Source organism: Monodelphis domestica, chromosome 8 (genome assembly GCF_027887165.1).
Source record: "Monodelphis domestica isolate mMonDom1 chromosome 8, mMonDom1.pri, whole genome shotgun sequence".
NCBI classification, from domain to species: domain Eukaryota; kingdom Metazoa; phylum Chordata; class Mammalia; order Didelphimorphia; family Didelphidae; genus Monodelphis; species Monodelphis domestica.
In genome coordinates, this window is record NC_077234.1 from 137,980,221 (window position 1) to 138,268,578 (window position 288,358).

The window sequence follows — 288,358 nt, forward strand, 5'->3', positions numbered from 1 at the left end:
AGTTTGCAATTAAAAAGTTACCCAGTTTTCTGTTTTCCTTCTCATTAAGGTTATATTGGTTTTCTTTGTATAATAAAATAATTTAATGAAATCAAAATTATCCATTTTGTGTTTCATAATTTTCTCTATACCTTCTTTGATCTTAAATTTTTCACATCCATAAATCTAAGAGGCAAATTATCCCATGCAAATCTAATTTATTTAGGGTATCACTATTTATTTTTGAATAAATTATTCATTTTGATTTTATTTTGGTATGTATTGTGAGATTTTGTTCTGTTACTAGGTACTGCCCTAGGGTTTCCCAGTTTTCCAGCAGCTTTTTATTTTTTTATCCAATAGTGAGTTCTTACCCCAAAGCTTGGATCTTTGGCTAATTAAGTACTAGATTTTCATCATAATTCATTACTGAATATTATGTAATTAATCCCTTCAACTGATCCACCACTCTTTTTTTCCTTAGAGAGTACCAGATTATTTTAATCATTAACTCTTAGAAATATAGTTTGAGATTTGGTATGGTTAGGCAACATTCCTTGATTTTTTGTCATTGGTTTCCTTAAAATATTTGTTCTTTTGTTCCTCTAAATTATTTTTTCTAGTGTTTTAAAACAATTTTCCCTGAAAAAATCGATTGATTTATGTAGAACTGACATTTTTACTGTATTGGCTTGGCCTACCTTTGAGCAATCAATATTTTTCTCATTATTTATATCTGACTTGAGTAAAAAACATGTTGTAATTATGTTTAAATAGCTCTTGCAATTAAAAATCCCCAACTAAAAAGTAAATTGGAAATACTAAAAATCAAAGGTGAAAATAATAGCATTGAAAGTCAAAGAACTATTGAATTAATTAATAAGACTAGGAGCTGATATTTTGAAAAAAAACAAATAAGATAGACAAAGTATTGGTTAATCTAATAAAAAAGGAAAGAAGAAAATCAAATTAACAGTATAAAAGATGAAAAGGGTGACCTTACCTCTAATGAAGAGGAAATTAAGATAATTACTAAGAATTATTTTGCCCAAGTATATGACAACAAATACAGAAATCTAGAAGAAATAGATGAATATTTACAAAAGTATAAATTGCCTAGATTAACAGAAGAGGAAATAGAATACTTAAGTAGTCCCATATCAGAAAGAGAAATTGAACAAGCTATCAAAGAACTCCCTAAGGAAAAAAAAATCTCCAGGGCCAGATGGATTCACAGGTAAATTCTATCAAACATTTAAATAACCACTAACCCCAATACTAAACAAAATATTCAACAAAATAAGCAAAGGAGTACTACCAAATTCCTTTTACAACACAAATATGGCACTGATTCCAAAACCAGGCAGATTATAAAGAGAGAAATAAAACTACAGACCCATCTCGTTAATGAACATATATGCAGAAAGACTAGAGAAAGTGATCATGAGGATTATTCACTATGATCAGGTGGGGTTTATACTAGGAATGCAAGGATGGTTTAATATTGGGAAACCCATCCTTATAATCACATGATCAGCTCAATAGATGAAGAAAAAGCCTTTGAAAAAATACAACTCATTCCTATTGAAAACACTAGAAAGTATAGAAATAGATGGGTCTTTCCTTAAAATAATAAACAGTTTATATCTAAAACCATCACCAAGTATCATCTGCAATGGGGACGAGTAAAAAGCACTCCCCAAAAGATCAAAGTGAAGCAAGGACAGCCATTATCACTTCAATTATTTAACATTGTACTAGAAACTCTAGCAGTAGCAATTAGAGAAGAAAAAATTTCAAAATATTAAGCTAGGCAATGAGGAGAATAAGCTATCATTCATTGCAAATAATATAATGGTCTACTTAAAGAATCCTAGAGAATCAACTAAAAAGCTAGTAGAAATAATAAAAAAAAAACTTTAGAAAAGTTGTAGGATACAAAATAAACCCACATAAACCATCAGCATTTATATTTATTTCCAATATGTCCTGGCAGCAAGAGTAAGAAAGAGAAATTCCATTTAAAATTACCCTAGACAACATAAAATATTTAGGAATCTATTTGTCAAGACAAACACAAGAATTACTGAAAACAACTACAAAACACTTTTGACACAATTAAAACTAGATCACAATAATTATAAAAACATTAATTGCTCATGTGTAGGATGAGCTAACATAATAAAAATAACAATCCTACTCAAATTAATTTTCTGCAGATTTATATTATGTCAACTTTTGTTAAATTATGTGCTTAACTTCTTTCTTGTTTACTTTTTAGATTCATCTAGTTGTGCAAGAGAAAAAAGTTACATCCCCCACTAGTATAGCTCAACTATTTTATTCTTGAACACATTTACCTTTTTTAAAAAGATGGTGCTATGCCCTTTGTTGCATATGTTTCATATTGATATTATTGTCTATGGTATCATTTGACATGACAATTTCCTTATGTCTTTTACCTAATCCATTTTGACTTGAGCTTTCATTTTTTATTTTTTTTTTGTTTTTTTTTTTTAACTTTAGATGGTGTGTAATAAATTCTTCTCCAGATGCATACCTTTACTCTCTGTGTAATTTTGTGCTTCAAATGTGTTTCTTGAAAAAAAAGCCTATAGTTGGATTCTAATTTTAATGTTTTGTTCTACCTGCTTCTATTTTATATATGAGTTCATTCCATTCTCATGAACAGTATGATAATTATCTTTTCCTCCATCCTCGTCTTCTTCCTCCTCTTCCTTGTCTTCTTTTTCTTCTTGTTCTTGTTCTCTTCCTCCTCCTCCTCCTTTTCCTCTTCCTCCTCTTTGAGATTCTTCTTCTTCTTCTTCTTCTTCTTCTTCTTCTTCTTCTTCTTCTTCTTCTTCTTCTTCTTCTTCTTCTTCTTCTTCTTCTTCTTCTTCTTCTTCTTCTTCTTCTTCTTCTTCTTCTTCTTCTTCTTCTTCTTCTTCTTCTTCTTCTTCTTCTTCTTCTTCTTCTTCTTCTTCTTCTTCTTCTTCTTCTTCTTCTTCTTCTTCTTCTTCTTCTTCTTCTTCTTCTTCTTCTTCTTCTTCTTCTTCTTTTCCTGACTCTATCTCTCCTTTCAACCTCTCTCTTTCTCACATTTAACTTTTGATCACAATCTCTCCCAATTCATCTTTCCTTTAATCATGCTCTCCTCATCCTTTTTATTTTCTTAATGGGCATGATACATTTCTTAATCTAACTGAGTATGTACACCATCCCCTCTTTTAGCTAAATCTGATGAAAATAAAGTTCAAGAGTTTCCCACAACTCCTTTATGATCACCTACAATGCAATTACTTTTCACTCCTCTTTTATGTTTAATAATTCACACCATTCAATCTCTCCTTTCCCTCATCTTTTAAAAAAAGTCTTTCTCATATCATTTTAAAATATTATCCCATTTAATCAGTTTACACACACACTGTATCAAGGGAATTTGCAAGACTGACTGACAGTCTTCAAACCAAGATTCCACAGACCTGGCTGGGTCAGCATTCTAAGACAATTGGGCAACTGACAACTGTCTCTCTCAAGCTGGGTGGCAGAAACAGAGGCTGTGTGTCAAAGTGTCTCCCTGAAAAAACCAACTGTGGAACTGCCAAGGAATTGTATTATCTTTTCAAAGATTTAGTGAGTGTTCCTCTACACACTGGTGGACCATGTGAATAGGTGTGAATCTCCTCCCTTCCTGAACCTTATGAGGACCCTTCCTCTTGATTCTACATTTTGACCCAACCAAGAATTCTGGAGTTGTAAGAATCTGGCCCTGTGGGCATTACTAACCTCTTGTATCTTTTTTTAGTTTATTTAGTTAGGTTAATGTTTATTTAGAAAGTCTAAGAATTAATATCTTGGTGGGTTAATAGTAGTAAGTAATCTCCTGTTCCTCATTCATTCTCTTATACCTTTAGATAACAAACCTGTTTTATATAATTGGCTAGTGTGATCCTATCTGTTAACCTTCTCTTCCCTAAAACCTCCCCATTATCACACACACACACACACACACACACACACACACACACACACACACACACACATATACTGTCTATGCATTTTTGTTCTAATTGCCCTAATATTGATGACGTTCTTAAATGTTACAAGTATTTTATATATATATATATATATATATAATATAAAAAGGTTAACCTCATTGAACCTTTTATGCTTTCTCTTTCCTATATAACTTATGATTCACATAGATTTTTTTGTTTGAATATAAATTTTTCTTTGCATCTCTGGTCTTTTCTTTAGGAGTGCTTGAAAGTTCTCAATTTTAGTAAGTAATTTTCCTCAGAAATATTATACTAGCTTCACTGAGTAGGAGAATTGGTTATAATACTAGCTTTTTTTCATTCAGGAATAACATATTCCAAGTCCTCTGATACTTTGTTGTAGAAGCTGCTAAATCCTGTATAATCATGATTGTAGTTCCTTGATATTTGAATATTTTTTCTTTGTTTCTTTTATAATATTTTCTTCTTGTCCTAGGAGCTCTAGATTTTGCCTATAATATACCCAGAAGTTTTCATTTTGGGATTGCTTTCTGAAGGGTATGAGGGAATTTTCGCAACTACCATTTTACCCGTTAATTCAAGGATATCAGGATAGTTTTCCTTGGTAATTTCTTAAAATATGATGGCCAGGTTTATTTGCTCCAGTTTTCTAATAGTTCAGTAATTCTTAAATTATCTCTTCTTGATCAAGGGCAGTTGTTTTTCCCTTAAAAAATTTTCACATTTTCTTCTATGTTTTATTCTTTTAGTGTTTTATTGTTTCTTGCCCTTAAATTAAGCAGAAAAATGTAAATCTATACGATAGAAAAACTATGGCACCAATGGAGTAGTGATAAAATGCTTGAGTGGCTAATTGTATCAGAGAATCAATTAAAGCACTAGCTAAAGCAATTGACAACTTAATAAAACTCACAAAAATAAAATAAATTTAGAGAAATTACCAATATTTCTCTATAATGTTATAAAATGCAGGAGGAAGAAATAGAAATGAAAATTTCATTTAAAATCACTATTAAAAATATTAATACTTGGGTATATATTTGTCATGAGAAATTAAAGGGCCAGATGACCACAGCTACAAAATTAAGATAAAATAAAAGAGTTGAAGAAATGTTAATTGTTGGTGATTTAGCTGAGGCAATATAATAAAAAAACCTGATAATTCTAAGTTAGTTTATTTAATGTCATATAAATAAAACTACCAATGAATTACTTCATAGATAGATAGATAAAATAATAGCAAAATTCATCTGAAAGAAGAAAAGGTAGTAACTTTTTCACCATTTTCCAAAATTATTTAGATATAAAGTGATATTATAACTAAATTAGGGGAATGTGGAAAAAATATCTGCCACATCTATAAATAAAAAGAAAACAGTTTATTACAAAACAAGACACAGACTAGGTTATGAGAAGTAACATGGGTATTTTTTACATGAGATTATTAAGAATTGCAGCCAGACTCTGAAAGAAATCAGGGAACAGGGGTGGGAGGAGAATAGTGAAATTTCCCTAATAAAGTCCTCACTTCCCAAATATATTCAGAGGTAAATCAATTTATAAGTGAGTTACTCCCCAATTGACAAATGTTAAAAAAGTATAAAAAGACAGTTTTCAGTAGAATAATTCAGTCTCAATAGTCATATAAAAATGCTCTAATATATATTGACTAGAGAAATACAAGTTAAATGAAATGTGAGATACCCCCTCACAATCATCATGACAAGAAAAGAAAAGGATAAATGATAGAAGGGATGTGGAAAAACTGGAACACCATAGTACTCTTGGTAAGAGTTTTGTATGTGTTCAGTCATTCTGGAGAACGAAATGGAAATTATACCTAAAAAATTATAAAACTATAAAAGCCTTGACCCGGTTATACCGATTTCCCCTAAAAGATCAAACAGAATAGAAAGTGACCTATACATTATGAGAAATTATAAAAGCTCTTTTTTGTGATGGAAAAGATTTGGAAATTTAGGAAATGCTCATGGGGAATAACTGAACATGTGCCATATGTTCATTATGGAATACTATTATGTTACAAGAGATAATAAGCAGGGTGTTATGAAAAAGATCTAAGATATTTTTCATTAACTGATGTAAAGTGAAGTGAACAGAACTAGTAGTTCACAGTACAAAATGAAAACAATGTTGTGAGAATCATCATCCTTGGAAGGATTTGCTATTCTGACTAAGACAATGATCCAAAAGAATCACCAATGGACGCCCAATGATAAATTATCTACCTCTAAACAGAGACCTGATGTACTCTGAGTGCAAATTGATGAATACCTTTTTTCACTTTATTTTTCTGGTTTGCTTTTTTTTCCTCCACTGTGACTAATTTGGAAATCTGCTTTACATTATTTCCAATACAGCAGTAGGGTGTTATAATTAAAATTTAGGGGAAACTGAGGCAGATAAAATTAGTTTCTCTCTAGAAGTATATTTTTAGAGGTTTATTTAAGATAAGGAATTTAGCAAAATACAAGTAAGAAAGGCACATTCTAAGCCCAAAGAGCCTATTCACAACCACTCACATCTTGCCTGCTAGGTGGAGAGCCATGTGTGCTCCGAAGCAGAAGTAGGAGAAAGGCCCCAGTAGCTTTTACAGCCAGGTTAAATAGAAATTTTAACCTCGCCCAGGTGGAAATATCAATGAGATTAGAGAGCATTCTGGGAGCTAGCAAGGACTTCTGTATTGGAGTCAGGAGTTCAAGTCTTCATTTTTACATTTCTCCATGTGATCGTTTGGGAAAAAGGTTTTTCCCAAAGGATCATGAAAACATAATCAATTTAAAGATTACAATAATTTGAGGATAAGAGGAAAAAACAAAACAAAACCAACAATTGCTGGAAGCATTGACAAAAAGCCAGTTAGGGGGGAGTCCCCTTTGGCATGAAAGTATACATACAAATAAATGTTCAATCAACTACACCGAAAGTTCAATTTGTATTTTTTTTTTGTGCAGTTTGTGATCTGGAGGCATCTTCATGGTATCTTCTCCAACAGTTCAGTTTCTGGATTCAGAAAGGTAGCATCTTTTTTTAACATAAAATTCTTCTTAAAAGAAATTTAAACTTGGCAATTTAAATAATATTTTTTACATTTCCCCATGTTGTGGGTGATTGAAAAACACAGGATCACTTAGGGATGCATGGCTGAGTTATGAGATATATGAATCAATTGGTAAGAGAAATTAAAAAGACATCAGAAAAATCCAAATAAAAAAGAAAAATTTCTGGATGAAAGACTATCAAAGCCTTCCTTATGTGTAAAAATTCCACGTAAAGGAAAAATAAATCTATAACAGGTACTTGAATCAGGGCCCAATTAAAATGATTTAAGCAATGATACATTTACCCAGTCATTAGCCAAAACTACAGAAAGTTACCACACTATGAAAGACAGACAAAAAAAAGGACTAGATTGTAGGAGCCAAATTTAAGATACTTGGTAGAATGTGGAACAAAGAAGACTTGCCTTTAACACATGTTAAACAGCTGCAACCTTGAACCCCAAACACTCTCAAATCCTCTTTGTCTAGGTTCAAAATTACATCAATCCCACCAGGATTGGTTGGTCTTTTTGACCTTGTGCTCTATTGGCACTATGCAGTTTAGCTTTGTGCTTCTTTGGCACTGTGCAATGTTTTTTTTTGTTTGTTTGTTTTTTTTGTTTGTTTGTTTTGTATGCTCTTGTCCTGGAATCAGACAGAATCATTAAGCAAAGTCCCATAATTTTTTTTAATAATTAGTGGCATCATTTTTATAGTCTCAAGCTTTTGGGGCATGCATTAGCAAATGTATTTTAAACTTATAGTACTGCAAAATCAAAAAGTTAAAGAAAATCTAAATGCTGGTGACATGTGCTTCAAATATAAAAAGGAGAGAAAAAAACTGAAATAGTATGTTGCACATGCAAGAAAATGTAATAAAAGAGTTTAAAAAATTCAAAAATGTAACTTATAATCATTGACACGCTGTGTCAGCTAAGAAAATATAGAATTCAATGCTTTCTTACCAAAAATAAGATCCATTTCCTTTTCATATCTGGCCATGATCCACTGTGAGTGAAAGCAAATGAATTGAGCAAGGTAACATTTTTCATTTTTAAAGAACAGTAGTACAAATATGTAGTTATCAATATCCATAAATTCTCAATAGCCAAATTAAGCACAATAGCAAACAAAAACTATCACATTTCACATAAGTTGCTGTATAGCATTTTAAAAAACATATGAACTGATGGATATTTGTCACAAGTTTTTACAAATGTAGCAAATCTTTCAACCTTTGTAATAAACACTTTTAAACAAAGTAAAACTCATTTTTGTTTTAGAACATCATCAGGAATTCTAGATATCATTCTGGTGGAAGTAATGTAGTGAGCTGAAGAGTATAAATGAGGGGTGCTCCTTTTTTGGAGGCTTTTTACTGATACAAATGCCCTGAGATTAACTGCCAACTTCCATTCACATATTTAGAAATGCAGGAAGGTTGGGGGTTATAATTGTATTTCACTTCAGCTGCTAGAATGGGCCTTACACCTCATGTTAGGGGCAGGCAAAATAACCAGAGATTGTTAAAAAAAATTCTAAAAATCATGTATAGAAAACCCTTAAAATCAATTGAGATATTTAGCACATTAAATTTTCCAAAGGTTATTATACAATTGTAACCAGTTCTGATGGAGTCCATCTATCCTCTATGTGACAATTTACAAAGGCAAAAATAGAAAGGCTGTTTTTTCATATATAGGTTTAATTACAATGATATTTCTTCAGTAAGGCTACAGCAGAAAAGCAACAGAATTCAACAGTAGTTAAAACTCAGTACATTAAAATGATTCAGTGTAACAGAATAAAATCACAAAGTTAAATCTTAAACCAAAGCAAAAAGTAAAATGCAATAGAATACAGAGATTTGTATAAACCATTGGAGTCTGAAATGCATTAAAAATATAACCTCCAGTCTCTTTAAAGTTCCTTGGGTTTTTATCCATTTAGATGCCTATTGTCAGGAGGCAGAGTGTTAAGGGGTAGGCAATGGGGGTTAAGCAATCTGTCCAAGGCCACACTACCAGGAAGTGTCTCAGGCCAGATTCCAACCCAGGACCTCCCATCTCTAGGCCTGTCTCTCAGTCCACTGAGACACCCAGCTGCCTCCCCAAAGTTAGCTAAAGGTTTGTACAGAGCTGAATTTTTTCCCTAACATGCAGGTGAAGTCAATAAAAGGATCAATGCAATTAAAAGATATCCTTGTAAAATAGCCATTCTTTTAAGTTCCTGTTTGAAAAAGTAACTTTCTTCTTTCCCTCTACTTTCTCCCCTCCTACAAAACCCCCAGTCCACGTGGAGGCTTAATCTTAGCCTAAGGGAAAATTACCCCATGTTTACCAGCTGGTAATGAGTCCTGGGTGATGAGCAATCTGCTCCAAGGCTAGAGTTTGTTGGGCAGGCAGGTCACCAAGTGATTGTGATCTGGGTTAAACAGGGACCAGGTGAGCGAGAGAAAGACCAAGAGCAGCAGCTGGAGCAGGAGCAGGCAGCCGTGGTGGGTATGTGAGCTGCAATCTGGGTCAAACAGCAAACCAGTCTGGAGAGGAGGCCAATTTTTGCTGGACTGGGATGGACTGGGCCAGATGAGCTAGAGACCACTGGGGTGGTCAGGGCTGGGACAGGAATGCAGGAAAGCAGGGCTGGGAGCCGGAGCAGGGCAGAGATGAGTCAAAAGGCTTGATAAAAAGGCTTGGAGAAATGCGGCTTAGAAATCATTATCTAGGATATCATTCTTATAAAAAAAAAGAGAGAGAGAGTCTTTTATCCCTTCATGATTGCCAAACTGTTATAATTAAAATTTAGGGGAAACTGAGGGAGGTAAAAATTAGTTTCTCTCTAGAAGTATTATATTTTTAGAGGTTTATTTAAGATAAGGAATTTAGGAAAATACATATAAGAAAGGCACGTGCTAGGCCCAGAGAGCCTATTCATGACCACTCACATCTTGCGTGCTAGGTGGAGAACAGTGTGTGCTCTGAAGCAGAAGTAGGAAAATGGCCCCAGTAGCTTTTACAGCCAGGTTAAATAGAAATTTTAACCTCGCCCAGGTGGAAATATCAGTGAGATTAGAAAGCATTCTGGGAGCTAGCAAGGACTCCTGGGGATTGGAGTCCGGAGTTCAAGTCTCCATTTTTATAAGGGCAAGGAATGGAAGATAGGTAGAGGTAGAGAATTTGTAACTCAAAAATTGCTAAAAATGAGTATAAAATATAAATCAAATTGAGAAATATTTAATGACAAAAAATGCTTATAGTGTTTAAAAGTACATTTATTCCCTCTAGAAAGCAGACTGTTAAATCCTTACTAAGCAGTATAATCACTAAATAATCACATTAAGGTTAAAGTTTATTATAGAGAAATGGGAAACATAACAAAATTAGACATCTGAAGGGAACCATTAGCTACTTGTCATATAAGGAATGATAATGTAGATCAATAGTTATTTCTGGGATATGGGTTAAATGAATAAGAGACAGAATAATGAGGATAACTGGAGATATCACAAAACCTCTTGGCTAGGGCACTTTCCTTATTGCTGAACTTGGTTTTTTGGAACTGAATTAGCCTATGGGAGCATATGCAGGGAAAATTAACTCAAAAACAGGGGTTACAATAGAAAATATTTGAAATATTCCTGTCTTATTTATGTGTCATTATGTTGTTATATATTATCATATTGTTATATATGTTGTTTACTAGTAAATAACTACAATCTATTTTTAAAGGTGGTAACATTAAAAATTAGGAGATTAGAGATGATATAAAATAAATGATACATAAACTGACCTTTGAGAAACTGATAAAAATTCTAAGATTTGGGGATAAAAAAGGGTTGTAATTTAGATTATTCTTTACCTCAATCACTCAGAAACCTCTCTACTTAACATCATTACTCTTTGCTGCCTATCAAGATCTTTGTTGTATTCATCTACTGATGTTTAGGGTCTAAATAAATTTTCTCCTTCACTCCAGCTCTTCCCTCAAACTGTGAGACTTAGTAAATGCATACATGCTCTCACAAGCTTCTTCAGTTCATCAACATCTTTTATGATGGATATCTTCATTCCATCACCATCACCAATAAAGAAATAGAAAAAAAGAGAAAGGGATTCAGAGTGATAAAAAATTTAGAGTATGCCAGAGTGGATATTATATTAAGGAAATAGACATGTTTTACCTAGAGAACAGAAGATTTTGAGATGGCCATGATAGATTTTTCATGTATTTGATAGACTTATATTAGATTATGATTAGTTTACTTAATGGTTCCACAGAGGGAAAAAATGAATATAATGAATGAATGATGGAAAGAAGCATATTTAGGATTTATATAAGAAAACATTTTCTAGTTGATAAAACAACAGAAGAGTGAAATAGGCTCTCTGGAAAGAAGTAATATTTAATTAGTCACAGTGGGGGAAAAAAGCTAACCAGAAAATTAAAGTGAAAAAAGGTATTCATCAATTTGCACTCAGAGTACATCAGGTCTCTCTTTAGAGGTAGATAATTTATCATCGTGGGTCCATTGGTAATTTTTGTGGATCACTGTTGAGCATGTATGAAACAATGAAACAGCCCATGAAACTCACCTGACAAGATGAAACTCATTGCAGATGTTGCATACATTTTAGAATAGTGAGAAAAAAATTCAAATTCAAGTTAGAACAAAAATTTAAAATGCAAATAGTATATTATATGCCACTACAACTCCAGCTTTATTTGTCTGCATTAATAAAATAAGATATAAATCCCAATATATAGAAACATAGCATAATTGAAAAAATTAGTTCAATCACCATTTGTGGAAAAGATTGCCTGATATAAAACCATTCTTCAATAATAGCTAAAAGGGGCAACAGATATACTTGTTCTACTGTCTTGCTTTTGGGAGGAAGAGATTCTGATACAATTGTCTCTTCTCAATGGCTACTGCGATTTCATCCAACTTCATCACTGTTTTCTGTGCATAAAAGTAGGCACTGTATGTGTCTATGCTCATTGAAGATTATAAAGAAGTAAAATTTCGTTTCCAAAACCTTACAGAAAATCATGTAAAAAGAAAAATAGAATTATACACCAAATAGTGAAAGAAGTTTGGTAGGAAATACTTCTATAGAAAATTTCTTAGGAAATTCAGACGAATCAAATAAATCTGAAAGGACTCTTTGATAAAACCTAAGGTACAAAAAGAATAAACATAAAATGGAGCTGTTTGCCTGTTTTTGTTGTTGTTGTTGGTTTTGTTGTTGTTGTTGTTGTTGTTGTTGTTGTTGTTGTTGTTGTAGTTGTTGTTGTTACACTAGCCTAAAATTGAAACTTGGAAGGTAAGAGGATGAAAGAAGTCTCAGGAAAGATGCTCAGTTACAAGAATTAAAGGGGAAGCATATTTAAAGAGATTTGGAATGACATATTTAATCTTTATTTAAAGAAAAACGGTTTCAAATGTCTTCAGAACATTGTAGAAAAAGACTGTTCAGAATAAAATGGACATCAGCAGAATGGCAATGTAAATAAAAGAATTGGGAAATAGACCCTGATCATTATAAAGCAACATGGGTTAAAGCTTTGCTAACCTGAGAGTAAATAGCCACAAAAGTGAGATATTTGGGACTAGTGGTTGAGTGACTTTTGAGCAGTGAAGGGAGAGGAAACTGTACCAGAAAGTAATGCTGTGACTCAAATGATATAATTCCTATGTGCACTAGGGAAGATGTACTCAACAGCATATGCTCAGTAAGCGTTTCCCCCAAAGATTTTAACTGGCATGGTGTAAAACCAATAAATTACTTAGATAAATCAAAACATCCTTTATTGCTTTGGGACTCTGGCTTCTATAGTAATATATTTTAAGATCTCTTGAAAGTTTATCCTTGAACCATCCCTCCAAATGGACATTTTTTTCTATATTTATATGATCCAGTCATATAATCATTTCTCCTCTCTTCACCTTATTAAGTGCCCATTTTTATTTTTCATGTAGTATATTAAGTACTGAGTCAATAGACAGAATAAAATGGTATAGTTCAACTACTGTTATTAATGAGAATGAAGTTTAGTTTATTTTCTATTTCCTATTTATATGACTTTTAAAGAAGTTTTTAACATTAGCTATATAGTGAATAAATTGGGATAGAATATGTCATCCATTGCTAAAGGTTATGATATTATATTTTTTATAATTTAGTGATGATTTCAGTATGGTTTATTATGTTTATCAGCAGAAGAAATAGACAAACTAATAATTCTTCTTCTTAGTAATTTGTATTTCTCAATGTAAATACTAAATGACACTCCCTCATACCTAAGACTCATAAACACAGACTGCTTGTACGTCATACAATCTACCCTTGGCTTTACTTACCTACTGAACTTTCTAATTCCAATATAATTCCAAGACCTTTAAATTTGAGCGTTTATGAGTTGTATTTCTGTGACTTAACATCAAGTGTGTGTTTCTGGAAATCAATCTAAACTCTTCCTATGTGAACTACTTTTGATTTACTACTCTTGAGAATTTTTTGTTTTCCTGCTTCCTCTAACCTAGTCTTTCTAATAATAATCCACATATATATATATATATATATTATAATGATCCACATGTGAGGATTGGTAATTTATTTAATGTAAAGTAAACCCACGTCTTCAAACATATATAAAATAACATTTCTCCCTTTAGAAAAGAACTCATGCTTCACTAATTGGAAAGAAAAAATTCCTAAAGCTATGTCTGCAGCAAGTTAACTTATTGGATTTTAAATAAACAGCTACAGTTTGAAACTAAACTAGCTTATTCTGAAGGACAGCCAAAGAAGGTGATTAAGAAACTTTAGAGGATTCAATCTTCATGACTTACTTCATTAAACAGCCAAAGGCCTTTGTGCAAACAATCATAGTAAGCAAAAAGGATGTCTTACAATATTAGTCTGCCGTATCCTGAGATATGCAGATTTTCCCAGGGGTTATACAAGAACCCATTTCAAACTGGAGTAAGCTGCTAAAGTAAAAGCAGAAGACACTAGAAAAGTGGAAAAATAAGATTATTTTTCAGAAATGTGGCTTCTTAATTTGGTCTGAACTACATCAATACAGAATTACTTCATGTTTTTATATACTTCAATATAAATTAAGAGTTGAAAATTTGTAAGTTATCTCCATCAAAGGTGATAGAATATTTTTGAATATGTGCACAAGGGAGAATATACTAAAAAACATATGCTTCATAAGCTCTTTCTTAAGAGGATTTTCTTAATTTTCTTAAGAGGGATTCTATGCAACTGTCTCTCTGTCTCTCTCTCTCTCTCTGTCTCTCTCTTTATCTCTCTCTGTCTCTCTCTATCAACACACACACACACACACACACACACACTAGCAATTTTTATTTGTTTCATATATGTACATACACATACACATAAAGACAATTAAAGTAAAAAAATTATGTACTTTGGTGGGAGGAGGTCATGAATTTATTGGAAGAGCAAAACAACATATCATTTGATAGCAGCTTGAAAGAGGCAAAAAGAAAGGTCATAGAAGAAGAAAGCGACATTGGGAGAATATCTTCCTCTTAATTAATGTCTATAACAAAAGGGATTGAATAAGTTGGAAAGACATTTCAGGCAAAATAAGATGTTTTCCTTTCATACACTAAAACGACCTACAGATACTTCTAAAGTCTAAACTAAACTCTCCCTTCAAAGCGCACTGTCACTATCCACCTAGTATTAAGTTTGATAAAGAACTCTAAAAGATGATGCTATTAAAGCACCCCAATTAATATGCCAAAAAAATTGGAAAACAACAGTGGTGATTGAATTTACTGATTTTGGAAAGATCAGTTTATGTCCCACTCTTAAAGAAAGGTAACACCTAATACTGTTTAGATTACCAAAAAAAATTATCATTTCATACACTAGCAAGTTTATGCTTAAGGTAATGTAGATGATCATGGTAACCATTAAATTATAAGACATGCCTACTCCTTGGAATAAAAGTCAGAGGAAATGTAGACAATGTACTAAATGGTAGAGACATTATTTTGTCAGAAAGGTTCTGCTTACTTAAAGCTATGTTTTATCCATGTTAGAGTATGAATGTAAGAGTTGAAAAGAAAAGAAATTCGATCACTGCTGAATTCAATACTTTCAAATTGTAGACCTGAAAAGGACTTTTGAGAATCCCTTAGATGATAAAGAGATAAAAGCAGTCAAATCTTAAAGAAATTAATTCAGACTATTCATTGAGATGACAAATATTGAAACTGAAATGTAAATACTTTGGTTACAAAATGAGAAGATTGAATTCTTTTTATTATACACTGATGTTGGGAAAGATTGAAAACAAAAGAAAGAGACAGCAGAAGATGCGTTATGGAAACAATGAACATGAATTAGACAGACTTCAAAAGATATTGAGAAATAGAAGGGCCTGATGAATTGTGGCCACAAAGACCCTGATGCTACTGAATAACTATGCCAATGGGCGCTGTTCTTGGTTTGCAGGAGGGCACTGTACCAAACTCCTTTTTTGTTGTTTTCAAAGTTAGCTTTGGAGTTCTGAAGATTTGGGATTCTTACAAGTTGTTATGAACCATGGCTGTTGCTGTCCTGTCCTATGCTTTGGCTTGTAAGCCTCCATGAGCAATTAGTGCCATCAAAAGGTTCTCTGTAATTTCCTTATATACACTTAAAAACTAGTCTTTGTGTGCTGAAAACTCCTGAAACTGTTTTCCTGTTGAAGCGGCTGCCTCTAAGGCACAGTTTATTCTGTATGCTCTGTGCTTCAGGGGCCCAGCAACATCCTGATTAAATAAACCTTTCCTTCTAGTCTCCTAAGTTGTATTGACCTAGAAAACGGTGTTATTCCAACTGTTTATTAGTTCCACCACTCCAGAATGTGATTTGAGGTGTTATTTTAAAATTGTTTGGATAGGAATTTAGGAGAGTTTAAGGGAGTTCCTCTTACTTTATCATCTTGCCTTTACTTACTTCTGTGCTTTGTACTTGACATGAAGTTTGTTTCCTATTTGTGATGCCATTAATATTGGTGTTTTTTTACTTTACAATCATATTTATTGGAGGTAGGTAGATCATTCAAGGGATAGAGAAATACACCTGTGATCGGGAGCACTTAAGTTCAAATTTGGTTTTACATGTGACCCTGGGATAGTAATTGAAGCATTCAGATTCAGTTTCCCTACCTGTAAAATTAGAAAAACAACAGGGTAGTTGTGTGATCAAATGAAACAATATTTGCAAATTTCTTTGAAAGATTTGAAATGCTACTTAATTGCTAAGCTATTGTTGGTATTTTGGCTCTGCTTTCTTTGCTTACTAACCCTTAATACAAGTTTTTCTATATTTTTATGAGTTCTTAATTTTTTTTCTTTTTTATGTCACCATAATAATCAATTTATGACAGTTTGTACTGTTATTTATTACCTTCAGATATTTTAACTTTTTATATTAAATAATGATGGCATTAATATTCTGTATGTAGAGATATTTTATGTAATTAGCTGAGGCCAAATGTTTTATATGATGGTTTACTAAAATGATTTACTGCAAAATAGATGAGGAATTGCCCACTTATATTATGTGATAGGAGAATTGAGTGTTATTTGAAGATTATGATCCCAAGAAATAAGTTTCAATGAATTTTTTATTTCAAGAATTGATTAGCTATAATATAGGCCTTTCAATAATATATCCTCTTCATATCATCAACAATAAATAGCTATGTAATCTCTGTAACCAAAGAAAATTCAGACTAGGGACATTTGTTAATGTGCATGTATTTATGATGAGAATGTAAGACAATTATTCATATTATTTGAGAATTTTAGATAAAACCAGGGAGAAAGATAAATATTAATATGTAGACATGACAAAAATAAGTAGAGAAAATATAAAAGCCTAACATGTGAAATTTAATTTAATTTTAACTTAAGAAGGAAGTTTAGGGATTAAAGGAAGAGAAATCTAAGGTAAATCGTTTTAATGAAATAGTTTGTGTACTTATTCAGCTGAAAAAAGTCAGAGTAATTAAAGGGGAAAATACAGTAGCTAAAGTTCACCTATGACTAAGGTCATAAGGTGAACAAAGTGAAATGTTTAAAATTGATTAATATAGGTAAGTGGATTCAGAATTATTTAGATGACCTGCTCCAAGAATTAATGACTAATGAATCAATTTTTACTTGAACATAGGTCAGAGGTGAAGGGCCACATGGCTCTATCATTTATTCATTCCAGTCAACATTTTAAGAACTGACTTAAACAAGGATATGAATTTTCTTTTTAAATTTGAAAGTGACACATTGACAGAAGGGCAGATATTATACACCTTAACTTGATCAGAATCAAAAGAGCTCAACAGATTGCAAAGATGGCCAAGTCTAATTAGATAAAATTTAGTTGGGATGCTGGTCAAATTCTACACGTAGTTTAAAAAACAACATATATATATATATATATATATATATATATATATATATAAAGCATAAGAAAAATAAACTTTTTATTTAGTGAATTTCACACTTTTTGAGTCAGCAAACTATTCAAACCCCAAAGGCTATGGAAGTCTTACATTTCATGGAGGGATTTTGTCCAAAATGCGATGTAAAGGTTTTATTTATGTATTGAAAAGAGCATACTATGAAAAGGGAGTAAATTTGTTCTTCTTGACCATAGAAATCAGAACCAAGATTGATGGTGAGCAGTTATATGGAGAAAGAGTCTGAGGGCTGTCACTTGACACACTGAGGGTACTTATTCAAGCAATATCAGGAAAGAAAATACATGAAAAGAACAAATATCACACCTTCACAGACATGTGGACAAGGGACAGAAGAACAATGTGTTTTTTCTACGTGTGGAAGTTCACACTAGTTTTTATTTCTTCCTCTTTCAAAGTCATCAATAGAATTTGCCAACCTAAATCTTTAATATAGTCAGTTCAAATTCAACCAATTAAAAGACTTTTTTTGTGGATTTCTACAAAGCTGACAGAAAACCTGTGACTGGAAATTCTGAGGTGATAGAAAGTGTTTATTATGTGTGCACAGATGCACCCTCATTAAGCCTTCAGGTAGGTTAAAACCAGACAGGACATATTATATATCATTTAAAGTCTGGGTCCTCATTAGCCAGTCTCCAGTCATGCAAATACTATATTAAGAGAATAATCACAGATGTCAGGTAATATTAAACTAATTTAGATGTGAGGCTTAAAAATAAAGTTAATATCAACATGATTCTGATATGAATAGCAGTTCTTGGAAGCAGTGTAGTTGGGGAAAAAAATGCCTAACATCAAAGACTGTTGTTTGTCTAAACATTTGAAAATGTGTGTATTATTCTATTGCCATCTCTCTAAATTGCTTAGCCTCAAAGGTGTAGAAAAAGTGACTTTGATTGTCTGTTGCTTCCTGGAAGAGGAATAAATTGAGTTCAGTCACTTGGCTTGCATACAAACAAAAACATCTGCAAGATTTTAACATCAAGGTTAGTATAATCTCTCATCCTTTTACCTGTTCCTTTAATTACCACACTATAAAAACATATTTTTAGCTTAGTCCCTTCTGGTACTGCTGGTAGATAATGGAATAAATAAAGAAAAGGAAAAACACCTTTTAAAAGAAAGTAATAAAAAATTTAAAAATAGAACAAAAAAATGTTGAAAAGTGGAGGTTAGAGAAGAGAGATACAGCAACTATGACCAGCCTTCCCTGGATTCACATACCTTCTCCTTCCACTCCCCAATGTAACTTTTAATGATGAATAAGACAATAGGTTATATAAAAAGTAGATGGGTAACTGTTCAGTTTGTTACTTTCTTCCTCCCACATCTCTTCTTCACTACTTTCTTCTTCCCACATCTCTTCTTCACTGGAAGATTTCCTGACCATCAAAACAGATGACTGAAGGAAAATATATTTTGATCATGCATAATTTATAGCTATAACAGATTATCAATCTGTACTTGAAACTGCATACTTATAGTTGATCGAATTGACATAATATATTTGTTCCCCAAAGGGAGGCATTGGCTGCAAGGGATGGTGATGGTGATACTTTACTAAAAATCTACTGAGTAGATGAGTCACTAGTTTCAAGATTTTTCCACATGATGTTCTTTTTCTTCATCAACAATTGAGTTTATTGTATTTTTTCTCACAAAAATGACATAATTGAAATATTTTTCTTGTTATGTGTAAATTATGTTTTTTTCTGCATTTGGGCTTACATTTCACTCACCCTACAAAGTATTTATCTTGAGAATATTTTACTCTGGATTCTACCCATTTAAGTTATTGCATTGCCGACTGGTAATATTTATATATAGAACATTTGGAGTAACTTTCAAAAAGTTACTCTCCAGTAAATAAACACATGTTCACTTGAGGCAATATTTTTTGTTCTTAACTGGGATGTAATCTCTGGTCACCACTTTTTTTAAGGTTGAAAGGCCTCATATTAATTTAATCCTTCCAACCAAAACTATCTAAGTTGTACTTGACAAGAACATAATAAATTTTGTTTCTTTATTATATGAGGAATGTTGATTGTAATTTCAAGTATCTATCTTTTCCCCTTTGTATGAACTATGTAGCTCAATACAGATATAAAAAATATGATTATCCAGTCAAATGAACAAAAATAGAAAAATTAAAAAAGTAGTAATAACTATAATGCAGCATACAATTCTTTATATCATTATTGTATTCTTCACTCCAGAATATAGACTATTGTTACCTCTACTATGTCTCATACCACATCCTATCTTTCCATAGGTAACACCCACATTCAGTTCAATTCAATAAGCATTTCTTAAGCACTTCTAAGTGTCAAGAAATTGACTAAGCACTGGGAACACAAAGGAGAAAAGGACGGAGCCTCCATATTCAAAGAGTTCAAAATCCAGTGGAGGAAGACAATACCATAAAGCATGCTGAAAGGTGGGGATGAAAGGCGAAATCATAGAGTATTAGGAATGGAGACCTGTTCCATGTTCCAAATGTGAGGTAGAACTGCTAATGGAAATTAGAGTTACAAGGAAGGTTGTAAACCTTCTATAAAAGAAGCTTTACCCCATGCCTGAGTTTATTAATTTCACTCTAACTATACCTTTTGGAAACTAACTTCTTTAAAATATAGTTTAGATTCCATTTTCTATCCATAAGACATTTCCTAATACTACTTAGCATTTAGCATTTCTCCCTTACTGAAACTTTTTTTTTATATTTTATATTTTATATACCTGTATTTACTTAGCAGTGTATTTCTTATATTCACCCAAATAATTAATAGATAACAAATTATTTGAGATTAGGGATTATTTTTCCTTTTGTTTCCACATCATGACACTTACCATAGTCCTTGATACCTAGTAGGTCCATAATAGATTCTTGTTTAATAGAACATAATAGTCCTAATTTATGTTACATAAACTTACTAGGTATCTAGGAATATATATATATGTATATATATATACATATATATATATATACACATATAATACAATAATCTCCAGGAAAAAGAGTTTTTCTTCATTTGGCACCTTGGAATTTTCACCCAGATCTTGACCCCAGGCTCCCATGTGACTCTCCATCACATGTCCTTGTCAATCACTTGGAAGTTCTTTGCAAAGTACTTTTGCAAACTTCCTCTTCCTATTACAAATTATTAATAGTATATATTATAATATTATGTATGTCTATATAATATATGAAAAGCTTTTCTTTCAGGCTGTCAAATGACTGTTTAGTAAAAGGATTTATTAAAAACAATTAAGATAGATTAATCTGTGATACTCTTAACAATAGAAAAAATGGAGATCATTAACTGTCAAATAAATTTATATCATTAGTATGCTCAAATAATTTTTACAATTAGTGTTCAGTTAATATTATTTTTCTTATTTATCATTTAATTTATCCTTGAAATTTCAAGGTATACACATCAATTACCTACCTAATGGTGACTATGGGAACAGCTCATTACCAAATATATCATGTGTATGTGAAACAGTAAGCAGTAAACGTTGATGCAAAACAATTATTTGGATACAAGAATTCCAAACTGGCAAAGATAAATATTTGAAGTTATTCATCCCTTAATTGGCCATGCTGGTACTTTGAACCTTGTCAAGCTATAAAGTAAATACCTTCTGTTTTGCATCAGAAAGCTAACCTCCCACTGTTCACATTTATACCTCATCTAAGAACAGGTGGAAGCAATCTGTATGCCAAGAAATCTCACAGGGAACCTGCAGCTTGAGTACCTGAACTGAGAAGAGATTTCTTGACTTGTAAACAGCTTTTTTTAAATATAGTTTAGCTTGAATTTGGCACTAAGTCACATAGGTATGTCATATCACATTAACTTAGGCAGCGTACTTTTAAAAAGAGGCTTTTCTAAGTACTATATCATTCAAGACTAAAAGATTCAATTATTTTCACAGTGGGATTGAAGTGTCCTCCATTGTTCCAAACCAATACCAATAATGTTTCACCAGAAAAAAGAACAGAGAATTGAAAGTAAATCGTGTATGTCATGGACTGAACAAGTAGCTATAGTTATGAAAGGAACTAGACAAATTTTATTTTAATACTGTTTCCAATGTACTTTAGCCTTGAATATGAAGGTCAAGGTATAGGAAGACTAGTTTACCTTCAAATATCTATTTTAGTTCATTTTTAGACTTTTATAGAAATGTTATTATGGAATGAAATTTTCCACTGAGTGAGTAAATGATCGCTAAGTCCTTCTTAGGATACCTTATAGCCAATGAACAGAGGTAAGAGAGAAGTTGTCTGGAAACCACTATTTCTATAGCATGTAATATGAGGCTTTGCCTTTAAAATCCCATGAGATGATCCTGTGCAGTGAGCGTTATTCTTTGGCAATGGACACATTATTTTACCAAGTAGTGTCTCTAAGAGTAGGGAATATTGTAGTAGTTAATGTGATTGAAATAAAATGTGAAAGATGTCCATATGTATAAAATCATGTCATATGGTAGTTTTGTAAATAAGTAAATTGTCCCTATCTCTCACACATACATTCTCATAAGTTGCACTTTATTTTTATGAAATTGCTCATCCCTTCTGAGTTTGTTCTTTCTACTTAGTTGAACCATATTTTACTTGGATCAAAATGTTGTGGAGGGCCCATTCTATGAGTTATTGTATCTTGTACCATTCCCTGGCATGATATTTCTTTGTATAAAAGAACAAGAATAACTGAGAATCTGACATCTAGAGCTAGGGAAAAAATGATTGAAAATATTCTCTTTCTTCCATAAAACAAACAGTCTGCTTTTCACTGAAGAGCTCAGCTTCTACTTTTCCTTTCAATGTCTTTGTGAGGTTTGGAGAATTTCTAAGAATCAGACTCACACCTGATTTGCCTAACTCTATCACTTACTGATCATATACATATCTACTCAGTACCTGTAGCTACTCATACATAAAAAAATGATTCATGATCCCCACCCCCCTTCTTTCTGCCCCGTCCTGGAGCTGACAAACTGTTTCATGAGGTTAAACAGGTATCATTGTCCAAAACCTAATTCTATGTTATTCATATTTGCAGTAGAGAAATCTTTTAGCATCAAAACCTTAATCATACCAATCCACATCAAACTACATGACTGATCATTGTTTGTCTTCTGCATTTCTGTTTCCACAGTTCTTTCTCTGGATGTGGTTAGCATCTTTCTCATAAGTTTCTCTGTATTGTCCTTGGGTCATTGCATTGCTGCTAGTAGAAAAGTCTATTACATTTGATTGTGCTATAATGTATTAGTCTCTGTGTATAATATTCTCCTGGTTCTTCTCCTTTCACTTTGCATCAATTCCTGGAGGTCATTCCTGTTCACATGGAATTCCTCTAGTTCATTATTCCTTTCAACACAATAGTGTTTCATAACCAAGAAATACCACAATTTGTTCAGTAACTGCCCAATGGATGGATATCCTCTCATTTAAAAAAAAATTTTACCACCATAAAGAGCACAACTATAAATATATTATATGTCATTTTTCTCATTATTTCATTGGGGTACAAACCCAGGAGTGATATGACTGGGTCAAAGGATAGTCATTCTTTTAAAGCCCTTTGTGCATAGTTGCAAATTGCCCTCCAAAATGGTTGGATCAATTCACAACTCCACCAGCAGTGTATTAGTATCTGAATTTTGCCACATCCTCTCCAACAATTATCACTTTCCTTTGCTGCCATATTGATCAGCCAGCTAGGTGTAAGGTGGTACCTCAGAGTTGTTTTAATTTCCATTTCTCTAATCAGGAGGAATTTAGAACACTTTTTCAAGTGCTTATTGAGAGTTTTGATGTCATTATATGAAAACTGCCTATTCATGTCCCTTGAGCATTTATTGATGGGTAATGGCATGGTTTTTTGTTTGTTTGTTTGTTTTTGTGTGTGTGTGTGTGTGTGTGTGTGTGTGTGTTTTTGTAAATTTGACTTAGTTCCTTATATATTTGGGAAATTAAAAATTTGGCAGAGAATTTTATTATAAAAATGTTCTCACACCGAGGAAAAGCAACTGCCTGAATACAGCAGTTGAGGGGACATGACAGAGGAGAGACTCTAAATGAACACTCTAATGCAAATATTATCAACAAAGCAATGGGTTCAAATCAAGAAAACATCTAATGCCCAGGGGACTTACGCGTCGGCTATGGGGGGTGGGGGAAAGGAAAAGAAAATGATCTATGTCTTTAACGAATAATGCTTGGAAATGATCAAATAAAATATATTTATAAAAATTTTCTCCCAGTTTTTTGGCTTTCCTTATAATTTTGGTTGCATTGGTTTGTACAAAACATTTGTAATTTGATATAATTAAAGTCATTCATTTTACATTTTGAAAAACTCTTTCTCTCTCTCTTGCTTGGTCTTACATTCCTTCCTTTCCCACAGATCTAACAGGTATAATATTCTATGTTCACCTAATTTATTTATTTATGATTTCACTGTTTATTATTTTGAGGAAGGGCCCAGCTATTCCTATACTTTCTACTGTTTTCAATAGGAATGGTCTTGGATTCTGTCAAAGGCTTTTTATGCATTTATTGAGTTAATCATTTTGGTTGGATTATTGATATGGTCAATTATGTTGATAGTTTTCCTAATATTAAACCATCCTTTCAATCCTGGTATAAATCCTACCTAGTTCTAGTGAATAATCCTTGTGATAACTTGCAGTAGTCATTTTGCCAGTTTTTTATTTAAGATTTTTGAATTTATGTTCATTAAAGAGACTGGTGTATAGTTTTCTTTATCTGTTTTTGGAATCTGTTGCCTTGGAATCAATACCATATTTGTGTCATAATTTTTTTTTTCTTAAAACTCCTTCTTTGCTTATTTTGTCAAATAATTTGTATAGTATTGGGATTAGTTGTTCTTTAACTTTTTTATTTCACCTGTGAATCCATCTGGTCCTGGAGATTTTTTCTTAGAAAAGTTCCTTGATGACTTGTTCATTTTTTTCCCCATGTTAAATATTCTCTTTCCTGTTTTGTTCATCTATGCAATTTATATTTTTTGTAAATATTCACCCATTTCACCTAGATTGTCGTTTATTGCAATATAATTGGGCAAAATAATTCTCAAAAATTACCTTAATTTCTTCTTCATTGGAGGTGAAATCACTCTCTAGAACACACTCCAGGTGACCTTAGAAGACCCTGCCCTTAAGAAGTGTGGCACCAACCTGACTCTAGTCTCCTGCAGGTCCCAACCTAGAGCCAAACATCAGTGAGGCTCCATCTCTAGGGGCTGACTAGAAGCAAAGCTCCACTCCCGTGGCTTAGCAGAATAACAAATCTTCACCCCTATGGGGCAGCCAACAGAAAGGCTCCACCCTTGCAATTATCCATTAGCCTCTCCTCCTTGAGTTGTCCAGTGTGAGGATATGCTTCACTAAAAATCCACAGTGAGTTCAATGTGGCATTGAAGTTCAACATCATCAGTGCAGGATAGCAGGGATATCCCTGACTGCTAAGAGTCAAAAGCTAGATCTCATAATCTGTTTCAAATCAGAAGCAAAGAAATGTGGAACAACACTCTCTCCAACTGAAAAAACAGTACTTGAACTTATTATACAGTAAAAGTAAAAAAAAAAGTAAACAGATAAAATATGAACAAAATCAACAAAAAGAATATCTGATTCCAGATAGTTAATGTTGTAATATGGAGGTTTAAAATTCAAACATAGAAGTGGATAGCAATGAAGAAAAAGCTAACTATGAAGTATGAAGGAAAAATATAAATTTGTCTCAGGACGACAAATGACCTAATGGAAGAGCTCAAAATGGATTTTAAAAATAAAATGAGAGAGTTAAAGGAAAATGAAAGTAATGCAGATTTATCATGAGAAAAGAGCCAACAACTTCATAAAGGAAACCTAAAAAGGAAAAAAAAAAGATATCCTAAAAGTTGCTGAGGAAAACAACTCCTTTAAAAATTAGAAGAGTCCAAATGGAAAAGGAGGTATTAAGAGTTCCTGAAGAAAACAAGTCTTTCAAAAAACACAATTTGTCAAATGGAAAAGGAGATACATAAGCTCACTGAAGATAATAATTTGTTAAAAAATAAAATGAGACAAGTGGAGAATAATGAGTCAATGAGACTTCAAGAAACAAATAAATGAAAAAGAATGATAAAATAGAAGAAAAATAGAGTTTTTAATTTGAAAAACAACTAACATGGAAAATCAATCAGATAAATAATTTGAGAATTATTGGATTGTCAAAAAAGAGCAAAAAAAAGAAGAGGGGCATAATGTAAGAGAAATAATAAAGGCAAAGTGCCTTGGCATCCTAGAATCCAAGGGTAAAATAGAAATTTAAAAATTGGCTAATCACGTTCTAAAAGAAATCCTAAAAGGAAAAAAATCCAAGAAATATTAGAGTTAAATTCCAGAGTTCCAAGACCAAAGAAAGAATGCTTTAGGCAACCAAAAATAATTCAAATACTCTGAGACCACAATTGGGATTACCCAGAATTTTTGAGGTTCTGTCTTAAAAATAACACAGTACTAGGGATGTAATAGTCCAAAAGGAAAAGGAACTAGGCCTACAAACTTAAATCACCTATCAAATGAAAAATGGAAATTTAATGGAATTTAGAACTTTCCAGAATTCCTAATGAGAAGACTAGAGTTTTATTTTTAAAAAAATTACCATTCAAAACGAAAACTCAGGAGAAAGATAAGGTAAATAAGAAAGAAAAAATATAAATACTCAATAAAGTTCCAATTTTAAACTGTGTATATTCTTATATGAGAAGATTTATCAAAATTAGCACAATTAGGAGGACACATTCTTAGATAAAGTTTTTGGATGTGAATTGTCTATGATGAGAAGATATATAAAAATTAAGGAAGGAGAAAGAAGAGTGCAGTGGGAGAAGAGTGAAGGGAGAGATAAAGTGAGATGAAATTTCTCACATAAAAGAAGCTGAAAAGAACTATTCCATAGAAATGGAAGTTGGGGGGAGGGTAACACTTGATCCTTACTTTCATTAGATGTGCCTTAAAGAGGGGGTAATGTGCATATTCAGTTATATATATATATATATATATATATATATATTTTTTTTTTTTTTTGAAAGGGAAGTAAAAAGGGATAGCCAAAAGTGGATTGAAAGCCAGGCATAGGGACAGAAGATACTGGGTTCAAATCTGGTCTCAGACATTTCCTAGCTAGGCAAGTCAGTTAAATCTCATTGTCTAATGAATACACAGTACTGATTCTAAGATGAAAGGTAAGGGCTTAAACAAACCTCTTGAAAACAATGGTATACATTTTTCCCCTCTAGATAAATAAGTATTATTTAACCATCAGCAAACATTGTCTCTAATGAAGATATATTAGAAGCTTTCCCAATAATATTAGGAGTAAAACAAAGTGGCCTATTATTTCCAATATAATATAATATTGTACTCGAAATGATAGAAATATTAATAATAGAAAAAAGAAATTGATTGAATCAGAATAGGCAAAATTATAATAAAACTATCTCTATTTACAGATATGATATGATAATATATAAATTACAAATTCTAAATATTCAACTAAATGAAATTTATTTAAACCACCAAAAAATTTTAGCAAAGTAGCAGGATAAAATAAAGCCTTATAAATAAAGCACAATTCTATATATCACTAGAAAAATTATGCAAGAAGAGAGAGTAAGAGATTAGCCATTTGTATTAACCATTAGTAGAATAAAATACTTAGGAATATCTCTTGTGGTATGTGATTGGAATAGAATACTATTGTGACAAAAGAAAGGACAGACAAAAATATTGCAAAATAACAAATCAAAAAGACTTATGTAAGGGGGAAAGGGGTTTATTTAAAGGTTGGACTGGATTATATTTAAAAATAGTTTCACCATGAAATTAATTTATTCCAAAAGAGATTTATTTACAGTTTATTTACAAATTGTAGAAAAAGTGAAGTAAGAAAATCAGAGAGAGAATATCTAGCCAAAGCACTAAGTTATTTAGTTGTTATTTAGTCCAGGTCCCTAGCTCAAACCAGGCAGGGAGAATTAGTCCTTAGGCATCAGCAAAGCTGAGGACCTGAGAAAGTCTTTCCTGAGGCTAGTCTCTTCAGAAAATCCAATATGGAAGGAGTCAGCCTTTCATTCACCACATCTCAGGTCCAATCAGCAGATTCTCCACCAGCTTCCACTTCAAAGAAAGAACTGTCAGTAGAACTGCACTCAGGAAGTTGTCACTCCCTTTTAAATACACTTTTTCTTGTGTCACTTCTGTGCCTTCCCCTAATTCTACATTTATCAATCACATTTGAAGTCCTGCTTTAGGATTGCCAAGGAGGCAGTCATTCAATTCTGAATTCACCACTATTGCACACGTGGGTCACAGACGTCCCCCACTCAATTGTGAATGGGGTGTTTATACCTTTGGTGATTAAGTCTAAAAATGAACCGATCATCCCACTCAACTTTAAGTAGGATATTCACACTTCTGGTGATAAAATCTAAAAAATTAGTCAGGGATTACAATTTAATCTTCACAATCAGGGGAGAACTAAATATTTTCATTTTCACAATCTTGGGAGAGTTAAATTTAATCTTCACAATCCCCCCTGATGATAATGGGTAGACTAGTCTCCCCACTGATTATTTAACATAATCATCTTGTACCCCTAAAAATTTCTAACTAAAGATGTATATAATATTTCACCTTCTAAGAGGAAACTACATTAGTTAGAGATAAAAGGGAAATGGAAGAGAGAGAGAGCAAAAACAATGTTTTGCTAGGTACATTGACAAAAAGCCAATTAGGGTGTAGTCCCCTTTGGCATAAAAGTGTACATTTGCAATAAATGTTCAACCTCCTTTAGTTCAGCCAATTACACCCAAAAGTTCATTTTGGATCTTCTTGATGCAATGTAGGTTTCTACAGGCAGCTTTCTCCAAACAGTTCATTCTCTGGATTAAAGGAGTTTGTAAGCTTCTTTTCCTCAATTTTTTCTCAAACAAAATGTTAAGTCTTGGATTTTTATGAAAATACAATACAATCCTCCCTGAAGAGGGTGTGTACCAACACCCAGATCAACTCAAAGTGGTTGAGCTATTGTGTTGTACGAGTCAATTATCAGAAGCAAAATCAATGGAAGAAAAATTAAAATTTGGGAGAAATAAAAAACTCAAAATCATAATCAAAATATCAAAACTATGTGTATAAAAATTCTGAATTAAACAAGAAGTTCATAATGCACCCTCATATTAGGGTTCAAATATAGTAAATTTCTGTACCAAAAATCTGTAGGGAAAACTGTACGAATATTTTATTTACCCATTATAAACCAGGGCTACATGAAGTTGCCTTACTATAAGAGAGAAAAGGACTAGATTTTTGTGTAAAAGGGAAGTGTCATTCCCTGATCTGATCTTTTATCGGTTCTCAGGGATAGGGGAGCCATAACAGCCAATTATTAGGTACTTTGATATTAAGTATTTTACAAGGAGTGTGGTTCAAGAAGTCCTGCATCTTAACGTATGTTAAACCCTGCCATCTTGAGTTTCACACTAGATTCAAGTCCTTTCATGTTGATGTAGCAGTAGTCTCTTGGTAACTGAGGATGATGATTGTCTTTGTGTGTTTTCATCTATGGTGTATAGATGAGTGTGCACAAAGACACTTGTGCATGAAGGAGATTTAAGTGGAAAAGTAGATGCACAGAGACAGTCCAGCTCTCTAGGCATTGGAAGCCTGGGTCCAGTGGCACGAAAAGTCGCTACACCTGGAGACTTCCTTAGCTGCATTGGGTGGCTGTGTTGTCTTTTGTGCTCCAACACACCTTGAGCACTCCACAGTGCTTTGCTGCGTCGCCCTCTCAGCCGTTGAACCTTCTTATTGGTTTCTTCCGCCTGTTCCGCCGAAGCAGTTTTCACATGCTGGGTGAGCAAAGCCCTGGTTCACCAGGGGTCAACGACCTGCTGGCTACCTTTACAAGGTTTAGCCGGCCTGTCAAAGCCATTGCCCGGGGTGTGGCCGCTGCCACATGCTAGCAGCTACTGGGAGCCACAAGTGAGAGCTGGGTGTCAGAGGCTGGAGAGCTGCCCTAGAAAGGCACGACAAGCCCTCCACACCAGAGATACTACCCCTCCCTGAGCACCCCATACACCCCTACATGTTGATGTAGAAGTTCATCAGCCCCACATGGATTGGTTTCTTTCTTTTTGACCTGTGTGCTCTTTTATGGCACTATTCAGGTTAAATCCATGCATCTGTGGCACTGTAGATATAAAGTCTGTGCTCCTTTTTGGATCCCATTTCTTAGAAGCAGACACAAACATTAATCACAGGTCCATAATATTTATCAACAAGTGGCAGGTTTCCATAGTCTAAACCTTTTGGGTATGCATGTATATGCTAGGCATTGGACATCTTAGCTTATTTTATTGAAAAATCAAAAATAGTTAAAATAAAATCTTCTCAATACTGGGGACATGTGCTTCAAATGCAAAAAAAAAAATGAGAGAAAAAATCAAATACTGTATGACACAAATAAAGTGCAACAAAATAGTACAGATACATCAATAGGGAAGTCTTATCATAATCAGTGATTAAATATAATCAGTACAAGTAATTATTCATTATCAACAGAGGGTGCTCTTTTTACATGGATACAATGAATCCATGAGTCCCTCTCCCCAATTTTAATAGTTAACAGTGTAGTTAATAAGACTTGGAATAGTACATCGTAAGCAGGCTCAACTGACCCAGTATGTTTGAAATTCTTTTTATACACACTATCACTGTGTGTATATCAATAATGAAGCAAGAAGTCTATGGAGCCTGCTTGAACAGCAGCTCCAGAATCATGGAGTTCTACCAATTTTGTTTGTAATTGTCTGACATATGCAGCAATGGTTGTGTCCACTCCTAACAATGAGGTATAGGCAGGGGTAAATGGTTGTGCCTGAATAAGTGGATGTACAAATAGTATCTCAAATGGTGAGATGTGTAAATCACCTCTGGGTCTGCTTCTGAGATAAAATAGGGTCAGAGGTAGAATTTCAGGCCATTTTAAATGAGTCTCCATGCACAATTTGCCAATCATGGTTTTAAGTTCTTTATTCATTTGTTCAACTTGACCGGACATATGGGGATGATATGGTGTATGGAATTTAGGAGTCATCCCCAAACATGAATTAATTTGAGATAAGACCAATCAGTAAAATTAGTTCCTTTATATGAATCAATATGTGCTGATAGGCCAAAATGAGGAATAATGTATTTCAAAAGGACCCTGGCAACAAAAGACACTGTTGCATGAGCAGTAGGGAACACTTCAATCCACCTGGTCAGCAGATTGACTATGACCAGACCAAATTTATACTATCCAGCTTTTGGCATGGAGAAAAATCAATTTTTAAATGTTCAAATGGTGTGTAATTGAGAGGATGTCCACCAAAGTCTTTGCCACAAAAGGTGTATTGATTGGCCTGGCAGGTAGGACAGGCTATACATACTTTAGAGGCTATAGTAGTTATACCAGAGTCTATCCATACTCTTTTAACAGAGTCCTTGATGCCCCGGGTGCCAGAGTGTCCATTTTTATGAATAGTTTGGCAAACTTGTTGAAAAAAAAAACTTTTAGGGAGTAGGGTTTTTCCTTTAGATGATACCTATACTACGTTAATCTGTTTTATGTTAAGATTTTGTTTCCCTTTTCCCACTTCCTTATCATTATAGGAAAGAGATAGATCCAAATCATCAGTGATTTTTAGTGGCAAAATTAATTTGGGTCCTTCTAAGGCTCCTAGTTTGGCTGTGATATCTGCTTGGTTATTTCCCCTGAAGAAAGGGTCATTGCCACCTGTGTGTGCAAAGCAGTGAATGACAGCTATGGCTTCCAGGAGCTGGAGGGCAGAATGAAGTTCAATAAAAAGGTTTGCATTACAATACATTTTCCAGCTAATGTTAAGAATCCCCTCTGAAGTCATAGCATACCAATGGCATGACATATGCCCAAAACTGGGAGTCTGTGTAAATTGCATCTCTTTTATCCTTTGCAATAATACTGGCATGTTTCAACCATTTGGGTTCTGCACTTTGTGCACTTATATTTGAGGGTAAGGAAGCTGACCATAGAGTATCAAATTCGGTAATACTGCAGCTCCTGTATAGCTCATGCCATCTCTCACAAATGAATAACCATCTGTAAATAATATTAAATCCAATTTATCTAATGAGGTGTCCAGTAAATCATTATGAGGTTTATCAGCAATGGACACTAAAGTTGTACAATCGTGTAAAGGTTCTCTGGAAGTTGGCAAATCAGGGAGCAAAGTTCAGCATCAAGGACTCGACAGTGTTTTAGTGTGATATGTTCATTGTTTAGTAGGATTGCCTCATACCTAGTAATCCTTTGGTCAGTAAATGCCTGTGTATTAATAGCAATGCCTCAACCTTGTGTGGGCACATTATGGTCAGAGGGCATCTCAATAGCAGATTGTCTGATCTGGTTACTAATAAAGCCATGTAAGCTATTCCTCTAAGGCTGTGGTTTTAGATTTACTCCACCCTGCTTAGTCTTTAGAATTCTAGCAACCAGGAATGTATACTCCCCACTTAAGGATTAACTGTGAGGAGGATGTCCTATGGTCAGCATGTGCTAGCAAGTGACAAATCAGAAACAACTGACTGACCTCCTGAGCTGTCGTAAACCAAGCTTAAGCTACCATTGGAACATGTGAGACACAGGAAGTGATGTAAAGAACTGCCAATATAATTTGCTTTACTTCCTGTGATCTCTCTCAGTGGCATTGGGAGCTCTGGGCAACAGTTTGACGTGCTTGTGGCATTTGGCTCTGTAGCATGGTTTATGTGAGGCATCTTCCCTGAGTGATTTTGGTGAGTAATAAGGCTGATTCCTCCTTTCATTGACCTCCTGAAAGGCACTATCCTCTGAGAAAGCCCCTCATCTTGGAGGAGACCTCTATACTAGAAGCCGAGCTAGATTTAATCTTCTGAGAAGACCCCTTGGCTGAGGCCTCTGAACTCCCTTTGACTTACTCCAGACTGGAGAAAATCTACACTTACACTCTTCTCCTTCTTCTTAATTTCTTTCTACCATTATAATTAAACCACCATAAAATCCCAAACTGACTTGAGTATTTTATTGGGATTGAATTTAAATCCCTGGCAACCACTAATATAATATTTTCAGTCAACACCCTAATTTTGCCCCTAATAAGATATGGTGGTGCTCTGGCAGCTACTGGGTCCACCTTGGTTGAATAATAAGATATTTGTTGTACATATAGGGTAAATGGTTTATCATAATTTGGAATGCTGAGAGCAGGGGCAGACAGGATAGCCTGTTTTAAATTTGAAAGAGCTGTTAGATGTTCTGTTTCTAATTTAACTGGTTCAGGAAGTGAGTATTTTGTAAGTGATATGAAAGGCTTAGTGATTTCCCAATAACAAGGGAACAACAAAATCCTATTGCTCCAAGATTTATCCTCAATTACTTTTTAGTGGTAAGAACACTTAGTTTTTGGATATTTTCAATGCTCTTAGGAGAAATTGTGTGGGCACCAGCAGTTAAAATAACTTCCAAGTATTCTACTTTTGGGAGGTACTACTGAACATTTTCCTTTGAGATCTTGGTACCCACTTTTATGTAGTTCTAGGAGGGGGTGCTTACTATGCTCTTGGCATACTTAAGCATTTGTTGAAGCCAAGAGTAGATCATCTATATATTTAATTAATTTAGTGTTTTAAAAATTTATGTTATCTGTGCCTTGGCTCAAAATTTGTCCAAAAAGGCCACGACTTTTCAAGTAACCTTGAGGCATACAAATCCATGTCCACTAAGAGCCCTTCCATGTGAAAGCAAAGATATGTCTGGAATTTTCATGTATAGATATAGAAAAGAATGCTGAGCACAAGTCCACTACTGTAAAGTATGTAGCTGTGCTAGGAATGGAAGAAATAATAGAATTTATGTTGTAAACTATAGGGTGTGAATGGGGTGTTTACACTTTTGGTGATTAAATCTAAAAATGGGCAGATCTTCTCACTCAACTTTAAGTAGGGTGTTTATATTTTTGGTGATTAAAACTAAAAATAGGCAAGCATTAAAATTTTATCTTCACAATCAGGGGAGAGCTAATTATTTTCATTTTCACAATCAGAAGAGAGTTAAATTTAATCTTCACACATACATGAAGTAATATAAAGTGAAGTGATCAGAACCAGGAAAAGGTTGTGCACAGTAAGAACAATAATTTATCCTGACAGCTGTAAATGACTGCATTATTTGCAACAAGGGTTCCAAATGCAGATGAAAACACACCATTCCTTGCTCTATTTCCTCCTGCAATTTTTCTTTAATACCAGAAATATGTCTCTTCTTTTACAAAATGATAAACACAGAAAAACACATCATCTTATAATATACATAAAGCCTATATAGTATTTCAGTCTTCTTGGGAATAGAGTAGAAGTCAGAGGGATGGAAAAAAAATAATGAGACAGACATTTGGACATATTTAATGTGACAATTTGTTTCTTTTTGGATAATCATATTTTTTTATAATTTATTATGGATTTATAACAAATAAAGGGATTCTACTTTCCTAAAGAATATATTAATAGAGTAGTAAGTGAAAATTTCTAGAGTGAGTAGTCTATAGCAAAAGAATTATTTATTTTGTTTTCTTATGATAAAAGACATTCATTAGCATTATAATTTCATCTGAAAGTATATTATTTCATGTTCAAATAATTTTATAATATAATTTCCCAATAAACAGTTATTTTTTAATAATGAAGAACAAAGGAGTCATTAATTCACATAAGTAGAGTAAGGTTAAATTTTTCAACATCTGTTTCCCTTCCTACTTCTCTCCAAATAAAATTGTGAAAATGTTTATTTAAAAAAATCCATAGGGGCATTTAGATGACTCACTGGATAGAGTCAGACCTGAAGACAGCAAGTCCTTCGTTCAAATCTGGCTTCAGACTCTTCTTAACTTTGTGACCTTGGGAAAGTCGCTTAAGACTAATTGTCTAGTTCTTACCATGTTTTTGCCTTGCAATTGATACTTAGTATGTGTATAGGCAAGAATGTAAGGGATTAGACTAGATTTATCAGAGTATGGTCCCCAGGAATTTAATCAATTCCAAAAGATTTTGTTAAGCAATTTATCTATAAAATAGAGGGATAGTGTAAAAGAAGAGAAATGAGAAAGAGGACAGAGTAAGAATCTAGCTTAATGAGCTAGACTATTGATCAAGCCCTGGATTTACTGCAGAAGGGCTACAGAAGCCCCAGTTGCAGGGCCTAAGCATCAATTAGCAAAGGTTTTAGCCAAGAGGCCTCCTCCCAGGTAAAGCACTTTGCAAACTTTATTGTGTAATTGAAATGTGAGCTAGTAAAATTATAAATTCCAGTTGTTCAGACCTGTTTAAATCCTTGTGATACCATTTGAAGTTTCATTGGCAAAGATACTGAAGTGGTTTGTCTTTTCCCTCTCCAGCTCATTTTACCAGTGAGTAAACTGAGACAAACAATTAATTAACCATGTAACCATGGAAAATATTCTAAATAACTAAATTATACAAATTAAAATTAATAATGCTATCATGTATATGAATTCTGTATAACGAATTATAGCAATGTATCTCTTTCATGGGTTGACACATTTAGGAAATAGAAAATGATAAGTTGAGTGAAACTACTTTGGAGACCTTTATTTTAGTCCATTTATTTAAGAAAATAGAACTTAGACTTTATGCTTCTCAAAAGTTTCACAGGGGGCTTGGAAATCTTGCTCTTTTCATCTTTCAAGGTATCCCTCTCAAAAAGCTTGAGATTCGACTTCTGGGTAAACATGGCGGCAGTCTAGATGTAGGACTCTTCTTCTCTACTCAGTACCTATTGATATAGACTACCTAAAAAAAGACCAAAAAAACTAAATTTATATAATCAAAGGGACTCTACAGTAGAGTGCAGCATTGAAAGTACATGGGATTTGGGCATTTCCACACTATAAGGGGGTGAAAAAGCTCCCACCAAAATGTGATCTGATCTACCCTACCCCAGGCCACCTACGGAACCAGAGACAGAGTCAGCACACACTAGAATCAGTGAGCGAGCTAGAGGCATATCTAGAGTGAGTAAGGGGCACCTCTAGGTCCTTGGCAGCTGACTAAGACCACCAAACACCTACCCCTGAATCCAGCTAGACATGAAACCCCAGCAGTCTGAAGAGCACAGACCTTGGGTGCTCATGAGGAGATAACACAGAGAAGGGCAGCATACAGCAGAAGCTGCAGAAATTCGAGAGCTGGCCTCAGGCAAAATCCTTGCTCCTTAGCTCCATACACAGAGAGCCTGCCCATCTCACTCATATTTCTGACTGGAAAGGGAAGGAAAAACCTCCACAGTGATGGCAAACATTGCTCAAGAACAACAACTTCCCAACACCAAGAAAAGTAAGAAGAGGGGGTTGACTGTGGATAATTTTTATGGAGGAAAAACCCAGGCTACAGAGGAACGAGAAGAGGAAATACAAATCAGTGCACCAAAACCTTCCCCCCAGAAACAAAAATTGTCTACAAGCTCTTGAAGAATTTAAATTGGAACTTATCAAAAAGATGGAAGCCCTCTGGCAAGAAAAGTGGGAAATAGTTCAAAAAGAAATAACAGTTTAAAGGACAAGAACTCCCAATTGGAGAAACAGCTGAATGCCACAAAAAGCAGGATAGACCAAATTGAAAAGGTAAAGCAAAATATTATATCTTTTTTATATAAAAGATTATATATTTTATATATTATATATATATATATGTATATGTATTATATATGGAAAAACCATCCTTAAAGACCTGAATTAGGACATTGGAAGCCAATGATCTTTCAAAACAGAAAGAATTAATAAAGCAAAGTCAAAAGATTGACAAAATAGAAAAAAACAAAAACAAAATATCTCACTGACAAGATGACAGACCAGGAAAACAGATCATGGAGAGACAATTTGAGAATCATTGGTCTACCTGAAACACAGAAAAAAACAGAAATCTTGACATCATACTACAAGAAATTATCCAAGAAAACTGCCCTGATGTTCTTGAACAAGGTGGGGAAATAGACATTGAAAGAGTTCATAGAACATCCTCTATACTAAATAATAAAAAGACAACTCTTAGGAATATAATTGCCAAATTCAAGAGCTTCCAAGCTATGGAGAAAATTTTAAAAGAAGCCAAAAAAAGACAATCCAGATATCAAGGGACACCAATCAGGATTACACAAGAACTGGCAGCTTCCACACTAAAGGATGGAAAGGCTTGGAATATGATATTCAGAAAGGCAAGAGAATTGGTTCTTTAATCAAGGATCATCTATCCATCAAAACTGACTTCATAAGTCCAGAGGACAGCATGGGCATTCACCACAATATAATATTTCCAAGTATTGTAAAGAAAAGACCAGACATAAGTAGAAAGTTTGATATCCAAACACAAAGATCAAGAGAAACATGAAAAGGTAAATAACAAAGAGAGGGAAAAGGGGGGTAAATGTTTTCTATTATTCAAACTTTCTTCTTTATGGGCTTCAATAAGATCAAATTATTTATGTTAATATATGGAGATTAGAAACTAAAATCCTACCATATGTTGTCTACAAGAAACACACTTGGAAGTGGATAGATACTAACATGGTTAGAATTAAAGTTTGGAACAAAACCTATTGGGAATCAACTAAGAGAAAGAAGGCAGGAGTTGCAATCATGATATCTGACAAAGCCAAAGTGAAAATAGATCTAATTCAAAGGGATAGGGAAGGTAACTACAGGCTGATAACAGGTAGTATAGACAAGGAGGAAATATCAGTAATCAACATGTATGCATCAAATTGTATAGCATCCAAATTTCTAAAGGAGAAACTAGTGGAGTTGAAGGAGGAAATAGATAGTAAAACTATACTAGTGAGAGACTTGAACTTACCACTATCAAATTTAGATAAATTAAATAAAAAAATAAATAAGGAATAAGATATGTGAATGAAATCCTAGAAAAAATTAGAATTAATAGATATATAGAGAAAAATAAATAAGGATAAAAATGAATACACCTTCTTTTCAACAGCACATAGTACATTCATTAAGATTGACCATGTACTAGGGCATAAAAACATGGCAGACAAATGCAGAAAAGCAGAAATAATGAATGCAACCTTTTCAGATCATAATGCAACAAAAATAATAATCAGTAAGGGCACATGGGGAGCCAAATCAAAAACTAATTGGAAATTGAATAATATGATTCTTCAAAATGGGTTAGTTAGAGAACAAATCATAGAAACAATTAATAACTTCATTCAAGAAAATGACAATGATGAGACGTCCTTTCAAAATCTATGGGATGCAGCCAAATCAGTACTCAGGGGAAAATTTATATCCTTGAGTTCATATATTAACAAATTAGGGAGGGCAGAGGTCAATGAATTGGACCTGCAAATCAAAAAACTTGAAAGCAATCAAATTAAAAATCCCCAGAAGAAAACTAAACTAGAAATCTTAAAAATTAAGGGAGGATTTAATAAAAAGCTTGAGATTCATACATATATGTATCATGGCCCTTTTAGAGCAACCTTGATGCTATTGGGAATTTTCTTCATCCTGGCTTCCCACAAGTGCCTCCCTGACACTTCCCTATATGTGTGTGGTACCAGAACTTTCAGTCATTGAAGTACTCTAACAACTTTCCAAGGTCATCCAAATGAAAACTATGATGCTAAAAAAAACCCTTAATAATGGGACCCCTATAAATTATACATGTAATACTAGTTTTGGAAAACCAGATTGAGCAATAAAACAGTTATAGTACAGTAATTTTCTTGCACCAGAGGACTTTGTTACTATGCAACACAGGGAAGATTTTTTTTAAAATTTTTGTTTATTTCCAGATTACATGCCATTTTACTTTTAATTATCATTTTATGATACTTCATGCTCCCTTTTTTCTTCCTTCCTCCTACCTCTCCCCTCCCAAAATGGCAAATAATAAATTGGTTGCACATGTATTTTTGTAAAATATATATTTCCATGTTCATCATATGGTAAAAAAAGACACATATAATCGGAAGAATTTCTAACTGAAAATTAGTCCACTGTTAATAACACTGAAAATATGCCAGACAGAGCATACTTTGAACCAGTTTAGTCGACTCATCAGTACTTGTCAGGATAATAGCACATAGTTTTCTGTGTCAGCAACATATAAAATAAAAATCATGCCCCGATCTTAAAATACCTATTCATGGCCAAGTCATAATGATATCTGATGCCCTGTTTGAGTCAAAGGTTGAATGTATTTGTGATGAGGCAACATTATAAAACTTAATATTACTAAGACTGAAATTTCTCCAAAGTCCAAAAAAAGGCCATTTTGTGAAAATTCTGATGGATATGATCTATTACTTGAATACAGGGGTATTATGAATAACAATACATATAATCTGTTCCCATGACCATTATCCTTTGTGAAGTTTTTTCTAGAAATGAAACATCTTGATAATAAAATTTTTAATGCCATCAAATTGTTCAGCCTCATAAACTTTCTTGAATGAAGATAACATAAAATAGGTACTTTACCACTATGCCTCAAGGACCATAGATTATTTCCATATCATTTGTAGCTAAAATCTATATATCTTTTCACTTCCTTTAGTATGTGAGTTCCTTGAGAGCTGGATATGTCTCAATCATCTATTTGTATCTCCAGCACTTAGCCCAGTGTTTTATACATAGTGAAAAGATGAAATTGTATTTATTACTTTTATATCATTTATAATAAAAATCAAATCATGCCATATAAACTTTTAGGCCATATCTTTAAGTAGGATGCTAGAAAGGGTAGATTTTGGAATATTAAGTACAGTTTGACTAAATCCTGATTTTTATATAAAGATAACAGAAGAGATCTTGAGTTAGTTGTAAAACTGGGTATTTATAACTAATATTTGCTTTTCTAAGAATTTATGTCAATAATAGAATTCTCAGATTATATGACTTAGAAAGATGACTTTATTTATTTTTATGCTTCCTTTTAAGCGCTATTGTCTGAGGTCATTAGTTATAAGATCAATAAAATACTTTGACCTTGTACTAAAATTTATCAACTATTAGCTAATAAACTTTTGAGTATATGGACTTTGTTAATCAATGATTTGTTTCAACTATCAAAAGTCTATAAAAACAAATGTGAACATCCACAAGATATCTTTCCTCACATACTGGGTATGATAAGACTACTGACTGTAGTCTTTTGTTATCTCAGAATTGTGGAGAGCCATCACACCCCTGCTGTCTGACAGAGTCACAGTCTGGGGAAATGCAGACTGCAAAGCAGCCCCCAGAAAATAAGGCATCCAAATTAATCCCATTCTGTGTGACTTCTCCCTCTAACTTCCCCTACTGATGGAATTGCTATAATTACTGTTCTCTCCCTAAACATATATCCCACTTTAATCCTCCCAGATTACCCCCAAAAGATTACAATCACAGAATTAAAACCTAAAGACCAATGCCGACTAACCCTCCCTTCTCTCTCAAGCAGAGACACACTTAAACACTCAACACCCATTTCAGGCAAAGCATGACAGGTAAATTAATCATTCCTTTGAAATAAAAGCTACTGGCACACTTCACTGGTTCATAACCAAGCAACCTTGCCAGGTGCCTGAATCAAGCACAAGAAATATACAACTTGGAAATGGAGGAAAAGTCCAATTCGGTTCTGTCTTAAATTACCCTCTAACCCTGTACCTAGCTATAAAATGTTTTGTTACCCATCTCTTAAGTAATTGTAATTGATTGCGAAAGCTGAACAAAGTAACAATGATTCCCTTAACTGGTCATTCCTTAGGTTAGGATGGACTAACCTCCAGATCACCCTATCCATGTCATTCATCTTTATCTCTTTTTATAGCAACAATGTTTCATTGACTATCTCCTTAGGCTTCTCATCTGTTGTTAGGATCTATGGATACATGTGTTGAAAAATGATTGTGTGAAAGAAAAGTATGTACTCACTACACCTATAAAATAAACCAACCTCTGTGCCATGGCAGAGCACTGTGTAATGCCTAACACAGGATTGAGCATACAGTGCCTCTCATCATTTATCTGACTGGACCATCACATCTAGACAGAAGGACCCTCTCCTCTGAGACACCGCTAACTTGGCTCTCAAAGATGAATTATGGCTTGTGTTTTTCTTTCATTGTAATATTAAACATTTAATACTTCTTTTAAATGACTTAATACATTATAAAAACTGCTAAGGGATGTTATTTTTATATCATCGTTATTTCTGGGAATTATTAACTTTTTTCATGAGTGAATCTTATCTTCTAACAAGCATAACTAATTAAAAATACCCATGAAAATGAACGCTTCTAAAAATATGCACTAATGTTGAGAGTATTTTTCCAATAGTAATCCCCTTCTCTATTTTTATGATGAACACTTGTTCTCTTATGTTTTCTAGAACCATCACTGAGTTGTTTAAATTAATAACTCAGAATTCAGTGACATTTTAGTGTCCATTTCATTTACACAATTATAATCAGAGTGTTTATTGTTTTCTTTTCTGTTTTGACCATTGCACTTTGACAAAAATATCTATCCATGCTTTTCTAAATTCTTCATATACATTTTCTCTTGAAGCAAAATAATATCTCATTATAATTATATACTAGTTTTCTTTGTTTTCTTGGGTTTTTTTCTTTAAAGCTTTCTTTTTTGCAATATTTTGTTTTTTTCTCTTCCTTTTATTAATAAGAATGTTTTTTAATTAACTGTTCTTAGTTATTTGAAAATATCCATGTCAAAGAAAAACTTAGTTTGAAAGCAAGACTTTAAATACATATATTCTAAAGTGTAATAAGTGCCTTTCCACAATAGTATACTAGATTTTCATATATATATATATATATATATATATATATAGTTCAAGAAAATTTCCTGAATTGTTTGAAACCCTGGATTAATCAAGATTTAAGTTAAGCAATTTTCTCAAATAGTTCATAGAGATTACATCATATATTTTAAAGGGGAACTAAGTTAATTTAGCTTTCTAAAATTTATTGCAGAGAAAACAAATTACTTAATTAAATGTGTAGATAAAATATATTGCTATTTGAAAATCAGTAGTTGATAGATGATGGCAGTGTTGGTGGTTTAAAGTAGATTTCACCCCAATTCAAAGGTGCAATGCTGAGTACATATGAAAGGGAAATAAAAGTCCTAAGGAAAAAATAACTCAGATATATAAAAATATTTATACTAACACTTAACACTTTTGCATTTTCAAAATAATGAAAACTAATATGCCCATTGACTAGAGGATGGCTAAGCAAATAATTTTGCATCAATTTAAAGTGATATTATTATGCAAAAGAAGAGAAATAATACCAATAAAAGAATGTGTTGGTTCCTTGTATGAACTGATGAGGAATGAAGTATAATCAGAAAAGTGCTAAAAAATTGTAAATAAAACAATGTCTAAAAGGCAATTATAATGTCTGAGCTTGATTTCATAGAAGAGATTATTAAAATTTGTGTTCTCTCCATTTAGCAATAATGATGAGTGAGAGTAGAATCTTTGCAAGTGGAACACTACATATGTTTTCAAACCCAATTGGTTTGCTGATTATTTGTACTAAGATGCTACCACCACCCCCCTTTCTTTTTTAATCCGTTCTAATGAGAGATTGCTATCTCAGTTGGGATAGGGAAGGAATATAATTCAAAATTAAGATGACAGAAAAATATCAAGGAAATTAATTTAAAAATAAAAAATGTCTAGTTTATTACAGTTTATTCAATTACCTGCCTGAGGGTGATTTATGTTATTTGTTTTCAATGATGATTGCACAAAATTTTAATTTCTTGTTGCCATCCATTATTTGTGGAGGTTGTCTTCCACCTGATATCATTTAGGCAATTTAGACATAAAATTGAAACTTTTATTATTAGCATGAGTAAAACATCATTAGGAAATTAATTATATGCATAAAGTCACAATGTTTTGAAAGCCAAATATAAATGATTTCTCTTATTTTTAGTTTGCATATTATCTGTACCTCTGTTCCTCTCCATTAGTACAGAAAATTAAGACATGATTTTTAAATTATCATAAACTCTGAAATATAGATTTTCTTTTAATTCTTCATAACTCAGAGCAGATTGAATAAGTTTTTTTTTACTATTGTTGGTTCCACTCATTCCCAAAAGCTCTTTCATATACCAAAATAAATAAATAAATAAAAGTTTGTACCAAACTACTACATATCAAGAGAAAATTATAAGAAAATACACACCCACACAGCTTGTATAAGATGAACTCTAGAGTGTATGGTATTCTAAATGGGCTAATTTGATTAAAAAATTTAGATATTCAAAGTGATCATCAAATGTATATATTTAGTCATATGATAAAATTGCAAAACAGTAATGTTGAGTCATACTTTTGATTCATACATTCTTCTACAAATTCACCATAAAGTGCTCATCCAACATAAAAGAACCTTTATTATATTTCTCTTGACATTACAAAGAGTGTAATAGCAAAGCATATCTTGTCCACCTTTTCTCTAGCTCTTATCATATGACTAGTCTATCTCCATTTCTGAGCATACTTTTCTTAATGACATTATATCAATATTTTTTCTAACACAAATTCATTCCCCTTGGTATAGCATTCTTCCAACTATTTTTGTCTATGAGGTTATATTTTATTATAAGTATGTAAGATCTCTTGGTAAATGGGTGTATGTATATATCTTTTTGGGTATAAGTGCCAGTATGTATATCTATATCTACATACATACTCATATCTCTATCTATTTATCTATATTTCTTTATCTCTTCTGTCAATAAGAACTTATTAGGTACCATCTATATTTTAAGCACTATTTTATGTCCTCTATTAATCAGTTTGGAAAATGAGGAAAAATCCATTGTAGGAGATGGCAGTCAAATTGAACTTGATAGGAAAATAAAAAGGTTAAATTAAGTAAAGAAAAAAGCTGAGAGACATCATGCACATAAGTCATTGAGGAAAGATATAATGACATTTGTGAGAAATAGTGAAATTTGGGATAATTCTTTTTCAATGCTTGTTTTAATGGGACCCATTGAGTCACTTCTCCTAAGGAACTTTATCAATGTAGACTGGACATTTCTTAGCAAATTGTATTGATTATGTAATCATCTGTGAATAACCCCACTCAATTTGTCTTCCCCCTTCCCACTACTCTATAATTTTAACTCTTTGCGTATTCGAATTTAAACTCTGAGAAGGCAAGGATTATATTAGAATCTCTAGCATTTAGTACATTTTTTGGCACATAGTATCTACAAATGTTTTCTTTTGTTTTTCATTCCTACACTCATTTTGTTGATCCTTTCAAAATATTAGTCCTTTTTAAATTATAGCCTTGGAAAGTTGCTTTTATAATGGAGACATAAGTGATTTTTGAGGGTCACACAGTCAGTATGCATCAGACCCAGGATTTGAATTTAGCTTTCTCTGCCTTCAAGGCTTGTGTACTGTGCATTTCCCAACCATATCTCTGGGAGAGGACAGGTAGAGAGGAAAGGACTGTTTTATAGTATTTGACTTTTAAGTATGTATTTCTTCACTTTTCTGATCTTCTGTTGTGCCTTCTATACAATATGACAACATAATCTTATTTCCTACTTTACTGGATTATTTGTAAGCAAATCATTTTGTATAGAGGTTTCTTACAGAATCAGAACTATTAATCTTCCTTTTTAAAGCCAAATGTGAATGATCAGAACTGTATTATTTCAAAGATTCTATTATTAGTAGAAAACAATAATTTACTGTTAGGTAAGCATCCTATTGGTTCCCAAAGACTGATTTTTAAAAAGAAATAAATAAGCATGTTTCTTGGCTTATATTTTTTTTTCCTGTGGCAAACACATAAACTGAATGCCAATCAAATGATTTAAGAAAATGTTGGGACAATCAAGCTGGCCATGTTTGCATATTATATTCTGTTAGTTATTGATTAAGTGATAGAAAAATAATCATATCTCATCTTCATCAGAAGTCCTTCATATTCCTTGTTTGGGTTATTCGTGCCAAAGTAGTATCTTTCACAAGTTGAAAAGATATACAGAGTACATATTCCTCTTCATAACTACTGTTTGGTATGTCTTTTCCACTAATATTAGTAGTATTGATATATCAAATTATTTTAATTTTGCCATGTAGTCCAAATGAAATGCTGAAATATTGTGTCCATTCCTTCAGGCTTAAATAATCTGGTATTTTGGGCACATGCATGGAATGTGGCTTGTTATAGAAAAGCTTTTATTCTACTGTTCTATTTGTTCTTATATTCTATAAATGTTAGGAAGTATGGAGTCATGTTCTCTGTATCTTTCCATTAATTCTGTGATAGTTATGATGTAAGATACTTTAAATGACCATATATCAAAGCTATTCTATTCCCTACTATCCTTACAAAGGACTTTGCATGTAATATATAATTAATAGGTCATATTTAATTTGATGGAAGTTACTTAATAGATGCAAACATCTGTAGAAACAAGTATGGAAACCTTATTCCTGAAATATTTTCAAAAATACAAAACCAAGAGTTATTTAATGATTCTGTTACTGTCAGACAAAGGAATTACATGCACTATCAATGCTAAGATGACAGAGAATATGAAAGAAAAAAAAAACGGTAATGTGTTCAGGTAAGTAAAATCTCCACCACCTCAACTATTGTTTCATCTCTGGCACCAGGACCCTGAAAACAAGATCTTTGAGAATATGTGCCCCATTTACTACTGAACAAGGATTCTTTCTTTTGCCCTCATCCTGAAGTCATCATTCATGAAGCAACTCCTCTGGAGAAATAGGTCATGATCTCTACTAACTGCCTACCATCACCTACAGCATTGGCAAGATAGTCAACTGAAACACAAGCCTGAGGGAGAGAAATGAGGTAACACATCACAGGCAAGTAAAACAACCATTACCACTTTGAGTACATCCTCCTCTAAGACTTTGATGGCAGCAATCTAGGAAGACTAAAGTCAAGAGCCTTAAGAATAGAAAAGCCTTTGAGAGGACATTTATTTTTCCACACTGTCCTCTTAATAAAAAGAATAATCATATTTGCTAAAAAGCTCATGTTTCTTATCACCACCATCCCCCACTTTTGAACTGTCACCTTTTCAGAAGAAAAGACCAAGACTCCTGGAAGGTGTAGGTCTCCTTTGATCTTGTTTCTGGCTGATGAAGTTCATTTTTAACTTTGGAACTATTATAATTAACTAGGAATCAATATTATTTATATATAAGATTAAGTTGTAACTATTAATTTCATAAGAGTTATTAGTTGATTGAATAACTTGTTTTGTCTTTTAAATATATAATCTGTAGCAGTAGTAAGGAGATCTTGTATAATCTTACAGATCTCTATCACTGCTTTTGTAATTGACACCTAATAGAGACTTGTTTTAAGGTATCTATGCAAAAAAAGATATTGGAGATTAATGTGACCACATATCATTGTCAAACCTTCCAATGAGGACACAGAAATCTCACCACCATCACCTTGAAGCTCCCCTACTTTGAGCCCTCTCAAAATAAGAGTACATAGTTTTTAGCCTTCAGAAAAAATAGGATCCATGTTATTGGAGAGGCCAATAAATATGTCTGCAAGTTTCCTTTTTATCTTTAGAGGCAGCACATTTAATGCTTTCAGTCTATGACGATTACAACTACGGTCCCATAGCCTCTGTCAATATATGAATAGCTTTGCATGAGATACATACTATCATCATTAAGCTCAATTAACTTTGAATATTACTCCCAGACATATTTTTCTTTACATAGTCCAGTCCTTTTGTTTTTCCATTGTGCCATGAAGTTCATGGGATCTTTTCATCTGACATATAGCTGAAACCTTCTTTATATGTTGTCTTTCCCATTAGAGTATGAACTACTTCAAAGCATAAACTTTACAAGTTTCTATTTGTATCCCTGGCATTTAGTATAGTATTTTGTATGTGGCAATTAGAAAATGCTTTACTTCATTCCTTTATTCAATGGTAAGTTCTAGACATATTTAAGTAAATTTCTTGTTTACCACATTCTTTATTTTATTTTTTCCTGGCAAAGAGTATTCTTTCATTCTTTGATGCATTCTTATAAAACTTTGAATCAGGCTTTGGTGATTTGTTAGGGGAAAAAAGCCCAAATGGTGAATATGCTAAAATGCACAGTATGAGCAATTTTAGATAAATAAGAGCTATAAAAGACAATCTTGAAATTACTATAATTCAGGAATGTTTAAGCTGTTGTTCAATAAATGCAGAAAAGAACTCTACCCCTGTAAGTGAGGAAATTAAGTTTTTGGGTAGCCTAGCAGCATGCAATCTTAAAATTGGCAGAGATTTCAGAGGATACTGAGTATAATAAGTTTCCTCTACAGTGTGCTCAGAAGCTGGTAAACAAAACATTATTTGAAGGTATCCTGTGACAGGAACTTGACTGTTCCATTTTTAGATAGTTCTAATATTTAGGAAGCTTTTCTTTAAATTGAGTCAAATATCAATCTCTTTTATTACTTTGATCCCTTGTCCCTCCTTCTTCCTGTACCAAGCAAATGTTGTATCTTTCCTCCATGTGATAATTCTTTAAATAGTTACAGATATTATGAAACATTTTACGGTTTAGTAAATATAGCATTAGTTTTGAATTCCAAAAGACCCAGATTCAAATCTTACTTTTGATAATAACTATTTGGTCATAAGTAATAAAAGTCCTCAATTTTGCTATGCTAAGCCTCAGTCTACTTCCCTACTACTAATATGTGGGCAATTAAATTTATAAAGATTTATTTTATGAGTATGTTGCATCAAATAAAATTATGTAAATATAGCTTTACAAATATAAAAGTCTTCTATACATAACCATCTGTTGTCTTCTCCAGGAGGTACTCTTGTCCTTCAACTGATTATCTTTCAACAAGGATTCAAATCTCCATCACCATTATGATGATCACTTTCTAGATTTCATAGAATAACAGAAATACAGTTATCCAGTGGTATACAGAAAATCTTGTACAACATATACCTTAATAGAACACACTACAACTTGCTTCACTACAATTTAGCTATTTGAAGACCTTTAATGAATAAGGAGCCTATATCATCTTTGTTAATCTATAATTGTTATGAGGTATTCCGTTATATGACATTAAAATCTGCCTCTATAATTTTGACTCTTAATTTCTTCCCTGAGAGCTGAAGCAAAATAACCCCAATTTCTCTTTTACATGACTTAGCTTTCTACTATCCCTCCCCCTTGAGACCATTTCTTCTATTGAGAAATTCATTTTGGAGCAAGAGTCAAATACTGTGCTCTCAATATGCATTAACAACCACCTGGTTTTATCAGTATGGGTCATTTATCCCATTTTTAAGCTCTTCCTGGATCAGACACCTAATTTCTCTGTTTTTCTTTCAACGCCCCTTTTATATTTTATCTTTTCCAATTAGGTTGCAAACTGTGACAGAGACTGACATTAAAGAAAAAGTGCCAGGTTGAAGAATGTGTGAAATTGATCACCTTGATGGGGGAGGGGTCCCATGGGATCGGAATCTGGAGGAGGAAAAGACTCCCCTTTATAATACAAAACTCTTAGAAGTAAAAATTCATTTTTTTCCTTGTATTTGTATCCCAACACAACTTGGTACCTGGCACATAGTAAATATTCCAAAAATTCTTGTTGATGGACTGACTGGCATATAAGCTACTTCTAAATGATTGATACAGATTTCTTTAAAGACTTCTTTTCTTCATGCTAAACACACTTAATTCCTTCCACTCCTCATGATATAGAGAGGACCTTAGTTTCTTCAAATTCCTGCTTGCCCATCTGTAGAGATATAGTAACTTAGAATCATAGCATTATAGATATAGAATTGGTGGGCATATTGGAAGCCATTGAGTTTGACTCCCTACATTTACAAATGAGTAAACTGGCAACTAAAGAGGGTGAGTTTGCCAAAACCTCATAAATTATTGGTGACAAAGGCAGAATCAAAATCATGCCAACTACAGCCTTAGGGTTTTTTAGGCTTGCTTTTTTTTTTTGTTTGTATTTACCTGATTTTATAATTTCTATTCATGCTTCTTAGGACCCATTGGGGGATATAATTTTCCCTCCCAAATCAAGAATAGAAATATATATATATATATATATATATATATATATATATATATATATATATGGTTCCATCAGTAATAAGATAGTTTTCCTCATATCTTGACACAAGAAGAGTATTCTCGGCCCATGGTAGGTACACAAAGGTTTGTCTGATACTGCAGTAACAGGGAATCATCAATAATTATACATCTTTTCTTCCAATGCCATTTCTTCAGGTGTCATTTATAGATATCCATTATCATTCCTTGTAGCCAAGGAAACTTTCTTCATTGCAGAGTATCCAGTCTGTCCTCTAAGGAAAGATGTTCATTACTATTACAGAGTTCCAAACTTTAGCTGACATTCTCTTTTTCTTTTATATTGCATGTTATTCTTCTCTCCTACATTCTCACACTGCTTAAGATTGCCTTATGGTTCTTTAAGCTTTCTTTTTTCTTTTTTCTTTCCTCTTTGAACCATTTGCTTATTCTATTCTTTCAGGGGAAAAAATAAGTATCCTTGATAACTTAGAACAGTGAAGCAGTCTTCAAAATGGAGGATGATTCCAAGGGTTATGTGACTTTAGTCAGCCAAAAGGATGAGATGGGTTACATTCTCATAGTATCTGGTCATAAATATTTTCCCCAGTATAGCCTTATTAACTCTTTTTTCCTACCACTCACTGTTCTCTGTCCCTCTATGTTTTCTGCATAAGATCCCCACTTTTACCCTTCTGAGGTGAGTAAGAGCCCTATAGTATAGTTGTAAGCCAAGTGTTACAGAACACCAACAGTGGTAGATATGCAATGGTCATTGAGAAAATTTCCCTTTCCCTCAGCATACATGATCCTGATAATACTATTCAGCATCCAGAGATGTCCCTGGGAAGGTAGGGGTCTAAAATCTAGGGCAGTAGCTAGTGAGTAAGAGTGTAAACTGATTAAGTATAGAAGCCATGATCTACATCACAAATCTCATTAAATTTTCTCATTCAAACATCCTTCCAAACTGCTCATCTTCAATACTTACCTATTAAATTCATGAGAAATATCTATTTGCTAATCAATCACCCAGGTAAATGACTTTAGTGTTTTCCTCATTTTCTCATCCTGCCTCATCCCTCATGCCCTTATCCAATCAGTTGCCAAATATATTATTTCTACTTCCATCCCTTTTGAATTAGTTCCCTTCACTAAAGTCACATATTTGTTACCCTTATTAACTTTTCTTGAATCATTCTCATCTCTCAATTAGACTATTTTAAAAACCGCGGATAGATCTCCCTTTGTGAAACATCTTTACTATCCAATCCTTCCTCCATCCAATTGCATGGGTGACTTTCCTAAAGCACAGGTCCAACTGTATGATAATTAAGTGTATCCTTTACAAAATTTGTTTTGGAATAAATTTTGTAATATATGTAATTATTAACATTATTAAAAACAAACAAAAAAATAAATACTAGGGAATGTGTTCATATTTTCTTTTACTAATGGGGCACAAAATACAAAATGTTTACAGAAAATTCTCCTATAGAAATTAGTAGCATTCTTCAAGCTCTTTTGTGTTCTCCTTTAGCAAGACCAACTCACTCTTTACACATGTATAGTCATTATGTTACTGGAAGAAATATTTTGTCTATGATTTCCCTAAAATGCAGAACCTGAAATCAAAGTATTTAGTCTAGTTGTGAATAAAAAGAGTACAATTAACCTATAATCTCCTCCATTCTCCACATTAAAATATTAATGAAGACTAGTCACTTTAGCATATTTTTCTGCTGTATGATTATCAATTTATTCCAAGTTTTCCCTCCACTAAAATTTCAGCTCTTAATTTTACAAAAAGCTGTATTACTATATATAGCCAATATTTTATATATAGATGCCATTTTTGAAAGTATGATTTTGAATTTATCTTTTAACTTCAATTTGATGGGAAAGCTATATTTATAAAATATCACTTAAAAGAATAACAATGCTATTCTGAAGTGACACCAAATTGAATTTTTTAAGCAGATATGTATGTTTTAGAGGAAGCTAAGTGACACAGTGGATAGAATACTAGTTCTAGAGTCAGGAAGTTCTGATTTCAAATATAGGCTTAGACACTTATTAGCTATGTGACACTAGATAAGTCACTTCACTTCAGTTTGCCTTAATCCAGTAGAGAAGGAAATGGTAAAATCACTCCAGGACCTTTGCCAAGAAAAAAAAAAAACATAGATAGCTTTGGCATGAAATTATCCATAGTGGTTATGAAGAGTCAGACATAACTGAAGTAAAAAGAAATAATGAATTATATTTTTATGATATAGCAATTCTCCAATGTACATATATTAAAGTAACATTATAGGCAGAATTTCTTTGTTTTGTTGTGAAATACCATTTTCTTAGGTAGGTTACCCTTCATGATTCATATATAATTATTTCTGGACTTTCTAGGAAAATAAATACATTTCTATCAATTTTCAATTAATCCCCTATATTGGGTATTTCATTTCAAACAAAACTTTTTGAAATTAGTGATTTGGGAGAAGAGTTACTAAAATTAATAGTGAATTTTGGATAATAAAAATGTCATTCATAGAATCTTTTAAATGTAATTTTGAACTATAGTTTGTTTCATTTGCATTTTAGGTAACCCAGAATTAATTTTAAAACTTCAGCTTGATCTGCTGCTCATTCTAATACTATAGGAGGGATGATATGGGAAAAGTTGGTTTGTTCTTTTTTGTTTTGTTTTGTTTTGTTTTTCCTGAACAAACAAATATTTCTTCCACAATGATTATATATATCATCAGTCTCCTGGACAATGGCCACAATGACAATTGCTGGTAGTCTTGTCCCTTTACCTCAGGCTTCAGAACAATATTATTATTCAAATTGCATCAGCTCAACTCTGATTGCCCTTTGTGAGTGAAATAGGTATTGCGAGACTACAATGGATATTTCCCAGAAATGTCAATATTGCATAGCTTTCCACTATGCTTCAAAATATTTTATACTTCTTTTACCATTGTGAATATGAACACCACCGTGATTAGCACATAACAGCTGTTCACTTTACTAATGTTGTCCAAACCCTTCATTGGAGGAAATTTGGCAAGTGGATTGTAGCAATCAGTAATGTCATGTCTATGAAGCTGCTAGTCTAAAAAGGAAATAAAAAGACATAATGAAATCTCCAATGACATGAATGTTGAATAGCTACTTAGGACAATTTCATGCCGGAAATATTGCTTCAAAAACTTTTAATAGTAATTAAAATAGAAATAGATGAATATATACAGATATATGTTCATATAGTCATGTAGAGATATAGATATTCACATAGTTATGGATATATGTGGACACAAATCTATAGACATGAATATATACATAAATATTTGAATATATGTATGTTTACATATCTATATCTATTTATCTTGATCTAGCTAGCTAACTGGAAGTACTGGACTTTTTAGAAGATAAGAATAGAAACTGAATGTGGCATTTCATTAAGACAAGCAGCTACTAGGTAAGGAAATTTCAGTTACCAATTTACAAGCATCTTTCCTGCAATTTAATTGCATAGAGTTGTCTAAATCTCTGAGACTTTAAATGGCTTGACCATGGTCCTACATCCAACACATGTTAGAAGTAGAATTTTATTTCAAGTCTTCCTTGTTTTATTCTTTGTCTTTACTGAGATGATACCAAAATAAATAAAGTCCCTAGGGGTAGAGGGCTTAAATACAGATTATAAGAGCAGTAAGTAATCCATGTACATACCGCATGATAATATGATTTTACCCTGGTAGAGAGCTATTTCATAGGATAAACTATAACACAGACTCTATTTTATTTTTATTTAAATCCTTACCTTCCATGTTAGAATTAATACTGCATATTGATTCTAAGGCACTAGAGCAGTAAGGGCTAGGCAATAGGGGTTAAGTGATTTGTGCAGGTTTACACAGCTATAGGAAGTGTCTGAGGCCAGATTGAACCTAGGACTTCCTGTTTCTGGACCTGGATCTCAATTCACTGAGCTACCCAGCTGCCCTGCTATATATTTTAATGATATTTCTATTGATAAGTTCATTTATATTTAGGATTGAAAGACTAGTACAATAGTGTTGTTTTTAATAGAAAAATAAGTCACAGGGAAATTAAAAGTTCTGGAAAGGTATTGGGTTTAAAATTTAAAAATCTGACAGTTTTCTGTATGGAATGAGTATTGAATGCATGCAAATGGATGAGAAAAAATCCAACATAAGTACAGAGAGAAAAGAGAAGAAAATCTAGGCCAAAGGCTAGGATAAAGCCTAGGCCTAAAAAGATGGGACAATGATTTTAAAACTAGAAAAAAAGACAAGGAGTGAGTAGAAATACAGGAAGAAACTTTAAAAAATGAGTGTCATGGAAGTCAACAGAATAGACATTTTCAAAGAAAAGTAAGTCACAATATCAAATGTCAGAGTTAAAGGCCAAAGAAGATTAAGGCTTGGGGGGTGAAGGGAGACTATTAAATTTAATGAGAAGAAGTTATTACTGACACCAAAGAGAATTGTTTTTAAAAATGAGTTTTTAGGAAAATGGAAGTAACAGATGTAGATTAATTTTCCTCAGAGATATTGGCAGTGAAAAAGAAAAGTGAAAATAATATGATACTCACAACTTGCAAATATCTAACCTTTGAATACAATCTGTAAATAACAACAATCAAGACTTAAACCACTAAAATGGAAGAGAAATCCCTCTATGCTCTTATATGTTGACATGGCCTTCTTCATGTAAGTACAACCTATTTATAGCTACTTAGAGCCCCATAAATAAATAATTTGCATTTATGCTATTGGATGTTTTTCCCATAAAATAATGTCGTAAGTAGGAATCAGTTGTAAGACTGATGTGCAAAATGTTTTGTAAATTCTATAAAAATTCCTCTAAATATGATGCAGGTTTAATGATGACTTATTTATTTTGGTATTACCTCAATAAAGTCAAAGAGTAATGGACAAGGAACAAAACAAGGAAGTATTGTCTGGATGAAAGGGTGAGGATTGTTTTCGTAATTATCTTTTATTTCTACTGATTGACCGTCAATTACAAAATAATTTAAAATGGGACTCATTAATAACAATACTAGAAATCCCAATCCCTTATGGATAACTGTATTAATATGTGTTATCAGCCTTGTAGATAGGATATAGCGAGGTGATTTTAATTAATATTGTACATATGTTAAAATAACATTGTAGCTGAGTTCTTTTTTTTGTTGTTCATCTGTTTTGAAATACCAGTTCCTTAGATAGATTATCCTTCATGATTTATTGATGAGACCTGCTCGACAAATTACTCATGAGTCAACAAACCAGGATGAGAGAGATGGTTCTGGGATTACAGGAGGGTCAAACTGATTGACTGACAGACAGACACACAGAGTCTTCTTGCTGATCAGTGACAAAATTTAATGATTTGGGGTATATACTTTATAGGGAAGATGATGTAGGCTAAGGGATTAGGTAAACCCTTTTAAGGGACAATGGTTAGTAATGATTTACAAGATAGAGACAATGGATGTAGATTACCTCAGTGGTTCTAAACAGAGTTTTCTATAGGATAATAAATTACAGGTAAATATGTAACCATCTAGTCTAGATTCTAAGAGAAATGTTTACTGCAGTGAGTTTGTCTGGAACAGTCAGTTATTTACCAAGTAGATCAGGGAGGGGCAGAAAGGAGGAGTTTTGGGGCCTCATGTGAGGAGTGATTCTGGCTAGACCATGGCTTTGATTTTACTGGGGTCCACTCTCACTACTGGGAGATACAATGTGTATATAATTATCTTGAGGGCTGACCATAAAAGTCAGCTTCTGTCTTTGGTTCATAATTGTTCTGATCTAGAGTTTTAATCTTTGAAATATCTAAATATGATTGTTCCCAGGTTTCCACCAACAATAGCAACAGGGTTTTCAAATCCTCCACAAGCCTTTATTTCATCCCATAGAAACCAAAGAAGACTTATTTATGGGATGAATGAATACCAAAAATATATGGAAAACATAGTAAATACTAAAGAAATAAATTAAAATAGTACAAAAGGGAGTTCACATCAACTAATTCATCTTGGAACAATCATTTATTTATAGGTTTGAATTTTTGTCTCATAGCATAGAATTAAAAAAAAATGTTCCAGTCCTAGACTTGATATTTTGTAAACTCTCCAAATAGATTGGGTAAGTTTCCCTTACATAAATAAGACAACAAATGTACATGCTAGCAAGACATATTTATCAATATAATATATTTATCTATAATGTGTTATTGAGTCATATGCATTTTCAACCTGATTTAAATTAAAAACTTAAAAATTAAGATATTTTAGTAATATAACCAAATACTGGTTTTCCTTCTTATTTAGACACATTTAGAATGAACAATGTGAAAAAAATAAAGCACACATTTCCCAGTTTGTTATGAAACTGCTGTCCTTCCTGTGATTAAATTCTATGTTACTTATATTTATGAAGTTAATAAGTGAGACCTTCAAGAGGTCAATGCAATTTCAAATAAGCATAATTTTCATGTTTCTTCTAAGAAAAACCAGGAGACAGCTATGTGGCTTCATCAGTGCTATATAATATGATGATGAACTTTAAAATTTAATAAAGGAGAAAAGATTTTATTGAATGAGTGAAAGATGATCTACACAAAGAAAATGCAGACTACATTGCTTTCACTACTATCAATTTGTGGTCTTACAATGTTCCTTTTGTTTTGTATTACTTTCATTCTGAATTTTTCACTTGTTCATTCTATTTTTCTATTCTCTCTGATTAATGGGCATATAATCACAAATGCCTTGAAATACTTTAAACAAGTTCTCTTTCTTTATATTATTTCCCAGCCCTCTGTGGAGTCATTCACAAGCACATCTTAAAGTTGCATATTTCATAGAAAAGATCAGTTCTCATGACCATAATCATGACCTTCTTTATAAGATATGTATTTTCTCTTAATCTAGTAAAATGAAAAAAAGTGTTCCTCTGTGACTGATCAAAATCTATTCATAGTGCTACCTAGTTACCTCTAAAAGATCCCTACACAAATAGAATCATTTTGTAAAATACTAGTTTACCAATTGATTTTTCCATAAGAAGTTCTATAGTTTTGCAGAAATTATCTTTCATATCTCTTGATGCTGCCTTTGACCCTTCTCATGAAAGTATGTCAGTTTTAAAAATAATTCTTAAACACTATGGCTAATATGAGGCATAGACCAACACCTGACACAATATACCAGGATGAAGTTGAAATGGATATTTGATCTAGAAATAAAGGGTGACACCATAAATTAAGGGAAAATGGAAAAGTTTACATGTCACACTTATGGATAAGAGAGGAATTTATGACCAAACCAGACAGAGTAAAGATTATGAAAAATGAAATAGACAGTTTTGACTACAACAAATTTAAAAAATTTTGTATCAATAAAAGCAATGAAACCAAAATTATAAGGAAAAAACACTTTTTTTGGTGGAGGAGGAATTATAGTATAGAAAGTATCTCTAACAAAAGCCTCATTTTTCAAATATATAGAGAACTGAATCCAATTTATAATACATCTATACCACAATAGAAAAATCATCAAAAGATATGAACAGCAGTTCTCAGAGGGCAAAGTTAAAACTCTCCAAAGTCATATGAAGATGTTCCAAATAACTATTGATGAGAGAAATAGAAATTACAAAAGTTCCGAAATACTACCTTACACCCATAAAATTGACTAACATGACCAAAAAGGGAAATGATAAATTTTGGAGGGGTTGTGAGAAAATTAGGACACTGTGGAACTATTAATTGATGCAAGCATTCTGGAGAGAAACATGGAACCAGGCCTAAAGAGCCACAAAACTGTACATACATACTCTTTGACTCAGAAATATCACTACTGTGTCTATATCACAAAGAAATCAGAGATAAGGTAAAAGGACCTCTCTGTACCAAAATATTTTAGCAGCTCTTTTTATAGTGGAAAATAATTGGAAACTGAGAGGTTGCCCATCACTTGGGAATGGATGAACATGTTGTGGTATATGTTTGTAATGGAATATTCTTGTGCCATAAGGAATGAGGAGCAGAAATACCTGGAGAGATTTATATGAACTGATGCAAAGTGAAGTGAGCAGAACCAATAGAACAGTGTATATAATAACAGAAATAGTATATGATGAACTGTGAAGGACTAAACCATTATCAGTAAAGCAATTTTCCATAATAACTACAAAGGTCTCATAATGAAAATGCTATCCATGGCCAAAGAAGGAACTATTGGAACATAAGAGCAGATCAAAACATGCCACTTTACACCATTTTTCATGAGATTTCTATTGTATTTATATATATCATCTATCATGACATGAGCAATATGGAAATATGTTTTACATGAATATATGAGTACAACCTATATCAGAGTATTCACTGCCTCAGGGATAGTAGGGGAAGGGAGGGAGAGAATATGAATTTTTAAATGTCCAAAAACAATTGTCAAAATGTGTTTCTATATTTATCTGAAAAGATAAAAATGTTTTTAAATGATTAGAATCAATGAAAAAGAAATTTGAATTAAGATTTCCTAGAAGTACTCCATTTCAATTATTTTATATAATACTAAGTACAAAAATAATCTAAGCAATAGAGTGGGAGATCAGTAGAATGCATCAGGTATACAATACACAGTAGCAGTAAATGACTACAGAAATATGGTTTTGATAAATATAAAGACCCAAGCTTTAAGAGAAAGAAAATTGCTTGAGAAAACTGGAAAGCAGTTTAGGATCAACTAGGCATATTCTAACATTTTGCAAAAATGGCAATATAAGGTCAAAATGAATAAATGAATTAAACATAAATTTTAATAAGATAAGTAAATTAGAGGAGAATGGGAAAACTGTACATGTCAGATTGATGAAAAAAGGGAAGAGCTTATGACCAAGCAAGAAATGCAGAGGGTCATAGGAAGTAAAATCAATAATTTTGATTACATTGAAATAAAAAAAGTTTTTGTACAAAGAAAACTAATACAACCAAAAATAAGAGGACAGCGATAACTTGGTGAAATTTTTTCAGTAAGTTTTCATAATAAAGGTCTAATTTCATAAATATATTCTTCATTTCTCAAATATATGGGAAACTGAGCCAAAGTTACAAAAATGAATCACTCTTCAATTGAGAAATGGCAAGTTTAATATATATATATATATATATATATATATATATATATATATATACAGGCTCTTTTTTGAGGCAAATTATTATAAAACGAAAGGATACCCATCAACTGTGCAATAGATGATATAGCAAAGTTTAGTATATGATTGTGATGGAATATGTTGTGATGGAATTTATTGTGCTATAAGACATGATGAGAAGTATGGTTTCATAAAAACCTGATATGTCTTCTATATGCTGAGGAAAAATGAAATGAGGAGAATCAGAGAACATTGTACATAATTACAACACCATTGTAATGATGATCAATTTTGAAAGACTTAGCTTCTCATATCAAGACAATGATCTAATCCAATTTCAAAGCACCCAGGATGAAAAATGCTATCTATCTTTAATCTCTGAAAACTGATCAAAACAATTTTTTTCACTTCATTTTATTTTTTTTGTCATATGCGTTTATTTTGCAACATGGCTAATACTGAAATAATTTGTATGAACTCTCATGTATATCAGTGCCATATTGCTTACCTTCTTGATGAGTGAGAAAAATTCAGGACTCAAAATTAAAAAATGAATATTAAATATTTTAAGTAATTGAACTAAAAAGGAAGAAGGAACAAGTTAAAACATACTATTCTTCATGGTTTTGTTTTTCTAGTACAAGCAATATGTGTTTTGTTTCACATGGCAAAGTAGTTTATATTTCACACCCTGAAACAAGAAGGCAGCATAATTTAAATGACAAAGAATACTATGTTTGTATTCAAATTATCTGTGTTTGAATCAAGATGCTCACTTTCTTACTGGGCACTTATTTCACCAGCTGGCTCTCTTCTTCATTTCTAACAAGAGAAAGTTGGGTTAAGAATTCTTTTATGTGTTTTCTAGCTCTCTTAGCTTATTAATCTCATATGTTTTTACTATGAGAGACAAATGTACACAACTATAATGACTCCCCTTGGTGTTTTTACCCTTTAGAATAATATAATTACAATTAAATGTTCAATTCATAAAACAAGCTTTTAACATAAATGATGGATTCTTCATCTTCATTTGTTTTTTATGAAGGTCACTGAACCTATTATCATAATATCATTAGAAAGGATCTTGATCAGCTGCCTCATATATTCTACCCCCTTGCCATGAATGTATCTAATTATCATACCTTAAAAATGTAATAGGAAAAATACTTGTATTAACAAAAGCTCACATTGATAGAGCACCATTGTTGTTGTTTTAAGTCATTAATTCTTAATTGGTTGCCTCTTCTGTAAAAGGAGATTGCATTTATGGCCTTTCAAATCTCTTCTAGTTTTAAAAAATATCTATATTTCCATGACATTATTTTGTATATTTTTGTTAATAAAATTTTTCACTTATCTTCTAAACTTTATGAGGATAGACAGAGTAGTTATCCTCACTTCAGAAAAAAGACAAGTAGGGCTCAGAGGGCAAGGTCACTTGCCAATTAAATTGGAAGGTGTAAATTAGGACCATCATTCTCTTTCAGTTGCTAACCTAAAGTTCTGTCCACTACACTATATTGTAGATGCCTAGGAAATTTTAATAGTGGTCCTATTTTGTTATAATATGAAATCATTGTGAACTTTTGCTATGATCATAAATAGCTTAATATATTCTAATAGGAAATTTTGTTTTACATGAATAGTTGTTTAATGTGCCAGTAGTTGCTTTTCTTTAGCAGATCCTTAGTGATGGTTGGCATTGTCACTAAAATCATTAACATGTAGACATTTGAGTAGGTTAGACTTTTAAAATGTAATGTAATATTCTCAACAATGGACTGAACAAAGTCATAGATAGTTTTAGTAGGTTGTAATATCAATTTGGGCAATCATCATGAGAGGGCAGTTGAAACTGTGCAAATGTAACCTATATTAATGGAAGCATAGTGTCTAGATATTTTGAGAGGTGAGAGAACCATAGAATATAGTTGAAGAATTATAATCAATGCTTGCTGAAAAATTTTGGCAAAAATATTAATATGCTGGATAGATTCCTTAGGAGGAAACCTAGGATCTTAAAGAGGATTAATATTATTTTATTTGGAGATCATTTGAAGAATGTAGACATCTTTGGCTTAGAGATTAGTAAATTGACAATGGCAGTAGGAGGGGAGGATAATAATTATTTTTGTGACTGAAATATTATGATGTCAGAGGAAGAGTTTTACTCACTTTTGCTTGTCTTCAGAGAAAAGAAGTAGTAACAAAAAAGTAAATTTCAGTCCTTTATTTAAGAAATTGTTTATTCCTAAAATTAAGAGTAAAAAATAGGGTCATAATCTTCACCTAATAGTGAATTCCTTTTCATTAGAAGACTTGAAGCAAAAGCTAAATGGATCTTTCTTTTCCTTATTATAGAGAAGATTCCTACTTATCAATGTATTATACAATGAATGTCCCATGAAATCCATTAAACCACTAAAATTCTCTGACTCTGGTATTCTCAATGTTCTTATTAGCTTTATGACTTTGATGTTTAAGATATACAGTTAATCAAAATCCCTTGCCTCTCTTTTCAAATTATGGAAATGAAATTAAATAAGAAGCCCTATACCAATTAAATAATATAACTCCAAAATTTGGACACTGATCTGAAAAAGGGTGAATAATACGTGTTTAATTCAGTGCATGCTTAATGTAGTCTGAACATTCTTTCATGAAATCAAAGCTTTAGTATAAGTATTTTAATTTTAAAGATAAAAATCCAGGTACTAAAATAGAAATCATGATTTCAGTCTTCCCCATTAACTAAGGAGGCAGATTTTCAGATGGATTATTTTTACAAAGGAAAGGATAATTTTCTGTTAAGATTTTAAATAGTAAAGTTTTATTAATTAATTCCTTTTTAACTTCATACATAAAGTATCATCCAGAGTATTTTCACCATAAACTACCTCCTACTCCTCTTTCATTAACTTGCATAATATTCCTTCAACCCAATAAATGATATTAACAATGTCTATGACAGTTGGCAGATTTACATTCCTATACAACTGAAGTATACCTTATTTTATATAAATATAAATATAATATAAATAAAATATAAATATTTTAAACTTATATTTACCTTTTATTTGTTCAGTGTCCTCAAACTTAAAAGGAAAGAAAATGAATGTTTGAAATAAAATGTTTTCTTCTCTTTGTTCAGTCATTCCTTATATGCATAGATTCTCCCAATTTAAAGGTTTATTTTTAAATTCATGTAAAGATTACTTAATGCATATTCTGAAAATGCACTTGTCACTTTAATTTGAAATATCAAGCTTTTCACTGTTGATTAATTTTTTGAAATTTCTCCTATTCTTATAGACTCTCTCATCATTTTTATCTAACATTTAAAATACTTCTGGAATAATCATTTTATTTTATTGAAAATAAGTAATAAAAATGACCAAACACTGAATATATAACAAATCTAGTGAGAGAATTGTGTGTGGATTTTTGGAGCTGAAACTTAAAATCCTCTTTGACAAATTATATGTCCATCTCCAATTATCTTGTTTTCATTTTGTTGTCCCTGGTTTATTTCTGTTCTCCAGTACTGCTAAATTTCCTTATGTTTATACCAAGCTTTAAATTCATAAAGCATTTTTCTCACAAAAAATCCAGAGTCAAGAAATGTATTTATTATTTACATTTTTGCCAATATAGAAATTTAGACTCCGAGGGGATAGTTTCACATAGCTAGTAAAACTAATACAGGCAAGACTCAATCATTTATCTTCCAAATGAACTGCTTTCTGCACACTCTTTAAATGCTCATTTAAATGTTATTTAAAATATATGTATTCTTATTGGTTCCTACTGCAATTGGAATAAGGGGAAACATTTTATTATGATATTTAGTGATTATAGATTGTGACTCTTAGGAGATATCTGAGGACTAACTCTCCATAGAGGTAGAGGAATATGCTACTGCTTTATGTAAAGAATGAAAGGAACTTCACTGTTAAATTATCATTGATCAAGTTTATTTCCAAATGATCATCAATTGAGGACCATGATGTAAAATTCTTGCTGCAAAATTTTCTGTTGTTTAACAAAGCAATCAAGCACACTATTCACTCTCATCTTGGACATCCAGACTGAAATATGTTAATCTCTGTTGGGTAAAGAATGAGTTGTTTTTCTCTGTTCTCTTTTTTCTTCCCAAACTCCAAATTTTAAATATGGCTTTCAGCAGAAGCACATGACAAGATATATATATATATATATATATATATATATATATATATATATATATATACTTGTGTAAGTGGATTGAAGATCCTTTACCTCAAGTTTCTCATTTCTTTTTCTGGACACAATTGAGAGACTATAAATTTCCTACAGATTTGTTTTCTTTGGCCAAGTGTATTGATTGTGTTCTAGTAGAATTCGGTTGTGAAGATAAATTGCTTTCCTGAGAAGAGAAACTATGAAGGTAATTTACTCCAGTTTGAAATTACATTGTGGGTAATCCTTTTGTTCAAGAGTTCCTAAATTCAAATGCACAGAACAAGCCTATTAGAGGGAGAAGAATTTCTGAACATTATGTTTCTAGGAGAAGAGATTTGATCAACAATGACACTGTCACAAGCTGGAGCCACATCATTGATCAACAAGAAACCTGAACCTAACCAATCTTCCCTGATATGGTTGTGGTTGCATAGACTCTACAAGTTTTATATGATAGGAATGCTTATTCAGCAACCCCTAGAGCTGTGATGGCAAACCTATGGCATGTGTGCCGAAGATGGCATGCAAAACCCTCTCTGTGGGCACATGCCACCCTCACCCCCACCAGAGTTCATTTCTAGAAAGGTAGAGGGGCTCAGGTGAATCTGCTCCCTTTACTCTCCCCACCATGCCTGATGATATTTTTTCAATCACTCACCCCTCTACCCAGCAGCCCAATGGGAGGGCATACTCCCCTCCTGCTCTTGACCCAGATTGAGGACATTCCTCACTTCACCTACTCCTCTGCACAACAGCTTTCTCCCTCCACTCTGTATTAAATTTGGGAACTATCTTACTTACTTTTGGGAAAATTATTTCAAGGCATATCAAGTCTTTATTTTAAAGATATAAGTCTAACTCTGGAATGGGCTTATATGAACCTAAAAAAATTGGTATTTGCTTTCAGAGGATAAAACGAAATTATTGTGAAAACAAAGTCTTGCCAGGTACTTGACCACAGGATATAATATAATATATTTCATATTGGCAGGATTGAGAGTATTGGGGTAGGATTACAGGATGAAAAAAGAAGATGAAAGTATTTAAAATTAATGATTTCTGAGAAACAATTTCAAATATTTCCTTTATTTACTTTGTTAAAATCCCTTCTATATGAGAGGTCATATTTAGATGACAGTAAGTGAAGAAGGTAAAAAAAAGGGGGGAAAAAGATCGATCAATAATTACTTCTTAATTTCACTGTCATGATCACTGCTTAGGGAGTAAAGAAAGTTAATAAGTCATTTATATGCTCATGAATCTCTATCAATTATTTTACAATTTTATGAAGGTTTAGAAAGAATGACCCAGTAAAGCATGATGAATAAAGATTTTTATGACTGTCTTCCCTTAACCCTTTTAAATGGGTTATGCAAAGTTTGCACTAACATCTTGTCCACTAAAATGTACGCCACATTAAGGATGGCAAAATGATCTATACTAATTATTTTCTTGTTGTGAATGAATGTATTTTTAAAATAAAATGAACAATAATTGTCTTAGTCAATTGAAATGCTCATCTTTATCATTTTGGTCAAGAAAAGCTTCAGAAAGAACTCCTTAATGTTTTTAGTTGAAAAAAAGTGAAAGGAGAGAACTTCCTTTTCCTCCATGATGACATCGTTTCATGTTCCCCATAGAGAAAGGATCCACCAAAATATTATAACTTTTTAAAGTTAACAGGATATTATCCTCCAAAAATCCATAATTTGTAGATCTTTTAGAAGCCATTTTATACATTAATGTATAAAGGCAGTTCTATAATTCTCTGGTGCTGATATTAAAAAAAAATATTCAGGGGAATTTTCTTGTTATTTCCTAAAGGTTTTAATTGATCCCTTAAATAATTAACTATGAATATATAGAAAAGATAAAATGGTTGTGCTGTGTATTAACTAAAATTAGTTTGTAATATCAATTATATACAATATTTCATGGGATCATTATAATTACCTATCATTTTGATTATTCTGAATGTTAGCTGGTCATTTTCCTTAGAAATTCCAATAAATATATATATATATATATGTATGTTTTATGCACACACAAATACATACATATATATGTATGTATGTGTAAATAGATAATGTGTGTGTGATCTCAATTTTGTGGAGATACTTCTTAATACAGATCAGAACTACTCTATACCTTTTGAAATTCTAACTTAATCCCATCCCATCCCACACCTGCCCCTTCACTTAATTTTTTGTGACTGTCAACTCCAGGATAACTTATAAAACTCTTATTCGACATTTAAATGTTTATACAATTTTGCTATTCTTCCTACCTTTTCAATCTTTATAGACTTCACTCCTTCCATGTATTCTATAATTCAACTATACTGTCCCATTTACTGTTTCTTAAACATGACACCATCTCTTGAGTCTTCTGTAGAAGACAACCAAACCCATAATCCTCAACTCTCTCCCCTTTTTGGAAATACAAAGGAAACATTTTCATAATTATTATATTGGAAAACTTTTGGTCTTATCTCAGAGAGAGAAAAAAATCAACCTGCTTACCTGCATGTATCAATTCTGATATGTCTTGTTCTCCCTTATCTGACCACTCTCGCAAATGATTCTACCAAGAAATAGTTGGGACAGTGATGAATTGCTGGCAAGGAGTCTTCTGTTGATCTACTTGGATTGGGTTGGTGATCGGCTTCAGAATACTTTTTGTAGGGTAGGTTACATTAGTTAATGGATATCAAGATGGCACTGACAATCAGAATGAACATTATTTAAAAGAAGGTTCAAAGAGGGAATGAAATCATTTAGGAAATTATTCAAGAAGAATGTTTTGAAATGTAATTTAAATGGTACAATATATATATATATATATATGAGGCAAATGAATTTATATATATGTATATATATAAATCCATTTGCCCCAATTTTCTCCCCTGTGAAATGTGAAATGAGCTGGAGGAGGAAATGGCAAACCACTGTATTATCTTTGTCAAGAAAGACCCAAAAGGGGTAAAAATAAAGTGAGACATGACTGAAATAACTGAACAAGCAAAAAAAAAAAAACACATAATCCTTTGCAGTTAAGCCAAAAATGTGATTTCCATACTACTAGGTAATTTACCATGGGTACTAGGTAAATTACCATTTACCACAAATTAACTTTCTGATTAAAAAAACTAACAAACAAACAAACAAAAAATACCACCACCACTACAAGGTTTATTTAATTATGTTTTGTTCCTGAAGAAATAATAGAAGCAGGAGAGTTTCTATAAAGATTGTATCAAATATTTAAATATTATTTTTAATTTAATTTTTAGAACTAATTTCATAGATATTTTTGGCAGATAAAAAGGTTACATACTTTTATGTGCTTTAAAATGCAATCACGATTATTATTAATTAATATTTAGCATAGTGTTCATCAGGTATCTATCTAATAGACGCTACTGTTACTGGGATCTACAATCCACAATTCTTGATTTTTGACTTTTCTGTGACTTTGCTCTATTCAGAACCTCCTTTTATTGCTATGACTTTCTTTTTTCTTTCAATATTTCAAGTTGTTTTCTGTGCAGTTTCCCTTAAAATCTTCTTTACATCCATTATTTTCATTATCATCTCCTTATTAATGATTTATATCTTTCTAATCATAATATTTTTTCTCCTTTCTCCCAAGTTCCAAACTTATATCCCAAATATTTACTGTATGTTGTCATGGTGACTGTCAAACTTTACCCTTTCAAAACTCTTTATGTGAGAAACAAGGCATTCCATTTCTGTCTCAACAAGATCTTTTTAATCTTTAAATTTCTGTAAATAATTCATTAGTTCTATTAGCCATTCAATCTTAAAATCTCAGAATTTTTATCACTTTGTTATTATATCCTCTTAATCCTCTTCCCATAATATATTTTACATTTATTCCAACAAATTTTAAAATCCTATTGTCAACACCATACTTTAGATCTTTACTATTCTATACTATTCTATTGCAAAAACCACTTGTTTGTTCTGCATCTAGCCTCTCCCTACCTCACTACATTCTTTTAACAATAGATTAATCTTCTTATGGGATTATTTTAATCTTGTTACACTCCTACAACCAAACCTTCAAAAAATCCCCATTTCTTATAAGATAAAATTGAACTTGTTTAGTCTGGCATTAAAAAAAATCTTCACAATTATCTTATTCCAATCCTCCTTGATAAGTTTAATTATTTTTGACCTGCAGTACATTATTTCCTTCTCACAAACTAATCAACCTATGTTGCCCCTATATATTTCTTTCATTTTCCTTTTTTTAAAATAAATTTGGGTATCATCATCATTCAGTTTTCCTCTCTACCTCCTATGTCATCTCTATATCACTCCATTTTGAAAAATCCTACCTCAATTCCAGTGTCTTCATATGCTCCCTCCTAAGGAAGCATTGGAAAATCTTTTAGAGATCCTGTGCCCAAATTACACCTTCAAGGCACCTGTGAGCCACTCCATTACCTCAGAGGAAGGAGGAGGAGGAAGTGCTCACATTGATCTGCTGGACAGAAGGGTGGAACATGCAAAAAATATCCTCAGGCCTTTGGTGGAGTAGGGGAATGGAGAAGCCCAGTCCAGCACACCAGGGCATTTGTACCACATCTTTGCCAATACTGTCCCAAGAGAAACAATTCTTAAATCTCTTTGTCAATATTGTTAGCCTTCCTTATCCCAAGCAAAATGTGTGTTCCCTGAAATGAGAGATTTTTTTTTCTTTATGAGTAAAATGGACAATTGACTACAAAAGATGATCACTAGATTGGATTAGTTAGTTCTCTATGAATCTTTACCTAAACATTGAATCTCAAAGTAATCTGTCATCAGTGAAATTCCCAAGATATTTAACTGTACCATTAATATGACACCTTCTACACATTTCTATATATGTATGCATTATAGACTTTACATCATATATATTGTCTCCATTATAAATAGCAAATACATTGAGTTAGGGAATATATGTCATGCATATCGGTATCTTTATTAAATTTATTATAATTCTTTGCAACAAAATAATTGCTCAATAAATATATCTTTATTCGATGGAACAAGTCATCAAAAAGATACGTAACACATGGGAAATCAATGTCAAATGAGTGGAAAAGATTATTTGAATTAATAAAACAATGGTGATTGTAGACCAGTGATGGGGAACCCTTTAGAGACCTGTGCCATGCCCTGCGCCACCAGACATCATTCGGTGCCCATCCCCCCAAGACTATACACAATGCCCAGACCTCCTCCAGAGACCAAGTGCCCCCCTTATCCATATTCAGGGGTGGGGGCAAGGCTCTCAGCTGGCTCCTGCCCAGGGGAATGCCACCTCCTCCCATCCCAGGGATCTACAGAATCTCTTGCCAGGTTTCACTGGGTTGAGAATACCAGTAGGGTTGGGAAGGTGAGGGAGGCAGCTTCTTATTCGTATTCTTATTCAGGGTGCATCTCCTTGTCCAGTCTGATTCAAATTAAGCCTCATGAGACCTTTGCTCAGCTCTGTCACAGAGATGCAACCTCCTTGCCTTATAGGCTACTTACATTTGCATAACAATAGTGTACCCATGATGCAGCAGAAGTGCTGGGAGAAATGTGGGGTGAGAGCAGGGGGGGATAAGTGCAGTAAGGTCACCCCCCAGACTGGTAGCTGGCAGGAAAGGAAGGAAAAGAAGTGGAGATCTTCTAGGTTAGGGGGTAAGGTTGGACCTGGTGATGGGAGAGAACACCCCTTCCCCCACATTGTCCCAATGCTAGTCCCAGATGGGAAAGGAAAAAGGGAGGAGAGTGGCCTGAGCACTCAACTCAGGGTAGAGAGGGGATGGGAGAAGCTCTGCCTGAATTCTGCTACCTGTCAAGTAATTAACTCTGCTCAGGATCTTGCTCATGCTCACAGAGAGGTCTCTGTATGCCATCTTTATCACATGTGCCATATATTCACCATCACAATTGTAGATGGGCAGTAAATGATTTCACAAAAAAGCTAAAATATTCAATTGACCCTAATGGAAGAAGAAGTCTTAGTTTGTTTCATTCAATTCAATAAAGTATTTAGCCATTTATATTAAGCATCTGCTACATGTACAGTTCTGTAATTAGTCCTGAATATATGAAGGGGAAAAAAATTGTGACTCTCAAGAAATCTAAAATTCCCATTGTTTTCTTAATGAAATAACACTTATACACTGAATAGCTTAATAGAAATTTATCGTTCACTCATTCCTCTAAAGAAACAGATTTTTCTATTCTATTTTACAGCACTGTCTTCTCAAGAAAAAAATATTTCATTTTCAAATTTTCAAAAGTACCACTAGTGGGCAGCTGAGTAACTCAGTGAATTGGGAGTCAGGCCTAGAGATGGGAGATTCTAGGTTCAAATCCTTCCCCAGACTCTTTCTAGCTGTGGGATGCTGGGCAAGTCACTTAATCACCATTAACTAGCCCTCATCATTCTCCTTTGGAACTAATACATGGTATTGATTGTAAGGTGGAAGGTAAGGATTGCAAGGGTTAATATAGTTTTTTTTTTTTTAAGTATCACATCATACCACATTTCCTAAAATGTGCCTCCAACTGTCCCACTGTATCCTTGTTCCATTTCCTTAATGTTTTATGGCAAAGTAAACTTCTTATTAACTATCCAATGACTTGATTTTCATTTCACTGTAAAATTGAACCTGACAAAAGAATGCTGATGTCAGGACTTCCTCTAAAAGGTTGAAATTCCTAAGGTTACACCAAATACAAGTTTTGGGATTTGTTTTCTCATTGCATATCTATCAGGTCTTAATAACTAGAAAAAAAAACTCACTATAGAAATTGAAGAGCGTATTTTCAATAGCTTGTTCTTTTCTCACCTTGTCCTTCTGACAATGAGGACCCTCTTGGAAAAATATGTGAGTGGGAAATAAAAGGGGTATAAAGAGGAAATAAAAAGGCTAGAAAGAAAAAAGATGAAACAAAATAAAAATAGAGATAATTGAATGTTGCCTTCATTCATGCATTAGAGGGATATTCATTTGAAAAGAAATGATGAGGGGTACAATTTTAGGAAAAATGGGAAGAATTGGGTGAACTTATATAGAATGAATATAGCAGAAAAGAAGAATAATTTACACTTCACCACAACAATATAAAAGTGAAGAACATTGAAAGACATTCAAACTCTGATGAAGTGCAATAAATACCCATGAATTCAGAGGACCTCTAAAAATAACATTAAATGTCACCCTCTTCAAGAAGTTATGAAATAAATGTAATAATTAGGAATCATATCACCTCTTATTCTTCAGAAGGTGATGGACCAGATATACTGAATTAGATACTTTTGACATGACCAATAATAGGACTTCATTTACTTAATTAATAAGACTTTTGTTTTTCTTTTGAATATTTTATTGAAATTGTGATGGAATGGAGAGGAAACATAAGGCTTTCTACCTTGTCTCTAAAAGTAGCAATTATCAATATCGATTTTATATTAGATACCTGTGAGATTTAAAATGGTTGAGGTCTTAAACTGTAGTGATTAAAATAGTGGAAGATATAAATTGTGATAGATATAAGAGAGGGTGAGTAAATTTGACTGCAGAAATATGTTTCACTACACTGTCTTGGGTTTTAAAATCAAATATAAGGAAGTCGCCAGGGAAATATTCCCAATTATTCAAATACCCGAGTCAATTGGGTTTTATAGACATTTTAATTAATGATACAATGAATAATCAAAGAAAGAGAGAGAGAGCAAGAAAGGAATAAGTATGAAGGGCCTCAAGCCAACATGGCCTAGACCTGAGTCTTAAAAGAGAAATCAGTCCGTTTTTTATAACTCACCATAAGATCTGTCTAAGTAAGGATTTCAAATGACATCAGGCCAGCAGCATCTCAGCTGCTTTCACCAGCTCCCTCCTCCATCTGAATGTTTCAGAATCAGTCTCCTCAGAATGAGTCTCTCCAATCTGAATGTTTCAGAATGACTTCCCAGCTCTTCCCTGAGCTCTTATTTTTAAGGGCAAAATCTCCTTTGTCACCTCCCCTAAGTCCTTACATCTACCAATCACTGTAGATGTTTCTAAAAGACTGCCCATTTTTAGTCCACACCTAAGAAGGTGTGGATTTTTGAGTAATTCACACCAGGAAAGCTCTGAGTAAGTTTTCCAGTTCTTTGTTCCTTGTAATTCACAAGTTGCTTGACCTTTATAGGGACTTAGCTTAAGAAAAGTATAGGTTTAAGTACTTTTCATTGTTCAGAAGAGTTTACAACTTTATCTTCCCCTAGGGAAGACCCAAGTAGGTAAAGTAGAATTCTCACATTCCTGCTTTAAGTAGAGTTCACTGCCCAAATGGGGAATGGTCTTAATCCAATCTTATAAAGTAGGGTCTGGGAAATTTTAAGGTTTACATACCACAGCTGACACTAAAACACCACCCCCTCTCTCCTTTTACATTCCATGAAAGATACTTTTTAAAACTGAAAGACTAACTAGATAACCATAAAAGATTTTTTCTCAAGGAAGTATCATTGTTTCTAAGAAATCTGTAAGGGGGAAATAGGGCTTTTTATAAAAAGGTTTTACTGGATTATATTTAAAATAGGGTTGCCAGGAATTTAATTTATTTCAAAGAGATTTATTTATAATTTATTTGAAAAATCTAGAAATAATGAAGTAGGAAAATCAAAGAGAGGATAGGGTAAGATATTGTGAAGATTGGATTTAGCTATCACCTGATTGTAACAATGAAGGTTCTTAGCTCTTCCTTTATTGGGAAGATTGAATTGTAATCCACAATCTATTTTTAGATTTTAATCCTCAAAAGGTGATAACTCAGGATTTTAAGTAGATCTAACCATTTTAACTACAAAAAGGTGTTAAGAAATTACAAAAGGTGAACTAACCAATAAAGGTGTTAAGTAACCAAAAAAAGGTATAATCTAACCAAAGAAGGTGTGGACTAAAGAGTGGGTAGTCCTGGAGAGGGGTGTCTGCTGTGATTGGTAGACATGAAATTTAGGGGTGGTGACACAAGAGAAAAAGATCTTTAAAAAGAGGATCAGAAATCTCTGACTTGCAGCTGGACTGAAGGAACTGGACCCTGGAGGAACTCATGTAGGAGACCTCAGACAACTTTCATTTTAGATGGTCACCATTGGTGAGTGAAAGGCTAACTTAGTGACCCTGCCTTTTTTGAGGGTGTAAACCTCCAAGAAGGGTCCATCATCTTGAGACTCCTTTCCCTGATTAGGGCCTTAGATTTTCTACCTGGCTCAGAGGAAGCCAAGGTTTCCTCTGTCTCCCCTTTTCTCTCTTCCTTAATATCTTCCCTCTATTGTAAATAAACTACCATAAATTCCATTTACATTAGTAATTCATTTGGGGATTTAGATATTAAATCCCTGGTGACCACCTAATTAATATATTTCAGTCTCAACCACAAAATACATTTTAACAATCTCTAGCCTAAGCATTATGTAATTTACTCCCAGCCTATAGCTCAGCCTAGACAGTGAAAGTTAGTCCTTACCTGGAAAAGTCTCGGCAAAGCTGGGGACCTGGAGAAGTCTCTCTCAAGAGTTAGGTCTCTCCTGAGTCTAGTCTCTTTAGAAAATCCAGGATAAGAGTAAGCCTTTTCACTCACCACATGATAGTCTAAAAGAAGAGATTTAAGGACAGTCTCGGCAGGAACAGGGTCTCAGTTCCAGTCAGCAGATTCTTCTTCAGGCTTCAACTTGAACTCAGGACTCCAGAAGAAGCCGAAGTCCAAGTTGAACTCTCTGAAAATCTCAGATAATTCTCCTCCACAAGAAGTTGTAACTCCTTTTTAAAGACATTTTTTATCATGTCACTTCCTGTATCTTCCTCCAATTTTAACAGGGACAAATAATAGTCTAAAGCCCAGAAGGCAGTCAGTAGATTCTGTTGCATCACCCACTATTGCACACAAGTCACAGATTTACCCACTGTAAAATGGAGATTTGAACCCTAGACTTCAATCCCCAAAAGTCCTTGGTACTTCCCAGAATTGCCTATAATCTCACCTGAGTCTCCACCTGGGTGAGATCACAAGGAGTATTTAACTGGCAATAAGGCCTACTTCTCCCTCCCTTCATTGCAGTGATGTAGTGGGTAAGCAAAGGGCAAGGGTTTTGAATGGGCTAATCAGCCCTAGACATGTGGTTTTCTTATTTGTATTTTCTTTATTCCTTAATTTCTAATAATCTTTAATAAACCTCTTAAGATATAATATTTTTTACTGGAGACTAAATTTAATTTTTATAGTTTTGTCTGACCACGTTGGTTGTGATGAAATACCCTCAATCTTCTTAACTTTCCTAAACCTTTTCTCTACTGTGACTATCCATAAGTTCAGCTTTTAATAGCTTATTTTGATCAGCTGTAGAGGGAACAACTGCTTAGATAATTTTTTAATCCATGTTTCTCCAAGGCTTTTCAGCAAAGCTTCTGATTCAAGTTGCTCCTGCTGCCTGCTTCTTTCATTCATTCAATCTGGACCTGCTTTACCCAGATCACTCACCTGGCCCAGCTCCAGCCCCAGCCCCAGCTCTGGCCCCAGCAACTCTGGCCTCTGACCCAAATTGCTCATTGCCCCAGGCCCAGCCCCAGGACCCAGGCTGCTGGTAGCTGCCCCTTGTGTCTTTGGAATCAAACACCAGCTGGTAAAAATGGGGGTGATCTTTCCTTAGTCTACAGTTAGCCTCCATGGTAGCAGGGGACCGCAGGGTGGGGTGGGGGGACAAAGAGGTGAAGGAAGAGACTTCTCCAAACAGGAAGTTGATTACAAACATGGTGTATTTCAAAGAATATCTTTTGAGTGCACTGATTCTGTTATTTATCTCACCTGAGATTCAGGAATGAATTTCATTTCCCTACAACCCTTTGACCCAATTTGAGATTCCAAAAACCTACCCTCACTAAGGGGGAGTAGCTCAGTGGCTCAGTAGATTGAGAGCCAGACCTAGATATGGGAGGTCCTTGGTTCTAATCTGGCCTCGGACACTTCCTGGCTGTGTGACCCTGGGCAAGTCACTTGAACCCCATTGCCTACCCCTTACCAATCTTCTGCCTTCTGACAATAGGCATCTAAATGGATAAACAAACAAACAAGCAAACAAAAAACCAAAAATGAACTTTAAAGAGACTGGAGGTTATATTTTTAAGGCATTTCAGACTCCAATGTTTTATAAAAAATTCTCTGTATTTTATTGCATTTTACTGATTGTTTCATTTAAGATTTAATTTTGTTGGTTTTAAGTTCATATATTAATACATTCAATACTATTCTGTTACACTGAATAATTTTACTGTACTGGGTTTTAACTACCTTATATTATTTATACTGAGCAAATATTATTGAATAAGCCTATATATAAAAACAGCTTTTTCCTATTTTTGACTTTGTAAACTGTCACATAGAGGATAGATGGACTTCATCAGAACTGGTTACAATTGTGTAACAACCTTTAGAAAATTTAATAAGTTTTAGCTAAATATCTCAAATTGATTTTAAGGGGTATTTTAGACATGGCTTTTATATTTCTTCCAACAACTCTGGTCATTTTGCCTACCCCTAACAGGAGTTAAGTTCCATTTCAGTAGCTGAAGTGAAATGCAATTATAACCCTTACCTCCCACATTTATAAAAATGTGAACAAATGGGACATCACAATCTCATACCAAAGGAGCTGGGAAGTTAATCCCAGGGCATAATACCCCTGGATGACTCCCAAAAGAGGAGCATCTCTTATTTATAACTCTTCAGCTCACTTTACCCAACATCAACAGTACAGGGGTTTGGGTTTTTTATAGACTCCTCTGCCACATTTTTGTAATGATATCTAGATTTCTTGATGATATTCTAGACCCATATAAGTTTTACTTTGTTTAAAAATATGTTTGCCAAGGTTGAAACACTGCCACACCTACACCTGGCAAGTATCCATTTTATTTAAATGTCATACAGCAGACTCATGTAAAATATGATAGTGGGTTTGTTTGCTATTGTAATTAATTGGGCTTTAAGAATTTGGAGGACATTGATACCTACATATTTGTACTCCTGTTCTTTATTTAAAAAAAAAACTGACCTTGTGAAATTCATTTACTCATACTCACAGTGGATCATGGGCAGGTATGAAGAGCAAATGGATCTCATTTTTGGTGAGAAATTTTGTATTCTATATTTCCTTATCTGACACAGTGTGTCAATGAGTATAAGCTTTATTTTTATTTTTAAAACTCTTTTTTATTATATTATTCTTGCATTTCAGTTTTTTATTTTTTCTCTCCTTTTTATATTTGAAGCACATGTCACCAGTATTAAGATTTTCTTTACCTTTTTTTGATTTTGAATTAATACAAGTTTTAAATATATTTGCTACAATGTCAATGCATGCCCAAAAAGCTTGAGACTATAAAAAATGATGCCATTTATTGATAAAAATTATGGGACTTTGCTTAATGATTCTGTCTGATTCCAGGACAAGATATGCAAAAGAGCCCTTTCACAGTGCCAATTGAGCACAAGGTCAGAGACCAACCAATCCCAAAGGGGTTGATGAAAATTCTAAGCCAATACAAAGGTCTTGAACCTAGTGTGAGACTCAAGGTTGAAACACTTGACATATGTTAAGACATAGGCCTTCCTTGTATTCACACTCTTTGTGAAAATACTTACAGACAAGTATCTAAAATTTGGCTCCTACCTATCTCCTATAATCTAGTCCCTTTTCTGTCTTTCATAATGAGGCAACTTTCTGTAGTCCTGGCTATTGACTGGCTAAATGATTAATTGCTTATATAATTTTAATTGGGCCCTGATTCAAAAAAATGTTATAGACCTGTTTTTACTTTATTTAGAATTTTTTACACATAAGACATTGATAGTCTATATTTCATCCCGAAATTATCTTTTTTGTTTGAATTTTTGATGTTTTTTATTTCTCTTGCAAATTGATTCATATACCTCATAACTCAGCCATACACCCCTAACTGATCCCTGTGTTTTTCAATCACCTTCTTCTGGGGGGAATGTAGAAATTATTATTAATTTAAATTGCAATGTTTAAATTCCTTGAGAGACTAATTTTAGGTTAAGAAACATGATAACTCTCCAAATCTAAAAACTGAACTGTTTGGAGAAAACACCATGAAGATGCCTCCACAGACCATAAGCTGCATGAGAAAGATCAAGAATGAACTTTGGGTATGGTTGATTGAACATTTATTTGTATGTATACTTTCATGCTAAAGGGGACTGCCCCATAACAGGCTTTTTGTCAATGCATCTAGCAATTATTGGTTTTGTTCTCTTTTCCTCTTATTCTCAAATTGTAATTTCAAGTTGGTATGTTTACAAGACCCAGCAGAGAGACTAGTCTTCCTTGGGCCTCAGGGTGTGAATATAAAATGGAAATTTGAACCCTAGACTTCAATCCCCAGAAGCCCTTGGTACTTCCCAGAATTCCCTATAATCTCACTTGAGTCTCCACCTGGGCGAGATCTCAATGAATATTTAACTGATAGCAACACCTACTTTGCCCTCTTCCATTGCAATGATGTAGTGGGTAAGCTAAGTGGAGGGGTTTTGAATGGGCTAATCAGCCCTAGGCACGTGGTTTTCTTATTTGTATTTTCTTTATTCCTTGATTTCTAATCATCTTTAATAAACCTCTTAATATATAAAATTTCTATCACTAGAGACTAAATTTAATTTTTACAGCATGCAACTGTGAGTAGGGTATTTACCCTTTTGGTTATTAAATCTAAAAATGGGCAGGGGAGTTAATTTAATTTTCATAATCAGGGGAGAGATGTAATTTAATCTTCACAAAATCTTAATGATAATTGACTTTATATGGTGATTTCAAGAGTACAATAGTCTTCAAAAACTATTTTATAACAATCCCAGGAGGCAAGTACCATAGAAAATGGTGTAATTTCATGAAACACTCTGAGAAAGAAGAATCAACAGATCATCATTATAAAAAGAAAGATTGAGAGAAAAGTGAAACCCAGAAAGTTTAACTGACTTGACTAAGGTCAAACAGTTAATAATCAATAAATAAGCATCCCTTAAGTACATTCTATGTGCCAGACACTGTGCTAAAACTGGGGACACAAAAAGACAGTATCTACTCTCAAGGATTTTATAATTTAATGAGTATATTAGTAAGTGGTAAAGTCACTATTAAAGCTCTGATTTCCAATTTAGTGCTCTTTCTAATTCCCGAGGGTTCTTTGGGTCAAAAATTTTATGACCCATTACCACAAAAATAATACACAATAATTTTTCCATGCAATACTTCTGCACCACTTTATCATCAGGACTTTCCATAGACTTTCTAACTCCATGCATCACCCAAAATTTTGACCTTTATAAACTGTTGTAGCCTCTATGATCCAGTTACTGATAAAAGGAAATGGTTATAGAATTGTGGGGGAAATTCTATTTGCAGAAAAGCCAATGAGAGAAACAGAGTCTCTAAGCCAAAGAGAAATAGGTTTAATGAGAGAGGACTGGTGTCACAATAAATCTAGACTCTGGTCAAGACCAAAGACCCAGAGCCTTCTGTGAGAGCCTTCTTTATACCCAAAGAATATATGTCAGTTTAAAAATAATCCAGGATAAATGCCCCAAAATAGAGAAAGTCAATAACATGGGTGCTATTTGGAGAACACCTCACCTCAGATGAGATACTGTAGACAAGAGTGGTTAGGGGTACTAAACCCTACTCCATCAGAAAAGACAATCATGTGTCTAAGGTGAATATATACTGTGGAAAATTCAAATCCCTGAGCGCATATATTAACAAATTAGGGAGGACAGAGATCAGGGAATTGGAAATGCATACCAAAAAAACTTGAGAATGAACTAATTAAAAACCCCCAGAAGAAAACCAAACTAGAGATCCTAAAATTTAAGGGAGAAATTAATAAAATCGAAAGTGACAACTATTGAGCTAATAAACAAGACTAGAAGGTGGTACTTTGAAAAAACAGACAAAATAGATAAAGTACTGGTCAATCTAAATAAAAAAAGGAAAGAAGAAAGGCAAATTAACAGCATCAAGGATGAAAAGGGGGATCTCACCTCCAATGAAGAGGAAATTAAGGCAATCATTAAAAACTACTTTTCCCAACTATATGGCAATAAATATATCAACCTAGGTGATATGGATGAATATTTACAAGAATATAAATTGCCTAGACTAACAGAAGAAGAAATACATTTCTTAAATAAACCCATATCAGAAAAAGAAATCCAACAGGCCATCAAAGAACTTCCTAAGAAAAAATCCCTAGGGCCTGACAGATTCACCAGTGAATTCTATCAAACATTCAAAGAACAGCTAACTCCAATACTATACAAACTATTTGACATAAAAAGCAAAGAGGGAGTTCTACCACATGCCTTTTATGACACAAACATGGTTCTGATCCCAAAGCCAGGCAGGCCAAAAACAGAGAAAGAAAACTATAGACCAATCTCCCTAATGAATATAGATGCAAAAATCTTAAATAGGATACAGCAAAAAGACTCCAGCAAGTGATCAGAAGGATCATTCACCATGATCAAGTAGGATTTATACCAGGGATACAGGGCTGGTTCAATATTAGGAAAACCATCCACATAATTGACCACATCAACAAGCAAACCAACAAGAACCACATGATTATCTCAATAGATGCAGAAAAAGCCATTGATAAAATACAACACCCATTCCTACTAAAAACACTAGAAAGCATAGGAATAGCATGGTTGTTCCTAAAAATAATAAACAGTATATATCTAAAACCATCAGCTAATATCATCTTCAATGGGGATAAACTAAATCCATTCTCATTAAAATCAGGAGTGAAACAAGGATGCCCATTATCACCTCTACTAATTGACATTGTACTAGAAACACTAGCAGTAGCAATTAGAGAAGAAAAAGAAATTGAAGGCATCAAAATAGGCAAGGAGGAGACCAAGTTATCACTCTTTGCGGATGACATGATGGTCTACTTAAAGAATCCTAGAGATTCAACCAAAAAGCTAATCGAAATAATCAACAACTTTAGCAAATTTGCAGGATACAAAATAAACCCACATAAGTCATCAGCATTTCTATATCATTCCAACACAGCTCAGCAGCAAGAACTAGAAAGAGAAATCCCATTCAAAATCACCTTAGACAAAATAAAATACCTAGGAATATACCTCCCAAGACAAACACAGGAACTATACGAACACAACTACAAAACACTTTCCACACAACTAAAACTAGACTTGAACAATTGGAAGAACATTAACTGCTCATGGGTAGGATGAGCCAATATAAGAAAAATGACCATCCTACCCAAACTCATCTATCTATTTAGTGCCATACCCATGGAACTTCCAAAAAATTTTTTTACTGATTTAGAAAAAAACATAACAAAGTTCATTTGGAAGAACAAAAGATCAAGGATATCCAGGGAAATAATGAAAAAAAAAATACAAAGGAAGGGGGCCTTGCAGTCCCAGATCGCAGACTATATTATAAAGCAGCGGTCATCAAAACAATGGTACAGGCTAAGAGACAGAAAGGAGGATCAGTGGAATAGACTGGGGGCAAGCGACCTCAGCAAGACAGTATATGACAAACCCAAAGATTCCAGCTTTTGGGACAAAAATCTACTATTTCATAAAAACTGCTGGGAAAATTGGAGGACAGTATGGGAAAGATTAGGTTTAGATCAACACTTCACACTCTACACCAAGATAAATTCAAAATGAGTGAATGACTTGAACATAAAGAAGGAAACTATAAGAAAATTAGGAGAACACAGAATAGTATACATGTCATACCTTTGGGAAGGGAAAGACTTCAAAACCAAGCAAGAATTAGAAAGAGTTACACAATGCAAAATAAATAATCTGGAATATATCAAATTAAAAAAGATTTTGTACAAACAAAACCAATGTAACCAAAATCAGAAGGATAGCAACAAATTGGGAAACAATCTTCATAAATACCTCTGACAAAGGTTTAATTACTCAAATTTACAAAGAGCTAAATCAATTATACAAAAAATCAAGCCATTCTCCAATTGATAAATGGGTAAGGGACATGAACAGGCAGTTCTCAGCCAAAGAAATCAAAACTATTAATAAGCACATGAAAAAGTGCTCTACATCTCTTATAATCAGAGCAATGCAAATCAAAACAACTCTGAGGTCTCACCTCACACCTAGCAGATTGTCTAACATGACAGCTATGGAAAGTAATGAATGCTGGAGGGGATGTGGCAAAGTAGGGACACTAATTCATTGCTGGTGGAGTTGTGAATTGATCCAGCCATTCTGGAGGGCAATTTGGAAATATGCCCAAAGGGTGATAAAAGACTGTCTGCCCTTTGATCCAGCTATAGCACTGCTGGGTTTGTACCCCAAAGAGATAATAAGGAAAAAGACCTGTACGAGAATATTCATAGCTGCACTCTTTGTGGTGACCAAAAATTGGAAAACGAGGGGATGCCCCTCAATTGGGGAATGGCTGAATAAATTGTGGTATATGTTGGTGATGGAATACTATTGTGCTAAAAGGAATAATAAAGTGGAGGAATTCCATGGAGACTGGAACAACCTCCAGGAAGTGATGCAGAGGGATAGGAGCAGCCAGGAAAACATTGTACACAGAGACTGATACATTGTGGTACAATCGAAGGTGATGGACTTCTCCATTAGTGGCAATGCAATGTCCCTGAACAATCTGCAGAGATCTAGGAGAAAAAACACTATCCACAAGCAGAAGACAAACTGTGGGAGTAAAAACACAGAGGAAAAGTAACTGCTTGACTACAGGGCTTAAGGGGACATGTCTGAGGAGAGACTCTAAATAAACACTCTAATACAAATACCAACAACATGGAAATGGGTGTGAATCAAGAACACATGTGAAACCCAGTGGAATTGTGCGTTGGCTATGGGGGGGTGGAGGAAAAGAAAATGATTTTTGTCTCCAATGAATAATGTTTTGAAATGACCAAATAAAATATTGTTTAAAAAAATAATGGTTTCCATCAAAGCATCATCTTTATTCATCCTAACTAGGGTTATTGTAGAGCATCTGCCCATAGCAGCCATTCAGATTATGTTTTAGTCAGCTTTTGCAATAATAAAATTTCTTGCTCTTTTGCAATATTATTGCTAAGACATTTCATACCATCATATTTTGTCTGCCTTTGTTATGCATTTCTAAATTGATTGATGTAGCAAACTGTCAGGGAATTATTCACCAATCAGAGTGACATCTACTCAACTAAATTGGGATCTGCTTTATATTCTGAGTAATGCCTCATTTTTTCCCTGTATTCTGCCTTGATATTCCAGTGTTCTGGCATTTGTTACTGACAGCTTCATTGATCTGAAGCAAATAACCCTACAATATAAGTGATGCTTCCCCTCTACACCTTCCAAATATAACTAGTTCTTCTGTTTCCTAAAGATATTTCCTTGCTATTGTATAATGATCAATACTAAGTACATATCTATTAGACAGATTAATTCTAAGAAAATATATGTAATGCAAGTCACCAATAGTTTATGTTAGTTTTTATGTTATTTTAATTATATTATCTGCATAATGTCTATTGGCTTATATTAACCTCTACTTTACTTTGTGGGTGGACTTAGAAAATTATCATCAAGTGATCTGTAACATTTAAAGGCATTTAAAATAGCATTTGTCGATGGCATTTGTGACCTATGGTATTAACTTCCCAAGTTCTTAGTGTTTAAACTTGTATATTCTCTTTAATTATGAGGCTTGCATATTGACATAAAATTCTCAAAGATGATTTTTATTATCCAAAGGTCAAAAAGTCATAAAATGGTACTGATATAAAATAAGAAAAAGAACCTGGTGATGAAGAATTTCCTAAAGGAGATTATGTTCTAGTGATGATTAAGTTCAGGGAAAGAGCTAGAAAATTAAGAATTAAACTTATTACCTAAAGAAAGCTGAAAAGAGTACATTGCCTGCTATGTGAGTCAACTTTATAGTAAACATGTGTATGGTTTTGTTGTCATTAATTTTTGTTTTTATTGTTTGTTTTTTTGGTGGAGAGAAGACTGTGGCACAGACTATGAGTCATAAGGACTAAATTCAAATCCTGTAAACATGTGCTACTTATATCAATCTGGACAAGTATACTTTGACTATGTTTTAATCTCTGCTTCAGTTTCCTTTTCTCAAAAGTGGGGATAATAATAGCACCTATCCTCCAGGGTTGTTGTGAGAATTAGTTGAAATATTTGCAAATAATTTTGTAAACCTTATAGCACTATAAAATATTGGTTATATTTCTTGTCCTTGTTCTTGTTATCATTATCAGTACAAAGATAGATTATATTATTGCATTCAAAATAAAGTCAGAGAGATAGGTTCAATTTCTTGATCAAATAATTAATTTAATCCTGTAATCTCTCAGTCTCTATTTCCTTATCTATTACATGAGATGATTATAAATATATATATATATATATATGAATATGAATATGGAGATATGTACATAGGTATATAGATCGGCAGATATAAATCTGTATATATAGATCAAATGACCGAAACCAATAAGAAGGTTCAATGGCTGAGATGGTGATGCAGCAAGGCACTGTGGAGTGCTTAGGGCATGTTGGAGCACAAAGGACAACACGGCCATCCAATGCAGCTGAGGAAGTCTCCAGGTGTAACAACTTTTCATGCCACTGGACCCAGGCTTCCAATGCCGAGAGAGTGGGACTGTCTCTGTGCATCGACTTTTCCACTTATATCTCCTTCACGCACAAGTGTCTTTGTGCACACTCATCTATACACCATAGATGAAAATGCACAAAGACAATCGTCATCTTCGGTTACCGAGAGACTACTACTACTACTACCTCTCACACCTATTCTAGGTATATGTCTATTGTCAATTTAGTACAAACCATTGGGCTACAAAGCAATAGCAAAGACAAGTACTATTCATGTGAGCTTAAGAAGTCAGACTAAAATGGAAGGAAACAAATCGAATACTAAGTGCCTAATATTGTGCTAATTTCTTTATAAATAGGTCATTTAATATTTTGTGATTATTATATAATTTTATATAGTTGTTTGATCCTCAGAACAATACTGGGAGCTAAATACTATTATTACTCATTTCCTCTAGTTGAAAAAACCAAGGCAGAGTCTAAGTAATTAACCAGGAATCGCACAACTACTAAGTTTCTGAGGCCATAGTTGAACTCAAATTTTTTTGACTATGCCCAGGAATCTGGGGCATCTTTTCTTCATAATAATAATAAATCAGTCTTTAACTGGGGTGTGAGTGTTAACAAGGTTATGATAGGTACAAAAAAAAAGGTAAGATATATGAGAAAAATGAATTCAGAAGTTGTTCATGTCAATTCATTTTTTTTAAATAGGGACTTCCAAAAGATGTTTTTCCCCTAGATCCCAGGTACTAGGTGTTTTGTAAACTCTGTTTATTAAGTGAGAACATACAGAAAGAAGATAAATTACAGCAAAAGCTTATGAGAAGCATTTTTATGGCCAAAATTTTCTGGAGACCTTATTAATTTATAATAATTTATTAGTAAGTTAGAGAAAAATATCACATGATCACCTGACTGAGCCAAATTAATTTGTTTGCCATATTGCTTCTGTCAGCCAAAAGTAGCTCTGTTAGCAAGTCTCCAGCCCTCAAAAGACAGACTGACAAGTGCCCCAAAACTGAGAGAGACGGACAAGTCCCCAAAAATAGAGACAAATCTTCTGTTTCCTTGCTTATGAAGTCATTTTTCTCCATTCTTCCTGGGACTCTGTGGTTGGACAGACATAACCTCAGTCACCAGGGTCCTAGAACTGTCTTTCAGACATGCCACAAATTATGTGGGCACTTAAATCAGCCCCTTCCCAATGTTCAGGTAGCCAGGAGGTGCCCATTCAAAGGATGGGGCTGACACTGACCAAAAATGGGCTTTCAAATGGAATAAAGAGGTACAATTTAAATTAAATTTACGAAGTATAAAGGACATTCAATGATTTATCTTTAGTCTTCTATCATATAGAGAGAAGTATGGGGGAGTGTTGAAAGAATGAAAGGGAAGAAACAGATAATGCAGTTATCCCTCGCTATATTGAGATTCACTTATAATTGTTTCACTCTATGATGGGTTTGTTAAAAAAATTCAATTCTGTAGCAAAGAGTTACACTTATTCTACCACACTATTGGCTGATGGAATGAAAGGTAACCAACCATAGCTTTGTGTTCTAGATCCTGGGTTTGGATTGGCTCAATAACTGTAGGTTAATAATAGTGTGGAAAAAGGTTTATAGGAGAGTAGGAGGGTTTATAAAGCCCCCCCACACACAACTATATATGTGTATATATATACACATACATAAAATAAAAATTACACCACTACTTTATAGATTTTATCTATTGTGGGGATCTCTGGAACATAACTCATGATAGGTAAAAAATCACCATATAGACACATGTGTATATACATTAATTATGTTAATGTGTGTATATATGCATATATAATCCTTACCTAAGGGCCAAAATATTATAGGTAAAATTAATCTCAAACTGTATATAAACTATGGTCAAAATTATGCATTTTTGCAAATAATTTTAATGCTATTCCCAAATAGACAAATAGACAATAGTGAGAAGAGAATAATATATCTACATTTTCCAGAGGAAAAGATTTTAAATGTTCTAGATATCCACATAAGGATAACTTCTTGCATTTAGTTTGGAGGAAATTATATTAGCTTTATGGCTAACTAATGTCCAGTGGGTCTCTGGTCTATGACAAGCCCAACTCATTCTCATCTCTTTAATTTTGTTTCTATGGTTCCCTGCTCCTGTATGAAAAGTCAATTGTTTTATTGCATTTAAATAATGAATTTTGCATGTTCTTCCTCTCCTTTCTAATATTTTCAGAAATTAACTTTCCTAAGTTATTTTCTTTATATTCATAGGACTGATTTGCTGCTCTAAACTTTATTTCTGTATAGGATGTTTTAATATACTTTTAAGAATACTTCTTTATTTTTAGATAATTTATACAATTACATTGTGAGTCCCTAACAGAAAAACCTATCTTATGCTTCATTTCTATTCCTTAGGCTCCTTGAGACCAATTTAATATATTCACACAGTAAGCTAATCCTCATCATGATGGCTCACAATATCACTTATATGTCTACAAGAAACACACATGAGGCAGGTAGAAACTCACAGGGTAAGGATTAAAGATTGGAGCAAAACCTATTGGGCCTCAACTGAGAAAAAGAAGGCAGGAATTACAATCATGATGTCTGACAAAGCCAAAGTAAAAATTGATCTGATTAAAAGAGATAGGGAAGGTAATTACATCCTGATAAAAGGCAGTATAGACCATGAGGAAATATCAGTACACAACAGGTATGCACCAAATGGTATAGCATCAAAATTTCTAAAGGAAATAGTAGTGGAGTTGAAGGAGGAAATAGATAGTAATAATCTACTGGTGGGAGACGTGAACTTTCCTCTATCAGATCTAGATAAATTAAATAAAAAAAATAAATAAGAAAGAGGTAAGGGATGTGAATGAAACATTAGAAAAACTAGAGTTAATATATATCTAGAGAAAAATAAATGGGGACAAAAAGAAATACATCTTCCATTCACCAGCACATGGTTCATTCACAAAGACAGACCATGTACTGGGCCATAAAAACATAGCAAACAATGTGCAAAAAAGCAGAAATAATTAATGCAAACTTTTCAGATCATAATGCAGTAAAAATAATAATTAGTAAGGGTACATGGAGAGACAAATAAAAAATTAAATGGAAATTAAATACTATGATTCTCCAAAATCAATTAAAGAACAAATGAGAGAAACAATTAATAATTCCCTTGAAGAAAATGACAATGATGAGACATCCTTTCAAAATCTATGGGATGCAGGTAAGTTTCCCTATCAGTGGGAAATTTATATCTGTAAGTTCATATATAGTTCATAAATTAGGGAGGGCAGAGGTCAACAAATTGGACATGGAAATCAAAAAATTTGAAAGTGAACAAATGAAAAATCCCCAGATGAAAATGAAATTAGAGATCCTAAAAAATAAAGGAGAAATTAATAAAATAGAAAGTGAAAGGACAATTGAATTAATAAATAAGACTAGAAGCTGGTATTTTGAAAAAAAAACAAATAAAATAGACAAACTACTGGTCAATATAATAAAAAATGAAAAAAGAAAACCAAATTAATAGTATCAAAGATGAAAAGGGAGACCTCAACTCTAATGAAGAAGAAATTAAGGAAATCATTACAAATTATTTTGTTCAATTATATGGCAACAAATATGGCAATCTAGCTGATATGGATGAATATTTAGAAAAATATAAATTGCCTAGATTAAAAGATGGAGAAATAGAATACTTAAATAATCCTGTATCAGAAAAATAAATTGAACACACCTTCAAAGAACTCTCTAAGAAAAAAATCCGCAGGGCCTGATGGATTCACAAGTGAAGTCTATCAAACATTCAAAGAATAACTAATCCCAATTTTATACAAATTTTTATCAGAATAAGCAAAGAAAGAGCTCTACTAAATCCCTTTTATGACATAAATATGGTACTGATTCCAAAGCTAAGTAGGTCAAAAACAGAGAAAGAAAACTATAAACTAATGTCCCTAATGAACATAGGTAAAAAAAAATCTTAAACAGAATACTAGCAAAAAGGTTCCAGCAAGTGATCATGAGGGTTATTCAGTATGATCAGGAGGGATTTATACCAGGAGTGCAAGGATGGCTCAATATTAGGAAAACCATCCAAATAATTGACCATATCAACAAGGAAACCAACAAAAATCATATGATTATGTCAAGAGATGCAGAAAAAGCCTTTGACAAAATACAACACTTATTCCTATTTAAAACACTAGAAAGTATAGGAAAAGAAGGGCCTTTCCTAAAAACAATAAATAGTATATATCTGAAGAATTCAGCAAACATCATCTGCAATGGGGATAAACTAGAAGCCTTCCTAATAAGGTCAGGAATGAAACACCTCTATTATTTAACATTGTACTAGAATTGTAATTGTAATTGTAGCAATTAGAGAAGAAAAAGAAATTGAAGGTATTAAAATAAACAATGAAGAGACCAAGCTATCACTCTTTGTAGATGATATGATGGTCTACTTAAAGAATCCTAGAGAATCAACCAAAAAGCTAGTGGAAATAATTAACAACTTTAGCAAAGTTGTAGGATATTAAATAAACCCACATAAGTCATCAGCATTTCTATATATTTCCAAAACATCTCAGCAACAAGAATTAGAAAGAGAAATTCCATTTAAAATCACCTTAGACAATATAAAATACTTAGGAATCTATCTGCTAAGACAAACACAGGAACTATATGAACACAACTACAAAACACTCTCCCCACAATTAAAATTAGATCTAAATTATTGGAAAAAAACATTAATTGCTCAAGGGTGGGACAAGCTAACACAATAAAAATGACAATCCTACCCAAATTTATCTACTTATTTAGTGCCATACTCATTGAATTACCAAAAAAAAATTTTATACTGAATTTGAAAAAACCATAACAAAGTTCATTTGGAAGAACAAAAGATCAAGCATATCAAGGAAAATGATGAAAAATGTGAAGGAAGGTAGACTAGCAATACTAGATCTCAAACTATACTATAAAACAGTTATCAAAACAATAGGGTACTGGCTAAGAGACAGAAAGGAGGATCAGTGGAATAGACTTGGGATAAGTGACTCAGCAAGACTGTCTATGATAAACCCAGAAATCTCAGGTTTTGGAACAAAATTCACTATTCAACAAAAACTTCTGCAATAATCAGAAAATAGTAAGGGAGAGATTGGGTTTGGATCAACATCTCACACCCTACACCAATGTGTAAGTGAATGGGTGAATGACATGAATATAAAGAAAGAAACTAAGTAAATTAGGTGAACACAGAATAGTACACATGTCAGATCTTTGGGAAAGGAAAGATTTTAAGTCCAAGCAAGAGTTAGAAAAAATTGTAAAATATAATATAAATAATTTTGATTACGTTAAATTAAAAAGGGGTAGTATAAACAAAATCAATGCAACCAAAATAGGAAGAGAAGCAACAAATTGGGAAAAATATTTATAACAAAAAGTTCTGACAAAGGTCTAATTATTCAAATTTATGAAGAGTTAAATCAATTGTAAAAAAATCAAGCCATTCCCCAATTGATAAATGGGTAAGGGATATTAATAGGCAATTTTCAGGTAAAGAAATCAAAACTATTCATAAATACATGAAAATGTGTTCTAAATGTCTTATAATAAGAGAGATGCAAATTAAAACAACTCTGAGGTTCCACCTCACACTCAGCATATTGGCTAACATAACAGCAATGGAAAATAATGAATGCTGGAGGGGAAATGGCAAAGTTTGGACATTAATGCACTGCTGTTGGAGTTGTGAATTGATCCAACCATTCTGGAGGCCAATTTGCAACTATGCCGAAAGGGTACTAAAAGACTGTCTGCCTTTTCATGCAGCCATAGTACTGCTGGTTTTGTACTCTGATGAGTTAATAAGGAAACAAATCTTGTACAAGAATATTCATAGCTGCACTCTTTGTGGTGGCAAAAAATTGGGAAATGAGGGGATGCCCTCTGATTGGGGAATAGTTTAAGAAATTGTGGTATGTATTGGTGATGGAATACTATTGTGCACAAAGGAATAATGAAGTGAAGGAATTCCATGTGAACTGGAATCACCTCCAAGAATTGATGCAGAGGGAAAGGGGAGGAACCAGAAGAACATTGTATATAGAGACTGACAAACTGAGGTAAAATTGAATGTAATGGACTTCTCCATTAGTAGCAATGCAGTGATCCAGAATGATTCAGAGAGATTTATGAAAAAGAATGATGTACACATCCAGAGAAGGAACTGTGGGAGCAGAAACACAGAAGGAAAAACAACTGCTTGATCACATGGGTTGATGGGGATATGATTGGGGATATAGACTCTAAATTAAAACCCTAGTGCAAACATCAACAATATGAAAATAGGTTTTGATCAAGGACACATTTAAAACCCAATGGAATTGCACGTCATCTATGGGAAGGAGTTGGGAGAGGGGAGGGAAAGAACATGATTCTTTTAACCCAGGAAAAATATTCTAAATTGATTAATTAAATAAAATTAAAAAAAAACAATATCACATACAAAATGAAGTCAGCTTCATTTTATTCTCTGGCCATATTCACACTGTTCCCTTTGCTGTGAAATGTGTTTTTTTCCTTTCTCCAATTCTGAAATCATAATTAAGCCAATACAGCCACTGTAACCAGGAAAGGTATACAAATTTACTATCTTATAGTCCCACTGGATGACTTTCCAAAGAAAAATTATACTCCCTGCCTATACGTTCCAAATTGCTCTCTTCCACTTTTATAATGTAAGCTCTTGAAGGCAAAGGTTATTTTTGCTTTGGTAGTTTCCTTAGGACTTAGGATAGTTGTTTGATTATAGTAAGTTCATCATGAATGTTTTGCCCTTCCTTCCCTTATTTCTCAGTGCTTGTTGAAATGAATTGAATATTCATAATGAAGTATTTTAATTTTGGACTCAGCAATTCTTCAGATACATTCATCAGATCAAATTTCTTGAATCTTTTCCTGACAGGACTTCTATTTCCTTGATTGCCAATTTTTGACTAGTAAAGCTTCCTACCCTTCCCCCTAAAACTTTTAAATAATGAGTGTTCTCAATGATTGTTCATCAAATTACATTGAGATTGTTCATAAATATTCATGACTGGCAAAACACTGTTGGTAATGACAGCTCTGCTCATCTCATATAAAATTAATCTTATTTTTCTGACTTAAATTGTAAAGCTCTTTAAAAGCTTTGTCAATGGTCATCAATTCTAGTTCTTGTTTAGGTTCCCAATCAAGGCTTAAAATGGGGGAAAATGAAAATGATGCATAGATCCCCAAACTTGTGATGTTTGTTCATAAACAATATAAAGTTTGACAGATTATGCAGATATTATTCATGATCATCTCTAGCTCTCCTACTTCCCTGAACTTTTATGAACATTAATAAATCTTTCCAAAAGCTAAAATCTCTAGAATTGTCCATGATTATTTCCTGGTTATGCATGAATGCCCATGTATAGTGGCTGAATACTGTAATTATAAGTGCTGATTTTTATTGTGAAGTTATAACCACTTCATCTGTTCCTAATGTGAGTCAGGCTTGTAGGAAATGCTATGTACTTTGCAAATGGTAATTAGGTGAATATGAAAAAACGAATGGCTTTGACAGGGAGGTTGGAATAGTTTTCAGACAGTAGCAGTTGGAAAGGGCTGCTGCTTACAACTGAGTTTTGATTGAAGATGGTACTTTAGCATCCTCAGCTCATTCAAATGTTCTCCATTGCTCTTGAAATCAAGGTTAGATTACACACCTCAACCCTGCTTTGTTTTGCAATTACCTTTATCTTGCAGAGAATGTGAATAATCTAGATATTTTTGGTCAATTGGAAATATTTAGTTATATGTATAGATGGATTTTGGCAGCAAATGTAGTATAGTAGAAATAAAATTAAAAGGTATTTTAAATAAAAAGCAATAAAAATAGCTATATATATACATATACATATATATATATATATATATATGGATATTTTTTAAAAAAGCATCCCTCAGATGGAAGAAATAGCATGTCTTCATACCAAGGAGGATAAAACCTACCCAAATAATCCTGAAGATAAACCAAATCTCTATATGCAAGAATACTACCTTTACAGAAAGGTATCAATATAGGGAGTCTTTAAAAATTATTAAGAAATCATTGTTCTAATTGCCTTTATTTATAGAATACTACAAGGCCTCTTTAAAGAAATCCACAGTTACTCAGAGATTGACTTGGTACTCCCTGCAAGAAGAAAAAAAAATAAAATACAAATAAGCAAGTAGATGAAAAATAGACTTTTTACATTATAGTCATGGAACTAGACCATTGATTTGAACCTATCACTTCATTTATCTTGGACAAGCTGAAGGGTCATACATTCAAACTTTATTGCAGAGAGTGTAGCTTCCACCGTCTAGTCTCATTGTCTGAATGCTAAACATACAAAAAGGCTATTTTATGGGGAGAACTCCCACAAGGTAAGTGTTTGCACAGAAGTCAGAGGAAGACATACAATCTCACTCTCAAGGTTTTTCTGAAGAAATTTGGCACTAATTGTGAGACATGGAGGACAAGGGCTTGCACCATCTAAGCTGACATACCCTCAGTAAAAATGGTGTTGCGTTCTATGAGTAAAGCAGAATTGTCGATCAAAAGAATGTAAGATGCACAAATTTAGAGACATTTCCATCCTAAATGTTCATAGAAACTATTTGTGGCTGACTTGCGGAAGAGCTTTTCTGTCACACATTGGTGTGATCAGCCACAACTGAACACACTGCATCTTGACCATTATATCATGATGTCATTTTGGTCCATTTCCAATTTCAAAGCATAATGATGATGACGACAGGTAGATACAGGAGTTGAAGCTGGGGTTGTACAATGGATCATGTTTTGCAAACTGCCCAGCACTTTTTGTTATTTCAAGTTCATCCTTGACAATGAAAATCCATCATTTTAAACCAATATTCCTCTGATATTTCTATGCTATTATAAATGAAGTAGATACGAACACCTTGTGTCAAGTGTTGTTCATTTATTTCAATCTAGCCTCCAACCTCCAAGGGACCTTGTCCATTCTCAGGAATAAAGAAATCATGATAAATCTTGTATCAGGAAAGTTCATGTATTCCTACATATCTCATTTTATAATCCATAATTCAAAAGTTCCAATAGCTACTGACTGCTTATCTTGTATATGTGAAATATGCTAAATATGGTAAACTTTCTTCAAGGTGAGAGACTCTATAATCTTCTGGTTGCTACATTTTAGCAGCAAGAAATTCAGGCTTAATATCAGAATCATATAGTTCATACTAAGGGAGATGTTAGAAATCAGCTAACTCAATGTCAACATTTGATAGTTAAAAAAAAAAAGAAGCAAAAAGAGGCTAAATTCCCACATTCACATAGTCTGTAACTGCCAGTGCTAGAATTAAGACCAAGGATTTTTTCTTGACAACAAATTCCAATCCTTTCCCCATCTTACAATAGTTTTAATTTACAATGAATAAAAGAACATATAACTTATTAACAACTGAAGAAAATATGTGAATATTAATGTCTATTTAAAAAAAACAATTAATCTTTCTTTGCCATATATCACTTTAATATCTTTGACATCAAATTTAAATGTCACTTCTATCCAAACAGGAATGATCATTCTTTCCTCTGAATTTCTGGTATGACATGAATGAATAATAGATTCAGGAGAACTGGCTTTGAATACAGATTTTATCACTTATAAAATTTATGACCTTGTATAAATCACTTCGTTCTTATGTCTCAACTTTCTCCCCTGTGAAATGGGATGTTAAAATCTATAGAAGTTTTTTCATTTATCACACAACAGAAACTCATTATCAATTCACATTATTTTTAAAGGTATTTGGAAAATCTCATCTCTCCTACTAGAATATAAGTACATTGAAAACAAAGTCTTTGCCAAATATAATTGTATCTCTCCACCCAGGTAAAGGATAAATGTTGATACTAATAGATGCTCAAAAATATTTTTAAATGAATGAATAAAATTTGTGTATAGTCATATAACCTCTTTGCCACATCTATTTATTCATGTTGATAAGTTTAGGAAGTCATAATCAATATGGGTTCTCTCTAGTTGTTCCTTGAAAAGCCTCAGTATCTAGAAGCCATTCAGTTTTACGACAAGGCAAGAAATTCAGCTCTTTTAGACAGTTTGGTGACAGTCCAAGTGGAAAGTACCTGATGATAAATGTTGAAAGCACACTTGCTGAACATGTTGTTTATCTTATGTTCCAGGTCATCCAAATTAATTCATGAAAAGGCCAATAAAAGTTTTTTTTTTAAAGGAAATCTTTCCTTTTCCCTTTAAACTTATCATAGTTAACCATATTTCACAAGAGTTCTCCCAACTTGAGGAGTATAATGGGCCCAAACATTGCTGTGAATTCATATTTCAAAACAGATAGGAGCACTTCTATAACACTTTCAGATCTGTAAAGCACTTTTAGAGAAATTATCCTTGAATGGAAGGCTGAGGGAAGCTAAATCACATTCCCAGCATCATAATAAATAGTAAGTATCTGAAATTGGATTATAATTGTCAACTTCGAAAAACACAGAACCAACAAAGGAATTAAAAAAGAATATGTCTTTAATCAGCACAAGGGAGGCAATGCTCTTATGGCCACCACACAGTCATGCACGTGAATGCACAAACACACACACAGACACACTTCACAACACAACACAACACAATGCAACACAGAGTCAATCTCTTAGAATCTGGAAAAAAACCCCACCAGGAATGGGAATCTCTATCTACCTAAGAACTTGGAGTTCTATCTCTACCTGAGGAAATATAACTATAAGAGAAATAACTTACTTGTTACATAGGTGATTGTGAAAGAGATTGTATCCTGAGGCTATGGGGGCTGGGAAAGTCTGAAATACAATAAGAGAAATTAAGAAAACAAAATAAGGTATTTAAGAGTTGACTACCTCTAACACTTCTGTTTAGAGTGCTCAGTGAATGCTTGATGGCCTTTTGCTCAGTCTAGGACAAAGGATCAGTCTGGGAGCTTTTTAAAGACAAGATCCAGTGAGACAAAGGTAAATTTAGGATTTTATAAGACAATGTTGTCGTCTTCTTCTGGCTAAACATGGAGGCAGTCTAGATGCAGGACTCATCCTCTCCTCATGACCTACTGATACAAACTATCTCAAAAAGACAAAAAAGCCCAAATTCATATGAATTAAGACACTCTATAGTAGGGACCAACATTGCAGTTATGTGGAATTTGGGCATTTCCACACCATAAGGGGGTGAAAAAGCCTCCACCAAAATGCAAGCTGATCCACCCTCCCCCACCCCACCAAGGGAGCCAGAGTCAGAGCCAGTATGATCCCTAGAATCAGTGAGTGAGCAAGGGGGACTTCTGGAGTGAGTGAGGGGCACCTCTGGGTTCTTGGCAGCTGACTGAGACCACTGAGGATCCAACCCTGAGAGCAGCTAGGCTTGAGGCCCCAGTTGGCTAAGGAGAGCAGACCATTAGTGCTGACAGGGAGATAGCACTGAGAGGGGAAGCAAACAGTGGAAGCTGCAGAGACTGGAGAGTTGGCCTCAAATAAAATCCTTGTTCCTTAGCTCCACACATAGAGGGCCTGCCCATCTCATCCAGATTTCTAACTGGAAAGAGAAGGAAAAAGCCACCACAGTAATGGCAAACAGTGCCCAGGAACAACAGCATCCCAAAACCAACAACAAGAAGAAGGGATTGACCCTAGATAATTTTTATGGAGGAAAAACTCAGGTTACAGAGGAAATAGAAGGGAAATTCAAATAAATGCACCAAAACCTTCCAAAAAATGAAAATTGTCCACAAGTTCTTGAAGAATTTAAATTGGAGCTTATCAAAAAAGGTGGAAGCCTTCTGGCAAGAAAAGTGGGAAATACTTCAAAAAGAAAATCAGTTTAAGGGACAAGAACTCCCAATTGGAGAAACAGCTGGAAGCCACGAAAAGCAGGATAGAACAAACCTAAAAAAAAAAAAGGAAAATCATTCCTTAAAGACCATAATTAGGCAATTGGAAGCCAATGATCTTGCAAAACAGCAAAAATTAATAAAGCAAAGCAAAAAGACTGCCAAAATGGTAGAAAACATAAAATATCTCTCAGAAAAGATGATGGATCAGGAAAATAGAGCATGAAGAGACAATTTGAGACTCATTGGTCTACCTGAAAAAACAGATTTTAAACAGAAATCTTGACATCATACTACAAGAAATTATCCAAGAAAACTGCTCTAATATTCTTGAAAAGGGGGTGGGGGTGGGAATAGACATTGAAAGATTTCATAGAACAACCTCTACACTAAATTCTCAAAAGACAACTCCTAGGGATGTAAGTGACAAATTCAAAAGCTTTCAAGCTAAGGAGAAAATTCTACAAGAAGCCAAAAAAGAGACAATTCAGATAACAAGGAGCACCAATCAGGATTACACAAGCTCTGACAGCTTCCACACTAAAGGACCTCAAGGATTGGAATATATTATTCAGAAAGGCATGAGAATTAGGTCTTCAACCAAGGATTTCCTATCCATCAGAACTGACTATATACTTCCAGGGAAAAGTATGGACATTCAAAAAAATAGAAGCTTTGCAAGTACTTGTAAATAAAAGAACACAACTAAGTGGAAAGTTTGATATCTAAACACAAAGATTAAGATAAACAAGAAAAGGTAAATAAGAAAGAGAGGGTAAAGGGGAAAATGTTTTTTATTCAAACATTCTTATTTAGGGGCTTCAATAAGATCAAATTACTTAAATTAGTATATGGTGAAAATGTTATTTGTAACTCTCAAAAATTATATTCACTATTATAGTAATTAGAGGAATCATTCACAGGAAGAGATTGGAGTAATAAGTGCTATAAGATGATATGCAAAAAAAGAAAAAGGGAGGAGGGGAATCAAAGAGAGCATCAAGAGATACTTGAAGAAATAAAATAAATAGGATAATCTTTATCACACACATGGGAAGGGGAAGGGAAGAATATTTTTCATAAGAAGGAGAGGAAGATAGTGCTAATAGGTAATACTTAAACCCTACTCTCAGTGATCAATTCTGAGAGAGAAGAGCATCTAAATCCATTGGGGTATTGAATTCTATCTTATCCTACAGGGAAAGTAAGAAAGGAACTAAGGGGTGTAGTAGGTCAGCGAGTTCCAAAAGGGAGGGAAAGAGAGGGGGGAGGGAACTTAACAGACACTAAAAAAAGAAGGGAACAAAAAGGGAGGGGGCAGAAAGGGAAGCTTATTAAGGGTGGGGATTAGGGGGACTGATTAAAAACACATCACTGATTTAAAAGGATATAGCAAAAGAAGAAAGGACAGAACTAGTAGAGGATATCAAAATGCTGGGGAATACACAAGTGGCAATCATAACTCTGAATGTGAATAGGATGAACTCACCCATAAACCAAAAACAAATAGAAGAATGGATTAGAAATCAAAATCCTACCATATGTTGTCTGCAAGAAACACACTTGAGGTGGGTAGACACCCACAAAAGAGATAATAAGGAAAAAGCATGTACAAGAATATTCATAGCTGCACTCTTTGTGGTGGTAAAAAATTGGAAAATAAGGGGATGCCCTTCAATTGGGGAATGGCTTAACAAATTGTGGTGTATGTTGGTGATGGGATACTATTGTGCTCAAAGAAATAATAAACTGGAGGTATTCCATGTCAACTGGAATGACCTCCAGGAATTGATGCAGAGTGAAAGGAGCAGAACTGGGAGAGCATTGTAAATAGAGACTGACACACTGTGGTACAATCAAATGTGATGGACTTCTCCATTATTTGCAATGCAGTGATCCTGAATTTTCCAGAGTGATCTATGAGAAAGAACACTATCCAAACTGTGGAAGTAGAAACACTGAAAAAAACAACTGCTTGATACAAGGGTCAAGGGGGATATGATTGGGGATATATAGACTCTATATGAACATCCTAGTGCAAACATCAACAACATGGAAATAGGTTCTGATCTCCCAGCCCCTGGGCAGGGAGAATTAGTTTCAACCAGCCTTGGCAAAGCCAAGGACCCTGGGAAGCCTCTCTCAAGAGCAGGTCTTTCCTGAGGCCTATCTCTTCAGAGAAAAACCAGCAGTTAAGAGTCAACCTATTCACTCACCATGTGCCAGTCCAGTCAGCAGATTCTTATTAGCCTCACAAGGAAAACAAGATTTATTGTCCAGTCAGGAGATCCTTCTTCCCCTCTTCACCAGCTTCAACTTGAAAGCGTGAAGAATTGCCTCCAGTCTCCACTTCCAGAAATGAAGAACTCTCTCTCACAGGAAGTAACAGCTCCTTTTCAAGATGCTTTTTTGTGTCACTTCCTATGTCTTCCCCTAATATTATGGCTGCCAATCACAATTGATGCTTTGTTTTAGGACTGCCCAGAAGGCAGTTGGTCGATTCTGATTCATCATGCACTATCACATATGTGAGTCACAGATCTTCCCCACTCAACGTGTGAAATGGAGTGTTTGCACCTTTGGTGATTAAATCTAAAATGGGTAGATCTCCATACTTAACTTTTAATTACTGTGTTCTAAAAATATACAGGGGTTAAAATTTAACCTTCTCAATCAGGGGAGAGTTAAGTATTTTCATTCTTATAATCAGAGGAGTGTTAAATGTAATCTTCACAAGCCCATGGGAGTGCTTCCTCCCTCTCCCATATGGGATAAAGGGGGAATGTGGCATACCCATCATTAGGTATTGGGGAGGGATATGGCACTTAGTCTCTGGGGAGGATGGGCACAGACTACAGTCTGAGGGGAGAATGGGGATGAAGCCCAGCACTCCATGTCTAAAAGGTTCACCATCACTGCCCTAATCTCAGTCTATAAGCTCTTTTCTATGCCCTTATATAACTGGTCAATTGTTTCTCTTTTGTTATATCACCTCAGATATTCTAGCCTCTGGCTAGACTCTTTTTACCCTGGTTCCATATTAGTTAAACAGTTTTCCTTCCTTTCCTACACTCCACAAATTGTATATAAGACTCCAAAGTGTTAAGTTCAATGGAAATTTCCATGAAGCAAATTTCCATTCCTTTTGGATTTTCTAGAAGACATTGTTCCCTTCTCAAACTTAGCTTACTGGGGTATCGGTTTGTGTATATATGATTTTGTGTGTTAGCCATAAGAACATTGTCTCCCTTGTCCAGATTAAAGATTGTAAAAGGCCAGAATGTAAGAGGTTAAAATGAAAGGGTTGCACTAAATTATTTGATTATGGTCACCAGTAATTATTACTCATTTCCAAATTATTTTTATGGTAATTTATTTACAAATGAAGAAAGAGTAAAAGCAAGAAAATCGGAGAGAGTAGATATTTACTCTGTCCAGGTTAAAACCAGGCAGGGCTTAAGAGGCCCCAGCAAAGGGGGGCCCACAGGTAAATTAAACAAGGATTTAAGCCATGAGGCCTCCTCCAAGACTAGGGGCTTCTCTGGAGGCTAGTATCTCCAGAATAGCCAGGGAAAGGAGTCAGCCTTTCTCACTAAAGCATGTGGTAGTCCTAATAGAAGTAGTCCTCAGCCAGATCTTCTCCAAGGTCAAGCTGAAGGTGAAAGACCTCTTCATAGGAAGTTCTTGCCACTTTTAAAAATCATTTCTTTCTTCACTTCCTGTGCCTTCCTCTCACTTTACATGTACCAATTACAGCTAAAGCTTTGGTTACGACTGCTCAAGGGGATGTCAGTTGATTCTGATTAGTCAACCACTATTGCACACTTGGGTCACAGACTTTCCCCATTTAAGGATAACTGGGGTGTATATTCTTCTGGTGATTAAATCTAAAAATGGGCAAGGGGGGTTTAATCCAGTCTTCACAAGATGTAACTTTAAAAATGCAAATATTTATAATTGCTTTATTGGTTCTGCTTTTTTGCAGTTTAACACTTTATTGTTTCCTCAGTGAAGAGCATAGTAATTTTGCATACAATAGCTATTCAATATGCTTATTGAATCAAGGAACAATTCCCAGGATGTTATACTTTGGAAAAATCACTTTCGTTTTGATTGCCTTGTTTTACATCACCCCAAAATTTACCCTTGTCCCTTGGGAACTTGCCTTTAGGGAAGTCTGAACCTGACCTTTGTCTTAGACTGAACAATAACCTGGAAGTACCCAGTGACCTCAATCTAGATAAAATTAGTAGATATAATCAAATTTAAGTTCCCTTTTGGCTTAGAAGTTTCTCCCATTGGAGGTAGAACCAAGATTTTGGCATAGTAGCAAGAGCCTTCTGAATGTCCTTGTAATCTATCATTAAAAATCTTATCAAAAGGAAAGAAATCAAAACTGTACAGGTTCAGATGCTCTCCCACTGGACACAGCCTGAAGGGTAGGAAGTGAGTGGTGATTCCCATGCTATAAGGGGGTGAAATTGTGCTAATCAAAGCACAAGCTGACCATCCCTTTCCAATACTATCTATTGCACCAGTTAGAGCAAGGGCCAGGATAATCACCAAGTTTTCCACACACACACACATACACATACACACAAACCTCACAGATCTTCCTGCCTTCATTCAGGCTTCTAATAAGGAAGAGAAGATAGTATCAAGGCAAAGCCTTGTGAGACAGAAGCTATGAAAGAAATGACCACCAACATGCAGGAATCTCAGTCCTTGAGAGGCAAAAGGAGTAAAAAACAGCAAAAAAAGCTCTTGACCCTGAATAATTTTGGAAGGAGAAAAAGAACAAAATATAGACACAATAGCAAAGAGTGAGAAACAAAAAACATCCAAACCTCCCCCCAAAAAAACTGGAAATTGGTCACAAACTTTGGAGGAGGTCAAAAAGGAGTTCAAGAATCAAGTAAGAAATATATAAGAAAAATGTCATGAAAATGGAAAAAATAAATAAAAATAATACAAAAAGAAAATAACATCTTAAAAGACAAAATAGCCCAAATGGAAAAAGAGACACAGAAATCAAATGAATAAGCAAATTGGAGACAAGAAATGACCTGATGGAAGCCAGGAAAATTAGGGTAGACCAAAACAAAAAGGAAAACCAGGAGATCATAGTTGAAAATCAGTTTTTAAAGATGAGGATTGGACAAACAAAAGCTAATGATCTCACAAGAGAGCAATAATTAATAAATAAAAATCCAAAGAATGAAAAAAAATAGAAAGAAACATGAAATAGCTCGTTGAAAAGAAAACTGACCTGGAAAACAGGATCAGGAGAGACAATCTGAGAACTATTGGACTATCTGAAAGCCTGGAACAAAAACATGTATCTAAAGATATATAACCTCTCTCTTTGATGGAAAAAATTGGAAAATGAGGGGATATCCATTGATTGGAAAATGGCTGAACAAATTGTTATCAGATGGTGATGGAATACTATCATGCTGTAAGGAATGATGAACTGGAGGATTTCTATGTGAACTGGAAAGACCTCCAAGACCTGATGCAGAGTGAAATGAGCAGAACCAAGAGAACATTATACACTGAAAGTGAAACACTGTGGAACTATCCAATGTAGTGGTCTTTACTACTAGTAATACAATAATAATCCAGGACATTGCTGAAGGACTTATGAGTAAGAATGCTATAAAGGTTGAGGGAAAGAACTATGGGGGTAGAAACACAAAAGAAAACTATTGACATCACTTACCACTTCTTTATATGGGTATATGATTTGGGATTTCAGTTCTATGGTCAAAATGAATAATATGGAAATAGTTATAAAGTTTGTACATTTGTACAATCCAACAGCATGGCTTGTCAGCTCTGGGAGAGGGAGGGAAAAAAGAGGAAAACAAAGTGAATAATGTAAACATGGAAAAATATTTTAAAAATAAAATTTAGATGAAAAAAACAATAATGCCAAAATAATAAAAAATAGATTAAAAAAAGAAGTTTCTCCCATTGAATCTAGGACTCTCCCAGGTTGCTCCTTCCCTTTGTTTCCATTGTAAACCAAACAATTGTCCTTCCTGTTCTTTATTCCCCAGAAGATATATAGGACCCCAAATTCTTCAACTCCTTGGAAAATCATCTTCCAAGGTGCATTTGCCCAGAGACAGTGTTCCCAGAGACACAGAAATTATTCTTCCTAAGGAATTTGGTGGTTCTGTGTTTTTCAAGATTGACCCTTAATTTATGTATAAGTAAGGAGTTCTGATATATACAGTGTCTCAGATGACATTTCCATAAATGGGGACCTTGGAAATATAGGATTTGTAAGTGCTTTGGGGAAGCATTAGAATATGTACATATTTTCTGTGTCAATTCTGGTTAACCAACCATGTGATAAAGAGAAGGCTTTAAGACTAGCTGTAGAGGGATTAAAAAATCTAGTCAGTTATTTTCATAATCATTTTCTCCTTAGCTATACTCTAATGATTGTACTCACTGCATCTGTTAGGTGACCATGACATAAATATAAGAAACCTACAGATATAGACCTCAGGATCTTCTCTTCATCAAAGCTAAATCACCAACAGAAATAAACTTTTTACTTAACCCCTGTCTTATTTTCCTTTCTAGATGGTAAGGGGAAGAAAGGGTTAATTTTATTAAAATGTTGGACTGGATTATATTTAAAATATGGTTACCAGGAATTTAATTTATTCCAAAGAGATTTATTTACAATTTACAAAGTATAGAGTGAAGTAAGAAAATCAGTGAGAAGATAAGGTAAGATATCTAGCCTAAGCACTAAATAATTTACTCCTGGCCCTGACTCAACCTGGGCAGAGAAAGGTAATCTTTAGGAAAGCTGAGGACCTGAAGAAGTCTCTCTCAAAAGGTAGGTCCCTCCTGAGGCTAATTTTTTTCAATAAATGCAGGAAAGGAGTCAGCCTTTTCACTCACCACATGTCAGTCCAAAGGAAGAGATTTAAGAACATCCTCACCAGGAATAGGGTCTCAGGTCCAGTCAGCCGATTCTTCTTCAACTGAAGATCTCAGATGATTCTCCCTCCACAGGTAGTTGTAACTCCCTTTTAAAGACACTTTATTTTGCATCACTTCCTGTGTCTTCTCCCTAAATTTACATCTACCAATCATAGTGGAAGATTTGCTTTAGGACTGGCCAGGGGCAGTCAGTTTAATTCTGATTCGTCACTCTTTATTGGAGGTCACAGACCTCCCCCACTCAATGTGAATACAATGCTTGCACCTTTGGTGATTAAATCAAAAAATGGGCAGGGGAGTTAATTTTAATTTCACAATCATGAGAGAGTTAAGTAATTTCAATTTCACAATCAGGGGAGAGTTCAATTTAATCTTCACAAGATGAAGGAATTGGAATCTATTTTCTGGAGTTGAGAATTTAGGATTCTCAGCACCTAATGTTTGACAGCCAGTTTAGGATGGTTGTCTCCAGGGGCAACTGTTAACCAATGGAAGTAACTTTCAGAAATTAACCAAGAGTAACTGAAATGTGAATGTATCTGTCACCAGGATTGCATCTGGATATGACTTTGTAGGATAAATATTATGTAGAAAACGCAATAAGAGTGACAACCTAGTTGTCTGAAATTCCAAATTGATCCTTGTCTCTAACAACTTATTCATCTGGAAACCATCAGACTGACCCTTTGTCCTACACTTAACAATAAACTCAAGCATCTTTTCAATCCTCTAAGCCTGATACTCAGTTAAAGGCACTCAAATCATAAAAACCTTTTAATCACCAAAAACTAAAACCATAATAAATTTCTTAATCCTTAATGTGCTTTTTAGTGCCCAAACTGAACTTGAGAGGATTGGCCTATGGCTTTTGCCTTGTCCAAATATCCTGAGACAATAATGATTGCCTCAGAGTGGTGACTGTATGCAATGGCTATTCACGTCTCCTTCATCCTTATTAAAGAAGTGTTCTAAAGTTATAATTCTGGTAGTTCGGAGTTGTTTTTCAGGTTAACAATGGTGAGTCCAATCTCCACAGACTTTGGTGGGATAGAAGAAAGTGTGTTTCAGAGGTACTGAAGGCAAAATCTTTGTATATTTGTCCTTTCTGTATCTGAAAAGTAAATGTTCCCTTATAAAAATCTACTTTATGTCAATGAATAATATGGAGCTAAAGTCCTAATCACAAAAGAGTTGGAAAAAAAGCAAATCAGTGAGTGATTAATGGAATTGGAGAAGAGACACCCTTGAAATCCTCAGAACATCTTAGAAGTGTGAAGGAGGAAATGTAGCTTGCCTGCTTACTGGAGAGGGAAGAAAATACTACATATATGATATTGCCTTTGGCTTATTTTCTCATTTCAGTAAATTGTGTGAAAATGGCATTATTTATTAGTCTTTTCTCATTTAATTAAGCTTATCTCAAGTTAAGTACACATTAATTTGCAGTGGAATATTTCTATTCTTTTTAAATATGACTTTTATCATCCATAAGCAAACATTTTTCAACTTCTTTTTGTAGGCTCATCCCTGATCACAATCACTTTTGTATTTATACTTTTCTTCCTAATTTTTACATCATAAAGTGACAAATATTTTTCCACTGAAAAAACAAAATGTTTTCATCTTCTTTTGCAGTTCAATATAAAACTAAAAAAGTTGTTTAATGTGTTAGAATTCATATTATCCAAACCAAGGAATTTTTAAAAATATTTGCATTCAGACCAGATTAAAATTTGTTTCATTAATACATGTTCCCAGAAACTACAATTATTCAGATATTAGGAAAATACTACAAGAAAACAGACCTCAATCAAGATAAGAGCAGCTTTATTTAGACTGATTCATCCAGAACAGCCACCCACACAGTGGTCTTTCATTGGGCCAGTCCTCAGAACAACCAAGTTCATATTTATAAGGCTAATTTAATCATCCACCTTGGCTGCCCCTACTTGAGTTACTGAAAAGTCACAGGATTGTAAGTATTGAGTGTTCACTAAAAGTATCTAATTAAATGGTTTTTGTTCCTCCCTCCATCATGAAAGAAATCCAGACTCATTGAAATTTCTTATGCATACTATTTTCAGCATTGTGCTTAATCTTTTATAGGCTCCTGTCATTAGAGGGAAAGTTTGCTTAGGGCAATAAGAGTGGGACTTTGTAAAGGGAAAGTATTTTAAGGATATGATTACTTTAATGATTAATCATAAATATCTGACCAGTAATTCTTGCTTTTATCATATCACTCAGTATTTACATTTCAAAATTTTTTATCCAAACTGAGAAAAATGTAGTAAAATCATAGCCATTTAGAGATCTATTATTGATTATGTCAAACCAGAAATAGTTTCCCTGCTTTGCTAATCCTAATTTCTGATCATTGTGACATACACAGTTTTGTTATTTAGCCTTAAAGCATCTACAAGGTCTAGATTCAATCATAGCAGTGTTAACAAAGTTTGGGGGAGGAGGAACAAAAAAGCAGTCAGCAATTATTTTATTAATAAATAATAGTAACCATACATGCCCTAGACTTTTGTAGATTCTTCTAATTTTTCAGCTAGTGGCAACAGTTAGGCTTGGAATACATTCATTTAAAAAAAATAATTGTAATATAATGAGTCACAGCCTCCTTCACATAAGGCAAAACATTTTAAAGCTATATTAGCTTGCTATATTAGATTGAACATAATGAGGATCTTTATCAGAACATTAAACTTTGAGACAACCTAAGAAGAGTTCATCTTTTAAAGGATTTACTAGAGATGAAATATGCTGTTTTATAAATGCAACATTTTAGGATTCTGAAAATGTTAAAAAGCATTTAGAAAAATTAAAAAACCAATAAATAATAGCTATGGATTAAATTGCAAATAACTTTATGTATTAAAATCCTTGTTAATGAACAATTGGATTTTCAAGTGAAACTTTAAAAGCATAAATATGGAATCCCTGATAATTTAATATATTTTGTAAATATAATTAAATTTGGAGCCATTGACTGAAAACTCATTTTATCATTTAAACAACAGAATCAGAATTGAAATAAATCAGACTTTTGCTGGTAAATAATTAGTAGAAGGAAAAAACTAGGAAATATAATTAAATCTTTTTTCCTAGATGACACTTCCTACATATATCTCTCCACATCATCCTTCCCCAAAATGCTCTAGGTAGTAAATCTTTTGTAGTGATTAGTATAATATAAGCTCTTTAAAGGCCAGGATTTCCTCATTTGTCTTCATCACTAAAGAACTTAGTGTAGTGGAAAAGAGTAGGTCCTCAATTAAAATTTTATTAATTTTAAAAAGCAAAATTATAAAAAAATGGGATCTACCTTTAATAACATATTTGAGATCAGAACCAGGTAAAGCAGGTATAGGAGGACTTTTTTATCTTCATTTGCAGAGGCAAATTTGGAAAATAGAAAGACTATTATACGCCCCACCACCTTCACTGTTAGACATCTTGTTTCTTTGTACTAAGAACAATTAATAATTCCTAGAACATTTGTGGTCCAAAAGCCATTTGCAAATGTTATAGCTTTATCTCATTTATTAAATATAATAATTAAGGCATTAGAAATAAAATATTTCATTTATTTAAATATGTAGGCCTACCTGCTACAAAAGGCATTTTTTACTTTGTCAAGTATTACATTTCTACATTTTGATTATAATGTTTCTTCCTCTCAGTGATGTACAAATGCCTTGGTGGAGATAGAGCCTAAAGTTTAGTAAAAACTAGATCTGGGATTGAGAATTTAAAAATAGGAAAATGGGGGGCAGCTGGGTGGCTCAGTGGATTGAGAGTCAGACCTAGAGATTGGAGGTCCTACGTTCAAATCTGGCCTCAGACACTTCCCAGTTGTGCAACCCTGGGTAAGGCACTTGACCCCCATTGCCTAGCCCTTACTGCTCTTCTGCCTTGGAGTCAATACTCCAAGACGGAAGGTAAGGGTTTAAAAAAAATAGGAAAATGGTAAGTGAATTAACTCTGGAATCAGAGAGGCTGTTTTGTTATTGCCTCTAACCTTTCCTGTTTTTGATTTGGCAAGTCAATGAATTTTGGTAGACCCATGTATCCAAGACAAGTTGGTTTCTGACTTCCCATTCAAAGCTGAATTTATAATCATATTATACTAGTTTCATACTCATCTTTATGATCTTGGGCAAAAGTATGGTCACCCCAAAATTCTAATCTGCCACAAAAGTACACTGAGACATAGTTCTGAGCAGTTTCAATTTATTAGGGAGAATAGAATAGATATAAATATGAATATGGTGGGGATAGAGAGCAAGAGAAAGAGAGAGTGAGAAAATGAAAACAGATATGTGATACACAATGAAGACTGTTTTTTTTAAATTTAACTAACATAGTCTATACTTAATGTTTTTATTGAGATTTTAAAAGTTTCTTTTTTAGAAATAATGAAAGGATTTTTTATTTCATCTACATGATGCTAAGACACTGTCAGTGATCTTAACAGATCATTATACTTAAGCATAAGATACATTTGTAAACAATAATAACTTTATATCTTCAATGAAACTTCTATTATAACTACAATAAACTTTTTATTGAATTGAGTGATTTTTATATCCAGTCTCAAATCTAGCTGTGTGTCCCTTGTCAAATCATTTGACTTCTAAGACTCTCAGAGTGAGAATTAATTTAAGAATGCCTCAAAGGTTATATGGGACACATTTAATATTGGAAAAACTTCAAGAAGTATACTGGTTACATCTTTCCCAAAGGATTCTAGAGATTATTTTCTAAAGACAGCAGTCAGCTATAACCCCCATGTTTTTGCTCATTTCTAATATTATCATTTAGCCCTAAGTAGATTTTAGAAAATATGGAACCAGAAAATCAATAATTAATAGCTTAATCAATGCTTGGAGATTGATTTTTAGAACTACAAAATGTAACAGTGTGATTTATAGTAATGCTTTAGTCCCAGACAAAAGGCTGTGTATATAACCAGATTAGGAATATAGTACCTGAGTTATAATTAAATTTGGATGTATTGTTAGAGTAATTTTAGATGTGTGTTATCATATTAATCATGTGAGTTACTGTGTTAATTATAGGTATGTAAATGTATTTTATATCAAACTAATTTATGCAAGAGCCTATAGCAGTGATGGTGAACATATGGCACAGGTGCCAAAAAGCATTTCCTATGGGAATGCAGCCACCTTCTTCCCTACCCCACCAAGAGTTCATTACTAGGAAGGCAGAGGGATGGGCAGGACCCATTCCCTTTCCCCTCTCCACCACACCTGATAAAAATTTTTCATATCCCTCACCCCTTTGCCCAGCAGCTCAATGGGAGCACACAGGGTGTGATGTGGATACCTCAAAGGCTGAAGATATGGAAGGGGGCAGAAAGCTCAGACCACTCCCCTTCCCCTCTCCACATTCACTGAGGATATTTCTCATAATACCTACCCATTCCCCCCCAGTAGCCCAATGGAAGGGCTTTCTCCCTCCCCTGTGTGGGATGGGGGGGTGGTATACATGGCTCTCCATCTGTAAAAGGCTTGCCATCACTGGCCTATAGGGAGCAGAAAGTCAGCCAAAAGTCATTGAGGACAGGAGCCCTAAGAGGACTGGAGCCTTGGAGGCTAAAGGCCATTTGAGGGCTCATGAGGGTTGGGAAAAGCCATGTTACAATGGCCTGCAAAGAAGCTCTTGTCAAAATTGTTCTGACCTGTTCATGACTCCTGGATCATTTTTACTTATGTCAATAGTGACCCCTGTAAGTCTTTTTCCCCACTCTGTAAGTTCTTTTTGCCTTTAAAACCTATGAATATCAGCGGTCAGAGTCTCAGATTTTGAACTGGGAGGTAACCCACAGACCCCTAGTCCTATGATTTCTCTGCCACTATTGTGGCAAAAATTTAAGCTAGATATTTTTTTCCAGAAGGATCTCCCAACATTTTATTTTTACACCAGTATTAACTAAATTATTATAATAAATACAAAATTCCTCCCCATTCATCATTGACCTATTCTCCCACAAGTACATATATAAAACATATAAAAATGGGCTCCATCTGGGTAACTCACAGTTCCCAATGGAAAGTTATTTTTTTCCCATTTGTGGTGTCCTTAAAACGAATGCTTGATACACAAATATGTGATACTTCTTTGATCTATTCATATTTGCCAACTCTGGATCACACATTCTGTCTGGTTCTACAAAATACACCTGAGCCCTCATCACGGGAGCAATACTTTGAAGACAGACTCCAGATGGCTAAAACTACAGATGTTAGTAGACACATTGATCCCAACACACATTAAGGTATTAACAATATTAAATTAAGTAATTAAATACATTCCACATTATTATAGAGCTTTGTACTCTCTCTTTCTCTCAGGGTATATGAGCATTCAAGGAGGACTACCACCGCTTGTATGAGGATCTGTGGAAACTTTCTCTGGACTACCTTCTTGTCTTTGGTGTGTAAACCTTAAAATTTCTTAGACTTATGAATGTTGGAAATTCCCCCATTGGGAAATTTCATACTTGAAAAAATTTCCTACTGATAGTAAGAACTCTATTGGAATATGAAACTCCTTGGTATGGGAGGATCCTTCTCCTCCCTACTTAAGACTACTTTAGGACAGAAACCTTTTGCTAAACAATGGAAAGGGCTTTGACCTATGCTTAAGCATAGAACAGGAAGTTCTTTGAGTCATGATTGATTTTAGAATTGATACAATAGAGATACTTGGAATGACAGAACCAGGTCTTAGAAACTACAATCTCCACCCTACTCAGAGTAACAGGATTTAGGAAGGGCTTCAGCAAAGATCAAGATTTAATTATTTGAGAATATGACCTTCAACAGACATGTGCAAAAGGGACAGACCTCTGGGTGGTCCTGGGTTAAGCTAGAGCCACCAGTGGCATAGGGGAGACATCGACAGTGATTGGTAGATGTGAGAACTGAGGGTAGGGAACTTAGTTTGTGTCCTTAAAGATAGCGGGCTCTGAAGGAGGATGGAGTAGGCTTGCTCTGAAGGAGGTCTGTGAGGAGGCTTGCTCTGAAGGAGGTCTGGGAGGAGAGAGGTCCTGGAGGGAGAGCTCCTGGAGAGGTCTTGAAGGAGGCTGTGGAAGGAGAACTCAGGAGGAGTCAGGAGGAGAATTCTCTGGAAACGTTTCTTGAAAGGAGGCTCTCTTGAAGGTGGAGCCTGAGGTTGGCATGAGAAGCCTTACCTAGAGAGATCTTGGGTGAGTGATAAAACCAACTGACTGATTTATCTCTTAGGACTGAGGTCTAGGCCTTATTGGCTTGAGGCTCTTCATTCTTATTCTTTTCTTACTTTCTCTCTTTTTCTATTGATTAATCAGTGTATTATAAATTAAATTTCTCTATAAATCCCAGTTGGCTTGGGCATATTCATAAATTGGGAATATATTCCCTGGCGACCATCTTATATTTATATAAAACGAAGACACAGTAGCAAACATATTTCAGTGGTCATACTTGTTATATATTTCCCTTGCTCCCAAACATTTTAATTACAACAGTTTATGGCTCCCACTCTCTTATCTACAACTATTTAATGCTAAAAACTAATTTAAATCTAACAGGTGTCCATGTGGCACTGAAGGAATTAGGAAAAGAAATGGTCAGTACTAGGAAGTACACATTGACTCCATCTTATGACTCAGTTTCTCTTTCTGTTCAATTATCAATCTAACCCAATTTCTGTCCTATGAGAAAACTTCATTAAATAGTGGGAATTGGGAGAAAACCTTATTATATTATTTCAAACTACTCCTATGTGGCTGGGAATATGGAACACCTGTACCTTTAGAAACTCTTAAGCAAACACTTAATTATTTAACCAGAAACAAAGTTAGATTCCAAGAATGATGCCATTTTCTCACAATTGCACATCACATGAAACTCAGATGTTTTCTCTAAACCTGGATACAGACCAATCAATTAGTTATTGTTATTTTGATTATTTTTAGACATTCAGCAAATGCTGGGTGGAGGAGGGAGTAGAACTCCTCATTTCTTGAATTAAGGGAATTACATCCATTCACTTTCCCCCTCTTTTGAAAGTCCCTAATGTTTCATCCAATTTCAAATCAACTTTCATAATGTTGTATTGTTTTCTCTTAATTAATTGCTTTTGTTTCATTATTTTAATATAGAGAAATCTGTTTCTCTCTGTATTTGGGGTACAGTCCTAAAATGAAGAAGCCTACTCCTGATTTGTTGGGCAATTGCCATACATTGATTAATAAATTGATACGTTTGGAAGATTGAACCATTTTTCCTCAATCATTTCATCTTCTGGGTGTAGCACTCAGTTCTTACCTCTGACTGTAAGAAATTGTTGCATTTGCAGTGGTCATACCCTGGTAAAACCATCTAGGTATCGTAGCTGGGTGATCCCTGGGCACATCATTCAATCCCCTTTGCCTATCCCTTACCATTTTTCTACCTTGGAACCAATACTTACTGTTGATTCAAGAAGAAAGGTAATATTTTTTAAAAAACATGATGAAGTTACTGATGAGACATAATTCCATTGGTGAGTTAATAGGGTGTCTACCCCAGGGATATGAAGATTTATCCTAGTGGAATGGGTGGATGAGAACTATTTGTTCCAATGGCCATGAAGGCAGCCAAAGCTGTGGAGCATTGGAACTTGGTCAGACATAGAAGACACCAATGTCATTCATTGCATCCTGGGCCATCACCAGGTGTTCTAGCTTTTGTTTTGACATACACACATCAAGAATTGTTGGTCCTCTTTAAAAACAAAACATAAACAGCAGCTCTCTGGCTCTGTCTTCATCTCTTTCTTTCTCCTAAATGGAGATGAGTCATATACCATCTCCTGACCGACTTTACCATATTACAACCAGAACACTCTTGAGCAATTTGAAATTTATGAACTGTTTTTTTTTTAATGGAATTAACCAGATTTTCCAAATTCTTCTGTCACTACCTAGAGGTAACTAAATCAGCAGATACCAAAGTAGTGGTTATGGAACCCTTAGGTAATGTTGGATAACATCAAACTTACTATAGGTTCATGAACTTAAGCCTCAACTATCATTTGTCTATTTTAGCAATCCTATTTTTTCATCTCCATTTTCCCCCACAATTCCTCAATGAAGTTATTACAGAAGTTGTTACAAAACTTCTTTACCATCTAATTTCCTTTCCCCCTTTCTTAACATTTGACAAATGCTCTCATTTTTTAAATGATTGATAAAATCCAGGACATTAAGTACAATCTCCTTCACCTTCTCCTTTCTGTTTAACAACATATTTCTCATACTTACAGTACTGTTAGACCCTTTCTTAGAGGAAAATGTATTTTCTCTTAAGTCCAAGATTTATTATTATCAATTTATTTGACTCCATTATCACTTGTTTCTTTCAGTTCCTTGCTCTTTCCATCCATTAACAATGCATTTCATCTCTGCAAGTAAATCAGCTCCTGACATTTTGCTTTCCAATAGCCCAAGCATTAAAATTTATTGCAAATGTCTTGTTTGTCAAGCAACATATTCCTTCCTAGTCCAAATACAAAGCTACCTATTCTGTGAGGACCTCAAATAGAAATATTATTATCAGTAAGGAAGGATGTAATCAAATTTAATTACATACTTTTCCTTTTCTCTTTATGCTCATAGGTTTTAGATGTCACCTTACTTATCTCTGGCCTAGGGGTAAGGATTAATTTATTTCTCAATGGGATCCAGCCTTTTCTTATATGAATTAACTCCCTCAATTGTCTTTGATTGTCAGTTATCAGATTCCTCCCAAGTCCTAGTGCAAATTTATTTTATGCCCCTCTAAGAAAAATTATTCCCCAAAGCCTACAAAATAAACTCTGAATTCTTCAGTCTAGAATACATGGCCTACCACAATCTACCCCTCCTATATATCTAAACATATCATACAAATATCCTCTACCAGTGCTCTATAATAGTAAAATTATTTTCCCAAAACAACACTATAGCGTTTTTAGATTTTCCTGACTACATATCTCTCCCTACAATATCCTTTGATACTGGAATGCATCCTTTTCCATAGCAGTAACAATCCTCTCATTTTTCAAAACTTTTTTTTTCAGATTCCACCTACTTTATGCAATTTTCACTGGATTACCCTTGCTGAAAGTAATAACATGCCTCCTTCAAAATTCTCTAGCATTACTTTTCTACATCAATAATTTAACTTTTTTAATATACTATCTTGTATTTTACTTAGTACATACATCTAATATTCTGTAGTATACTGTAAACTCCTAAAAAGCAAAAGCCACATTTAATATATACTGGTCAATATCATAAGGACTGGAGAAGAAATTGACATGGTACATGTTTTAATTTTTTAATTGAAAATGCATAACTTTAATTATTAACATACTTGTCCATGTCAATCTTTTTCTTTCATATTTGAACTCTTTTCTTTTCTTTTTTTAATTTGTTAATAGAATTTATTTCCAGGTGCCTCAACTTCTCTCTGCCTTCCCATCACCATGGAAAGCATCATATTGTGCCTTTCATATTTAATTTTTTTGGTTCATTCTTAGAAGATGATTATTCACAAATTATTATTCAAATATTAAATATGTAGCTATATATAATATTCTCTTGGTTTTACTCACTTATTTCTTGATTATCTCATGCAGTTCTTTCCACGTCTTTTTTTTAATTACTTTGCTCATCCTTTCTTATGGTATAATAATGTTCTATCCTAATCCCTAATCATATACTACAATTTGTTTATCTGTTTCTTAATTTATGGACATCTCCATTTCAAGTTCTTTGCCACTACAAAGATAGGGACTATATAAATATTTTGAAACATATATTCTCTTTTTTTTCTCCTTTGATCTCCCTAGGAGACAGGCCCAGAAATGAATTAACAATTTTATAACTCTGGGTGTAATTTTAAACTGTTCTCCAAAATCACTGGATCAATTCACAGTTCCATCAACAATGTATTAGTGACCCTTTTTTTCTATATCCCCCAAAATTTGTTACTTAGCCCTTTTGTAATTTTTCATTTCATCAAATCTGAGGAGTATGAAATAATACCTCAATTGCTTTGATTTTACTTTCTTTAATCAATAGTGATTCAGAGCATTTATATATATATATATATATATATATATATAATCTTTGATTTCTTCATCTAAAACTCTCAATATGTATTTAATGTCATTTCATTATTTTTTGAAATGATAACAATTGTTCGCAGTCATATGAAAAGGAAATTCTCCATCTGTGCCTCTTCTAAAACTTGTAAAACCCTTATGTAGTTTGCTTAATGAGAGAAATAAGGAATGTCAGATGTTTTCCTGGCAACCAAACTAAATGCCCCTGTCTATAATATCTGTAAAAGTAATCCTATACAATGGAATTGGTGCACTTTATTGAAGGAGAAACCATTCCATTCCCAGACAAACCCTTTCCAGTTTGGCATAGCTCTGTTTATGAGATATTTTTAATACCATTCCTACATTTCCCTCTTTGAAATTTCTGATTATTTACCTCTAGTTCTGCTCTTTGGGATTAAGAAGAAAGGTTAGCATTTGTCCCACATCCATCCTTCATATACTCAAAGATAATTTCAGGTTCCCCATGTCTCCTCTTTTAAAGTCTAAATAATCTCAGTTCCCTTAACCAGTTCCACATGGCTTAATGTTGAGCCCTTTCATCACCTTAAGGATTCTCTCCTTGATGCTATGTACCTTATTCATGCCTAAAATACGAGCCTGAGGTCTGCTCACAGAACTATAGACAAGAACTAGTTTAACGTAGCAGGACTATTGTCTTCTTTTTTCTAGACATTGTGGTGAATATTTTCAGCCAATCTGAAATAAAACCAAGAGGCAAAACTCCAAGCCATTAACGGGTTTATTGAGGGACACCATTATCTCTCAGCAAAATCAGATCATGAGGATTTCCTTACCAAGTAAGACCTGTGAATGAGGAATTTCTGCCACTTATGTGGCCTAATACTTCCTCTTTTCTGGACTTCCAGAGAAGAAACACGCTCCCTGCCAACCTCCTTCATGCCTTAAGATAGCAAGGAGAGTATGCCTCTCCATCTTCCATAGGGCAGACCTGCACATGCTACCCTAGAGGCCTTCCACAGCACAGTCCTCCTGCATGTGCCTAGGACAGGGCACAGAGCTATGACCCAGGGGGCAGGGCCTATTGGACTGACACTTGGAGGATGCTTCCTTTTACTGAGACTGTACAGGCTGGGTGGGACCATGCCTCATTGCAGCATGCTGATTTATAGGGAGTTCCAGAAACTACAGTTAATATGAAGTTTCAGAGAATAGCAGTTAAATGCTTTATATTCAGCTATCTAACCTTATAAAGTATAATTACCATAACAATTAGTCAATATCTCAGATTAATCAAGGAGTCAAGGATACTCGTTCTCTTCAACACTGTTACTCTTCACTAATCTTAAAATGGCACAAGTCCAACATATCTTTTTGAAGGCTTTTCTAATTCCCCGTCTCATCCATTCATATTCTTTTTCAAGGCTCAATAATCAAGGAAGAATAAATATTCTGGATGCTTTTAGAAAATTAAGCAATTAACATATAATACTTTCTGAGTGACTGAGGTTTAAATCCACTTGATATAAAAGGAAACATATGAGCAATAATCTATTATTCTCTTTGCTCAAAGTGCTGTTATTATTAGATACTTATAAATGTAAAGCTGGCAATTTTTACTTTTCCATAGTTTATGCCTTAAAGAGAAAAGTGTTGTGGGTGAGCACACAAAAGATCAGCTTCAGGGTCAGGACAACTGGAGTTCAAATACAGCCTTTACAAATATATTTTGAGTGGGTTCCTTAGTCACTGAGCCATTTAATTTTTCAAGGCCAAAAGCAACTCTTTAAAATTATAAATGTGAGAACAATTGAATATATGTACCCCTAGAGAGCTATTTTATTATTCTGATGTCTTATATTGATTTTGTAAAGTGGATATATTTGTCATAAATTTCAAAGATATCCAGAACCAAAAGTTAATCATTACAGTGCAATCTTGGTACTCATTGTTAATTCATTCCAGAAGGCAGGTCAAGTACCAAAAAGATTGAATGCTAAATGAATTTTTCCCATAAAAATAATTTGAATTAATAAGTTCCAGATACCCAAAAAACCTAGATGTTATAAAGTGCTATATGCATTAGTGGAGTTGTATTTTACTAAATAAACATTAACAATGCATAGACATAAATTTAAAAAAAAACAATAATTAAATGAACTAAAATAATTTAAACTTACTTTGACTTGTATTGAGAGGAGTTCATGGGCTAAAAGTGTGGTAGGGAGAAATAAAATGTCATTTTATGCAAGTCCACTCCCATAATATCTGAAGGTAATTGCCCTTTTGAAGTTCTTTCTCTCTCTAATGTCCTTTATCCTCACTGAACTCTGATTAAGATTCTCCAGTTATGTTTCACAAGAAACCTATGCAATGATGTTTGCTTTAGTCTATGGTTCAAAATTCCTCCTAAGTGGGAAATGGTTTGGCCATTTAACAACTTACAATTCTCCTTTTTAAAGCTTTTATGAGGGTGTTATTCTTCAACAAAGTTTTTCACTTCCATTCATTTTGCACCCATTTCCCTGATTAATGAAGAAATAGCATCCTCCTTTGCCTCCTCTTCACCTGAAGACAGCTCCCCTGTCAATAGCTCCTGGTGTTAAAGTTCCAGCAGACTCTCAGTGTCAAACTCAGGTAATCCTTTGTTTTGGCTAGAGCAGGCATACATTTCCTGAGATCACCATGCCAAAAGTTCTAGCAAACACCCCAAGTGCCAAGCAAATGTCAAGTACCACAATAAATGTGTTTTTTGGCTAAAATGACTCAAATACCAAATTGTTTGAGTTTCAAAATTGTTGAGTACCAAAGTTTGACTGCATAAGCAAGATGCTACTACATAAGTGAAGCTGAGAGAGAATGTGTGAGTTGTAGTAAATTTAGTGAATGTAATTCAAATGTAAGATTCCTTTCAAATAGAATATGAATACAACACGTGCCAGGTATATAAGAAATGCATAAATCAGTAACTTTTTGGTTGATGCAATTCTTTCAGCTGTAATAATGACTCTATACAGTTTTCATTGATTTTTTTCATGAAAATCAGTTAGTGAAGCAAAGATTCACTCAATAACAAAAATGGTGGCAATTTTTCCACCATCATACAATATGTTTAATTGTGAATATAAAAATAAAGAACAATATATCATGCTTTTTGCTTTTTTCAGGTTAACTTTTCCTAACTTTCTCAATAAAGAAGTCAACTTATGTCATCACAGAAAATTAGCAAAACATCTAATTAAATACTGATATTAGAAAGTAATTTTTTGGTTTTTTAAGCCTCTCACTTCAGAATTCATATGCAGCTTCTCTTTCATCCAACCATATTCTGACCTTCTACATTTCACATCTCCTTTCTCTCACAAAATCATATAATTCTCCATCTCCTTACACTAAGAATCTTAATCAAAAAGTCCATGGTCTTTGTGATATCTTCTCATACCTATATGCTTTTTCACTGACAATTCTCCAAGCCTGAAAAATTCTCCCCTCACCTATGACTCTTTAAAATCTGACTGACAATGATTAACTACGTGACACTAGATAAATAATCTTTCCTCTCTAGGTGTCAGGTTATATATTGGTAAGTTTGAAGGATAGACTTCTAAGATTTCTAAAATCCTTTTAAAACTTAATATGATTTAGTTAAATCAGATAAAAATGAGAAGATTATGTTCATATACAATAGATTACATGTATTGCCTGCATAATGTAAATGAATACCTGAATGACTGAGCTAAGTTTCTATATGTTGGCTCATTAATTATGCAGCAGAATTAACTCCTATTATTGACTAAGGGATAATAAATTAAATGAAAAGAAGCTCATTTATTTATTATTCATTAAATCTGTGCATAGAGTATATTAGGTGTGATGAATATTTTTCAGCCAATCTGAAAAAAAAAAAGGCAAACTCTAAGTCAGTCACAGATTTATTGAGAACTAAAACATAAAAAAAAAAATCAAAGAGAGGTTCAGTGGGAAATGATTGTTTGTTTTAGGAATTTTATCAGGAAAAACTTTTCAATGGAATTGTAAAGCATTAGAATTATCTCAATAAGTAATGCAAAAGACATAAATATTCTAGAAATATAGAAAAAATGAGAAAGATAGAAAGGTCACAAATTTCAGAGAAAGTTTAGGATCCAGAGGGTAGAATAATATTCTTTTTTTGTTTGTTTTATTTTATTTTATTTTAAGTTTTCGAGTAAGAACTTCTTCCTTCACTGTCTCTCTCTTCTCTAATTGAGAACAAAAACTGTGAGATAAATAAGCTTTAAAACACCTTTGTGAATACTGGATGAATCCAGTAATGGAAGATTATTTGAGCAATATTTTTTTAAAATAATATTTTATTTGATCATTTCCAAGCATTATTCATTAAAGACAAAGATCATTTTCTCCCCCCCCCCCCGTAGCCAATGCGTGATTCCACTGGGTGTCACATGTGTTCTTGATTTGAACCCATTTCTATGTTGTCAATATTTGCATTAGAGTTTCATTTAGAGTCTCTCCTCTGTCATGTTCCCCCAACCTAGAATAATATTCTAAAACATAAAATATGAATGTTACTGTGCAATGAACTTGTACACTTAGCTTCTTTCATTGATTTTAAGCATTCTTTTACCATAGAATACTTGATAAAGAGCTTTGAGTCAGGAAAACCTGCATTTGAGCATCATATCACATACAAACTATGAACCTGGGCAAGTCACACATATAAATGAACCAAGCAACTCTTTGACTGTAAATTGCAGAGTATGTTGAGGGAATTTCTCATTATGTTCCCAAGAACAATAAAATCACATGTCAAGTCCATAACCTCCTGCTTGCCACCCCCCCAACTTCACATTCTATTTCTTGAAGGTAATGAAAAACAAAGTTTCACAAATGTCTATGAATTATTTGAATTAGAGTGAATTAGGGTAAAATTCAGACTTTTTAATTTTTATATTGTATTTTTTTTAGTCAATTTAGAACATTATTCCTTGATTATAAGAATCATATTCTATCCCTCCCTCCTCTCCCCTCACCCTTCCCATAGGTGAGGCACAATTCCACTGCGTATTACATGTGTCCTTGATCAGAACCCATTTCCATGTTGGTGTTTGCACGAAGATGTTCATAAAATTCAGACTCTCAAAAATGCTGGAATCTGAAAGTCCCTAAGCCATAAATAACTAATTAAAAGCAAAGTTCATGTTGGAATTAAGAATTTTTAGTCTTTTTAAAGACTCAAACACAGTAAATATATATATACATATATATATATATTTTTTTTTTCCCCTGGAATTAACCTAAAAATTATATATGAATTCTTGGCTAAGGCTTTTTGTTAACGTTTTTTCTTGGGCAAGTAGAAAGTCAGGTATGTTGTGCTAAGTGTCTTGCCTTATGCCACATGCCATATATTTTACCCTGTGGAAATCTAGGCCGTCAAACCTGTCATTTAGGTCATATTTTCATGTAAGGAGTTTCCAGCTGTGCTGCTTGTAGGGCATTCAAGACAACAGGACATCCATTCCCTGGAATAACAATGTGATTTTGCATAGAATGCATCCTTGGTGAGCAGATTTTTATGTTGGTAACTTGTGAATGGCATGAAATTCTCTGGATTTGCTTTTTATTTTGGCCAAGTCTTCAGCACCTAGAATTCAAACCATAGTAATGTGATGTGGCTCATATTTGAGAATGCAATCTAATAAGCATAGAGCAATACATCTGGGAAAATTCCCTGAATTCAAACTTTCAGTAGAGCGGGCATAACATTTTCTAGAATCTTGGAATTACAAGGGATATAATCTTCTAACTAATCTAACCTACAGTTGAAAAATTATGCCCAGGTATGCAATGTGTCATAGTCCTCTTAGCTTTGCCTGAAGAACGTTAATGAATGCAAATCTACCACCTCTCAAGGAAGTCTATTGCAATTTTCTATCACTCTAATTAATAGAATGTCCTATAGCATTTGATAAAGTTGTCTGTATATTTTAGATATGGGACTTTTGTCTAAGTGGCTGTCTGTAATCCCCCTTCCCAATTTTCTGCTTTCCTTCAAATCTTGACAGCATTTATTTTATTAATATGAAAACTTTTCAATTTAATGCACTCAAAATTATCCATTTCTCACTTCACAGTGCTCTTTTATTGACTCAAAAATTCCTCTCCTTTGTGTAAATCTAATAGGTAGCATGTTCCCTGTTCATCATTTCTTATAGATAATAGTATTTGATCACCAACATATAACAATTTGACTAACACTTCCCCAATTGATGGTAATTCTTTCAATTTCCATTTTTTTGCCACCATGAAAACAGCTACTATAATTATTTTTGTAAAATTAGATCCTTTATCCCTTTTATGATCTCTTTGTCCTACAGACCCTGTAGTGGTATTATAGGATCAAAGGGTATACACAGTTTTATAGACCTTTCAGCATAATTTCTTTTGCTATGGTTGGATCAGATCACAACTCCTATAAGAATTCATGAGGGTCCCAATTTTTCCATATTCTCATCCAACATTTATCACTTTCCTTTGCTGTCATTTTAGCCAACCTGATAGGTGTAAAGTGGTGCTTCACAGTTTTTAAATTGCATTTTTTTCTTAGTAAAAAATATTTAGAACATTTAAAAATATGTTTATTGATAAATCGTTTCTTCATGTGAAAATTGTCCATATCCCTTGAACATTTGTCAATTGGGGAATGAATTTTATTCTTATAAATTTGACTTAGTTCTCTGTAAATCACTTAAATTTTTAGGTGAATTTCTAGGATTCTAAACATATACCATCATTTCCTCAACTAACAGAAATAGTTTTATTACCTCTTTGTCCATTCTTATTCTTTCCATTCATTTTTATTTTCTTATTCCTATAACTAGCATTTTAAATACTGTGTTATATAATAGTGGTGATAATTTACTTCTTTGTATCACTCCTGATCTTATTAGGAAGGTTTCTAGCTCCTCTCTATTACAGATAATACTTGTTTATGATTTTATATAGATGCTTTGTATCATTCTAAGAAAAAAAATCCATTTGCAATGTTTTCCAGTGATTTAACAGGAATGAATGTTATTTATTGTCAAAAGCATTTTCTACTTCTATTGATATAATCATATGTTTTTATTACTTTTATTATTGACCCATTTATATTCTTAAAAATTATTGATGAGGGACAGGTAGTTGAATTGAGAGTCAGACCTAGATATGGAAGATTCTGGGTTCAAATTTAGTCTCAGAACCTTCCTACCTGTGTGAACTTGAAAAAGTCATTTAACCCCAATTGACTAGCCCTTACCACTCTTCTTTTTTGGAATCAAAACTTAATGTTGATTCTAAAATGGAAGGCAAGGAGAGAACCTCCCAAGAATCTTTTATTCATGTGGGTTATATTTTTCAATATTTTCTATTCTAGAAATAAAAATGCCTCTATGTTTTAATGAAATTTGTGTTTAGGTTGAGATAAAGATTTAGGTTCAAATCTTATCTCTTATATTTACTAATTATGCAACTCTGGGAAATCAGTTATTTAACCTCCAGATACCTTTGTCAACTCAGTAGTAATTGTACATAAAAATAAATATAGATTTTATTCTGTCTTAGTAAAGGGAATCACAGTAAAAGAGAATAATAAAATTTTAGCACTATATCTAAGTTTCCATTTAGTCTTACCTTTACCTGTATATAACCCACCCTTGATCCATTAACACCCAAGTCTCTGAAGAAGTTTCTACATTGGGAGATTACTGAATTTAGGGAACTGTTATGTATGTTATATTTAATTAACAACTTTGTAACATGCCTAAAAGCCAAAAATAGGATCCTCCTCATAAAGTCTTATATTTATATATTATTTTAATAACAATAACAATAAATATATTTTGTGGCACTTTAAAAATAACAAAGTGCTTTGGAAATTAATTTCAGCTTGACAAAAACTTTGTGATATGAAAAAATAAAATGATCACTGATGACATTTTGCAGAAGAGAAAATTGATACTAGCTTTATTGATGTGCTCAAAGTCATATTAACTAGTGTCAGGATTAGAATATGAACTCATGTCTTCTTGGCTAACAGCCTGTATTTCATCCACTAGGAATTAGACATATTAGCAATATTAGTAGCATACATATATTTTATTACCTGGAAAAGTAATTTTAGTTCAGTCTATATTTAGGATTTATCATTGTCAAATGACTAATTCAACTTTTATACAATGTTTTATTTATATTGATCAAATGTTGAAGCTGAAATAATATATCTGTCATAAAAAAGACTTTTCTCAGTTTTCAAGATCATTAATATGATCTTATAACCATATTTACTATCAGCATCGTATTTCTAGTTAATTCCTCTTTTACCATCTAAATGACAGAATACAATTCAGAGTAATTTTGTTTATTATTGCTAAGTTGTTATGAGGGCTATGATCATTATGCCAGTTATGTATTTATGAAACTGTCTAGAAAGTAAAACTTATTAATAGGAAATAATGAAAGTACAAGACAAATTTTAATAACAGTATTCATACATAACAAAAAATTCCTTAGAAGTTCTTGGACATGCAATAATTCAGGAGAATTTTAAAGCAACTTTTTCTCCCAATTAAGTTTGTCTTCAGTGACTGACTGAATTCTAATTTATAAAGATATTAGTGCTTTGGAATGCCAGTGCTTGAATTAAACCTATTTAATTTAGGAGAAAAATATACAGTACAATCTCCAAAGCTAGATACTTACTGACAAAAATTTAAAAAGATCTATTCTTTAAAGTGAAATAACTGAAGTTTCAGGGGATTATCCTTCCCAACTTTCTCCTATGTAAATATAGATACTTAGCTATATAAATATTGATACTTTTAGAAAATGGTTTTAAAGATGTTATACTCAATATTCACAGGAATAAAACCAAATAACTAACCCAATTAATTCAAATTAATTCATTTCAAGAAAATTTGCATCGGTTTTAGTCCTCTGATGTCCTCCAAACTATGTTTCTGGGTACATATAAGTTTGGATTTCCCTCAGCAAGTTTATATCCCAGCTCCAGTCTTCAACTCCATCCAAATCAGTTCATTGGAAATATTTGTTAACTTGAAAAAAAGTAAATAAAGAAATTAAATAAAATTTACTCTAGCACAATAACATACACATTTCTTGAAACTTACCATATGTAATAGTCTATTAGGAAAGTTTGGAATTTTTTTTAAACTGTTGATTTTATTAATCATTATGTAAATAAAAAATCCATTTGTTACTACATAAGATTCAATTTAAAACATGTTAAAATGTTCATAAAAAACCCCAAAACTAAGGATAGTAGTTTAGTTTTATGACGTGGATATCTTTGCCTCCATTATAATTCAGGGTTCTTCACTGAATATGCAGGTTGGTATAAGTTCAAGAATTAAATATTTTACTTAATAAGTAATTGATAGTGTTAAGCTAATTAAAATATACTTTATCAGCTTCTGTCTTGGACTTAAGTGTAGCTTTGTTTAACCACTGATTTTGCATAAGGAGCCAGAGACAATGAACATATCTATTTCATCTGCTCTATAAGTGATAACATTAAACATATGTGTCCATGATGGGAAACAACTAATTTTAAGATGATTTAAACAGAATATTCTTTCCTGAAGCCCATTTTATAAGCAGGCACTATAAATATTGCTATATATAGCTACTTGAGAACATGCAGTAGTTGCAATGAGTTCGTATGATTTTAATCAGACTTGTTTATAGAGGCCATTTCATTCTGACAAAACAAAATTGGATTTTCAGATAAACAGTGGTCATGCCTAGATCTCAAACTCCATTATATTTGACTATTGAAATTTTCCTTGGAATTCTCATCATGCCTTGTATACACTTCTAAGAATGTATTATTTTCTGTTTTGTCCCCTGTTTATTTATTTCCATATTTCTCTATCTATATTATAAAAAAAGCACCTCATAAGTCAATGACCACATCACATGTAATCTTTACATAATCTTTAGTGCCTTTTCCATAGTTAATAAATATCACTGGGGGGAAAAGCTGAAACTGGGGTCAGAAGTTCTGAAATTAAATTATAGCAACAGTAGTTCTGAGCAATTGTCTGACTAAGAGCAAGTCATCTCACTAATCTAAGCTTGAATTTTGATATTTATCATGAGGAATTAATGATACCTGCACTGTCTAGATCACCTGGTGGTTATAAGGAAAGTACTCTGTAAACCTTGTACAACATACATATAAAATGCTTACTCTGATTTTTTATAATCATAACAAAATTATAGATATGTATTTTGTTTCCCCTGAAAGAATGTAACTTCCTTGAGGTCAAAGTCTGCTTTTGTTTGTTTGTACTTTTATCTCCTCCAGTACCTAATCAATTATGTAACAGTTAAAAAGGTGGCACCAATCATAATAATTAAAAATTAAACTATGGGATTGTTAGTAGCTCTTATTACATCAAAGCAAAGATAGTAAAGAGAGGAAAATGTAGGAAGGAGGTAAAGAATTGTCTAGCCTACAACCCTAGAGTCTGCTCCAATGAAATCTAGCTCAATCCCTGACAGGGTTCCAATCTTCAGTCAGAAGTTCGAGAGAGTATTTTTAGCAAAAGCCACTGAGGCAGGAATCTCCAGCAAGAATTGGTGAGCAGAAGCTGGGTCTTGACTTATATGAAGTTTTCCCTATCCATTAGCTTCCCCATGTCATACCTCAGAAACCAATTCATATTTCCTTTATTTGTCTGGCACTGGCCAGGGGAAGGGGCAGAAGTACCTATGGGATCAATTTTCTGTCCTTGAGAGTGTGAATTTCCTTCATCTGAGTGTGTGAAATTCCTTGTAATCAATGCTTAAGGATCTTCAAGTTTCTGACTTATTACATTAAAGAAAAAAAGGGAGTGTTAATTCCCTTTTCACAATTATCAGGCACATGGTGGGTGATAAATAAGTACTTATTTATTCATTGAAGGAAGGAGATCTTCTATCAGGAATAAGTGAAAGAGCAAGTTGATGGGAACTGTACTTCAGTGAGATCTGGGGAAGATTCTAGAAGGAATCACAAGTGAGTAGTTATATTATAAGGCAAAGAAACAAAACAGGGATTAAAGTCCTTTTGTTCAAAATCAAAATGGAATTGAAGTGCAAGACAGAGATTTAGGATTAAGGAGAATGAGGTAAAAATTATGAATTTCAGAGATTTCAGATATGTTCCTACTGTGAACTTTAGATTTACTCTACCATGCTTAGTCTAACAAAACAGGAATGTCTACACCCCTACTTAAAGGTTAAGTATTGAGAAGGATGGCCTATGACAGACATATGCTAGCAAATAACAAATCAAAAACAACTGACAGACCCCTGGGCTGTCCTAAATCAAGCTTAAGCTATCATTGGTACATATGAGATGCAGGAAAGTGACGTAAAAATGGTCTATATATTTCACATCACTTCTTCTCTCGGGCTCTTTTCATGGAGAGGTGGCTCTGGCAGCAGAGTGCTGAGTGTCTTGGCATCTTGGCGTGGCAGCAGCTATTGTATGAGTTTGGCAGTGAGAGTCCTTGATACACTACTGGGGAAAGCTTAGTAACCTAGTTCAGGTGAGGCGTCTTCTTTGAGCTCTCTTGTAGTTTAGGGTGACTCTTTTCTCCTTTACCTTCCAAAACATTATCCTCTTAGGAAGCCTCTAATTTTCTGAAGAGACCTCATGGTGGAGGTCTTTGAACTCCCCCTGGCACAGACTAGGCTGGAGAAATCCTATATCCTTTCCCTCTCTCTTTTTCTTAATTCCTTCCCTCTATATTAAACAACCATAAAATTTTCAACCTGACTTGAATATTTTATTTGGGGTTTTCTCTGGTGACCAATTAAATTTAAATTAAGTCACAACCCTAAAATTTCCCCTTACACTAATGACAGATTACAGGATTGGTAATCTTGACATTCACATGCCTGTGTTCTGGGCCCTGGTACATCCACCATTTTTTTCATTCTAAATCCCTATAGATTCTCTGTAGACAATCTCTATCCCTCATAAAAAGTAGGAACCTTGAACTCACCCCTTCTGATAGATCATTTCTTCTTCATGCTTATTTGACAATTCTTGCCAAAGGCAAAAAAAAAAAAAATTCTATCCAGTCATATCCATTGACAATAGATCCTGCTCTTTACACACTTTAAATAACCTTGTTAAGAATTTCCTCCATATCCTTCACAGGTGAAAATGTTAAGGTTATTATGATGCTGTTCATCTGTTCCTGGTGTTGATGTATGATGCTGTTCATCCTGGTCCTTTTCTAGATTTCCTTAAATAGCAATGCTAAATGAATTTAGTTATGACCATGATACAAATTCAAAATATGACCCAGAAAAACTGACTGAATATTGATTCTTCAATCCACTTGTTTAGGACCTTTTTATCATGCTCCTACTCATGCAGTCCAGTAAACTGGGAATTGGGAAGAAGATAGGTAGTGATACCCTTCCTAGATATGATAAACATCCACTCCCCAAACACCAGAGAGGACTACTTTCCAATTGTGAATTATGGTACAAACTTAGGGTATTTGGAGCTAACTTTGCTCACTGTAGATTAAATTGAGATCAAAACGTGGTCCATTTGGAAAATGGGACTACATATATAAACAATTTGTAGGACTTTACCAAAGAACTGCTATGGCACCAGGGAGCCTTCTTGCTCACTGCTTTTAGTCTCCTTTCCTCCTGATGGTATTTATTCTCATTCTCTGGATTACATTTCACTACCCAGGGAATTTCTTTTACCCAGGGAGGCTTGAATTTATCTTTCAATGAATGATTTTTGTGTGAGTCCATGAACTTAGAGTAATCCATTTTATTAGATGTAGACTCAAGATCCATGCATCTGCCCAATTCTAGAGAATAAGATAAATATTAAAATACAGTTCAGAGTTAAACTCATAGAAGGTATCTTAGAGGAATGAAGGGTTAGAGTCAGGCTGAGTTTTTCAGAATGGCTGTATATCCTTCAGTAACATCCTCATATACCCTATGAATATGCTGTTCTTAACCATGATGTGTTCAGGGAGGGCTTGTCAATCCCTTTACAAGGAGGCTCATTTACTTTTAGCAACCATCTTTCACCTAGCTCTCACCTGTGATTCAAAAAAGTTGTAGCATGTGCAATAGCCATACCCCAGTAAAACTGTAGGCAAATAGACAAACAAGTTTGAGGGAAAGTGACTGGCCTCAAACCAGTCCATGAGTAAGGGGGCTGTCTACCACAAACATGCAAAGACTTTCATTGGTAGAATGTACAGATGAGAACAAACTGTTCCAATGGCCATTAAGATAGTAGTAATAGATACAGTGAAGTGCTTCGAGCTTGATCAGACTTCACAAACACTGAGATTATCCCCCTGCATCCTGGATCATCACTAGCTGTCCTGACTTTTTTTTCCACCAGACTTCACTGACTCTGGAAGAAAGAGTGAGATGAGGAAGGAAGAGTAAGATGACTGTGTACATCTCTGCCTCACTTAAATCCAATTCACACACAAAACAAGACATCACCCTGTGATATCATTAATTCTCTTCAGAAACAAAGGATGAAGAGCAACATACCATTCTTTACCACAAAAATCCATGTATTTTTAATGAGATCATAAAAAATGCATATTTTTCAAACTACTTCCCCTGTAAAACCTAGACTAACAAAAGAACTAGAATTTTTTTTTAAATTCAGTTACTTAAATTAAAAGTTAACACAAAATGCTGACTTCTAACAATGAGCCACTCAAAGTTTCAAAGAAAATTGAATACCTTTATTGAATTGTATAGTCATCTTTAATTTTCATTCTACAATCATCTCTACATCATATTATCATTCAACTATCTTATCTTTGTTTTCCTTACTATTTAGAATATATGTTCTTTTCCTTGCAGATGGATTAACTTAAATCATATTTTCTCAATTTTTACATAATAATATAAGATATTCAAATACTGTGGCTAATTAATCTAGCTATATAGGAAAAAGTAAATGCAACATCATCCAGTGTGTTTCTTCCTTATCTGCCTGCCTCTAACTGTGAAGAAAATCATCAATAATTCAAAGAAATCGAATGAACCTGTGGAAGTTCCAGAAAAACATAATGGACTGAGTGGACTGAGCAAGTTCAAATGGGATAGTTTTTCATGATGTTATCAAAGTAGAGTTGCTGGTAAAGAAAATTCTACTATCAAATGCAGAATCAAAGTTATTCTTCAACAGTGTGCAGGCTTAAAGAGTTATCTGGGATACTTAGAGTTTACTTGACTTGTTCAGTGTCACACAGCCATTATTCACTATCCAAGTTATCCTGGCTTCAAGGTTAGATATCTATGCATCATATATGATGCATATATCCACAATTCTATAACCTATGTTAATCTGTGTCTATACCCCAAACTACATCAATATTTATAATTATATTGATATCCATTTTGATCTATATAATTCATAACTAAATCTAAATCAATGCTCATATCCAATCCATACCTATACATATATACCTATACCTGCATCTATATACTTACATCTGTATTTATAACTATATTTATTTTGTCCAAATTTACAACTATATCTTTACCAACATTTATCTCCTTTGATTAGCATTTTTGTGGTATGTTTCCTCTTAAACTGCTTGAGTGTTTCTTTCTTTCTTTCTTTCTTTCTTTCTTTCTTTCTTTCTTTCTTTCTTTCTTTCTTTCTTTCTTTCTTTTGCTTCCTCTTTCTAAACACTTTGAATGCCCATTTGAGAAGATGAGAATTCTTTTCAATTTCCTTATTTTTAACAAAGCTAAAGTATACATGAAGCCTAGCTATGGAAGCACTGGCTACAATTTATAGCACTGGTATTTGAGTGTAGCCTTATGAAAATGCTGGGAAACAACAGCAACAAAAAAGAGATTAATAAGCTTTGCCACATAAGAGAGACAAAATTATGGAGTTTGGATCATCTTGCATTACTTGTTGCTCACCAGATGATTTTCTCCTTCCACACTATGGTGCTTGAGATATAAGATAGTGAGCTATTGAGAAAAAGACTGAAATATTAAGTTAGAAGATGAATTTTCAAGCATACATTTGTTGCTTATTCCTGATTAATCTTGGACACAATGAGCCACATTTTCCTTATCTGAATGAAAAATAAAATGTTAAACATGAGGATCTCTGAGATCTCATTAATCTCTTGGTATATAAGCTTAATGATTTGATGCTGGTATATCTTTGCCAAAAGACCCACAAGAGGACTTTTGTTGATAGCCCTTTCATTTCTTATATCCTATGTCATCTCAATGTCTCTAATCATATAATTTCTGTGCTTTTGCACTCATTCTTCGCCATGACTAGATTTCACTACTTTACTTATTCCAGGTTCTATAATTTCTGGTCTCCTTTGAATCAAACAAAAATTCTTCTTTAGTATTCCCTCTGCTTCCTACCTGCTAGTCCTTTCACTTCCTCAATTTACCATATTTATTTTCTACATATCTCTACATTTGTTTGTTGTCACCTTTCAAAAGATATAGCCTCTCTGAGAGAAAAGATAGTTTCATTTTTTTCTTTGAATTCCCAAAGCCTCAGTAGCTGACACATATTAAATCCTTTAACTTCTTGCATAAGGAGAGATGAAGTTTCTCTTTAATGAGAAATACAAAAAATGAAAACAACAGAATGGGAAAGGAAACATACCTTCATGAAAACTAGAAATGTTGAAGTAATGTTTCATGCAAGAATGGGCAAAATAAAAGACAAAAATAGTAGGGATTTAACAGAAGTAGATAACTGTGTGAGCTTGGGTGAGTCACTTAACCCACATTGCCTAGCACTTCCTATCATTTTGCTGTTGAAAAAATAATTAATGAAAAATATTTATTCTAAGATGAAGGTAAGATTTTTTAAACATGTGGCAAGGATAAACAGAACTATACAAGAAAGATCTTCATATACATATTCATAATTTTGATAATGTGGTTTCAGATCTACAGTCCCAAATCCTGAAGAATGAAGTCAAGTGGACCTTAGGGATCATTGATAGAAACAAGGCTAGTACACATAATGAAATTCCAACTGAAGTATTGAAAATCCTAAAAGAATATGCCCTTAATATGCTTCACTCAAATTACCAAAAAATTTGGAAAACTCAATAGTAGCTACTGGATTGGGAAAAAAAAAGATCAGTTTACTTCCTACACCTAAAGAAAGCCAATGCCATAGTGATCAAATTATGAAACTATTGCTTTTATTTCACATTCCAGCAAGGTTATGCTTAAAATTCTCCAAAGTAGACTTAAGCAACATGTGTTATTATCAGAAGTGTAGGTAGATTTTTGAAAAAAAAAACAAAGAAAATAAGGACTAAGTTGCCAATATTTGCTGGATTCTAGAGAAAGCAATGGAATGTTGGGAGTGGGGGGGGAGGAATCTATTTCTCCTTCAAGACTTCAACTTCATGGATCACAATAAAATCAGAAAAGGCCTCAAAGGGATAGAAATTCCTAATTATCTTACTTGTCAAGATCTGCTCGACATATTACTCATGCTTCAATGAACCAGGATGAGAGAAATTATTCTGGGATTACAGGGGAGTCAAAATGACAGACCAAAAGACAGACACACAGAGTTCTCTTGCTTATCAGTGACAAAGTTTAATGATTTGGGGTACATAATGTTGAAGAGAGAAATTGTGAAAGCCTGCAACAAGACAGGAATAGCAACAAGACAGGACTGATGACCTGTCATTCAACTGAGAGTGTTCTGTTTGGAATGTGACCAGGAAAAGCAGTTGGAGAAAGGGGAGTAGACCAACTGAAGTCTTAACTCTTTGTTTGGGAGACCAAAGGAAGTCTTAGGTCCTTTGGCTTTAGCCTTGAAGACAGAAAGGAGAAGGGTCTCTTGGCTTTGAATACAGAAGAAAGAAGGACAAAGTCCATCTCTCTCTGATTTGCTCTATTGTGATAATGACTGAACTTCCAGATCTATCGACCATTTTCCAAATTGAACTATATACCACCATCCTTCAACCTAAGACTTATTTTAGTATTGGGGAAAATCCAAACCCTCTTCTTCTCCATTTCATACCTTTCCTTTCTTCCCAATAAATCCCTTACTTAATTTAGAGAAGAGAAAAATTATTTTATTTGACACGAAAAATTATTTTATTTGACACATCATAAACTCACCCTGAATTGATTTAAGAGACTAATAGAAGATCAACAGGAAGGGGAAGGGAAGAAGGAAGGCTGAAGGGAGGAAGAAGGGAGAAAGGAATAGAAGAAGGGAAAAAGAGACAAAGGAAGAAGATTTAAAAACCTGATCTGTAGTTACTATTTACAATTCAAAATAATCCTTATTGCAATAATTTATAGGGAAAATGATGTAGACTAAGGGATTAGGTAACCTTTTGCAGAGACAGTGGTTAGTAATGATTTATAAGATAGAGACAATGGATATGCATTACCTCAGTGACTCTAAACAGAGTTTTCTATAGGACAATAAATTACAGGTAAATATGTAGCCATCTGGTCCAGATGCTAAGAGAAATGTTTACTTCAGAGAGTTTGTCTGGAAGTCAGTTATTTACCAAGTACATCAGGGAGGGTGAAAAGAAGGGATTTGGGGACTCATGTGAGGAGTGATCCTGGCCAGACCAAGGTTTTGATTTTACTGAGTACATCTTGGTGTAGGGTGTGAGATGTTGATCCAAACCAAATTTCTCCCATACTGTCTTCCACACTTCCCAGCAGTTTTTGTCAAATAGTGACTTTTGGTCCCCAAAACTGGCATCTTTCGGCTTATCAGAGACTGTCTTGCTAAGGTCATTTACCCCTAGTCTATTCCACTGATCCTCCTTTCTTTCTCTTAGCCAGTATCAAATTGTTTTGATGACCACTGCTTTATAGTGTAGTTTGAGATCTGGGACTGCAAGGCCACCTTCCTTTGTATTTTTTTTTTCATTATTTCCCTGGATATCCTTGATCCTTTGTTCTTCCAAATGAACATTGTTATCATTTTCTCTAATTCAGTAAAAAAAAGTTTTTTGGTAGTTCAATGGGTATGGCACTAAATAGATAGATAAATTTGGGCAGGATTGTAATTTTCATTATGTTGGCTCGTCCTACCCATGAGCAATAAATGTTTCTCCAATTGTTTAGATCGAGTTCCAATTGCCTGGAGAGTGTTTTGTAGTTGCGTTCATATAGTTCCTGTGTTTGTTTTGGCAGATAGATTCCTAAGTATTTTATGTTGTCTACATGATTTTAAATGGAATTTCTCCTTTTAATTCTTGCTGCTGAAATGGGTTGGAGATATATAGAAATGTTGATGACTTATTCGGGTTTATTTTGTATCCTGCAACTTTACTAAAGTTTTTGATTATTTTGATTAGATTTTTGATGAATTCTTTAGGATTGTTTAAGTAAACCATCATATCATCTGCAAAGAGTGATAGCTTGGTGTCCTCATTGCCAATTTTAATACCTTCAATTTCTTCTTCTTCTCTAATTGCTATTGCTAGTGTTCCTAGTACAATGTTAAATAATAGAGGTAATAATGGGCATCCTTGTTCTACTCCTGATCTTATTGGGAAGGCTTTGAGTTTATCCCCATTGCAGATGATGTTTGCTGATGATTTTAGATAGATAATGTTTATTATTTTTAGGAAAGGCCCTTCTATTCCTATACTTTCTAGTGTTTTCAAATGGAATGGGTATTACATTTTATCAAAGGCCTTTTCTGCATCTATTGAGAAAATCATGTTATTTTTATCAGTTTGTTTGTTAATATGGTCAATTATGTGGATAGTTTTCCTAATATTGGACCATCCTTGCATTTCTGGTATGAATCCTTCCTGGTCATAGTGAATAACCCTCATGATGACTTGCTGGAGTCCTTTTGCTAGTATCCTATTTAAGATTTTTGCATCTATATGCATTAGGAAGATTGGTCTATAGTTTTCTTTCTCTGTTTTTGACCTGCCTGGTTTTAGGATCAGTACCATATTTGTGTCAGAAAATGAAATTTGTAGAACTCCTTCTTTGCTTATTCTCTCAAATAGTTTGTATGATATTGGTTTTGGTTGTTCTTTGAATGTTTGATAGAATTTATTTGTGAATCCATCTGGAACTGGGGATTTTTTCTTAGGGAGTACTTTGATGGCTTGTTTGATTTCTTTTTCTGATATGGGTTGTTTAGGTAAACTATTTCTTTCTCTGTTAGTCTAGGCAATTTATATTTTTTAAGTAATCATCCATATCACCTAGATTGCCATAATTATTTCCATATAATTGTGCATAATAGTTTTTAACAATTGTCTTAATTTCCTCTTCTTTAGAGGTAAGATTTCCCTTTTCATCTTGGATACTGTCGATTTGGTTTTCTTCTTTCCTTTTTCTTAATTAGACTGACTAGTACTTTGTCTATTTTATTTGTTTTTTCAAAGTAAAAGCTCCTAGTCTTATTTATTAAATCAATAGTTCTTTGATTTTCAATTTTATTATTTTCTCCTTTGATTTTTAGTATCTCTAATTTAGTCTTCATCTGAGGATTTTTAATTAGTTCAATTTCTAGTTTTTAAATTTACTTGCCCACTTCATTGACCTCTGCTCTCCCTAATTTGTTAATATATGAATTCAATGATATAAATTTCTCCCTGAGTACTGCTTTGGCTGTATCCCATGGGTTTTGAAAGGATGTCTCATCATTGTCATTTTCTTCAATGAAATTATTGTTTCTTAGATTTGTTCTTTAACTAACATGTTTTGGAGAATTGTATTGTATAATTTCCAATTAATTTTTGATTTACCTCTCCATGTAGCCTTACTAATTATTATTTCCATTGAATTGTGATTTGAAAAGGTTGCATTTTTTATTTCTGATCTTTTGAACTTGTTTGCAATGTTTTTATGCCCTAATACATGGTCAACCTTTGTAAATATACCATGTGCTGCTAAAAAAAAAAGTTGTATTCCTTTTTGTCCCTATTTATTTTTCTCCACATATCTACTAACTCTAATTTTTCTAAGATTTCATTCACTTCTCTCATTTCTTTCTTATTTATTTTTTGTTTTGATTTATCTAGTTCAGGTAGAGGAAGGTTCAGGTCTCCCACTAGTATAGTTTTTTCTATTTCATCCTTGAGCTCCAATAGTTTCTCTTTTAGAAATGTGGATTCTATGCCAATTGGTGTATACATGTTGAGTACAGATATTTCCTCATTGTCTATACTGCCTTTTTTTCAGGATGTAATTTCCTTCCCTGTCTCTTTTAACTAAATTTATTTTTACTTTGACTTTGTCAGATATCATGATTGTGACTCCTGCCTTCTTTTTATCAGTTGATGACCAATAGATTTTGCTCAATCCTCTTACTTCACCCTATGCGTATCTACCTTTTTCATGTGTGTTTCTTGCAGACAGCATATGGTAGAGCTTTGGATTCTAATCCACTGTGCTATTCGCTTGCTTTTTATAGGTGAATTCATTCCATTCACATTCATAGTTATGATTGCCAACTATGTATTTCCCAGCATTTTGATTTCTACTCCTGGTCCTGCCTTTTCTTCTTTCACTACTTCCTTCTACATCACGTTTGTTTTTAATCAGTCCCCCTAGTTCCCTTCCTTATTTCACTTTCCTTTCTGCCCCCTCCCTTCTTATTCTCCCCCCTTATTTTCTTTTTGGTCTTTTTAAAACTACCCCCTACCCTCTCTCTCCCTTATACTGCTTCCCTCTCCACCAATCCCTTTCTTACCCTTCCACTCCCCTATAGAGCATGAATCTATTCTCTGCCCCAATGAATTGGATTGTTCTTCCCTCTTTGGGTCAATTTCAATGCATGTAAGAGTTGAGTATTTCCTGTCTCCAACCTCTTTACCCTTCTAGTGTATTGATGTTCTCCCCCCTCCCACCATGAGCTTCTTTGTGACATATAAATTCACCCCCTTTCGTTTCTTTTCCCATTTCTTTTAGTATTACCCTCTTTATTTTGCTCTAGTTATACATGTATATGTATTTATGCCTATATATATATATATATATATACCTATTTATGTCTTATTTCATCCTATACAGTATGTCACTGTACCCTCTAAGTGTAATTCTTCTAGCTGCCCAGGTGATAACAACAGATTTTAAAAGTTACCAATGACCTCTTTTCTTATAGGGATACATATCATTTTAACTTATCGATTCTCTTTAAAATTAGGGGGTTTTTGTTTTGTTTTGTTTTTCTTTTTCCCCTCTTTTTAAATTACCTTTTGATGGTTCTCTTAAGTTCTGTGCTTGGCCATCAAATTTTCTTCTCAGGTCTGGTCTTTACTTTACAAATTCTTGGAATTCTTCTATTTTGTTGAATGTCAATACTTTCCCCTGTAAGAATATAGTCAGTTTTGCTGGGTAGTTGATTCTTGGTTGTAGACCTTGGTCCCTTGCTTTCCGGAATATCATATTCCATGCCTTTCAGTCCTTCAGTGTAGATGCAGCCAGATCTTGTGTTATCGTCACTGTGGTTCCATGGTATCTGAATGACTTCTTCTTGGCAGATTGTAATATTTTTTCTTTGGTCTGATAGTTCTTAAATTTGGCTATATCATTCCTGGGTGTTGTCAGTTGGGGATTAAGTACAGGAGGTGATTTTAGGATTCTTTCAATCTCCACTTTTCCCTCTTGTTCTAGAATATCAGGGAAGTTTTCTTGAATAATTTCCTGTTGTATTATGTCCAGGCTTTTTCTTTTATCATGGTCTTCTGGTAGAGCAATGATTCTTAAATTGTCTCTCCTTGAATGATTTTCTAAATATTCTGTTTTGTTAATGAGATGTTTCATATTTTCCTGAATTTTTTTCATTCTTTTGGTTTTGTTTTATAGTTTCCTTGTGAGGTCACTTAATTCTAGTTGTTGTATTCTGGTCCTTAAAGACTGGATTTCATCCCTGGCTTTTTGGTCATCCTTCCCCTTCTCATCTGATTTTCCTTGGAGGTCTTCTTTCATCCTCTTTGCCTCATCTTTCATCTCCTTTGCCTCATTTTCCAGCTGGTTGATTTTGGCTTTCAAGACACTATTTTCTGTTTCCAGATGACTTATCTTAGTTTTTAAGTTCTTTTCCCAATTGTGTTTTGTAAGAGTTAAAATATTTGGTTGTCATAAACCGTAGTGATTAAAATAGTGTAGGATATTAATAATAGTAGACATAAGAGTGGATGAGTAAATTATGACCTCAGAAAATATGTTTCTACTACAATGTCTTGTTTTTAAATATATATATATATATATATATACATATATATACATATATGTATATATATATATATGTATATGTATATATATATAAGGTGGTTGCCAGGGAAAAATTCCCAATTATTAAATATACCCAAGTCAAGTGGGTTTTATAGAGATTTTAATTAATACAAATGATGAATTAAGAAAGAGAGAGAGAGAAAAAAGGAAATAATGAGAAAAGGCCTATACCAGCCTAGGCCAGTATGAGCCAGCCTAGGGAGAGAGGGATCAGTCAGTCTTTTATCACTCTCCACAAGATCTGTTCAAGCAAGGATTCAGAGGGACAGAGTGTCCTCAGAGGGAGTTCCAGCCAGAGTCAGCCTCCCTCAGACTATCTTCAAAAGATTCTTCCAAGAGACTGTTTTCAAGAGACTGTCTCAAGAGCCTGTCCCTGTTCTCAGTTTCTCTTCTACTTTTAAAGGGAATTTTCTCCTATGTCTCCTCCCCTACGTTCTCACATCTACCAATCACAGTAGATGTTTTTTCAAAGGACAGACCATTCTTAGTTCACACCTGAGTAGACTAATCTTTTGAGTAATTCACATATGAGTAGACTAGAATCTCTGAGTAAGTTTTTACCTCTTTTCTCCTTGTAAGTTCACAAGTTGCCTGACCTTTATAGGTACTTAGCACCCCTTTGTATTAGTTCTAAAAATTGGCACAGCTTAAGAACTTTTTGCCTTATTATAAGTATGGGTTTAAGTACTTTCATTGTTCAGCAAAGAGTTTGCAACTTTATATTCCCCTAAGGCATGCTTAAGTATGGTGAAGTAGAGTTCTCACATTCCTGATCAAGTACCTTCACTGCCCAAATGGGGAATGGTCTTAACCAAATCTTATGAAGTAGGGTCTGGGAAATTTTTAAGGTTCACAGTTTAGCCTCTCTTAATTGTGTTTTGAATTGAATTTTGAGTTCTTCAAAAACCTGTATTCAATTCGCTTGGATTTCTGATTTTCCTTTTGCTGATCCTTACCCCTCTGTTTCATTCGCTCTTTGCTCGTTACCTATACAGAAGCTGTCTATTGTAATTTCTTTATTCATTTTCTCTTGTTTGCTCATATTTACCCCTTTTTTGCTCCCCATATTTTTCTGTGTTCTTACTCCTCTCATTTTTTTTTGTTTTAGTGGTTTCTGTCAGTCTCCCTTCTTGGAGCTTTGACAGAAGGTCTCTCCCTGTAGTCTGTGGGGGAGGGGTATTGTAGTTTGAGCTTCCCTGTCCTCTGTAGGCTTTTGATTGGATTAAATTAAAGTCCAGAATTCTGGGGTAGGGGGGTTGTTGGAGTTTGGGCTTCCCTAACCTCTGAAGACTTTTGATGGGATTAAGTTCAGCTTGGTTGGGCTGGATGTTGAGGCCAAAACCTCCTGGAAGGCCAAAGAAATATGGAGGGTCTTCATAGGCTGTCAGCTTAGTGCTCCCTCTCCAGCTCCTTTCCCACCCCCTGTGTTTGACCCTCTGAGCCTGGCACAGCTCTACCTACAAGGTACACCCTCCACACCTGTGCCTTTGCCTACCTAGAGGTTCCTGCTGCTGCTGGAGGCTTAGCCCTCTGGGTGGGTGGGTGGGGTCCTGGGACCTTCCTTCTGCCATCTGAAATAGAAATGTAAATCTATGGAAACTATTTCTTATTGAAATAGAAAAGGTGATCTGTGTAATACTATTACTTGTTGCTGCAGTGACTAGATGCTCTGGCTTGAGACTAGAGAGAACTGCTAGTATGGGGCACTTGCTACAGAGATAGAGAGAGATACTGCCACAGGGATGCTGCCATAGGGGATTGCTCTAGCTAGATACTGGGGAATGTTCTGGTGTTTGCCTACTGATCCCTACTGATGACTAGTAGAATCAACAAATTTCCTAACCTTCTTCTCCCTATTGCTCCCTCACTCCCTCCCTTAACTACCCACTTCTGGAAGCCTTTTGACTTCCTCCCTTCCCCCTGAGTGAAGTATAAAATACTCTAGTTTCCTTTCTCAGGCAAGTGGTTTATTGTGATAACAGGATGAGAAACTGAGGTAAGAGGGATGAGGGTTTCCCTAAACTATAAATAGAATTTAGGAGGGTTATGTAAATAATCAGTCTGGTCACAAACTGTGACAGAGAGAGACAGTCAGAGATGGATGGAGGACAACTGTTTAAAATCTTTCTTTTCACAAAGCCACCAAAAAAAGTCTCTCCTTCAGCTTGGCTTTCCTCCAACTCTTGGTCAGTCAAATCTCAGAGAGAGCAGAGGTTTCTCCCTTGGTCAGAGAGCCCCAAAGCCCAGCCAGCATCAACAAGGGTCTTTCAGCCAGGTTCAACTTCCAGAGAGAGTGACTCCAAGTCCCCTCCCCCTGGACAGCTCAACTGCCAACTCCTGGGGACATTCCATTTGGAAACTCTTTCTTCTTGATAGACAGACATGTCCCCATCTTGGCTTGTCCTGTTAACCTCTCTCTCTTCATGTCTCTACCACACTTCTTAAATCCAAGTGTTCTCGGATTCCAGTTTTTTTGGGGTGTACCTTTTGGATTGTGTCCAGCAGAAGGGTTCCTTGACTCTGTCTTGTTTTTAGGTTTGATTTTCAGTCTCCTAGGAACAGTCAGTTTGTGATCAGTAAGGAAAGGTTTTCAGAGGTCTGAACTTCTGCTGCTTTGAAGCCACCATCTTGACTTTGCCCCTCGAAAGAGATGATTTTAAAGGCTGACTTGAAACCTAATATACACACAAACACAAGAGCAAATAAAACTAAAAATTAAGATTGTGGCAAATAAAAGGAAAAGAAATGAAAGCAGTTTTAGATTTTATATTCTTAGACTCAAAGATCACAGCAAATACCTGCTATAAGAATGAAATTAAAAGGCACTTGCTTCTTGGAAGGAAAGTTATTACAAATCAGGACTGTATACTAAAAATCTAATATACCATCATGGAGGCAAAGATCTGTATAGTAAAAGCTATGGTTTTTCTAATAGTAATGTATGATTTTCTGAAAGTTAGAGTATAAGAAAAACTGCATACCAGAGTATAGAAACTTTTGAATTGTGGTACTATAAAATACTTTTGGGAGTCCTTTGAACAGTAAAATAAAATCAGGTTGTATTTTTAAAATTTCAGATTCTTCACTGGAAGGACAAACTGAAGATGAGGTTTAAGTACTTTGGTCATATAATGAGATATATGATTATATATAATCATATATATATATTATACATATAATATATATATATAAGATAAGATAAGATAAGATATAATTAGTTAGAAACAACCCTGATTAGGGGGGAAGATTGATGACAAAAGAATAAAGAGATAGCAGAGGATTAAATGGATATATAGTTTCATGGAAGCAATGAACATGAAACTTGGGCAGATTTCAATAGATAGAAGGTGATAGACTATTGTGCTATGGTCCATTGGGTCTGAAGAACTGGACATTACTGAACAACATTAACAATGAATCTAAGCTATAGATAAATATTTGAAAAATGAAATTATGAAATAAAAACAAGTACACAATGTTTCCTGAGCCCAGGATATTACATTCTAATGGAAGAAGGCATTCCTTAAATGGAAGCTAAAAAGTTGGGAGGTGGAGACAAGAAGGCATAATGGAAGAGTCTTGATTTCAGTCTGGTAAGAAATGAAGAACTGTCAGGCCTAGCACTCTTCTGACATGAAGGTTCCAGAAGACTCCTTACAATCAAAGAGAGAGGCCATAGGACAGGGAATACTTCAAGGTGTGTATTCCAGGCCTGAAATGATCTTCCAGCAGAAAGAGTATTCTGGTACAAGATGGAGAAAAACCTTTAAGTATAGCCTGGTGAGAAATGAGAATATTATTTTATTAATTGATTCTTAATGGTTTGGTGATTGATGGCATTCTTGTTTCTCATTCACTTGATGATTAAGCTTTATAATATAAATTAATTATTCTATATCTTGTTTTGTGAAAAGCAACCATAAGAATTATCTAATCCAGTGGTATGAAATGAGCCCCCATATGTTAGGATCCGAGAATAGATCACCCAAAGGAGCACGCAAAGACAATGTAAATCAGGCAAAGGGAAGTTTATTACTAGCGCGCTAGGGGTAACTCAGCCAGTTGAGTTCCCCCGAAGCAGAGTCTGACTAGTGTTTATATAGGGTATGATCATGGTTAAGTTACATGAAAGAGCATTCTGTTAATAAAGTTAATCAAGTTAACATAACAGTGAATGATATCAGGCAGACAGGCAGAGACATGAAGGGCAAGTAACTACATGACTACTGGTATACTTCAAGGGTCCTGTAATGTCTGGGACCTTCCCAGAACATTCTGTTGAGGGACATTTTGTTGTCCCTAACAGAGTGAGGGTTAGTTGATTTTTACCACATAACAAATTGTCATATAGATTTTTTGCCGTAGAACACTGCTAGTTAGCATTATCCTTGTTGTATTGTATTTCTATTTATTTTGTTAGACATTTCCTAATTACACTTTAATTTTTTTCAAGTTACGCTAAGCAGACTAGTACTATAGTATTGGTATAGCAGGGAACCAGCTAGAAAACTAAATTCTGAACCCAAATATTATGCAATTTCTACTATGCTATAAAACCTCAACTTATCTCACTCAATGCATTATTATCACTGTTATCCCCAACTTCCTTTATGCTTCCTAACCTTTGTCAATCCAGGACAACTTGATTTTATTGGGACTTACCAAGGACATGTTCAAGAGTAAAATATATTTTTTCCTCATAGTCTTATAAATGCCAATTTATAAATCTTCACTCATCATCAGTTTTCACATACCTCTTTTGCATTCCATTTTTTAAAAAAGGTAACAAAATCACGAAAATATATAAAAATGGAACATATTGACTCACTGAAAAAAGGGATACATAATATATATTGTGTTCTTTTTCATCTTATTTACAGAAAGAAAACGTTTTTTTGTACACATTAGTTGCAAATGATATAGAACTAGATTTATGTGAGGAAGGAGTATAGAAAAAAGAGAAGAAAATATAGAATTTTAGACTTGGAAGCTACCTTATTATGGAAATTCACTCATTCTATAGCATCCCTGACAGATCATTCAACCTCTGCTTAGAAACATCCATTAATGGAGAGTACACAATTTCAAAGTGAACCCATTCCATTTTTCAGGCAACCTTAATTTATTAAGCCATTCTTCTTTATATTGAGTCTCCTTTCTATCTCATGCACCTATTGGTCCTATTTCTACTCTGTGGCATTTGGTAGGAAAAAAAATCTAATAGATTGGTACTTATAAAGGTACTGTGTTTATTATTTGTCCTATTTATAATTTTACTAGAATACAATTTGATACTTTATCTCATTTAATCCTCATTGTCAATGATATGTATTTTTAATTATTTATTAATTTATTAATAATAGTTATTATATTATTATTTTTAATATACTCCTTTAATTACACATTCTTAGACATATTCTGGGCTTGATAATCATTCAACAGGACACATTTGTCTATCTTTTGTTTTAAATGTGTATATATTTATGGTAATCATTTCATGCTTAGTAGAGTCTTGAATATCAATACATTTATTTTTAAGCTACAAAACAGTCAGAATAATTGGTAAATATTTGACTCCTCCATTTTTGTAATTATTTAAGGAAAAATGAATGTTCTCTATTTTAAGAACATCTCCGTGCTTATTAATCAGACTTAAATGTAGCTGATGCTAAAATTCCAGGCTATAAAATCAGGTGCTATGTATTTAGTTGTGTTGATTACATAATAAACTGGTGGAAATTGTCCATCTTAAAATCATGCATATTCTTTTGATAAAATCTGATGTATTCCATGTGATAATGTATTGATTTTCTAAATGAAGAAATCTTAACAAATCCAGTACCATAGAATGTTTATCTCAGAGTCAGAAAGATCCAAATTTAAATCCAGCCTTAGACACTTACTACCTATGTGACTATGAGTAAGTTACTACTCAAACAATGTTTTCCTCAGTTTCCTCAAATACGAAATGTGGGGGGAAACAAAATGTACATTGCAAGATTGTTTTGAAAGTTGAATAAAATAATATTTACCAAATTCACATGGTAAGGTTCATGGCACATGGTAAGTGCTGTGTAAGTGATTATCATCCATCCTTTCTCTACTATCAATGATGTTCTATAGATGATTATTTCAACTCACTTTTAGGAACAAGTAATTAATTACACTTCTTAGGGACAGACAAAAACCACCTTAATTTCATAAAGAAGATTAGATAGTGTAATTGATAGAAATGGGCAAAAGACTGAAGAGATGAAATGCAAAGAAGAGCTCAAGAGAGCAGATAGAATCCTCCAGACCTTGAGGGGGGAAGGGAGAGAATTCTATGGAAGGTTGGAAAGGAGGAGTAATTGGTCAAAGCTGCCTTCTGGCCACATCTTCAGTGGTCTGGTCACTTCACCACTTGACTTGTCTCTGGCCAACCTCTCTGAAAGAGGAAGGCTGAAGAAATGCTTAGCTTCTTCCCTTCTTGACCTGGCTGAATGGAAAGAGTCTGGCCCAGTGAAGATCCCAGCTGAATATAAAACTGTTTTCCCTCAGGGTAAGGGACTTTGAACTGAAGTCTTCTACCAGAGATAGGGGATTATAGTTTAGGGAATTCCTTCCCCTCTCTCCTTTTAATTTCCCTATTCCCCTTTTCCCAAAAAGAGAATAAATTAGATTTTCAACTCTAAGAAATTGTCTTTCAACATTTGTAGTAGGAGGGAAAATTTAAAATATTCAGAGCAGAAGATTGGGGAGGGATGACTTACCATGTTAAGCAAAGACTCTATTAGGCTGCCTAGCAGGGAGAACAAGAAGGAAGGTGTATCTTTGAATGGAGTCCCCTTACCTCAACCTGCTTCTTGGGGTAACATCTATTCAGTGCCCATCTCTCAGTATTCCCCTCCACTACAATAGCCAACCCAAAAATCAGAATAGATTTTCAGACAAAATAAGAAATTATTCTCTTAGAGGGAACGAAGTTGTTTGGTAAGAAGGGTCATTTTGGGACTGTGTCCTGGTGTACTGTCTAATGAGGTTAAGGAGAGCCAAAATACTTTTATTTGACATTTTTGAGCAGTAAATCAGATATTGACAATTATGACCCTCTTTACTTTAGAAAATTACCTCATGATTTTTTTATAACTTAATAAATAAATTAACAAATAGGTCACCTTACAGGAATGAAGTTTTCTGAGCATAACTAGTTTGATTCTAATATGACAAATGTAAAGTTTATCACTGTCATCATTACTAAAATCCTTCAAGATGATGTGGACTACAAAAGCATACACTATTCTTATATGGACTTCAAGAACTCAAGATTACTTCATGAAATAGTGAGATGTCAATGTAAGACTGCAGCAGTGCCATCACTGCTAAACCAGTTCTAAGTGACAAGTGTCTTATACACAATTATCTCCTAAAATATATCTTCACATAACATTTCTCAAGAATATGTTATCCAAAGAGCTCCCAGGTGAAAGACAAAATATCAGAAGCACCTGGAAAGAAAAAAAAAATCCATATATAAAGGAGATAAAGTCAGAATCACTCAATATTTAGTAGCTTCCATGATAAAAGAGTTGAAAGCTTGGAATGTGGTATTTGAGAAGGCAAAGAAACTAGGATTATACCCCAGAATATCTTATCAGTAAAAATGAATATTAACCTTCAGGGGGAAAATGAATATTTAATTAAATTGAGAATTTCCAGATATCCTTGATAAAATGAGAAGAGCTAAATAAAAGTTCTATTTTCAAATATGTCTCAAGAATCATAAAAAAGTAAACATTAAAGAGAATCATAAGTTACATAATAAGGTATAATAATTAAAAGAGTATATGCCATAAACTGTAAGAGTTAAAATAGTGGGAGACATAAACTGGAAGAGTTAAAATGGTGGAAGATATAAATTATAGTAGATATAAGAGTGGGTGAGTAAATTGTGACCACAGAAAATATGTTTTCACTACAGTGTTTTGTTTTTAAATCAAATATATAAGGTTGTCGCCAGGGAAATATTCCCAATTATGAATATACCCAAGTCAACTGGGTTTTATAGAGATTTTAATTAATTAATAACAATGAGGAATTAAAGAAAGAGAGAAAGAGAGAAAAAGAGGGAATAATGAGAAAGGGATAAGCTGGCCCTGACCAGTCCTGGCCAATCCAGGCCTAAGCCCTAAGAAAAAAAGATCAGTCAGTCCTTAATCACTCACTACAAGATCTGTCCAAGCAAGAATTCTAGTGACACCAGGCCAGCTCCATCTCAACTGACTTCACCAGCTCAATCCTCAATCTGAATGTTTCAGAATGAGTCCCCAAGAGAGTCTTGAGAGAGACCCTTCAAGGCAGCCTTTACCAACTGCCTGTTTTCTACTCAGATTTCTCATCTCCTTATATAGGGCATTTTCTCCTTTGTCACCTCTCCTAAATTCTTACATCCACCAATCACAGTAGATGTTTTTCAAAGGACAGACCATTCTTAGTCCACACCTAAGAAGGTGTGGATTTTTGAGTAATTCACACCAGGAAAGCTCTGAGTAAGTTTCTCATCTCTTTGTTCCTTGTAAATTCACAAGTTGCCTGACCTTTATAGGTACTTAACTTAAGAAAAGTATGGGTTTAAGTACTTTTCATTGTTCAGAAAAGAGTTTACAACTTTATCTTCCCCAAGGGCAGACTTAAGTAGGGTGAAGTAGAGTTCTCACATTCCTGATCTAAGTAGAGTTCACTGCCCAACTGGGGAATGGTCCCAGTAGGGAATTGTTCCAATGGAGAATTCCCCAATGGGGAAATTTTTAACATTCACAAGTCTGAGAAATTTCAAGATTCACAATGGTTAAAATGTTTATGTTACTTTGATGCTTCTAAGAACATTCTTATTATTATTAGGACAGTTAGGGGTATACATAAATAGAAGGAATGTGGCTGAGTTGACTGTGAAGATATAATTCCACAAAAGGTTTTAGGAAGAAGAATGATCTATGAGAAGGGAGAAAGGAAAGGAAGAACAGTTAAAATTATCCCACATAGAAGGGGAAAGAAAGACAAATGCTTTTACAGTAGAGCGGAAAATGAATCTTCCTGACTCCTTTAGTATTCTCTTCAATGAGTGATCTAATTGCCCATTAGAATATGATAATATTTCATAAATTATTTTTTCATGGAACTGGATTTATATAAATTTCTGTGATGCAAAATGAAAAGTTATGAAAATACAAAAAGATATGAACAAATTTCTCTGAGTATTTATAGGAAGAAGAGTTCAAATTTGTCTAAAGGATGAAAAGTTTCATGAAGGAAGTATGTATGATTTGAGCTCAGCAAAAGACAAGTGATTATTTTATAAGACTAGAAAAAGAAATATACTGTATCCTGTACTGATTAAAATTGTGAGAATAATGAGATTATATGTTATACTTAATAAATTCTGTATCCACATTTCTACTTTGGATTATAGTCTTTTAAATCTGTTGACAGTATGTCTAATGAGTTGATCTTCCCAAAATAATAATATAATTCTAGAGCTTCTAAAATTTTCCTTAATAGGCAATTCTGATTAAATAAATCAACTTCATGAAACAAAGAATTATTTCTTAATGTAATTTGGAAGTTTAAACTGAGATTACGAAAGAGATAGAATATCAAAAGAAATTCCAAACTCAGTTCCAATATAAAAATTCTATCAAAATTGACTGAAATAAATAACATTATTTAGGAATAGAGAAGAGATTACCAATTTGGGTGCTGCTGTGGTTTCCTGTTTAGTAAAACCTACTAATTGGATGACATTTGAAGAGCCCTTCAAAGAAAAGAAAAGATAGGCAAAGATAGGGGACATTGATCTTTCAACTAATCTGAATCAGAAAGGAATAAGTTAAGGAAAAGAGAATAGAATAAAATAAAATTGCTTAATTGGATTCAAGATACTGAAGACAGTAGGAACAAGACCAAAATGATACTGTTTTCCATGCCTCCACAAATCCAAAATGCTAGAAGGTAACATTTTTGTAGTTGGTAACCATAATAGTAGCTGAGCAGGAAGGCTCAATTAATAACAGGGCATTTAATTAAATTAATTAATTAAAGTGATCATAGGAAATTTAATATCAATAAAGGGTGGGACATGAGGCAAAGTTTTGTATTATTTAGAATGTGTATCACAAGCTACATTTCCCACAATTCCCCTTTCCCTTTCCTGTTTGTGTGATTGAAGTTTTGAGTTTCCTTTTTTCTGCCCACAAGCTCTCTTGGACTGGAACAGCATGGAGGCTAAGCTTTGCTCTGAACTTTTGCTTTCCATTTATACTAAATTGTTATTTTTGACATAACCCTAAATATTTATTTATACTAAGTTGATTTTAATAAATACTATTAAAATAATACTTGGAGTATTTGGAGATATTAATTTTAATCTTTAAAATTGGCTACTGAAGAAGGGACTTTAGAACTCAGAGATTTTTTGCTTTTAAAGCCAGCAGCCCAGATGCAGCTGAGTAACCCCTGCCCTTTCCCAGCACCCACTACCCACCATTACTCTCTTTCAGTCCAACCTGAGGAGCTGCTGCTGCTATTGCCTTGTCCACTAGTTCCAGCAGCTGCTGGAACCTAGCAATGCACAGCTTGTCTTCTCCTGCCAGTGGCCCAACCTCTGGCCAAGGGGCCAGGCTGGGGACTTTCCCCTCCACCATGGTTTCAAGCCTAGCTGCAGCTGAGCTTATCCCCTCCCCCCACTACCACAAGGGGCAGTTGGGGTTTGTAGCCACAGTGAGTTCCAGTCTGACTTGCAGGTCCTGCTAGCTTGCACAGCTGGAAGAACCCTGCCTGGCCCCAGCTGGAGCTGCTACCTCAGCCCCAAGCCCCACCCCCATTCTGCTGCTGCCCCTGCCTCTACTGCTGATCTCTACTAACCCTGTTACTGCACATACCTCAGTGCTGTTTACTGGTGAGTACAAGCTTCCCTTTCCCAAGCCCCAGCCCCAGTGTGGAAGGGAAGTCCTTTTCCCTGCCTCTGCCAGGCTCTTTGCCTTTGAGGATCCTGGCCCTCTTTTAACCACCCCAACTTAAATCCTACCCCTACTGGCTTTACCAAATCTGACCTAATTTTGTCTATCTCAGACCCCACCTGATTTTGTAGTCATATCTTCCATTTTGGTTTCCAGCAGCCCCTAAACACACCCCTTACCTGGAAAACTACCTCTAATCATGCACCTAATCACTACCTGTTATAGTGTTGCCTTTTTGGCCACTAGAGGTTAATATTGAGCAATATTTTTTTAAATTTTTAAAATTTTCTTCATTTTAATTTTTCTCTTTCTTTTTTTTTCTTTCCCTTTTCCTGTTTAGCTACAGTGGCTATTTGCTACCAGTAGAGGTCAGCAACAAATAAATATTTAAATATTTTTTTCCTTCTTTTTAAGAATAAAAATCCAACAAAATCATAAAAATAAGATTACACAGCCAAATATCCCTCACCTTGCCCTACCCCCACCACTTAAAATAATACTAATTAAAATATATAAATAAATACATTTTTTTTAGCAAAATGCTAAGTAGCATAAATGCTACTATGCATGGAAGTCTTCTGCTTTTTGCCCAATTAGAGGCATTTAAGATTCCCAATCACCTCCTTCTTCTTGTCCTCCTAGGAAATTTGATTTTTTTCTAATTTTCAATATTAAGACAAAAAATACTACTATATGAGAGATTAAAGCAGGAATGCAGGTTAAGAGGCAAATTCATTTGGAAAATTTCAAACTTACATGATCTAATGAAAAATACTGATCTCATCCAAAACAAGTCTCAATTTTGTGAGCATTTTCCTGAACCACAAATAGAAGACAATCCTATTTCTCCCAAAATGGAGATGAGATACCCCTCTCATATACATCAGGTAAAGATCTTTCTCTCTCATACTCTGCAGCATCTCTCTCAATCTCTGAAATTTCTATCTGATCTTACCTCCCTTGATCCTTCTTCTAATCCCCCATTGTCTCCTGTCCCTTCTCCCACCCCACAACCAGCCCCAGCCCAGCCCCAAAGAAATCTTGTCATGCTATAGTACCTGTTCCTACCCATGTTGCCTCTCTATCCCCATAGTCAACTTCTAAGGGACCACAGCCATTGAATGATTTCTATGAATTTTTTTCCCCTTAAGGGAAGTGCAGAAATAGGACACAATGGGGATATGATGACACTAAGACACCATACACCTTTCACTCCTCAAGAAATTAAAAACACTGAAATATAGCATACCTCGTTTTTAATGTGAACCTCTGGTTACAATCAAGAGATGGCTGATATTTTTCATTAATATGACCTGTCCTATAAGGATGTTGAGAATTTGCTCAATGTATTTCTAAATGAACATGAGAAAAATATCATCTCTTATATTAATAAGGTACATGGGCATGATACAGCACACTGGCCAGTTCAGGATCCTGAATGGGATTATAACAGTCTCGGGGATCAGTTTCAATTAAATCATTGTAGAGAAGTCATTATAACAGTTTAAAAATTATAAATTTAATCTGTAGTTATAGAAATATTATATTTTACAGAGGTTTATTAAATGATCATCAGGAATCAAGGAATACAGAAGATACAAAATAAAAACCATGTGCCCATGGCTCATCAGCCAATTCAAACACCCACCTTACCAGCATCAAGCTTGGGACCAGAAGTAAAGAGGTGGGACCTTCCATGTCCCTGCCTAATATCCCCTATCTACAAGAAGTACATAATGACAGGAAGTCAGTGGGCTTCTGGGAAATGTTGTTATTTTTTAGGATAATAGATTTTCAATTATACAACAACCATGTGAGAGTGCTCTGAGGATATGGAAGTATGGTCAAAATTGATGAGACAACCTCACAATTCATGGATAAGCTCATTGATCTTGGGAGGTGGGGTCAATACCCAGACCTTGATATTTCTAAAGACAAAGATATTAAGCAAATAAAGAGACATTTTGTCAACAACTCTTGCAGGATTGTCTTAGATTACTTTAAGACACATTGCCCATGGTGGCTTCAGATGGACCTTGAAGAGTTGAAGAAAACTGGTGCCAAATATAGGTTAGTAAGCAACTGCTGTTGCATGCTCATGAGACATGGATCTCTATAAGAACCTGTTGTGAGTTGTGATTTTTTCCCTATTTTTTTCTTTTTTCCTTCTTTCCAGAATTTTTTCTAGTTTTCTTTTGATATTTTATATCTGACTCAGAGATTATTTTTACAAAATTAATTTCTTTGACTTCTTTGATATTTTTGATACTTAATTCATATGCCTTATAACTCAACCATGTAACCCTGTGTAATTCCTACATGTAGCCCTGTATCCTCCAGGGGTGTTAGGATAGGATTTTTGGTAAGGGAAACACAAGAGGAAAAAACAGAAAAATCTACTTTATTGTTTTGGAAGGGAAAGGAATAAGGGCTTAGTGATTCACTTATGCTTATTCTTATTTAAAAAACTAACTAATTATGCTAACTAGGTTACTAAACTCTAAGAACTTAACAAAATACCCAAATATCACAGCAGGGGTCCAAAACCAGTTAGAGTCAGGATCTGTTGTTGTTAGATGCCCAAGCAAGTCCTGATGTCCAAGTGAGACTGAATTCTTTCAGCAGCAAGATACAGGGACCCTTCCTCAGTTCAACACAGGGAAATCCTCTTCAGACCTTCCTCTTGTCTTTTTCAGGAGACCAGAAGAAAAGTCCATTGGGGCAAGATGGAATCTTCCCAGATCCTCCCGCTCAGGCTCCCATGTGGCCCTTGGTCACATGCCACTACCAATCATACCTAGGTTTGCACTTTTCAGTTTTTGCACAGTTTTGCAAATTGCCAACCTTTCCAACCTTTTCACAGGGGGGGAATGTATTATTATTTTTCTCAGGGGGGGACTATGTTATTTTTGTGAACTTTGAATTGAATTTCAGCCTAATTTAGAATGAGACTACCTCCCAGAATCTAGAAGGTGCTGTGAAAGATGCCTGCAGAGACCACACGCTGCCCCAGAAGAGTTAAACTAAACTTTGAGATATGGCAAATTTGAACTTTGGAAGGGTTGAATGCTTTTGTTTTGAATGTACACTCTTTAAGTCAAAGGGGACTGCCCCCTAATTGTTTTTTTGTCAATGCACCTATTTTTAATTTTGTTCCTTCTCCATTTTATCTTCCACTTATCCCCAAATTATTGTAATTTCTTTTTTAAAAACTGTAATATTTGTATATGCCACTACTTCAAGTTATAATTTAGTTATGTTCTCATGATCCATAGGGGAGACTGGTTTCCCAAAGGATCACAGGGGAAATGTATTATTTAGAATGTGTATTCCAAATTACATTTCCCACAATTCCCTTTTGCTTTTCCTGTCTGTGCTTCTCCTTAGGTTGATTGAGATTTTGAGTTTCCATTTTTCCACGCACAAGGTCTCTCAGACTGGGAAGGCATGGAGGTGAGGCTTTACTCTGGGATTTTGTTTTCCCTTTGAACTAAGTTGATTTTAATAAATAGTATTAAAAATAATAGAGTATCAGATATATTAATTTTATTCTTAACAGTTTGAAGGCCTTCTCAAGAACAGGAACCATAATGAATAAAAAGAGTAAAGAAAGTATAGGATATATTTGTGGGAACATATACACATATATATATATATATATATATATATATATATTTTCTGAATATAGCCATTGGAAAAATGAAGGATATAATATATCACTGGAAAAGAATGAACCAGGAGACAATGGATCTTAACCAGGCCATAATTATCTGATTGTATTTGTAGGTAAGGAGGAACCACAGAAAGTTGTCAAGCATAAAATCAGAGTATTAGAATGATTAATCTTGATGATATATCTAGAATAGATGTTGATTCTTTAGACCAGGTCTCAGTGATTGGACATCCACATATTCTCTTGGATAATCCACTGAACTTTTAATTTAAGTGCAGGTTTTAAGTCTGAAGGTAAGAAGCATATATTACTTATCTTTTCATCTATTTTCAAACCTTGAAAACAGTGCCTTTAAAATGATGTGCTCAATTAATGTTTGACAAATGATGGAGTCATTCATACTTTTGTTTTTGCCACCATGCAAATATATACACATGAACAAATACAAAAACTACTTGGCTCACTCAAGCAAACTTTTCCAGTCCTTTCCTGGCCCCATTTACTTTATACAGCTGTATTCAAAAACTTAAGAACTTGTATTTTTTTTTCCTTTTTTTTAACTTGGCTTTGTTCCCAGGAAAATTGGTAATACCATTGAAAAATTTCAACTTGAAAAGAGATTAAAGTGGCATTGAATTTACAGTTAAATAGACAAGGTAAAAAAGTTACCTGTTTCCCTTATCTTAAATATTAAGTTAATTCCCCTCCCACCAACTAACCTGAGGCATGTTGATATAACCTTGCCTTGTTTTTAGTCAGTCAAACAAATCAAACACTACATTTTAATGTAATTAAATTTACTTTGGATCAGAATCACCTTTTATATGTAAGAGCTTTAAGATTGCAATTTATTGTCAACTATAGATTTTTCTATTACATATCAGTGGCTTAGCATATTTTCTATTACATATCAGTGGCTTAGCATATTAGCTAACCTAATGGTTAGAAATAGTCAATAGCTTTGGGCAAATTGAGGCTTATTGTAGAAGGTTTGATGCCCAACACATTTTAATTCAAGAAAAGTATTTTTTAAAATTAGACTTCAAATATGTCTTAAGATCAATATATGCTATAATATTTGTAGTAAATTTTGAAGAATGAGAGGTTATCATTCAATATATGCACAGTGAAATGAGGAAAGGTTGCAAAGGTTTTCTAAGGATCTATTACCATCAGAGTCATTGCTTCAAAATGACATAATCATGGGTTTTTCAATAATTTAATGTGCCTGAAAGAGAATGATTGACAGTGGCACATCATCAGTATATCTGAAAAGCAGGCCAGCAAATTGAGAGCAAAATTTCACTTTCCATCGTAGTCATCTATAACTCATAGAGCAATGAATTTCATTTTCATCAAATCTCTCTCTCTCTCTCTCTCTCTCTCTCTCTCTCTCTCTCTCTCTCTCTCTCTCTCTCTCTCTCTCTCTCCTCTCCCCCCACCTCTCTCTCTCTCTCTCTCTCTCTCTCTTATATGTACAACACAAATATACACACATGACTAGCCAAAAATGGTAACAGACAGACAAAATTTCCTTTGGTGTGATATTATTACATATTTACATAATGAAATGAATTTTATTTAAATTGTATATTTTTCTATTTTCCCTTGTTGTTAATAGTGAACTTCTCATCTAACATAAAAACTTGAATCTTCTCAAACTGTACATTAACAGTAGTAATGCAGTTTTAAGCTAATGATAAAGTTGTTCAGTGAAAATTATACTATGATTTGATCACACCATATTTTGTGCCTGCTATTGCTTTTATTCTTATCTCTGAGAATTGTAATCTTCTCCATTCACAGAATGACAGGATCCTGTGATGTTAGTGACGTAAGGGATCAATTAATGTATAAATAACTTTTTGGGCAAAGGAAAAAATGGTTTAGTTGACATATGGCATAACTTGGAGTTAAAGGGATGAATCCAACTCTTCCTCATTCTGCAATGGGACCTTGGCTGAATCACTTAACATCTTGACCTCAATATGACCTTTAATGTCTCTTTAGGCTGTAACACTAAGATTCTATGATTGACTTATTAAACATCTAGAGAGGAAATGGCACACCACTCCAGTCTCTTTGCCAAGAAAATCTCAGGAACAATATGGTTTCAGGGTCACAAAGAGTGAGAAATGACTAAACAACAATGTGTAGATGCTGGCTAGTTTTTATGAATGGAAACCTAAAAAGGATAGAAAGATTCAGCTATTCCATTATGTTGTTCAGTCATTCAGTTGTGTCTGACTCTATGACCCCATTTTGGTTTTCTTAACAAAGACATTAAATTGGTTTTCCATTTCTTTCTCCAGCTCATTTTACAGACAAGAAAATTGAGGAAAAGAATATTAAGTGCTTTGTTTATAGAGTTAGTATTCATCTGAGGCCAGATTAATTTTCTTTAAAACTTTACCTTCCATTTTAGAATCAATTAAGTATTAATTCCAACACAGAAGCACTGTAAGGGCTAGGTAATTAGAGGTAAGTAGCTTGCCTGGGGTAACATAGCTAGGAAGTGTCTCTGACAGATTTGAATCCAGAATCTCCCATATTTATGCCTGGCTTTTTATCCACTGAGTCACCTAGCTTCCTCCCAGATTGATTTTTAAATAACTTTTAGGAAGACATCTCCTGGCATTCAAGTTTAAATCTTGTTCTTTGAAAATGCCACTCACTGTCCTTATTTCTCCCCTAAACAATAAAAAAAGCAGTTTAATCCCCTAAATTACCTTGTGTAAACAGCCTTTGAAATAAATGTTGCCAATTACCATATACTACTCTTTCCTATTTCTTAACCTTTTAAACAGTCAGTAAAAGATGAGGGAACAACTGCACTGAAGTCATTGTACTAAGGAAAGATCTCTTGTAGGAGCATTGAACACAGGCTATAGAGAATTCCTAATGAAATACCAAAGCAGAATAGAAAATTGAGTTTTGAATATGAGTCAAGGTAAGCATAAGAAAGACAAATAGGAAAGAGAACTTATAAGAGATTTGATAAAGTGAAATTATTCATATTTCTAATGACAAGATGATATTTGTAACTACTGAGAAATTTGTCATTATAGGGCAATTAAATGATATATGCATAGAAAGAAGGCATGGGTGTAAGTTGACTGTGAGGGAATGATATAAAAAATAAATTAAGGATTGAGAAAGGATGAACTGAATGAAGAGGAAAAGGAGAGGGAAAATGCGATAAATTATCTCACAAAATGATGTGAGAGAACTTTTAGAATGGAGGGGCAGATGGGGAGGGAAAAATGTTTAAATCTTACTCTCACATAAATTGATCTATCAAGGAACTACACACTCATTTGGGTATAGAAATATCTTACTTTAGGTAGCTGTAGGAGGGGAAGGAGAGAAGAGAAGGGAAGACAGATTTGGGGAGGCAATGGTCAGAAACAAAATACTTTTAGAGTGGGATGTGGTGAAAGAAGAAAGAAAATGAGAGAGAGAAGGGGGGAGAGAACAAAAAAATCTTCTGGGATAACTTAAAAGCACTTCGTTAGAAGTTAGGTATAAACAAACCTCTTACACTGTGTTCCAAAATAAGGTCAAAATGAGGGTATGATTTAGAAATAAAGAATCAAACCATAAGCAAACTAAGGGAGCAACAAGTCCAACTGTCAGATTTATGGATAAAGGAGGAATTTATGACAAAAACAAGAAAAAAGTACATTTCTAGATGTAAAACTGGTATTTTAATATTAAATTTAAAATGGTCTGCATTAACAAAAGCAATGTAGCCAAGATTAGATTGATTAGATTAGATTAGAGTGAAAACAGAAAACTCAGAGAAAATATTTGCAACCATTTTTTTTCTGCTTAAGGCTTCATTTCTCAAACATATAGAACAAGGAATCAAATTTATAAAAGACACAAGTTATTCTAAAATTGATAAATGATCTAAGAATATGAACAGGAAGTTTTCAGATGAACAAATTAAAGCTATCTAGAGTCATTTGAAGAAATGCTCTAAATCAAGGTTGATTAGAAAACTAGTTTAAAACTCTTCTGATGTGCACTTTAGAACTCTCAGGTTGACTACTCTGAAGAAAAGAAAGTAACAAATATTGGAAGGGATATGGGAAAATTGGGTCAGTAATGCTGGTGGAGTTGTGAACTGATATAACCATTCTGGAAAGCAATAGGACACTACGTCCAAAGGACTAAAAACTGTGCCTACCCTTTGATCCAGAATAGCACTACTAGATGTGTATGCCATATTAAGATAAAAAGAAGAAAGACCTATAAGTTTGTAAATATTTATAGCAACTCTTTTCATGGTAATAAAAATTTTGAAATTGAAGTGATATATCAAATGGGAAATGTCTTTGCAAAACATGGTATCTGATTTTGATGGAATGCTATTGTGGTAAAAAAAGCTGAGAAGACTTACATGAATTCATGAAAAATGAAGTCACTGGAATTAGAACTGCATACAGTAATAGCACTATCATATGTTATTCAATTTTAAATGATATAACTATTCTCTGAAATATAATGATCTAAAACAAATCTCAAGGACTTATTATGAAAAATGATATACACTTCTAGAGAAAGAAATAATGGAGTTTGAATACATATAGAAGAATATTTTTAAAACTTTTATTTTTCATGTTTTTGTGTTTTCTTGTATAACATAAATAATATAGAAATGTTTTACATATTAGTACATATTATAAAATTACTTTTGAAATGAAGGGGAAGATAGGGAGGGAAATAGAGAATTTGGAATTCAAAATGAATAAAAACAAAATTTAAAACTTGTTTTTTTTTTCTTTTGGGATATCTATATCTATCTGTCTGTCTATATATATATATATATATATATATATATATATATAATTATCTCTAAGCCAAAATTTAGTTTCAAGGTCTTTTTCTTCAATTGAAAAATAATTTCCCTCTTAGACAAAATCTCTGAATAATTCTTGTATGTACCTGCTTATTTACATAATACCTCAAATTAGAATATAAACTCTTTGAGAATGGGGATTTTTTTTTGTTTTTTGTTATTTCTTTAACAGTTAGAATAATTCTTGGCATATAGAAAAAACATAATAAATGATTGTTTACTGCCTGATTTACTGATCACACTACTGAGTCTAAGAACATTTTCTTATTAATATTCATAACTTTTAACCTAACGTGAATTTCTGCAATCAACTTTTACAAAGGAAAGTATTTTGCCTATTATATCTGCACTAGAGAGGGCAGAAGAATGAAGTCCATCCAGCTGGAGGATCCAACTGTCCCTCCTTCAAACTTCCACGGAACTCTCTCATCTCCCCCATGATCTGTGCTCCTTGCGATTTCTTCCTCTTTGCTCTGCAGCTCATGTCTTCCTGTCTGTGCCCAATTTTCTTCAATCACAGATCTTAAATTCTACCAATAAAAATGTAGATGTGTATGTGTTTGCTTATAATTCTATGAATATAGTAGGTGCTTAATGGCTTTTTGCTAAGTTGAATTTTATTGAATATAATTTGATTCATTGGCTTTACCCTCAGTAACATGGTTCACATGTCACCATTCTCTCCTCTGACTCTATCACCAGTCGCACCAGATGCAGTTACTCATCAAAAATTAAGATAATCTACTGGTTGGTTTATCTATCACAAGACTCTTCCCATCTTATTATGGCTGGGAAACTACAGTGTTTGGCATAAAGGAAAAAGAAGAAACAAAGAAATTAGAAATGAAAAAAAAAAGCAAAGATTTTAGCATGGGGCAAAGAGCACCATGGAACTTAGAGGTCCTAAAGGCATGATCATGGAACAGCATATAACAAAAAATAACCAATATGCATCATAATAATATTCATTCAAATTTGTTATATTCTGTTTCTAAAAATTTGTTCAAAATAAATGACATAGGGGCCAGCTAGGTAAGATTGAGAACCAAACCTAGAGATAGGAGATCCTGAATTTAAATCTGACTTCAGACACTTCCTAACTGATTGACCCCAAGCTAGTGACTTCAACTCCATTGGCTAGCCCTTACCTCTCTTCTGCCTTAGAACAAATATTTAATATTAATTCCAAGGAAAAAGGTAAGGATTTACAAAAATCAATGGTGAAATTGTGTTTTTTTTTTTTGCTATTGTATTTTTGTGTGAAACATTTCAGAAAGCTCTTAAATGGAAATAGTCAAAATTCTAAATAGTCCTCTCCCCATACACACACACATGCACAATTACAAATACTTACATTCTAGAATTTTCACATGTGTAAATTCTCATTTTTTGGCAATAAATGTGAGTTGATCCTAAATATCTAAGGAGCAATTACAAAACAACTCTGAACAACAGGAAAATGATTAATCAGAACGGTATTTCTGTTAAATTAAATAATTTAAGAAATTAAATTAAAGAAATTGTATTAAAGAAAATGTAAATAAATATATAAATATATGTATATAGAGAGAGACAAACAGAGAGACACGGAGAGAAAGAGAGAAAGTTATGTGTGTGTGTTGGCTATGCAGGATATTGCATTGATGCTGAGAGGTAAAACATTTATGAAAGTACTAGAAGAGAAAATTGTTCTTAAGGTAGACATTGAACTAAATGACAGTAGATGACCCTATCTAATTAAAAGTATTCTGTCATTCATTAGACATGATAACAGGGGAACTTGTGATGGAAGAAAAATATAAACAAAGACCTGAAGCAAGTCATATAAGCACAATTTGTCCAAATTTTAAAGTATAAGAACTTTAAGAAAATCATCTTTACTTGAAAAAGTGATTCAAAAGTAACTGAGAATTATTCTTTACTGAAAAAATATGTAAAATTTTGAGTTAGAAGGCAGAGATTCAAATTTTTGTCACTATCATTGCTGCTTACTAGCTAAGGTCTGAGCAAATCATTTCATAAACTTCCATTTCTCAATCTGTAAAATAAAAGATTACATGTATTATCTATATTACAACATTCATATTAATAAAAATGGGAAAAATCTTCTTAAAGTACTTTTAAAGCAAAATATTACATTTTGATTATTACCCGTTATATACCTAGGACTATAAACATATGTGATTCAATATGTAATTCAATTTTATTTTCTCAACTGTCAGACATATAATTTTTTTTTCTCCTACCCATATCTCCCCCTCTAGGCAAGGAGGAGAGGGGCAATGCTTTTTAGTACATAGGCAAAGCTTAAATATTGTGATTTTATCTCTTCCCCTTGGAAACTTGAATCTTTACTTTTAAATCAAAAAAGAAACTGACAAAATATTCCCACATGCAAGTCTTAGTGAAGTAAATTTACTGTCATGGATTCATTTATTTATAAAAAAGTTTTCCCAAAGTGTCTGTACCTAATCCTAATACAACATGTATTTCATGATTAGGATATTTAAAATCATATTTCATAAGGATTAATCTAATAATGGCATGCAGGAAGGATGTAAGAAACTTGACTAAATAAAATCAATTAGGAAACTCCTGTAGAAATTGACATAATTGATGAAACCCAAATTAAAATATTTATTTCTGAAATTAATATCAATATATACATATTATAAAATTTATGTGTGTATAAAATTTTATATGTATGCATAATAATTTTACAAGATTGTTATCACAAATATTATTTTCCCCATTTTACAAAAAAGGGAATTGAGACTCAAATTTTAAATATATTCCCCACTAATGTAACAAATATGAAGTTAGCATATGAACACAGAACCTCATACCTCAAAGTATCTAGTATACCAAGGGTTCTTAACATTATACGCATGTGTGTGCATCTATAAGTTTTTATAATGTTCGTAATAGGGTAAAGCTTATGAATCTCTTCTTAGAATATTATTTGTTGAATATATTCATAATTTAATGAAATACCAAATTTCATTTATATCATATCTTAATGAAAAAAATGTTTTTCCCATTCAAATTCATGAATCCTAAAATATAACAATTGAATCTTTGGCCTCTTTTTCTTCCAGATGAATTTTATTATTATTATTTTTCTAATAATAAAATTATTTTTGATAGTTTGATTGGTATAGGGCACTGAATAGGTAAATTAATTTAGGAAAAAGTTATCACTTTTCTTATAGAGGTTCAGACTATCCATTAGCCATTTGTTTTTCTAATTGTTTTTTTCTGAATTAATTTGTGTGAAAAGTGCTTTTTGGTTCTGTTTATATAGTTCCTGGTTTTGTCGTGGCAGATATATTTGTAGGTATTTTATATTGTCTGCAGTTATTTTAAATGACATTTCTCTAACTCTTGTTGGACCTTATTGATCCATTCTGGAAAAGAATTTGGAAACAAGCTCAAAGAGCCATAAAAGTGTGAATACTCTTTGATCCAGCAATACTGCTACTAATTCTATAGACCAAAGAGATTAGGGATAGTGTTAAAAGACAATTCTGTTAAAATATTTATAGAAGCTAATTTTATGGTGGCAAAGATGTGGAAACTGAAGGGATATTCATCTGTTAGGGAATGGCTAAACAAGTTGTTGCATATAATTGTAATGGAATATTATTGCTCCATAAGAAATGATAAAAAAGATGATCACAAAACTATAAAGACACATATGAAATGATGTAAAGTGAAGCAAACAGAATCAGAAGAACATTACACACTGTAAAAAGTACCAAGATCAACTGTGAATCACTTAACTATTATCAGAAAAGCTCTATGCAAATTTATACAGGAAAACTCTCAGGGATTCACAACAAAAAAGGATATTCATTGCCATAGAAGGAATTGACACAGTCTAAATGAAGACTGAAGAAAATCATTCTTCATTTATTGCTCCATGATTTTTTCTCTAGTGTATATGATGTGTCTTCCTTCACAAAATGACAGACATGGAGGGAGATATGTATTTTTAATAACACATGTATAACTTAAACCATATTATCTGCCATTTTGAGAAGGGTGGGAGGGAGAAAAGAGAGGGAGAAAACTTGAATAACAAAATATCAGAAAATAATTATTTAAATTTATATTGACATGTAATCTAGAAAAATATAAAATGAATTTTAAAAAGATTCATATGAACAAATGATCATGTTATATCATTCAGCACTATAAATAACCTTTATTTCATTACTTCTCATTCCTTCCAGGACTATAAAATGAAGACTTTCCTCTCACTTTAGTAGATATCATGAGATACTGTGGTTCAAAAATCATATCAGTAGTCATCCATTCTGGTGATGAACCTGCCCAATTTTAATTAGCTGGTCCATCAATAAAAGACATAATTTTGAACTAGAGACCCATACCTGAAGCATTCAAATACGGAAGTACTCACTAAACTATTCACTCCAATGGCAATATCAGAAAATGAGATACATCTCTGTGCCATGATAATCATTGAAGAAGAGAATTTCAATGGGAATTATTATGTTTATTATATTCAAATTTTCCACTAGTTTTAGGAGACATATGAATCACTTGTAAAACAGAATGACTTCTACGTTTAGGGAAACTTTGATAAAGTAAATGCTAATGTATATATGACTAAAAACAAAACTGAACAGACCTGAATAGTTTTATTTTAATCATTCAAGACATCAATTAAAATTTTCATTTTTAATTTAAATATGAAGCAAAATTTAGAATTGTTTCAATGCAGCCAATGGTCTTAGAATAATAAGGTATTTCACTGTAGGTGATTTTTATTTCATTTCATTTTAGATAGTTTATCAAGAAGATATTCATTTTCCCTTGTAGTTGGAGTAATCTATATAGAGAGTTAAATAAAAAAGAAAGAAAGGAGTAGAAATCCAAATCTTTGCTGTGGATAAGCTCTAATTGCTAACACAAGAAAAGCAAATTTAATGTACTTGGATGTGATGAATATGTAAGCAAATATAATCAAATACAGTGGGAACAAAGTTGAGAATCATAATATGTAGTGCGATTATAGTTAAGATAAACAGAACGACTAGTTCCAGCTGCTGTTATAAAGATAAATAATTTTTTGAAGAACAAAAGGGCTTACTTCACTACTAGAATCATTCTATTTTAGGCTACTATAAAACTGACTTTCTGTTATTTGATGTAATTATGAAGAAACAATCATCTTTCTCTAGTCATTGCTTTTATGATTTTTGTGGGCTCCCACCCTCCTGGGAAATGTCAGTTCCTTTATTCTACTGTTATTTAGAGGCTTTCTGATATTCCCTTTCTGGTTATGAGGTGAAAATGATAATTTGAAGCCAGAGTTTACTTAATTTCTTTATAAGCTCACATTAAAAAGTAGTGTTTATCTTAATATACATTGAGAAATTTTGCGGAGTAAAGATGTAGAATTCACTAAAAGAAATTTTTTTTCTTCAATTTTTCTTTTTAAGATATGCCTGTTGACTGGCTTATGGCATCCAAGAACTGCTACATGTAGTAGGGATTTTTTTTTAATGTGTGTGTGAAGGCAGTGAATAGAGGAAGGGAGGTAAAAGAAATTTCCAGAGTTCCACATTATGCTATCATAGTTTCCATCCTGAATTTGAGGCTGATTTTACTGAAAACCACGTTTTGAAACACAAGCTTAACAATTAGGAAAAATTTAGCATTCTTTTTAGTTATAGAAAACAATGAATATCTCATGATTTAGGCTAATGTAATTAATATCCTATCATTTGAATTGTGATTAACCAACCTAAATGAAGTTTCTCAAACATTTAAGGAAAGGTTGTCTTAGAGAACCCTCTGAAAGACATTAACTCTAGGCAAGATGGTCACCTAATTTGTATTTGTCCTAGTATTTTTCCTAAGACTATAACCATCTCTGTTTCAAAGTTTCCCATTATTTCATACAGTTCAAAATGTGATTTCTCCTTTGTTAGTGGTTACAATCTTTCGTTACATATAGAAGAATTTCCTTACATATAGAAGAATTTGAATTTAGTTTTTTGCCAAATATGAGAATTCTAAAGTTATATTGTGGTTACCAATTTAAAAAATATTACAGTTAAAGTCAAAATAACTGTTATGAGCTTTATTTACAAAAAAGTAGAAAGTGAAAGTGGAAAAATGTAGATAAAGAGCGAGAAAGTATCATCTAGCCACCAATACCCAGAGTTTAATCTTAATGTTTCCAGATTGAATCTGAAAGTGAATCTCACCAGAATCCAAAGTCCTAATTAGGAATCAGAAATCCAAAGAGCCAGGAGACACTGAAGAATCTGCAGAGAAACTTCCATGCACTAAAGGCTAAAACTGCCAATAATATCACCAGATCTCCTGAAGGAAGTATCCCACCAAAGCACCAAAGAGCAGAGAGTCTCCTCACCAAAGAACCAAGGGAGGAATCACACCACTCACCACTGCAGCATCAAAGGAGTCTTCTTCTCCAGTCCAGATCACCAACTCAGAGTCAGAGACTGAATCCTTGAGCTGGTCTTTTTAAAGCAGTTTTCTTTATGTCACTTCCTGTAGCTCCCCAAATTTTAGGGAACCAATCCCAGTCTTTCAATTTGCCTAGCACTGCCCAAGGCAGGGGCATTGGCCTCTGGAGTTATCACCCACTCTAGCAAGTGACTTGTGAACTCTTATACTTAGTGGCTGGTAAGATAAAAAGGACATACAACCAAAAATAATTCATATATTTGCCAGAATATTCATATTCCTTACTGGAGCCATAGTAGGAAGGTAGTCCATTTTTGCATACTTATAATTCTAAAATTTCTTCAGTAAATTTTTATGTTCTTTTGAACATGAAGAAAATTAGAACATTTTCCTTCATTTTTTATGATTGTTTTTCTCAGTATAACTTTTTTTAAACAATGAATTTGAGTGAAATTAAGTAGCGGTACTTAAGTTTTTGATTGATTAACTTAAAAGTTGCTGATTCATAGACAGAGTTTGACTCACTCTTCACAGATATAAAGAGAGGATGGCTTATAAGGTTATACATTTTGTATGTTATAGAAGCTATTATTCAAAATAAAATTTCAGGTTCTAAAGAAAGTAAATCACTGCAAGTGGCTTGGGGGGGTATATCCATAGGTAATAGTGGGAAATATCCGATGTCCAATGTCCCTAAAATGACATCACATGATCTAGTACATATGCTACATAAATTGGATATTACCAAAAACTATTTTCTCATACTCAATGAAACACACACACGTTACAATATATTTATTTATCTCTTCTACTCTCTCTCCATTTCTCTGATACCTCTCCCTAGTTAAGATTCCTCAAATGAGCCTTTTTGGTATTCATAGCTAAGATGGTAGAGTAAAGGAAACAGTGCAGTGAGTTCCCTTCCACGTACCCCTCCTAAAAATCTAGAAAAATCACTAAAACAAATTATGGTGAGAAGATCCAGAAAAGGTCACAGATTTATCTATATTTGGCTTATATCAGCACATGCAAACAGATGGGGGGTTGATGGACTCTGAGTAGAGAGAGTGCATTGCAGCATGTATAATTCTAGCTCCCAGGGAGAATCTATGCACCAGGGCAAGAGGACAACTCAGACACATATCAGGGAACAACCAGATCCATTTTTAATATCTGGAAAGGGACAGGTACAAATTTGCAGCTTTGTCACCATTGATGCAATTCTTGGATCATTACCCATTTCTAGGTTAGAAATGCAAGGTGGTTTGAGAATGGTAACAGCATGTGAGGGTAGCATCTGGGAAGGGAGGCCTTGGAAAGGAAAAGGAGGAAATTCTGAAACCAACATTAGTAGTGATGCTATTAAACTCCATTGTCAGACAAGGATCTCACTTCTAGCACCTAATCCGACCTGCAAAGGAATAAATAATTAAAGCAGGAATCCCAGGGGGGAAAAAATATAGTCACCTACTATTCTTAGAAGAAGCTAGAAGAGTTAAGAACTTATATTAAGACTAAGGTGATGAAGTAATCTGAAAGAAGAGGCAAACAGAAAAAAAAAAGAACTTCACCTTGATAAACTAATATAGTATCAGGGATGGTGAAGACACAGAACCATAAAAAAGTAATAATTCAAAAACAAGTATAAGCAATTTTTCAGAGAATAATATTCATTGCTATGTTACTCTGGGCAAAATTACACTTAATCCTGTTTGCCTCTATTTTGTCATCTATAAAATGACCTGGAGAAGTAAATGACAAAATATTCCAGAATTTTTTACAAGAAAATTCCTAATAGAATCATGAAAAATAGGACATAACTGAAACAAATGAACAACCAGAAAAAATAAAGGGAGTGATTAGTATATACTCTAAGTATGTTCAAACAGATTTATAGCTTTTTTTTACACTGGCAAAAATGAGAATTGGGAGATGTATATACATATATATGTATGTATGTATATATAAATAAATTGTGCAATTAATAAGTAAGTTATGCTTAAATGTGATGGATTTTATTAAACCTAACTCTTCTCAGCATAATGATCCACCAGGATTTGTACTAATGATATAGCATGCCACCAACTTCTTGATAGAGAGGTAAAAGAGTCAAAATGCAGAATGTGACAATGTTTCTTGAGATAACCAATGTTAAAATTGGTTGACTATATTTTTTCTTATATTATTAATTTGGGGGTTAATTGAGGTGGGATTGTGGAAAAAATGGCTATTGATAGATTAAAAATAAGTAAAAGAGGCTTTTTTTTCTGTGTTTCTCTGACTACTCAGCTATCTCCTGAATATCTCCTTTGTCACACTTCTTTCTTCCTTTTAAAAATTTTTATTAATGTTGTTTATTGTGTAGGACTTTCACTCCCCAATATATTTATCCTCTCTATCCCACATTTTTTAAGGAATAATAAAGAAAAATAAATGTTGAGAGGTAGCTGCTCAACAAACCTACCAACACTTGACTCAAATCTGAATATATAAGGAATTTTATACAGCTGTAATCATCCATCTTTATCTTCTTTTAGGAGTCAAACATCAGTGCTAGGTCAGCTGTGTAACCGCTACTACTGCTAAGATGCCAGCTTAGTGATCCTTACAACTGCTTCAAGGAGGAATTTGAGGATTTGAGTAAGTTCCAAAACAAAGAACAACGATGGGCAAAAAGGACATACAACGAAAATCATTCATACATTTGCCATCAAATTCATATTCCTTACTGTAGGTGTAGTAGGAAGCTAGTCCATTTTGGCATACTTAAAATTCTAAAATTTCTTCAATAAACCTATATGTTCTTTTGAACATGAAGGAAATTAGAACATTTTCCTTCATTTTTTATGATTATTTTTCTCAGTATAACAGTTTTAACAATACCTAGAATTTATTCAGCCTGAATCAGAATGAAATAAGATAATGAAGAAAAGGATTATGAATTCAACATGTAGTTGTTCAGATGACTAAAATGTTGTAATGAGTTATGTAATTAGTCTGTTACAAAACTTTTCCAACAAGCAAATAGCAATTCATCTCAGTGCAATGTGCCAAATGAGACCATTCAGGCAGTAACCATTAAGACACAGAACAGAGAAGCTAAAGCATACCAATCAGTAAATGAGATTGAATCATTAAAACTAAATTCTCCTTTCCCCTGGATACCCTTGAATACTCTAATAATACTGAGAATTCTAGCTGATATTTGCAAGAGCCATCTACACCTCTGATTTTTAGATAGATTGTTGAAAATGATGGGTGCTATTGCCCAATAGGTCTTATTAGGCATTCTCTTTTTGAGGGTGCAGAGCTTAAAATGGACTTCTTTGGCAGCTTTTGTGGATCACATCCATGTCTGAGTTGATGCAGTATTTTGAAACTCATTATCATGTTTTTGCAAATTAGTGCAAATTTGCATGTAAATTTGACAGATAGCTTTAAAACCTGATTTTAGGAATTGCACCTGTTTATCCAGTGCACTGGCATTTTACTTTATCTAACATTGAAAATTCATTATACCAATTTTTGTGAAATGTACATCAGAGTAAATTGGTACTTATTTTGTCATTAATTATGATGAAACTTATGTATATTTGAAAAACCTAATTTCATTTCAGTAAATTAACTGATTCTATTTGGTCCTGCAATTGTGCATGGTTTTGTACACATTGTATTAGTTTAGTTTATATTAATAATTCTCACTTTTACTTCTTTCAGATCAGAGATCAATTAAAAGATTTTCTTTGATCCAATCAAAAGCATCCCATTGTGGGAGAACAGTGCTAATTATTCATATTATGACTTAATTTCCTATTTTTACTTGCTAAAATTCCATCAAGGGAAATATGCATAACTTGAAAAAATATATTTTACTGAGCCTGTCTTTTAAAGACATTCATAAATGGCATGTACTCTGTTGCTAAAAACTTCAAAAAGTTAACTTCTTGTACTTCACTGTCTAGTACCAACTCATCATTTTCCTGGTCAGACACACTGAAGAAGCTTCCCATAAATTGCAGTCTGCAGTTCTATCATATGTAATAAGAAATACTCCACTCACTTAGTTTTCTACTCTAACATTATGACTTGTACATTGACTTCTTTAGTGACCCCTTTTCATGAGTCTGGTAGCATCAGATTCCTATTTTTTATGGGATTTTCTTGACTTCTCTGTAAAATTTTTCTTCTCATAAACATCTTTTTTAATTTGGTGAAGACTTTGGAACCTTCTTAAGAATAATATTATTTTCCCCCAAATGCTTTAAATGAAACCAAAGAGACTATGTTGCTATGTAGTTATTAAATTGTTATTTATTGTTTTTTTACCTTTAATGTTAATAGTTCTTACAATACAATAGTTTTCATTGGCCTTGTTGAACAATCCATTGACCTTATTCCCAGTCCTCATATACTAGTTTCATATCTGTGTATTATATCTGAATTATGGTTGAACTTTCATACCATGAAGCTAGATAATGAGATAGTTTGTATTTTTTTCAAAATACTTATGAAAAATAATAATGGTGCCTATAGTCAATAAGCAAAAGTAATTCATCCTAACTAATTAATTCTGAAGGTTGCATTATTACAATAAGTATCTTGATCCCTCCCCAAATTTTTCTTACTATAATCTAAAAGTCATAAGAATCCATTGCTAGCTTTCATCTCTACACATTTCTAAATTTCAGAATGCAGAAGTGATCCAGTGTATTGACAATGAGTCAAGGTTAATATTGTAATGTGATTGATTAAAAGAGAGCTTTGTATCAATGCGTGTTTTAGCCTATTATCTTGCATCAACTTTTTGACAAAGGGTTAAAGTTATTTTTTGTAGAAATTACAGAAAGCCTAGAGCAAATATTATTGATCTAAATTCAAAGGCAAACAGTATCTGAAATAAATAATGTCAGGAATAAAGCAAGAATATTTACTGTAATAATTATTTTCTAATGTTAGAAATATTAGCCATGATAATTAGACAATAAAAGAAGAAATTGAGAAGATGTGCAAAAAATGTCATTTCAAATAACAATCTCAATATCGTGTACTCAGAGAACCATAAAGTCAAATAAATTTAATTTGAAATAGTTAATCTTGATGAAGTTGCTAGATACAAAACAAAGTCATCTAATTCATCAGTATTCCATTATATAACAAACTAAAAATAATGGAAATTATGATATATTTGGTAATCTACAAATAGTTATCAATATAACAGATGCATCTATTTATAACATACTACTTAAAGATATAAAAACACTTCTAAAATTGGAAAGGAATTAGTTATTTATAGATATGTCAATCAAATATGACAAAACTATCATAATACCAGTACAATAGAGATAGAAACCATACCAAAACTCATGTAAAACAAAACAAGTCAAGAATTTCAAAGGTGATAATGACAAAAAAAAGTGAGATCGTAGGATCACACACTATACTACAAAATAGTAATAAAATTATTTACTACATCTTAAAGTAGAGGTTGACAAGTAAAACAGATTAGGTTCACCACATTGAAAACACAAGTAAACATAGAAGTTTATTGTTTGATAAATATAAAAATATAATTAGTAGAAAATGACTCACTATTAAAAAATAGGAAAAATATAGTAAAATGTGTTTTGTAACCAGATAATGATTTTTAATTAAAAATAATTAGGTATAAAATGACAAAAGTATTCTATTATATGAGATTAAAATACATAAGTGAAGCAAGAATGAATATTTTGTTTAAAATATATAAAATACTAAATATTTATTAAGTCCCTATTCTGTGAAAGTCATTAGGAGAGTTGTTAGGGATACAAAGACAAATATTATCATACAGAAAAAATTACATTCTACTAAACTGACATAGCTTAAAAATGGATATCTGAATGATAGCAGATTAATTACATAAAATACCCAGCAACAAATAAGAAATAGCATAGTGTTCTATAACCCCAGAGACTACGATGAATAGTTAATAACCAAATAAAGGACAGAAAAGATCACAGAACATACAATGGACAATTTGTATTATTTAAAATGAACAATTTGATTGATTTCTGCTTCTGTGCCAATGATGGCAGAGTAGAAGCAGAGAATCTTGAGACCACCAAGAAAATCCTCTTCAACCTTTCTTTCTTTTTTTCCATTTGAATAAGTTTATTTAGTCAATTTAGAACATTATTCCTTGGTTACAATAATCACATCATTTCCTTTCTTCCCCTCCACCCAATCTTCCTGCAGCCAAAATGCAATTTTATTAGGTATCACATGTGTCCTCGATCTGAACTCATTTCCATGTTATTGGTTTTTGCATTAGGGTGTTCATTTAGTGTTTCCTCAATCACATCCCCTCCACCCCTGTAGTCAAGCTATTACCTTTCCTCAGTATTTTTACTCCCACCATTTGTCCTCTGCTTTTGGGTAGTGTTTTATTTCTCCTTGATCCCTGCAGGTTGTTCAGGGACATTGCATTGACACTAATGGAAAAGTCCATTGCCTTCAATTTTATCAGTGTATCAGTATCTGTGTACAATGTTCTCCTGGTTCTGCTCCTCTCACTCTGCATCACTTCCTGGAGGTTGTTCCAGTCTCCATGGAATTTCTCCACTTTATTATTCCTTTGAGCACAATAGTATTCCATCACCAACATATACCACAATTTGTTCAGCCATTCCCCAATTGAAGGGCATCCCCTCATTTTCCCATTTTTTGCCACCACAGAGCTCAGATATGAATATTCTTGTACATGTCTTTTTCCCTATTATCTATTTGAGGTACAAACCTAGCAGTGCTATGGCTGGATCAAAGGGCAGACAGTCTTTTATCACCCTTTGGGCATAGTTCCAAATTGCCCTCCAGAATGGTTGGATCAATACGCAACTCCACCTTTAGTAGTAGTAGTTTCTTGGAAACCGAGAATGACTATTCTCTTTGTGCAGTTTCATCTACGGTGTACCCTCATGTGGCTTTGCAGTCCAAAGGCTGAGGCGCACAGTTTGTGGCACACGGGGCATGGGACGCCAGTTGTTATGGGAGGTGCGGCTGTGGCCTGGTGTCGGCGTTCATGCGCAACGGCAAGACATTGACATCGCTCATCTTCAAAGGTGGTGGCTGCATGGTGAATGTGGGTTCGCCAGCTGCTTCTGTCAGAGGCAGCGAGTTCTAGTTGCTTTGGTGTCATGCCAGCCCACTTCAAGTTGGACTTTAGCTGATCCTTGAATCTTCTCTTTGGTCGGCCTTGTTTCCTGAGTCCAGCTGACAGTTCACCATAGAATACCTGTCTTGGTATTCGCTGTGGGTCCATGCGGATGACGTGTCCAGACCATCGTAGCTGGGCTTTGAGGACCAGGACTTCGATGCTGGTGGAGTTGGCTCTGTCGAGGACTTCCTGGTTGGTGATTCCGTCCTGCCATTGGATCCTCATGACTGACTGGAGGGAGCATAGGTGGAATTGCTCCAGCTGTTTCATGTGCTTCTGGTACAGTGTCCATGTCTCACAACCATACAGGAGTGAGCTGAGGACCACTGCGTTATACACTTTGAGCTTCGTCGCAGTGCTTACACTGCTGTGTTGGAGGACTTTGCAGCGCAGCCGCCCAAGTGCCTGGCTGGCCTTTTGGATCCTGGCATTAATCTCGTGGTCTAGGGACCCGTCGTTGGTGATGGTGCTGCCCAGGTACTTGAAAGGGTTGACGTTAGAAAGCTGCGTGCCATCGATTGTAATGCACGGCTGGTTCGTTGGCCTCCCTGGTGCAGGTTGGAACAGCACCTTTGTTTTGCTGAGGCTGATAGTCAGGCCAAACAGTTTTGTTGCGGTGGAGAACCTGTCCACAATGGTTTGGAGATGATTTTCTTGGTGGGCCATGAGAGCACAGTCATCTGCAAAGAGAGCTTCCAGGATGAGTCTCTCTGTTGTCTTTGTTTTTGCAGTCAGGTGGCAAAGGTCGAATAGTGAGCCATCCAGTCGGTATTTGATGTAGACGCCCAGGTCTAGATCCATCCCGGCCTGTCGTAATACTTGGGTGAAAAATAGGTTGAATAGTACCGGAGGGAGGACACAGCCTTGTTTCATGCCATTGGAGATGTTGAAGCGATCGGAAGTCTCTCCTCCAGATAGGACTTCCCCTGTCATGTCAACATGAAAGAGCTGGATCAGTTTGACGAATTTTGCTGGGCAACCGAGCTTGCTGAGGATCACCCACAATGCATCCCTGTTCACTGTGTCGAATGCCTTTGTCAGGTCTATGAAGACAATGTAGAGACTCAGGTTCTTCTCAAGGCATTTTTTCTGCATTTGCCTCACCGTGAAGACCATGTCGATGGTGCTGCGATCTGGTCGGAAGCCACATTGTGATTCAGGCAGGTTCTGCTCTGAAACAGATGACAGGAGTCTGTTGAGTATAACACGGGCGAGGATCTTTCCGGCAGTGGAGAGTAGTGAGATGCCTCTGTAGTTGTCATAGGCTGCTTGTGAGCCTTTGTTCTTGTATAGGGCTACAATGGAGGCATCTCTGAGTTCTGGGGGCATGTCTTCCTCTTCCCATATGCTGGTCAGCACTATGTGGAATGCCTGGAGTGCCTTTACATTTAAGGCCTTGTACACCTCGGTTGGGATCCTGTCTTTACTGGGTGCCTTACCTGCACTCACTTGTTTAATGGCATTTTGGACTTCCTCTATTGAAGGAGGGATGTCAAGTTGTTCAATGGTGTGGTTTCGGGGGATCTGGTCAAGGGCCCTTTGGTTGAATGAGGAGGGTAGGTTGAAGAACTGTCTGAAGTGTTCTTTCCACCTGTTGCTGATGCCTTTTTTGTCTTTTATGAGATTGTCACCATCAGAGGATAGCAAGGGGTTGGTGGCGGACTTTAATGGCCTATAGACAGTCTTGAGGTCAATGAAAAATTGTTTCAACTCCACCAGCAAATCATTAGTGTCCCAACTTTGCCGCATCCCCTCCAACAATCATTACTTTCCTTTGCTGTCATGTTAGCCAATCTGATAGGTGTGAGGTGATACCACAGAATTGTTTTGATTTGCATTTCTCTGATTATAAGAGATTTAGAGCACTTTTTCATGTGCTTATTAATAGTTTTGATTTCTTTAACTGAAAATTGCCTATTCATGTCCCTTGCCCATTTTTCAATTGGAGAATCACTTGATATTTTGTACAAATGGTTTAGCTCTTTATAAATTTGAGTAATTAGACCTTTGTCAGATGTTTTTGTAATGAAGATTTTTTTTCCAATTTGTTGCTTCCCTTCTAATTTTGGATGCATTAGTTTTGTTTGTACAAAACCTTTTTAATTTGATGTAATCAAAATTATTGATTTTATATTTTGTGATTTTTTTTTTCTAGTTCTTGCTTGGTTTTAAAGTCTTTCCTTTCCCAAAGATCTGACAAGTATACTATTCTATGTTCACCTAATTTGCTTATAGTTTCCTTCTTCATATTCATGTCATTCACCCATTCTGAGTTTATCTTAGTGTAGGGTGTAAGATGTTGATCCAAAACTAATCTCTCCCATACTGTCTTCCAATTGTCCCAGCAATTTTTTTTATCAAAAAGTGGGTTTTGGTCCCCAAAACTGGGATCTTTGTGTTTATTATAGACTTTCTTGCTCAAGTCATTTACCTCAAGTCTATTCCACTGATCCTCCCTTCTGTCTCTTATCCAGTACCAAATTGTTTTGATAACCACTTCTTTAAAGTTTGAGATCTGGGACTGCAAGTCCTCCTTCCTTTGCATTTTTTTTTCATGATTTCCCTGGATATCCTTGATCTTTTGTTTTTTTTCCAATGAACTGTTATGTTTTTTTCTAATTCTGTAACAAAGTTTTTTGGTAGTTCAATGGGTATGGCACTAAATAAGTTAATTAATTTGGCTACGATTGTCATTTTTATTATGTTAGCTCATCCCACCCATGAGCAATCAATGTTTTCCCAATTGTTTAGATATAGTTTTAATTGTGTGGAGAGTGTTTTGTAGTTGTGTTCATATAGTTCCTGTGTTTGTCTCGGCAGATAGATTCCTAAGTATTTTATATTGTCTAGGGTAATTTTAAATGCAATTTCCCTTTCTAATTTCTAACCTTTTTTTAAAATAGCACCATAAAAGGAATACAGGAGTGAAAAAAACAAGAACAGGACATAGTGAAGCAACTTTAATGAAGAGAATGTGAAAGGTAGGCAGAGAATATCTAGGGCACTGGAGTAAGAGGAAAGCACAGCCAGCAGGAGGCTACAAGCATGGAGTAAGAAACAAGCCAAGAGGAAGCCCACCCACCCTACATCCGCAATTCCCTAGTTCTGAACCTGGGCTCAATCCAACATTCTGACCCTGACACCCTGCGTGTGCCAATAGCAGTCCAATGCAACACACATCCCTTAACATTCCAAGCAAACCTGTGCATGACCTGTGGAGGTTGGACCCTGCTGCACTAAGTTCTTCCCACTGCTGGCCACAGAGATTCTGTAACAGCTGAACTATGAGTGTGCCACTTTCCTCCATCTACTTTTTGTTCTCAACTGCATGAGTTTCCAGTATTACATTACTGTGAATGGACAGAACCAACTGTGTTCTTTCCATGACCCTTTACACTGCATTTTGCAATTCAAACAATTCTAAAGCTTGTTTGTTACTCTCTCCTTATTTCCCAGCAAACTAAGTCCTTCTTGCTACTTCTCCATATTGTTGTGGACAAGAGCATTGTTTCACCCCTTCCTTTGTTGGTTCTGCTGCTCCAAAATGCCTTTTCAAGGCATTTTTGTTTTCTGTGGTTGTTTGGATGGTGGTTGGTGGTCTCCAAATGTTTCTTACTCTCCCATCCTGGAATCTGAAATCAACTCCTATTATGTGTAAATGAGAAATATTTAACAAAAAATATATTTTAAAATAAATATTGGCCTTAGTCAAATAGTCAAACAGAAGGTCTTCATCAAGATGAGTAGTTTAGGGAAAAATATGATCAGAATTGTTGTGCTATAAGAAATGACAAATAATATTTAAAAAAAAAACCTGGACTTATACGAAGTGATGAAAGGTGAAGGAGCATAACAAGAAGAATGTTGCACATATTGGAGCAATAAAATTCAATGATCAACTATGAATGACTATTATCAGCAAAGCAATGATCCAAAACCAATTCTCAGGTATACATGATGAAAAAGATTATCCATTCCTAAAAGAAATTGAATGCAGATTAAACAATACCATTCTTCTCATTATTTCCTCTATAATTTTTTCTAGTGAAACTATTTTTGTCTTATTTCACAAAATGGAAAAATGCATATATATGTTGTATGATCACACATGTACAATCTATATCATATTATCCGCCTTTTTGGAGTGGGATCAAAGATGAGGAAGGAGAGAGCATAAATGACAAAATGTCACAAAATGATCACTAATGATTTGTATTAATATGTAATCTTGAAAAAATTAAAAATAAGTATAAAAAACAAAACAAAGGTTTTGGACTTAAAAAAAGACATTGTCAGAATTGTGCCTTAGAAGGATTGTTTGGAAATTTTGTGCGCCATGTATTAGAGAGGTGATAAGCAAAATAAAATATTATATTTATTTAGAATTGTAATGACAAAGTTCAGAACTAACATGAAAATCATATGATTAGATAAAAGGTTTCAGTTGAAGGGTTATTATGGAGGTGGAACCTAAAAACTTTCTAACTACTGATTATGGCAGGTCTATAATTGACAATTATCTGTTTTTTCACTCCAAGTGACTGAAAGGATGTTTGTGCCCTCAATATACAATGCTGCTCTTTAGGTATGAGTCCCCAGAGTGCTACATTCAGTTCTAAAACCAACCCTATGACTCTGAACTTCTAACATCACACCTCATGAATTCTTTTAATTGTGCTTTCTATTAGCATTCATCCAGTTACCTTTCTGAAAAGATACAAAGATGACATATTATTAAAATATAACTATGAAATACATTTATATCACCCCAGGCATGGACTTTCTTTGTTTTTAGTTTGTTAAACCTAGAACAAACTGTAAGTTTTATACAATTTTAAGTTAAAAAAATGCTGAATTTTCTTTTGGTGAAAGGACTAGAGAAAGAGAAAGGAAGAATTATTTTTCTCATTAGATAATGTCTTAGTCTTTCCTTTTCCCTTATCACTGTTTTCCTAATGTTTTACTTTCCTTTATACATGCTATATAATCTCTTTTGGATACAGATACCAGGCTTTTCTTATTCTTTGTCTCTGAATTGGCCCCTAGCACAATGACTTGCAATTGTTAAACATCAAAGATATTACTTGAAATGAATTAAATTTTAAATTGAAATGCATTTTGCCCTGTGAACATGTTGTTGTTCTTTCAGCATTATGCATTCAGTTGATGTGCAGTGTCTCTATTTGCATTCAAATTGATCTAGAATAACCTATCTTCTCATTTCATTGTTGTTTTTTTTCTTTCCCTTTATTTTCTACTTTACCCTTTGGTGAAGTAATGAAGGTCAAGGAACTTTAAAGGATATGATCAGGAAATTTTCAAGACAAAATTCTATATTTTGTCACCATATTTAGTTCTAAATTTCATTGAAAATTTTAAAAATAATAATCCTCATGGCAGTGTATATGTATGTGTATGTTTATATATTATATCAGTATGTTAGTTATATAGGCAGCTATGTGGTACAATGAATAGAATGTTGAGTCTGAGTCAAGTAGACATATTCCTCAGTTGAAATATGGCCTCACATATTACTAGCTTCATGACTCTGTGTAATTTACTTAACCCTACTTGCCTCAGTTTCCCAATATATAAAATTAGCTTCGTAATGTGAGATCATATAACCCCAATTATCTCACCTTTTCTCTTTTCCCAGTATATTTCTCCTTATAGACTTTGATTTTATTTTGAATAGCATCCCATCATATTCAACTTATTCCTTCCTCTGTGTATAAATATATATATATATATATATATATATATATATATTTGCCCTGATAGTTAGGAATCTTTAGTAACTTGAGCATTTAAATATCTTAATTATGTGAATATCTTAAGTACACAAGGTATATTAGGTATTCAAGGTATCATAGATATCTTAAGCATCTTAGTTATCACCTTATTATTAATGTAATTGGTATAACCATATAATTTCCCTTGATTAATTTAATGTGTCTGAACTATTTCTTGTATAATAAGTTTCCAAAGTATTCAAATATCTCTTTCCCATGCAAGGAATGTAATCAGTTTAAACTCCATAGTTTCACTTTATTAATTTAGATATAAGTACTTTAGATAAGTCTTGTACCATAGAAATGTTATGTATTTTTTATCACTTTCCTATGTAGAGAAATGATTAGTTTAACCTCACTGATTTCCTAGAGGATGTTTTTTTCTGTTTATCTTTTTATGCTTCTCTTGAGTGTCAAATTGAGTCATTAAAGTTTTTCTTAACTCTTTTTATTTTATTATAAATGCCTAGAAGACCTCACTTTTATTGAGTTTCTATTCTTCCTTTGGAATATTATGCTCAGTTTGACTTATTAGGTGATTTTTTAGTTTTAGGATTAAATCTTTTGTCTTACAGTATATAATATTTCTTACAGATTGTAATATTCCCATATAATATTCCACCAACTTTGATTTTTTCCCCTGGTATTTTGTACTATTTTCTCTTTGGATTGAGAGTTCTGGAATTTGGCTATAATAGTCTTGGGTTTTTCAATTTTGGGATTTTTTTCAGGAGATGATGAGTAGTTTCTTTCAATTTCTCTTTCCTCTTCTTTTTCAAGAACATCAGTACAGTTTCCCCTGATAATTTCTTACAAAAATAATTTCAGATTCTTTTGCCTTATTGATTTTAGGTAATACAATAATTCTTTGATTATCTCTCCTGGATCTATTTCCAAGGTCATTTCTTCCAGTGATAAGTATGGAATTTTCTTCTTTTTTTCCTTCCTTTAGTGTGCTATTATATTTCTTGCTGTCTCTTGAAGTCATTAGCTTACATTTGAATGATTTTAATTTTTAGGGAGTTATTTTCTTCTTTGAGGCTTTTTCTGTCCTTTCTTAGGAAGTCATTTTCCTGTTTGAGGTGTAAGGATGATATTAGAAAATAAGTTTTGTTTTATTAGTTGATGTCAAATTCCCCAATGAATCTAGTGGGAACAATGATAGTATGTACCCCAACTGGAGATATTTCTTTAAAATTCCCAGAAGAATCCCTAACCCTTTTCCCTGTATTATTCCTAGATACAGTAGAATCATAGGGGGAAGGGAATAACATCTATCAGATACCAGATGATATTCCAAAAAGCTTATGGGCTACAGATTTTACAGATGTAGATTTATTAAAATCAGCAACCTCCAGTAAAGTTCTGACTAAAGGAGGTCCACCACCATGTATTCCACAATACCTACTTAGCAAGAGCCCATTGATGGGATTATCTCAATAATAAATTCATTATTGCAGCAAGGCATAATAATACCATGTGTCTCTGAATATAACACCAGAAATTTACCAGTTAAAAAAAACTCAAGCTAGGCACTGAAGGACAAATACTCTATAGAATCATTCAAGATTTAAGAGCTGTTAAGAATCATGTAGTAAAATCTTAACCAGTTGTACCAAGTGCTGCTACCATCATTTCATCTATCCTAAGTCATTTATTTTCTGCCCTTTTCCCAATATGTATTCACAAAGACTCACAAAATATATTTGCATTCACATGGCAGGGAAATCAATATTCATGGTTCCCTTTACCACAGGGATTCTGTGAAAGTCCTTCATTGTTTTCTCTACTCTTAAATAAAGATTTTTAAAATAGTCATTTTAAGGACAGTAAACTCATTCACTTTGTAGATGATTTACTTCTAGCATCACCATCTACAAAAGTGTGCCTATGTGATAGTAAATGTCTTCTGTGTGAGGTCTATAAGAGGGGACACAAAGTATTAAAAATAAACTTCAATGGTGTCTTCCTTGCATATAATATTTAGGATTTGTGCTTTTTGTGGGGTCCAGAAGCATTTCCCAAAGGACAGTAGCAGACATAAAAAAGCTGAGTATCCCTAAGACCAAAAGGCAATTCAGGGCTATCTCAGGAAACACAGGTTTTTTTTTTTTTTTTTTACGACAATGGATATCTAATTATGGTGAACTTACAAAACCACTGACTGCTTAAAAAAAGACACTGAGAAAGATCCACTAAAGCTAAAACTAGAGCATCTGCAAGGAATTGCAAAGTTAAAAGAGGCAATATTATCAGTTCATGCTCTTGGTATCCCTAATTATTTGAAACCATTCTCACTCTATGTCCATAAACTAAAGGAAATAGCTTTAGGAGTTTTGACTCAGAGGTTAGGACCAAACAAATGTCCTAATGCATATTATTCTGGTCAACTAGATCCCATAACTGCAGGAATAGTTCCATGCTTAAGCTGAGTGGCAGCAACTGCATTACTTGTTACCAAATCTGCAGATTTAGTGTTAGGCTGCCCACTGACAGTTCAATTGTTCACATGAAGTCGAGTCGCTTCTATGAAAGTTCAGAACACAAGCATTTTCAGATCAATGCCTGGCTAAATATGACATAATGCTTTTGGGGAAGGAACATATAATATTAGAGTGATGCAACACCTTAAATGCAGCTACATTATTACATGATTTACCAACACAGGGTAACCAACAGGGTACCAACACAATTGTGAAACTGAAGTGCAATTAATAGAAATGCCACAAGAAAATCTCTCAGCCACACCACTTGACAACCCTGACCTGATCTTATTCACAGATGGATCATCACATGTGGAGAATGGAATAATAATTAAGGGTACAATGGTAGTAGGTGAATTTGAGATCCCATGGTTTGCTTCACTACCTAGGAACCTAAGTGCTCAGGGAACAGAAGTAATCACTTTAAAAATGCATGTGAGCTTCCAAGTGACAAACATGCAAATATTTTCACTGATTCCAAATATGCATTTGGAATTTGCATGCTGTTGGTTGTCTCTGGCTTCAGAGAGGATTTTTAACATCTAATGGGAAAAGAGCCTCTCATGCAGAAATAATTTGAGAATTACTGTCATCTCTCCACCTATCACAGGAGTTGGCAGTGATTCACTGCAAAGGGCATTCTTTAAGACAAGACTTATTTGCCAGAGGAAATCATAGGGCAGATATGGCTGCATGATATGCTGCACAAAATACTCCAGCTTGCATTATGAATGTCTGTTATAGATACCACAGATTTAGAAAAAAATAAAACATATAATGACAAAGAGGTTAAGAAGTGGGAGCAAAATTTTCAAGGTAGAAAAGAAAATGGGATTTGGATAGCATCCAAGGGAAAATCAGTTCTTCCAAAAGCATTTTACTTTTACATCTGCCAAGTAGTACACAAAAAGGATCATTTTGGGACACAAGCATTAATTGACATTGTTAAAAGAACGTGGTTAGCTCTGAAAATTAACACATTGGCAAATAAGATCTGCTCAACTTGCTCTGTGTGTGCACAACTTAATCAAAGCATATTTAAGCAAAAGACTTTTGGTGGTTGTCTACTAGCTCACACACCATTTGAGCATTTGCAAATAGATTATATCAATATGACAAAATCAGGAAAATTAAAATTTTGTCTAATAATAGTGCACCAACTAACTAGATGGCCAGAAGCTTTTCCATCTAGTAAAAATACATCAATCTTGTTGAAAGAGATCATTACAAGATATGGTATACCACTAAGAGTAGATTATGACAAAGGGTGCCATTTTACAGATTCAGTTGTAAAACAAGTTTATGAGAATCTGGGTATCACACCAAAATTTCATGTCCCATATCACCCTCATAGTTGTGGGTGGGTGGAGAGACTAAACAGAGAAATCAAAACCATGGTTGGGAAATTATGCATGGAAACTCATTTGAAGTGGCCAGAGATTTTGCCTCTAGTGCTATTCTATCTATACACTAGACCGAGAGTAGATGTGCATATCTCACTATATGAAATGTTATTTGGAAATTCACCATTGCAGGCAAAAAATTTTCAAGCAGCTTATGTATCTCTGCTTGGAGGGGATCTTGCACCTGCTGAATACATCAAAGTTACAAAACAGGGTTAGAGAATTACAAGAAATGCGCATTTTAACTCAAGGGGGCCCAATAGATTACACTATTCAATAAATTTCTCTCTATTCAATAAAACTCTATTCAATAAAACATGGGGATTATGTTTACATAAAAACCATTTTAATAAAACTAGTGCAGCACAACCATTATGGATAGAATCTTTCCATGTTATTTTGACAACACCATTAGCTATTTCTTTAATAGAGAAAGAAACATGTCTGCATTGCTTGCATGTGGAAAAAGCAACAGCAGAAGAAGAGATTACATCAGACAACACAGCTACAGTCAAAAAAAGATAGCAGAAGAAGAAATTATTCAAGATGATGAAGAATGAAATGAAGACAGAAATCAAGATCATGACAAAGAAGACAACAGAGAAGAAACATAGATAACAGCACAAAGGTCAATTGAACTTTAATAAAGACATTGAAAAACAAAACAACACAAAGAAGAGGAACACAGACAATTGATTATGGACATAAACTGTAAGATTTTTGCACCATTCTAACATTACACACTTTCACTATAACTGCAAACAAACACTAAATAGTAACAACAAGAAAAAAGAAGATAGTAGCAGAGGAGGTAATTTTAAAGATTTGGTAAGTATTCACTACAAAATAACATACACATATAGGACACATTTCTCACATACTCTGCAACATCATAACCAGGTGATGAGTATCCATAGAAATAAATAAATACAGATAAATCAACTTGGGAAAATAATGATAATTATACACATTAATATAATAACATTTTATCTCACAGGAAGACTTTATGTGTTCCTTGGAGATAAAATCAAGAAAACATATATACTTTTCCAAAGAAAAATTTTAAGGTTTTTCTTAGACTATCTTAAGGAAGTTTATTTTCCTTATGCAACATGTAAATAGTTTGTGCATGACATATACATAGATGTAGAAGTTGTACAGATCTGTATATTCATAGAGATGTGTATAGTTAAATTATTAAAAAGTTTGGATTTTATTAGTATAGTAAGCAGATTTTGAGTTTTAATGTAGTTAGTTTTGGTTTTCTGTATTAATGATAGGATAAGGTCTTAGCATAGTAAAAAGTTTCATTTGAATTATTCAAATAAGATTTGTAAAATTAAGTTTGCATGAATTTTGAATAGTTATTATTTTAGATAGACTTTAGTTTTTGTAAACATAGGTTAATTTTTGTAACTTTGTTTCAAAAGTTCTTCAAAAGTTTGCATTTGGGGGGACTTCTGGGTAAATATGGCAACAGTCTAGACATGGGACTCTTCCGCTCCTCAGCACCTACCAATATAGACTACCTCAAAAGACCCAAACACCCAAATTCATATAAATGAAGGGATGCTATAGTAGGGCACAGCATTGAAGGTATGTGGAATTTGGGCATTTTCATACTATAAGGGGGTAAAAAAGCTCCCACCAAAATGTGAGCTGATCTATGCTCCCCCACCCCACCTATGGAGGCAGAGTCAGAGCTAGGACATGACAGACAGTGAGTGAGAATGGGGCACCTCTAGAGAGAGTGAGGGGGCACCTCTAGGTCCTTGGCAACTGAGTAAAACCACCAAAGACATACCCTTGAGAGCAGCAAGACCTGAAACCCCAGCAAGCTGAAAAGCCTGGACTGTGGGCTCATGCGGAAAGATGGCACAGAGAAGGGCAGGGAACAGAAGCAGAAGCTGTGGAGATTTGAGAACTTGCCTCAGGCAAAATCTTCACTTCTTAACTCCATGCACAGAGAGCCTGCTCATCTCACTCAGAATTTTTACTAAAAAGGTGTAGTGAACCTTCCATGAATCAATAAGAAAGAGTTCCTCTTTCCAGGTGTTTGTGACATACTATTCTTGCTGAGTATGCCAAAACATAGAATTCTAAGTTCAGGCTCCATAAACAACTCCAAGAACTCCTGAGAACTGGTCAACTCCCCTGTTCACATTCTGGGGAGGACTGGGGAGGATAAGTTGTTTCTCTTGAGGAGAGCTTTAAAACCTCTGTAGCTGCACACAATAAACTTTCTTTATCCCTGCTTTGATAATGTTCCAGTCTTTCATTATTGTGCCTCTGTAGCTGTCTCTGGCATAAGATGATATGTTAAAAAAAAAAAAAGAAAAGAAAAGGAGAGGGGAGAATTGAAGATGACACCAAAAGATCCTTGAAGAAATAAAATAAATAGGATAATCTTCATCACACAAAGATAAACATGGGAAGGGAAGGGGAAGAATACTCTTATAAGAAGGAGAGGAAGATAGTACTAATAGGTAATACTTAAACCTTACTCTCAGTCAAATCAATTCTGAGAGGGAAGAGCATCTAGATCCATTGGGGTCTTGAATTCTATCTTATCCTACGGGGAAAGTGAGAAGGGAAAACTAAGGGGGACAAAGGGGATGGGAGTACAAAAAGGGAGTAAAAGAGAAGGGGGAATGAACGTAACAGGCCCTAAAAAACATAAGAAGGGAATAATAAAGGAGGGGGCAGAAAGGGAAGGAAAAAGGACAGAATAATGAGAGGATATAAAAATGCTGGGGAATACAAGAGTGACAATCATAACCTTGAACATGAATGGGATGAACTCACCCATAAAACAAAAACAAAATGGAGAGTGGATTAAAATCCTAAATCCTACCATATGTTTACATATGAGGCAGGTTGATATTCACAAGATTAGAATTAAATGATGGAGTAAGACCTTTTGGGCCTCAACTTATAGAAAGAAGGCAGGAGTTGCAATCATGATATCTGACAAAGCCAAAGTAAAAATAGATCTGATTAAAAGGGATAGGGAAGTAACTAAATCCTGATAAAAGGAAAGATAGACAATGAGGAAATATCAATAATCAACATGCATGCACAAAATGGTAGAGCATCCAACTTTCTTTTTTTTAAAAACATTATTTTATTTGGTCATTTCCAAACATTATTCATTGGAAACAAGAATAATTTTCTTCCCCCCCCCCCCCCCCCCCACCACCTCTCCCATAAACAATGCACGATTCCACTGGGTATCACATGTGTTCTTGATTCGAACCCATTTCCATGTTGTTGGTATTTGCATTAGAGTGTTCATTTAGAGTCTCTCCTCAGTCATATCCCCTCAACCCCTGTAGTCAAGCAGTTGCTTTTCATCGGTGTTTTTACTCGCACAATTTATACTCTGCTTGTGGATAGTGTTTTTTAGATCCCTGCAGATTGTTCAGGGACATTGCATTGACCCTAATGGAAAAGCACATTACCTTCGATTGTCTCTGTGTACAGTGTTTTCCTGGTTCTGCTCCTTTTGCTCTGCATCACTTCCTGGAGGTTGTTCCAGTCTCCATGGAATTCCTCCACTTTATTATTCCTTTTAGCACAATAATATTCCATCAACAACATATACCACAATTTGTTCAGCCATTCCCCAATTGTAGGGCATCCCCTCATTTTCTAATTTTTGGCCACCACAAAGAGTGCAGCTATGAATATTCTTGTAAAAGTATTTTTTCCTTATTGTCTCTTTGGGGTACAAACCCAGCAGTGCTATGGCTGGATCAAAGGGCAGACAGTCTTTTATCACCCTTTGGGCATAGTTCCAAATTGCCCTCCAGAATGGTTGGATCAATTAACAACTCCACCAGCAATGAATTAATGTCCGGACTTTGCCACATCCCCTCCAGCATTCATTACTTTTCATAGCTGTCATGTTAGCCAATCTGCTAGGTGTGAGGTGATACCTCAGAGTTGTTTTGATTTGCATCTCTCTGATTATAAGAGATTTAGAACACTTTTTCATGTGCTTATTAATAGTTTTGATTTCTTTGGCTGAGAACTGCCTATTTATGTCCCTTGCCCATTTATCAATTGGAGAATGGCTTGTTTTTTTTTTTTACAATTGATTTAGCTCTTTGTAAATTTGAGTAATTAAATCTCTGTCAGAGGTTTTTATGAAGATTGTTTCCCAATTTGTTGCTTCCCTTCTGATTTTAGTTACATTGGTTTTGTTTGAACAAAAACTTTTTAATTTGATGTATTCCAAATTATTTATTTTGCATTTTGTGACTCTTTCTAAGTCTTGCTTGGTTTTAAAATCTTTCCCTTCCCAAAGGTCTGACATGTATACTATTCTGTGTTCACCTAATTTTCTTATAGTTTCCCTCTTTATGTTCAAGTCATTCACCCATTTTTAATTTATCTTGGTGTAGGGTGTGAGGTGTTGATCTAAATATAATCTTTACTGTAGTCGAGGAAGAGCCATAAGAGTTAAAGCCCTCCTCTTCTCCCCTCTGGGGCTGCATAATCAAGGTCGTGGGTTGAATTGTGTATGACCTGCCCAGCTGCATGCTCAAGCTTGGAATAGTCAGCAGAGGGAGGATTGATAATGGCTGTGAGAAACTGTGAGAGACTGTGGGAAACTTGCTTCTCTGCCCTTGTTTGGAATCCTCTCGGTTCCTCCTTGTACCTGGCAGGTAACGTCATGAATTCCTATGAATCTGCCCAATTATTGGTTCCTGCTGTTGCTGGGCGGTAACATCAAATCTTCCTGTGTGTCAACATATATGCTTTCTTTGAACCCAATAAATCTTTGTCGCTATGAATTTCATATAGGGTCCATTCCTTACTCTTCATTTAGTTACCCCAAGTAAGGTCACACAGGGCTGGGCGACCCTGGAGATGAGCCTTACACTTTCCTACACTGTCCTCCAATTTTGCCAGCAGTTTTTATGAAATAGTGGATTTTTGTCCCAAAACCTGGAATCTTTGGGTTTGTCATATACTGTCTTGCTAAGGTCACTTACTCCGAGTCTATTCCACTGATCCTCCATTCTGTCTCTTAGCCAGTACCAAATTGTTTTGATGACCACTGCTTTATAATATAGTCTGAGATCTGGGACTGCAAGGCCAACCTGCTTTGTATTTTTTTTTTCATTATTTCATTGGATATCCTTGATCCTTTGTTCTTCCAAATGAACTTTGTTATGTTTTTTTCTAAATCAGTAAAAAACATTTTTGGAAGTTATATGTGTATGGTACTAAATAGATAAATGAGTTTGGGAAGGATGGTCATTTTTATTATATCAGCTCATTCTACCCATGAGCAGTTAATGTTTTTCCAATTGTTCAAGTCTAGTTTTAGTTGTGTAGAGAGTGTTTTGTAGGTGTGTTCTTATAGTTCCTGTGTTTGTCTCCGTAGATAGATTCCTAAGTATTTATTTTGTCTAAGGTGATTTTGAATGGGATTTCTCTTTCTAGTTCTTGCTGATGAGCTGTGTTGGAAATATGTAGAAATTCTGATGACTTATGTGGGGTTATTTTGTATCCTGCAACTTTGCTAAAGTTGTTGATTATTTAGATTAGCTTTTTGGTTGAATTTCTAGGATTCTTTAAGTAGACCATCATGTCATCTGCAAAGAGTGATAACTTGGTCTCCTCATTGCCTATTTTAATGCCTTCAATTTCTTTTTCTTCTCTAATTGCTACTGCTAGTTTTTCTAGTACAATGTCAAATAATAGAGGTGATAATCGGCATCCTTGTTTCACTCCTGATCTTATTGGGAATACATCTAGTTTATCCTCATTGCAGATGATATTAGTTGATGGTTTTAGATATATACTGTTTATTATTTTTAGGAATAACCCTTCTACTCCTATGCTTAATAGGGTTTTTATTAGGAATGGGTGTTGTATTTTATCAAAGGCTTTTTCTGCATCTATTGAAATAATCATGTGATTTTTGTTGGTTTGCTTGTTGATGTGGTCAATTATGTGGACAGTTTTCCTAATATTGAACCAGCCCTGCATCCCTGGTATAAATCCTACTTGATCATGGTGAATGACTCTTCTGATCACTTGCTGGAGTCTTTTTGCTAGTATCCTATTTAATATTTTTGCATCTAATTTCATTAGGGAGATTGGTCTATAATTTTCTTTCTCTGTTTTTGGCCTGCCTGGCTTTGGAATCAGTACCATGTTTGTGTCATAAAAGGCATGTGGTAGAACTCCTTCTTTGCTTATTATGTCAAATAGTTTGTATAGTATTGGGATTAACTGTTCTCTGAATGTTTGATAGAATTCACTGGTGATTCCATCAGGCCCTGGGGATTTTTTCTTAGGAAGTTCTTTGATGGCCTGTTGGATTTCTTTTTCTGATATGGGATTATTTAAGAAATCTATTTCTTGTTCTGTTAGTCTAGGCAATTTATATTTTTGTAAATATTCATCGATATCACCTAGGTTGGTATATTTATTGCCATATAGTTGGGCAAAGTAGTTTTTAATGATTGCCTTAATTTCCTCTTCATTGGAGGTGAGGTCCCCCTTTTCATCCTTGATGCTGTTAATTTACCTTTCTTCTTTCCTTTTTTTCATTAGATTGACCAGTACTTTGTCTATTTTGTCTGCTTTTTCAAAGTACCACCTTCTAGTCTTGTTTACTAGTGCAATAGTTCTATCACTTTCGATTTTATTAATTTCTCCCTATATTTTTAGGATCTCTAGTTTGGTTTTCTTCTGGGGGGGTTTTAATTTGTTCATTTTCAAGTTTTTTGATTTGCATTTCCAATTCATTGATCTCTGCCCTCCCTGATTTGTTAATATATGCACTCAGGGATATGAATTTTCATCTAAGTACTGCCTTGGCTGCATCCCATAAGGTTTGAAAGGATGTCTCACCATTGTTATTTTCCTCAAAGAAATTATTAATTGTTTCTATGATTTCTTCTCTAACTAACTTATTTTGGAGTATAATATTATTTAATTTCCAATTAATTTTTGATTTCACTCTCCATGTACCCTTATTGATCAATATTTTATTGCCTTAAGACATGAAAAGGTTGTATTTATTATTTTTGCTTTTCTGCATTTGAATGCCATGTTTCTGTGAACTAGTGTATGATCTATATTTGTGAATGTGCCATGTGGTGCTGAGAAGAAGGTGTATTCCTTTTTGTCCATATTTATTTTTTTCCATATGTCTATTAACTTTAATTTTTCTAAGATTTCATTCACCTCTTTTATCTCTTTCTTATTTATTTTTTGGTTTGATTTATCTAAATTTGATAGTAGTTGGTTCAAGTCTCCCACTAATATGGTTTTACTGTCTATTTCCTCTTTCAAATCACCTGGTTTCTCCATTAGAAATTTGGATGCTATACTATTTGGTGCACACATGTTGATTAGTGTTATTTCATCATTGTCTATACTCCCTTTTAACAGAATATGTTTACCTTCCCTATCCCTTTTGATCAGGTCTATTTTTGCTTTGGCTTTGTCAGATATCATGATTGCAACTCCTGCCTTCTTTCTATCAGTTGAGGCCCAAAAGGTCTTACTCATTCCTTTAATTCTAACCTTGTGAGTATCAACCCGACTTATATGTGTTTCTTGAAGACAACATATTGTAGGATTTTGGGTTCTAATCCAATCTGCTATTTTTCTATGTTTTATGGGTGCGTTCATCCCATTCACGTTCAAAGTTATGATTGTCACTTGTGGATTCCATGGCATTTTGATATCTTCCCCTAGTTCTGACCTTTCTTCTTTAGCTATAACCTTTTGAACCTGTGATTTACTTTAGATCAGTCCTCCTAATCCCCTCCCTTGATATGCTTCCCTTTCTGTCCCCTCCCTTTTTATGCCCCCTTCCCCTCTCCCCTCTCCTTCCCTCAATTTTTATACTCCCTCCCACCTCCCCCTTCTTAATTTCCCTTTCTTTCTTACCCTTTTGGATAAGATAGAATTCAGGATCCCACTAGATCTAGATGTTCTTCCCTCTCAGCGTTGATTTCACTGAGAGTAAGGTTTAAGTAATACCACTTCCTGCTTTCTTCCTCTCCTTCTCATATGAGAATTCTTCCCCTCCCCTTCCCATATATATCTTTGTATGGGAAAGATTATTCTATTTAGTCCCCCCCCCCCATTTCTTGAAGTAAATCTTAGTATCATCGACAATTTCCCCCTCTCTTTTTCTTTCTTTGCCCCCCCTTTCACCAAATCTACTTGATGCACCAATCTTTCCCTATGCATAATTCTTCTAACTACTCTCATGATGAATACAATTTTTGAGGGTTACACAATACATTTTCCCCACATATTAATATATATAATTTGATGTAAATGTAGTCTTTATAGAAGAGAGTTTGACTTAAAGAAAAAGATAAGATTTATCTCCTTATCCCTTTCTTTCATATTTACCTTTTCATGTTTCTCTTGCTTTTTGTGATTGGATATCAAATTTTCTACTAAGTCTTGTCTTTCCTAGCAAATGCTTGGAAATCTTCTATTTTGTTGAATGCCCATATTTTCCCCTGGAAGTATATAGTCAGTTTTGATGGATAGTTAATTCTTGGTTGAAGACCCAGCTCTCTTGCCTTTGTAAATATCATGTTCCATGCTTTGTGGTCTCTTAGCATGTTAGCCTCTAAATCATGTGTGATCCTTATAGGAGCCCCTCCAAATCTGAAGCTCCTCTTCTTGGTTTCTTGTAGGAGTTTCTACTTTGCTTGGAAGCTTGGTGAATTTGGTGATTACATTCCTGGGCATTAAGTATAGAGTGTGTTCTATGAACCCTTTCTATTTCTATTTTGTCCCCTTGCTCCAGAACATTTGGGCAATTTTCTTCTATAATGTCCTGTAGTATAGCATCGAGGTTTTTGTTTATCTCTGGTTTCTCGGACAGACCAATAATTCTCAAGTTTTCTCTTCTTCCTGTTTTCCTGGTCTGTTACCTTGTCAGTGAGACATTTTGTGTTTTCTTCTAAGTCATTAATTTTTTGGCTTTGCTTTATTGATTCTTGCTGTTTTGCAAGCTCACTGTCTTCCAGTTGCTTATTTCTGGTCTTTAGGGACTAGATTTGTTTTTCAGCTTGTTTTACCTTTTTGTTAGAGACTTCCAGCTCTTTCTCCAATTGTGAAGTCTTGTCTATCAGACTGCTGATCTCTTTCTCCCATTTTTCTTTCCAGAAGGTTTCCATGTTTTGGATAAGCTCCAATTTGAGTTCTTCCAGAGCTTGTGGATAATTTCCATTTTGGGAGGCATGTTTTGATTTTGTTTGGGTTCCATCCTCTTTCTCTTCTTTTCCTTGGGTACTCCTGCCATTAAAGTTTCCAATAGTCACTTTTTTTCCCTTCCTTCTTGGAGGCTTGATTTTGCGCCGTGTGAGCCTTTCCTTTGGTGGTTTTATTCCCCTTTCCTTTTTGGTCTGGGGTCTGGGTGATAAGGGGGTTTTATGTGAATTTAGGTTGCCTCAGAATAGTTCTTCCCAGCCTCCAAAGTTTCTTAGAGTGATGGCCACTGTGCTCAGGGTAACCGTTCCTGTGTTCAGCGCGCCTGCCCCCATGCTCTGTGATCTCTTCTCACCCATGCGCAGGAATCTCCTGTAAAACTTCTGAGGGGTAGAACTCTGGTATTCCCTGTCAGTTTCCAGGGAGACTGGCTTGCCCCCCCCCCACTACAGTGAGGGGAAAATCTTTGGTCTTAGGCAGTTTTTACAGACTATCGAGACTCCTCACTGTTCCCAGTTTGCAGGGGACCCGCCGTCTGTGCACTCTCCAGTTCCCAGGGTTCTCCCATGATACTGCCCTGAGAGGTCTTTTCCTAGCAGCCTTTAGATCCAAAGGACCCTGGTGTGCCCCCCCTCCCAAGACAGAGATGTTCCTCACTCACTCGCTCTCCCAGTAAGCACTCTGATACCCTACTCTGGTTTGGTATGTGTGTGTGTGGGGGGGGGGGAGGGCATCTCAGTTCACGTTTTTGTGCAAGTTTTCCTCCTTCTTATAGTGTGGAAATGTTCAAACTCCATGTACCTTCATTTCTGTGGGGTACTGGAGAGTCCCTCCATTCTTCCAAAGGTTATTTTTAAGCTCTTTTGAGGTAGTCTATTTCGCTCGGTGCTGGGGAGAGGAAGCGATTAGCGTCTAGATTGCAGCCATGTTTACCCGGAAGTCCAGCATCCTAATTTCTTAAGGAGAAACTAGTGAAATTGAAGGAAAAATTAGATAGTAAAACTATACTAGTGCGACACCTGAACTTACCAGTATCAATTTAGATAAATCAAATAAAAATAAATAAGAAAGAGGTAAAAGATGTGAATGAAATCTTAGAAATTTAGAGTTAATAGATATATGGAGAAAAATAAATAGGGACAAACATGAATACACCTTCTTTTCTGCAGCACATATTACATTCACAAAGACTGACCATGTACTAGGTCATAAAAAATGGCAAACAAATTCAGAAAAGCAGAAATAATAAATGCAAACTTTTCAGATCGTAAGGGAATAAAAATAATGATCAGTAAGGGTACATGGTGAGCCAAATCAAAAATTAATTTGAAATTAAATGATATGATTCTCCAAAATTGGTTAATTAGAGAACAATTCATAGAAACAATTAATAATTTCATTGAAGAAAATGACAATGATGAGACATCATTTCAAAATCTATGGGATGCAGCCAAAGCAGTATTCAGGGGAAAATTTATATCCTTGAGATCATATATTAACACATTAGGGAGGCAGAGGTCAATGAATTGGACATGCAAATCAAAAAAACTTTAAAGAGAACAAATTAAAAATCCCCAGGAGAAAACTAAATTGGAGATCCTAAAAATTAAGGGAGAAGTTAATAAAATCAAAAGTGAAAGAACTATTGAACTAATAAATAAGACTAGAAGCTGGTATTTTGAAAAAAAAAAAACAAACAAAATAGACAAAGTACTTGTCAATTTAATTAAAAAAAGGAAAGAAGAAAACCAAATTAACAGTAACATAGATGAAAAGGGAGACCTCACCTACAATGAAGAGGAAATTAAGACAATCATTAAAATTATTTTTTCCTAATTATATTTTTAAAAAATATGCCAATCTAGGTGATATGGATGAATATTTACAAAAATATAAACTACCTAGATTAATAGAAGAAGAAATAGACATCTTAAATAATCTCATATCAGAAAAAGAAATTGAACAAACCATCAAAGAACTCCCTAAGAAAAAATTCCCAGGGCCTGATGGATTCACAAGTGAATTCTATCAAACATTCAAAGAACAGCTAATTCCAATACTATAAAAACTATTTGACATAATAAACAAAGAGGAAGTTCTACCAAATTCCTTTTATGACACAAATGCCCTACTGATTCCAAAGCCATGCAGGTCAAAAACAGAGAAAGAAAACAAAACAAAACCAATCAAGTCATTCTCCAGTTGATAAATGGGCAAGGGACATGAATAGGCAATTTTAGAAGAAATAAAAACTATTAATAAGCACATGAAAAAGTGTTCTAAATCTCTTATGATCAGAGAGATGCAAATCAAAACTACTCTGACGTATCACCTCACACCTAGCAGATTGGCTAACATGACAGCTATGGAAAGTAATGAATCCTGGAGTGAATGTGGCAAAGTCGGGACATTAATGCTTTGCTGGTGGAGTTGTGAATTGATCCAACCATTCTCAAGGGCAATTTGGAACTATGCCCAAAGGGTGCTAAAAGACTGTCTGCCCCTTCATCCAGCCATAGCACTCCTGGGTTTGTATCCTAATGCTTTAATAAGAAAAAAGACATACAAGAATATTTAAAGCTGTTCTCTTTCTGGTGGCAAAAAAATTGGAAAATGAAGGGATGTCCTTCAATTGGGGAATGGCTTAACAAATTGTGGTATATGTTGGTGATGGAATACTATTATGCTCAAAGAAATAATAAACTATAGGAATTCCATGGGAACTGGAACAACCTCCAGGAAGTGATGCAGAGCAAAAGGAGAAGAACCAGGAGAACACTCTACACAGAGACTGATACAGTTTCTTACAATCAAATGTAATGGACTTCTCCATTAGTGGAAATGCAGTAATCCTGAACAACCAGAGGGATTTATGAGAAAGAACTCTATCTACATTCAGAAGAAAAATTGTAGGAGTAGAAACACTGAAGAAAAACAACTGCTTGATTACATGGGTTGAGGGGGATATGATTGGGGATATAGACCCTAAAGGAACATCCTAGTGCAAATATCACCAGCATGGAAATAGGCTCTCATCAAAGTCACACGTAATACCCAGTGGAATTGCACATCAGCTACGGGAAGGGGAGAGGAAGGGAGGAATAGAATATGATTTTTGTAACCAGGGAATAATGTTTGAAATTGACCAAATAAAAAAATAAAAAATATAAATAAATAAATAGCACAAACTTAAAAAAAAAAAAAAGATCTGGTACTACTAAACTTCTTGTTCAACCAAACAACTTTTATAGTTTGATTGGGATAGCATAGAATAAATAAATTAACTTAGGTAGGATTGCCATTTTATTTATATTGACTCTGTGCACCCATGAACAATTAATATCTGTATTTTTCTAATTATTTAAATAATAATTTCTCTAATTATTTAAATCTGATATTATTTGTACTAAAAAGTTGTTTTATGATTATATTAGTACATTTTTGAATTTTTTCAGAAAAAAGTTTGCCTTTTTGTATTTTGCATTTTGAATTTCTGTAATTGCATGTTTTTAACTTGCATTTGTACAAATATATTTTCCTTTATTATGTTTTCAGTGAAATTTTCATTTCTTTCATTTATATCCCTAGTCCAGGTTAGCATAGATAAAGTATAGCAATGAGAATTAGATAAGATAAGCATAAATTAAGACTATTTTTAAGAAATATAATAATAATGTTAGGTATAGCTTTAGAATTATATAGTGTAGCGAGCATATGGGATATATATTTTTTATTTCTTCATATGCTTGAAGTGGGGAAATTTTAAGGATGATATTAGAAAATAAGTATTGTTTTATTAGTTTAGGGACATAAAATAGAGTACTGACTTGAGAAAGAACTGGAGTTTGATGCAGAACTGAGAGAGTATGTTGATTTCAGATGTTGATAGTTATAACCATTTTTCTATGTCAATTACCCTCTCTGGCAGTTGGGAGCTGGTCTCTGGCAGTTGGCAGAGATACACATTCAGAGTTTTCCTCTCTCTCCATCTGAGGGAAAGATCTGAATGAGCTTAGTGTTTCCCTTTCCCAACTTGGGAAATAATATTGACTATCTATTGTAGTTTTTATAGATTAACTTAACTCTGAGAAGACCAAAGAAAAACCTGGTCTTTTGTTTGGACTCTGAGTCAGTTAAGGCTCAGAGTTCTAATGTGATTCTTGTTGAGACTCAACCAGCTAACATTTGCTATTGAATAATTAGAAGTCAAAGTTAAGAATTACAAGGATAATAGTGGTATTTTTACTTAAATAGTGCAAATTTGGGTTATTCAGATCAGGGAGGAGTAATGTAGCCTGTGAAACACAGGAGAAGCTGTTACTTGCAGAACCAGGGAATTTATTTGGGTGGATATAGAATCCCTTAGAATTAGAAATCCTTTTTTATCCTTATAGATTTCAATAAATATTTTATTTTTTATAATAAGACTCTTTAGTGTCCTCGCACCTGGCCCTGAAGGGAAGTTCACATTTAAGTTTCACTTCATCACTGAAGATATTTTTGATTACCTCTATCAAAAGTATCCAAACAGTTTTGAACCTGTATTGAACAGTTTTTCTTTCTATATTTATGTAGCTTGTTGCCACTTTTTTATTTTTACAGAGGCATTATATTGCCTTTTGGAGGGCAAATTTAATTCAGTAAGTTTTTATTCTAAAGTATTGCTGTTTTTCTACTGTTTTCTAATTTTTCTTCTGTTTTGTTTTGGATCTCTTCCAAGGGTCCATTTTGGGGTTAACATAGGTTTTCATTTTTGTATTGCTGTCCTCCTCTAAGCTTGTATTTTGGTTATTGTTCTTGAATTGTTTTTCTAGCATCAGACTTTTTCTCTGTTGTTTTTTGTTTTGTTTTTGTTCTGTTTTTTGCTTATTTGAGGCTTATTTTATGCCTTGAATGGGTCTATATGCTAAAGCTTACTTTCATTCCTGGAGTGAAAGGAGTGGTGTCTTGTGCTTGGATTATACCTGAGACAAGCTCAAATATTTCAGTCCCAGATTGGTCACTTTGCAGAGGTGGTCTGGTTGGTCTGCTATGTGGAGGCTTGAAGCTGTTCACTTCTACTGTTTTGAGTTGGGTTCTGCTCTATCCTTTGAGACTAATTTGTGTTGGGATGAATGTCTTCTACTCTGCCCACACTGACTTTCACCTGGTTTCTATTCCAGCTTTACTAATAGAGATTTATTTTCTCCTACTGCTACTTGTTCTGTATGATTAATTTCTACTCTTACCGTTCTGGGGCTTGGCCAAGCTAGCTGTGCTCTTTCCCTTGCTGGTTATATTGTACCAAGTCCATGCTCTGCTGAGGCTACACTTACATATAGCTGTGCCCTTTTCTTTGCTATTTGAGCTATTTCAGGTTCAGATTCCACTGAGGCTTGTTTAGCACTGTCTCACAAAAGCATACTAAGATGAGTATTCCTTTCTTCTCTTCACGTTGCTCTGGACTTGAGCACTGCTTCACTCCATCTTCTATTGGTTCTCCTGGTTCAATATTTATTTTGAGGCATTTTTGTTGTTTTGTGGTCAGTTAGAGGATGTTTGGAGGACTCTATGATTTTCTTATTCAGCCATCTTGACAACTGGAATTCAACTCCATAGTTAAAATATTATTGTTTGAAATTACATAATTTAAAATGCTAATGTCTGTGTAGCTAAAATCAAAATACTCTTTACAAAGCTACCAGCAAAGACTAAAATATTTTAAGGACAAAGATTAAATAAGGAATGCTGGACAACCAATATTAATAAATGATAGAGAAGGATTACTACTTTATTATTGTTATTATTACTAATAATAAAACAAGTGGAACTTAATATATTTTAAAATTAATATATTTTAAAAGCAAATATAATGATGCACATTAATGAATCAATTACCTATGCAATAACATCTCACATATCATGCATCCATGAAAAATAGTTCTACACAATTCCATAATTCTTGTTAATTGAAATAACTTAAACCTTCAAGTACTTAATTGGAAACACATATAATTCAATACTTTCATGTATTTATGACTTTATTAATATGAGTACACCTTCAAATGGCATGACTTATAAGTCATCTCTTTTGTCTCATATAATTCGTATTTGGTGTTGCATTAGGCTGGGAGTCTTGCTCTAAGGTTCTCCTCCCCCCCCACTCCCCTTTTATGGCTACAAATGCATCAATCAGGCTATCCATATTTTATCCTTTCTCTTTATCTTTGGTCTACTTTCTTCTCTTATGTCTTTCATTTCTTCCAAATAGCTTTTCATTGGAAATATATAAGCCAATTTACTTCTACTATATAATCTTTTCATTCTCCTTTAGGTCCCTTGCAATCATCTTTCAACAGAGATAATAATCATATCTCACCCGACCTTTCCTCTCCAAGTCACATGTACTCTATCCCTTTAGGATATAAAAATCCAGAACTTTCAACTTAAAACTTGGAAATAACCCTAGAAATACATCAATGTAAAAAACATTTTGTTTTAAGGGGAAAAAAAAACCACTACATAATTTCTTAAATTCAATGAACCTCATTCTTTTATCTTCTCCTAATTTCTGTTCTCAAATATTTTTCCATATGCTTTGGTTACCTTAGATCAATGTGCTAACTGTGAACATTGTCCATTCTATATTATATTATACTTATTTTTTTATTCATTTTGTTGCAATGTGTGGATAGTTCTCAAGGACTTTTGAATTATTGTGTTTCTTATTGAAGGAGTTCTATAGCATTCTAGAGTTTGATATGATCAGCCTACATTTCTCTATAAATAAAAGCTCTTGGAAGATCCCATTATTAAAAGGAAACCCATCTTCTAAAGCATTACACATCTTTGATGAGCAAATATTTCCCGGTTCTATGACTCATTTAATAAGCATAATATCATTGAGCAGAAACTCTCTGTGATTTCCCTGGCTTCATGAGGAATTAGAGTGAAATTTGGAGGCGGTATCTAAATGCATATGGTTAAAAATTCTAAATGAGTACAAATGTCAAACAGCCTCTACTATGACAAAACGCATTTTTAAATTCATAAATTATCAGTTTAAATTTCATTTTCAGTGTCTAAAAGATTATTCATGAAAGTTTCATTGAATGCCTTGAATTGTTATTTTACACAAAACCATTTATTAATTTTATAAGTTGTTTCCCAGTATGGAAATAGGGAACTTGAGACAGGGAAGCAGCACTAAATGTAATTTGAGGCAAAGAAACCAGCAGAGGAGGAGAACATCTTAATACCAGCCCTACTCCTGTCATGTGGCCTGAGGTAATGACAAGGGATACCTGGGAACAGCACTAGGAGCTGCCAAATATCCTGAGGCAATGAAACCAGCAGAGGGGAAAGGTACTGCCAACTGTTCTGAAGCAAAGAAACAACAGATCTGGAAGCAGTTCAAGGCTATACAAAATAGCCTGCTGCAACAAGAGAGTGGACAAGCAGCCCATTGCCAGCTCTGTGTGCTTCCACAGGTCCTGAGGTAATTAAAGGAGAGCCATCCAAATCAGGAGACAACAGAGAAAATGAAAGCAAGGGAGTCGAATTCATCTGGAAAAAATGCTATAAACCTCCCCACAAGAAACCAAGTGGTCCTCTTCTGGGATGTCCACATTGAGGTACCCAAAGAAGCTAGATATAGCCCCAAATAAAAAAGAAGAACCCACTTTAAGAATGAAACAGTGGTCTCTAAACCCCAGGAACATAGCAGAGCATCAAAATATATAAAGGGTAACAAGGGGAAAAATCATAACTAGAAAAATGAGCAAACGACAGGAAGAAAAACTCCTTGGAAAGTCATTTTAGTAATACCAAAGATTAAAAAAAATATCTCAGAAGAGGATAACCATGACAGAAAGGAAAGTGAGAAAGGATGTCAGTCCCCAAAGGAAATCTTGGAAAAGCTTGAAAGGTAGTTTAAAAAAACGAAATACAAAAATAAATGATAGAAATATTCAACAACTTGGAAACAAGAATGGGATAAATGGAAGAGGGGTGGGAGGTGAGACATGGAAGAAAAATTCTCCCTCAAGACTAGAATGGGTTTAAAGATGAAGATTCAAGGTTATATTTACGCACATTATGGTGGGTCCTTGGTCCCCCCTGTATACCCTAAATTCCTAGAGAGACCACAGGTCAAATATCACATGAGGAATCTCATCCTTGCTGTGCTGATGGCTGAACAAACAGTGTATCCTCCATCTCTGGCTTTCGATGTTTTTAGACTAGTTTTATGATAATGGTCTTAGAATAGAGGGATACCTCCTGTTTGCATCTCAAACATCACTAAGTTCCTCATGATAGGAAACTTACCCACCTTTATGATCAGGATGTCAAAAATGATGTATACTTGTGATTGAGCCTCCAGAACCAAAGGCACTTTAATATGTCACCCATTCTCCCTGGATTGTCCCTCTGTTTGCTCCCATTTTTCATCCCCCACCCCACCATTCCTCTCCAAGTCACATATAGCCCATCCCTTTAGGATATAAAATCATGAACTTTTCTCTGTTCAAGGAGACAGCTTGGTCCTGGACTCTGTGTCATGCCCATTCAACCTAAATAAATCTCTCTATTTTTAAAAGGTATCCATCAGAGTCTGTCATTCTTGAAAGGGCACCCACTCAAAGCAGAGGTTAATCTCCAGTTCTCTCTTAACAACATGGAAAAATGTTCTAAATTGCTCCTGATTAGAAAAACAAATTTAATATAAATCTGAGGTTATCACTTCACACCTATCAGATTGGCTAATATGACAGAAAAAGAAAATAATACATTTTGGAGGGGATATGGGAAAATTGGGACACTAACACACTGCTGGTAAAATTGTGGACTGATAGAATTTTGCCTAAAGTGTTTTAAAACTATGCATCCTTTTTAATCCAGAAATACTACTACTGGGTCCATAACTGAAAATATATATTCAATAAAAATGTATAAAATGTTCGTCTAAGTTTCCATTTCACTTTATTTCTCTGCATGCTCAGGCAAAATGTACATTAGTGAAGGATGCATGAATCATAAAAATCTGCCTTGATACAAAGGTCTACAAATATTTAGACCAGATTAATTATTTTACTACATGCAGAAAATGGAAGAGAATTTGCCCTAGGTCCACATTTTCAATTTTGTGAATAATATCACAGACTTATTTGACTCAATTTCTCCCTCCCTCAAATTTCCCTTACCATGCTTTGTCTATTAAAAATAGCCTACTCCCTCTCCTAAAATGTTTTTTGGGGAAAATTAAGAAAAAAAATTAAGCTGACTTATTTGATGGATTTGGGAACTACAATGTTAATGTTAGAAACCTAATCAGTAAGTTTTACCTTGACAAAGCAAAGGATCTAATGTACACATCTGATAATGAAAGAAAGATTTTGCAATTCATGAAATATTTATAAGGTTAAATTAGTTAGCAGTTCTATGAGTTCATTTATATTCCTTGTTCTTTATCATATTACTCATTCAAATTTATCTTTGCATAACAGAATTTTTCCCCTTCATTTATCTTCTTTTCTTTACTACATAGCCCTTAGAGTTGGAAGCAGAATGGAAGAAACAAAGGAAAGAAGAGAAAGAACAAAAATTGCTAGTTTATATTTATTTGCAGTTGTAGTATTTGCTTTTCCATTAACTCCACAAATAATATACACATACTTCAAAGAATTTATTCTTGATCATTGTATTATACTGACCTTCATGTTCAAAGTTATTTTTTCCTATACATCTGGTACTTAAATGTGGGTGTAAGGATTAAATGGAAATTAGTTAGATTCTCACATAGTAACATGACAAATAATAATATCATAATATACTTGTATCAGTGGGGTATTTTTTACTATATACATAATACCAAGATGGCACATGTCCTCTTTCTGATGACAAGCAATTCTACTTTAAGGTGTATGCTTAGCTAGTAAAATTGCCTATGTAGGCAGGTTTAGTCTAGATCTCAGTTTCCTCAAAATTTTTATTCCTCAACTGCTTGCAGTGATGGAATAGCCCTAACCCTTTTAGAGATGACGTGCCCAAACTGTACCCTCAAGCCACCTGTGAGCCCCCTGTATTAGACCAGACTGGGGAATGAGGAAGTGCTCCCATTGTGGCCACTGGACAGTGGGGCAGGGCATGTGAAATATGCCCTCTACCTCTGTGGAGATGGGAAACAGAGCAACCCCACCGCCCTCAGCATGTGGAGGCATAAACACCATGGGTTTTCCAACAAGAGTTAGAATATGAGTATGAAATAGAATACCTAAATAAAGCTATTTTAGAAAATGAAATTGAACAGGCCATAAATAAACTTCCAAAGAAAAATCATGAGGACCAGACGAATTCTTTAAAATATTTAATGACCAAAATATTCCAATGTTAAATAAATTATTTGACAAAACATGTAAAGAAGTTTTAACAAACTCTTTTTATGAAACAAATATGATTTTATCAATAGATGCAGTAAACACATTTGACAAAATATAATATTCTTTCTTATTAAAATGCTGGATAGCATTGAAATGAATTAGGTTTTTTCTTAAAATGATTTGAAGCATATATCTAAAATCATCAACAAGTGTTTTACTAAACAGGGAGAAGCTAGAAGCCTTTCCAATAAGATCAGGCATGGAATAAGAATGCCCATTATCAACATTATTATTTAACATAGTATTAGAAATGCTAGAAATAGCTATAAGAAAAGAAAGAGAAATTAAAAGAAGGAGAATAGGCAGAGAGGTAACAAAACTATCTCTTTTTGTAGATAACATGATTCAACTCTAAAATTACTTGTAACTATCAATAATTTTAGCAAACTAGCTGTATATAAAAATAAAACCAAATAAGTGATCACCATTTTTACATATTACTAACAAAGTTCTGTAAGAAGAGATAGAAAGAATTATTTCATTAAAATAACCAGGGAAAGAATAAAATATCTGAGAGTATACCTCCAGCCAAAACAAACCCTAAGCAAAAGCAGTTTTAAAAAAACTTTTTCTTTCACAAATAAAGTCAGATGTAAATAACTGGAGAAATATTAATTGTTCATGGATGGGTAGAGCCAATGTAACTAAAATGACATCCTACCTAAACTGATCTACTCATTCAATTCCATCTCAACTAAATTATGAAAAAAATTATTTTGGTAGAAAAATAACAAGATTCATTTGGAATAAAGAATATCAAAAGAACTGATAAAAAAGGAAATGAAGGAAGTCAGCATTAATTATCAAAACTATGTGACACACATTAAAAAAGAGAGAGATATCAGTGATACAGGACAGATATATGACAAGTATTAGTAAAAGTTTATAGTAACTTTGGAATTAACAAAAGTTTAGGTCTAGATTTTTGGGATAAGAAATTACTATTTGGTAAAAATTCCTGAGACAACTGAAAGTTAGCTTGGAAGAAAATAGAATTAGATCAAAATTGTATACCATTCACTAAATAAGATCAAAATGGAAAAATGATCCATAAAGAAAAGGAGATACCTTAGGTAAATTACAACAGGGAAAATATTACCTCTCAAATTTATGAATAGGATAGGAATTTCTGAGTTAACAAAATATGAAGAGCATTGTGAGATATAAAGTTGATAACTCCGAGTGCCTTAAATTGGAAACTTATTGTACAAATAAAACAAAATTTTCAAAGATTAAAAATAAATCAGAAAATTGAAGGAAAACATTTTATAGATAGCCTCTTAGAGTTTGGGGAGAGCTTTGTATTTCTGATAATAATTAATACATTCTAATTTGTTTGTTATATGTTATTTTTGTTAGTACACACAATGTTTTCTTGGTTCTGCTTGCTTCACTTTGCATCACTTCCTGTAAATCTTCCAGGTTTTTTTTTGGGGGGGGGTGGGATTCTTGTGTTCTTTTGTTCATTATTTCTTATGACTCCACAGTATCATCTTACAATAATATTCCCAAACTTGTTCATTCTATCCAGCTTATTTTAAAAAAAAGAACCTGGGGAAAATAGAGGTATGTAATTTGCCCAAAGTTACACAGCTAGTAAGAGTCTGAGGTCAGATTTTGAATCAGTATAATAAGTCTTCCTGAGTTAAGGCCTGGATCTTTCTATTGTGTCAGGTACTTTATCCATAAAAAGACACTTTTCAAAATCAACAAAAATTAAGGTTTTATAAAATACTTTATACCTTTTATACCTTATCAAATAATTTTAAGAACTTTGTAAAATTTGTTATGATGCATAATCCCAAGCCCCCTTGCTACTGTATGTTTTCTCTACAAATGTTGAAGAAGCTGTTCTTTAAGTCACTCACCACTCTATCTCTCTCCTATATCATCAGTCACAAGTACATCTTCTGGATATTGGGGAATACTTGTGTCTTTTTCTGTAATTCTAAACTTTCATGTTCTAATTTCTTTTATGTTACCAAAAAAATAAAAAAAATATAGATTATATTATATTATATTCATTTACATTCTTCTAATTGTCAATGTATATAAACATAGATGTATGCATATATAAACTATTATTATTATTATCTTATGTCATACATGTGTGGCTAAAGGATTTCTTCATTCAGGGTTGGTAACATTTTCTTAGAACTTTAGTTGTCTTGAAGAACAGAATTTAATTTGCCCAAAGTCACACAGACTTAATCATATGTAATATCTGAAACCAGTTCTTCTTAAGTCTAAGATTACTTTTTAATATGCTCTGAAATATCCAAGTGGAATAGTGGAAATACTATTGAATTCGTAATCATGAATATTTAAGTTCAATTCTCTTATCAGATACGTATTATTTAATGATACTCAGAAAGGGACTTCATTTCCCTCAACTTCCCAAACTAAAAAAAATGGGTATTAAAAGGTATCTGATTCCCAGGGTTGTTGTGACGTTCAAAATAAATACTTTTTAAAAATGTTTAGCACAATGTCTGGCACTAACTCAGGAAAATAAATGCCTTTTCTTTCTCCTTTAGGCACAGCAATAATGCTGTGCTGCCTTTGGCATTCCATTGATATACATTAAAATCAGTGTCCTTGTATATATTTAATCATCAGTTATTTGAAATAATAAAAATGCTTTTAGCATACTTTTAAGTTCAATCTGTATAATTAACATTTATCCATCACTTTATTAAGTCTAGAGAGTAAAAGAATAAAGCCCTACTTTGTAGAGTTTGTTGATTTATACAGTGAAAATGCTCACAATGTAAATCTACCTATAGTAGCCCATCTGGAGTTGGTTGCATCACACTACTGGAAAATGTCATCTTGCTGTCCTAATGAATTAAAATAAGTGATATAAATGAACACTGTAGGACAAAAAGTAAACCTTGATGAAGAATGAAAACCTTAATAGAAGTGACCTCATATAGGAATAAGGCAAACCTAGCGAAGATTAGAATAATTATATTTACATGAGTTCTTGAAAATAGCATCATCATTAACTCTTTCAACTTAAAACACACTGAAGAGGACCTACTTCTAGTCTCTATCAAACCCTATCCCATAAATAGTATGAAACAAGTTGGAAAAATGTGTGAGATAAACCAGGAATTTAGATAGCATAGCAATTAAATACATGATCGATATATCTATATAGAAATACACTATAAATTATGATTATGTTGTTAAATTGTATTAAATTGTGTTGTGTTGTCCCACATTATATAATGCTATATTATAAAATATTAGAATATTTGTTTATCGAGATAAAATTGTGAGACTTAAACATTCAATATTTTAAACATATTGTGATATTTTTGTGGATAATCCTCTTGATATTGGAAGTCACAGACCTATCTTCATATATCATCAATATCCTGTTAATTTTAGTTAATTATATGCATCTGTTCTTAATTTTTTGAGAATCATGCATATGCCTTGAATATTATGAACATTAATTTCTGGTAATGATCTAGTTCCAATATGTCTTATTTGCTGAATTCTCAAGCATATTTTGAAGTTTAAAATCTCAAATATTATTTTAGTCGTTTGAGCACATCGTTTTTTGATACTAATTAGTTGCTATTTATTCTTGCATGTCTTAATATACTAGGGAACTTCAATTGATGCGCAGCAAAGTCTGCATTGGTCAAAAAATAGAAAATTGCTATTGTATGTGATAGTTATGATGTGACCTTGAATTGTTGTCTGATAAGAATCATTGATTAAGTTTCTACAGGATCCAAGCAGAGTGCTAAATGCTTGGGATATAGAGAATGGGAAAAATATATTTCAATAATATTATATATGCATTTAATAATCATCTTAATCTATTGTGATGTGTTTTTCTTCCAAAAACATATATTATTTTATTGCTATTGTTCTGCAGAAAGAAGAATCACAGAAAGAGAATTTTTAAAATGAAGGGCATAAAGAAGCTCTCACCTGCCTCATTACAAACATTATGCATTTCAATGTTATTTAAAATCACATTAGCATTATTGTTTCCATATTGCGCTGAATTATATTAGGCTTTCAGGTCACTTATAGTCAAAATAATTTTTCCCTATTAAATATTTAGAAAATCAAATTACCTAAAATATTTCATAGAGCTAGAAAATATAGTAACAAAATTCATCTGGAAGGACAAAAGGCCAAGAATATCAAGGAAAATAATGAAAAAAATATGAGGAAAGGTGGTTTAGCTGTACCAGATTTCAAACTGTATTATAAAGCATCAGAATCAAGATAATCTAAGAAATAGAATAGCAGATCAATGGAATATCAGTATATAATAGAAAATGACCATAGTAACCCAGTGTCTGATAAACCAAAAGATCTAAACTTTTGGAAGAAAAATGTACTATTTAACAAAAACTGTTGCTAAAACTAGAAAACAGTATGACAGAAATTAGGCACAGACCAACACCTCACACCATATAACAAGTTAAAGGCAAAATAGATGCATGATTTAGAAATAAAGGATGAAATCCTAAACAAATTAGAGGAACATGGAATAGTTTACCTGTTGCATCTAAGGATAAGGAAGAATTTAGGTCAAAATAAGCCATAGACTACATTAAATTAAAAAGGATTTCCATTAACAAAATAACTGAAACCAAGATTTGAACTGAAACAAAAAACTGGAAGAAAAAGTCTTCATTTCTCAAATATATGAAGAATTTAGTCAAATTTAAAAGAATACAAAGTATGTTCCCACAAATTGTGAAAGGATATGAGCAGAAAATTATTTGATAAAGAGATTTAAATAATATTTAGTCATATAAAATCTTCAAATAATTAGAGAAATGGAAATTTTAAAAAATGAATTCTGAGGCACCACCTTAAGCCTATCAGACTGACTAATAGGAGAAAAAAGAAAAAAAAGAGAAATATTGGGACACTCATACATTGTGGATGGGGTAACTATCAGAACAATTCTGGAGAGCAATGTGTTGCCATTCCCAAAGGGTCACAGCTTTGCATACAATACTACTACTAGCCCTGTTTCCTGAAGAGATCAAATATAAGGAAAAAGAACCTACTTGTACAAAAAATATTTGTAGCAGCTCTTTTTATCATGGCAAAGAACTGTAGATTTTTTTCTTTTCTTTTCTTTTCTTTTTTTTCTTTTTTTTTTGAACTGGAAATCTTAATGGTTGTTTATCAACTGGGAATGCTTGGGATCCAGTCTGCCAAGATAAATTCAGGGACTCTTTGAAGACAATTATAAAATGTTTTTCATAAAATAATATAGAACTAAACAGTTGAAGAAATACTAATTGCTTGTTGGTAGGCCAAGCCAAAATAATAAAAGTGACCCTACCACCTATATTAATTTAGCTTTTCAGTGCCAATCAAATAACCAAGTTATTTTATAAAACTCGGAAGAAAATATATCAAGAGAATCAGTGAAAAAAAGTGTAAAGGAAGGCAGCCCAGCCGAATCAGATTTCTAACTATATTACAATGTGGTAATCCTGAAAACAATCTGGTTTTGTCTGAGAAATGGAGTGGAGGATAAATGGAATATTTAGTTATACAATAGTGCAATGAATTATTATAGTTATATAATGTTTGACAAAGATAAAGATGCTGCAACAATTCAACATGTGACTAAAAGTGTTAGAAAACCTGGTCAGTTCTTTGGCAAAAACTAGGGAGGTATATACTAAAATCTCAAAAAACATATCAAGATGAGATGAAAATGGAGAAATGATTTAGACATAGAGAGCAATAACATGAAAAACATGGCTCTTAGATATATTGATAAGAGAAGTGTTTAAGACCAAATAAGAGATAGAGCATATCACAGTGAGTAATATGCATAGTTTTGATTACAAAATTTTTTGGAGACAAAATGAATGCAGGAAAAATTAGAAGGAAAGTGGGAAACTGAGGGAATTGTTATGGCATGCTTCTTTGGTAAAAGTCCAATTTCTCCAAAGCACATGGAATTGAGCCAGTTTTGAAAACAAACTTTCTTCCTTCATTGAGAAACAGTCAAAGTGTTGTGGAAGAGCTTGATTTTAACATGGATCAGGAAGGTCCTGTCTCAAAGAATGTCCAGGCTCTGATGAATATCTTTCAAGATAGAGAAATTTATTGAATGGCCAGGAGGGTAAGAACTGCCTCCCTGAAGAGAAGGGGTCCAGGATTTTTATACGTTAAAGGAACAGAGTCTGTATGACCAGAAACAAGTGTCAGGAGGGAGGAGTGTAGAGTGATGATGTAAAGCACAGATGCCCTTGATCATAAAGGGAAGTAAATTGAATATCTCAGGAAATGAATTGATGTCTGAGGTGCAAATGGAAGGTACACATATTTGCTTATCAAAAAACTAGGGAGATGCTAAGGAAATGTATCTCTCAGAGACTCCTTCAATCATACAGTTTTTATTCCTTTAGTTACTTTAAGATAGATTTTCTTTAGTGAGCACTGAAAGGGTACAAGAATGGGGAATTCCTCACACACTCTTTGACCTGGAATTCCTCTAGAGACTTGGGGTGTCCAGAGAGCCTTGTACTCCCATGCCATAGGATACGAAAAGGCTGTTTTCAGAAGAAATCTAGGTTGTCAACAGTTACATGAAATAAAAATACACAGTCTAAAAAAATCACTGAATAGAGGACATCTAAGTTACTCAATGGATAGAGAGAGACAGATTTGGAGATGGGAAGTCCTGGGTTCAAATTCCAATTCTGATACTCTCTAGATGTGTGGACCTGATTAAGTCTCTTAACCTCAACTGACTAGCACTTCAGCTCTTCTGCCTTGGAACCAATACTTAGTATTTTTTCTAAGACAGAATATAAAGATTTATAAATGCTCTAAATCACCATTGATTAGAGAAATATTCATTAAAACTACTATTAGGTACTACTTCATACTTATCAAATTAACTGACATGACAGAAAACATGACAGTTTCTAGAGGGAATGTGAAACATAACTGCAATAATGAACTGTTGGTGGAGTTAAGAGCTGGTCTAATTATTATAGGGAATAATTTGGGACTGTGACAAAATGATTCTAAAACTCGGCATACTCTCTGACCTAGAAAAATTGCTTTCCTCTTTGTTGCTTACTTATTTATTATTTAAGGTGATATTACAAATTATTTTCTCTTTTATCCTCCATCAAATTTGGCAAATATTTTTATGGTCCAAACAAATGGACATGCTCATTACTTTGTAGTCAACTCATACATTTATAGATTCCTTTTTGTTTAGTCACAAAATGAACTGAGAGGGGTAGAGAATAGCATGTTCCAGGAGGAAAGGACTAGTTCCTTTAGTATGAGGGCTGGATGTTCAGGGCTGCTCATCCACCTTTGGCATCCATTTTTCACTCAACTCTCACATGTGTCTCTAAAGAGCATGTGTAGTGGCCATACCCTGGCTGTCTTTTGGCAGACAGATTAAACCAGTCTAAAGATAACCAAAAGGCCTCAAACATGTGAATCAAGGTGGTGACACACCAAGCATGTCAAGACTTACTTAATGGAATGGGGAGATGACAACAAATTGCACTGATGACCATGAAGTCAGGTAAATCAGGTGCGATGGAGTACTTAGTCTTGATCAGACATTGACAACACCAAAGTCACTCAATGGTTTTCTATGACTCTGGAAGAGAGAAGAAGGCTGATGATTTTGTGTAACTATGCCTCACTTATATCTGATTAATGAGAGAAGTCAAGATATCACTCTGATACCATAAATCCCTTTGAAACCAAAGGGGGAATCATTTATGCTGGCTAAAGTAATCCCAATCGAAATAGTAATCACTACACATCATTTAAACTTTTGGAGTATGTTCACAGTAAGTATATATTTTTATTTTTTCTTATTTTTCATTTAATGGTATAAAAATCATGCCTGTATATGTTAGTTTAGAGACATTTTTCTTATACAGTCTTTTCTTTCAAAGTTGTTAATGTTGACTTTTGCTTGAATTAATTGATTGTCTGAATCTAACTACACAATCCATAAAAAAAAAAAACACACCAAAACAAACAAACATTTTCCAACAGGATGATCATAAAAGAAAACAACAACAACAAATAAACCTGAAAAGACTTACAAAATGCATAATGAAGTGAGTAGAACAAGGAGAATATTGGACAAAGAAAAAAAACAATTATGTATGATGATCAACTGTGGGAATGACTCAACTTTTATCAATAAGGCAAGGATCCAGGACAACTCCAAAAGACTCATGAGAAAAAGAAAAAGACATCCACCACCATAAGAGCAACAAATAGGACACAAATGAAAATTTACATATACCATTCTTTATTTAATTTCCTTCATGAAATATTCTTTTGTGAAAACAATTTTTATTTTTAAGAAAATGATGAACATGGAAATATGTATTATATCATAATATATACAACCTATGTAATATTATCTCCCTTCTTAGGGAGAGGGGGCATTAGGAGGGAGAGAGACAATATGAGTTGCAAAATATCAGAAAATAAAAATGATATTGACATATAACCTGAAAAATAGTTAAACATTATTATAATAAACTATCAGTTTCACTGTGATGACCACACTTTCCCCTATTAATTCAAAAATTATTAATCTAATGTTTGTGATGTTTAGTGTCCATTTAAAAAATCTACATGATTTCTGGTAAGTTAATGATTCCCTTTAGAATCTCCTTTACATTGTTTACTAAATAATGGTATTGGTATAATCTTATAATTGCCTTCCTGATAGAAATTTCTGTAATTTCTATTATAGTTTATCCTACTTTTAGAAATATGAACATTTTTCATCTCTATTTATATTGTGAATCATATAAGCATGGCTATTTTTTGCAACACATCCTTTTCTAAGTGTGAAGCAAAGTTAAATACTGCAGGATGTGTTATTTCAAATACTTAGAGATGTGTTGCCTACTTTCTAAAATTTCAGTATTTTTGATTTGTAAGCATTTGAGACAACATTATTAATTTTGGAGACTGCTATAAATAATTTATGTTTATTTCATGATATATAGAAAGACTTGTGGATCTTGTGTCCTTTCTCATTTAAATGTGAAACATTTATTATTTGTATGTGCCAAATATCTACCATTATTATTTATATTTTTATGACTTTCAGTGAATTACTCAACATTTTTTCCACTTAAATATGCAAAGTAAAATGTCTGACAGGCTTACTGTGATTTTTCTTTAGTCACATTGATTTTTATGGACCACAGCAAGAGAAATGCAATTAACATTCAAAATGACTTTTTTTTAATTGAGGACCTGTGATTTCATCCTTCTATAGAAATTCTAGGGTAACTGGCAACCCTTAGGATAATTATTTTCTTAGAGGATTGATTTGGGAATAAGCATAAAGAACTTGCCCTGGGTTAAATAGCTAATGTTTACCAAAGACAAGACTCAAAGAAAGTTCTTTCTCTTACCTGGAACTTTCTTATAATGCAATGTTAACAAAACTAAGGATATTGCTAGATAATGTTCTTGTCTTCCTTTTCTTTTGGAGAAGGAGGAATTTTAGAAAATCTCCTAGAAACTCCTAGGCCAGACATCTCTTCATTTCTTACCCAGCTATATTTGCCATCACTTTCCTCCCATACTTTTTAACTTCCTTTATTTATACTTTTGTTCTTATTTCTGATGAATTAATTTCCAGTGATTCAGTTATCTGCAACTAATCAGGCAAAAAGTATATTTCAAAAGACTGACCCAACTTCACAGTAAGTAAACCATAAATTTGGTCATTGAACACAATTTTGAACATGAATAATAGACCTAGATTTCTTTCAAACAAATAGTTTTTTGAAGAAGAAAAGACCATCAAGAAGGCTAATTGTGCTTAATTTCATGGGATCTACTGAAAGATAATCACTCCATCTCTTTAGACCTACTTCTTAGAGCAAAGATATTTTCTCATGAAAGATTTATTGCAATGAAAATATAAGAAAATTCCAATAAGAAGTCTCCAAAATAGTATTAATTGATCCAGTAATTAGTGTAGTAGGGGACCTGAGGCTGTTAGAAGGCAGAGGAATTTTCTGGATTGATGAAAAGGACAAAGGAATTGATTGGATTTTATGTGGTAAATAAAAGAATTGATCCAGCTCTTTGAAAGGAGAGAGGAATGAAATTTTCAAATTGAGTATTGAACTTGAGTTCTCTTAAGGTAATAGTTTTATTGAATTGGGACTCCATGATAATATAAGGATAATAATTATAAATATATCATTTATCATTATGCATATTATGATTTCTTTAATGTAATCTATTTTAATAGAATGTATCTTCTTGATATTGGTTAATTTTATACAATGTTTTAAATGTGATAAATTCTGGGTAAGGTCATTTGACAACTCAGTAATAATTTTTGTTTCACATTGTTAATTCTTAAATGCTGTTTATGATAAGAAACAATTTGTTAGACAAGTATAAAACATAATTTCAAAAAGTTGTTAAAATATGAATGTTTAACCTCTGAAAAAATTAAATATATATTCAGAAAAAGTTGTGATGCTATATTCTAAAGCATTTTTCTGAATTTTAATTCTAATTTGGGTTCTAAATTCTAATTTTGAAGCATTAAGTATTACTCTGAAGTTATATGGCTATTTTGTGGAAATGATAAATTAATTTGTTGAAGTTACTATACCAAAAGATTTTTTAAAGGAGAAAACTGAACAGATCTATTTAAATCTCATTCTTTGCTTCAGATACATAACAGCAAATGAAATTCTTATCCTCTTTTTCCATCATTACTATTCCTTGACTACAGGGAAAGTAATTATCTGAAAGAGGAGGGCATTAAGAATTTATATATTTTATATGTGAATTATGAAATTGTCTCCTCTATTATTTTTAACTTGCTTAGACTTTGTGCAGGATTTGGTGTTGGCTCTTAATTCAAGCCAAATAAAGAATTCTGTGTCAAAAAGTCTTAGTTTGAAACTGCATGTAATTTGTCTCTGCCTTTACTTCTCACAGAAAATTCCTCCTTATTAGGGCATTTGTTCAGTGAAATGCATAAACATTATGTTAAATCTTTATCTATTATTTTAAAGGTAGGATATCTAAGCTATTGCTGCATAACATCAGGCATTTGAGCTGAAATTTTATTTTTTTTTCATACGCTGTATTCAAACACATGAGGTTGTAGTTAATTTTCATCATCTGATCTAACTTTTGACAATGCGAAAATTTAGTAACTATATTAGTCACTGTTTTAAATCATATTAAGAGCTTTTTTCAAGTAATTTTAGGAAAAAGAAGTTATTTATGATTCTCCTCACCCATACCTTCCCAGATATCAGACCCCATGGACTGGAGTCAAACGGAGGGAGAGAGAAACACTGAGAACCATAGGAAGAGGCTCTTTGTTTATGCTTTTCAGCAAAACAACATGCAAGTAGAACTCCTTTCCTTAGAAAGGAGCCCAGCAGCCACAGGAACTTCTTAGCTTTTATTACTCAAAACCTCATAGCTCAGAAAATGTGGTGTAACAGTCAATTCCTGGAATAGTGCTTAGAGACTCTTCAGAAACAGACCAATGGGTTGTTTTGTGAAAAAAAAAAATTGCTTCATCTGGAAAGTCCCTGAGACTGTTCCTAGTCCAGGTTCAATTGGAGGTTTCCGTTACTCAAGCTCACTATTCATGTTGTAGGGGGGGCCATAAAAAGCTGTTTCTCTTGCTTATAGGTTGTAGCTTTAATAATATGAACCACAGGTACATAATAGTAAGTCATTCTCATGAGAATCATTTTTAATTGGTTTGGTAAACAAGTATTCCTCTCCCTTTTATGAATAATAAAAATGAACAAGTGTTTATCCTCCCACAATTTAAAACAGTAGGTTGTTTGCAATCCCAAGTTACCAGTACTTACAGTTTAAACATGTTGCTTCATGGTCCTGCCTCCCTCATGGATTTTTGGTTTCAGCAGTAATGCAGAGAAGAGTTGAATTTATTTAAGTATCTTGTTGATCCAATATAGCTACAGCTAAAATTCTATGGGGAGTAAATTAGCTATGAAGGCAGGGTTCAAGATCTCTCTCCAGGAATAAAAAAAAAAATTTGAATTTACACATATTTCCCTGTCTCTTAATGCCCCCATAATCATAGACATCCCTTCTTCCTTTCTGTTTCATATATGTCCTAGGAGCATCCTTTTTCTAATGTTGTTTCTAATGTCCTTTTTCTAATGTTTGCCCTAATTATTGGAAAGACACCATTAACTGGAATACTGGCAATAATACATAAATTAAGAAGACAGAAGAGGTTACAAACTCTAACACTTCAATCCTGCTCTTTTGGATCTTTCCTCAGTAGATTTTTATAGAAACCAGGGGCATATTTTTTAAACTAGGTCTGAGCTTCATTGGCATAGAAAATATCCAGTTTGCATTTTCCACTTCAATGTAAATTGTAACTTTTTTGCCACTTCTAGTCATAGATTTGACTAGGGAATTGCCCTAGGTAAGATAGGCAGTAAGGGACAGAAGGGTATTTTGAGCCCAGCTTTTTCTAACTCAATAATAACTTCTATTTATCCCCCATGTTATGTGCCTCTCATAACCTCAGTGACATAGCATACTATTTTTTCATAAGTGGGGTCCCCAGGATCATTTGATGGGACTAATGTTCAGGAATAGTGCAGGGGGACCAGCCCTTGCAGGGTTCAGGGGTCTCTTGAGGATGATAGCATCGGTGGAGAGAAGTGAGAGACAGATAAAGTTTCACCTGGAGTCAAGCATCACAGTAACTGTTCTGCTCAGGCTTGGGCTTACTTTATTTTTATACACTCAAGGAATGCACATATACCTGGCACACAGCTTCATTTTCAACATACATGCTTCCTTATAGGTAATGGAATAAGTCATGCATTATATTTTACAAAATCATTTGATTGACATTTCATAATTATCCTATATTCTTTGTTTCCATAGATTCTAACAACAAATGCAAAGCTTTGCAGAAGATATATGTGTTCTTGTCACAGTTAACACAGCTAGAGGTCACTTCTTCATTAATCTGTGAGGTACCAGACATGTGGTTAAGCTAAGAACTCATTACACTAATCAATTACATAATCAATCAAACTTCAAAGGATACAATCAACACAACATTGTTGCCTTGTCTGTGGGTTTAAAGGGTACAATTAACATAACCCAGTTTAAGTATTATTTCAATAAAGAGCTTTCATTCTCTAATGTTTTACTAAGGTATGCAAGACATATTGCCTAGCCTACAGTTAAAAAAACAATCCAGTGGGGTGGAATGTACTAGCCTTTCCATAAAAGGCAATTAATATACAGTACAGGATTTTTTGGGGTTCCATCTATGATCCTTTATCTAAATGGGAGTTCTTAAAAGCATGATTTTGTAAGTAGAATCTCTTGGCAATATTCTAAGGAAGAATTTCTATATCATTGCATATAAGGGTGGAATTTTCCTGAAACTGAGTGAGAATAGTAATCATAACAATTCCAATAATAGGGGGTGTTAATAAGAGAAGAGTCACACAGAGGGGACTGACTAGATGTTTCCATCCTTCCTGGGGGCCACTTTGCAATCCCCCAGATTCCATCTATGACTGTGTCAGAAAGCATGGATTTGATGGCTCCCAGGAGAATAGTATATAGTATATTGGTTTAAAATCTTGAACCCTAGAGACTACATTTCCCACAATTCACTTTTCCTTTTCCTATTTGTGCATCATTTACTTTGATTGAGTTTTAGTTCCATTTCTACTGCCAACAGTTCCCTCATTCCCATAAGCTTGCTCTCTGTATTTTTGACTGGAATGGAGGAAGGAGCATCTTGACTTTTCTGTGGAATTACTTTCCCTTTGCTCTAAGTTGATTTTAATATATAGTATTAAAATAATATTTAGAGTATCAAATATTAATTATCATCTTTACATTTGGTGAATTATGAAGGAATCTGAATTGAGAATTTTTTAAGGACTCCTCTGCCAGGAGTTTGCAAACCCAGCTACTGCTGGAGCCACTCCAGCTGTGGCCTATTCCCTTCCTCACTGCTGGGAACTGCTGCCTCCAGCAGATGTAAGTATTTTCACACTGGGCTGTAGGTCACTCTTCTCCTGGCACAGCTGCTTTAGTTTGGGGTACTTGGTGGAAAAGCTGCTCCCTGACCAGGGCTGGATTTTGGCCAAACCCCAGCTAAATGGCAGACTCAATCCTACCCCCACTGCTTCAAGCTGATACCTCAGCCACAGCACCCTGGGCCCAACCCCATGATTCTACTGCCTTGGCCACTATCTCCTCCCACTGCTGAAGTCTAGACATGCCTGGCTTGGCCACTCCTGTAGCTACCACATCCCCACATTTTCTGCTGCTTCTGCTCACCGCTGCTCCGGTTCCAGCTGGTGAGTATACTCCCCAGCCCCAGCCCAGCACAGAGGGGAAATCCCTTTCCCCACCCATAAGCTGGTTGCCTACCCTCCTCTACAAGGATCTTTGCCTTGGCAAGGGGTTCCTGACCTGCTTTCCTCCACCCCAACCTGCCTTACTTTTGCCTCTTTCAGTCTCCGCTGGGTTTTGTAGTCATATCCTACATTTTGGTGTTTGCCAGTCCCTAACTACACCCCTAACCCCAAAATCCACTCCTAACCATGCCACTAATCCCTCGCTGTTGTAGTGTTGCCTCTTGGCCACTAGAGGTCAATATTAAGCTGGTTTTTTTCTCTATTTTTTCTTTCTGTTTTTCTTTTCTTTTTTCACCTTTCCCTGCTTAGCTACTGTGACTGTTGCCACCAGAAGGCAGCAACAAATAAATAAATAATTTTAACTAATAAAAATCCAATTAAATCATAAAAATAAAATAAAATAAGCTAAATACCCTCACCTTACTCTACTCTACCCCTTATAATAATAATAATAATAAGTAAAAATATGAATAAGTAAAAATATATGCATTATTTTTTACCAAAATGCTAAGCAAAAGGAATGCTACTTTGCATTAAAATCTTCTGCTTTTTGCCCAATTAGAGACAGTTAATATTCTAAATTCCTCCTTCTCCTTGTACTTGTAAGAAATTTCATTTTTTTTAATCTTCAACATTAAGATAAAAAATGCTACTATAAGAGAGATTCAAGCAGAAATGTGGGCCAATAGGCAAATTCAATCAGAAAATGTCATACACTACTTACATGATCTAACAAAAATATTGATCCCATCCAAAACAAGTCTGAATTTTGTGAGCCTGTTCCTGAACCACCAATAGAGAGCAATCCTATTTCTCCTGAAATGGAGACAAGATACCCCTCTTGTATACATCAGATACAGACCCTTCTCTCTTGGACTCTGCAACATCTCTCTCATGCTCTGCAACTCCTAGCTGATCTTACCTCCCCTGATCCTTCTTCTAATCCTCCATCCTCTCCTGTCTCTTCTCCCACCCAATGACCAGTCCCAGCCCCAAATAAATCTCACCCTTCTACCATACTTGCTCCTATCCATGTTGCCTTGCTATCCCCACAGTCAACTTCTAAGAAATCACAGTCATTGAATGATTCCTATGAATTATTTTTCCTCTTAAGGGAAAGGCCCCAAATAGGATGCAATGGAGATGTGTTCATCCAAAGACACCATATACCTTCCACTCCTCAAAAAATTAGAGAATTGAAACTTAATTTACCTCAGTTTGAATGTGAACCTATCATGGTGACCAAGAAGATGGCTGATATTTTTTGTCAATATGACCCATCTTATAAGGATGTTGAGAATTTGCTCAATGCTTTTCTAACAGAAAGTGAGAAAAATAATATCATCTCTCATGTTAACAAGATCCAGGGGTGTGGTGCAGGACATTGGCCAGCTCAGGATCCTGAAGGGGATTATAACAGTCTCAAGGACTGATTGCAATTAAATCATTGTAGGGAGACCATTACAACTGCACTGTGAGAATGTTATGAATATATAGAAGCATGGGCCAAATTTGAAAGCCTTAGACAATCCAATGATGAGACACCCTCACAATTCATGGATAAGCTCATTGACCTTGGGAGTGAATACCTAGACCTTGATATTTCTAAAGACAAAGACATTAAGCAAATGTAGACATTTTGTCAACACCTCTTGCATAGTGTTCCATGATTATTTTAAGACACATTGTCCATGGTGGCCTCAGATAGACTTGAAGAGTTGAGGAAAACTGCTTATGTCTTTAAAGGCCAAAAAGAAAAACAGGAAGAGGCTAATAATGTCATAGAAACCTTGAAAAAAGAAATCAAATCTTTAAAGGATAGATTTGACAAACAAGACAAAGGGCATGATGCTCAACCAATAGCACTATTCCCTCTCCTGGAATATAACTACCAGTCCCCTACCTGCCTCTTCTGCAAGAGGAAGGGACAAATAATTACAGAATGTAGGTCTTTTTCCCCCCAGGCAGTAAGAAACAATATACATTAGGAAAATTATCATAGAAACAAATATAGAAATAATAATTATGATGGTGATTTCAGAAATTGTAACTTTAAAACTGCTAATAATTATTCTAGGAACAAAAATCAATCACCTGACAACTCATACCAAATGATCCCACAGCAGTATATTTTGAGTGAAACTCGCCCCCAAAGCACATAGGATGCTACTTCCTCTCAGGAGGGAGCCCAAGGAACTACCCAAAGATTATAAAGGTGTATAGGGCAGGGGTTAGGAATCAGAAGATACTACCTTTGATTTTCCAGATCCCGATATCTTACTGCCTATTGTCCCTATCCACTGCCCCTCCCATACTGATGAGCCCCATGTAACATTAAAGGTTGGTAAAACCTATTATGAGTGTCTTTTGGACACTGTAACTTCCCAGTCTGGATCGAAGAGTATACCTGATTCAGATTGCAGTTCCATTGGCTGTAATTAATGTCATGGGGTTATCAGGGACACCCTAAAGGATCCTCAACTTTACTCTAGAATAGTGTCTGTAGGACCCCTTAGTCTGGAACACTTTCCTCTTAATGACTGGTTCCCCTATAAATTTGCTGGGAAGAGACCTTTTATGTAAGTTTAGGGCCAAAATAACTTGTTTTCCCAATAGCTCTATGACAATAGAATTGCCTGTGGAATCCTTAACTTTACTCCCTGTACATTTTTCAGATGCTTATGAAATGAAGGAGACTCCTATTTTTGAGATCCCAACTGATATACCTGAGTCTCTCTGGGACACATCTTCTGATGTTGGCCTATTAAATTTGCTGTCCATGTGAAAATTCAAATAAAATCTACCTCCTTCCATTCCTCAAAACACTCTTTTGAAGGATGCAATTGATCAAATTACACCTATAATAAATTCACTGATTGACCAAGGCATCATAATTCCCTGTAGATCTGAATACAATATGCCCATCCTGCCTGTTTAAAAAAAAAAATCTGGGGCCCCAATGGCAACCATCTCTATTGATTTGTCCAGGGTTTGAGAGCTCTGAACAATTCCATTATAAAGATACACCCTGTAGTTTCTAAAATAAATACTGATTTTTCTTCTATTCCTAGGACAGCTATACACTTATAGTAGTAGACTTGTGCTCAGCTTTCTTTTCTATACCTATACATGAGAACTCCAGGCATATCTTTGCTTTCACCTGGAAAGCCTTCTAAGATACCTGGGCTCATATGCCCCAAGGGTTTGTGGACAACCCCACCTTGTTCACACAATTCTTAACTGCTAATACAGATGCCATAAAAGTTAAATAAAGCTGTTTAATTCTATATATGAATGATGTGCTCTTGGCCTCACCAAATGCCAAGGCATGCCAAGAGGATAGCCAGCACTTTCTTTTATAGCTACATAAGAGAAGCCACAAAGTCTCCAAAGACAAAGTTCAGTGGTGTCTCCCCAAGGTACAATATTTAGGTTTCATTTTAACTCCTGGGTCCTGTTTAATTTCTCCAAAGAATGTTGAAAAAATATCCAAGTTAAGCACTCCTACCACTAAAAAGCAATTGTAGGCCACTCTTGGAGCAACAGGATTTTGTCAGCAGTGGATCCCTTGCTATGGGGAAATCACTAAACCCCTTGTAGCACTTACAAAAATCTCAGTCACTGAACCATTTAAACTGGAAGCAGAATACCTAACAGCTCTATCAAATTTAAAACAAGCTATCCTGTCTACCCCTACTCTAGGTATCCCAGATTATGATAATCCCTTTAACTTGTATGACCATGAACAGAAAGGGGTAGCTTTAGGTGTTCTAACTCACCTTTTGAGACCTGCTCAATTCCCAGTAGTCTATTATTCAGCCCTCCTTGACCCAGTAGCTGCTAGAGCACCACCATGCCTTAGAAGAGTAGCTGCCACAGCTTTATTGGTAACCAAATCTGCCAATCTGGTTTTGTGATGCCTTGCGACCATAATGTGTGCACTTGAGTTCGAGGCATTGTTATTAAGACATAGGGCACAGGCATTTACTGATCAAAGGATTACTAGGTATGATATAACACTATTGAATAATGAACATATCCCACTAAAATGCTGTGGCGTTCTTAATCCTGCAGCCTTGCTCCCTGATTTGCCAACTTCTGGAGGACCTTTACATGATTGTACATCTTTAGTGTACATTGTTGATAAACCTCGTAATGATTTACTAGACAGTCTTCTGGATAATTCGGATTTAATATTATTTACTGATGGTTCTTCATTTATAAGGGATGGTGTGCATTGTACAGGAGCTGCAGTAGTTACTGAATTTAACACTCTGTGGTCAGCTTCCTTACCCTCAAATGTTAGTGCACAGGGTGAAGAACTCATAGCATTTAAACACAATTTACACAGACTCCTGTTACACCTTTGGCATATACCATGCCATTGGTGTGCTATGGCTTCAGAGGGGATATGTAACATCAGCTGGAAATTGTATTGCCAATGCAAACCTTATTCTTTCCTCCATAGAGCTCCCTGAATCTATGGCGGTTGTTCACTGCTCTGCACATACAGGTAGCACTGACCCTGTCTCCAGGGGAAATAGCCAATCAAATATTGCAGGCCAACTAGCAACCTTAGAAGGACCTGAATTATGCCAGAGTATGGATAACACCTGGAATAACTATAATTGCCTTCACGGTATGTACAGCTTGTCATACCTGCCAAGCCTTTAATCAACATGGCTTTTGAGGAAAAGCCTTTGATGAACTTCCTTTCACTTACATACTGTTTGAACATTTACAAATTGACTTTAACTCTATGCCAAAAGCTGAACAGTATAAATTTTGTCTGGTCATAGTCAATCAACTGACCAGGCAGCCCAAAGCATTTCCTACTGCTCATGCTACAATGGCTTTTGTTGTCAAAGGCCTTTTGAAATAAATTATTCCTCTTTTTGGCCTGCCAGCACATATTGATTCGTATAAAGGAACTCATTTTACTGATTTGGTCTTATCTCAAATTTATTCATGTTTGGGGATAAATCCTGAATTTCATATACCATATCATCCCCAGAGCTCCGACCAAGTTGAACAAATTAATAAAGAACTTAAGACCATGACTGGCAAATTGTGCATAGAGACTCATTTAAAATGGCCAAAAATTCTATCTCTGGCCCTATTTTATCTCAGAATCAGAGGTGATTTACACATCTTGTCATTTAAGATGCTATTTGGACATCTACCTATTTAGGCACAACCATTTATCCCTGCCTATACCTCACTGTTAGGAGGGGATACAACCATTGCTACATATAGCAGACATTTACAAACAAAATTTGGAGAACTCCATGACTCTGGAGCTGCTGTTCAAGCAGGCCCCATAGATTTCTGAGTTCATGATTTAAACCCAGGTGATAATGTGTACATAAAGAATTTCAAATGTACTGGGTCGACTGAACCTGCTTATGATGGACCATTCCAGATCCAAGAGCTACAAAAAGTAGAGAGAGGAACTCATGGATTCACTGTAGCCATGTAAAACGAATACCTTCTGTTGATGATGAATAATTACTTGCACTGATTGTATTTGACTATTGATTGTGATTAGATTTTATTGCTAGATTTGTATTTTTGTTGCACTTTATTTGGTTGATCCTTGTATTTGCACAAATACAAAGGTAGTGAGTGATTGTTGTTGTACACTTATGGGACATAGCTTCCTACAAGAACCTGTTGTGATTTGTGATATTTTTTCCTCTTTTCCTTCCTCTAAGGATTTTTCCAAGTTTTCTTTTTATATTCTATATTTCACTCAGAGGTGTTTTTTTTTTAATTTTCTTACTTCTTTGATTCTCTTGATAATTGCTTCATATGCCTTATGACTCGACCATGTATCCCTGTGTAATTCCTACATGTATCCCTGTATCCTCCTCAGGGGGAATGTATTATTATTTTCCTCAGGGGGGAATTATGTTATTGTTGTGAACTCTGACTTGAATTTCAGCCTAATTTAGAACAAGAAACTACTTCCCAGAATCTAGAAGGTGCTGTGAAGATGCCTGCAGAGACCACATGCTACACCAAAAGATCCATATTGAACTTTGAGGTATGGCAAATTTGAACTTTGAGGGGTTTGAAATGCTTTTGTTTTGAATGTACACTCTTATGCCAAAAGGGACTGCCCCCTAATTGGTTTTTTGTCAATGCACCTATTATTGGTTTTGTTCCTTTTCCATTTTATTTTCATCTTATTCCCAAATTATTGTAATTTCCCTTTAAAAACTATAACATTTGTATATATCTCTAGTTCAAGTTATAAGTTAATTATGTTTTTATGATCCACTGGGGACACTGGTCTCCAAAAGAATCACAGGGGGATTTATTTAGAATCTTGAACCCAGAGACTGCATTTCCCACAATTCCCTTTTCCTTTTCCTGTTTGTACATCATTTATATTGATTGAGTTTTAGTTCCATTTCCACTGCCCATGTTCAATCCATGACTCCAACAACAATGCCTTAGCTTTGCAGTTTTGACACATCCTCTCCAACATGTAGTATTTTCCTTTACTGTCATATTGGCCAATCTGCTTGGTGTCAGGTGGTACCTCAGAGTTATTTTGATTTGCATTTCTCTGATCAGGAAGTATTTAGAACACTTTTATCTTCAGCTGCAAATTCTCTATTTATGTTTCTTGACCATTTGTTGATTGGGGAATGATTTAATTTCTTATATGTTTGACATTCCTTATAAATCTGAGAAATTAGACCTTTGTTAAAGATTTTTGTTACAAAATTTTTTCTCCAGGTTTGTTGCTTCACTTATAATTTTGCTTGCACTGGTTTTATTTGTTTTTTTGTTTGTACAAAAACTTTTAATTTAATGCTGCTGCCTCTGCAGAGAAAGTCTGGTGCTATTAAGCTTAGAAGCTCACTGTTGGGACCTAGAGCCTTCTGTGTTTGGTCTGGGGTGCTTTTTCATTAGTGTAGCATTCATCTTGGAATTCAGAGATTGCACAAATTCTGGCTCTTCCTCTGGCAGGGTAGGTGGGGAGGGAGGGCAGCACCCTATGATTTTTCTTGTGCAGTTTTGCCTCCTAATGTCATGGAAATCCCCTTTCACTGCCCACATTTCACACTCTGGCCAGTGGAAGAGCCACAGTTCTCATGCTGCTTTGACTTCTGTCCTCTTGACACACTTTTTAATGATCAGTTTGGAAGGAAAGTCAAAGCAGCTTTAGGATTTTCCTGCTGCTATGCTAGCATCTTGGCTCCAACTCCCCCCTTAACCCAAACATTAGAGAGTTCTTTTTTTTAATTCATATTTTTTTATTTAGAATATATATATAGAATATTTAGACTGGGGGAAAGCAACCTCAGCAAGACAGTATACGATAAACCCAAAGATCCCAGCTTTTGGAACAAAAATCCACTATTCGATAAAAACTGTTGGGAAAATTGGAAGACAGTGTGGGAGAGACTAGGAATAGATCAACACCTCACACCCTACACCAAGATAAATTCAAAATGGGTGAGTGACTTAAACATAAAGAAGGAAACCATAAGTAAATTGGGTAAACACAGAATAGTATACATGTCAGACCTTTGGGAGGGGAAAGGGTTTAAAACCAAGCAAGACATAGAAAAAATCACAAAATGTAAAATAAATAATTTTGACTACATCAAACTAAAAAGCTTTTGTACAAACAAAACCAATGTAACTAAAATCAGAAGGGAAACAACAAATTGGGAAAAAATCTTCATAGAAACCTCCGACAAAGGTTTAATTACTCATATTTATAATGAGCTAAATCAATTGTACAAAAAATCAAGCCATTCTCCAATTGATAAATGGGCAAGGGAAATGGATAGGCAGTTCTCAGATAAAGAAATCAAAACTATTAACAAGCACATGCAGAAGTGTTCTAAATCTCTTATAATCAGAGAGATGCAAATCAAAACAACTCTGAGGTATCACCTCACACCTAGCAGATTGGCTAACATAACAGCAAAGGAAAGTAATGAATGCTGGAGGGGATGTGGCAAAGTAGGGACATTAATTCATTGCTGGTGGAGTTGTGAACTGATCCAACCATTCTGGAGGGCAATTTGGAACTATGCCCAAAGGGTGACAAAAGAATATCTACCCTTTGACCCAGCCATAGCACTGCTGGGTCTGTACCCCAAAGAGATAATGGACACAAAGACTTGTACAAAAATATTCATAGCTGCGCTCTTTGTGGTGGCCAAAAACTGGAAAACGAGGGGATGCCCATCAATTGGGGAATGGCTGAACAAACTGTGGTATATGTTGGTGATGGAATACTATTTTGCTAAAAGGAATAATAAAGTGGAGGAGTTCCATGGAGACTGGAACAACCTCCAGGAAGTGATGCAGAGCGAGAGGAGCAGTACCAGGAGAACATTGTACACAGAGACTAATACACTGTGGTATAATCGAACGTAATGGACTTCTCCATTAGTGGCGGTGTAATGTCCCTGAACAACTTGCAGGGATCCAGGAGAAAAAAACACCACTCATAAGCAAAGGATAAACTATGGGAGTGGAAACAACGAGGAAAAGCAACTGCCTGAATACAGAGGTTGAGGGGACATGAGAGAGGAGAGACTCTAAATGAACACTCTAATGCAAATACTATCAACAAAGCAATGGGTTCAAATCAAGAAAACATCTAATGCCCAGTGGACTTACGCGTTGGCTATGGGGGGTGGGGGGAGGAAAAGAAAATGATCCATGTCTTTAACGAATAATGCTTCGAAATGATCAAATAAAATATAATTTAAAAAAAAGAAATAAAAATACCAAGCCTGAAAAAAAAATATAGAATATTTTTCATGGTTACATGATTCATGATCTTGGTATAGGGCATATTTTCCCATACTATTTTCTAATTTTCCCAGCAGTTCTTGTCAAGTAGTTAGTTCTTGTACCCAAAATTGGGATATTTGTGTTTATTGAATACTAGCTTGTTGAGGTCATTTACCCCTAATCTATTCCTTTGATCTATCATTCTGCCAGTTCCATATTGTTTTGATGACCACTGCTTTATAATACAGTTTCAGGTCTAGTACTACTAGGCCCCCCTCCTTCAAATCTTTTTTTTTTCATTCTTTCCCTTGATATTCTTGATCTTTTGTTCTTCCAAATGAACTTTATTATGGGTTTTTTTTTTCTAATTTAGTAAAAAAAATTCTTGGTTGTTTGATAGGTATGGCATTGAATAAGTAAATTAATTTGGGTAGTATTGTGGTTTTTATTATATTAGCTCATCCTACTCAGTTATTTAGATCTAATTTTAATTGTATGAAAAGTGTTTTATAGTTATGGTGATACAATTCCTGTATTTGTCTTGGTAGATAAATTCCCCAAATGTTTTATATTGTCTAGAATTGTTTTAAGTGTATTTTCTCTTTCTAACTCCTGCTGCTGAATTTTGTTGGAAATATATAGAAATGCTGATGATTTATATATGGGTTTATTTTGTACCCTGCAACTTTGCTAATTTTTCAAGCTGTAAGCTCAATTCATTGATCTCTTCCTTCTCCATCTTGTGGCTACAGGCTGAGGGATATAAATTTCCCTCTGAGTACTGCTTTGGCTGTATTCCACAGGTTTTGATATGATGTCTCCTCATTGTCATTCTCTTTAATGAAGTTTGCAATTGTTTCTATGATTTCTTTTTTGATCCATGAGTTTTGAAGAATTACATTATTTGGTTCAAATTAATTTTAAATTTGTCTTTCCATGGACTCTTGTTGAGTATAATTTTTATTGCATTATGATTTGAGAAAGTTGCTTTTCTGCATTTGTTTGCACTATTTCAATGAGATAGTACCTTGTTGATCTTTGTATATGTACCATGTACTGCTGAGAAGAAGGTATAATCCTTTTTATTCCTATTCAGTTTTCTTCAGATATCTATTAACTCTATTTTTTCTAGCATTTAACTTGCTCTCCTTACTTCTTTCTTATTTATTTTTCAGTTCAACTTGATTAGTTTTAAAGGGGGAAGGTTGAGATGTCCCACTAATATGGTCTTACTATCTATTTCCCCCTTGAGTTTCTTTAATTTTTCCATTCGAAATCTAGATGCCATGCCATTTGGGGCAGAAATGTTTAGTAATGGTATTATTTCATTGTTTATAGTACTCTTTAGCAAAATGTAATTTTCTTCCTCATCTCTTTTAATCAAATCACTTTCTACTTTGGCTTTGTATGGTATCGTGATTGCTACTCCTGCTTTTTTTTTTTCACTTTAGATGATGCATACTAAATTCTGCTCCAGGCTGTAACCTTGAATTTGTGTGTGTCACCTTGCCTCAAATGTGTTTCTTATAAACAACATATAGTAGAATTTTGGTTTTTAATCCACTTCCTTTTAATGGGTGAGTTTATCCCATTGACATTCAGCATGATGATTACTGTGTATTGCCTTCCATAACATTATCCCTTTTAAATATTGCTCTATTCCCTTTATCTTTATTCTTCCTCACCAGTGTTTTGCTTTTTGTCACCCCCCCCACTTCCCTCTAGTTACCTCCCTCATCCCTTATCTTAATCCCCTTCTACATTTCTATGAGGCAAGAAAGAATTCTATACCATACTAAGTGTACTTGTTTTACCCTCTTTAAGCCCTTTAAGATGAGAATAAGTTTTTGCATTGCCCATTTCTACCCTTATCCTCCCCTCTCTATAGTGATTTTTCATGCCTCTTTATGTTGTTTAATTAACCCATTCTATCCTTTCTCTCCCTTTCCTTTTTCTCAATGCAACCCTTTCTCTCAACCCTTGATTGAGATTTTTTTACATATCATTCATGTGAATACATATATATCATTCCATATCATCACATTTACATATACATCATATCATAATCAGCTTACTTCTCTACCCTCTTTCTTAGTAAATTCCTTCTATCTTCTCTGCTAATAAGTAATTTTGGAGAATTACTTCTAGGAATTAAGAAAGTATACTCCCAATTTTCTTCTTATAGCTGATTTCTTACTGTTTGCTTTTGTTTTTCAAAATGCAGATATTCAGATATTGATTTTGTTCCTTGATAACAGGCACCATGTATTTATCTTTGTATTTCTCCCAAAAAATATCACTAACACTAATGGGTGGCCCTAAGATATACAGTTTCTTAAATAACAATTAAGTGAATCAGACCTAATTCATTGGTCAATGTAAGTCAATTAAAGGCTTTCACAGTTATTTATAATGTGTCTACTGGTATAGTATGAAGGTAAAATCTACAGATATCTTAGGAGAAGACATAAATGTAGATTCCTGGCTTTGAGAGATGCTAGCTTTTTGAATTTAAAAATACACCTTATATTTAACCTAATCTCTCTGAGTCTCAGTTTTCTCATGTGTAAAATGAGAATAATAATTCTTTCACTATCTTTGAAAGGTCTTATGAGGATCAAATGAGATAATGTATGCAAAGTGGCATACCCATTTGTGTTATTATCATCAGAGCTGTAGTTTAGCAAGATTAATCTGGCAATAGTGTGTAGGATGAACTAGAGTGGGGAGAGACTGGAGGTTGGATAAAAGTTGAGAACTTATTAAAATAGCCTAGTGATAAGGTACAGAATTAGCATGATAGAAGTGAGAAGGTAAATGAGAGTACAGGTTTAAGGGGAATTTCATAAGCTGAATAAAAAAATGTAATCAAACGTATTCAGAGTATGAGAGAAGGAAGAGTTGAAAATGACTTTCAGATTTCAAGCCTGGATGAGTGGGAGAATGGTAGGGCCATTAACAGAAATGGGAATGTCAGGAAAAGGTGCAAGTCTGATGAGGAAGAAAATAAATTCAGATTTAGACATGATAAAATTGAACTGCCTGTCAGAATGACTTTCTAGTGTAAAACAAGGAGATGTAGAACCAGATACACAGGCTTGAGAACTTTATGTCTTTGGGGTCCAGATTGCCAGCAATTAGCAGCTATTATTCCTTCTTATCAGCATCTGCACTTTATAGAAAATGATTTGGTAATTACAATTAGTATTATTTTTACTATACAAAGGTAGAAATTCATGAGTACCCTCATTAGGAATTGATAAATAAATAAATATCGAGATGAGAACCCATGTCTCTTCCTCCCCAAAAGTTAAGAAATCATTTTATGAGAGATTGATTATGAAAGAAACTTTACTTTAGAGAAACATAATTTTTGCCTTAATCATAACCTTTAAAATATATATTCTATGGCAATGGAGACAATATAGGAATGATGGGAAAGCAAAGTGGTGAGCTCCAATGTCCACAAATTCCTCTGAACTGATCTAGAGAATATACCAGTTTAAATTCTGATAGGGAAGTCTAGAGGGGGAAAAAACACACAGTAAGTTCTTTATTGAATATAGCTAAGCAAAATGAGAGAAGTAAAAAGGTTGAGGCACTCTTGGGAATGATTGAGACAGGGTATGGAACACTTGTGCCTTGAAATAGACTATGCACCAAGGATAAAGGAAGTCCCAGACAAGGTCACTCTGAGACACATATAAAAACATTGATACTATCAGGGATATGGATGAACTGAGAAATCTGTTGTCAACTATATGCTTTCAGATAGGATTGAGAAGAGGATCAGTTCAGTGGAGTGACCTTTCTAGGTAGAGAGGCCCTGGGCTATGTATGGGAATGGAAGATATTTGAGAGCCAGAAACACTAATACTGTGCTCTAGTCTGTAGTCATAGAGCAATCTCACTTTTAGCATCTAGCACAGCCTACAGATGATTAATTAGACCAGAAACTCCAGACCAAATCAGAGGCTAAAAGTTTTGCCACTGAAGAATTGTTAATTGAAAGGGTTCCCTGTCAATTGAGGAATGGTAGAACAAATTATGATATAAGTTAATGGTGGAATACTATTGTGCTATAAGAAATGATAAACAGAATTAATTCGGGAAAAATCTTTGTGAATGATGCAGAGTGGAATGAGCAGAGCCAGGAGAACACTGTACATGGTAACAGCAATATTGTCCAATTATCAGATGTACAAAACTTAGTTATTCTCAGCAATGCAATATTGTGGGACAATTCTGAAGGACTTATGACAGAATACAATTCACCTCCAAAGAAGAAACTGTTGGAGTTGGATAAAGACTAGAGTATACTATATTTCATATCAGTTTACTTACAGTTTTATTTTCAGGTTTTGGTTTTTATAATTGTGCTCTCACAACAATGACCAATATGGAAGCTTTTTTTGCATGAAAATACATATATGGTCCAGATCAAATCACTTACCATTTCCGAGTTTGGGGAAGGGAAGGGAAGGAAGTAGACAGATGGATATTATAGTTTCAGAAGATATATGTTGTGTGAAAGAGAATAAAAGAAGTCTGCAGAAAAGGTTGGAAAAGCAAAGACTACAGAGTTGTCACTCAAGGAGAACATTCTAATTAGAATGGGGATCAGAAAAGACTGTGGAGATGGATCAGAATAAACTGAAATCTGGGTCTCTTTGCCTTGGAGACAGAAAGGAGAAGGGGTCTTTTGGCTTGGGGACAGGAAGAAAGAAGGACAAAATCCAGCTCTCTCTGATTTCTCTGCTGTGTAACAGTGGCTGAATTTCCAGACCTGTTAAGCCATTTTCTCAGTCTGAACTATATTTCACAATCCTCCAACCTAGGAATTATTCTAGTGTTAGGGAAACCCCCAAACCTCTTTCTTTCCATTTCTTTATTCTTCCCTTCTTTCCCAATAAACCTCTTACTTAATCTTAAAGAAGAGAAATAGCATTTTATTTGAGACATCATAAAAATCACCCTTAGCTGATTTAGAGAGACCAACAGAGGAAGCAACTGGAAGGACAAGGAAGAAGGGAGGAAAGACAAGGAGAGAGGAAAACCAGGTTGGGTAAAGAGAGGAAAAGGGGAGGAAGGGAGGAGATTGGCAGAACTGATCTTTATTTATAATTTATCACTCAAATAATCCTTTATTACAGTTGAAAATTATTATTACATATAATTGGGAAAATTAAATATATTTGAATAAAAAACAAAGTTTTACCACTCTCAGCCAATAATCATTTGGAGTTTTCCTACTGAATGACAGGGCCAAAGTCTAATAACAGTCTACTCTTGCAGAGACCCAAGTCTAGGTCAAGATCTCATATAGTTCTATGTGGGAAGCAGTGTGTTTTCATCCTGAATCAGAAAAATTCCATAATCACTGAAAGATTGTAAGCCCTAATCCTGTCCCTGAGATCCTTTGAGATTTATATTTGTATAAAGCAGAAGAAATGCAAACTATGACCATCCCTTCAGAAGAGTAGTAAAACAAGTCTAGCTCAGGAATTAATCTAGAAAAATAGAATTTAAAAAAAGAACCCCATTAAATCATGACAAGGAGACTCTAGGAACAAAGGAAAAAAAGGGAATAACTCCAAAATATTTACAAGCAATATCTCAGTGGAAAACACAGTTTGGTTTTAACATCAATTATAATTACTGAAAAAGATGAAATAAGATATTTTTAGTTAAACTATTTTCATGAATGGAATGAGGATTCTTGAAGAAAAAATTGGAAAAGAAATGGAATTTATGTAAGAAAGACTTTGAAGAGGCATCGAGTTTCTCATAAGAGACATAAAAACTTGTATGAACAAGAAATTTCCTTTAAATTTAAGTCAGTGACTACACAAAGAGAAAAAACATATTAAAACAATGCCAAAAGATTGAAAGGATAAAAGAAAACATAAGATATCTCATAGCAAAATAATTGACCTGCAAAAAAATTGAGAAGAAAAAAAGAAACATTAAACAATAGGACTCAAAAAAAGAGCCTAGATTATCATATTTAAAGAAATATTGTTTAATTGCCCTTAAAGCTTAGAAACAGAGAACAAAATAGAAATTGATAATAGCTTCTTAGTTCCTCCTGTAAGAAACCTCAAAATGAATATTCCTAGAAGCATCAAGGTCAAAATCTGGACTCTATGTCAAGGAAACATATTGAAATCAATCACAAAGAAAGAATTCAAGTAACAAAAGAGCCACTATCAGGATCATACAAGACCTAACTTAAAAATAACATCTCTGACTGACTACTTATGTGACATTTGACAAATTACTTAACCTCTCAGGGCCTCATTTTTCTCATTATATAAAAAAAGGCTGGTTAAGTAGATGAAGTAGAGAGTGTTGAACTGTTGAATCTTAGATTAAGAGAATTTCTTCTTTTAGAACTCTGTTCCTATTATTCTATTTTTAGGTAGATAATACCTTTTCAGGGAAGACAAAATGGGCAAAGCTCTTTCTCTTCCTCTCTCTCTCTCTCTCTCTCTCTCTCTCTCTCTCTCTCTCTCTCTCTCTCTCACACACACACACACACACACACACACACACACACACACACACAGAAAAGGAAGTAGCCAATTATAGCCAAATGAGAAAATTTCAACTTTTTTATTTTGTTGTAAAGTTGGTCATTTTGTCTTATAGTGGTCATTATAATTATTTATAAAATATTGATCATGAGTAAAATACTTATAATCACCATATATAAGATGGGGAGAGATTAACACAATTATATGAGGAATTTAACAAGTTATTGCAATTAAAACAAGAAAATATTTTGATATGTATTAAATTTGTTTCTGGGATGGGTATCGTTAAGCAGAGAGGTATAATGTTAAATATGTTTGAACAATTAGGAATGAGAGTGATTAAAAACTAAGATTTCACAGAAAACATGCAGAAATATTGTGGATATTTCTTTGAGAAAATAATTGATAGACTTTAGACAAAGTGAGCAGCCAGAAATATTATACAAAAAAATATTAGTTACAAACTAACAGAAAGGAAATAACTTAATTCTGATGAGAGTAATTACTGAGTTATTTATCCCAGTTTAGTCTGACAATTGACTTTTTCCAATAAAATACAAATAGTTTAAAAATTGTAAGACAAAATTTAAAAAAATATGGCAGAATAATTGTTTCAATTTAAACAGTTTTAGGAAATCTAATAAGAAACCAAGTTGAACCCTGCAATTCCAATGGCAAAAATGAAAATGGAACAACAAATATAAAAATAAACAACAAAAATAAATATAATAATTTTATAACAATTTTCTTTGTTCACTTCTGATTACAGTAGTTATTTTACTTAGACACTACTATCACTATTGTGGATATGGTGACAGAGGAGATAGAAAGAGCAGTGAAAAGAAGAAAAATTGAGGAAAGAATCTAGTATTATTTTTCTTATAATGTAAATGAGTGCTAAAGCCATAATCATGAGGACATTAGGATATCAATTTCCAATGTATTTAAAAGAGCCAAAAATAACAAAGGCCAAGAAATAATTTTCTCACTTGAATATAGTTCCTGGTACATGACTCATCTTCTCCAGCTTCCTTATATTTTTAATTACTGTCCTCTAAACCTCTGCCTCCTAAATTTCCTTATTTGCCTAATGTCTCAGTTCAAATACTAACTTCCACAGAAGACCTTATCCAGTTATTCTTAGTGCTAGTGCCACGCCTGTATGATTACCTTCAATTTGTGCTGTATATATCTTCATTTCACATACAATCATCAACTTTTGTAGGCTAATGTTTTTCGAAAATGGTTAGTTGAGCTTTATTTTTTTCAGTCATCTTTGATTCTTCATGACCCCACGTGGTGTTTTCTTAGCAAAGCTATAGTAATGCTTTATCATTTCCTTTACCAGATCATTTCACATGGAAAAAAAGATAGTTAAGTGACTCACTTAAAATCCCACAGCTGTTGTCTAAGACCAGATTTAAATTCTGACTCTGTCCACTGTACAACCTAGGTGTCCCAACTAAAGAATGGTGCAAAACTAAAAAATAAGAATGATCATACATTGAATCAATGCAAAATGGAAATTTAGGTTCTTTCACCAATAAAACTATTTTTATTTACTAGAAATTGATGCCAATGGACTTTTTTTTTGCATACAATTCTTATAAAAAATCATTCATTTCTATAATATGGCTTTTTCTCAATATAGTCATCATAAAATAAACTACAAAATGAATTAAACAAAATAAAATTCATAACATCCAATATTTTGTGGCCTTTTCTGCTATCTCACAAAAAAGCCACATTGATTTTAGAACAATATTCATTTTTATCAATATATTAAATATATAGTACCATAAATACTATATATCAAATACAATCTTCATAACTAAAACTTTTTTGATCTGGACTTATCTTTCCCTGAATCAGATGCTGGTGTGAGGGCACTGAACTATTTAATATACTGCTATAAAGCTCTCTACCTTGTCTATCTTCTGAAAACTAACAGAGAGCTTCCTGGGACTCTAAGTGTTTCTGACAGAAGATGAGGAGACATTGTCTGAAAATCACATCCAATACTTGGTAGTTAACAGCTGGTGGATGGTGTTGGAGTTAATGAAAGATGCACAAATGCATTTCATGTATCCCAAAACTGAACTACTTTGCATTTGCATTTCCCTCTCATTACAAATTGGAGAGGTTACTGGCCTCCCTTTTGTGGATATAAGGAATTGTCAATTCATTATCACTAAATTCCCTGCCAACAGCAACTAAAGTCTTTCAAGCATAAAGTTTATCTAACATCTTTATTTTCTCACTAAGCTATGTCACTGACTTTGCATGCCTAGACTTAGTGCCCCAAAGTTCTTGCTTGGGAGTCATAATTAAAACATAAAATTTGAGTTTTAAAGGCAAAGAGAAAATAGAACAAATGAACTGGAAGCTCTTCATAACAGTAAGATGAAGAAGACCAATGATGCACCCAGTAAGATATCAGCCACTCCAGAAATTTGCTGGCATCAGGATTCTCATTTTCTTTTTCTCAGCTTCATTGTGCACAGATGCCAACAGGAAAGTAAAACTGAGGTTATTTAGAAAATCATATGAGTGAATGCTTGAAGTCACAAAAGTTGAATGCAGTGATGATGAGGATTTACTCTGATTGTTAGCATGTTGTCTCCCTCATTGGAATTTGAGCTACTCAAGAACATATATTATTTTCCCTTTCCATGGAAGGAAAATGAATGTTTGAAGGATGTTCATTGTACAAATTAAACTATATGAATATATATATATATATATATATATATATATAGTGTAATTGAAAATCTGTTACCCTAAAAACTACATTTCCCAGGATTCCACTGACTTCCTGTCATTGTGTACTTCCTATAGACAGAGGATAAATTCAGTGAGGGTTCCTGCTCTGGACACTGGCTTCCTGTCTCTATGGTGGTAAGCAGGGATTTTAAACAGACTATTTAGCCATGGGCATGTGGTTGGTTTTATTTTGTTTGTTACCTTTGTGTATCTTTACTTCTAATAATAATTAATGAATGTCTTAAAATATAATATTTCTATTATTTCACATTAATGTTAATTTTTACAATATAGATATGAATATATGTGAACATATGCATTCATGTATATATCTAGGTATGTATACATGCATGCTTTAGTCTTCTATCTTTTTCTCTGTGACAATGAAATATAATTAGAAAGCTTGTCTAGAAATAGGAAGAAGACCTAGGTTTTAGTTTTAGTTCTACAACATTTTTTACTGTGTGACACTGGGCAAGTCCCTTAAATTTTTAGTGTTCTTGTCAGTCATTTAGCCTTGTAGATTGTCAAAAAAGTTACTTCTTAGATTGATAGTAGGGATTTTCTTGTCCAGTAGTTCTTTTTAACTTTAAAACTATGGGGGGAGGGTCAGCTATGTGAATTGAGAGAAAGGTCTAGAGCAAATCTGACCTCTATACTACCTAGCTGGGCAAAACACTTAACTCCCATTGCCTAGCCCTTACCACTATTCTGCTTTGGAAAAATACACAATAATGATTCTAAGACAGAAAGCAAGGTTCTCTTAAAAAAAGAAAAATAATTAAATCTGTGCAAGTAATAACTTAACTCTCTTACTCCCTAAACACACACACACACACACACACACACACACACACAAATCAACAATTTTTAAAAATATATTATTTTTTTCTAATTTCTAATTAAATTTTTTTCTCCCTTCCATCCCTCTCTCTTTTAACTCCTCTCTTTCCCCCCAAAAGTCAGGTAATATGACATAGTTAGTACACATATTGTCACATACATATTTTCATGTTTTTCAAATTGTAGAAGAAGACATATTGCTTACACTATAGAAAAATTCATCAAGGAAATAAAATGAAGAATGGTATAATTCTTTATGCATTCAGATCCCATTTGTTCTTTCTAGGATGGTGGATAGCCTTTTTTTTTAATTGGATAGCCTTTTCTGGAGTGCGTATTTTGGGTTTCTCCAGGATCCTCACCTTGTTGATAGTAGTTCAGTCATTTAACAATTGATTTTCACACATTATTATTGCTACTGTATTCAATATTCACCATATTCTGCTTAATTCTCTTTTCATTACTTTATATAGGCCTTCCCAAGTTTTTCTGTGATCATCTTGTTTGTCACTTCTTATGGCACAATAGTATTCCTTTACAATCATACATCACAACACATTTAGCAATTCCCCAATTCATGGACATTCCTCCAGTTTTTAGTTATTTACCACCACAAAAAGAGTTGCTCTAAATATTGTAGAACAGTTTCTTTTCCTTTTTCCTTGATCACTTTAAATAAATAAATAAATTTGGAAATAAATAAAATATTCATATTAATGACTCAAAAGGTATACTTAACCATATATTTATTTATAAAATGCCTCCTATATGCCTAGTAGCATGGTACTGAGTGATAAATATTTAAAATAATATATACATGTAAACATAATGCACATACATATGTGTATAAGCGTGTCTTTCTCTGTCTTTAAGAGCATGGGCATAAACACATAAATCCAAGAATGTGTAAAGAGAAGAGAAAAGAATCATTGACAAAGGATTATGGATAGCAACATGGGGGGGCATTCATCAAAGATAACTAAAAACAGCACATAATGCATTTTGAAGAAGTGGAAAAAATAATAGTCTGAGAAATGTGGGATTAAAAAGAGGATGAGCTGGTTAAATTACATAAGCAATGGAAAATTGGTGGACAGATCGTATGCCAGTAGCATTTTCATAATGTTAGAAGGGAAAAATAAATTGAACACAATATGGTGAATGAATGTTATGTGGTTAACTTCTAGAAGAACATGGACAAAAGGAGTAAAGGATAGGCAGTTGTGATTTGCATCACTAGGGGAAATGAAACATGACAGATTTCTAATCCACATTAAGTCTAAAGAATTAGGAAACTTCAAAGTCATAGAAGAAAATAAAGGTAAGAATTTCATTTAAAAAAGTATCAGTGAATAAACTGATGTGGTGATATCAGAGAAGATAATAACAGAGGCCAATGGATTCAGCAATCAGACTTTTACCAGACTTTTACCAGAGTGTTAGGAAATAATATGGAACTAGAAGAGATTTAAGAGTGAAAATAATAAGAATTATTTTTTCCTAAAACCTTATAATGAAAGGAATGAAAAATGGAATAATGGCCTGAAAAATTTTCAGGACTAAAGACAGTTTTTTGTTTTGAGGTTAAGCAATATTAATATGCTTTGTTGGCTGGTCAGACTAGTGAAGAAACTGAGGCCAAAAATGTAGAGATTTTAAAAAGTTACTGGAAAAACGTGACAGAAGATGAAGGGCACAGGTGAGATTAAGTTAGACTTGGAGAAGAACAAGAAGACATATCTATTTATTAGAGATAAACATATATATTTATCTATATGTCTTAAGGAAAATCAATACTCCCCAAATTTAGTAGCACCTAGCACTATAATTTGGATATTTCTATAGTAAATAAAATGTCTTAAATTGAGAAAGGTTGAATATTCCTAAGTGCTAGTGATTCATTTGCAAATATTTATAAATCTTTAATTTTAAAATCATAATGCTTATTGCACAATATGGTCCAGTACATAAGCATTTAAATTATATATCTATATCTATATCTTTATACATACATATATTAGTTTTTCATCTTATTGATTGGTTTATAATAAAATGTATGACAAGTTGCCTAAATTTACCCTGATTCAGAATTATTGATATTTCTGTATATTATGTCACTTTCACTTCACAGAAATAATGTTTGGATTCATATAAGGTATCTAAAATATCATCTATATGCTAAATGTTATTGCTTAACATTTTCTAAGAATGAGACAATCATCTATGTGTCATCTCTCTAATGTCTATGGACATTAAGGCTGCCATTTAATAAATGAATGGACCTTGAAGTTCCATGGCATTCCAAAAGTAAAATGATTAATTAGTAAAATAAAGTAAAACCAAATATCAAAAGACCTTGACCTCTTTTCCTAATCCACTCTCCAAATATAGAAGTCATGTTTGTTCAGTCCTTTGACAACTTTGCAATCTAAAGAAGCAAAATGTGATTTAGTATGCAACCCTTTAGATGAATCATTTCTTAGCTCTATCATTCCATATCTCCTTGTACTAAATGGGAAGATTTTCCACCTTAAGAATATTGTCTTTACAGCAAATATGAGTTAATGGTAGTAACCTAAACATTAATACTCATAGCACAGGTCAGAACTAGCAGTGGAAAAGAAAATGACATTGAGCATAATGGATTATGTTACGGTGTTTTAAAGGCAAGTGACATGAAAGGGGAGGAGATGCCTTTTGGCTCTGAGATCTGGTTTATGGGCCTGTAAATGAATCACTCAATAATATTGGAAGGACACTGAAGGATGATAAGCATTACATTTCTTGTCAGTGTGCTGACAAGCAAAGAATTGTGTAGTTTAGGATTGTCAGTCAAGAAGAACTATAGCTATAGAGATGGGACTCAAGCCATCAGCTGCTGAGTTTAGATTGAGATAAGTATAATGTATGTTATTGTTTAATTCCTCAATACTATAGAACACAGGCCAATCTACTTTTTTCTCTCTGGTTCCCAAATTAATAGGAGCCAAAAGTTACATTTCATCACAGTTTCTTGCCTAACAGGAAACACTGCAAAATAACTTTGCACTGCGATGCAATGTCCCCCAAACTACCTATTTTTCCAAAGTAAACTTCCACTTCAAATGGATTTAAAGTGGAAGTTTTATTTTTAACTACCATTGAAACAGTAAACCCAGACACAGGGAAAATCAATTATATTCTTTAATAAAGATCGAGGTATTAGGAGAGGAAACTTAACAAATGGTACATGGAATTCTGTGTATGGATTCCAGAAAGGCTCCATGCTAAAGCTATCACTGACAATGAGTAGTAGATCATGAGCTCTATATGTGCCAGGTGATTCTGAAGATCTTCTTCCTCTATTAAGTTTTAATCTCTAGTGAAGGGAATTCCCACAATGGATATTTCCCCTTGCTGACAAAAATGTTAGATCTTTTGCATATTGAGATATAAAGAATCTACAACTCTTAAAATGTACTTAGCATTGTTCTTTTCCTGGATCCACAGTTAATAAATAACGATGTGAACTGATTTCTGAAATTAAATCTGATATAACCAATGCTCAAATCACTCCTCCCAGAAAAAGGAAAAAAATAATAAAATTTATATGGACTGGGTCTAATTCTAGAGACTTTCTTTACTCAGCTCATTCTTCTAGGAAAATCTCATATAATCATGTCAACCTTTTCCCAAATATTAGCAACATAGTGTCCAGATACAGTATAGAAGCTTAAGCTGCCAAATGAATATTAGTAATAGATGTTGGAAAATTGTGAATAGTTTTTTTTTGTAGTTTTTTTTTCTATTTTTTATGACTTCAGTCTGAAAGAAAAGTGTTTATCTTTTTTGTTGTTTTCTTTCCTCTCACAAGTGACTAAATGTTTTTCAATGATCTTAAAAAGAAAACAGTAAATGTTTTTTATATAAGAAAAACAATGTGGGAAAATGGAGAATTTTAATAGGACCACCTTAGCAAAATAATAACAAAATCATTAGCTATTAGTGAATAAAAATAAAATTAAATGAGCTACTTAGATTCTGGCCATTCATTTATCTCTTAAAACTTTTTTCATTTTTTTCATTTTCATTTTATTAAATATATTTTCACTTTGTCAAATGGATTACTTAACTCAAATAAAATATTACATTAATTTCAGAACTTTTAACCCCAAAAAAAGATAGATGTTGAAAGTTATATCCTGTATCAATGAAATTGTTGTTAAAACTTATCCTAATTTCAGAGTAAAATAATAAAATAGATTTTTTCAACTTTTTTAAAAAAAAGGAAAGTAATAATCTCAAGGAGTCAGCATCACTTCATTAAGTAAAAAAGATGTTAGACTAAAGTCCTTTCTTTTTCTTAAAGGGTGATTCCATAGACACAGAGCTCTTAGATTTTAGCAATATATTCAACACAATTTCTAAAGATAGTGCCCTAATTAATCCTCCAGCATCTTCTCACTGGCAATCTTGCAACTTGAACCAGTAGCCATGCCCTAAAGTTTCTAACTCTTTCATCTCCAAAAACAGATTCCTAGAGCTTAATTGTCTTGGTAGGTTCAACTGGACTATTTTTTAGATAGTCACTGAATATGCTTCCCTTCACTCCTTACTTCCACCTCCAGTTATAGAAGTATTCAATTCTACTCTTGGAGGTGTATATGTTACCTCTGTGGTTCTACTCATATCTTTTATTTTCCTAGACAAAATGCATCTCTATTCAGTAATTAGTATTTCTCTGTGTCCTATCTTTTCAAAAGCTAGTTCCTTGAGGATAGAACTGTCTTTGCTTTTGTATTTATATCTCTAGTGCTTAGCACAGTGTAAATGCTTAGTAATTTTTCTCTATTTTTTATTTGTTTGTAATTTTGTAGAAAAGTTTGAGCCAGAGAATAAGAGAGTTGAAAAAATTCAGAGCTGGTTAAATAATGAGATGCAAAGAATGGAGATTAATAGATCAATATCATTTGACCAGTATGCCTTTACTCTTTGGCTCTGTTCTTATGAATATAGTTATTAATGTCTTGCAAAATGACACAAATAGCATATCTATCAAATTTACATAGATGGATGGTCTAAATTGTGTAAATTTGGATTTAATATAGATAAATGTAAATGTTTTACAGTCAGTCTAAAATAATTAAAACATGGGTTGATAGAGAAACTTCATTTTTGTTTTGTTGTTATTGTTTTTGACATTTAACTGTACTTTAATGGTCTCTCTGAATTCAATGTTGATTAAAAGTGTGCTATGACTACTGATCAAATTAATTCAATCTCAGGTTACATATAGTTATATAATGCACACCAGGGATTTAAGAAAGACAGGAGATCAGAATTTATAAAGCCACTCCAAAGGAAATTTACTATGTGGGCTTTGGGAAATCACTTATAAACTCTGGGTTCCATGTAAAATGTGAATGTTGCAATAAAAGATCTCTACGGTCCCTTCCCACTCAGAGGTTCCACAGTTTTCACTGTAATCTAATCTCTAATATATTTAGAATTTTCTATTCAATTTTCAATACTACATATGAGATATATCAATAATAAGATGATTAGGAAACAATATATATGTATATTTATGTGCATATACACATATATATGGATCACTATGACCATGAACACATTTAAGCAAACATATACATATTTTACATATTCACATTACATATGCATATATATATGCCAGTACAAAAATGATGCTAAAATATATTTGTACAGGTAGGTCTTTTCCCCTAGTTTTAATCTCTGAGGTATCTAGTATTGGTATTGTTGGGTCAAAGGGTATGCATAGTTTTTAATATACATTAATATAAATTCTACAGAAATTTCTAGTTGTGTAATTCACATCATGTGTATATATCCTTATACACACACACACACATATAGGGAAAAAGTATGTTGTACTTGGCTTGGAGAAAAGGAGGTCTGGGAAATATTTGTGGTATTATGATGTGAAAAGAGAAAGTAGACTTTTAAACTTGATTTCATTGAGAAACCTTAGGAGTAACAGATAAGCAAATTAACAAAAAGGTAAAAACTCTTTTTTTACCCTGATGATAAAAGATTTCATCAAATGGAATGGATTGCTTTCTAAGGAAATAATTTTAGGAAGTGACATAGTTTCTGACCTCATGAACTTCATAATCTAGCAGGATATTTGAGAGTTCTTCCTACCTTAAAATTTCTAATTCTCTTCTATTCTGGAATTGCATTGTTATGAAAGAAAAAAAATCTGAAAACAGAAACCATATAATATTGATCAGAATCTACAGACTGGCAGGTGAACCATAGGGTGATAAAATTACTTTCAATGCTGAAGTCAAAGCATAAGCCATACACAGGATTGGATCAGTAATACAACACCTTCTCAGTAGGGATAATTCATTGTCATGGCTCATTCCATGACTAGATAATCAAGGCAAGAAACCACTTTGATGCTAACTGGAAAATAGCAATAAAAGGGCCAGAATCAGGGTTAGGCATCAGAGACTATGAAGAACAATATATTTAATTTAAAATTCATTTTTACAAAAGTGTTTTTAATAGTGACAGACCAGAGATGTGTAAGTGTGTTTTCAGGAAGTCTGTTTTTCTAGTTCTATTCGGTATAGTTTTTTTTTTCTGTTATTGTTACTAGGTTGCATAAGGAATAGTATAAAAATTCTTTGTAGAAAGACTGAGAGTTTTTGTTATTTAAAATGAGAATGCATTTAGAACTTTTTTCATCTGTTATATTAAAAGTATTCTCCTAAATATAGATATTAATATTAGTCAGAAACTTAACCTGCTGGATCTAGTAATACATAGAATTAGCAAAGATATTTTATTAGACTTCCAATGATACTTAAATATATACTTTTAAAATATTCCATAGTATGAAATATTAGATCATCTTCAATAGATGTACATATATATTTATACATTGACTAATCTTGGACTCAGGAAAAAAAATAAAAATGCTCTTTCCTCTTTTTTGGAAAGGTTGAAAGATATGAGTGTGAAATTGAGAATATAATATTGGATGTAGTTAATGTGTCAGTTGGTTTTCTTTAAACAGTTCTTGTTGTTCTTATTATAAAGGAAAACCAATAGAAGAACGGAGGAAGGAATATACCTGGACACTTTTTACACAAAACAAATAATAAAAGTAATAAATAATAAAAATAAAAACTGAAATAAAACATTTATAAAATGAATATATTTTATTATCAAAATGGATAAAATATCATCTACTCAAGTGAAAAATATTTATGAAATAATTTCTAAATATATAACATTTTTAACATTTTCTTTTTTTTAATTTTACTTTTAGAGTTCATGTTGATAAAATGTTTAATATTAACTTTTCTGGCATTTTTCAATCCATATTCTCTCCCTTCATTTTATCCTTTCTAAGAAGGCAGGTAATATGATATCACTGTACATCTATTATCATATAATATACATTTTTATGTTCATTATGTTGTGAAACAAGATACATATATCAGAAGAAAAACTGATGGAGGAAATAAAGGGTAGAATGGTGTGTTTAAATCTGTATTCCAGCTCCAACTGTCCTTTCTTTGGCAGTGGATATAATTTTTCATCATACATTCCTTAGATTTATTCTGGATCCTGGATTTCTTGATAACAGTTAAATCAATCTGAGTTGATTATTATATAGTATCATTGTTACTTTGTACAATTTCCTGCTCATTTCATTCAACACGACTTCATTTAAATCCAGGTTTTTAGTGATCACCTTGTTTGTCATTTCTTATGACACAATAGTATTCTATTGCATTCATGTACCACAAAATCCAATTAGTGGATATCCCTTCAGTTTCCAGCTATTTTCCATCACAGAAAGAGCTATTATAAATATTTTTGTATAGGTAGGTTCTTTTCCCCTATCATTAATCTCTTCAGAGTACAGACCTAGTGGTCATATTGCTGGGTTAAAGGGTATGCACAGTTTTATGGTCCTTTAATTTAGTTTTTAAAGAAATATCTATCTGTGTAATTCAGTGAATTCTTATTTTCTTTAGTTGAAAGAGAATATTAACTATTGTCATTATTAATATCAATGAGCTTTATGTATAAACACAGATTGTAGCTTCCATTTATATTTTTCACTCCAAAGGGGGAAGAAGACTTTGTTTATAGTAATTTATATGTCCTGCTTACAAGGATGGGCTTCTTATTTTAATTTAATACTTTAGGAATTATCCCAGACTCAAAGTAGTACAAGATGGAACAACAACAAACAAGATTAAGCTGAATAACTTAATGATCAAATTATAAAGGGAGTTCAGAGTCCAGGTACATGAAGAAGGAAGTGATTTTCTTATAAAATGTGGCAAACTCTCAGAAAACCTAGTAGCACACTAATGAGTTGGTATAGCAATTAATTCATACTGAATCTTACAGAGTGCCTGGTGCTGTAATGTAGTAGGGAGGAACTCAACTTGGTATCCTGAGTACCTGGATTCAAGTGATCCACTCACTAAATATGAGGTGCTGATTTGTACAACTTCTCTGAGATTACAGTCCTTCAGCTGTACAATGCAATAAATGCATTCTACGGTCCTTTACAATTCTAAATCTAGAATCCTCTTCAAACAGGTGAAATTTTCATAGATTCTTTCAGCTTGCAACCTGGATAATGCTTGATTCTGGGAAAATGTCTTTGCTATGTAAGGGAAGTGTCTCAGAGAGATTGATTGTTCTATAATTGGTTTTGTTTGTATAACAAGGGGAATTTTTGGAATAGTTATATAGATGGAACTGTTCGTAGATTCTAAAAGACCTGATAATTTCAGGTTCAGCCATTTAACTCTTTTCAGAACTAAAAGAGGTTCATGACTCAATCTTTTGCATCTTTCATTGAGCTACCACACAGCTCTTTAAAGGGCCATAGAACATACTTCTTCTAGAAAACCATCTAAACCCCAAGAAATGGATTTTAGTTATTGGTCTCTTCCTTTGCTCTTTTTTCTGTTCTAGGTGAAGAGAATTGAACCTTTTGATCTATGCATTTTTAAAGGTTATGATGTAGGTACACCAACATCCTGGAGCCTATAATCCAGGACAGCTTCTGCAGTCAGTCTACTATCATTGTTTAAACAGCAAGGATGAATCTTTGGCAGTAAATAACCCTTTGCAGCCCCACTTCAGTCAAAGGGCATTTTCACCCATGATGCTAGTTTGGGATGTAAAGTTGGTAACATCAAATTATGTATGAAATGAGATAATTTTTAGACCTATATGCCAAAGTGTAAGGTGGTATGGGCTTAAAGGTATTGGGGAAGTAATATATTCAAGTTTAATAACATTTTGAAGTAAATATCTGTTCTATCTGATATTAAATGGGTAATTAAAGCAAAGTGCTAATCAGTGACTCATACCAACAGGGAGAAAACAGCAAAGTGGTATCAATATGATAATATTAGAGAAGAAATAATCAATTGATCATCTGAAATCAAGAGTGATATAGCTGCCTTCATTCAGAAAGTAGGCTCAGAGCTTAAGTTTTTATCCTTAGAACTAGTTTTAACTAATATTATGAGACATAAATACCAAAAAGTGTGACCTCAAATGAAACACAGGTGGCAGAAATATTTCAAAATCCTGATTTACTTTTCTTATTTCATTTTTGGATGGGACAACCAATTGGAGAAAAACTGAACATGTATTAATTTGATTTTTTTTAATTGAAAAATATCTTTCAAAGTGTTCTTTTGAGCAAATAGAGAGATATAGACCATAAATTCAGAGCAGGAAGGGAACTTAGAGGTTGCCGTGTCTTACTCTCAAATTTCATACAGGCTGAAACTGATGCACAGTTCAGTTAAGTTACTTACCAAGATTCATACAGCTACTTGTCTAAGGTAAGGGCATTAATTCAGGTATTTTGACTACATGTAAATCCAGTATCATATCAAATGCACAATTCTGCACATATTACAGCTTGCATTTTTTATTCTACTTTGGATGAGTGCCATTTATACTTTAGTGTCATCTTGAAGTGAAAACTCCAGTTATGTTCCTGCAACAATCTATATTTGGCACTGTACTATTTAATTTTTAAAGTAAAATCTTAATAAAGAGATTAATAGAATGTGTCAAGATCTTGTTTGTTGTGTTAGTCATTTCGATCATGTTTGACTCTGTCATCCCTTTTGTTTTTTTCTTGGCCAAGATTACACTAGACCAAATTTTAAAATGTGCTATTTTGTGCATATTATTATAAAGTATTCCTCTTTGGTTAAAAAATTAACTTCACAATCTGGTTAAACATTACTTTGCCTGAACATATTTGTTCTTTCATTTCTTTTGTTTTGTATTTATCAAACTTCAGTTTGATACATACGTGTGATATGACAACCAAAAGAACTGATGAGGTTTTTGTTTGTTTGTTTTTTATTTTTAGTTAGACTTGTGATTTAATTGATATTCAAGATGAAGAAACTCTTTCACTCTTTTTACAAATGGTTATAATTTTTATAGCCTCTGAAAATTATAGACTTTACATGGACTCTGAAAGGTGAAGGAAGTTGTCTAGGTTCACAGATGCATTGTATATAAGAAAGAAGACTTGAATACAGAAGAAAACTCTCTTACTAATAAATCATACTTCCTCTTATTTTACTCTAAGCCAGCATTGTAAGAAGCAAAGTGTCCACAATAAAGGATTTCATAATACTAATATATTCCAACATGGTCAAACCATATATTTTGTATTAAATTTTGGAGTACCATAATTCAGGAATGATAATAGGGTTGAAGTACATCTAAATCTGGCAGTAGAAAGATGAATAAATAGATGATACAGTGATAGTCAAATTGATAGACATGTATACAATCCTGCATTTAGTCACTAAAGTAATTTGCCAGAAGCTCAGCTCTTATTATCTTACATCACTACTTAATAAATTTTAGTGGCTCCACACAAAACCAATGGCCAAATTAAAAATTCTCTGTTTGGCATTCAAAACCATTACCCAGTCACTATCATCATTTTGAAAATGCCTATCCCCATGCATATTTAATTTGTCACCTCTTTGCTAAGAGGTAAGGATCACAATTAAGTCATAGTTTGTTGGAAACATAATTGGAGCTAATATATGGACTTGTTTTGTTGTCTATATTAATATATTACTATAGAAGGCTTTAGTTTTCTTTTTAGGGGAGATTAGAGGATAATAATAGGTATATAAAAACAAAAAGAAATAAAAATAATATTAATGAATTTAAAAAAACACTCTTTTTGAAGCAAAAAATAAGAAGAGATAGAAAGAAGTTCAGAAAGGTACACATACAAATCAGGGTAGAGGAACCTTCATGGTGAGAAAGAAAAAAACAAAACAAAACAAAACAAAACATGTACATGGAATCAGGAGTGGAGCCTGGAGAAAAGACTGAGGAAGCTAACTGAGGGCTTACAAGGTAATAAATGTTTCAGGAGGAATTTGAAACCATGTCCTTATGTCTTTTAGCAAAGTATTCTCTTTATAAGATTATGAATGAGGAAAATTTAAATCTTGCATCAGGCATTCACTATCTTGTAGCCCTGGGGAAAATGACAAAAATTGTGCAGACTAATTTTTATTATACAAATTAAGCATAAAATTGGACTGGTTTACAAGGATGTTATGAGGAAAAAATATGAGTGTGTATGCAAGGAAAGTGCTTTGAAAATTCTAATTCACTATATAAGTTTTAGTTATTAAAACTGTTTAGAGTTTCCAAAAAATAAGAAAAGATCCACTATCTTCTTTTCTTTGCAGAAGAGGCTCAAAATATCTATGCTATCAGATTCATTTTTTTTGCCATGAATAATTTTACTGATTTGATTCTCTTTCTAAAAAGCAAAACAAAAGTGATAACAAAAACAACAATAAAAATCTTAAAAGATGTCATTAGGAATGAAGACCAAAAGGAAACGTGGAAATGAACATGTGTGTGTGTATGTGTACTACATAATCTCATGTTATCATAGCTAATCAAACTGGTCTTAGTAAACACTCATTTTCAACAATTCAAAAGGCTCTCTACATGAATATCCCTAGAATGTCAATATCAAAATTAAATTGATTATATGCTTTGCAACAAAAGGTGGAGAAACTCTATTAAGTCAGTAAAAACAAGACCTGGAGCTCAGATCTTGAGCTTCTTATTGTAATATTTTATCAACTGTGACTGTCTATTATCAACAATGCAAGGATGCAGGACAATTCCAAGGGACTCAGGAGGGAAAAATCTATCTACCACTATAGAAGGAACTGATGGAATCTGATTGCAGATTAAAGTACTTAATTCTTCCCTTTATTTCCTTCATTAATTTCTTCTATTATATGTGATATGAGTCTTCTTTTGTATTAAGATGACTGTGGAAATATATATTGTATTTTTTAACACATGTGCAACCTATATAATATTACCTATCCTCTTAGGGAAGGGTAGAGGTGGAGAGAGAGAACATGAATTGCAAAATATCTGAAAATAATTATTAAAAGTTATTTCAACATGTAATCTGGAAATAAATGAAATAGTACAAACTATCAGACTACATAGGTATTAACTTCTTAACATACTATATCAATATGAAGTGGAAGTCAATAATAGTTTCCAAAGACTAGCCCTGGTAGAGAGAGTATCTGAACAATTATGGATAGAAGTTTGTACTATTGAATAGAGTGGAGCAAAAAAAAAAGAACATAGAAAGAAAGGAACATGGCTGTCTAATGGTACTTTACAAATAGCTAAGAAAATAAAAGGCAAAGGAAAAGATATACCCTATGGAATGCAGAATTCTAGAGAATAGCAAGGAATGATAAGGTTTTCTTAAAGGAACCATACAAAGAAATAGAAGAAAATAATTGAATGGGAAAGACAAGGGATGTCTTCAAGAAAATTTGAGCTATCAAGGGATTATTTTTCTAATAAGAAGTAGCATGGTTAAATACAAGAATAATGTGGAAACTCAGAAGATACAGGTGATAAAATTTTAGCTGAGCTATTTACAATCCAGAAAGATGTTGCTGTTAAAGTGCTGTATTCAATGTGCAAGCATTAAGAAAACTCAAGTGAAAATTGGTTGGAGAAATATCATTTTATTTCCAATCCTAAATAAAGTCAATGCCAAAGAATGTTCAAATTACTGAACAATTGGTCTTATTTTACGTAATGGCAGAGTTGTGCTTAAGATTCCACAAGGTAGGTGTCAGCAATATGTGAAACAAAAATTAGCAGAAGTGCAGGTTGGTTTTTGAAAAGGCCAAGGAATTAAAACCAACTTGTCAACATTTCCTGGAGAAAGCAAGGAAATTCCAGAAAGAAATCTACTTCTTTTTCATTGGCCACACTAAAACCTTTCATTATTAGATCACAATGAAAAGGCAAGTCCTCAAAGAGGGAATATCAGATAATATTTCCTGTCTCTTGAGGAACCAATACTTGAATTAAGAAGTAACAGTTAGATTTGAACATGGAACTGATTGTTTTAAAATTGGAAAAGGAGTACAAGGTGGTATATTGTTACTTTTTATATTCAAATTTTATGAAGAATACATCATGTGAAATCTGTAAAGATTAAAATTTAGGAATATGGGGAGACTGAGGCAGATAGAAATTAGTTTCTCTCTGCAAGGAGTATTATATTTTTTAGAGGTTTATTAAGGATTAAGAATTAAAGAATATACAAGTAAGGAACATGTGCCTAGGCCAGAGGCCTAGACAAAATAACCTCACATCATGGAAGAGATGCCTCTGCTCCAAAAAGGAAGTCCAAAAGAGAGCCCCAAAACCTTTGCCACCAGCTTAAATCCTTCTTGGATCTCGGCCCACCTCAGAATTCCTGTGAGATTACAAAGCATTTTGGGGAAGTGGAGCAAAGGCTTGTGGGGTTTGTAGTCCTGTATTCGAGTCTATTTTTTACATTCCCTTGTTTGATCCTCTGGGAAGAAGTCATTCCCCAAAGGATCATAAAAACATAATCAATTTAAAGATTACAATAATTTGAGGATAAGAGAAAAAAAAAACAATAATTACTGAACGCATTGACAAAAAGCCAATTAGGGGGCAGTCTCCTTTGGCATGAAAGTGTACATACAAATAAATGTTCAATCAACCACACCCAAAGTTCAATTTTGTGCAACTTTTGGTCTGGAGGCATCTTCATTATGTCTTCTCCAACAGTTCAGTTTCTGGGTTCAGAGAGGTAGCATCTTCTTTAACTAAAATTCTTCTCAAAAAGAATTTAAACTTTGCAATTTAAATAATGATATTTTTTACATTCCCCTCATTAAGAGGGTGATTGACAAATACAGGATCACTTAGGGATGCATGGCTGAGGTATGAGGTATATGAATCAATTAGTAAGAGAAATTAACAAAATCATCAGAAAAATCCAAAAGAAAAGAAAACATTTCTGGATGAAAATATAGACTATCAAAGTCTTATGTGTAAGAATTCCAAGTAAAAGAAAAATAATCTATAACAGGTCCTTGAATCAGGGCCCAATTAAAATGATCTAAGCAATGATGCATTTGCCCAGTCAATAGCTAGGACTACAGAAAGTTACCACACTATGAGAGGCAGAAAAGGGGACCAGATTACAGGAGCCAAGGTTTTGGGGATACTCGTCTGTGAGTATTTTCAGAGTGAGTGTGGACACAAGGAAAGCCTATGTCTTAACACATGTTAAACATAGTAACCTTGAGTCTTCACACTAGGTTCAAGACCTTTGTATTGGCCTAGAAGTGCATCAATCCATCCTGCATTGGGTTTTCTTTTGCTCTGTGCAATGGCTCTTGTGTGTATATCTTGTCCTGGAATCAGACAGAATCATTAAGCAAAGTCCCATAATTTATTTAAATAATTAGTGGCATCGTTTTTATAGTCTCTAGCCTTTTAGGGCATGCATTGGCAAATGTATCTTAAACTTGTATTACTGAAAAGTCAAAAGGTTAAAGAAAATCTTAATGCTGGTGACATGTGCTTCAAATATAAAAAGGAGAGAAAAAATAATAAAAAACAAATAGTATATTGCACATGCAAGAAAAATATAATAAAAGTCTTTAAAATTCAAAAATATAGCTTATAATCATTGACACTCTGTGTCAGCTAAGAAAATATAAAATACAAAACTTTCTCACCAAAAATGAGATCCATTTCCTCTTAATATCTGCCCATGCTCACTGTGAGTAGAAGGCAAATGAATTGAACAAGGTTAACAATTTTTCATCTTTAAAATACAGTAGTACAAATATGTAGTTATCAATATCCCCAAAATTCTCAATAGCCCAATCAATTACAATAGCAAACAAACACACTTTCACATTTCACATAAGTTGCTGTAAGGCATTTTTAAAACCTATGAATTGATGGACATTTGTCACAATTTTTACAAACATAGCAATCTTTCAGCCTTGGTGAATAAAACATTTTTTAAACAAAGTAAAACTCATCTTGGGTTTAGAACATAATCAAGAAATCTATATATCATTCTGGTGCAAGTAAAGTAGTGAGCTGAAGAGTATAAATAAAGGGGTACTCCTTTTTCTGGGAGGCTTTTTAGGGGTACAAATGCCCTGAGATTAACTGCCCAACTTCCATTCACAGGTGGGAAGGTTGGGGTTTATAAAATGTATTTCACTTCAGCTACTAGAATAGGCCTTACCTCATGGTAGGGGAAGGCAAAATAACCAGAGTTGTTAAAAAAAACTACAAAAATCATATTTAAAAAACCCTTAAAATCATTTGAGATATTTAGCACATTAATTTTTCCAAAGGCTGTTATATAATTGTAATCAGTTCTGATGAAGTCCATCTATCTCTATGACAATTTTACAAAGGCAAAAATAGAAAGGCTGTTTTTTCATATATGGGCTTAATGACTAATATTTTTTCAGCACAGTTATAGGGGAAAAACAGCAGAATTTCAAAACTCAGTACATTCAAAATAAATTCAATCAACCTTCAGTGTAACATAATAATATTCAATCCAGTAATATATGAACTTAAAATCACAAAGTTATATCTTAAAACAATCAGGAAAAATGCAATAGAGATACAGAGATTTTTAATAAACCATTGGAGTCTGAAATGCCTTAGAATATAGCCTTTAGTCTCTTCAAAGTTCCTTGGGTGGGTTTTTTTAATTATTAATTATCCATTTAAATGCCTATTGTCCAAAGGCAGAGTGGTAAGGGCTAAGCAATGGGGTCTGAGCGATCTGCTCGGGGCCCCATAGTTGGGGAGTATCTGAGACCAGATTTTAACCCAGGACTCCATGTCTTTATGTCTGGCTCTCAGTCCATTGAACCACCCAGCTGCCCCTCCAAAGTTGAATCTTTGGACTGAGTCTGCTGCCTGATAGGCAGGTGAAGTCAATGAAATTACCAGAAGAGTCAAAAGGTATCCTTTTAAACAGCCCATTGCTATTAAGTTTCTGTTTGAAAAATCTGTTTCTTCTCCTCTCCCTTTCTCTCTCCCCTGCTACAAACCCCCTGTGGTCAATACCCCCATCCACGTGTAGGCTTAGTCTAAGGGAAAATTACTCTTTCTCCTTTCCCTCTCATCTCTCCACTCAGCCCACATGGCCAATACTGTTACCAGCTGGTCGCAATGAGTCCTCAGCAATCTGCTCCAAGGATCTGGGTGATGAACTGGCTGGGGTCATGCTCGTGGGTCTGCATCTGGGGGGATGAGTCGTCTGGGTCAGAGCCCAGATGAGTGAGAGACAGACCACCAGGGTGGGCAGGGCCGGGAGCCTGAGCGCAGACAAGCAGGGCCTGGAGTGGGGGCACCAGGTGAGAGACCAGGAGCAGAAGCAGGAGCAGGAGAGGGCCACAGGCAGGAGCTGATCAAGATGGTTTTCTAAAAAGCATCTTGGAGAAATGTGGCTTTAAAAAAATCATTATCTAGGCTAAAAAATTTGAGAAGTTCTCATCCAATCTAGTGGTCGCCATCTATAACAGTTAAAATTTAGGGAGACTGACGCAGGTAGAAATTAGTTTCTCTCTGCAAGGAGTATTATATTTTTTAGAGGTTTATTAAGGATTAAGGATTAAAGAATATACAAGTAAGAAACATGTGCCTAGGCCAGAGGCCTAGACAAAATAACCTCACATCATGGAAGAGATGCCTCTGCTCCAAAACGGAAGTCCAAAAGAGAGCCCAAAAACCTTTGCCACCAGCTTAAATCCTTCCTGGATCTCGGCCCACCTCAGAATTCCCATGAGATTACAAAGCATTTTGGGGAAGTGGAGCAAAAGCTTGTGGGGATTATAGTCCTGTATTCGAATCTAGTTTTTTTACAAATGCTAGGACTAGATGAAACAAAGCCAGTATTGAGTTTTCCAGAAAAACAATATCAAAAATCATAGATGTGCAGATGGTATCACTCTAATGGCAAAAAGTGAAGAAAAATTATAAAGCCTCTTGATGAGAGCAAAAAAGGAATTTATAAAAGCTAGTTTAAAACTTAATGTTAAAGAATAAGCTTAGGGCAACTTAACCTATCACTTCCTGGCAAATAGAAGGAGAAGAAATGGAAGCAGAATCAGAGTTTATATTCTTGGGCTAAAAATTTAACTTCAGAACAGGGCTGCAATCTAGATGGTAATCGCTTCCTCTCCCCAGCACCAAATGAAATATACTACCTCAAAAGAGCATAAAAATCACCTTTGGAAGAACAGAGGGACTTTCCAGTACCCCACAGAAACAAAGGTACCTGGGGCTTGAACATTTCCACACTATAAGGAGGAGGAAAGGCTTACACAAAAATGTGAACTGAGCTGCCATTCCTCCCCCACCAAACCAGCAAACCAGAGTAAGGAATCAGAGCACTCATTGGGACAGCGAGTGAGTGAGGAGTGTCTCTGTCTGGGGGGGCACACCAGGGTCCTTGGGATCTAAAGATTGCAAGGAAATGACCTCTCAGGGTGGTTTCATGGGAAAATCCTGCACTGAGCATAGGGGAGGCCTTACTGAGAGACTGCACTGAGCAAAGGGGCTCCTGCTCTGCAAGGCCGCACTGAGCAAAGGGGTGGCTGCGCTGATCACAGGGGCCTGTGCTCTAAGAAACTTTGGAGGCTGGGAAGAACTAGTCTGAGGCAACCTAAATTCACAGAAAACCCTCCCATATCACCCAGATCCCAGACCAAAAAGGAAAGGTGAATAAAACCACCAAAAGGATGGCTCACATGGCCCAAAATCAAGCCTCCAGGAAGAAAGGGAAAAAAGTGACTATTGAAAACTTTTATATTGGGAGTACCCCAGAAAAAGAAGAGAAAGAAGATGAAACTCAAACAAAATCAAAACATGCCTCACAAAATGGAAATTATCCACAAGTGCTGGAAGAACTCAAATTGGAGCTTAACCAAAAGATGGAAACCTTTTGGAAAGAAAAATTGGAGAAAGAGATCAGCAGTCTGATAGACAAGACTTCACAATTGGAGAAAGAGCTGGAAGCATCTAATAGAAGGGCAGACAAAGCTAAAAGTAAAACCAGTCCCTAATGACCGGAATTAAGCAACTGGAAGACAGTGAACATGCAAAACAGCAAGAATTAATGAAGCAAAGCCAAAAAATTAACGAATTCAAGAAATGGGGAAGGACTAAATAGAATCATCTTTCCCATACAAAGATACACATGGGAAGGAGAGGGGGAAGATCTCTCATATGAGAAGGAGAGAAAGAGAGCATTAAGTGGCATTACTTAAACCTTACTCTCAGTGAAATCAACTCTGAGAGAGAAGAACATCTAGATCCAGTGGGATCCTGAATTCTGTCTTTTTCAACAGGGTAAGAAAGTAAGGGAAATTAAAGAGGGGGGGAAGGGAGTATAAAAAGGGAGGGAATGAGAGGGGGGAGGGGATGGGAGCATAAAAAAGGAGGGGATAGAAAGGGAAGCACACCAAGGGAGGGGACTAGAGGGACTGACCTAAAGTAAATGACTGGTTCAAAAAGATATAGCTAGGGAAGAAAGGTCAGAAATAGGGGAAGGTATTAAAATGCCAGGGAATCCACAAGTGACAATCATAACTTTGAATGTGAATGGATAAACTCACCCATAAAACATAGACAAATAGCAGATTGGATTAGAACCCCAAACCCTACCATATGTTGTCTTCAAGAAACACATATGAGGAGGTCTGATATTCACAAGGATGGAGTAAGACCTTTTGGGCCTCAACTGATTAGAAAGAAGGCAGGAGTTGCAATCATGATATCTGACAAAGCCAAAGCACAAATAGACCTGATGAAAAGGGATATGGAAGGTAAATATATTCCGTTAAAAGGGAATATAGACAATGAGGAAATATCACTAATCAACATGTATGCACCAAACGGAATAGCATCCAAATTTCTAATGGAGAAACTAGGAGAATTGGAGGAGGATATAGACAGTAAAACCATATTAGTGGGAGACTTGAACCAACCACTATCAAATTTAGATAAATCAAACCAAAAAATAAATAAGAAAGAGGTAAGAGAGGTGAATTAAATCTTAGAAAAATTAGAGTTAATAGACATATGGAGAAAAATAAATAGGGACAAAAAGGAATACACCTTCTTCTCAGCACCACATGGCACATTCACAAAAATAGATCATACACTAGGTCATAGAAACATGGCACTCAAATGCAGAAAAGCAGAAATAATAAATGCAACCTTTTCAGATCATAAAGCAATAAAAATATTGATCAGTATGGGTACATGGAGAGTCAAATCAAAAATTAATTGGAAATTAAATAATATTATACTCCAAAATCAGTTAGAGAAGAAATCATAGAAACAATTAATAATTTCTTTGAGGAAAATGACAATGGTGAGACATCCTTTCAAACCTTATGGGATGCAGTCAAGGCAGTACTTAGAGGAAAATTCATATCCCTGAGTGCATATATTAACAAATTAGGGAGGGCAGAGATCAATGAATTGGAAATGCAAATCAAAAAACTTGAAAATGAACAAATTAAAAACCCCCCAGAAGAAAACCAAACTAGAGATCCTAAAAATAAAGGGAGAAATTAATAAAATTGAAAGTGATAGAACTATTGCACTAATAAACAAGACTAGAAGGTGGTACTTTGAAAAAGCAGACAAAATAGACAAAGTACAGGTCAATCTAATTAAAAAAAGGAAAGAAGAAAGGCAAATTAACAGCATCAAGAATGAAAAGGGGGACCTTACCTCCAATGAAGAGGAAATTAAGGCAATCATTAAAAACTACTTTGCACAAGTATATGGCAATAAATATACCAACCTAGGTGATATCGATGAATATTTACAAAAATATAAATTGCCTAGACTAACAGAAGAAGAAATATATTTCTTAAATAATCCCATATCAGAAAAAGAAATCCAACAGGCCATCAAAGAACTTCCTAAGAAAAAATCTCCAGGGCCTGATGGATTCACCAGTGAATTCCATCAAACATTCATAGAACAGTTAATCCCAATACTATACAAACTATTTGACACAATAAACAAAGAGGAAGTTTTTCCAAATTTCTTTTATGACACAAACATGTTTCTGATCCCAAAGCCAGGCAGGCCAAAAACAGAGAAAGAAAATTATAGACCAATCTCCCAAATGAATATAGATGCAAGAATCTTAAATAGGATACTAGCAAAAAGACTCCATCAAGTGATCAGAAGAGTCATTCACCATGATCAAGTAGGATTTATACCAGGGATGCAGGGCTGGTTCAACATTAGGAAAACCATCTGCATAATTGACCACATCAACAAGCAAACCAACAAATATCACATGATTATTTCAACAGACTCAGAAAAAGTCATTGATAAAATACAACATCCATTCCTATTAAAAACCCTAGAAAGCATAGGAATAGAAGGGTTATTCCTAAAAACAATAAACAGTATATATTTAAAACCATCAGCTAATATCATCTGCAATGGGGAAAAACTAGTTGCATTCCCAATAAGATCAGGAGTGAAACAAGGATGCCCATTATCACCTTCACTATTTGACATTGTACTAGAAACACTAGCAGTAGCAATTAGAGTAGAAAAAAGAAATTGAAGGCATTAAAATTGGCAATGAGGAGACCAAGTTATCACTCTTTGCAGATGACATGATGGTCTACTTAAAGAATCCTAGAGATTCAACCAAAAAGCTAATTGAAATAATCAACAACTTTAGCAAAGTTGTAGGATACAAAATAAACCGACATAAGTCATCAGCATTTCTATATATTTCCAACACAGCTCAGCAGCAAGAACTAGAAAGAGAAATCCCATTCAAAATCACCTTAGACAAAATAAAATACCTAGGAATCTATCTCCTGAAACAAACACAGGAACTATATGAACACAACTACAAAACACTCTCCACACAACTAAAACTAGACTTGAACAATTGGAAGAATATTAACTGCTCATGGGTAGGATGAGCCAATATAATAAAAATGACCATCCTACCCCAAATCATTTATCTATTTAGTGCCATACCCATTGAACTTCCAAATTTTTTTTTTACTGATTTAGAAAAAAACCATAACAAAGTTCATTTGGAATAACAAAAGATCAAGGATATCCAGGGAAACAATGAAAAAAAAATACAAAGGAAGGGGGCCTTGCAGTCCTAGATCTCAGACTATATTATAGAGCAGCTGTTATCAAAACAATTTGGTCCTGGCTAAGAGACAGAAAGGAGGATCAGTGGAATAGACTCGGGGTAAGAGACCTCAGCAGGACAGTATACGACAAACCCACAGAACCCAGCTTTTGGGATAAAAATACACTATTTTATAAAAACTGCTGGGAAAATTGGAGGACAGTGTGGGAAAGATTAGGTTTGGATCAACACCTCACACCCTACACCAAGATAAATTCAAAATGGGTGAATGACTCGAATATAAAGAAGGAAACTATAAGAAAATTAGGCAAACAGAATAGTATACATGTCATACCTTTGGGAAGGGAAAGATTTTAAAAACAAGCAAGACTTAGAAAGAGTCACAAAATGCTAAATAAATAATTTGGAATACATCAAATTAAAAAAAAATTTTGAACAAACAAAACCAATGTAACTAAAATCAGAAGGAAAGCAACAAATTGGGAAGCAATCTTCATAGAAACCTCAAATTTACAAATAGCTAAATCAATTGTACAAAAAATCAAGTCATTCTCCAATTGATAAATGGGCAAGGGACATGAACAGGCAGTTCTCAGCCAAAGAAATCAAAACTAATAAGCACATGAAAAAGTGTATGTAGACTCTTATAATCAGAGAGATGCAAATCAAAACAACTCTGAGGTATCACCTCACACCTAGCAGATTGGCTAACATGACAAAAAAAGGAAAGTAATGAATGCTGGAGGGGATGCGGCAAAGTAGGGACATTAATTCATTGCTGGTGGAGTTGTGAACCGATCCATCCATTCTGGAGGATAATTTGGAACTATACCCAATGGGTGATAAAAGACTGTCTGCCCTTTGATACAGCCATAGCAATGCTGGGTTTGTACCCCAAAGAGATAATAAGGAAAAAGACTTGTACAAGAATATTCATAGCTGCGCTCTTTGTGGTGGCCAAAAATTGGAAAATGAGGGGATGCCCTCCTATTGGGGAATGGCTGAACAAATTGTGGTATATGTTGGTGATAGAATACTATTATGCTCAAAGGAATAATAAAGTGGAGGAATTCCACGGAGACTGGAACAATCTCCAGGAAGTGATGCAGAGTGAAAGGAGCAGAACCAGGAGAACATTGTACACAGAAAAAGATACCCTGTGGTTCAATCGAAGGTAATGGACTCCTCCACTAGGGACAATGCAATGTCTCTGAACTATCTGCAGGGTTCTAAAAAACACTATCCACAAGCAGAGGATAAACTGTGGGAGTAAAAACACTGATGAAAAGCAACTGCTTGACTACAGGGGCTGAGAGGAAATGACTGAGGAGAGACTTCAAATGAACACTCTAGTGCAAATACCAACAACATGGAAATGGGTTCAAACCAAGAACACATGTGAAACCCAGTGGAATTGTGTGCTGGCTATGGGAGAAGTGGTGGGAGGGGTGTGGGGGGAGGAAAAGATAATGATCATTGTTTCCAATGAATAATGTTTGTAAATAACCAAATGAAATAATGTTTAAAAAGTAAAAAAATAAATTAACTTCAGACATTGGATATAATCATGAAATTGAAAGACACTTGCTCCATGGAAGGAAAGGTATGGGAAAAAAGTATAGCTTTAAATTAAAACAGAGCTATGACTTTGCTAACAAATGTCTGTATACTTAAAACTATGTTTTGTTGCAATAATTAACTATTGCTGTGAAATTTGGACTATAAGGAAACTGAATGCAGCATCATAGAAGCTTTCAAACAATGGTGCTGGAGAAGACTGGGGAGTCCCTTTTATAGTAGATAAAATCAGTCAATACTTGAGGAAATTAATTCAGACATTTTACTGAAAGTATAAATACAAATCCTGAAAAATACTTTGACCACATAATGACAAGGTATAAGGAAAAGGGGATTTTACTGAATGATATGGGTAAATAGTCATAGAATCAATGAATATGAATTTGATCTGATTTTGAGAGATAGTGAAGGAAATGTAAAGATTAAAAGGGCTGGCATTGGATTACAAAAGGATGGACATGTCTAAACAACTGAAAAATAAATATTTATGTAACATAAGAGCATAGGCAATATTTATGCCAATAAAAATTATATATATACTATATATTATATATAAAGCATACTATGTATGCATATACATATAATTATTTGGAAAGGTAAAGGGAAAATTACATATAATTATACATATGTGTTATATAATTATATGTGTATATATAATTTTCAATATCATATAGCTGTACATCTTCATGAAAAAATCTGCTCCTTCCATTTCAGCAGTATTTTCTCCATCATTTTTCCCATCAATCAGTAAATTCTTAAATTATCAAATTTCTAAAATGTTATTTTTATTAACTCAGTATTTATTATTTATTAACAGGTATATATACCTGTTTGTTTATGGCATCTGCTTTCAAGGCCCTTGCTTTTAATTAAGGAAATTTTTAAAATCACTTTCATTATTATTTATAAATATGTTTACAGCAATAATTACCAGATTATATATATATATATATATGTATATATATATATATATATATCATAAAAAGAGCCTCTACAAAGTCTTTACTTAAAAGATAAAATCATTTAATACTGCACCTCTGTCCATCTGTGAAAATGCAAAATATATTGTTCTTCAAGGCCATAAGGCCCCTCAATAAACTCATCTCACATTTACGTCCTATGATCAACAATTTACAAAATTGCTTCATTTCTTCCCCCATGGTATCTCTCTCCTCTATGCCATTTTTTTCTACATCCATATGGACTCTAGCCCAGATTATGGTCTCAGCAGTTCTTCAAGGAAAATTTGAAATAGCCTTATTGTCCTTGTCTGAAATCTCTCTCTTCCAATCAACATGCCACAAAGCTGCCAAAGTGATCTTGCTAAAGCACTGCTCTTAACATGTCATTCCTTTCCATAATTTCCAGTAGCACCCTAATATCTCTAGGATCAAATGGAGCTTTTATCTGCTTCTCAATTAATCCCCTTTATATCCTGACCTAACATATCTTTGCATCTTTATTGCATGCTGCTGCTCTACACACTTCAAACAGGATAGTCAAGCAAGCCTTAGTATTCCTCATACTTGGTGCTGAATTTCCCATTTTCTCACTTTTTGCACATGCTATTTTCCAGTTCTGGAATGCATTTCTACCTCTTGTAATCCCCATGAAGTCTTTAGCAATTACTTCACTTGATGTCGCCATTTTAGCTACACTTTATATCTCTTTTGAATATGCCTATATATGTATATGACATATCCCACAATGGAGTAGTTCCTTGAAGACATGTTTCAGTCTTACATTGACTCCCCAATATCTAAAATTGCTGACACAAAACAGGCATTTAATCAATATGTATTGATTGACTCGGAGAGCCTTAATCTGGACCTTATATTTCTGGCTGCCTCTTTGCTTTTGTGTCTCTTTCCTTATGCCTATTTTGCTCATACTTATAAAGGTTAGTATGAAATTTTGCCCATGTAGTTTGTGTATGCCCATGGTGTGTCTAGACTTAATTCAGAAGGAATAATGAGTAGTAAGTTATAGTACTATTCATGACTAGAGTATATAACCAATTCATTCCTGTTACACATAACCTATTTTGACAAGGATATGTATCTTTGTTCTGTATTAGAACTATTTTTGAAAAATCTAGTTAATTTTATGAAAACCTTTTTTCAAATTTTCAGATACATAATATCTTTCAGGTTATCAATTTTCAGCTTTTATTTTCTAATTTATATCAATATATTTCCCCCCTTATTTTTTGAAATTTATTTTTCTTTCTTTGCAATTCTCTAGTTAGGGTTTTCAGGACTTTGGGCTGATGTGATTTAAACTCATAAATATGCTAACTGTAACAACCTGGGGATATTAAAGACACTGTTTCAAAGGAGTTTTTCAAAGTCTCTGTTCTTTGAAGGCAGCTCTTTTCTAGGTATCAGTTTAACAATGCTTTGGCTGCTTCCGAAGAAAAGCAGTATCCTCATTTATCTTTAATAGTGTTTGAGAAGTTCATAATTAGAAGGAGCACAACAAGCTTTTAAACATTCACACATCTGAGCTGCAGTGGTTTTAAAAAGATCAATGGCAAGAGAAAGGATCATTTTTCATGCATAATATTATGCATCTAAGTATGGTTTCATAATAAAAGCTATTCCAAGAAATAAAAATGGTAAGTCTCATCACTAATTAGTACATTCTCTTTATTAATATTGCGTATTCTGTGCTCCTAGTGGGAAATGTGGATGGTTGAGTGATGTTTGTGTTATTACATAATGATGACTTTTATACACCACAAAGCTGCTATACCAATCATAAAAATAAATATTTTGTTTTAGAATGTTATATTCATATGATATAACATATAATGACTTATAATGGTAACCTAGGAAATTATTCCATAGCAGTTTCTCAGGAAATGTATTTTCCCAAAAGAATCTAAGGAGGCAATCTCTATAAGGGATCAGTATAAGAGTTCACATGATTAAAATTTGTCCACTATGTCCTATTATTTTTTTTTTGGACAAAGTATTTCATTTCTTTGCCTTTTCTTTATACATGTTGCCTCCTCTAGGTGCATCCGCAGTTGGAAAAAAAAATCTGTCTCTATGTGTTTCTGTCTCTCACTTCACATACATGCAGCTTTAAAATAAATATGTATTTTATTTTATGACCCAGATTTATTCATGATCTAATATAAATGTATACTACTAAATTATTCTGATTTGTAGATACAATGGGGATTATAATATTTCACTCTTCTATAAGTTTGAAACTATAAATTACAGCAAGATTTTTTCTAATAGTTTTAAAGCCATAATTTTCCCTAAACCATTTTCTAATATTTCCGGTATGTCTTTTTTTCTAAAGTAAATATGAAAGGGAATAATTAAAGTGATTTTCATAAAATGTTTTCATAAGCAGTAGCTTCAGATCTCTTGATTTATTTAGAGAAATGAAGAATGAGCAATATGTTGATAACCAGTAACAAAGAATTATGACTAAAATGCATTGTCAAACTTCATGCCTCATCTTAAAATGTTTTATCTTTTTTGCAACTTAATCAAATCAGCTTTGTGAAGAATTCACCATGCAGTAATTTAATGGTTTATATACCTTTAAAATCTGATAGCTAATCTTTTATTACATCTGTAAATCAAATTGTTAGAGTGTTCCAAATCAAAGTGACAGTGTATAATTTTGTATTTTAATCACATCATAAATTCTTGTTGGCATGGTTTTACAAATAAAGTTGAGATGGTATTGAAAATAAAGGCAAATATACATCAACCATCTGAAACTGCTTGCATTTCACATTCTTCAATATCATGTATGCTATGGTTGGTTGGCTGCTTTTCTGAAGTCTCCTGTCACAGAACAAATGGAAATAGATTCTTTCTGTAACACTGAGCAAGCAATGCCTAGAGGCACATACATGCCTATGACATTTTAAAAGCAGATGTCTTTCCTTCAAATTTTGCAATTTTCAGTGATTTATTGAGAGTAGATCTTATTTTCACCTTCCTTGGATTTATTTAGACACTCTATGAAAAAATGTTACTGTTGAAATGCTTATTTAACCTAACAATTATTTCACCAAGGAGACATATGGACCTGTGTTAAATACTTCTTCACCACTGAACTTGAGATACAATAAATACCCAAGAGTATAATGACTGCAGGAAAAGGTAGATAGTAACATCAAAAATTCTATTTAATGTAATAAAGTGTACTATGGATTATTAACAAAAATGTTAAAGATATTTTTTCTTTATTTTTCCAGGAGATAGAAATAGCCAGTTTTCCCAGAACAAAGCATGAAATTCAATGAAATAGGAACACATTTTTTTCCACCAGATATTTATGACTGAAAAAGAAGACCTGCTTGAGGGAAAGCAGTCTTTTTGTTATTCTTTTTTAAGGGTGTCATGCATTTTATTCTTGCTGAATTTATTTATTCATGTTTTATAGAGAAAATGATCACCCTCCTGACTGCTAGTGTAGTGTACTAAATTACCATGTAGGTCATTTTTCCAGCCTTAATAAAAATTGATTTCTACAATAACCTTCAACTCTGATAAAATCTACATATTGCATCAAAGTTAACCTGTATTTTTGCTGTTGAAAATTTACTATGTGATTTGGAGCTGATAACCAGTGGGTTAGTCAGTCAGTAAACAAATATTTATAAAGTATTCCCTTGGTGCCAGACACAAAGCTAAGTGTTGGAGATACAGATATAAGCAAAAAAGAAAAATAGGGCCTTGTCCTCAAGGAATTTATATTCCAATGGAGGAAGACAACAATGATGAAAAGCAATCTTAAAAGGGAGAAAATGAGAACAGCCAAACATACTTATAGCCTGAAAGTCTCCATATTCTGAGGCAGCAAAAATAGAGGGATCTCACAAGAAAGGTGCAGTTTGGTAGGAAACTAATAGATGAACCTTGGAAGCAAATGAGATTAGCAGCAACAAATTTGATAACAGCCATATTCAAATAGGAGCATAGAAGATACATGCTAGAGTAGTATTAGTACCCAATTCTTTGAATTTTAAAAATCCAAGGGGGCTCTGCCTTCAAGTTTAAAGTTAGTGCAGAAAATCAGATGACCAATACTAAGACTGTGTAGGACTGACCATTTTACCAAAAAAGCAAAGAAAATCAATGGAGCTGGTAAAGTCTGACATTGGCAAAATATCCAAACTCAGGAGATAAGTAAAAATTAGAAACACTAATAACCAGTACTCTACTGGTACCATCTCTAACAAGCTTGGGAGAACCCATTGTTAAATTTCAATGACAATATTTCCATTTCAGAAATCAGAAATTTCTGGAAACAAAAGCATATTTTAATCATCATTTTTCATTTTCTAAACTAAAGAAAATGTAAATTTAACATTACATTTAAAAGTGTGTGTACATACATTTCCCCATTCTCTCAAACACTGATTTGCAAACATTTTCCAGTAAACAATTAGTAACAAATAAACATAACCATTAAAGATCTACAACTTTTTAAAAATCCAAACTAAAAGGAGAGAGTAACTATAACAATTTTAAACAGAGACTGAGATGAAAAATTGGATGTCTTCAAGGACTACATAAATACCTAGAAGAAATGAAACAAAACATAAAAAAGGAAATAAAAGTTTAAAAGGAAAGAAAAAGCAAAAAACTCCCTGAAATTGAAAATAGAAAAAAGAAAAGTCAGTGCCTCTATGAGACAAGATAATAAGAATAAAATCAAAAGATTAAAAAATGAAGCATATAAATGCCTGATATGAAATACATTTAAACATATGAATAAATATTATAATAATATGTTGTATATTTTATTTCAGTAACTCATAAAATAACAATGTCTATATCAGTTAGAAATAGAGGGCAAAATACTGGGATAACTGGAAAACAGTATGGCATAAATTAGATTTAGTTCAATTTCTCACACATTATATTCATGGTTGAGAACCTAAGGCACGTGTGCAAGAGGTAGCACTCAGAGCCCTTCCTGTGGACACACGTGCTATCACTCCAAGACAGAGTTGGCCAGAGTTCATTACTAGAAAGCCAGAGGGACTTTGTGCCAGGCTGCTCTCTTTCCCTTCTCCATGAATGCCTGAGGAAATTTCTCACATCACCCACCCTTCTAAAAGGTTCTACTTCACTGCTTTTAACAAGATAACAAGATAAGTTCAAAATGGGTATATGATTTAATCATAAAGACTGATAGAAATAAATTAGGGGAACATTGAATAATTTACCTGTCAGATCTATGCAGAAAGTAAGAATTTATGACCAAAAAGAGATAGCATTATAAGATGTAAAATGAATATTTTTCTTATATTAAATTAAAAAGATTGTCTACAAACAAAACCAATGCAACAAGATTAGAGGGAAAACAATAACTGGGAAAAAATTATAAGAAATTTCAGAAACAACTGGAAAAACTTTTATGAACTGATGCAGAGTGAAATATGCAGAACCAGTAAAACATTGTGCACAGTAACTATAATATCATGGAATGATCAGATGTGATAGACTTTGCTACTAACATTAATACAATGATTCAAGACAATTCTGAGGAACTTATGAACAAGAATGCTATTCACTTCCAGAGAAAGTACTGTTGGAGTAGGAATGCAGATGCAAGCAGATGATTTATCAGTTGTTTATTTGGATATATGTTTTAGGTTTGGGGTTTTATAAAATGAATAATAAGGAAATATGTTTTGCCTCATGATAACTCAGATTGAATTGCTTGCCAGCTCTGAGAGGAAGAAAAAAAAAGATGGGAGACAATTTGGATTATATAACTTTGGAAAACATTTGTGGAAATTTATTTTAAAAATAATAATAATAAGTAAGAGGCTGAAATTAAATTAGAAGGAATGACCTAATCACTTTTTTAAAAAAGGAACAAAAATTCCCAAGAATATGATCTTTAAATTTAAGAATTTCTCTGTCAAATTATTTTTTTTTAAATAGACACAACAACCAAAAAGAAAGAAGAAAGTACAAGTACTATGGAGTTACAATATTAATCACACTTCTAATCTATTTTTTTAAAGTTTTTATTGACCTCTTTTGTTTTTAAAGTCACTATTTTTCTTATTTTTCTTTCCAAGGATCTATCACATATAATGAATATTTTTAAAGTTTAAAAAAGAAAAAAAAATCAGTTTAACATTACTACATCAAAAAGTCTACAGTATGTAGAACATTTTGTTATAATTTTGGAACTTTTTTTACTTTTTTGTTTTTATATTCTTGTGGTTATTGTGTATAATTTTTTCTTCCTTCGGTTTGGTTTGTTCTACATTAGTTCTTTTGGTTCTCTACATTTCTCTGTATGTATCAAATTTATTATTTCTTAGAGCACTGTAATAATCTACATCAATCTGTGCAAATATGATACTTTCAACAACACCATTATTTTTAGCCATTCTCCAATTAATGCATAACAATTTAATTTCCAATTCTTTGCTACCACATAAAAGCATCAGTATAAATATTTTACTGTCTATAAGTAATTTCTTCTTATTATATACTTTGATGAGGTGTGAATACAATAAGGGCATCTTTGGTTATGAAAAAATAGATATTCAAATAATTTTATTTCCATACCTATTGTTTTAAAAATGTTTACACCTTCAACAATAAGTTCATGGATGGGCAGAGACAATATAATTAAAATGATGATCATATTTTAATATAATTATTCAATTCCAACCCAATTAAATTAGCAACAATCATTTAATTGAGTTAGAATAAATAACAAAATCCATTTGGAAGAACAAAAGATCAAAAATATCCAATGAATTAGTGGAAAAAGCATAAAAGAAAGAGGTCTACCAGTAGCAGATTTTAAATTGCATTATAATATAGTAAATACCCAAACTATCTGGATCAGGCAAAAATAGAAAGACAGATCAGTGAAACAGAGCATACATACAACAAAGAGCTGAAAAGAATTATAGTAACTTTGTATTTGACAAAAGCATAGATCCAGGTTTTGGGGATAAGAAATCACTATTTGGTAAAAAATTCTCAGGACAGCTGGAAGCTAGCTTGACAGAAACTAATTATAAGCCAATATCTCACATCATTCACTAAGATAAAATCAAAATGCATACATGATCTAGATATAAAAGGAGATATCTAAAGTAAATTAGAATGGGAAACCTATTACTTATCAGATTTATGGAAAGGAGAAGGATTTATGAGTCAATAGAAAATGGAGAGCTTTGTGAAATGCAAAATGACTAATTTTGAGTACATTGACTTGAAATATTTTTGTACAAATAAAACAACGTTGCCAAGATTAAAAGGAAAGCAAAAAATTGGAAGAAAAATATATAGAGAATCTCTCAGGTAGAGGTCTCATATTTAAAATATCTAGAGAATTTTTGTCAAATTTAGAAGAATGGACTTTGGGCATTTAAGGTGCTGTATAGGATACATGGTGTTAGTGATTTAAGGTACATGAGTAGCCTTCAATGGTGGATAACCAGAAGAAATTATGCAGTGATGGTAAACCTTTTAGAGACCATAGAGACCAAGTGCCCAAACAGCAAACTTCATGTGCATGTGAATGAACCACCTGCCTCACACCAGAGAGGGGAGGGAGGAAGTGGTCTTATTGGACTGCTGGGCAGAGGGGCAAATGATGTGAGAAATATCTTCAGGTCCATGTGGAGAGTGGGAAAGGAGAAGCCCTGTCTGGCACATTCCGACACATGTGCAATAGGTTCACCAAAATAGATCTAGAGCAATACAGCAGAGTATCTTTATTTTATTTACTAACATCTGTTTTTGGTTAAATAGAAAATCACATATTAGTGTTGAGAGTGAGATTTAATTTTTTGAAGCTGATAGTTTCACATTCTCATGTGGGCTTCTTTTGCCATGAACTTAACTGTCCCTATGAATGGGACAGGAAAGTGGTATCTATCACTTAATATCCTTTTTGAATAATTCTATAGTTAAAGTTGTTATCCAGTAAAAAGGAAAAAAAAAAGGTTGTTTTACTAACTGCCTCAAAATATACATCTGATCAAATCCTGACTGATCTGAAAATGACAATGAATATTTAATTCTTGGCATAGGAAGCAGGAATTGACAACAAAATCTTTTTGTCTTACTAAAAGAAAGGAGAGTGAGGGCCAGAGGTGGTGGTCATATTTTCCTCAATTGTTTAGTAGTTTAAGAACTATGGCCATGGGAAATAAATCCCATCAAGCTATATCTGAAAGGAAAAATGAGAAAGGGAGACAAATGGTTGTCCCTTCCATTATTTTTTGGCTGCTATTAAGTCAGTGGGCAAAAAAATCTGTCCAATGAATTCATTAGAATGAAAATAAAGTCACAAAAGCTATGAATGTACAGAATGTAGAGAGCCAGTTGATGGATTTTATATCAGAGCTGAAAATGGAAGGAATAATAATTCCAGCTACATTTTATCCTGACCCTAATCAAATCTTGTAAACTAAGAAATAATAGTTATAGATGAGGTCTCTGGGGAAGGTGAAGATTGGATTTGAGGGTAGTGTATATCCTTTGCTAGGTCATCTAGACCCTAACTCCAACAACTAATTATTGGGACCTAGAGGGTGTAGTAAAATGGAAGAAATAAGGGATTATAGTAATGAAAATAAACCATCCCATGTTTAAATGTCAGGAAGAGAAAGAAAAGGTTTTAACAAACCTGATTTGTTTATATATATATTTCATATATATATATATATATTTTTTTTTATATAAAATTTCTTATATATATAAAATTTCTTAATTTGAAGAAAGCAAAGGCAATCCGTCATCATTTCCTCCTTGAATTATTTCATTAGTCTTCTAAATGATTGCCATCATCATCTCTTCCCACCTCAGTTCATCTTCAATGTAGCTACCAAAACCATGTTTCTAAAATGTAGGTCTGACCATGTCACAGCTCCTCCCTGTGAGACTTAACAGTTCACTTTTACACCCAGATTCAAATATAAAATGATCTATTGAGCTTTTAAAGAACTTTACCATCTGCTTGTCTCATACCATTTCAGTCTTGTACTATAATTTTGTGGGTTTTAAAATTAATATTCAATAACTATGTATTATATTTTTAAAGTTTTATTAATAATAACTAAATTTTTAAAAAGCTACCTGAAGTCAGCCAGTCACAATTTAAAGAGAGCAGGGAGGCATTTCAGCCCACCTAAATACAATCTTGCAAATCGAGAAGATTCTAGGTAATACAGAAAGGAATTTTGGGTAATGTAGTTTTTTGGGGATTTCAAGAATTTCTAACTATATAATCTTCTCCATCTACTCTCAGCATCTAATTCCATCTCATTCAGCAACATTGGCCTTCTTCCTGTTCTTAGCAAACAGAATTCCTTCTCTTAAATCTGTGGGGCTTAACTGATTATCTCTGATACTTTGTTGTTTTTTATTGTTTTTAAAACATATTTAGAATATTTTTCCATGGTTCCATGATTACTGACTTTTCCCTTCCCTCTTCCTTCCCCCCCCCCCCAGAGCTGACAAGCAATTCCACTGGGTCAGATATATATATATATATATATATATATATATATATATATATATAATTGTTCAAAACCTATTTCCATGTTATTCATATTTGCAGTAGAGTTTATCTTTTAACATCAAAACCCCAATCATATCCCCATCAAACTACTTGATTGATCCCGTTTTTCTTCTGTGTTTCTGTTTCCCCAGTTCCTTCTCTGGATGTGGATAGTGTTCTTTCTCATAAATTCCTCTGGATTTTCCTGAGTCATGGCATTTCTTCTAGTAGAAAAGTCTATTACATTTGATGGTGCCACAGTGTATCCGTCTCTGTGTACAATGCTCTCCTGGTTCTGCTCCTTTCACTCTGCATCAATTCGTGGAGGTTGTTCCACTTCAGATGGAATTCCCCCAATGCATTGTTCCTTTCAGTATTCCATCACCATCAGATACCACAATTTGTTCAGCCATTTCCCCAATTGATGGTCACTCCCTTATTTTCCAAATTTTTACCACCACAAAGAACACAATTATAAATATTTTTGTACAAGTCTTTTTCCTAATTATCTCTTTGGGTACAAACTCAGCAGTGGTATGGCTGGATCAAAGGGCAGCCATTTTTTTTAAGGCTCTTTGCACATAATTCCAACTTGGCCTCCAGAATTGTTGCACCAATTCACAACTCCACCAGTAGTGTATTAGTGTCCCAATTTTGCCACAACCCCTCCAACATTTATCATTTTCCTTTGTTGCTATATTGGCCAGTCTTCTATGTGTGTATCTCCTATACTTTGGGTTGTTTTCCCTCTATTCTCCTGATTGACATCCTTAAAATTCAGCTCATTTACTCTCTTCTATAAAAGACCTTTCCTATATTTCTCCTCAACCTCAGTCCTTTCCTTGTGAGATTAACTCTTATTTGTTTTGCATATATTTTGAATATACATCATTATTCATATAGAGAAGGAATTCCCTTTAGATAGTGAGACATTCCCATTTGGTTTTACTCTAGTCTTCTTAAAATTTACTCTTCTATTCATTTTCAGTGATTGAATTACACTAACCATCTTGCTGTTCCTCATACACAGCACTCCATTGCCTGAACTCTCCATCCTCTCCTTCAACTCCTGGCTTCTTTGGTCTCTTTCAAGATCCACCACCAATCTTATCTTTTTATCACCATCAATTTTATCTAGGTCTTTCCTAGATTTTCCTATTACTATTTCCATCTCTATGTAATTACCTTCAATTTATACTGGGTCTATCTTGTATGTACAAATTTGTGAATCTAATCTAAGCCACAATAATAATAAACTAGCCTTTATATAGTGCCTATTATGTGCCAGGTTTAGTTCTCATAATAACCTTATGGAGTACATACTATTATCATCCCCAATTTAAAGTTGAGGAAAGTATGGCAGAATTTGGAACTTGCCCAGTGTCACAAAGATAGTAATTATGGAAGAATAGATTTAAATAAAAATTTCCTGACTTTGGAACATGTGCTTTATTCCCTCTGCTACCAGTGACTGGGATTTTGACATGCTTCCCATCCCTAGCACTTAACACAATCCCTGGTACAGAGTAAAGAGTTTAATATTTATTAACTGAATAATCACATGCATTCGAGTAAGGGGAAATGCATTTTTGTTCTATTGCATTAAGTTCAGAAAAAGACAGAATTTGACTCCAAGGAAAATTTCATCAATTGCTTTGCTCTGATTTAGAGAAAGGTTTTTGGAAAACTTCATTTTCTGAAAGAGATGGGAGTTGTAACTGTGTTGTATCATCAGGTGGATGAACCCCTTATATTCTTGTGAATAGCCCTTTTCAGAAGCCATTATAAATGAGCTCCTGGGTGCCACAACTTCAGCCTGGAAGCAATCACATTCTACAGGTCTTTTTTATTTCATATAGTCCAGAATTGGGAAGGTATTCTCCTGATTAATGTAGGGTGGTCTACCTTATTGCTATGAAGTTGCCTCCTCAACAGGCTGACTACCAAAAGAAGAGAAGGAAGAAAATATTGTTAGTAACTGAATTAGGCACTCCTAATAAGTATTGATTTTGCTAATTTCTTTATTTTTATCCCCATTAATAATATTAGTAATAAACAAAATAGCCATTATATAGCTTTTAAGTTTTGTAAATTACCTGATAAATATTATCTAATCTTTAAATGGTCTTAGGAAATAGATGCTATTTTTATATTATTTTACAGAAGAAAAAACTGAGGTAGCCATTGGTTTAAAAGACTGACCTCAGCCCTTGTCGCTTCAGTCATACAAAAAATAAGCATCCTAAGAGTGATATTGAATTCTATATTAAGCCTGTTAATATTAAGATGTCCATGGGACATCTAAGAAGAATTGTCCAGAAGTCATTTGGAGATAAGGCTGAATATCAGGAAGAATATGAGGTTTGGGTGTGTAGGTTTTGGAATTAATACACAGAGATAGTAATTGAACTCATGGGAACTGATGAGGTTACCAAGAGAAACATCTAGAAAGAGAAGAAAAGAGCTCAAATTGGACTTAAGTGCATATTCTTCACATTTAATGAAGAAGGACATGGATAAAATAAAGGAGATTATAATATTATGAAACAAGGTTTTAAACAAAAGGTACAAGGAAAATTCATTACCACTGAGAGAAAAATAGGCAGTATGACTTAAATTTCTTAAAGAGAACAAAAATTATCTAAGTAGAAAGAATGAGAGATATTAATATAGGATTTAGCTAAAATGAAATCACTCAAAATGATTGCATTAATATTAGTTAGATATGTAGCATAACAAAGATTTTTTGGAAAATATGCTCTATGTTAACAAAAATAAAGAAAAATGACAAAATATGAGAAATATGTCAACAATTTTGATCTTTAAATATTTCTGCTAGGAGAAGGCTCACTGGTGACAGCTGAGATCTGACTGGAATTTTAAATGTTCTTGACAGTTCACAAAAAGAAAATGTAACAGGTAAACAAGGGAAATTGTTTGTTTCTTATTAACAGATTGCCAGAACAAAATGTTTATTCTTTCAGAGGAACATAAAATGGACTAATTGTACATTTATAAAATAATACATCATAAAGATATACCTAGATAATGTTAATGTTTAATTTGCCTTTGTTTCTCTATGTCAGAGCATAAACTAAAAAAAGTGTTTAAAATGAAGCCTTCTCAAAATTCATCTAAACACTTTATATTAAAATTAATAACCATTGATGATTGCATATCTCTTACATGTTTCTCTGCTAACTTCATTCATAAAATTATTTTTTTCAAAATCATTGTCATATTCAATATGATTGCATGGCAACTGACATTGACCTACACTTAAATATATATGCCCCAATGATTGCCAATAATTTTAGAATTAGCCATTTAAAAAAAAAAAGGGAAGTTATTGATATTATAGAAAAGAATTGGAAACAAAGTAGATATTTTTCAGTTGGGCAATGGCTAAATACTATTAATGAATAAATAGAATATGACTTCATTCTAATTTATCATGAATATGAAAGAGACAAAATAACAGGAAAACATGTGAACAAAGTATGTAATGGATATAATATCCATATTTAATACAATGATTCAATTAAAAAGAATAGCAATACCATTAGAAAGCAAACATTCCAGTTATCATGATAATCAGACTTGTGCATACTAGATTATACAAAAATTTACTTTTAGCATTCATTTGTAGGGATAGGGGACTAAGGATATAGTACACTTCATATATTATCAGTTATATTGGTTAGCATTCTTGAAGTTTTTCTTTTCTTTTTATGATATATGAACAAAATTGACAATGAAACTTAAAAATAAAAATATATCTTGTGTTCTCTTAAAAACACTTTAAAAGGTGATACCTTAATGTTAATGAGATTATAATATCCACTTACTAAGTAAAATAGCTTGCAAATTAGAAGGTAAGATTTTTTTTTAAATTCTAAAGCATTTTATGTGTTTTATCTCATGTATTCCTCAGAAAAGTTATGGGAGGGAGGTTCTATTATTATCTCCATTTTACTTATTAGGAAAATTAGGTTGAGTGAGTTTAAATTATTTTCCCTTTGCCACAGTAGGCTTTTAAGGCAGATTCCAAACTCAGCTCTTGTGTCCAAGAGAAAAAATTCTACCTACTCCATCACCAAGGGGCTATGATTATTTTAAAGAAAGGAACGTTCACAGAAATAGGAAGCAAGTGTGAATATAGAATAATTTTACCTATTCTTTTTTTTTTGCCTAAAGCATGAACTACATTCTAACTCAGTAAATATTTTTTTATTTAATTCATCTATTATCTAAGAGGTCATCCTATCTAATTCACATCCATATTATGAATGTTGTTGACTTCTTCCTTGACAGCTAGTCAGCCAGCCTACTCTTGACATTCTCTAGTCAACTATGGCTCTAGGCATCATATTCTATTTTTGGAAAACTCCAATGTTTAGGAAGATTTTCCTTATGTTGAGTCCAATAATTCATTCTTTAACTCTTGCCTGTTGTTTCTTAATTATAGTCCAAATAGAACAGTATAATTCCTCTACAGTCTGACAATCTATCAAATTCTTGAGGACAGTTCTAATTTCACCATAAGTTTTCATCTCCAGAGAAAATATCCTAATTCTGTCAACTAACTGTCATATAATGTGGCTTGAGTTATCCCATCATACTGATGGCTTATTTTTGGAACCAATCCAGCTTGTTAGTGTATTTTATAAACACTGTTGGTCAGAAGACAACGACATTTTTAACAATACTGTGAATGGAAAATTCTGAAGAACTTTGGGATTTATGAAATCTTGTATTTATAATAATCCTATTTTATGCAAATGTTATAGTTATAATTCAGGATCGTCAGAACCATAAACTTGTTCCATTTCTGCCCTCTTTCCCCCCACAGACACATAAACATAGTCCTATAAGCCTAACATAGCTGTTATGAGAGAAGATATTATGGAGTAAATGAAAGTATTTTGAATTAACTTTTCTTCAAGATTGATTGATTTGGTATCAAGCTATTGGATTTTTGGGCAAAGGGTAATATGAAACCAGTTCTTAGGACTTTGGCAGAGGTGGGGACACACATACACATGCACACACATTCCTTTTAGTTCCTTCACTGGTACCTTGCTCTTCCATTTTTGTGAATATAAGCCATCAGCAACTCCTTTTACATGAAGAGAGATGGTGCAAGGTGGTCCTTTAATATTAAGGAGATTGGCTTTTTTAACCTCTATGCTCAAATTAATTCATCATATCAGATATGAAGCCATGAATCGGTCAATTGCTATTGCCATTTTGCAGTTGACAAGACTAAGACTAAAGAAAAATCAATTGTTTGGCCTAAAGTTGCACAGCTAATGAGTAATATCAAAACACTTTCTGACTCTAAATCCATGAAGTTTTTTTTTTTCAAGTATACTATTCTGCTACTCCTGATGTCATTCAAGCTCTTCCCAGTCTTTAAAATATAGCTCAGAATTTGCCTTCAAGATCAGTTATGTGGCTCTCTGAAAAAAGAGCCAGGCCTAAGGATGAGAGTTCCTAGGTTCAAATCTGGTCTCAGACACTTTCTAGCTGTGTGACCCTGTGCAAATCATTTAACCCAGTTTGCCTAGCCTGTACCACTCTTCTACCTTGGAACCACCAATACTTAGCATCAATTCTAATGGGAGAGGTAGAGAATTTTTTGTTGTGTGTTTGTTTTTTTAAGTTATGTTATAACAGAAAGATGGCTGGAATTAAAATCAGAGAACTCCAGTTCAAATTATTCATCTATTACTTCCATACTTACTATCAGTGTGGTAATGCGCAATTAAAAAAAATAGGGTCTTAGTTTCTCCATCTGGAAAATAAAAGGGTTTTATTAAAGACTATTTAACATCACTTCTAAGTCTTCCTACTCTGATCTCTCCTATCTATTTTATTCTGTTTTTGTATAGCTCATAATTAATGTTATACATTGGAAGAAATTTGTCTTAAGAATGGAGATGGGGAAATAAAACATGCATTATTAAATACCTTCTATGTATTATGTACTGATAAGCATTTCACAAATATTATCTCACTTAATCTTTACAAATAGCCCTAGGAGGTAAATGTTATTATTATCTCCAATTTATAGCTGAGGAAGACAAGGCCACATGTGTGTGCTAAATTAAGTTTAAATGAGAAGGTCAGACAGCTAATAAGCATCTGGGACCAAATTGGAAATCAAGATGTCCTCAATTCCAGGTTCAATGCTATATCCACTTTGCTAACTATTCCTCTGTAACAGACAAATTTTTTTCATCTCTTAAGAAACTAAACAAAAACAATTACTTTTTAATGTTGAATTAGTGTTGACTTTGAACAGCTGATTAGGGAAACTTTGTCCACTCAAGGAAAGAGAAGGTACAAAATTTGTTTTTATTCCATAATTGGTCTTGAAAAGGCACAAAGATCAAGGTACAGTTCTGGGAAAGAGAACTCAAATTCCAAGAAAAAAAAATTAAAGTGTTAATGATGGCGACCTTTTCCTAAAATGGAGTCACTCATCAAGAGAAAAAAAATGCTATTCTCTTTCTATGTCTCTAAAGGGTCTGGTACAGTTAATTCTCAGTGCAAAGTAGTAAAAAACCCAAAGGAAATAGTAAAGTGGAGGAAATCATCTTGAATTAAAGTCTTCTGACTGGCAAAACCTTGACTCAAAGCATAATTCTGTGAATTGCCCAGATTGTACCCTTTTCACTTTCAGTTTCATATTTGAGTCTCTGGACTTATTCATCTCTACACCTTCTCACCTTAGGTAACTTTAACTCAGGGACTTCTTCTAATCAGTGAACCCTGACCTTATCTACCATTTTGTGAAGTGACCAGGCCATGATAATTTCAATTCAATCTCCACTCTTGACTTTGCAAACTTTCTTGCTTCTCCCCCCACCCCCAGCACATTAATTCTTCCTTGTCCTCCTCTCATTCCCAAATTCCTGCTCCCTGCCAGGGTTTATATTCATGCATTAAAAAGTAGGTAGCTTGGAGATAGGTTCTATTTTGCTTAGTTGTCCTATTTTCAGGAGATAGCACAGTAATTAGAAAATAGTATATATTTAATAGATATTCTATGTAAAATGCTCTATCAATCAGATAGATAGAACATGTTTTCCCTTTATCCCCCATCTATTTAATTATCTATTATGTTCAATTTCAATCATATATCTTCTATAAGTCCCCCTTAATTATTTCCTTTATCTTTGCTACTGGGCAAATAGAAATTTGATATACCTGAACTACATTTACCCATCATCCTTTTAAGTTATGTGCTCACTTTGCATCCTGACATTTGGGAGATAAATTTTGCTGAAACCCACACTGCAGGGCTTTGGGGCTTTTGCTCTGGTAAAGCACTACAAGTGTGGGTCTTTTGTCTCTGTACTCTGCTCACTTGGCTGAATTAACCCCTTCCTCTTTCACTTTGATATTACTAAATCCTAAAAATTTAAATGCTTGCAGTATTAATTCATTTTGACTCTCACACTACCTGGTACCTAATCTTTTCATCATCAATTTTAACTTCTATTTTCAAATATGCCACACATATTAATAGAAAACATAAGAATAAAGGGCACATAATTCTATAAACTCTGATAAAGTATCCCTAAACTTGTAATTAAAAAATGCAATATTTTTAATTTACCAATTTTATAGTGTAATAATAACCCAATCTTAGACAAATGGAAACCAAGAAGTTCTTTTTTCAGGAGGGCCATAAGTTATCACAATCAAACACTGTGAGTCAAATCGCAGTCCTGGACTGTGAGAACAGGAGTGGATATTGAACCAACAACCAGATATTACTGCTCAGGAAGATATGGCTCTGAATTTCACTCCACTGGGAACAAAGGACAGATTAGACATAGGTTCTGGGCATGCGCACCAGGTGTGCTCTGCAGGAGGGACTTCTGATCTTCCAAATTTGTTTAATGCCCTTCAGAGCAAGAGAGGAGGAAGATATCTACTTCTAATGAACAAAACAAGAGAATAAGAAAAAGTCTGGCTTGAATCAAAATATGTAATGGACAACCAGAAGGCCAAGATAAAATCAAGAACTGAAGCTTTGAGTGTAGAGTAGTACTAGTCACTGGGTGTGAATCTATAGTTATAGCAAAATCTAAACTGGAAGTGTCAAACATGCCACAGATGGCACACGGATACCCCCAATACAACCTGAATCTTATTGAAATCAAAGTTAGACATATTTGGCAAAAAATAGGTCAAATATATTAAAACATAGGTAATATCATATTTTAAAACTAAACCAAATTTGTCCCCACAAAGCTACTGACGAATAGATTAGTGGCTCCCATTTCTATTTGAGTTTGACATGAATGAGGGAAATATAGGGGAAAAAAGTACTATTCAAACCTTTGTTTGAAAATGTTGGACATTTTGTCCATAGAAGACTGGTCTAACAGGGTAAAAATACCAGATCAAGAACTAAGGCTCTAAATATGAATAAACACAAGAAAACATTGGATAATATATATATATATATTTTTTTTTAAGGATAATTACAAGTTATAAACCCCAAAAAAGAGTATAATCCCAGAGCTACAAGTAAAGCCTCAGAAGAAAAAAGAAAACGATTTTTCCAACGATATTTAAATTGAGGAAAGAAATGAAGCAAAGTATAACCAAAAAAGGGTGGAAGGAAGAAATTGGCAGACAAAGAAATATCTTTGAATATAAGACAGAAAATCTCTTACACAAAAAATGGAGCCATTGAAAAATAGAATGAAGCAAATGCAGTTCCTGAAGGCAGGTAGTTGACACAATGGTTAGAGTGCCAGGCCTATAGTCAAAAAGAGCTGAGTTCAAATTCAGATTCAGACACTCAGTTAACTAGCTGTGTGACCCTGAGAAAGCTACCCCTATTTATCTTAGTTTCCTTATCCATAAAATAAGCTGGTAAAGGAAATAACAAATCACTCCAGTATTGTTATAAAGAAATCCCCCCAAATATGATCACATCATGGGAAAAAAGATCTGTCATGAAGCAAAACTGAAACACAAAGTTTTATGTCATGTTTTGACCTAAATTCTTGCCTGAGTGATAGATCTGACAGGTAAACTATTAAATGCCTCTCTAATTTGTTTTGGTTTTCACACCATATTTCTAAATCATGTATCCATTTGACTTTACCTTGGTATATGGAATTAAGTCTAAATCTATGCCTAATGTCTGCCATCATGTTTTCCAATTTTCCCAAACAGATTTTTTCTGATAGCAAATACTTCCTCAAAAAGCTTGGATCTTTGGGTACGTCAAATATTAGGGCATTTACCCCTTCATGTTGAGTGCCATTAGACACTAGTCCACTAGTCCAGCACTCTGTTCTTCACTAGAACCAGATGACCTGGCAGAATATCTTATGTTCATGTAGCAGACTCATCCTAGTCTCCTCCCTCCCAGTATAAGATAGATTGAGTCCAGATAGTAGCCCAGATAAATGAGAAAGTTAAACTCTTTTAAAGTCAGACTATCTTATAGATTTAATGATAATTTTGTAATAAACCTAACTTCCAAGTATTGATTCTAGTAATTAGGCACAATCCTCAATCAATAATAAATAATACAGACTAAATTTGGGTTTCACTTTTCAATTTCACAACAAAGAATATGACATTACTGAAAGGACTGAATAGCCATAACTCAATGATTCCATAAGACAACACGGTATGTTAAAACAGACTAAAAAGATTAACCTACATTATATTATATTTTCTCTTTTTTATTCCCAAAATTCCCAAAAATGTTTGAGATAAGATAATTAAGAATCATCATTGTACTCCAGAAAGTATGACAAAAAATAAAAACTATATTTTAGAAATCACACAACAAAAATTTCTAAGAATATTAGCATCATGGGTCTTTGTGCAAAGGTTATGAATCCACCAAAGATTTATAAAAAACAAACTGAAAACAACTTGAAATACTATAGTCAAAGTCTAGGATATTCACGTCCAAGGAAAAATAAAACAAAATATAACAATACTTCAAATACCCAGAAAGTGAAAAGGAAAATTTCATGGAACTACAGCTAGCACACAAGATCTGAGCAGCTGCTATGACTATGATGAATCTATTGTATGGGAGTCGAGTCATTTAAGAGTAATTGATATATTTTATTGAGTCATGAAATTTGACTCAATTTTTATAGCATGGAATACTTTTCTTGGAAATAGTTATCCTTTCACTTATTTTATTTTTCTTTTATTCTGAAGCTGTTATTCTGTTTCATATGAGGTCACAGTGAAGGCTGCCTGACTAATGGAGAAAGAGTTGAGCCATTTCTGCTAGGAGGGAAGGAATTCAGGGAATAATCAGACCTATGCACACAATTTCAAAGATGGAGGAGAAGGATTGAATTCCTCTTCTTCCTTTCCTTTAGCTTTTTTCCTTACTGTCAAACTTACCAGATAGAACCATCTCTTGGTTATATGCTTCGTGCTGTGAGAGGAAGGGCAAAATAATTTATATTTCTTTAATAGATTTCCATTATTAATATGAGCAACCATCAGGATTACTGAAAAGTTGAAATATACCAATTGAATATTCCAAATAATTTAGTTAACTTTTGGTTTGTATGTAAGTTTCAAATATATTATCTCTAAAATCTCTTTTGAATCAAATAATTTGTTTTTCCAGGCAGCTCATACCTATTTAAATGAACACATGTATCTTTTAATATCCCCTTTCACTTTCTCAGCTAAAGTCAAAAGACAGAAATCATAAACCATAAATCAGTTCTTATTTTAATATATTTTTTTCATATTTTCCCCCTAGGAAATGGCCTTTTTCTGTCAAAGGGATCTATTAAGTACTACTTCACACTAACCTTTTCAAGTTGATTAATGAAAGTAAATTACACACTTGAACTTATTAGATCAAATGGAGGCCTACTGTATTTTCTTTGATAAAATCTGACACTGAATAGAACTTTTTTAAATTCCAGTAAGAAATATATATTTTAAACTTTGTCAGGGGCAATATGTTTTAACCTAAACATCTTAAATTATCTAGAAATCAGATGAGTAAAGAGAGTTTTATTGTAGTAGAAAGTAAAATATTAAAAAAAACTATAGCTATACCAAGACAAAATCAAAAAGATGAAGAAAGATGAAAACAAAATGTTTTCAATGAATTATCAAACATAGAAAATTATAAAAGCTTTAGACACAGGCCTGAAATCAAAATGCTTTTGCTATTTTCTGAGTATAACTCAGGTAAGGTGTATAAGGTCTCAACAAATAAAGACTATTATTTTGTCATATTTACTCATGAACTCATTTATCAAAAGCTGGAGTCTGTCTTAGACTAAGGGGATTTTAAATAATGATTATTTTTCATTGAAATAAAAAGTCTGAAAAAATAATCTGATTTAAAAAATGATTATACTTTATTCTGTGAACTTTGGAGCTTTAAGATGAAAAAAACCCCAACATATCCATAAAATATGAGGGATTTTGAATCTAAAGTGGTGATGCATTCCTACAAATATATTATATAAGGCAAAGATAATGGGAGAATGAAAAATAAATCTATAAATATATGAGTCAAGGGGACCCATTTTAATCTCAAAGAATGTGTCCTAGAGCTAGAGATGATAGCCCCTGAGCTGGGTCTTTATTAATTTATTCAATAAGTTTTTATTAAGGATATAATCTATTTGGCACTGAGCACACAAAGATTTAAATTAAATTGTCCCTGTTGCTAATGATTTTACCTTACATTGAGGGAAAACAATAAATACCAGCTTTCTAATTGAGATTTCTATTTTCAGTTATTGCTCTGCTCAATGCATCCTTCAAAACAGCTGCCAAAGTAATCTTCCAAAGACAGAAGTCTAAATATGTCACTATACTGTTAAAAAAAAACCTCTTCTCATAGTACGTGATTAATAAATAAATAGCAAAAAAATAGAAAAATGAAAGTTTGAAAATAGAATAGTAGGTAGGAAATATATAAAAAAGCAAATGGAAAATATTTCTTGAAGATATTATTAGCAACTTTTGGAAGTCAAAATAAGCCTTGTGTAGGAGGTGGCACTTTGAATTTAACCTAGAAGTAAGTTGAAGAATTTGAAAGAGTGAGAAGAGGAGGGGCCTTTTTCCAGACATGGGAGCAAGCTGTTCAATGCCATTCCCGAATATATATTATCTTCCTCTATAAAAATCTTAATGTTTTGCTTGTACTTGTAGCCCCAGAAGTTAGTATACTGCCTAGAGGGGCATATATTAATCATACAACAAGTGTTTCAGCCTTTCCCTCATTCATATGTAAAGGGAATAGCAAATAAACCTCATTTGCTTTGGAATGGGAGATGGGAGATGGGAGGTGTATGAAAGAAGACTGTAAGGACATGAGTTTCTTCAATTATAATGCAAATTCCTCGACTCAGAGGACTGTTTTTCATTTGTCCTTTTTATCCTATCATTTAGCAGAATTCTTTATCTATAGTATGTGCCTAATAAGTGGTTCTTTATTCATTTTTTTTCAAATGTTGAAAACAAGATCTTTATATTTTATTCTAGAAGCATTAAGGGTTCAGGATCTAAAAGAACAGTAATTCTGACAAGTTGGGATATGGAAGGGGGGCATTACAAGAATTAAAGAGAAACTTCATGAATTTGTGGAGTTGGGAGAGTGCAGGAGAAAATGGGAAAATAGCCATTAGTCTGCTTTGGCTGGAACATAATATGTACAAAAGGGTTAAATGTGAAATAGTTTTGGAAAGGTTAGAACTAGAGTGTTGAAAGTTCAGGTAATTGCATTTCATCTAGTAGACTGTAGGAAATCAATGACTTTTTTCTTTTTTCTTTTTGTATCAAAATAATAACATGACTAAAGCATGCCTTAAAAATTAGAATTGGGCAAGTTGTAAATGATGATTCCATGAGACATTAAAAAAAGAGTAAAAATAATGCAAAATAGAAGAAAATGTGTAGAAGTAATTTTGAAATTATTGGGCAATGTGAAAGTCATGATCCAAAAAAGAGCTTAAATGTTTTTCAAGAAATAATCAAGGAAAACTGCTTTGTTATTCTAGAAACAGAGGACAAAAGAGAAATTGAAAGAATACCCTGGGAATTTCCTGAGATTCCAAACAAATATCTCCTGTGAATATTATAGACAAATTCCCAAACTCCCGGGACAAGAAGAAAATAGTAAAAGCAGTCAAAAAGGAGCAGTTAAAATATCATGATGCACAGTCAGAATAACACAAGATTTAGCAGCTTCTACATTAAAGTATCAGAGAGCTTTGGATATCAAATACCAGTGGGTAAAGGAGCTAGGACGTCAAGCAACAATCTGTTACCCAGAAAAACTGATCTTAATCCTTCAGGGAGAGAAAATGCATATTCAATGAAATTGAGGACTTTCAAACAGGACAGTGAGGAATATATGTAGACAGACAGTGAAGGAGTGAATTGAATATGATGGATGATACTAAAAATATAAGTTAAGGCACAAGAAAGAGGAATGCATAGGGAGAAGGGAAATAGAATGGGGTAAATTATTGCTCATAAAAGAGTCAAGAAAGGGCATTCATAGTAAAAGGGGAAATGGGGAAGGTAGGGAGGAGAGCATGTGAACCTTACTTTCATAAGAATTGGCTCAATGAGGGAAGTATATAAATAATCAATTGGAATAGAATATCTTACCCTAGAGGAAAAAAGGAGAGGAAGAGGAAAACAGAAGGGGTCTAGGGCTGATAGAAACAAGAACAAATTGGGAAAGATGGTGGTCAGAAACTGAACAGGGGCAAATAATATAGAAAACAATACACAGTAATCAGAATGATGCAAAATTTTTAACAAGTTTTTCTAAAAAAAAAGTCCTCACTTCTCACATACATGGAGAAATGAGTTGAATATATAAGAATATAATTCATTGCCCAATTGATAAATTGTCAAAGGATATGAACAGGCAATTCACAAAGTAATTAAAGTTGTCTATAATTATGCAAAAATATATCCAAATGATTTTAATTAGAAAAATGCAAATTAAAACAACACTGATATATCACCCTATATCTATCAGATTGGCTATTACAATAGAGAAAGAAAATGACTAAATATTGAGAAGATATGGGAAAGCTCATAGATGAAATCACTGTTAGGAGCACTGTGAACTGATTTAATCATTGAGGAGGTCTAAGCTTAATCCTTATTACTTTTTAAGTTCAATTTAATTACCTTATATGAAATAATATTCATGAGGACATACATTTGTATGGCTCATCCTGTCCTGTTACCAACTGAGTTCTGCTTCTGGCAGATGCTATGTAACATAGAATAAAGAGTTTTTTTTATGGCAAAATGCTAAATATGTCCAATATTTTGAACCTTATGTGGGAGATGTGAGCTACCTATTAATTTGTAACAGATTTTGTTATGTTTCACTTCATTGATGCTTTCATAATCCCACATTTTCTACCATATAGTATCAAACATAATTTATTAATTATTAATAATATTAATTTATTGGAATAACATTTCCTTGAAGAAAAAAATATTTGACAAATTGGTTATTTGGCATTTTAAAATATCTGCCCAACAATTTAAAATGTCCATATTATTGTGGTTTTATCATTTAATAACATATTTATATAGCATTAGAAAATTAAACCTTTACCATCTGTCTTAGAATGAGTATTTTATATTGGTTGTAAGCAGAAGATTGTGAAAAGCTAGACAATGGAAGTTAAGTGACTTGCCTAGGTAGGAATCGTATGAGGCCAATTTTGAGTCTAAGACCTCTCATCTATCAGACCATTCTACATTCCACTGATTCAAACCATCTAGCTGACCTCTTACATAAATTTTAAAGTTTGCAAAGCACTTTCTAGACTTACAAAGAAGGGACTGCAGGCACAAAAAAATCCCTTTTATAAGTGAGGATACTGAACCTCAGAGAAATTTTGACTTGCCCATGTTGGTACAATAAGTGTAGAAGACAGAATTTCAATTGGAAGCTTTTTGACAATTTGATTCTCCTTTCAATACATCATCACACTACTTCTAGACATAGAAAGAGTTGTTGTAGACACTAAAAGAATGACTATATATATATGTATATATGAAGATGTTGTTCCTTCACATTTAAAAGTCACATTGTTTGGTTTGTACCACTTAATTTGTCTAGAAGAAACATTTTTAATAAAGTATTTCAGAGGTAAAAGGAAATGTGATTTCTTCAATTAATAATTTCTTCAATTTTTTGGTGGCCAAAAAATCTGACTGTGCAAGGGAAATGAAATATAAGCATAAAAAATTATAAAAATCCATCCATGAAAATGAGCTGTGGGTCCTTTTTCATTACAGATATTTTTTAAAAGGCTGGATGAGCATTTTTTTTAGTTTTGTATAAAGGATATGCTTGTATACTTCCTAGGTTGAAAAACCTGTGATGTCACTTCTAAATTTGATGTTCTGTGATTCTCAAAGTCTGTGACTTGTCAGGACCCTTTTGTCCTATATGTTCTCTTCACTGAGAAAGTTGTTAGTGTTATCAATCTAGTTATTACTTATCATGATTTGTTGTTGTTGGATAAGTATGTGACTCAAAATGGGAAAAAAATTAATGTATTCCCTTCACTGGGAATGTGGTTATATATTATTCATTCTCTAAAGAAAAATGTGTGTGTATATATGTAAGTGATTAAATACAAAAGAAAGAAACAAAGAGGAAAAAAGGAAGGAAGGAAGGAAGGAAAGCAGGAAGAGACAGAATTCTATTTTTTACAATAAATTCAATTATTTAATTAATTAATTTAAAATATTTTCCCATGGTTACATGATTCATGTTCCTTCACTCCCCTTCTTTCTTCCCCCTCCCAGAGCCAATGAGCAATTCCACTGGGTTTTACATGTATCATTTTTCAAAACCTATTTCCATATTATTAATATTTGCAATAGAGTTATCTTTTAAACTCTACATCCCCAATCATATCTCCATAGAACCATATAATCAATCATATGTTTTTCTTCTGCGTTTCTACTCCCACAGTTCTTTCTCTGGATGTGGTTAGCATTCTTTTTCATGTCCCCCAGAATCATCCTGGATTATTGTTTTGCTGCTAGTAGAGAAGTCTATTTTTGATTCTTCCACAGTGTATCAGTCTCTGTGTACAATGTTCTCCTGGTTCTGCTCCTTTCGCTCTGCATCAATTCCTGAAGGTCATTCCAGTTCCCATGTAATTCCTCCACTTTATTATTCCTTTGAGCATAGTAGTATTCCATCACCAAATATACCACAATTTAAGCCATTCCAAAATTGAAGGGCATCCCCTCATTTTCCAATTGTTTGCCACCACAAAGAGAGGAGCTATGAATATTCTTGTACAAGTCTTTTTCCTTATTATCTCTTTGGGGTACAAACCCTGCAGTGCTATAGCTGGATCAAGGGGCAGACAATCTTTTGTCGCCCTTTGGGCATAGTTCCAAATTGCCCTCCAGAATGGTTGGATCAGTTCACAACTCCACCAGCAATGAATTAATGTCCCCACTTTGCCACATCCCCTCCAGCATTCATTACTTTCCTTTGCTGTCATGTTAGCCAATCTGCTAGGTGTGAGGTGATACCTCAGAGTTGTTTTGATTTGCATCTCTCTGATTATTAGAGATTTATAATATTTTTTCAGAATCCTTTTAACAAAAGAAATTTCCATCACGGCTATGTTAGTCAAACAAACAAACAAACAAACAAAATCGAAACAAAAAAGACATTGAATAATATTTCTATATTCTTTTATGTGCCAGGTACTATAAGGAAAGCCAGTAAGTCACTGCTTTTAAGAAACTCGCAGTCTAAGGAGGAGCAAAACATGCAAACTATGCACAAAACAAGATACATACCCTACAAACTGAAAATAATCTAAGAAGTTCAGAAACCCCACTTTATGCAGAAGATGGGATTTTAGCTGACTTGAAATTATAAAGAAAAGTCAGATGGTAGAGAGCTGGGTGAATCATTTGAGACACTGGGGTCAGCCAGTGAAAATATAAAGAACAACAAGATGGGATGTCTTGTGTTCACATTGTCATTTTAGTAGTACTTCTTTTGAGTGGTTATTGTAAAGTCTTCAATCATATTCCTAAAAAACACTAGAACTGACTGAAAAGTTAAACATCTCTTCAGTTGGGTACTGTATTTATTGAATATCACATTATTAGCTTTTCCCTATCAAATTAACTGATTTTCCATTGAATTGCCAATTTACTAGATAACTATGGTTTAAATAAAGCAAGTACAGATATTATGAAATAATGCTTTTTGTTAAGGCACCAGGAGAGGAAGTGTTAAGAATCTTGAAAGATTTTTCAGTTCATTATGAAATATGCCTAGGGCAAACATAGCTTATGATACATGTCTGAAATCACACATCTGTAAGCATAGAAACAAGATTTAGAACTCTAGGCTTTTCTGACTATCCCTACTCTTAATTCATTTTCAAGTGGCTACAAAACATTTGTCAGCACTTTTGGAATAATCTTTCCTATGTACTTTTGAGATAGGTCCAAAGAATTATTGTGCAGATAATGACTTTGAGATACTGCAAGGCTAAGAGCTTTGACCCAGGTCACAAGACAGATAAATAGCAATACTAAAAACACAAGCCTGTTATTTAAGTCATGATTCCAATGACATCATATATATTTTCTATGCCTCTTTCCAAAGCATAAATTAGCCTTTCCATGCAAATAATAAAGGTGTAAACTGAAGGAATTATCTAGCTAACTTAGAGGGGGGATTAGCTATCTCAGTATTTTCTGTGAAATCATTTTTCCAATAGGAATCGACAAAAGAAGCAGAAATACCAAAGAGAGAAACCTAAAGGGAGAACTATTCTAGCTAAGTTGGAACCAGCAAGAAAGAAATCACAAGAAAAAAAATAACTCAGCTTGTTGTGAAGATATATAAAAACTAGGAAGTGTTGAGAATGCTGGGCGAAATAATGAGAGGGATACTTTCAGAGACTTGTATGAACTGATTCAGCATGAAGTGAGCAGAACTTATGCAGTAACAATATTAAACAACTTACAAGTCTTCAGCATTCTGATCAATGACGCAAATAAGCATGAATCCAGATAACCAGAGATTAAAAATGTAACCTATGGACTGACAAAAAGGTGATGGACTTAAAATGCAGACAGAACAATATATTTTGACATAGCTGATGCTAGAATTTGTTTTGCCTGCATGTGCATATTCATTTTGAAGATTGCATGTTGATTTTTGTTTTTGTTTTCCAGTGGGGAGCAGGAGATAAAATTATTTTCATAATAAAAATAAAGTGAGATAACAAAATAAGATGATGAAAAATCCTCTTCTAGAATATATCTAGTATAACCGCTTATGGTAAAATACAACCACCAGAAAGTGTTTTATTATTTAAAATATTTTAGAACTAGAATAGACCATACATATTATCTGGCCTGATGCCTTCATTATAGATGAGGAAATTAAGGCCCCCTGACATGAAATAATTTGTCTAAGATCTCATAGTCAATTAATTGCAGAAACAGGACTAGAACCTTGATACTAAAATTGGTGTGCTTTCTTCAACTTAATTGTTGTTTGTGATGAAATGCTAGAAGTATATAATAGGGACAACAATAATTTTATGTTTTCATTTTAAATATTAGATAAACATCAAATGCCCATTAAACTTGGTAAACATTTTAACTGCATTTTTTTATTCCTTATATAAATCCTTGGGAAATAATTGGTATAATCATCCCTTTTTTATAGGTGGAGAAACTGAGGTGTTGAGATTGAGTGAATATCCAGCTTTACTAAACTAATATGATTAGGAATAATTTTTCCCTTTGTCAAGTTACTTTTTAACCATTAGGTCTGAGCTTCAGGTCTCCACCCCTATTCTAGTGGCTTTCCTGATAATTCCAGCTAAAAATGTCTTTTTCTTCTCTTAATTCTAGTAGCTTTGTTTCCACAACTTGTTTCAAATGTATTCTCTCTCCACTTACACAGTCACTAAACTATTTCAATCTCTCATTTTCTTTTCCTTGGATACACTATTGATCAAAGCAGTTGTGCTGTTTCAAATCTCTGCACACTCTACTCCATCCTCCACAATATACCAAAGTGATTTTTCCACAATATAGAACAAAAAAATGTAGCTTCATATTGCTTGAAGCTCAATAAAATGCAGTGGTTTCCTGTTATCACCATAAAAAATTAGAATATACTAAAAACACTATTAGTATTCATATAAATGAATAGAGGGGAAGGGGGAGAGTAAGTGCTTTTATAATACCTACTACGTGCTGGAAATTTTACAAGATATGAAATACTATCTCATTTTACAGTTGAGGAGGCAAATTTTATTTTATTATTAAGTGAATTCCTAGAGGTCACATAGTAAAGTAGTATCCCAAATTAGATTTAATTCAGATCTTCTTGATCCCAGACCCAATCTTTTATTCATTGTGCCCCTAACTCTTTCAATAACTCAAATCTCTATCAAGACTTTACAACATCCTATATATATATATATATATATATATATATATATATATATACATATATATATATATATATATATATATGCCTGGGGAGCTGGATGGTACAATGGGTAGAGTGCCAAGTCTGGAATTAGAAAGTGTCATCTGAATTAGAAAGAGAAAATCCATTTAAAATCACCCTAGACAATATAAAATACTTAGGAATCTATCTGCCAAGACAAACACAGGAACTATATGAACACAACTACAAAACACTCTCCACACAACTAAAATTAGATCTAAACTATTGGAAAAACATTGATTGCTCATGGGTGGGATGAGGTAACATAATAAAAATGATAATCCTACCAAAATTAATTTACTTATTAAGTGCCATATCCATTGAACTACCAGAAACCTTTTTTATTGAATTAAAAAAAAACATAACAAAATTCATTTGGAAGGTCAAAAGATCAAGTATATCCAGGGGAAATCATGAAAAAAAAATGCAAAGGAAGGAGGCCTTGCAGTCTGAGATCTCAAACTATATTATAAAGAAGTGGTTATGAAAACAATTTGGTACTGGCTAAGAGACTGAAAGGATGATCAGTGGAATAGACTTGGGGTAAATGACCTCAACAAGACAGTCTATGATAATAAGCCCAATGTTCCCAGTTTTGGAGACCAATTCGATAAAAACTGCTGGGAAAGTTGGAAGACAGTATGGGAGAGATTAGGTTTAGATCAACATCTCACACACTACACCAAGATAAACTCAGAATGGGTCAATGACCTGAATATAAAGAAGGAAACTTTAAGCAAATTAGGCAAATATAGAATAGTATACTTGTTAGATCTTTGGGAAAGGAAATACTTTAAAAGCAAGCAAGAACTATAAAAAAAAACACAAAAGATAAAATCAATAATTTTGCTTACATCAAATTAAAAAGTTTTTGTACAAACAAAATGAATACATCCAAAATAAGAAGGGAAGCAACAAATTGGAAAACAATCTTCATTACAAAAACCTCTGACAAAAGTCTAATTATTTAGATTTATAAAGAGCTTAACCAATTGTATAAAAAGTCAAGCCATTTCCCAATTGACAAATGGGCAAGGGACATGAATAGGCAATTTTCAGTTAAAGAAATCAAAACTATTAATCAGCATATGAAAAAGTGTTCTAAATCTCTTATAATCAGAGAAATGTAAATCAAAACAACTCTGAGGTATCACCTCACACCTAGCAGATTGGCTAACATGACAGCAAAGGAAAGGAATGAATGCTGGAGGGGATGTGGCAAAGTAGGGATATTAATTCATTGCTGGTGGAGTTGTGAATTGATCCAACCATTCTGGAGGGCAATTTGGAACTATGCCCAAAGGGTGCTAAAAGACTATCTGCCCTTTCGTCCACCATAGCACTGCTGGTTTGTGCCCCAAAGAGATAATAAGGAAAAAGTCCTGTACAAGAATATTCAGAGCTGCGCTCTTCATGGTGGGAAAAAATTGGAAAATGAGGGGCTGCCCTTCAATTGGGAAATGGCTGAATAAATTGTGGTATATGTTGGATAATATATGTTAGTGATGGAATACTATTGTGCTCAAAGGAATAATAATGTGGAGGAATTCCATGGAGACTGGAACAAACTCCAGGAATTGATGCAGAGTGAGAGGAGCAGAACCAGGAAAACATTGTACACACAGACTGATACACTGTGGTACAATTGAATGTAATGGACTTCTCCATTAGTGGCAATGCAATGATCCTGAATAACTCAGAGGAATCTATGAGAAAAACCACTATCCACATCCAGAGGAAACACTGTTGGTGGGAGCAAAAATACCAAAGTAAAACAACTGCTTAATTACATGGGTCAAAGGGATGTGGTTGGGGATATAGACTCTAAATGAACATCCTAGTGCAAGCAACAACATGGAAATGGGTTCTGATCAAGGACACAAGTAATAACCAATGAAATTGTGTGTTTGCTGTGGGAAGGGTGGGTGGAGGGAGGGAGGGAAACAATGTGATTATTGTAACCAAGGAATAATGTTCTAAATTGACTAAATAAACTAATTCAAATGGGAAAAAAAAAGAAAGTGTCATCTTTATGAGTTCAAAAATCTAACCTCAGACACTTAGCTTGACTCCATTTATAAAACAGAGCTAGAAAATGAGCTGGAAAAGGAAATGGTAAATGACTCTGGAATCCTTACCATGAAGACCCCAAATGGGATTAATAGTGAAGTACTTCTGAAATGACTGTACAACAACATATAAACACCTATGTATACATAACTGCATCCATAGAACTTCTAATAATTTCTATCCTTCTCTTCCAATAAGTTGTAGTTCCAAGTTTAGGTTTTATGTGAAGATTTTCCAATATCTTCAGAGTTTAATACGCTTCACTTCAAGTTATATCACTTGTTATTTATTTCTATTTATTCTCTTTACATTTAATCTGTTTATCTGCATGAATCTGTAGGAGGGGTCACCTACTAAATGGGCAAATGTGATATAATATCATAAGCACTTTGTTAGTAGACATTATTTCTTTACTTTTGATTTATCACCAGTATATAGTATCTTAATTAACAACCTGCATATGGACATTAAAATGACCATAAAAAGTATAGGTAAGATAAGTTAAATTTATTTTCCTTTATTTGTACTTATGGGAATAAATAAGGGAAAGTAAATTGAATTAATATTTTTCCTTCAAAATGTAAGTTTCTGAAAATATTAAATTTAGAATAAGATTGTAATTGAAGAAATACAACTAAGAATGAGTAAGAAAATACTTTTGAATGAAGTAATTGCATTTTTGCAGGTGACAGGACTATCTAAAATAATATTTCCTTAAAGCAATACACAATGGAACCTTATCTCAAGGATGAATGTCAAGGTAAATAATTTGTTAAAACAAAGGAATATTCAAAATTTGATTCTGTGGATTGATGTGAATTGCTGAAAGTATCCAACTTCTATTGGCTTTGGAAATAATTTGTTCTAAAATTCAATATGGTCACCAAGACCCCTGCAATTTCTATTTTTTGTGTATTATAATTGATGTAGAATGATATTGATAGATGATTAAATTATATTTAAAGATTAAAATCAATAATGAAGATGACCCACCAGAAGCCTTAGGTTTAATTTCTAACTGCTTCATATTACCTATATGACTTGGGTTTAGTTATTTCACCTTTTCAACTTGATTCCTAAAATATAAACTGAATTAGACTAAAAGACATTTAAAGTCCTATTATTTCTAAGTGGGTGATCTTATGAAAGTGATTTAAATTCATTTTACTCATTTATAAAATGTGATTTATAATCTTTTACCCTTTAACTCATATATTAAGAATAATGTTTAATTTAATATAATAACAAAATTCTGATACCTTAAGGAGAAATCTAGCTTATTATGATTATTAATGCATAAGAGATAAGGACCTGTTATAATAAAAAGCTAATCAGAAACTCAATACAGTTTTACAAAAAAGCAAATCAAAATAAACTCATTGAAACAATTCTATTTTCAATATATTTATTTTTGTGAAGTTACAAATATCTTTTTCTTATGCCACTTCAAAATGTAGAATTGACCCTGGGTTCTCAAAGGAAATGCTATGAGATTCAGAATTGATCAATTTCTACCAATTTTGAAAGGTTTCCAGTACAGCCTAGTGACAAACTGTATGCCTTTGATCCATGGGCCAGCCTAGATAAGTTCAGAAAGGCTAATCACCACGTTGGCCCCATGGTAATGAATTTTCAGCTATAGCAACTCTCATAGACACTCTAAGCCATGGAAGGTCTCTGACCCATGTCAGTGAAGGACAGTACCCACACCAATGAAATCACATATCCTTGAAATATTGAAGCATAATGATTTAGTCCAACTTTAATAAGGAAAATGAAAATGAAAAGGAAGGAAAATAGATATCCCTGAAGGGAAATATTGTCATTTATATGGGCCAGAATTCTTTATTAAATTAAAAAAAATTAGAACTTCCAACAATCAAAAAAATATTATTTGCTAGCAGGGGAAGGAAAGGGAAATAAAATTATCAAGATGTTGCAAAAGTGAACTTAAATAATATTCCACTGTGGAGGCTAGGGAAAACTTCTCATCTAAAGGAAATAGCCAGTGGCATGAAAAGGAAGCAAAGTAATAATTTAAAAATAATGTCAAAATTCACCTGTACCAGCTGTAACAAAAGAAAAGTTATCCCAAAAAGAAGTTAAATTCTCAAACAATCTTATGAAAATATTTTAAAATCCCAAAAATTCTGTATCAAACAGGACTATTTTAAAATAGAAAAATGTATAAAGAGCTATATTTACAATATGTGAAATGTTCTAGGTGACAATCATTAACACGAATATAGTGAACTGCATATGTTAGTCCACTGACATATTCAAAACTAATCTAAAGAGTACTTAAATGTGTAATGTAGAAACCCAAACACCAGAAAATATATACAATACAAATTATATGTTAGGTTTTTTTTTTGTTTGTTTGTTTTTTGTCCCTGAAGAATACCTTTTCTTTTTAGAATTTACTCTCAAGCATTTAGATAGGGTGATGGGAGCAGAGTTCTTGATAGCTGTCATATTAGAAATATAGCCAGGGTTCTCCCTTAATGACTTCATAATCACCCACTCTTACCCTAAACTGAAAACTCATTGCCCCCAAACCCTGAGCATTAGACAGCATTACCCCCAGTTGTGGAATCAATTTTCTCTTTTACATCTTAGCACGACTCTGAATCATGGTTTTACCCACATCTCTGATAACAGTAGAAATGATCACTTATGTGAATGTATCCTCTAAAAAGGGAGTACAAAGACCTAGATATATAAGCATTTACCAAGGTAGAGCTAGAGATAAGCAGGGAAAGAGAAAGGAT